The sequence below is a fragment of the Cygnus olor genome, chromosome 11 (assembly GCF_009769625.2).
Source record: "Cygnus olor isolate bCygOlo1 chromosome 11, bCygOlo1.pri.v2, whole genome shotgun sequence".
In the NCBI taxonomy this organism is placed as follows: Eukaryota; Metazoa; Chordata; class Aves; order Anseriformes; family Anatidae; genus Cygnus; species Cygnus olor.
Window position 1 is genome coordinate 5,338,041 of NC_049179.1, and position 241,959 is coordinate 5,579,999.

The following is a 241,959-nucleotide window of genomic DNA, read 5'->3' on the forward strand; positions in this document are numbered from 1 at the left end:
GCACCCTGCCAGCTACTAGGAGGAAAATTAACTCTGTCCTACCTGAAACCAGGACAGATGCATCTAAATGGAGAAAGCTGTGTAGTGTCTATGACAGATAAGATGTCTGTATAAAACATCACTTGCTCTGCAATTTAATTCGTCTGTGCATAGTAATGCCCAAAGAATTCAGAAATGTCCTGGATAGCTATAGTCTTCCCTGCTGTGATGGTAACTAGGGTTTATGCTAACTGTTGCTTCCCCTGCTTTTTGTCCTAAACTATGACATATATAAAACCCGAGGCCAGAGTGCACAAGAAGATGATGCTCTTCAAGTTTTCTTATTTGTAGGTTCAGATAGAAATATTCATCCAATTATAAACTATGAGAGACCTCCTAATAGTTGCATGGGTTAGATTAAATTGGAGTAAAACGGTCGTTTTATGCCAGTGCAGCCTTCAATGCTGAATATGTTCATTTAAAAAATGTAGGCTAATGATTTCCAATGTATGTAATTGTTCTTCAATTTAATCAAGATTTAAGGGTGCTGACTGTAAAGAATATGAAAATGGTGTGTTTATTGCTACAGCAGAGCTGTTGATCTGTTGAATCAGAAGTAAAAATATCAAATAAGACAAGTAAATATTGAAGACATGACCAAATGTGAGTTTATTTAAAAAAAAAAAAAAAAAAAAAGTAAATGGAAGCCAAGTACTATTTACCTGGGTTTCTGGACAACTAGTTCTATCATCAACTCCCTGGAGTAAGAATATTCTTCGCAATGTTTGTATGACCTGTAAAGATTCTGTAGTTTAAAAGAGTAAAGGTGGTTTTCTGGGGGAAGCTTTTTCACATGTTTGGCCCTAAATACATCCCATATTTCAGCAGTGGTTGCAACAAATTTGTGCTATAATATTGCACGATGCTTAAATGGGTATTGGGCCCTGTTAGGTCTGCTACCACATAAACAAATGGCAGCAAGACACTTTCTTTCTCAAGTCCTCTGCTTATAAATGGGCATGACAAAGCAAGTTATATTAGCCTAATTAAACTTTGAGTGCTCTGCAAGTAGAGATTTGCAGACATCAATGTCATTTTCCTCACTTTTATTCTGAAAAGCCTAATATACAGCATTTTTTTATTCTGAAAACCTAATATAGAACATTTATTTATTTAGAGTTATTTAGGGAAGGACAGAGGTATTTAACATTAGAGAAATCAGGAGGATCGTGGGAGATATGAAAGAGGAAAGGCATGAAAGACAAATACGCAAGGCTTGGTAGAAGTATATCTATGCCGGTGGAAAATACTAGACTGGACAGGAGTGTACGAAGTAAAATAGTATGATTTCAGTATGTACAGGATCCTGGTTGCAGTCTAGAACTGGTTTCTCTATCTGGGCCAAGGGAGAGAAGTGGTAGGGTCTTGAGTATCAGCAGAAGGTTACTTTTCCTCTGGGCAGTTCAGTCTCCAAAGGAGAGAGGGATAAGTTTGAAAAACCCATTTAACAACTGCAGCTATGGTGTGGCTCTGTTAGATAGGGGTGGGTGGGTAATGCTGTCAAGCACGTTTCCCTGCTTTAGAAATGAAATTTGAAGCCCTGTGTTATGAAGGAAGACTTCTTGTGGCAAATAGATTTGAGATAGCATTAAAGAAAACGCGTACAGTGTAGTCTAACCTGTAGAGCATTGCCAAGGTCAGTGAGTGACTTGCTGTGTAATTGCCAGCTGCAGAAGTTTACAGTTGCCTGAGGGCTGGTCTGTCTTACACATGCAAGTTTTCTACAAATGGGACAAAACTATGTGACTTTTCTGAGTTGTTTTTTCTTTCTACAATTAATTTTTGTAAATAAGTATTCAGCTTAAACCTTCCACACCTGGCAACAACTGCTATCATGCATGTGTATGATCATGTATTGTCAGTCACTGCTTAAAGTACTGAACTATGGCTTCCAATTAATTAGTTTCATACACATACAGAAAGCCAATTTTGCTTTCTGTTTTTCAGCTACGTTTCAAAAAGAAGAATCTTAAATGATCCAACATCTTCAGAGTTTAAATTATATGATCTAGCTTCATGCTTGTAGTGGAAAGAACAAAGTTATGTTTCAAATAACTTTGGATAAATTAAGTGGCCCGAGAGCTTCTAAATGTTACAACAGAGAAAAAGATAGATCAACATATAGAGAAGGAGGGAGGAAAATTTAACCTTGGAGATGTCTAAATATACATATTTATATATACATACTCTTTTTTTAAACAAGCAATGCTGTTAATGCTTTCAATGCTGTAAATTGAAGCTCTTTGTACCTAGAAAGTTTACGTTGTTTCTGAAGAAGACCTGTTCTTGTTCATGATCTTAGATACATTAAAATTAAATAGCTGCAGTATTAAACCTTTCTTTGAATTGGAAATTGAAAAACTAACTTGTAAATCAAGTAGATGTATTTTTACAGGTCTTCAGAAACATGTCAAGGCAGTGTATGTATGGAAAAATACTTTATTTTTTTAGCTGCGAGCATGCTGAAGCAGACAATATATCTTAAGGTATGATCAGAAATACTTATGCAAGTTTTTTTGGTTTTGCTTTTCATTATTTTTTTTCCATTTCAAGTGTCTCCAGTTACATATAATGCTCTATGTGAAATCCTCATCTGGGTTTAAAGGGTTAACAAAACAAGGTGAGGCTCTGGTCCTCAAAGCACAGCATGTTTAACTACAGGGAAAGCTGTGAGTAACTTCATGGAGCAAGGTGTACCTAAAGCAAAACTGGATTCAGTACTACTGTGAACTGGACAAGCGTTTTGGAATTTTATGTGTACATGTGCAAACAAAGACTTCCTCTTTGGAGAATGATCCTATTTTCACCACAAAAGTATCAGGGTACAGAGTAATCAGGTATACATATTCGTACATGCATATACGTTCCTGGTGTTGTTGAGTACTTTTGGCATATCCCACACATCTGTAAACATTGTTTAGATCAGTTGACGTCAATTTTACTTGAAAGTTGATGGATGGTATTGAGTGGATTTAAAGAAATTAGCTCTGGCTCTGGTTTTACCCATTGACTCCGTTTTATGTGTTGCTTTGGAGTAGACTGGAGTTTTTGTTTTATTGAAAGGAGTGAGAATACTTGGGAGAACATATCAAGAATGCCAGGTAAATGGATTTAAAGTTACTTAGGTACATTTTTTTTTGATTCTTGAAACTTTGCTATAATTTACTTGCAGGATACGTATGGCACAATTTATGTCTGTTTCTTTGGAAGTCAACTGGAGTTGACTGAAACTGTACAACAGAAATCACAAATGCAATAAAGGGAAAAGAGGAAGAAATTTGACAGTTCATAGGAAAAGAAAAAAAAAGTAATATCCTGTTAGAGACTGATTTAATAAATCTCAATACCAACTTCATATGAAATGATGTCCCATATGAATTATCATTTCATGTAAGAAAAAATATTTTAATAATGCTTAACTTCAGCTCACTTGAGTTTCTAGGCTGGAAAGAACATTTTATGCTGAACAGCCTTTTTAATTAATTCAAGTATCTGTATTAGAAGAAGCTGTGTTTATCTAGTGTGTGTTTTAACTAATTGCTATGAGCAGCTCTGCTGGCCTTTAACCTATTTAGATCATGTACCCCATCCCTCTGAATAACTGGAATGTCTCAGCCATCTAACACTAATTTCCAGTTCTCCGAGAAAGATCCTTTTGCCCTATGTTTAAAACTTTACTCACCTACAGATGACAACTAGAAAGACTGTCTGCTTTTAAAAAGCTACTTCATTGAAAATGAATCTATGAAACTACGTAAGCATTTAAATTGGTATTTAATTTTTTGTACCATACTTACAGGTTGATTGGTAAACTACATGTCAGAATTACTGCTTTATTTTTTGGTAGATCCCATTAACAAATAATTGCAGTGGAACCAATAAATCTACCATTCTATCAGCAGAAAACCCTGTGTAAGAGGAAAAGTCAATACAGTCAAGATTTGGACTTTTTCTAATATTTTGATAAGCTGATAGCAGTCGGAAATGTTATGTTTTTCCCTTTATCTTTTTAGTAATGTGTACACATCAAAGAAGAATAGGTAGATGTCCCAGATTCATTTCTGATTCCATGTCCTTTACCATAAAATCTAGAATCTCATTAACAGACTCAAGGGAGGGATTATTGATTTTTTTTTCTTTCTAACAACTCCAGATCTCTTACCTGTAAATCCTTTAAATGACTTTCTTAGTAGTTTCATTTCTTCAACCAAAATGAGAATTCCTCCGAGGTTTGAGATACGTTTATCACAGAAAACCAAAAGATCTTGATTTCCGTTAAACCACAAGTCTAGCTTTCAGTTTTCATTCAGTAAGGGAAATAAAAACCTAGTTGCAAATGCGTAAAATTATTCTTCAGTTAAGCCACTAAAACCCAAATGTTTTTTAATGAAATTTTGTTTAAAATGATCATGTTACATTTTATTTTGGACTTTTACCTAGTTAAGTTCTACAGAAGAATATAATTTTTTAGATTCTGGCCCTGCCAAATAATTTTAAAATGCAGTATGAAGTAGTTAATTCTACATTAATGCTTTTTTTTTTTTTTTTTTATCTTGGCAACTCGGGATCAGTGAGAAATCTGGTCACTACTGCTGGTTATGTATGTGCAGAAGTGTTGCACATTTTAAAGTTTAACAAAAGAAAAGTGTTATGGGTTAAGTACCAAACAAACTGATGTCCAAAGCCTTTCACATAATGTTGGAAATATATTTTTGTTTTCATTTTTTTAGACCAAATTCCTGATTAGGAATTATTTTGCTAACTTTTGCTGATGTTTGAACAGCAAATAGCAGATATTTCTTTGTATGTAATGTCCTTTTTTTGGCAGAGAAATTACATTTTGTGCCATGCCTGGGAAAGAAACATCTCGTTTAAAATTGTGTTCTGGTTCATGTCCTGGAGGGGGGAAAAAAAAAAGCTATTTCAGACTCACGACACATACCCAATTTCAACTTTCAAGCAGTCATAAAGTGCAAGGCAATTATCTTGATTTCAGTGGTGTCTTTAGCACTCCAGGACATTCATCAGGGCAGCCAATCACATGGAGGAAGTGATTCCAAAGTAGATATTTCTGAAAAAGTGACAGATTATTTTCAGATTAAAGCATGGAAATTGCCTTCTCTTTTCATCTATAAAGCTTTCCTGATTAAAAACCCTTTGGCTTACATATGGAAGTAAATCCTATGGTTTGATATACACTTAAATTATGTTGCTGAAGGATAGTATTCTTGTAAAACCAACTAATCTGTGTTTATCCTCTGTGTAAAAACATGAGGAAATGAAACACTAACAAGTAAAGTAACTGCAGTTACTTAGTTCTGTCTTCTTCACATCTACTGTCTGGTTAGGGTAACAAGCCAATACGTGGGTATTGGATGGTATAAAAAATAGCTGGAAAGTTCAGGGATCCATATGTAACTCCAAGTCCTTACACAAGTGAGAGCATATGTCCTGTGTGCTGTGTACAATCACTCCACCGCCAAAAGTTCTGCATCTGTTCTGAGTGGAGATGTGATGGTCATCTTTGTGTAACCTCTTAGAAACAGACATTGGGTATAGGTTTATTACAGGGCTCTTGATGAGTGCTAGGTAGATGCTGTTAATACATATTTTAAAATATATATATATATGTGCACCTAAATAGTGTTTCAAGCAGAAAATTGGGATTCAATGAAAATCTACTGATCTCTGCAGTATTCTCTGCATGCTTTTATTCATAACACTTCTACCCACTGAATGTGTACTTGGTGAACTCATCATTTCATTCACTTCCACAGAAAAATGATGTAAAAGATGGGACTGGTAATGACATTGTACATATGACTTGCAAAGTGAAAACTTGTCTATAAAAACACAATGGACATTTTATTAGAATGAAGAGGGAAGAGTGAGAATGATTTGTTTTTAATAGAGGTTCATTGCTTAGCTACTAGTCTGTCAGAGATAGATTTGAAGAAAAATGTTTCTGATTGATCAGGAAGGAAAATAACAGCAGAGACAACAGTGCTGCTCAAGGATCAAAGAGTCTACAGTCCCAAACCTATTATCCTTTCCTATACTGGTGGGTGTTTTCATGTACTGTCTCGTTGTCTTCAACACACTTTAGTATCTGCTAACAATTTTTTTTAATTTTCAAATAAGAAAGATGGTAAGAAAGCAGGTTATTTTCTGCAAGATCCTGATTACCACAGAATGTTGTACATTGATAAGGCAGTCTTTATTACTGGCTCTCTTGCCCTTCTCTCTCCCTGCCCAGCACAACTTTTTGGAGGATAAACATAAGAAAGTTTTATTGCCATATAAGAGGAAATGCAAATGTCTTAAAAAAAAAAAAAAAAATTACTGGAATACCAGCTTCCATTACATTTAAAATTGAATGCTGTTATATGCTTACAAGTTTGCTTGTGAGAATATGCTGCTCTTCAGTCCCGCAGATGATGAAGACTTCTTACGTAGGTTCTTGTATCCATAAATCTAACTCCAGTACTTGTGTAAAAACTGAATGTTTTCTTCTATAAATGGTTCCTGGTAATCTGAGATAAAGTATGTTGGAATGTCTTACAAGTTATTTTCAAAACAAGTCAATGTGTAGACATGGAAAAGGATAATTCATTTTAAGATGCTCGCCAAGAAATAATGGTATACTTCGTTTGCCTTCATCCTAGGTGTTGTAGTCTTTATCTGATTCCTTCTGAAAGATGAACAAGTGTAGACCAAGGAAACTGCTGGCGTTGTTAGGACACAACTTCTGAATGGCCCTGAAATTATTTGCTAGATATTAGAATAATAAAAACACTCTTCTTTAAACTCAAGATCTTGAGACTCCTTACAAAGCTTGTCTGTAGAAGGAGGAATCTTTTTTTTTTTCTTAATTGTGTGTGTGTATATATAAAGTATATGTTGTATTTTTCAGCAATGGTACCACCTCATGTGACCAATTTCTGCTACATCTTTAGGATACACACTGTGTGGGACAACTTGAGTCCTTAGTGCTTATTAATTCCTTAAAGCTATATATAAAGACAGAGCGGGAGGAGCTGTTTAACATATCATGTGAATATGCAAATTTCTGAGACCTGCTATGTGTAAGTGATAGTAGCATGGCCCCTGGACAGACTTCCATCATCCACACCCTGTAGGACACTACGTTAAGTTCCCTTATTATGTATGTTAATTGGTAAGCAAAGCTTATTTATAACTATGAATTTATTCTTTTTACTGGTTTCCATTTTTGTCATACTTGAAAATACCATATACTTAAAGGACTTCAAATAACAATTGCAGAGACAAAGATGCATGAAATTCACTAGCATTGAAAGTGAAGCAGAATAAATACAAACTTAAATCCATGAATGTAGTCCTAGTACAAGGCTTGAACCTGGCTGGGACTAGTAAAGACTGACAGTAATGAGACAAATCATAGAAATAGGATAATTATCATGCTCGCCCCTGAGTTTTGATATTTTTTAATCAACTAATAAAAACATTTGATAGGTAGTGCCCTTGTGCGTGCCTTCAGAAAATGATCTTTTTAATTAAAAAAAAAAAAAGTATAGTGTTTAAATGTAAACATGGCTACCACAAATCTTTTATTATTTTTATTTATCTATAGTTCTGAAAGGAATTTTAGTACTGCATCCCACTTTCAATTATAATCAAGGATACAGAAATGAAAATTTCTATGAAAGTATCAAAAATCTTCAGCAAAATAATACCATTGAAATATGTGGACGATAACGCTTTCCACCCTACTCTCAAATCATTTGGAATCAAATCCAGTAACTGAGAGCCTTCAGAGAAACCCAATAAGTGTATCCAGAGCTAACTCACACCTTGGACAATATCTATCTACACCTGAATGCTCAGGAAAAACTAAAGTGAACAAGATGTAAAGCTAGCATGAAGAAGTTCAATATTTTAAACTCCTGAGGCCTCCTACTGGAAGCCAAAATAGTTGTAGTTGTCTGATAGCTTTAGTTTGCCATATTGGAAGCAATATACAGTGATTACCTACATTTACCCACAGGTGTAGTTCACAGACACTAGATGAGCCGTTGACTTGCAGACTTGCAATAGCAGATCCTCCTCTGGTGCCATCACAAATGTGGAGTCTTTTGTGTATGCCAGTTAAAGTCCTTGGAGATTAAAGTAAATTGCTTTATACTTAATGCATACAACAGTATCAGCACAGGGAGTTAGTGAGATGTAAATTCACACCCTAGTGTAATGTGTCCTAATTTCCCCAAACCCTAGAGCCATTTTACTCCTGAATGAGAGCACCCACATAGAGGTTTAAATGCATTTATTCTTTATAAGCTTCTAATTGTCCTTCTGTTGAAATAGCCTTAAGCATTTTTGGCTGGTTGGGGGAATGATGACTGCACAGGTTCAATTTAGTTCTGGGGTTTGGTTTGGTTTGGTTTTGCTAGCCCTTTTTGCTTTGGCAGAATATTACAGCACTGTCTTCCTCTACTTTGAAATGCATATTTTGAAATAGTGTTTCCAATGTTGGACAGAAAACAGCTCTAATTGTGTACTGTTTTTTTTAATTAGTGTGAGTTGGTACAAACCAAAATTCAGTGTGATCTATCAACATTCATCTTTCTCTCTCTTCATCTTATATGTTCCACCTGAATGTTCAGGTGTGATGTAGCGTTCCCACCTGAGAGTCTGCAGTCAAGTCAGGAATACTGATAGGGGCAGAAATGTATGTTTGTTTCCTAACTGATCCCATTCTTCTCATGCCCAGACTGAGAAACTAAGACATTCTATGCTAACTCTTCTTTTGATTACATAAGTAGTATTAATTTAGTACTATTCTGCATTAGAATAAGAAGTTGTAGCAAAACACCTGTCTTCCATGTGGAGTTTCGTCAGGTGCTTTTAGGAACTGATTAAAATGCTACTTGCACATGTGCTGGAGCAGCATTCTACCCCCGTTTGGGATGCTAGCAATATTATCTGCTCTGTCTGCTGGTTTTGTGGCATAGGGAGTGATTTAACTTAAAAGCAGCAAGCTTTGTTTTTCTGTTACAGCAAAATATTTGAATGTTATGATAAAAGAGGGGACTTAACCTTTGAAGCTATTGTCAAAGTGCACTTCCCAGCTACCTTTTCAACAAACAAGATACTTCATGCAACGAACACTTCTTAAAGACAAGAGAAAGGACATCATGAACAAACATGTAAGTCTCATTTATATGTGTTCGCAATTTTTTTGTCTGAATACAGTAGTATTATAGGTATGCAGGCTAGGGATACTAACTGCTGTACACAACAATGATACTACTGTAAGCTGATTAGGGTGCTACAGTGGCATCTACCTTGGGCTAGTTTTACTACCACATGTATACTGGTACCGTGGTGGTGGTTTTTTATTTATTTATTTATTTTCAGAGCTAGGCCTAGATCTGAACTGCCTCCAGGTTATTCCCGGACTCCCCTCCTGAGCACTGAGCAGCCTTCCCTCCTGCAGCAGGCCCCCTCTAAACGTGCCTGAGGTGATGGGAGCAGCCGGCGGTGCTGGGCAGGGGCAGGGCAGGGAAGTTCGGACCGATCGCGGCCAGGTGCGGCAGCCCCTGTGTTTCTGGTACCACCCGTGCTGCAGGCGGAGGCTTAGGTGTAAACTGCAGCCAAACAAAAACGGCTGCAGCGCTTCCCCCTCTGTCCGGCTCTGCTTTTCGCCACCGCTCCGCCGGGCATGGGGGGCCTGGGCCTCGCCCCCCGCCCGCCGCCTCCCGCCGCCATTGGCCGCTGGCAGCCCTCCCCCTGCCTCCTCGGCCTCGCCTCCCTTCCCCTCCCTTCGCTTCTCCTCCCCGGGCGAGGCGGGCGGAGCGGGACGGAGCGCGGGGTCGGGCTCGGGCTCCCCCTCCCCGGCGTGTGTGGGCGCCGGGCCCGCAGGCGAGCCGCCCCCGCCCGGGCAGCGGGGAGAGGAGAAGGTGGCAGCCGCCCCTCTCCGGCCGGGCCGTGCCGGGCCGTGCCCGCGGGGGTCGCCCCGGTGCCCGGGGCTGCTCCTCCTCCATGAGTCGCGGCTGCCCGGCGTGGGGCGGCGGGAGGCGGCGCCGGCCGGCCTCGCCGTGAGGGGCCCCCTGGAGGATGCCGCTGGGCGGCGGCGGAGGCGGCGGGGGGCCGGCGGCGGGCCCCCCCGGCGGGTCGCGCTCGCTGAGCCCCGCCGCGCTGTCCCGCAGCCTGTCCCGCCTGCGGCAGCACCGCGCCCGCTCGCGGGCCATGCTGGCCTTGGGGGTCACGCAGATGGCGCTCGGCTGCCTCATCGTGGCCGTCAGCTTCGCTGCCCTGGCGCTCACCACCTCGGCCCGCGTCCGCCACTCCTGCCCCTTCTGGGCCGGCTTCTCGGTGAGTCGTGAGGGGCGGTGAGGTGTGGCGAGGTCAGGTGAGGGGGGCGAGCACCGGGCCCAGCGGCAGCGCTGAGGGAGGGCTGCGAGTCCTCCGGAGGGCGAGGCGCCTTCCCCCTACCCCGGCACCGGCGCTTCCGAAATTGTCGCAGCTGTGAGGCGGGGGGGGGATGGCTCGGCGGGAGCTGCCTTGGCGGCACGGAGCAGCCCGCTGCCGGCTGCCCCTGGGCCGCGCTGAGGGCAGGAGCCGTCGGGCCCTGACATTGCCCCGGCCCCGGGTAGCCCGGCCGTGCCGGCAGGTGCGGGGTGCCGGCGGGACTCTGCTCGGGGAAAGTTCCTGTCACAATGGGGTTGCGAAGACACAGGCGTTTTGTGAGGGGGCAGGTAACCAACTTTGCGAGCTTCTGGTGAAGGGTTACCTAATATAACGTAACGTAAACGCTTAATTCATTTCAAGTATGTCTTCTCAGTTCTTTTAACAGACTGGAGTGTTTTCAGTTTTGTGAGCGCTCATTAGAAACCCCAAGTGTTAGATAAGTGATTTGGGTTATGCGCTTTGAAGTGTGTGGCAGAAATGGTGCAATTTCAGAAATCCCTGCTTAATATGTTCAGATACAGCACGTTACTTATTTTTTTCAGGTATTTCAAAACAGAAGAGTAGTTCTGGGTTAATTGTTTAGGTATTTTTCTCAGTTTCTCTATGATTTTCTGTAAACTTGAGAAGAAATACCAGTTTTTACTAGTAGCCTTGATATCGTAGTAACTGCATTCTTATGAGTCGGGATTTCTGCAAGATTCGTCATGATGAGGTGTGAATTAAGGATCTGATTCTTACATGTTAATGTGCTAAGAAAACAGCAGAGCTGAGGTAGATTTGGTTTCTTATCTTGACAGACCAAGCTGGAATGTACACAACTGATTGTGTGTTCCAGCAAGCACAGCTTATTCAATAATAGTTTATTTTCCCTTGATCGCATAATGTTTATGAAAAGAGACTTTTGGGGGTTATCAGTATGCTGTGAGGTACACTGTTCCTCATCTTGCAATTTTGGATACCTTCTGCTTTTCTCTTTGCTATATAAACCATAGAAAAGTATGTTTTCCAATTTGATTTCATGATTGTTATTTGCTCAGCAAAAACAATAGAGAAGAAAGCCATGATTGATGGATGCGTGTGGTGGGAATTGGTGGAAGGCACAAAAAGTAAGGGGAAGTAGTGGAAGACTGCTGGAAAGCCTTATTTCCTTAATTGAAAACTTACCATTTTTATACACAATTCTGCCTTACAGATTAAATTATCAGATAGGGAGAAGAGCAATACTTCTGTCCTAACCACTTTTTTCTCTCAGTCCTAAGAAATAAGGTAATAATACAGTTGTTTTAAAATATGGTGTGCCCCAAAGAACTTTTGGAGGCTTATTCATTTATACAGTGTTTTCTAAAAGCCTTCTGAGGTATTTAGTGAGTTCAACAAAAATTAACTGTGGTTGCTTACTAATGAAGAATATCACTGTGGAAGAGTGAAGGTGTTAAGGTACCCTCTGGAAAATACAGCTAGAGAAATAACGAAGGATGAGGTAAGTAACTTGAGAGAGCAGTAAATACTAATATAAAGAGTCCTTTTCCTGTTGCCAGGCATAAATGTTCACTCCCTTCAAGCTGCTTTTATTTTTCCCATTAGAAACAAATAATTGAGTTGTTTGATGGTAAAGTAGCAACCTTAAACTCTTTCTGGTGGTGTGTGTGACACACTGTTGTTTTTACTCATTAGAAATGTACATCCTGCTGTTGGGTAGGCAACATGGGCTTGATAAATGCCTGTGTTGGGCTTGCATGGACTTGCCTTCATAATAGTCTCAAGAACTGCAAGGTGTTTTCTTTAGGTTATTGATCATTATTAATTTGTCTTGGTGTTCTTGATTTGTATATCACAACAATAATATATGATGGGGGAAAAAAAGATTTAATGACACTGTTAAAACCTGTTGCTAGGTGCCTGTTGAACCTGTGGTGTTGGCATATGAGAGGAGATGATGAGCATCGTTAATCACAAGGAATAAGAAACTTGGGCTACATTCTGTGTACCTTCTCTGGAGTTCATGGCGAGGCAGGGCTTTGAAACAGTATGTTCCTGGGTGAAAATGTTGTTCCATATCCAAATGGAAACAATAGCACATTGGACAGCTGAAAAGAGAAACAATTAACAAGAAGGCAAGAGTTTCTTTCTCTGTTCTTTGAACTATTCACAGTAAAATGGCTACTGGTAAGCTCCTGGGGACTCTTGGGCCAGGACAAACCTTGAGATTTCTCATCTTCAGAGCACTGGAAAACAGCAGATCCACAGAAGCCAGCAATATTTGTTTCAGGAGGCAAATGAGCTTTTGTTGCTTCTTAGTATGTTGTGTAGCTGTGTGGAACAGTTAGAGTTTACTATGAAAGTTTGGAAGAGATAAGTAGCTTAGTTGAAGTGGGAATTTTCAAGGTCAATTATCCAGTCATTCGTAGCTGCTGAACTTAGTGCATCTCTATTTTAGTTGTATGTTGCAAGTTATTGAAGAAATGAGTTGTGAATTATCATGCTTAATTGGCTATTCTTTCTCAATTCATTTTTCTGCTTGCTCCTGTGCCTTTTGGAATCAAAGGACAAAAGAGATAATAGGGCTCCATAAAGGACGAGCTGTCTGAAAATAGGGATAACAATTTCAGTAGTGTATTTATATAAAAATAAAGTGGAGAATTCTATTTGCACCTGCCTCTCTCTCCCTCTCCCAAAGCTTCCTTTTTTTCTAACTTAACTCTATATAAATATGGTATACTTCTTAAACAAAGAGCCCTGAAATTGTTGGAGTTGCTATACAGTGCATCAAAGGGTTAAACTTGTTCTTGTGTGTGTGTGGCATTTGCATATAGAAATAAGGTTAGTCATGTTTCTTTAGTCTGTGTGATGGTTTTGAGTTAAAAAAATGTGATATATTGCAGAACTAAATTGTGGTAAATTAGAAACACTGCTCTGAATTACTGGAACATCACTTGTGATGAAAAGTTTTTAGATGGACTGATTTAAAAAATTTACAATATTTTAAATTCAGGGTTGATTTTTATTGTATCTAGAGAAAAATTAGAAACTTTTTTATTGTAAGTGCTTCTAGGCACATGTATTTTTTTGCTTGGACGAGGTAAACAGAATGGTAACTTTTGGAGTTCTGATTTTTACGACACTGATTTAAACACAGATAAAGCTATAGCTACAAGCTTGAACTTAATGTCTAATTTATAAAATAAAAGTATACAAGTTTGCCTTTGGTTTTGAGTATCAACTTTCATCCTTTCTAATGCCATCATCATGTGTAACATAGTAAGTAAGTAGTTAGTAAACAGGTAGTTATCCTCATTGTACCATTCTGTTAATTCTGTCACCTATCGAGAGTCTGTATCAACAAAATTATATTAATGTGGAGGATATAATTTGTTTACGAGTTTGGTTTCGCTACTGTTTGTAGCAGAAAGGAGCGTTGCTTAGTCTGAGGATTTCAGATAAGCCTTCGTTGTTGGGTGAGGTAAAAAAAACAGGTGCTTTTAAATTGAATGTGTTTTATCCAGAGATGCTGGGGGATAATGAACATGTAGCTTCAATGTCACGTTCACTCTTCATAGAAGAAACTTGTATTTACTTCTCTGTATTCGTTATTTTTACGTTTTTAAAAAAGATTTTTGTAGTTGGCCTCCTATAAAAAGACTACCTTTTAGTTAAAAGAAAAATCAAAATTAAAGGTATTATTTTGGCATTGATAGTACACAGCCAATGGTCAGAGTAACTTTATCAATGATAAACGCAAGTACTTTTGTCCCCATTATGCATTGGACTGTTTGTTGTTCTAGCATAGAAGTTTAATTGAATGGTTTTCTTCTATTACAGTAGTGAAAGCATTTGTTGGTCAACTACTAAAGTAGGAGGTTTTCAGATTCTGTCTCTGTAAACAACCATCAAGAACATTCTAAGACATGCTCTTTAAACTAGTGCTTTGAACATCTGGGCAGCATGCTGGCTGCTTTGTTATTCTGAAAATAAGGCTGGTAGTAAGTGGTTTTATTGTATACTGAAAGTAGCAGTGGTTCAAACAAACTTCATCTCTTCATCTTTCCAGGGGCTAATTCCAATACCTTTTGGAAATCTGTGAAAAATGAGATTATAAAAATTGAATGCAGCTATATAGCTAGGTGAGTAGCGTTTATGGAATGTGAGGGGTGAAGGAAGCAAAGGCTCAAGTCCTGTGTTTGTGTCTGTGTGAAGGGAGCTGAACCTGACTCACACTTCTCAGGTGATCCTGACTGCCAAGCTACTGCCTTAACTCTTTGCGTTTTTCCCTATGGTGAAAGGCCATTTAAATATTCTGTGGGAAGCTTCGATTTTGATGTTTGTTATCGTAAAGCCAAAATGTATTTAATAAACTCCTAATGCAAATATGGGATCCCCACATGAAAAGTAACTGTTTCCACTTGGTTGCTTCTACAGAAGTGCTGGCAGCTGAGAAGGTATTTAGTTTCTGAAAGGTTGTATCCTGTAAATGATAAGAATCAGGAATATGCATTGGTCAGCTTCTCTCTTAACCCAAATGGATGCCTTTGTACTCCTTTCTGCCTTCACAATTACTTTCTGAAAGAGCAATATTAACTCAAAATGTGTTAGATTTGATTTTTTTTGGTTTTACAGTACTTTTTAATAGATACTCTTTCATGTGAAATACGTTTTAATTACAAGTCAAGAACAAAAGGGGGCGTCAAAGAAGAGTATTTCTCAGAGTTGTAGCCACAAATATTTGGTTATAAAGGATGCTTGAAGAAAGTTGTTTTGGGGATTGCGTGGTTATTTAAATGCATCTGAATGTTATAAATTTCATGCTTAAAATAACATTTTAAAAGTAGAACAAGCTAGAAAGCACAATAAAAATGAAGAAATGCCTATAAAATAACAAGCTCATGCCCATGAGTCCACATTATCACTGTGTGCATATAGGAGTTTTCTTAGAGCTGTATCACATGGTGCCTCTGACACGTCTACAACACTGCTACCAGATAGCCTGCTGCATGGTACCAGGAGAGAATAGTGGGGACTGGAGGAGAGGACAGATGGGATGGCTGGTGCACTTCGTTTCCCAGATAACATTGTGCAGGTTGGTTAAAGTGTTGACATCTTTGCCATGTTGCTCCTTATTAAGGAAGGTTGGAAGTGTACCAGGAATGGCTGTCCTTTCAGAAGGACATTAGTAATGTTGCTGTGGGAGGTAGGATTAAGATTGAATGTACAGGCTGAAGTCCTTCATATGCCCAGCCCTTCATGTTTGTTTTGGCAGAAGAGAATTTAGCCTTTTAGAAGAGTACTTGAAAGCCATACCTCTTGCCTTATTTCAGTTTGTATAACAGGGATTAATCTGGGCCTATTCATTTCCTTAAATTTTTTCCACCTTCCTCATGAAATCAGGTAAGTCATAGATTTGAAATGAAGCTTAACCATCAGACAGTATTTTGGGTTCCCGTGAAATATCATTACAGTATGCAGTAACTAGCAATGATATTAAAAGTATTAGTATCTATTTCTGAAGTTCATGCTTATTCAGTAAATAAGTTCTTGGCTACCTAAGTAGTATAAATAGTCAGTGCAGTTTTTCCTTTGAGCTCTTAAAGAACTCACTGTGATTTGACAGACTAACTCCTATTAGTATGTAATAATTGTCCTTTGAATGGAAAGGAACCTTTACTGTAAAAGCAGTAGTGACAGTACAAACAATAAAATGTTATACAGATAAGTAAAATCAACATCAAAATGCCATTTTGATGTCTACCAAAGACCGTGTTCTCATGTTTCTTAACCTACATTGTGCGCTTATCTTCCTTCACGTAACTTACTATGAAGAAAATGTCTGAAAGCCTAAATATCAATCCAGCTATTAGGAAAAGAAATCCCCAGTGACAATGCCTGTCAGCTCTAGATGAGGGTTGTCTATAGTTTTCCAGCATATCCTTCATTTGTTTGTGAATGTAAGGTAATTGGAACAGGGGAGCAAAACCATTTTCTAACATTGAACTTTAGAAGCAGTACATTTCTGCTTACGGAACTAGTATTCAGCACTAGATGCACTGTAGACGTCCTTCCACTTGACAGTTCCCTCTTGTGTCCTGACAGTTAAAAAGCTTCCCTTACAGAATGAATTGTTTGAGGTTAACTTGACGTTTTCTGTGGATCAGCTGTTTTGGTTCCAAAAGTACACAAGTAATTATCTTTAACTGTCTGGTTAATTAACCAATTTTGAAAATCAAAGATAAGTAGTAATGGGCAAAAGAGGAGTCAGACTGAGAAAGGCAGTTACTTTTCAATCTCTAATATTCCTGTAAGAAACGATATTCTTATTTTGGAGGTGGTGGTTATTTTTTTGGTATTCTGACAATTTCTTCCCTTCATCCACAACTGTTATGATTTATATAACATCCATGAAAATAGGTCTGTGAAGAATGGAGTTTTCCTATCTAAAAATGTCTACATCTGGTTAAATCTAGAGGTCCTGGAAAATAGGAATTACTTTGATTTTTTTTTGTTTGTTTATAGTTAGGAACTGTATGAGAGTCCCTAAAGAATGTATTTCTTTGCACCCACTGTACTGTAATCAGAAAAAAATCTGATGCGAAATTGAATGCTATACTAAAATGTAGTAATGGGCTACAGTCCGAATTCTAAAAAAATCAGCCCATTTAGGCCGTCTTTTTTTGAGAATTTGGGCTCTAGCCCATTACTGCATTTCAGTAGACATTTGAGTTTTTTTTAATTTGAGACAGATTTTTAAGTTATATTTCCATAATTTAGGGACATCTGGGAATAATTCTGGTGTCTTGCTTCAGCATGTTGACGGTATAACATTAAAGAATTTAAAGCAAAGAATGCCTCCTTTGCCTGTACTATAAGTGCTTCAGAATTAAGTATTTCAGACAAAAGTTTTTTGGGCTGTTGTTGATGTAATCCTTCTCCAGAGTTTTAAGAAAGTAGATTGGACCAATATTAAGAGCATGTTTTTTTGCAAAAGAATTTTGGGTGAAATGGTATAGAAACGCTGAAACTGTTGAAATCATTTGGCCAGTAAGTTAACTCTTAAGCAAGCAGTCAGCTGACAAAAGCTGTCAAATACCAGCAGCATCTAACAAAGTTACCAGGTGCAGTAAACGTGAGTTCTTACCTGTTAGAAAGATGTTCAACCATGCATCTTGTTTCCCTTGTATGATTTAAGAGCAACCAGACACCGGTTCTGTGTTTTAAGAGTTATATCGACTCCTACTTTATAGGCAATCCTGCAAGAAACGGAAGCAGATGGATGTGAAGTTCTACCATCACACATGCCATAGAAAGTGCTAAAGGTGAATAAGATGTGAAAGTCTTACAGTGAAAAAATAATATGATCCTTTGTGTTCTGCTTCCAGGAAGCAGAAAATTCAACAGTCACTGTAATTATATTTGTTAAATGCCCACGAGGAGCCTACGGCTTAACAATAATGCACAATTATTAATATAATCAGTAGGCTCTTGTGGAAATAAGAGGTTTGGTGGTATAAATACATAAAATGATGCTTTGTATGAAGTAATTTTTAATTATCTTTTTTTCTGAAGAAGATGGATAGTGAATTTCTAATTTTACAAATGTAGCTTTGAAAAAGGGTGCCATGATTTTCTAATTAAACTACCAAGAAATAGGCTGAAAAAGAAAAGGTAGGCTTGTATACTAGAAAAGAGGGAGGGTCTCTAGCAGAAAAAGATACCTGATGTAGCTGTTTTGAAAGTGGATTTCTCAGAAGCAGTCATCAACTTCTTGATAATTTCAGTGCAAAACCATCCAATGTATTTTTAGTATTAAAATCAGTATATTTGGTGTCTGTGAAAGGAGGCTTATATCAGTTACCTGGGAGAAATATTTGCTCCCCCAGCTGCTATTTGAAATGCCTCAGGAATGGGAAGATGAGAATATGTACCTTCTCAGACAGGATCACACCTCCTTAGTCCCAAAAGTACTTCCTGAAGAAATGTGCTCCTTCTGTAATCTGCTCCTTCTGTATTTCAACATCTGACAAGTGGTGATCTGTTGTTTTACAAAGCCATAAATAGGCTGTACCGTTGGATTACAAGGTTGTACAGATGCGCTGAGGGAGCTGTAATAATCATAATAGTCATGAGTTCTTGACCTTCTTTGTCTGATACAGGAAAACTTTTTCTAGTATAACCTCTCTGTATGTTTTAAAAATAACTAATATGTTACAGAGACAGTGAATTTATTGATTTCAGTGATCTATAGTAAAGCTTAGGGAAAGTATTAACAGATAATGCAAGGAATATTGTCATTCAAACCTAGGATTATAATCATAGCATTAGTAGATGTATAGTTTTGCCATTTATAATCCTGTGGGGAATTATAAGTATGTAGAAGTAACCTTCTTAAATTTAAAAATAATTTCTGCACATTTATTTATTTATTGGAGGTTACTAAAACTACGTAAGCTAACAGCTGATCTTTTAAGAGTGGACTGCTCATGGTATTTTTCTCTACAAATTGGAGGTTAATTTTTCAGGCAAAAAGGTTAGTGGGAGCTGGAAAATGCTTTTTCATTATGGAAGAATATCCCATTTTTTGGCTTTCTCGTCAATGACTGTAGCAGTCCCCAGTCCCTGTGTTGAGAATCCAGGAGCAATGCATTGCTGATTTTCTCAGGTTGCCTAAGCTTTTAGCTCTTGTCCTGTGCATATGCCTTTTGACGTCATCTTTGGTATCTTTGCCTGTGGTTGTTGACTTTTTGATCTGTTATGTTACTCTTCCTAGGATTAGCATCACATATGTTCTGACCAGTCTGGGCAGGTACTTTTTTTTTTTAATTATTATTTGTTGTTGATAGTCTGTTCCAGTTGTTAACTATCCCTGTTTTGAAAACCATTTACTTATTTCTTGAAGCATCCCTTTGTACCATTAAACCCCATTATTTCGTCTTCTGTTCTCAGTGGACATTGGAATATGGTTTATTATTTCACAACAACTTCCTGTATACTTGAAGGCAGCTACTGAGTGTCCCTTCAGTCAGTAAATTAAACACCTGCAGTCTTTTTATCATTTTATGTAGATCTCTGATCCTTTCCATTGCTGCTCTTTTCATCATTTAGCTCGTTTACTGAAAATGTTGATCAAAGAAAAATCTCTGTAGAATTTTACATGATAATTCTTAACCATTGCTTGCTATCAAATAGTCAAATATGTTTCATGCATAGTTTTTTACCAGTTGTATACTCAACACAAAGAAAAACAACTCCCCAAAACATTAACCTTGTGGTTGATCTTAATAAGGATTCTAGCTTAGTTATATGAGAGAGGCAAGAAACGTTAGTCATGAAGTTTATTCTGCCAATGAGTGTTGACAAGAAGAATAGGATTCTCTAGGTATCAGAATTGTCTTTTACCAATAGCTTTGTCTGTGCATCAGCAGAGATAAAAGGCTGATGTGCAAGTGGCACACTTTTCTAAGGGCATAAAAATGATGTCCTAAATAAAAATGAAATCAAGACAGTGAAAAAGCAGTATAGGGAAGATGCTTGCAATAACCAAAATTTTTTGGCACTCTCTTCTCCAAGTTTTAAACAACTTGTTTATTCAAGAGTATACTAGTGCTACGTGGGCTAGCGAGGTTACTTTTTAAAGTGTAAATGCAGGCTCACATTTGGAAGCTACAAATCACAAGTGTTGTCAGTGATGAAAGGACTGCTAATATAATATAGAAACTGCCAGAAGCTCATAAGAGAATTGTAAAAGAGCGATTGCATACTAAATAACATTATTTTCATAGGCTGTAACTTTAACTGTCCAAAAAATATAAATACAAATTTGCTGATAGATTTTTTCCAGTTGCTAGTCTCAATTGGCCCACAGAAGCAGAATCTCCTTGTTTTTATCAAATTTTTCATTTGACAAAAATCTAAATTCATGCATCAAGGATGGGGAAAAAGTACATGTAGATAGCATTAAACATCTTATTGACATTATAATTACGTTACACCAAACCCAAACATGTAAATTAACAGCACAAGTGAAAATAATATGAACTCTAAAAGAACAGTAAAAGCTATTTTTTTCATGATGTGTATGTTGTTTGGTCATGGACACAAGCTGTATTACCCTTCATAGTTGCAGATGGTGAAATTTGAGATTTACTGGTATTAAAGGCATTTTGAGTGTGTTTTTCCTTTTTTTTTTTTTTTTTTTCCTCCTGTCTTCAGACCACTGGCCTGCGCAAATTAACCTGATGGTGTATAACTGTCTGGGCAGCAGCAGTAGCTTAGCAACACCAGCTAGTGCTGATGCCAAAGAACAGTCTTGGCTTTCATCGTTTTTAAATGCCAGCTGGTCCTTCAATAGTCTTTCTATATTTAGAGATTCATTGATAGGCACATTTCGACTTCTAGGCCTAGGTTGGGTTTTACCTTCAAATTAGTTGGTAAAGAAACTGGGGAGACCAGAAGCCTTTAACAGTAGGCATCAATGTAAGACACAGGATTTAGGAAAGGGGTGTTATAAGCATAAATCCCTAAGCGAATACCTGTGGTACTTGGAGACAGGGAGTACAGAGAAACCTTCCTTGTGACGTATTCACTGTAAGTGCACAAGCAGAACTGCTTACAGGTACTAAAGGAGCAGTAAATTGCATTCTGAGAATGGCAAGGTTTTCTAAGCATAATTTCTTAGTAATAGTGTCTGAAAACTCTGTGTGTGTTCTTGAAATAAACAATTTTGTAAGGAAATTTAATATTACAAATACGGATGCACATTCTGTATATGTAAGTAAAACATCAAGAATTGAATACATTTTTATGACAGAAAGCATAAAGTTGTAGAAATGTAGACCTGAAATGCACTTTAACAGCTCATGTGTTCTGTCTTTACTGTGAGATCTGTCTGTATCTGCAGCATTCCTCATGAGTTCAGTTTAGGTATTCCTAAATTTGTGGAATAAAGCAAACTTTGTAAACTGTTAGTGAACTGCTGTAAGAGCTTACCTATTTCTGTGCTAATAGCAATCTCATATGCTACCTATGTATATCCTAGTTTAGATCTTTGCTGCAAGTTAAGCCTGATCTTTTGACTCAACCTTGGTGGACACAAAGCAAGCAATTTTTGTTTTTTTTATAACCTACAAGAAAACTTCCACTAGCCTTTAACCTGATGTAAACAAAACCATGTCTGTCTAGCGTTACTTATAAATCATATTTTCTAGGTGTTATGCCACCTTTGGACCGGAACCTGGATTTTCTCTATAGTAGCTGGGCATATTTAATACAATCAGATGGATCTGATGGGAGAGGTTTTTTTTTGCTGAGACTTCAAAATGATCAAGGGACTGGAGCCCCTCTGCTCTGAAGACAGGCTGAGGGAGCTGGGGCCGTTCAGCCTGGAGAAGAGAAGGCTCCAGGGAGACCTTATAGTGGCCTTCAGTACCTAAAGGGGGCTGCAGGAAAGCTGGGGAGGGACTCCGTGTCAGGGGGTGTAGTGATAGGACAAAGGGTAACAGCTTTAAACTAAAAGAGGGGAGATTTAGATTAGATATTAGGAAGAAATTCTTTACTCTGAGGTGCTTCTCAGCAGCACCTGGTTGCTCTGGTCCTGTTGGCCCACACTAATTGTCAGTGTAAACATCGTTCTTATGAGTATTGTGTTTTAGCAAGCTGTGCTATACTGATCTCACATAGATTTGCTTGTTTTTCTTTTTTTTTTTAAACCTTTAGCTGGTAGGTAGTCATTTGGATGTTGTTTGTGCCACCTCTTTGTGCTCTGTGAGTTCCCATGGGCCCTGCTTCGAATGACTCACCTCAGTATTCTTGCCGTATTCTGATTCACATTCCTACCCTGGATTTGTTAATTGTATTAAATATCTGGTCATACCTCTCATATATGGAAAAAGCCAAGATGTTTTTAATTTAAAAAAAAAAAAAGGCTAGTGAGCTTTCATGGAAGGAACTTCCCTGTTATCTAATGGACTAGTATTTTCTCTAGAACAAACCTTTCATGTCCCTTTTTAGTTTTAGCCAGTTTTTTTTAGCCTTTCCCAGCCCTCTAGGAGTTGTGCTGTCTGCAGCTCATTAGAGCTGCCCTCAGTAAAACGTGTAACAGCTGTCATTGGAAGGACTTCTGATAACAGGTAGGTGCGATGCTTTGTGGCTGCAGATTTGCTAGTTATGAATACTTGTATGTGTTCTGGTTCTGTTTTTTCTGTTGTTCCTATGAGTAATTACTATACCTGTGCTTGGAGAAAAGGACTCTTTCTCTCCTGTTTGTATAATACTTCTAAATAACTTCATGAATTTGAAGCTGGAACCGTGGAACTCAACTCATGTGTGACTTAACCTGTAGCAGAAAATGACTTTATTTAATATTTTTCTAGTCAAAAGCCCTTTGCTTTGATGTTAAAGGTATTTGGTATGCAGTAGTGAATAAACTACAGCCTTTTGCTAAAGGATAAGCAGTATTACAAATGTGTGTATACATATATATTTGCATACACACTCATAGTTTGTGATTTTCAGGATACAGAAAAATGCAGGTTGAGATTTCAAAATAGGAGAATTAAGTATGTGATCTCCTTTCATTGTTCAATCTTATTTTCTTCATCTGCTTGAAAAAATACTAGGCTTAGGAGTAAATTGCAACTAAAGTCAAAATTTGAAAAGTTAGTAGTTTTTCCTTTGGAAGGTGGAGGTGGGCTTGGTTGCTTAAAAACTGACAAACCATAACAGCATACAGAAAGACAGTTCACTTGTCTCTCTGAAGGATGACTAAATGCATGGAAAAAAAAAACATGTTTTTAGTCTTCAAATATTGACACTGAATTCTAATAAAGCACTAAATGTGATGTCCTGTACAGACTGACTCATTAAAATGCTCAGTACGAAGGCTTAGCTATAGCTCAGGCTTTCTTTACTGTTAAAAGTATAAAAGTACTTCCTACACACTGCAAAGAAGTAAGGATTGGTGATCAATTAGAAAAAAATGGGTATTGAGAGGTTGTATATTTGGGGAACATTAAATCGTGTAAGTGACTTCGTTCTGTGTAGGGAGAGCTGAAAGTATTAAAGAGTGACAGTGACATTGAAAGACCAAATCCTAGAGGTTTTTCACAATTACTAGTGCTTTAAATGCATGCTGCTTAGGTCTCAAGGATGTCTATATGGAGGCTGCTTTTGCCAGTGAAATGACAAAAGAGTGCAATAATGTTGGTAGGTAACCTATCTATAAGAGAACATCTTTGTTGAAAAAAAGAGTTGTAGCAGGGCGTTGGTAGCTTTTTAGATGGATGCTTTTTAACTGTCTCATTTGAGGAATAAAGCTTCCCTCACTGACGGACTCTTAGAGATCATGAGGTAGAAAAAGACTGGGTTTCTTTGGCTTACCCAAGTTGTAAATCAAGTAACTGAGCTTTCCAGTCCTGGCTCAAGTCATTCTGTTACTTCCTACAGAACTGGTGGATAGATGAGAAAATATTTAAGAATATTGCAAGCTGCTTTTCCTTTGAGTATCTGCCAGCCCGGATTGGTACACATTTTGTCATCCTGGCTGAAAACTGCTAGGTAGGAAGTTAACTACCAAATTCAAAATCTTGTGCATGTCAAAATAGCAGTGCAGCAGGTTGTAGGGTTTAGAAGCTGTACAATGCATGTGGTAGCTGCGGTGTCACAGTTCTTTATCACAAAGATTGATTGTCTGAGTATTTATAATCTTTCTTTCGGGAAGCAAGACTAACTTAAGCAGGGAGGAAAACAACTCTGATATGGGAACATGAAATTAAGTGAGGATGGATTTCTTGTGCACAGGCAGTACCAGATACTGGCTTTTAACTGTCTGCCATTTTTCAGCGAGACATTTTAAAGCAATTAACTTTTTATGTGAGTTTACAATCAGAGGGATAACAAGAAATCATGGATCCTGGAGCACAGTGCATTGCATACTGAAACATGTGGGCCTGGTCTGGCACAATGTGCCACCAGAATATTTTTTTGTTGGAAGATGTCGCTTTTTAAAACACATCTCTGGTGCCTGTGCCCTGCTGAAACTGGTGTGGCACCTTGTGAGTGGGCTCGGTGTTTTTTTTGACAGACGGAGTTGAATATTGTCATGCCAAAAAAAAAAAAAAAGTATAGTTTGTAAATCCAGCCTAGGGGTAGCAGATCACAGAAATGAAGGCTTCTGTTCCTTTCATTAAATTAATATTTTGCTACTGTCACTCAGGGATTGTTTTAATATGCCATCATTAATGTTATATTTTGAGCTTTCTGAAATGCTTTACAAACACCATATTATTCATCTGGTGCCGGAGTGTAAAGACTTTACAATGGAATTTAGCAGTGATTTGTCAGGTCCTTGGAATACCACATGAAGCAATTGAGATCAGGACTGTTTAAAACAGTCAAGTGACACTGAAGTCCTTTACAGGAGCTTGGCTAGTGGCCTGTCAACTAGACTTAGTCTGTGACACCAAAGTTTTACAGTTGTATGTTGTTTTGCTTTTGATTTAGATGTAAACTGACACCAATGTTCTGAAGACATATTCCCTATTTCTGTAGAGTTCTGCCATTGATTCCATGGGAAACACCATGCAGTAAAAACACAGCTTACTATATAGAATGTTCTAAGCAACATTTCCCAATGCAATCTCTTCGGTCTGCAAAGACTGGTAAGGTCTTAGATCATGAAGCTCAAAAGCAGAGAGTGACTTTGTACAAGTAACGTGTTTGCTGTAAGGCAGTTAATATTTGGTCTTTATAAGGTAACTTGTGGAGAGGAAATAAAACCCTTTCTAATTTTCTGTCTTTTATCTGCTCAATAATTGGTTTATGAAAACAAAGCTTTCATCTTGTGATTTATCTGAAAAACAAAAAGAACTTTGGAGTGTTTATTAATCTGCGTGCATTGATAGGAGTGATGTTGCCTCAATGCATCTTGTAGGAAATACTTCTGAGTCAATCAGTGCAACCTCATTTTTTATGTAATGAGACATGATTCTCATTTCCTGAGGAAGCAAGGATGTAAGAATGTCTTTCTGAGTTGATTTCAGCATAAATACTATTGTGTATCAGCTCCTCTGCTGGGTGGCTCAGCTAAATACAGGAACAGAAACATTTCCTTTATAAGGCAGCAGCCTGCGTTGTGCTTCCCAAGTCAGATTGAGAGGCCTGCTGTTGCTATGTGTCCAGGTCACTTTTTCACATCTCTTTGTTCACTGTTCTTGTTAGCTTGGTGAACTTCTTAAAAAAAAAAAAAAAAAAAAAAAAAAAAAAAGAGAAAAAAAAATTAACCCGCACCTAAAATTTCTGTAGAATCTGTCCCAAGAAGATCAAATTCTTTGTAGTGCAATGTGTAATCTGTATACTAACAGAAAATGTAACAGGATTCTGACATTACAGGAGAGATCACCCCTGAAAGATTTGTTTTAAATCAGTAACTGTACTACTCACTATTCTCTTTGTGTGTGTGTGTGTCCTTTCAGAAGAAAAAAAAAACTTTAAAAAATATTATGAGTAAGTTAAAAACTGCAGCTAACTTAGTCTGTTGGTTACATAGAGGATTCCTGCAAGCAGTCCAAGCTTTGCATGGTCACCCTGAGTTCTCCCAGGTGGATGCAGAGAGGACATGAGTACCAGCAAATAACAGGAGTGTTGCTGATTACCTTACCTGAAATTTAAATATCCTGTGATTGTAATTATAATTTATTGTTTGATTGAGGATTCAGCTACTCTGTTTTTTTTATATTTTGGTACTTCTACAATATCTCATTTTCTATGTAGAAGGTAAGATCTTCAAAACAGAGGTCACCATAGTAAAACTTGAAATGAAAAATATAGCAAAAGGTCAGAATTGAGTGTTTTCATATGGTGTTTTGGAGAATTGTGCCACAAAAATATATATTGTATTATAGTTAGATCAATACTTTAAAAAAGTATATTATTTTTGCCTGTATTTTTCAGTAAGTTGTAAGTTAGAAGGAAAATATGTGAGGTCATCCAAGCAGGCATACCATCTTTTTGTCAGAGAAAATAGTAGCTACAGTTTGTGCACTGTCCTGCTTCTGAACCTTAAATGTGTTTATTTTGTTTTATGAACTGATTTTTTGATTGTATCTGAGGAGGAAATTGTCTATTTTTGCAGTCAGTGTTTGGGTGTTGCAAGAAGAGAGTGAGAGGCTGTTGTCTCACTCGTCAGTGACTGTACATGTTTCTGCATAGCACACCAGTGCTGCCCATGTTTGTGTACACATAGGTGTAGCTGGTATTGTAAGTGAATGTCAGTAATAGCAATTTTTACCTTAAAATGTGGAGTAGGCTTCTGTATTTTAACAGTTTAAAAAGAACACCAAATGCAATGAAAGTAGTAGTTACTGCTCAGACATGATGTGTACGGTGTAAACAGGAAAATTAATGTTGTAAGAATTAAAAGCTCTAGGGATCTGAGTACTGAGCTGCAGTAAGGGACACATAAGTAAAAGGGAAGGCTGCTGCAGGGGTAGAGGGTATTGTAGGAGCTGCGCTGGGCACTCAGGGCTACTTGAAGACTGAAGGTGATTATTCTGGGGTCAGAGGGATCTCTTGAGGATGGCATGGTTCAGGTAGCAAATGTGGAAAGGTTAATGTTTGCCTTTTGACTTAATATTTGAGATGTTCTTTCATTTCTTGTCAGTGTCCTTTTCAACACAAAACATGTTAAAAACCATACCTTGCAGAAGTAGTTATAAAAATTTGTACAGTTGCTGATTAATAATACTATTTTTTAATAGTGTTTTAAGATGTTTTTGGAGAATGAATAGGGTACTTGAGCCTGTGGCATGTTTGAAGGATTTTTATTTTCATTATTTTTTTTTAACAAACTGTCCTAAGAAGCTTGGAAGACAAAGCTATTTAACAGTTCCCTTCCCTCAGCCAAATGAGAATAAAACATTTTATGTACGAAGCGAGATCGTACAACGATTGTACACCAGCTCCCAATCTAGTACTCTGAGCCTACCATGCCCCTGACAGCGGGGGCAAGGACATTGTGGAGTGGCCCAAGAGGTAACTTTGAAGCAGCTGTAGGTAGGAGGGAAGAAGAGACAAGGTAGCCAGTCTTTTAGGATCTTCCTTAGGGTGGGGGATAAACAGTGATGGTCTCCATCTCCTGACCTAGCTGTCCCTGATACCCAGAGCCTGCAGGTATCCAAAGCATCGGGATTTTCTATCCCTCAGTCAGCATCTCCTGATGTTCTAGCTCTCAGAGAACTTGTCTTCCAGTAGCGTCTTCTATCTCCAGTTACCTATAGACCTACTTACTCAAACTTCTGTCCCCCCATCTCAGCTCAGTTTCACTTAAATCTCTTGCTCCTCCTTCCTCTTTGCACAAACCAAGAGGATCATACTTCTAAACTCTCTTCTGCTTCAGACTACTAAACTGCTCTGCAGCAATTTTCCCCACTTTTTCCTGTTGTGTTCTCTGACTGTTGACAGTCTGCTCGGGTGAAGCCTTCTCATTGGGAATGGCAGCAGGCTAGCTCTGCCCTCCTACCTGGCTTTTTTTTTTGTTGTTGTTGTTTTTTAATATATATATTGATTTTTCTTCTGGTAGGAGTAAACCAAAGGGACTCAAAAGGCGCACTCCGTTTAGCAAAAAGCCTGCCTTTTGGAACTTTGCCAAAAAGCACCACGTAGCTGGGGAAAGCAAGAGGATTAGTGATGTGAGAAAAGTCATAACTGCTGTGGCTGATGATTATTTTTTGACATTTGCTTTTTATATTTGAAATAAAGTTAGAAAATTAAACTGCAGCCTATGAAGTTATATGTTAATTGTTCTGGCTGCCTGAGAGTTACATGCTGGTACCTGTGGTGAGAAGAGTGCTTTGGCATATGACTGAGCAGAAGGAGCTGTTCTGCTGCATTACTAATGTATTAGCAATAAATGAATCAGAAAATTATAAAGTTCTATTTCTGAGCTGAGATTTTGTCCCCAGTGACGGTGCTCTAAAATTTGAGTTTAAGATGAGGTAGCCATTTTAACATCCTTCAGGAGATTGTAGATAACATTCGTAGGATTTCTTGAAAAACAGAAAACCTTGGACTGGGTCAAGATGATGTTCTACAGCCTGCTGATGCCATCTGTGTTCCTGAAATCCAGAACTTTAAAAGCCAGCTTGTAATGGGCATCCAGGAATGAGGGGGGCAGAGCACAAACTGTTGTCAGTGGTTTCAGAACTATTTGCACAGTTCAAGGGGAATGTTGGAAATGAGTATTTTTGGATTTTACTTTGTGACGGACAGTATTCTCTAGGTCTTACGAATACATCACGCATTCCAATTAAAAGGCAGTATGCTGTAAGTCAAGCTTGAATTTATTTTATTGGTGTCTCGGTGCTGTTCACAAATTGTGTTGAATTTTACTTATCCTTCTTATAACAAATTACTCTGCCTTCTTTTAAACTTTAGGAATGAAAGGCTCTGTTTAATAATTACAGCTTTGATTTGTACAGAATTGCTGTTCAGGGAAAGATTCCTGTGGTTCCGAGCAACACCTCCTCATGTGAACAGACTCTCTATGTCTGTTAAAATAATATGTGCTCATGAAAATATAAATTTCCATAGAGATGTGAGCTCTAATATGCAGCTAAATAATACAGTTGCAAGTTAATGGTTTGGTTTCTTGAGCATTAAATAAATGACAGAGAAGCAAATGTAAAGACCAGGTATGAGAAGAGGTATGAGTTTACGTGAAACATGAACAACATATTTAGTTTAACTTCTGTGAAAGATTAAGAATGAAAGTAGGATATGTTTTAGAACTTCTTTGACTTTGTCATTTTGTATTAGTTTTGGATTACTTAGTGAAAATAGTGAATGCAATAGTATTTTGAAAATACCTGGCATTTATATCTTTTCCATATTAGCACAATTGATCCCTGCTCCACCACCTTGTGGTGGTGTTGATGGTTTTTGTGTTTCACAGTGGGCCATTCAGAAAACTTGAGATATGGAAAATATAGTCTCTTAGTCTACTTTTGATTTCTGGTATGTGTTGTTACGAACCTTTCAAAGGGGAGGTTAGCTCCTAGTGTCGCATGAGTTTCTGTGTTGCTAATATAATTGGTGAACCAATGACCCTTAGAATATGCAGCAGATACCCTAGCTTGCAGCTTACAGCATTTCATTATAATTAAGGAAATGCTTAAGTAGCTTTAGGAGACTGCCTTTCTTATCTGGCTATATTAATAATGCTTGAAGTATTATTACTAGCAATAACATTGGAACAAAGTTCAAATACAATATGTGCTTCCAGTTATTGAGTGTTGACTACTGGTAGTTTACATTGTTTTTCCAAAAATGTATATCTAAACTCTTCAGATTCGCCCTTAAAATTAAAACTACAGTCATCCAGAATGAAAAACTAAGGGATTCACTAAAATTGAGGTAACATATATGTTAGTATTCCTTCTACGGTTTAGCTGAATTTTGACATTTCCAGTATTTATTTTAAATAAATTTTATTTCCAGAATATGCTTTTTTATAATCTAGCAAGTAAAGCAAAACAAATGAATTTGTTAGAACTCATCTAATCTGATACTGAGATGTGTGCAACCTTGAAAGTTTACTGTCTAATTAAGTTATATTATTCAACAAGCTCTTTTGAATTATTTGGCTCAGACTTACGGTACTGTAAAGCAGAAATGATTCATATACATCAGCTTGCAACTTCGATTTACCCTGGTTTGAGAGAGAACCACAATTTGAACATTATTTGCTTTAGTAAATGTGTGTTGGGTAGGAAAATAGTGCTTTGTGCATTTAATGTGTATGATTCAGAATAATTAAGCTTGTCTGCTGCTTTCCAAACTTGAAGCCTAGGCAGCAGATTCTGAACCAGGTTGTATGTCACCAAGGTCTTGAGTCAATTACGCAATCTTTGACAATTTGAATAGGATTTGATACCAAATTGACTAGTAAAGTTTTTGTGATTTGCTGAAAACAAGAAATCCAACTTTTCTGAAAAGTGGAGTAGGCACATTTTGAAGTTGCTTAATGCTGAAGACAGTAAAGTAAGTCAGCTTTGCAGTTTTTGCACCAAAAGAAAACCAACACACCTTGATGGGACTGTTTCTGATTTTTTTTCTTTTCTAATTTTAATAGTTATGAAGTTGCTTTTACTTTTAATGATCTTTTAAAAATTGGGTCACAATGTTTAATGACATTTCTTTTAAAGTCTGTGCAATTCTGCAAGTCTAGATTAATGAGTCATTCTCACTCAACTGCAGAACTGGATATTTAGGACAACTGTATGTGCCAGGCTCATAGGTTTTCTGCCTTTACCACTATTGCCCCAATGTTTTTCATGCCCCATTTCCGAGTCACTGTCTACTGCAGAGCTCCTTGTTTAAGCAGTTAGGTACTTTTACTCTTTTGTATTTGGGGATAACAAACAAACAAACAAAAACACATCACTGTTGATTGACAATGCTGTATGCTTCCTGTCCTGATACCTACTTTGTTTTGCTACTGTTACTGATTTCTGTGTCCCTTAAGATAGGAAATATGATTGGAAGTCTGGTGGGTCAGAAGGAAGAGACAGGAGAGTGCTGCCTATTTCTTCTTGCTATGAACACAAGGAACAATTTTGCTTCTTATCATGTTCCAGACGTAAGGAACCTATAAAATGATCAATAATAACATAATATTCAGTAGTACTATTTCTAATAAAGCTGTCTTGGAATTTGTAGAGTAAGTTGTTTTTGAGGTGTTGCAGTAAAACAGACTGAAAGGATAAAATGTTTCTCTTTTTCTCACATGTTGTTCAGTTAACCTCAGATTTTACTGAAAAAAAGGGGGGAGGGGAAAGAAAATTGCTTCTAGAATAGACATATATATAAATAAATAATAATAATAAAAAAAGCAATCTAGAGTAAAATAAGGTTTCATAATGGAAAAAGGCAGAACTATTTCTGGTGTCAGTGGCCCAGTTCTGTATATTGTATGCCACTGTGTGATGTATAATTAATAATTTGCATGAAAGGAGAGCAACTGGAACAAATTGTGAAGTGTCACTAGTCTTTTCAGCTCCAGATTTATGAAGAGTGTTGTTTGTCCCCATACTGTTGGGTTTTACGTAATTGATGTCAATGCTCTTGAACTTGTTATGCCACGTTGTGATGCACAGCTCTGAGAGGCTGGGCTGGGGAGAGGTCCTGCAGATGGGTTGCTGCCTCCAGGTCCTTCTGAGCCCTTGCTGGGCATTCGTGCCAGGGGCTGGCAGGCAGGCCTTCACTGACGGAGAGTGGCTGGCGCTTCTTGGCCAGGATGGGTGACAATAGTTGTGACCCTGCGTGCAGAGCTGATGGTCAGTAAGATTTGCATAATCTGTGTCAAAAAGGTTGTTCCTGTCCCACTGAGCTGTACAAGGTAAAGCAAAGAGGAGTCCTGAATTATGAACTCATTTGACTTTGTAAGAGGGGAGTGTGTCAAAGCTCAGTAAATACATTTCATGCCCAACAAAGGTGTTTCCTGCGTTGCATTGCTGACATCCTTGGTTGAATTACAAGTGTTTCTGGGGTGTACGATGATGCAACTACTTTTGAGACATTGACAGTCATGCACAGCTCAAGTAACTTGTATGAAGTATTACTAGTCAATGTAACAGTTGTTTATGTCTACAGATAAGGTGAAAAGAAGCATTAAACAGTAGGATGTGAATATAATTTTATACTGTAGATTACTGGAAAAAAATTGTTGAGAAAAGTATCACTGCAACAACTCTCTTGTTTCTTACAAGAAAGTTAAGTGTGTTAAGCCCCAAGGTGTGCCTTTCAAAGACAGAATACCAGTTTGATAGAGTATGGGAACTCTTATACTTCTAAGGTAAATTCTTAGGTGACTGTGGTCTTTTTTTCTGATGGGTACTTCTTAGGGAATGTCTTTACCTCCCATTTTACTTCAATAACCGGGATCTTTGTCTGATCATGTAGGTTTGATTTAGACTAGGGCAGCCACAGAGCAAACTTCTTCCAGGTTCCTGAGTCCAGTGTTACACTATAGTGTAACACTTCTGTGCATATGGCTAGAACCACTGAAGTTTATCTTGCAGTTTTTGGTACTCTGGAAAACAATGAGTGGCTCTGTTTAGTAGAGCTAAATAAGGTTTCTGTCATTCTTAGCAATTATTTGCATTGTGGGAAGGTACCGAAAACCCATTTGAACATGAGTGAGGGTTCTTCTGATACCAGCAGATTTTTTTTTTTCTGGTCGTTATGGAGGGACGTCAGGATATGGATTAGGAACAGTTCTATTAGATAGATCTAGATAACTATTGTTGGGATCACTTATTAATCTATAAAGGTATCCTTTTTTTTCAAAGCTGTTTCAGAAATACAGTAGAACTTGTTTATTACTACATAGTAAAAGCAGATTGACATTTGGTGTTAGGTACTCAAAGCACTTTAAAAGGTATTACAAGTTCATTAAATTTTGCAGCATTACAGTGACATAGCAGAGAACTGTCTTAATTTGCAGCGAGCCTGAAGCATGGGAAGGTGAGGTGACCTAGTTCAGTGACAAAGGTTTTTGCTTTTCAGAAGGGGAAGCTTACTAACTGGGGAAAAAATAAGTCTTTTACATTTTTTCCTTCATATTTTCTCCCTTTGATACTGTCTCATCTTTCCTTCACGTCATTAGACCATCCAGTAGTTTAAGTGATGCCTTTAGTTATTAATTGTCTCACTGCTTTAACCCTATGTAGAAAGGTGTATAGCATTATAGTATGTGATACTGTTTTTGCCAGTGCAAAGTCACACCAAGGTTTCATACTGTGTGTTGTTACAGAGAATCTCTACTGTCTGAGAATGCTTTCGCAGAGAGCAGAAAGAAAATTGTGAAGAAAGTGGGATGAGAAGACAGATGAAAGTTCCTTTGAATGCTAAAATTGAAAAATGGCTGAGAATACGTTTTTCTACCTTGGGAAACAAAAATAGTGTTGTTTTAGGAGAGTTTTTTTTACTAGAATTTACTGAGAGTTGCTAAAACTAAAAAGGTTCTTCCCATTCTCCCCTCCCCCTGACTGACATTAGTAGTGACTGAATACTGGGTATCATTGTCTTCTGTTCCCAACAGCCCTGTGATATTTATAATTTTCAGTTTCTGCTGCTTCTGTAAGGAGTATTTGATGAAATAGAAGCTGTGATTAACTGAAGGTGTCTATGCCACCTTAGAGATCAAATTGAATTTCAATTACAATTCCCTGTTTCCGTGTATCCCAGCTCTCCTTTTAAAAATCTCTCTCCAAAATCTTTTTGGCAGAAGTGTATTTTGTGTGGTCATTGACACACCCTGTTCTCGTTATCTAGGCTTATCTTGCAGCAAGTGACTGATAAATATGGTGTTTGCTTGGCTGGCTCAGGGTAGCAGGGCTTTCAGGCCACACAGGTGCTGTCCATCCCAAAATGAGTTCTGCAGCAGCAGCTCAACCACCTGCAACTGGTGCGAGCGGCCGGGCAATGGGTGGAGCTTTTAGAGTGGCTGTGCACTGTTGAGATGTGTTAAATTTCTTAATGGTCCACCAGCACTCGGTCAGGTGCTTCATCAAGACTGACCTCTCCCAGGTCTAGTGCCTTGACAGAATCTTACTTGTGTTTTGGTTATTTGTTCATCACAACTGTCTTATATTCAGACCAATTTAACACTTGTCAGCTTTGCAAAATGTGTTTACCTAAGACTTAATACAGATGCCCAAGTATGCACATGCTCCAGTGTGCTGTGTCGAGGCTCATTTATTGGAGTTGATGTCAGCCTCATTTTTATACTCTTTTAAAGATAAGAGCTGGAGGAGTTTTTTTTAAAAACTTGATTTACAGATTGTTCAACAGTTGTTAAGTTTCATTATGTCTGCACTGAGATAATTTCCCTGTGACCTAGTCATTATGCTGCCTAAATAAAGATGAGGTTTACAGGAAAAATCTCTGATAAGTACATTGGACAAGCTACTAGTTTTCTGTCTCTCAGATGTTAGCAAGTTCCTGTTTCAGTTGGGATCTCTGCTCTCCTTTCTACAGTTTTCTTTTTACTCAGAAAGAACTATAAAAGTAGTTATATATGACTTGGCATAAATTGACAACTTTTTGATGAGATGAAGAAATTTGTTTTAGTGAAGTGTACCTAAATGTACAGTGTCCTCTATCTGCAGTGGTCTTGTGTGCTTCTCCTCTGTATTGACACTTATGTTAACACATGCGCTGGATTTTACTTTAAAATTAAACTCCAAACAGAAAACTAGCCAGAGAAACATCTAGGTGATATATTTTATATGTTTGAAATTCTTCTTAATCTACTTCTGTGTTCAGAATTTGTTCCCACTTCTGAATTCTTCTATTTGTAGATTTGATTCTGATATATTTATTTATTCATTTATTTGGTGCAGACATATTTTCCTTAGAGGCATTAGTTAGGTTCTTTGTTTTGGTGTTTGTCCTCATTATGAAAAGAACATTGTTGTTGTGGATGAGTTCTCATTCAACCTGCTGCTGTTATTTGTGTTCCCTAGAGAAAAAGACTTGTGAAGGATTCATTCTGTTGAGAATACCAAGTGACCCTAATAACAGTCTAACAAAAGATTACTTTTTCCTTTCTTAGAGGTTGCATAAAATATATAAAAGCCTTATTTTTCTTAATGTGATAGCTGGGATATGTTTTTTTTTGCAAATGTTTTTAAGACAATTTCAAGCAGCTGTGATTTACAAGTGATAATGTTTCTTGAATATATTGATGACTTGCAAGTTCACTTAATTTTCTTGTCATGTTACATTGAAATCTCAGATGTCTTCGGGACTTTCTGTAGTTGGATATTATAACTGAGAAATTTCTGATTCAAATGTAATGATATTGCTAGTTCTTACTGAAAATGAGAATGAAATATAGAGATTCTTGGGACATGTTGGGGAATTAGGACTCCAGCTGATGGGGATTTGAGGGATACTAGTGATCAATATTTCTAAATTGCTGGATTCTCTTAAAGGATTCCCTTTGCTTTTTTAAGGAAGTCTTCTCAGAATTATTGAACAAATATTAATTAATATCCATTATGGAATATCAAATTAATATACAAAAGGGAATTGTAATAAAATATTCTATGGTGTAATGGTTTTGGAATCTTTTCCTTTAGTTAGAATGGTACAGTTATAACTGCATCTGTTATTCATTGATACTTGTGTAATCTGAACTTCTATACATTACGGCTTATTCAGCTTTGGCCTACTCTTTTCCTTTTGATGTGTGAATAATTTGAAGGAAATTATTTAAAGTAAAGGAAACTACCTTTTGTTTAATTAATTATCATCCCTTATCCCTTTGTGAGATAACATTTTGATAGCTTTATTCACATTGAAGACATCACTGAAATTTTCCTTCTATATTCTTGAAGCGAGAAAGGTGCTGACATAAAACAGAAGCCTCATTTGTTTGTGTATTTGTGTAGAGTTATTTGCAACTTCATACTTCACTTAGTTCAAGGGAGAAATATTTATGGTTTTATTTCATAGCAGCATAAGAGAAAAGGCAGTTAAGGAATGATTGGAAGGAAAATGGAAAGATGAGCATTGTTCTGTGTATCCTGGGCATGCTCGTTTTATTCTATCCTTGGTGGCAGTGCAGCAAGGTCTTTTCAAATTGAAAGCCAGACGGAAAGCATGGAAAATTTATTCATACTAGTAGCTGTCACAGAAGTATGTCAGATAAAACACTCTGGAATTTGGTCTTGGGAAAAGTTAAGACGAGTTTTCCCTAGAGAAAAACTCAGTTCTTACCTTTGGCTAGATTTTAATCGAATTATGAAATTAAACTGATATCCGAAGTGAGTTGTTGTGGTTATCCATTACCCAATTAAATAATCTTGGTTTTGTATTTGCAGGTTTAGAAAGACTTTCTAAAAGTAGTATTATACTGTCACCATTACTGGCAAAATATCAATAGTGAGTATTCAAACTTACTTTGTCATAAAGAAATGATGTTCTCAAAATTTAGCAAAATACTAATGTAGCAAAGTTATCAATGTTAAAGAAGCTATGTCAAATTACAGAATGTATTGGAACATTTAGAAGTAATATTGGCATTAATAATGTCTTCTGATTGTTTTTATAAGCACAGTGACACGAAAAAGGTCAATATTCAACTGTTTTCCTGACTGTGAATCTGTCAATTTGTATTTTGTAATAGTGTGTACAACTTTGAAGTAAAAAAATACATAAAATTAAGAATTAGTATCTATTTTTCTGCTGTTCTACTATGTTGTTTCACAACAGATTTCTTAGGAGTATTTGAGTTTTATAGTTGTTGAATTCTGTAGTCTTTTTTTAGTAAAGAGACTTTTTAAAAATCTTTTTGGATACTAAATTTTCATTGTTTGTCCTCTTAAAAATTGGGAAAATTAGTGAAATCCATTCAATGCCTACCTGAATTAATTAGATTTAAAAATGGAGTATGTAAGTACAGACTAGCACAGCTGGTATAGAAGTATGCCCACAAGAATACAGTGTAGCCTTTGTTGACAGTTGGACTTTGAAATTTAATGTTTGTCTTCACTTCTAGATTTTGCCAGTAGCCATAAATGCCCATCTCACTCTAACCTTCCCTTTAAGTAACAAAAGCCCGTATAGGTTTTTCATTTCTGTGTCGAATGCTGTTAAACTTACCTTGCAGTCAAGTATTTGAACGGCACTGTGATTGCTTCTTTGCCATCCAGTTCCTGTGGGTTCGTTCATCTGAAGTCCAGTATGTTTTCATGTCTACTTCCCAGAGCCACTGCTGTGTCACAGCAGGTAAAAACATCTGGGGCAGTAGGGAACCTGACACGTGTACGTGCATGTCACTGCATATGGGTTGTAGACGTGGGCCAATGTTAGATTTTGCTAGAGCATATAAGAGAGAAGGAAAGTATTAACTCTAGATTTCAAATCTAATTTGTGTGTGTGTTATCTTAGGTGTATAAAGCCTGTTTTGAGCTGGAATATGTTGGCTACCTATGTATGGAAAAGCTTACTGCAATGTAAGCTGTGAAAGTGATAGGAAATCTGCGTTCTACCTAGTAAGCTTGGAATGTTTGCTTTGTCTTTTTGTCTATGAGAATTAGTAGCGGTTTAGATGCTTTTTAGCCATGTCTTATTTTCCAAAATCTAGGAGTGGAAGGGAAATAGAATAGACTTGAAAACATTGTAGTCTCTATTCATGTGGCTTTTATGTTTTTCAATACCATTTTGATTTTCTGATTACTGTGTTTATCACTGTAGTATTTTCTCTCTCTAGTCTTGTCCTTTCTACCAGCTTGCTTGATACTTACATTGATTTTCTCTTTATTTTTTTAGAACAGACAGACAAAACCCCCAATCTTTCTGCTAATTTTGTGTCTAGATGATTGCCACAGTTCTGCTTTTGCCCTGTTATATTTTCTGAAATACAATATAGGGTGTAATGTGTGTTACAAATTATCTTGCAGAGAATCTTTTCCTAGTTAAGGTATCATTATCTGATATACCCCCTGTCTGAGTTCTCCTTGAAATGCTACACAAAGGTCATGTTCCTAAAAATCAATAGCAATAACTTGGGAGCCTTAGTACCCCAGTGCTTCATTAACAGCACCTGGGGTACTAAGGCTGATGTTCTTCATATTAGCTGCCAGCAAGAAGATTGAGATTAGCTCATCATCTAAATGTCATTTATTGGTTAAACAGCAAGTTTCAGTATGGTCCTCAGTCTGTTTGATACTGCTGGAAAGGCTGGTTTTATCTGTTCTGTGCTATTGATACTTCCTGACTTTGTCAGACCATTGTTGTCAGAGCTTTCCTGTCACCTTTATCACTCTGTACAATGAAAAGCTGCTGCCCAAAGCAGCAAGTGAAGAGGTCTGTCTCTGATGACATTCTGCAGCTTAAAAGTAAAATGTTCACTTCTCAGGTGGTAACATAATTAATCCACATAGTGTGGATAGTTAATGTTTCCTCTGTGGTGTTGAAGATGCTTTTAGAGACAGATGTTACATGCCAAGTCACCACACTGTCTCCTGGAATGCCATCCTATTACATTTCAGTTTTGGAGAGCTGATTTTCAAAAGCACCTACTTTAGGAGGAGTCTAAATGCCTTAGTTACTTTAAAGTGTAAGTTAAGGTTCTCTGAGTCTTGTTGAAAATCCAGGGATTTTATGTTCATGCCTTGGCTGATTCTTTTTGTATGCTATTTGTGTACAATTTGATTGTGCTAAAATGTTTGCACAGAAGTGTTAGTCAGCCTGTATTGTTTTCATTTTAGCCTGTCTTAATGAATACAAATATTTAAAGACAACTGAAGTAGGGACATATTTCTTTTTTAAAAGTTGGTGCATTACTCTTTTGTTGAGTCTGTGGTCAGTGAGGCTGCAGTAACACAAGCATCGAGAGTGTGGAAATCATACTGGAATGGTAATTTCAAAGCTGCTTTGTGATTTATTTTTGCAGGGAATCAGAGGTAGATAGAACAAACTAAACAGGTTCTGCCAGTCCTTGTAATATCACTGAGTTCAGTGTACTGCATACTCATTCTTTTGTTTACTACTTGTCCTGTGAAATTTGTTAGAATGAAGGGATTGGACAGTGTGCGATGAAGCTGGAAGATGGTCGCATTTTACCTTAATCCATTTAATGTTATATGAAGTTATTGTAATTTTTCAGGAGAATACATAAGAAGGTGTTTTGAAATATGTCACTGAGTTCTCAAGAGAGTAAAACAAGTTGCATTGCTAGAACAGGGAACTGAAAAAAAATTGTAATGGAGGCATCTTAATCTAGGCCTGACTTAAATCAGTTCTCTGAATCACTAGCATGGTGGTACAGATGCTGCTTCACTAAGGTATGTGAGGGTTGGGGAGGGGACGGAATTGTAGGGGCTCTTCATTTCATTGTGATTATGGTGCATACACAGTAAGAATTTTCTTCCCTCAGAAGAACTGATCGCCCTTCTGAATAAGATGCACAAGAATTCATTTGCATTGCTTAAATAATCTGAATTCAAGTGGTTTTTATTTTTTATTTTTATTTCAGCGAGCATGTAATGGTAATCAGCCTAATGTCCATGATACGTGAATGGCTGTACTGTGTGAAATTCATTTAAACTGCGATTTTTGGTCACAGTGGTAGATCCACCACTAAAGGCCATGCAAAATGCTAGTTTATCTGTAATCCTTATTAAGAAAGCATGCTTACTGTTGTAATATGATTCATTTTTTCTGGGTTTTTGCTTCCTCCATCAATGGCAATACAGATGTAACTTGTAAAGTATAGCTTTTATTTGCCCATTAATAATGCAGTAAGGAACTGCAGTTTCTGCAGGTCCAATGTAGAATGATTCTCTAACTCCTGGGAACAAATACTCAGAAGGAAATGTTTGAGTCTAGAGGTAATGTGAAAATGCATGATTACTTGTTTAAGACTACAGGATGTTTTCCCTCTTAATCTTAGCATTCCCTCTTAATCTTAGCATTATATTTAATAGAAGCCCCTAGAGTCAGGTTTGAATAAGCATTTGGACTCCCGGGACTTAATTTTTCAGTGGAGAAAGAGTTTCATAAAGTAAGCAAGAGGGAGTTGTGGCTGAATGGACACTTGCAACATAAATCTCAGTAGTCAGGAGTTTGCCAGGGTGTCAAAACCAACATACTTTGAGAAGAGTGGTGCCATGCAGGTGGCTGTGCAAGGCTGTGAAAATGTAATGAAAAGTTGAGCAGGCTTAGCATTTGCATCTAGTTTTGAGTTACTTTAGACTCTTTTTTTTTTCTAAACCGGGGATGCACTTGAGAACCTTCTCATTCAGTTGTCTTTTGGAAGGCTGTGAAGCATAAAATAGCTGGGAGATTAAATTAAATAATGTTAAAGGGCAGACCACGATCTGGTGAATGGGACTGCATGAGGTGACGTCTGTTATGAAGCTTGGTGTTTAATCCCTGCTTTATTTCCAAAATCAAGGTAGAAAAGGGGTTTGAACTTGATCTGGCTTGGCTTCATTGCCACTGCTGTGCGAGAAGAATTTCTGTCCATAATGATTCAGAGGCCAAGTCTTTTGACATTGTTAATGATTAATCACAAATTGCTGTTCAAATGAGTGTGGTGCTGTGCATCAGTAATATATCTGAATCTGTTACAGAATAAAAGTAGCTATCGTTTTAGTAGCTCTGTATTTTTGGGATTCCCCATTGCCCCAGTCCCACCCCCCACATGTATATAAAATGGCTCTGGGTTTTGATTTTGGAAGTCGGGGTGTGCTTTGTTCAGTGCTTGGGCTAGTATTGCCCAAGTAATCTGTTTAATGATAATCATTGAAATAGTATATTGCATGTTGCTGAAACGTGTTGCTGGCTGACATCGAAGAAGCCTACGTATAGTGAACATAAATGGTTTTCTAATTCTTGCTTAACATTTGGTTTGAGTTTGGGGGGCATGTCATGTGTCAGATTTCACCAGTAACCAAAAAAACTTCTGCTAAGTAGTTCTGGAGTTTTGAGCTCCAAGTCACTGTCAGCATGCCACCAAAAAGCACAGTGCTGAAACAGCTCCTCTCTGTCAGCGAGATCTTTCCAGTAATGTCTCTTCTGTGGCCTGTGTGGCTTTCATTATAAAATGGAGTGTCACCAAAAGCTCTCCTGTCTTGTGGTTGCCCTGTAGATCTTCACTGGTGGTACGTGTGTGCTGTTGGAGTGTTAGGCTGTTTGCTGCTTCCAAGTCCATTGTTGCTTCTTTCCGAGAAAATTTGAAATAGCTTTTCAAAAAAATTCAGTCACAAGGGTTGTGACACAGTACACATCTTGTGCTTTGTTGTATCCAGCATGTCTGAAATCATGTATTTTACATCTTAAGCAATTATTTTAAATTATAATTAAGAATAGAATAATATAGAGCATTAGTTCTAAATGCATTACATTCTTCCCCAGTCTGCCTGTCTGTCAGCATGTTTTTGTGCACCATTTGCCCTTGACGGGCTGTGTCTGTGTGTCAGGAGGTGTTGCGGTATGTCCTGCTGTCTGGCCTCTGACTAGGGGGCTGACTGCAGTGTGAGTTTCTGCTGGCAGGTGCACCTGAATTTCTGCTCTGTGGCATCCAGGATGGGGAGGACTAGGTGGTGGAAGTATATCCTCACCCTGTCTGAGGAGAAAGTTGGTTGAAATAGGGTCTGGTTTGGGAGCAGGTTCGATGCAATTTGAATTGAAACTGCGTTTGCTGTGCCTTCAGAAAAAAAAAATGAGAGATTCTGTGGATTGATGTTTGAGCTAAAACACTGAGTCTAGTATTTATTTTGCTGTACTGCTTCATAAGAGATGAGGGCTTCAAATGACACAAAACCTTTAGCTGATTTTTTCTGATAATTTCTAAAATGAATTATACTGTCACCGGTGCAAGTCTCTGAATTATGCTGTCACCAGTGCAAGCCTCTGTTCAATCTGTCAGAAGCTTTTTGTGGTCTTTACCTCAGCATTGCTGTGGCAAGTCTGCAGCGTGAATTCACCACACACCTTGGCGTGTGGCATGCCCTGTGCTCAGGAGAAGCCTTCATTACAGTAATCGGGTGGGAGGTGTACAGAAAAACAGGAAGCCTGAACTACTGACCAGTTGCACTCAACTGGTTTAAATGTAAATGTCTCATATAAAGAGTAGCTAAGTTTGCCCATTCTTGTTCAGTAGATTTGGAAGAAGCAATCAAGTTATCTGTGCAATTGTGCCTGAGAATGTTATGTATGACTCTCTTAGAGATAAAGCTTTTATTAATAAATCTGTTATTTAAAGGTTATCAATAAAGATTGTGGTTTACATGTATATGTGCATATATTATACACATGTAAATGGGTTTGCATATCTGAAATGTATAGGTCATTATAACACTGTAAAGGAGGGAATATCAATGGAATACGTGGAGTTTGTTGTGTTCCTGGTTCCCGTCCACATATTTGTATATGTGCATACACAGAGGAGGGAGGAATAAAAATAGAAGAGGAAAATGAAAAACTGTTTTCAGTGAGGCCTCTTTGAAGAGGAAGATGTAATAAGCCTGCAGGTTGGAGTCAGTGTGTTTCAGGAGACACTTCTGTGGAGTGCCAAATAGAGGGAGGGGCTCAGCAGTTTACCGAGTGGTTTGAGGTGGGACTGGATTGCAAGAAGAGTTAGGGTTTGAGCTTGAGATGAGGGCAGTTTTACTGCATTTCCGAAAACTACTCTAGAAAGCAAGAGATAAATAATAAAGCCTTTCTCACAAACATTTTCCTGCCATGGGAGTGTGTGTTTGTAGTAGGAATATGCAACACTGGTGCATTGGTTGAGATCTGCAGTTACTTGATTCCCTGCCCCTGTGAAATTTGCTGTAGCTTTTGTAAAATGCATGAAGTTCAGTTTCAAGCAGGGAGGCGGCCAGGCTTTTTACAAACAAGCCAAGGTAGCAATTGACACAAATGAGAAACACCTCGGCTTTTAGGCCAGGGGTAGATGGGTGTAGGGTTTTAATTACTGTTTTTAGCCAATTGAGGCACGTTAAGTGGCATTTTGACGTGAGAGCTGCTGCCTGTGAACTGTTAGTAAACATTAAGCAAAAGCCTCCAAAACTGTTGGTTTGACATGTTCTGTGAGCTTTGAATTAATCTGTAAAAAATACAACTACTTGTAACAGAAACATAATGAATATACGGGGATGTATTACTTCTGTCCTCAGGTACTTACTGCACTGTAGATCCAGAGCAAAATATACGTGTGTGTGTGTATATATATATATATAGTAGCACTTTCTTTTTTTAATGGAACAGAGTTCTTCTCAAGGTGAGAGATGAGTTGACTGGTGGTTCGTGCTAGCTGTTCAGTTTGTGTAGTTAACCTGTGAATAGACGTGTGAAATGCAGGGAGGTTGGTAATACTCTTAAAAAAAAAAGTTTTTACCTTCAGGGAAAGTATGCGCATTTGTATCTTTAAATCCTCCCATGTGGCAGTTGATTCTCTGTTATCTTGCCAGGGAAGAAGATGTAAATGTGTCCTTGCTGGCTGCCATTTAAAGCATTTCTTTGCCTTGCTGTATTTTGTTTAACAGCTTAACCTTGAAGTGCATGTTATGAGTTTTTGATACTCAAAAAGACTTCCTATTGTTAATATATAATTTCATTAAATAGCAATTATAATTCTTCTTTTTAAAACAAACTTTAAATCCAAGTGAGAGGAAACATTAGACTTCAGATATACTCACCTTGCAAATTAACAGTAATAAATTAACTTGATTATACTTTCTAGAATTGCGATATCCTTTGAGACAAATAACTGGAAAATTTACCAGGTAGTCATATAATGTCAGAGACATGAAATCTGTCTTTACAGCCCTTGGGATGTCAAGGTATTTGGAAGGCATCTATCCATCATGATAATAAACTTGTGCTTGTACTAATGCATCCATTAATTCTCTCGTGGTTTTTTCTTTTTTTTTTTTGGTTGGTTGTTTTATTTGATGTGGTACATTTTTGGATGTGGTAACTACCAGTGTCATGGGTATGGATGCCTTGGAAGGGTGTTTTAGGAAAGGTGATAGCTGCTGTAGTGTATACGGTTTTCATTGAGAATGTGACAAGTTTGTAGGCTCGGGATGGAGATGGTGTGTATCCATTACGACCATTTAATATTTGCTCTGTCCTTTTCTATCTCTAATTTGATTCTATGCATCCTTAACTTGTTCTCTCTGGAAGTGTGGCCCTGTGGCTAATCACGCTTATTAGAGTGCAAGGCTTATTACTTTTTGATTAACCTTTCTCTGTGCACCCTTGTGGCAATGTAGTTAGGAATATAGGTCCACATGATCTACAGAACCAGAGCACTGGAGATTACTGTGTACTAGAGATATGCAGAAGCACTTTTGTCTGTGTTTGGTGGCTTTTCGGGGTTTGAGGCAAAGAAAATACTGTTATTCTTGATGTTTAGATCACTTTACAATGCACCACAGGTTTCATCCCTTGAGGAATTGTGTCAGTAATTGAAAGAGCCATTGTCTCATTTCACTTATCTAAAGCAATCTCAGTCTTCATTTTTATAATTATTGGAAGAGCCCAGCAGCAAAAATGTGATTAGTGATTTCCTAATGCTACGGGAAAACAACATTTCTAGAATAACATTCTGTATTGAGTCAATGATACAAGTGAAGATTGGTGTGAAAACAGATTAGGAAAATGTCTAAAGAAATTTATCACAATATTTTTCTTCGACACAGCAACATAGTGGATGTCATAGTTGTGTTTGGTAACTGAGACCTAAAATGAAAATTTGGGAAGTGAAGCCCTCGTAGCTGGGTAATACTGTTGCCCATGTAATGGAAAAAAAACACAGAATCTTTTGTTACTGGAGTGGTGTTCACATTCTCAGATCTTGAAGAAATTTAACTACAATGCAATTACAAGGAATTTAAAACCTACCAGTATATTTAGAAAGTATATTCAGTAAATTTTTTTTGAGGGTTTTATTCTCGTAGAAATCATTGTAATCTATTGTATGGAATGCACAAAAAGGTCAAGAAAACATTGTACAATACATATATACAGATATTGGACAAACTGTTTCTAATTTCACTGATTTCTTTGGTTCACTGCGTTTTAATTAAGCTTTGGCTTGCTACCTCAGTAAAATCCCCTTCTTCAAAGGATCAATAAGCCATCCAAAGTTAATTTGAGCTATGGTAGGGAATGTATACACGTTTCTTCATTTTTGTTCTTCCTAACTAAATTATTTTTAAAAGAATTAGTTGTTTTCGCTTTCATTTTGAACATTACGATGCATACAGTGACTGGTTATGCAGTAGTGTTGGTGGTGCTGTTTACTCAAAGGTAATAGTGCTCTTCGATTCCTTCATAGTCCATTCTAGAGGAAAGAGATTGTTCAAGGTCTGTGGTGATCCTCATTTTATTTTTTAAAGAATTGTCCAGAACTGATATTGTCTCAAAAGCTTCTAATGCACTCGTTTACAATATCTCAATGGATCTTATTCTGAGTTGAAGCTTTTCAGCTGTGAAATGGTGTTTGTTGAACTAAGACTTCAGTCCTCTGTTTATTTCAACTTTATACATAGAAGACATAATTAACTTGAAAACATAAAAGGTTGATTGCATACTATAGTTTCCTTTCTTTTAAATATTCTTATGCCAGTTGTTGTCTGTCATACTAATACTCATTGTTTATGTTATAGGACATAAAATAATGTCACAGTGTGTTCAGCGGATGTTTAATAAAAATCAGATTAGAATTAAGACTGTATTGTGAGTCATTGAGATATCAGCTCTGTACTTAATATTGTATCTAAATCTCTGTCCATAGCTTTGTAATACAGCTTGCATCTTGTAGTGAAGTTGAGCATAACAGATCTGAACCACTTAGAAGAGTAAAAAAAAAAATACAAAACGTATCATTTTGTTCATAAATGGAAAAAAAAATACTGCAGAATGTATCTGCGTGCTGCCAGTCCTTGTTTTTCTCTGTATGCAGAAGGAAAAAATATCTTCCTGGATAAATCCTTATTCTACAAAAATATTCAGAGTGCATACTGCAGTTTTATGATCATTGTTTGTCAGACACGTAAATAAACTACAGATGTGAAGCATGTGAAGCATTAATGTGGGTATAGAATATATTTCCTGGGAAAACAAAAATGAAAGGATAAAGCCCACCCTGTAACTTAAAGTGAGAACAAAATTGCATGCTCTTAATGCATTCAGGTAGCTGAGTAGACATTATAGGTAATCTTACTGTCCTGTTCATATGGGCTACCAAGGAATTTTGTTTCTCTGCTCCCGTTTCCATGGTAATTAGAATTAGATTGGCTTTAGGCTTGGAGTGGGGAAACAAGACTAAGCTATGATGTGGTGTTTGTTAGTCTGGAACATATTGAGTCTTTTTAGAAATTAGCTCAAATCTGTGCTCAAGTTGTTGCTTTTTTGGTTGTTCTTGTTTTACTTGTAGTTATCTTACAGTGCACAGATCTTTTGCTTGTGGGTAGGCCATCTGGTGGTACTTGTGCTCTTTGTGTTCCTTGTACTGTAATCCTTAAACCAGAGCTGTGCCTGGATTCTGGTGAATAACTGGAAGAGTGAGTTCACATAAATAGCTATATCGGCTGTTTTTTTTTAAAAAAAAAAAAAAAAAAAAATCTTTAGCCTATAACTAATATTTTTCCCCGTGTTTTTCATATGTGGTAGTGTGGTGTGATTTTTATCAGCACCCACCATTTAGGATGATTTTTTGAAAGTCCATTCCAAAATCACACTGCTCTTCTGTCATTTGTTCTGCAATTTTGCATGTGCGCACACGTATAGAAACATGTAGAATTTTTTTCTTCTGATACTTGTTAATACATTTCCACTGCCCTCATCGCAAGAAATTCTTTCACCCTTCTTGTTTTTTTCCAGGAATTGAAGTTGAGAGTAATGTTTTTGGTAGATTATTTTAGTAAGAAAATCCCCTTTTAGCTAATTCCCATGCTGTCACTTTTTTTTTTCCCCCTGTAGCTTGTATTTCACTAACCATAATTTTCCAGTAATAGATTGCAGGAGCTGCAATGAATATTATAAGACTTTGTACTCTTAACAGTAATGCATCACACTTCCGAAGGTTCTGAGTATGCGATATTTGTGACGTTACTCACACAACATTTAATACTTGCATTTTCTTAAGCAGTTGTCTACCAATTACCAGGGCTATTGTGGTTTTATAGAAATGTCATCCTTGAAGATATTTCAGCTGTTGATCCTCTCTCTCTGAGGTGCACTTAGACCAAAATATATTTGGGGATATCAAGACTTCTTAATTGTTCAAGTACAATTGAACTTCACTCTTCTAGGAACGTTTGAGTTGGCAAAATTAAACCTCGCAGTGATCTGTGCCTGTGGAGGAGAGCTCTGGGAGGTGTGTCAGGGGTTGCAAACGCTTCTGAAGAGAACCAGTTGCTGTAGTGCTTTGCAGGCAGAAAGCACTGAATGATACTAGTGCTGGAAGAGCTCGTATTTGCCTCCTTAGGGACAGGCAGTAAAATAGGGAGTCTTACTGCTATGCCCTCTCCATTTGGCTGCCTAGTACATCTGGCTGCTTGTGCTATGCCTGGTTCTCCCTGGCCCACCTTGACGGGTGTTTGTGTAATGTCTTGTTAACAAATTCTGGTGATGGCATTTCTGTAATTATCCCTTCTGTCAAGGTTGAAATTTCTTGAGAATTAGAAAATTCTTGGTGTCCAGCCTAAATCTCTATTAGCACAAATGTAAAACAGTTATTTCTTGTTCAGCACTTAATGAACTTGAAGAATAGTCGATCATTGTCATCTTTTTAACCATCTTGTACATTTTTTAAGACTGCCATTTGGTTCCATCTCAGTCTTCCCTATCTTGAAACCAACTTGCTTCAACCTCTTCTCATAGGCATATTTTTAAAAAGATATCTACAGAATTGAGGGTGTCTGTAAAACAATAGAAAAATGACAGTTTAAAGTATAGGTATTTATTTTGCAAAAAACATCCCTGTCAAAACTATATTTTATCCTTAAGACCTCCTAAGCAAGGCTTCTCATTTTCCAGAGAAAATACATAGAAAATAGAAAAATCTGAGCATGTATTAGAAAAATGTTAGAAGATGATACAGAGGCCTACACCAACATATAATGTTTGTTCTTCGCCCCACTTACGATACAGCACATTAAATACAATAACAAAATGTAAACATACCCTTGGATTTGCTGAAGAATTTTTGTACTGACATTTGATGTCCTTAGTGTCTTAGGAGAAAAGAGAAGATGAAATCTGAACTTCAGAAAGTGTTAAGTCCTGAAATTGTGAAGAGGGGTGACTTAGAGTTTCTGAACTGCATCTGAGCTCCTGTTATTATGATCAGTTAAAGATGACTAACAGCTGTATATGTTTTTCCTCATTTGTATTTTCCTCTTTGGCACCCAATTTGTTACCTTTTTTGTTACTGTTCTGCATACCAGCTTGACAAATCTGTTTCTATGAAATATGGGGAAAAAAAAAGCCTTTCTTAAGAAAGCATGACAAGTACTATTTTTGCAGCCTAGTATTTTAATCTAGATTGAGATGAAAATTGAAGACCCTTTTAGTAAGGGCATACATTGAAACATGAGAGTTTCAAACTGGGTATACAGGGTAAAAAATTCCCATGTGGACAGTGATGGTGTATCAGTAGGTCCTGGAGTAGATGTGCAGATAGCGTTGGGCTTGTAGGCTATCTACATGCATTCACATGTAGGTTCACAAAACGTACATTTTTTTTAAAGGATGTGCATATACATCTATAAACATATCACCTATAAGAACTAAATTTATATAAAGTTGGCTGGTACTTCTATGATCGTAAGTCTTATATTTACTGGGAATCATATTCATACATATTCTCATCATATTCTCTTTTGTTCTTTGTTCAATGTAACCAAAGATGTTAGAATCATAGAATCATTTAGGTTGGAAAAGACCCTTAAGATTATCAAGTCGGACCATCAGCCTAATGCTACCAAGTCACTGAACCATGTCCCTAAGCACCACATCCACACATCTCTTAAGTAACTCCAAGGATGGTAACTCTACCACTTCCCAGCCTGTTCAGTGCCTAACCACCACCCTTTCCATGAAGAAATTCTTCCTGATAGCCAACCTAAACCTCTCCTGGTGCACCTTAAGGCCACTTCTTCACATTTTAACACCTGTCACATGAGAGAAGAGCTGGGCACCCTCCTTGCTGCAGCCTCCTTTCAGGTAGTTGTAGAGTGATGAGGCCTCCCCTCAGCCTCCTGTTCTCCAGACCAAGCAGCCCCAGTTCCCTTGCCTGCTCCTCAGAAGCCCTGCTTTACAGTCCCTCACCAGCTTCGTTGCTTGTCTCTGAACACATTCCAGCAACTCAGTATCTTCCGTGTAGTGAGGGGCCAAAACTGAATGCAGTACTCGAGATGCATTATACAGTATAAAATCATGTTAAGTTCCCATATCACGTTTCTCAAATTAGTTGTCTGGCCTTTTTTTTTTTAAAGCTTGATTAAATCTGTTCACAAATTTGTGTGTGGATATTTATATCATTATAATTAGATTGCCCCCAATTTTTCTTTATGCCCAATGTAATGCCACATGCAATTTTGGCCTAATGTTTTGAGAATACCATTCTGTTTATGAGTAAAGCTTTTTATCAGCACTTTGAACTGAGAAAAATCACACCAAAAAGTCTGGTGTTTCAGTACACTCCTCAGCTGTTGCATTTTCTCTGTCCCTTAGCTGGGACCCTAGTCCCTTTGAAACTCAGTTAAGCCCTGCTTATTTAGTTATGCCCTAATTTACTTTGGTTTATTGCTCCATTGTCTGTTCTAAGTCACTTGGAAGCACTTATATTTACTCATGGTATGAGGTCATCTATTATTCTGCAAAATTAAGTTATTGATACTGCTTTATCAATAATACCTAGCTTGTTAGACAAGAGTTTCCATTTTATGTTTGATTGCAGGTATTAGTAGAGCTCATTACGCAGTTGGGGTTGGCTTTTCCACCCCTCCTTGCAGGAATAATCAATACTTTCAGTAGCACAGTTAACCCCTCTAAATAACATGATATAATATTTCACTTTTTTTCTTCTTAAAAATAGTTTATTTCAGTATGCTTGAATTGACACGTGTTATATGCTTTGACTGGAAGGAGATGCAGATGCATACACTGCTATGCTGTTGATTCTGTTCATTCAGGTAACGTAGGAGCTAAGGATAACCACAATTTGCATTATTTGCTGTTTAGTATCTTAGAAGAAGGCTAAGGAGGAGTTTGGTGCAATTAATGGGAACAGTATGTATGCTTATTTTAATGGTAACTGGACCATGGTGACTGGAGAATTTGTTCAGTGTTTACAAACTGAAAAAGTGAGGAACTCTTAAATTTGCAGAACAGGAGCAGATGACTTGACATATGGTGTATAATCCTCAACAAGAAACTAGGAATAAGAATAGGCAATAGAACTTTGAGTTTTCTGTAGCTATTGTGCTCTGTATTTGAAAAGCATTGCAAGATCTCAAGTTGTACTGAGAAAAAAAGAATTTGTTTTACTAAACAAATTAATACTGAAACATATGCAATTTTACGGTTCCAGGAATTAATTTACCTTGATAGTCTTTCAGTGTATTCAGTGTGGTTTTAATTTAATTCATGTTCATATAAATATACATTTTTTGTAGTTTGGAAAAGTTGTTTAAAGGGAGGATACTGGAAAATGTATTATATACAAAACCATTTTGGAGATGAAGCCTTGGAAAGCTGATGGTGTAAGATATATCAAGAAACTGCATCATCTGATCTGTACCATATTCAAAATCAACACTGAATTTCTAGAGGCTTGAGTTCAGACAATTGAAAATGCTGGAAAAGACATTATCAGGGGCTTTTTTGTTTGTTTGTATTAAATTCTTTGCAATCCCTGTACCGGAAAGTAATTTCACCTTCTGTTTTTGTCCTGCCTCAGTGTGTGCATATTAAAATAAATGCATCTTCTCCATGCATGAGCACAGCTTGCATTAATGATAATGGAGTTTTTATATGCGTGTTGAAAGGCATTCGTACCTAATGTAATATTGCATTTCTAATGCTGCAGAAGTCAGCACCGATGTATTCTGTTTATTTTTGCTCTCTAAATCAACACCACTATTATATTTGAACAGAATTCCTACAGCTGTACGTACCTGCTAAGGAAGGTGGCAAATGTGGTTTTGAAAACATTTTTAGTAGCTTTGTTTTATTTGATTATTATGTCATTGGGCATTTTCATTGTAGTTCAGCAGATAGAAGTTAGGTCCAAGATTATATGCAGGCTATGAAATCAAATCACATTGCATAGGTTTAATAGGCAAGTTGTTAAAAAATCATCAAAACTCCGATTTAGTTTTTGTTTAAGAAAGAAAGAAACCTCTGCAAAGTATACACGTGATCTAGTGATTTTTAGAAAACATTAAAAGACATATATACAGCTCAGCCTTGCAATCTATATTTAGGAAATGCCATTGTTTTACATGCTTGCACAAAAACAGCTTACCTTGTGCTGTGCTTCATGGCCCTTAATCTGGTGAAACGAAGAACGTGTTACACATGCTGTTTTCGCTGATGGAAGCACCGGATACTGTGAGTGACTACTGTAAGGTTTCTTGGGTCTGCGAATTACATACAACTTCAAATAACTCATGCTTTTGTATATAAAACTAGTCTGGCTTTGTTTACTTTATCCAATATTGACATTGTATTTATAAAAAGTAAAAAATGAGGAGAAAACAATGTTGTGTTTTTTTTCTTGCTCTTCTGCACACCATGAGAAATCATCTTTAGACTTCTGTTTTAAGAGTCACTTGGTATATTCTAACAAAAGTGGGTGTGTAATGTTATCAGTGTGCTTTTTTTAATTATACAGTTGTGTAGACAGTGGCTTAAAGTGTTAAAGGTGCTTGCTGCTATAGATAACTACATGTCAAGGCAAAACAAGCTTTTGGGTAACCGCAGGGATATTGGGGACTAATGGGATTTAGAAAATTACACTGTTGTTTATGTGAACTCTTGTAATGACAATATTCATGACACAGATGGAGGACAGTGTTTTAGTGTCTACCATCAGTGAATATTAAGAATTTACCAATGTACTGCACTTGACCTTTTTCGTGGTTACCAGTACAGTGAGTGCCAGCAAGGTTTTTTCTAACAGAAACATATGTAACTCTCATTTTGCAAGGCATCCATAAAGGTCAAAACCAGCTGTAGTTCAGCTGAACAAAAAGGATCAGCTCCCTTGCTTCTTCAGCGATGCACAATGCCACAAGTATGTTGGGCAGGAGAGAGAGTTGTACCTCGCAGAAGGGAGGCTGCACAGCAAATGAAAGAAAGGATATGCTGGTCATAAGTAGTACACTAAAACACTTTGGCTCTCAGCACGACTTGATGACTGAGAAGTACTGGCTTATGCATGAGTATTTTATTTATCAATACATACACTGTTTTGGAAGGCAAATTTTTTGTTTTACTTAAGGGATTTTCTTTAATAACCTCACAATTTCAGCCATCCCTTTTTATTTAATTGAGAGTGTGTTGCTGTCTAGCCTCAAGTAAAGATAGCTAACCCTGTCATTTTACCTCCTTGAGTGCTGTTTCATGTTACATGATTATAAGCCCAGAGACAGTTATCATACAATGATAATAAGCTAACACAGCTGTGTGAGCAAATTTAATTAACTGCAAAAAAAGGAACTCTGCTTTTTCCTGCCTTGGCCAACATCTGAAGTATGTAGCTGCTATGGAATTTGTATGCTCTAGGAAATGCTGTAGAATACAAGCTACTTCCATTTCTCTCTAGGGATTATCTGCAGTCGTTAGGATTCCATATCCTGATTTTGGAACCATTGTTATTGTGCTTTCGTGGCTTCTCACCTGTTGCATTTGTACTTAGTTTTTAAGCAAACATTGTAGTTTTACTATGAAACCTTATCTGAGGTTTTTGTATGGCATAGGTGCTAAAGAAAATAACAAAGGTTGCATCTCCCAATACGTCTTCCTGAATAATATTTTCAGCTGCAGCAGCTGTGGATTTTATCAGGTAGTGTGAAATATGTTGCAGTATGAACATCTACAGACCGGGCAGAGTGAGCGCTTAACCCAGGTACTCTACCACCTAGCTCTCCATGCTCCACCAGCTCTTTCTTCCACACTCGCGCCAAGCACTGGTAGGAAGCCTGTTTCCAGCCTGGTCACCAGCACCATGTGCATTGCTTTTCTAGATGCTAGATACAGATGCAGTTTTGAATCATGAAATAGATACATGATGGGTTGTTTTCTCTGCATTTTATTTACATTCTGGTTTATTATTTTTTTTGATTAAATGTTCTAATGAAAAGACTCCCTCCGCTACCTTTTTTCTCCTCCGGAGTCAGTATTCCTCACCCCATTGCTCCAGTTTCTGTATTTTATGCTCTTGACATTTAACGGTCTGTGAAGTTTATGGCGTCCAAGCTGTAACTTAGGTATTATTTTGAATACCTGAGATAAGCTTGGGTTACACATGGTATGAATTTAGCTTGCTTTTGACTTGTAGTGGAGGGATATATTTTTACTTAAAAACTAAAGAAAGCTCACGTGGAATAAGTAGGTCTTGAAAATCTGAGAAATTGCCATGCCATTTGTTACAGTAGTCTTTCTCAAAAAAAAATCAAAAAATTGGGGGTGGTATATCTGTATGTCGAATACATGTTTTAAGTTAATGTTTGTGGGTGGGTTTTGTTTGTCATTTTTGTTTGTTTGCTTCAAAAATAAGGTGAAATACTGTTGTTGTGTAGAAAAAAACAACAATCTTTTGCTGATTTAGCAGGATACCCTGGCTGATTTTACCAGAATGTTTGGAATTATTTACATCAAAAAGGCATTTAAATTGATTTCTAAATTATATCTTCCTGAAGGTTCCTGTGTGTGATACAGGGAGGGGATGGGGTTTTCTCTAGTGATACTAGAAGTAATTTTAAGGCAATTCTTAAGCTTTGTTAGGCCACTGCTTAGGAACTGTCAATCACTTGAATGATTCAGATAGCATTTTGGGGGCATACTTCTGTCACAACAGGAGACTTTGTGAAAAATTGCATAATATTTTAAATCAGTGTCAAGTAAACAACATCAATCGATCTGCTGCTTGTGAGTAAACTGCTGCACTATTCCTAAGGAATGATTGAATACTAATGAAATTAGCAATTGCCCCATCTTGACTCCCCTTCTTGTGTGCTTCTCTGACCTAATTTTCAATGATGCTAAGACACCACAAGAAAGTTTACCCTAAACATTTTTTCTCTGTTAGTACTGATGACACTTGGGACTTGGAGAGAACGTGTTTGAAGACCTATTGCAACCTGATCAGAACTAATTGGGTCTGTTGGATGGATTAAAATTTGTTTTAAAAACAGATTAACGGTACTTCTGTGTAATTCGTATTCAGAATAAAATGAAAACAATATCTGTTTTAGCAGTGTATCACCAGAGTGATAGAAACAAACATTATAACTGAACTTAATGCTCATTATTACAATTAGAATTGTCTACTATTTTTTAATGATGCTGGTATAAACCCAAGGCCGGGGTGACTCTGCTTTCTTTGTTTCAGGTGCTGTTGTCAGGACTGATTGGTGTTGTTTCATGGAAGAGGCCCCTTTCACTTGTGGTGAGTGCCTGTGTGGCTTTAATCAATCATGTTTTACAGACTGTATATAAGTGACTAAAGGGTTCTGTAGATGTAACTCCTAGTGGTTTTGTCTATAGGTAGACCTTTGCCTATTGACTTTGAACTTTTAAATGTTGATATTTTCTCCCTTTTGAAATGTTACAAATTGACTTAAGTCTTTCAAAGCTTTACTATGGACCTTGTGGCTTTCCATTATATTACTGGTTGACAATCAATTCCAAACCAGTAAACTAGATTGAATTCCTATATGCTACTGCAGTTTGTGTATGTGCTAGTGTAATGTAACATTATATGTGCTTACAAAACATTATAACTGAAGAAAAGAAGGTTTTAAAATATTATTGGTTTTGAAATGTTTCCACTTAGTTGGTAGATTGTATTTGTTAATGACAACCTTTATTTCGTCTTGTAAAGATAACACATGGAGTCAGTTATTCTTAATGTGCAGTAGGGAGTTTGAACAGGGATGTATCTAAACTGTATGGAATGGTATTAATTTTGCATGTGAGATTTAGGAAGTAATTGAACAAAGCCTTAGTGTTGTTGCATTTGAGAAATATTTAGTGGTCTTTCCTTAATCTGAAGTAGACAGCAGTCTGAGTGGAGTAATTAATTATGTTTCAATTTGTCCAGTAGACTTCTCCTCAAGTACAGATGCTTTCTCAGAGAAAGCAAAATGATATATGTGTGGCCTGTCCCTTAAGGGGATGTAGAGATTAATTTGGGAAAATAATTTTATTTGCCAAGAGTGAGTAAAACGAGATTTTGGGTGTACTTGATTCTAGAAGACAAGACAGTGCTAAAAATCCAAAATACATCTGTGATAATTAGATACACATTGCATACATTGGTGACATTTTATATATTTCTAATACATGTTACAGACACTGGAACACTTGGAGCAAATAAAAGGTGGTACTGTTTTGGTTAATTTTCAGCAGGAATAGTACATGTTCTGTTTATAATTAATACTGCTATTAATAGACCTGTAATTGATTGCCACTTAGAGTATTTCACATGCTTATAAGGTCTTAAAATCAAACATTGATTAAAATGCACCAAATGATTTGATATAGTTAAGTGCTAACTCATAAGTTAACGAATTTAATTTAAAGGTCTCATTAAGAGACCTTCCCCGTTATTAAAAAAAATAAATAAATAAAATTTGGTGCTTCCTCATTATATACTTAGGCATTTAAAATACTATTTAAGTTGAAATACATCAAAACTGTATCTTTTTTCACTGTATGTGTACCATTTGAGTGCCATGAGCAGCATAATATGTGAATGTGATTATACTAAAGTAACTGGGTGTGCATTTATGATGTAGAGATTATGCACGTGCTGTGCTGAATCTGTGGGCTTCTGTTTTATAATCAGACATCTTGAGGATTTCTCTGTAGACGACTTTCTATCCCAAAACTAAGGGTTAGCACTTCTTTTCATGTATTTTTATGTCTGTTACCACATGAATTGTCCTGTGTGTCAATGCATGAATTTACTTTGTAGATGTCACTTTCACAAGCACTTCTGTATGTAAGCCTTATTTCAGGGGTAATATTATTGCATTACTCTGGTAAGTAATGGCTAGTGTAGCTGATAAGCTATGTGGATGTAGAACGTGATTGAAAACTTCTTTTTAGCACTTAATGTGCATAATTCATGCAGAAATAAACTTTTAAAAACTTGCAGTATACATTTATAAATGGAAAAAGCTATCAGTGTGATTTGGGTACAATTTAGGTTTACGAAATAGATTTTCATTCAACACACAGAAAAGTAGTACTTTCTGTTTTGAGCACGGATTCCAACTTTCTCTTAGTACAGTATAGGACTGCAATTGAAAGAGAAGAAGGAACTTGTAATATTTTAGCAAGTGGTTTTTTTTAGTTCCCTGCTGTCAGTTCCTACTCATTCAAGTATTCAGACTTTTTTTTTGAGTTAATTCTCAAGTCATGTTATCTATATGTTATGTTGTTTTTCATCTGTGTTGAGAGGAATTTTTCTTGAAATGATTTGTAGTTGAACGTAAACTTTGTTCTTTTCTATTTTATTTTTCTTATTCAAACATACATGCTATAGTGGCGTGATTGGTGTTCCTATCAATAAATCTTTATTGTTATGGTTCCTCTGAAAAAATATTTTATTTTGGTGATGCTTCTGAATATTTTGTAATGCCAGAGTATATAATGAGAAAAACCTGTGAAAGGTTGATGTAATAGACATTAAAGCATTTGAATCCATAATTTATTAAGAAGTTCATTATAAATCTACTTTAGGGACTCAATAAATTCAGGGTGTTGACTTACCCATGTAAACACCTACTAGATACAAGGGTCATGCCTTTTTTTCATTCATTGCTCAAAGAGAGGCACTTCGTAACCCCCCTCTTATGGTGGGCCACATGAAGATCATACTTAAAGTATAAAGAGTGAAATCCGTAAAATATTTAAGACAGAGAAGTTTAGAACAATTCTATTTTAATTGTGAAATAGTTTGAAAAACACATTATTTAGATTACATTTATTTTATTTGAAGTCACAAAGGTAATAATTTCACAATAATAAAAATGGTCTAATATATTTTACCAACAAAAACTTTTTTATTTTACCAACACAAACTTTTTAAACAGCAGAGACGTTAGAGCACTGTCCAAAGCAGGAGGAAGTAAAAGAATATGAATGTAAACACAATGGCATATTTGTGTTTAACAAAAGGCAGATGCAGCCCTTCAAAGTTGTACCATTTTCATGTTGGAGTATATCCTTAGAGCACCCCCAAATTATGGGCAACAGCAGAAGCAGGTTAATATTTGAGTATAGCACTTTTGGTAATGGCGTTCTGTTAGTAATGTAAATAGTAATGTGCTTGCACCAACTTTAGGGATGATTTACCAGTGCTGTTATGTATCCTAATATTTATAAGCAGTAGAAAAATTTTGTGCCTTTAAGGTTGCATTACATAAACTATCTAGATGATATTTTTCTTCTACCTGCACTTAGTCGTGGAGAACTGCAGTATTCATTAGGTGTAGAAGAATACAGATATCTACTGTGCCTTCTTAGCCATTTTTACAATTGTCTCTATCTTTTAGAAAGCGATAGCATATGGTTTAGCAATTTAAATAGAAGAACTAATGAATCATAAATGTTGATGAATGTGTGTTTGAATAAAGATAACGATCATACTGCAGATGATGGTGTGAAATATTAAAATTCTGAAAAAAAGTATTGTTGCTTAGTAGATATGCTGAAAACTGCAATATGATTTGAATTAATAGGTACTCATGAAATATGCTATATTTTTCAGTAATTTATTGATGTATTTTTTTTAAAAAATGAAAAAATAGTGAATGTAGAAGTGTTTAGTTTTTCCCTATTTTTCTAGACAGAGTACGGGTCTATGTTTCTCCTTGTACTTAACTGACATGCCTAAAATTACACTGCAGAGAATTCTTTTTAACCAATTATGTGCATGGAGGGGGAAAAAAAAGCATATTACAAATTACTAGCTGCTGTTCTTTGTCTGCAAAACACTTTTCAGCTGCATTATGTATTCTGCTGTGAGATTCATGTAGTCACTTAATAATGAAAAGTAATTTGTGCTTCGTATATGCATGCTAATGGAGCTTCAATTAATCTATTAGCACAAAGTAATGTTAGATTCAAATCAATGTTATTAAAGTGGTGAGATGACTGTTAATAAGGATGTATTAGTATTGGCAGGTAAATGTTGCCTTTGAAAAAGTGTGTATGTGCAATATAGCAACGTTTCAGATATTCTTTTCCTTTCTGCATTTTTCTTTAAAAATCTTGACAGTGTGTCCAGATCAATGAGTTAACCCCTTTGAACATGACAAGCAAAGTGCATTTAAAATGGTTTAAAATTTACCGCGATCTGTAAATATTTTTCTTTCTTTTTGGTAGAGTGGTAGAATTTTGTCTGAGCCTACCATTACTCTTTAATAGTTGTTGTTATGCTGTTTCCTAATACGAGAAACTTACGAGTGTCAATTACAATTAGCAAGAGGAAGAAACAGTGACTAAAAGGCAATATACTGTTTCATTTAGTGGTGTTGATCTCATGAGTCTGGTTAGTTTGAGTTATTTCAGTTGCTACACTTCTATTGGAGGAGTACATGACATACAGATTCAGATTTTAAAATTTCTTAATAGATTATTTACTGTTGGAGTGTAATGACTGCAGATTGATTACATGATGATGTTGGAACCACATCTTGCTTATAATTTTTTTCATCAAATTTCCTAGTATTCAAATCTCTTAAAAGATTTCACTGAACAAAAATTCTTCAAATATCTACTGATGTTTACTGCCTCTTCCTCTTCCGTTTCTTATTTGAGAGCCGCATATTTTGTGTGTTGGCTCTGATAAGTGATGGTGTAGTGATTTGACTTTTGCCCTCTGGCACAATAGACTTTTGAGGGACTCGTGAGAAGGGTATGGCCTCTGCTTTCCTTGAAAATAATTTTATATAGATATGTACATTTCAGTTCCCGTACTGGATTTCATTTAAGTTGTTACATGAACCGAAGTTCTGGACCTGGAGAACTATTGAAGAAATGGTGATTAAGTTAGTATCTTATACTACAACTAAGAAAAGTGAATAGTGAATACGAATGTTTTCCTGGGTATGTTTTTCTTTTTTTAATCCACTGTCAACATCTGCACAGACAGATGTCAGGGAAATGTTTAGAATGAAGTTTGGTGTGAAGTATAATTAACGCATGGAAGACAGTTGCAGAAAAAAAAAGGGCTATTTAAAAAATGAAGGAATATAAAGTTAGGCTGTGGAGAATTCCTATTTATAAATTATAGCCAAACAAAAAAGTCTGTCATCTAGTAAAATTATTTATTATTAAATTCATTTGGCATGCCAATCTAAACTGCACTGCGGTGCTCTGTACGCACTGAACTATATTTATGTATCAGATCTCCAAGAGAAGTCATTAATTTTTCAGCGGTTATCATTGATTCTTCTTTAATCATTTAATTACTTCCTTTAGTGTCAATAAAGAAGTTTTTAGGAATTATATAGCACTCTTATAAGGCAGGTTTTCACTACTGTTGTCTTCTGCTTCTCTTTCCACAGCAATGGATGTAGCTTTATTTTTGATTAATGTTTGAAAATGTAGACAAAAGACTGCTTCTGTGATTTGCTTGTGAAAAGTGATATGCTTTTGCTATTTATTTAGTTTTTGACATTTTAATGTACAATTTCACAGTTACTTGTGACTTGTTACTAGCTTACAAGGCTTGCTTTAGGCCAGCTGAACATACACATGGATGGCGGGAATAATTTATCTTTCTGTAACTTGATCAGCTGTTTTATTTCACTGAATTGTCTATAAAAATACAGAAATTGATGTGTAAGTGTTCAAAGTGATATAAAATAATAGACTCTTCATTTTTTACTGATCTTCTATATAGTAAAAAGGAGACTGTGATGGAGATTGGAAGTAAATACCAATTTACATGAGTTTCCTATTTATTTTCAGATATTTCTTCGGAGAAACAAGAGGACCAAAGACTGAAAAGATGTTTCATTTGCTCTACATTTAGGATAAAAAGATCATTCTTGCTTTGGTGACTAATAAAAACAAAGAAAAATCAATTATTTGTTCTTACTAGGCAGTAGATGAAATAATTGTTGCAAATTTTATCACGAATTCCCATGTGATAAATGTCAAAGCAGTTGCTGAAAATGTCTGTCATATAGTAATAAGCAGATACATATCCTCTGTATTTTAGAAGCAGGCAGGTGTATGTCTAATCTTCTCTTGTGTTGCTATTTTCTAGTGTGTTTTCAGCACTGAATTGAGTGTTCAAACTGAAAACCCAAATTTATATTTCATGTTCTATATCAATTTACTTGAAAACTCTATTTCCATATCCTTCTGTTCTTCCAAAAATATTTCCATTATCAAAGTTGAATGAATCCGTGTTTTCATGATCATATCTCCCTTTTTTGCCATAAGAGATTTTGTCCATTTGCCTGATTTTATTTCTTCAGTATATTTAAATCAAATTTGCATACAGAATTATACACGCATACTTCTGAGAGTAGAAATGCATATTGAGGTTGAAACGTAAAAACAGGAAAAATAAAGGTTGAAATGTAAAAGTGTAAAAGCAGGTTATTTAAAAAACAAAGTTGGCCAAGACATATGTCAGTGCTTTGTGGATTCTTTAGTTACCTAAATCATTATGGTTTTCTGTTAGTTTTTCGGTGCTTGATCTTCCTCACAAGTGAAACAACCTGTTCCCTAGCAGTGAAGTTGCATATACGTATTCCTTGCAATTGATCTGTCTTTATTATCCAGAAGGAATCTCTTTTATAGGGCGTTCTGTCAGTCCTTCTTCGGACTGTAGTTTGAGATACTTGTGCCTTAGCCAACCAAATATTTGGATTCTTATTGGGATATCTTCCCAACAACCATTTCATTTCAAATCTTATTTTTACCTTTTAAACTTTTAAATTAGGTGAATACGGAAAAAACTACCTGCTAATTTTCAAGCATAGTGCTTAAAGGTGTCAGGATTATTTTTTTTAACTACTTTTTGCATTGCTTATATGTGTTCAAAATTAATTTTGGTACCAGGTACCTACTTTCATACATAATTAACATTTGAAACATGACTTATTGACTTACGACAATTTGATTCCTGTTGGACTGTGGAAAGTTGTTTTCATATATCTGTGATTTTTCTACATGACTTCAGAAAGCTGAAATGGAGCACTGTCAATTCTCATGCTTGAGGAAGGAAAATGTGATCCTAAACTCTGTGCTGGAGAGGAAAGGGGTCCATTATCTGAATGAAGGGACCCCCTGATATGCTAAGAGGCAGAATAAAAAATATAAGAATAAAAATGGTTATTTAAAACAACAACAAAACTCCTGAACTAGGAATCGTGATCAGATCTGACTGGAATTTTAGAATTTCATTTTTTTTTCTCAAGCAGAGACTTGGTTTTGGCAGCTGGAATAATAATAAATAGATCTATGTAGTGAAGAGACAATTTTTAGCATAAATGGATCAGGACTGTAGGAGAAAAAACAAGTAAACAAATGCACACACTTGGGAGAGTTGCAGAGCCTATAGGCATCCATCACCTTGTATGCCATTGTTGCCATTGATAGTTTGTGTAATGTTGAGATGAGATGGGGAACATCACTCTGCTTATCCCTTCATCACTCTCCGCAATATAGTTTCGGCATGTATATTCTTTGGGCTTGTTAGTCAGCATGTTTGTTAGGAGCCCTGCTATTAGACAAACGCTCCTCTTTGAGACTGAAGTATTAGTTTAAAGGTTAACAAAACGTTGTGTAAAAACCCTACATCTTAAGTTACAGAGTTTTGAGAAGTTCTGACACACTGGGATAGGGTTGAATACTGACTATTGCTTGCTTATAAGTATCAGTATCTTATGTCTGTTTCTTTATTCCTGTGGGCTTAGATAAGAGGAGATGTAGTCTTTGTGTTTGTATATTCACTTACTAGAAATCCCTTTTATTTTATTTAAGTTTTCTTTGGCAGTCTTGAGAACTGCTAACAAGATTCTGCAAGAACAACACAGAAGGTGGATCAGTGTCTTCAGACACGTTTTCCTGTGGAGGTCATGTACCTTTTGTCCTAGATGTCTAAGCACTCATACAAATGTTAAATGAAGTATTGCAATTAGTGCTTAGAGGGGATTATTTGACAATGTTGTAACCTACACCTAGTGAAAACTAAAAATTGTGCTCTGAAAGAAACTTTTTCATGTTTGACTCCCTCCCTCCACCCGTCACTGGAAAACCGTTATAACTTTTAGAGCCATAAAGTGAACCCTATGAAGACATTGTAATGATTGATGACTATTGAAGTTAAATACTAAGAAATCTCTAAGAAAAACCTGTTCTCCAGTTCATGTACGCAACAATCGTATGCTTTCCTAGAAGCACTAGTTTTTTTAAGTTAAAATTTGTGCAGCTCTTGCCACTTCTAATAGCTCTTCAGCATCATTTCTATGAATTAGTGGCACATTGTTTTTGTCTCTCTATTAGTAGTTTTTTTGTTTGTTTGTTTTCCTCTTGGAAGATTCAAGGGATCAGATTTTAATAGGGCACTTCTCAGAAAGTAGATTTCAAAGGTATTTGTAAAAGATGCTAGATGTATGTAATTTTAGATATGCACATGCCCCTACATGTGCCATAGTAACACGGTTACCTGATCAACCACACTTGCACAATTCAACTTTAACATTGCTATTGGTAATCAGTCTGTGGATATTGGTAACATAGTGTTTTATTTCCTGTGCATTAACACAATAGATAAATGGTGCTTTCTCTAAAACTTTAAAAATATTAATAGTACTGTTGAGCTTAATTTTATTCTTAAGTTAAAGTGCTAAATCTTCTGTATGCAATTTTGGGCTGTACCATGGCCTTGCTGTTTCTGTGCAGGGATCATAAACTGGGAGATTCTTCTAGACAGGGAATAACAAAACATAGTTTGTCAAATTGTGATCAGATTTCCTGAACAGGTGATTGCGTTACATCTGAGGCTTTTCAGGATTTTGTTTTGTTTTGCTTTTAGACAAACCCTTTTTCCCAGTCTTGCATTGCTCCTGTCTTGCTGTCTGTTAGCAAGTATAAAAATCACACTTAAATGCAACCGTAAGTTGCCAAAAAGAAGAGGTTTTGCATGTGTGTGCACGTGTATGAAGTGGGGAAGACACAGATTGACTGACATTTCCACCTCCGTCTCCTTCCTGGGAGATGTGTTCTTTGTGTGTCCCTAGTTCATGAACAGCTTTTCTCGGCTGCAAATCAGTGCTTCTTGGAGAATGGAGAAAGGGACGCTGGTAAATGCAGTCATCAAAGTTTGCAATTAGTGTGTGTATAGAGTGGTTACATTAATGTCCCAAATTGCTTTTTGCATGTAGATTAACATGAATATTTAGATCTTTAACTGTGTTGTCTCATCCCTTACTGTTTTTTTTGTTTGTGTGTTTTTTTTCCCTTCCTAAGCCTGGAAATTTCTCCTTCTCTACTAGATGGAAGCAACTGAGAGAATAATCTGGCCCTGGTGCCATTTTCTTTGAATATTACAGAAGAGGAAGAATGACAGCAATGGAAAATGACCCAGTAAAACTGTGGGCTGGGAGAGAAAGAAACAAAAATTTAGATGAAAACAGAGGAAGTGAAACAAAGATGCCTTTATAAAGGGGAGGAGAAAAAGTGTCACAGTGAAGCATCTATTTAGAATGCTCATTCCATGTCCCCTTTCACTGCTTACCGCTTTATACAGCTCTTTCTTGCCTGGGTCTGTCTGTCTGGGTTTATGTCGTACCTCTTCTACAGCGGGGCTGTTCGTGGGCCCAGCTGCCACCAGCTGTCACCCCTGTCAGAATCTGGGCTCTGTTGAGCATCCATCTGCTAATTAGCTACCCCTGGTGGTAAAATTTTAAAAGACCCCAAACAGCTTTGCCTGGAGAGCAGACAAAGCCTGCTGGGGCATAACACTTGACTGTTCTAAACAAGCACATCTTAATTACCCTTAAGCAGGCCCTTCTGCTCCCATTGTGTCATGCTGCCATGGCAGCAGTTAATGCTAGCACAGTGCCCTGCGATCGGGGACTGTCACAGCTCCAGAATCATTGCTGCTGCTTAAACCAAGGGTACAGTATGGGTGTTACATTTGCCTCTCTTCAGTCCATCAGTAATTCCCCTGTTCTCACAAGCTTTCTAAATATATCTGCTAATGATTCTTCCATCTCATTTGCTCCTTCTTTTAGAAATACAGGCTGCATCCCATCTGGTCCTGAAGTTTTGGCAGCCTCTGCACAGTTTAATTCCTTGAACTCTTTCTTGGCATGAATCTTATTTCCTTCAGTATTTCTTCTTCCTCCTTGGGAAATTAATCTCTGCTTCTGACATCTGCCTCACTTCCTTTGTAAAAATGGAAGGAGCTATATTATTATTATTACTACTATTATTATTATTAGGATGTCTCTTATCTGTCTTTCAGTAAAGTTCTCAGTTAATTCATTAGAAGTTTGCAGCCTCCTTTAATGTTTGCTTTTTGTTTATAAATTAGAAATGTCACAATATTTACCTTTGCTTCTTAAGTAACTTTCCTTTTAGTAATTTTTCCACATTTTAGATATATTAGTTCCTTTTCTGTTCTTAATTTTACTGCATGTCGCTTCTTACCATGCAGTCATAAGGAAAGCATTAACTACTCTTAAACCCTAAGAGCCCACTATAACTGAGTCTTTTAGGCATGACTATGATTAAATGCATTTCAAAAGACGAATAAAAAGTGCTTGTTTTAGCTGTATCAACACAAGAAAATTTGGGTTATTTCATAGACTAGATACAGGTGTGGAAATGTTAAAAGGCTAAAAAAATGAGTACTGGAAAGCTGATTAAGGGAAAAAGCAGTAGTCTTTTGGTTTATTTTGATCCCTTTTCAGGTGATATGTTTGGCCATCAGCCTAGCATGTTCATTAATAGTGTTGTCATATTTGTTCTTGTAGAGCAGTAGAATTGAAAAAAAATGTATCTGTTGACATCTTTATGTTTCCATTTGAGTTGAAGATGAATTGGGAGAATGCATTAGCTGGCATTTTTAATGAAAATTGAGCCCATCGGAGTAGTTCAGTGGCTTTATTCTGTTTGCGGAGACCTGTTGTTCAGAGTACTACAGCACAGTGACCACAGCATATATGTGTTTTTGAGTATACTTCTACATGCGGAGGTAAATGCATCAGGAAGTTACTGCTTGCCCCCATCTCCCTCCCTCCTACCCCCCAACTTGTTTTGCCATATGATTTCCAAAAAAAAGTTTTAATATCTACTACTCCAATTAAATATATATATAAAGATATTCTATATGCTTGTTTTGCATTTATTCTGTAATTTGTATAGTTGTATCAGCGTTTTTATGTATCTAGGGTTTTGCTTTTTAATAAATGAGTGACAGCTATCAGGAATGAGTGACAGCTATCAGGAATTGGTAGGAAAATGTTCATGTTTTCCCATATAGTACTGGAAAAGCTGGACATACAGGGAAGGTGTAAGAGCCTCTCCTCCCCCTTCTGTTGTTCCCCCTACCCTGATCAATTTCCACTTAGACATGGACAGAATGGAGGAGCAGAAACTTTCTCATGTGGAGAGGTGGAGAAATAAATATCTGTAAATGTGTGTATTTCTATGTATACATACGCAGACACTCCCATAGAGATACACAAGCATGTCTACAGCGCATGATACTGTTGGGACGGTGAGGGAGGGGAGAGGAGGACTGAATTTTTGTTAATAGGGCCCAGTGAGCAACTGCAGGGCACTGCTGCCAGGAGCAAACAGTTGTCCTGTAATCACTGCTAGAGCTGCTTCTCTCCTTTAGGGCCTGGAGAGCTGAGTATGTTGCTTAGAGCTTACCTTGGCAAGGTGAGAAAAACCCCTGTGTTGAGCAGGGCCCGCCTAGGGTCTGGAGAATAGAAGCAGTCCTTGCCAGAGAGAAGTGAGAAATGGTCCTGTACCTGCTGCAAGCCAGGCAGGAAAGGAAGCCTGGGAGTGATAGCCAGCGATGTGGTGCTGCTCTGCAGGTATTCTGTGTGCAAACAGTCCTGCTGAACAGCCCTTCCATCCTGGGCAGTAGCGATGAATTGAACTGTTCTCCACAACTGGTGAATGGAAATAGGTTGGTCATGTCATGCCCCATGTGCATTCACCAAGGCTGTTCACAATAGCACTTCAGGCTTGTTTCTGCTCTGGCCAGGGAGAGGGTAGGCAATAGTTTGAATGAAATTTTTGGGCCTGTTTGAATTGACTGCTTGAGTAAGAATCACTGCAGCATTTTCTTCCATCAGTTTATGCAATAGTAATGTAAAAAATTTAATTTCTGATACTAACCTAGGAACAGAAAACTAATTTGATGTTTGTTTCATCCATGCATATAAAGGCAAAACTAGTGACTGCGTGTTGTTCATCCTCTAATTTGGATTAATGGAATAAAGCAATGTTTCTGTGGTATCACTGGAGCTGTTTAGCTGGGCAGCATGGAAAGTATTTGTGAAACTGTGTGGAGCTACAACAAGGTTTCCTGTTTTCCATTTGAGGCACAGCAGTTAGGATTAATTACTTGTAGAGATTAGTAATCAAAATCATTTTACAGTTATTCTTTCATTCTTGGGGCATTTAAATAAAGACTGATTTTTAAGGAGTGTTTATCAGGATAGTTTTAGTACTGGAAAGCAGTAAGAGAACGAGCAAATAGAAAGCAAGAAGTGGAAAAAAACAACACAACAAAACATGAAAATATTCATGTGTTGAAATATATACATGAAAAAAGTACTTGTCTTTTTTCAGAATCATGTAGCATTTTAATATTAAAGTAGTGTTGGAAGCAAATACCTATTTGCATTTTAATTGAGAAGTTTTTATCTGGTATACTAGTGTATGTTCTTTTTGGCATGTGCTTAAACTAATAGTCAGATCTTGTAATGTTGAATAGTCACATGTACATGACAGATGACCAATATACTTCTGCAGATTTTGAATAAATATTTTATTAATTGATGAGAGATTTTCAGGCATAAATAGACATTTCTCAGGGAAATACTTGACATAATTTTGAACACATACTCCCAAAACTATATTCCTCCTTTCTTCCTTTCCTCCTTTCCTAGTCCATCTTTTATTCTAACTCCCATATTCTTTTCCTGAAATTTTCATTAATTCCTTCTTTGGAAGTCATCTTATTGGGAAGAGAATGAAGTCATGCACTTAAAATATGAAGCAGCTGAGCAACATCTATAGATAAAATCTCAAACAAATGCAGAATTCTTACTGAAGGCAATAGGTGCATTTTCCAATTAGAATCGGTTTGGATTGCTACTTGACAGGTTTTAGGGTGTGTTTAGTCTGTGGGATGGAATTAGATGTCTAGATCCCGGAGGTGTTATGCTCCTGTGCTAAGTCAGAAGTTGGTGGGTTGTCCCAAATGCCATCTTTTTGATTGCAGGTTCCTCCTTGGGTGCTCTGGTTGACTTCTGAGTCTCCTTAAAACACAGAAGGCAATAAAAAAAAAAAAATGGATTCTGGGATTTGGGACAGATTTTGCCCCCTCCCTTGTGTGCTGTAAAAGTTGTTGGGGCTTTTGGGGCAGAGCTACAACCAAAACTGATAACACGGCCTCAGTGCAGCATTAGCAAGTATGGCCTTACTGCGCCAATGTTAGTATGAAGCTGACAAACACAGTGAGTATATCAGTGGGCAGTGGTTTCTGTGGTGTTCAGTGTAGTGCCTTTGGGTTCTTGTTCTAAATTTGGGTGGAAAATGGTAATGTTGTGCCAGAGAACGCCCCCCACCAAAAAAAAAAAAACCCACACACCAAAAAAACACATACCACAAAGGACTCAGAAAAATAGTTGGAAGAGAATAAGGCAATATGAATATTAAATCTGTTTTGATATCCTCCCTTTTTCAAATACATCAGTTTGCAAGACTCTTGAGTTGGTTGAACCTTGGTCCATGTCACTGCGAACAGTAGTTTCCTTCCAGAATAAACCACAGGTTTTGCCTCCAAGGTTGCATCTTTTATAAAGGCAGAGAATTGCTGCACTGATGTAGTGGGGTCATCTACTGAATTCTTACTATATAGACAAATGCATGGGAAAACGTCTGCACTTACAGAGGGCACCAAGACTGCGAGGCTTGTTTTGTGCTTCAATAATCGTAGAGTGAAGTTTGCAGTCTAGCTTCTTGTCTTGAAAATAGGCTTCTCAGCTAGAAACTAGTGTCTGCAGTTATTTGTCTGTATGAGTTCTTATGGCAGTTCATTGCATTGTAATAGTGAAGATGCTTAAGAGATATTTATTATCACTAAAATCCTTTAAAACTCAATGTTTAGTTTAAGATTAAAATGTTGCTTTGTACATTAGAAAAAAACTCAAGTGCATATCTATCAAGTTTTGGAGTGAGTCTTTTATGATAATGAAGAAAGGACAAGAACATGTCCTTGAAATTCTATTTAACGTTGCTTTCTGTGTATGTACTTCAGGTTTTTTCTTGCTCAGGTGTCTTAGCCTCTTAAAATGAAAAATATAATTCAGAAGAAAAGTGAATATGTAAAATGCTTTGACAGTACTCAACGCCCCCTGTCCTGATACAAATTTAATCACATTTATTGCTGTGGAAACATAGTTTGTTTCTTTATAGAACGTTTGTTTTATTATATATGGATTTAATATATACTTGCCAATTTTAACAAATTAGATTTTTTTTGATCATTTGAGATTTGTTTCAAATAGATCCCTGTGAAAACTTTGTAATCTGCATGGAGAGCTTACATCACAAAGGATTAGGTTTAAGTCATGAGAGGTTCCTGAAGGTTTTGCCACAGAATAGCACAATTCCCTAGAAGGAACAGATATGAGGTATAAATGCAAACTGCTAAATTGTCTCAATTTGTTTTCTGAGGCATTAGAGAAAAGATTCATTCTCTTTATTGCTCATGTGTGGATATGAGGTACTCCTACGCATATCAAGCTTTTTAACTTACTGCTAATCCGGAATACCTATCTGTAGAGCTCAGATTTGTGCTGTGATTTTGTTTGTTGATTAAGAAGGGGAGAGAGCCAAGCTATTTAAGGTTACTCTGATAAATAATTTGCTGATTGTTATCTGGCATCCAGAGTCTTCCCTTCAAATACTCAAAGGCTTTTAAGATGCATAATTTTTTCCTTACGAAGCCTGAAGTCCTTCTATAAATGCCTGTTCTTTTAGTCCTTGAACTTAATTTTCAGTTTATGTAACTTTGTTTGTTTGATGAAATCCTGTGAGGCTGCTTTGAAAAATTACATGGCAGTAGCAAAGTGCTATCCATAAATACTGCATAGCTAGTATTTGCTCACGAATGAGGTGTCTGATAAAAATCAAGAGTTGGCTTTTTGTCTTAAGCTGTCATTCCAAGCCAAAATAAAAAGACCAGCTGTGGAAAAAACAGTAAGTAAAGTAGAAAGTTGGAATATATGTGTTAGGGAATGGAAGACTAAAATTTTCTTAATGTGCATTATATAATTTCCATTTATATTAATTTACTGGATTAGGAATATTCTTGCTGGCAAATCTAAGCAGGTAGGAAAAAACAGAAGATGAATTTTGAGTGATTACACCTAATTGAATCGAGTTATTTGTGGAATTTCGAGAGGTACCTTGAACTATTCCGCTCTGGTCCTGGGAAATACCTAGCATATCGGTGAGCATTTGTTCATGTATTGTTGTCCTGAAAGACTCCTAAGTCCTTCAATTGACCAAAAGAGGTGTCAGGTATTTGAAGAAAATATACATTAGTCAAGTTTTATTACCATGTAATAGAACATAGACTGATACTAGAACAGAAGGATTTTAAGTACTGTGTTCTTGACAAAGAAAAACAGAGCAAATATGCTCTGAAGTAGCCAAAGTACTTGTTCAGGCATTTTGTGATTTAAACCTCACTGAAGTTAATAGGGAGACTGTCATATCTACAGCTGGCTTTAACCAGTGTCTGTGGCAGAAGGATGTTAGCCCTCATTACTGGAAAATCCTGGTAATGGGATGATCATGGATCACTTATTTCAGGGCACAAGAACTTTGATCAAACAAATGTTTCATTGTTGGGGTTTAAGGTCTATTAAAAGGCTTTGCGTACCAGTGCATGCACAAAGTGCAGCAGTGAGGACTTGGAGACATAGGGAACATTTCTTCCTTTTGTCTCCCGCATATTAGGCTGATACAAAAACACCTAACACTTAAGAAAGTTGAAAGAAGTCTCAGCTCCTCAGTTGGCTCACTCAACAAATGTCTTGGAGTCTGGTACTTACCCAGAGGTTTGTATGAAGGAAGAGGGCCTTTAGTATGCAGCCTCACCTTTATTTCCTTACCTACACCTTTCTGTTCATCTTTAAAATCATCCTGCATCCTTCCCAATAATCCCCAGTTCTGTTTTCTCATGCCACCTAGTCTTATTTACTACCTTCACTTGCTGCTGTCTTAAAACATGGTTCCACCTCTCATTCATCCCTTAATCTCCTTTTGTCTTATGGCAGGAGTTTATGTATAATTTATTTTTTTAAGAATGATTTGCTAACTTTCTGAAATTTCTCTTCTTCTCAGCCTTACGTTTTTCCCCATGTTGGAATGCACCTTTGTCAAAGGCATTTTGTGGCAACATTCCTTTTTTTCCCTGTACACTCCTACCCTATGTTGCGCTGTTACTCTTGTGTCTTCAACCCCTCTTTTTCAAGCACTGTGTTTCTTGTTTTAGGAGATGTCTTGGGGCAGCAGTGCCTACTGGTCCTCATACTTTTTTTTGAGCTCTGCTTGGTAAATTCCTCTGCTAGGAAGCTAAGAAAAAAGAATGCACTTACTATACGAGCATTTTCGTGTAATGTTCTTTGTCAGGCAATTTCATCAATTCTGGAAGATCATAATGTTGAGGGATTTGAATGGATATAATTTATTTAAGTACTTTGAATGGAAAGAGCTTTATCTTCACAGAAATTTGTACTGAAGGAAATGACTGAATTAAAAAAGCAGATTTATACAATTATCATTTTCTTAGTTTTGGAAGCTGTTGTTGTAGGAAGTTCTTGAAGGTTTGCATTGTGTGTAAGTGCTGATTAAAATTTTAACCTGCTGCCTATCATAGTGAACTCAAGCAATATCTACTGAGAGGGCTTACTTATGATGAGGCTTAAAATTTCCCAGGTAAAACAATTTTCCTTGACCTCTTCGTTTTTTTGTAGGTTGGTCTGTAATTCTGAAGCCTATAGAGAGATCTGAGGTTGTTGTGAAATTTGTTCTGTATGTTTTGGTTTTTGATGTATAGTGATATGGGGGATATTCTTATTGCAAAGTAATATGTATTTTACTATTTCATCCCAGATCTGTCTAGTCTTTCCCTTACAGAAATTTATCTAAGTGGTAGACAGTTAAGGAATAGCATCTCTACCTAGCTGTTAGCCTTTGAGCTTAATAGGAGTAGGTTTTTGTCATTCCCCTGAAATACCATGTGGCACAGGTAGTGTGTTCTGGAAATGAAAATGTTCTTGTATAGATTGCTTCAAAATTGTGAAGGATACTTCAAAGAAAGCGGGTTTAAGAATAAAACGATTCTAACTCAAAACACACAACAATGGTACAGAAAGATGATCAAAATGAAAACATTAATAAGCAATAGCTATTAATATTTTGGGGAAGACATGCAAAATATCTGTGTGTCTGACCTTTCCAACCTGCCTCTTTCTAATTATGCTGCTGTCAGGAGGGGCTGCTTGCATGGCTTTCTGATGCCTGTCCTTGTCAGCAAGACAGCGTGAGCTTTTATTTCTTCAGGGTATTCTGCTACAGATGTTATGGAAGGTTAATTTACACGGTGCAGCATTTCTCTGGGACTTGCATTTGTTCTGGAGGTGAATTGTTGCAGCAACGTGACACTTGCAGAAGTAATGTACTGTATATATGGAGGAACCCATTAATGCAGTTGCTATGGAAGCAGAAATTCACTCGTAGATTTTCTGTAAAATTACTAGAGTACTAACACATTCTTTTTAATCTATTAATTTCAGATTACAGATCTAGCTGGCTCTTTCATTTAAATATATATTGTTTTCTTATGTACAAAACTAATTTAGAAAAAATTCTTCTTTTCTAACCTAACCATGTTCTGACATTGTCATGGAAATTTTTTGATAAAATAGTATCCTACTAGGTAATTGTAATATTTTTTCTTCCTCAGTGAATATGCTGAAAGGAGAATTAAACTCAGATATGTCTGAAATAGTTTTAAGTTTTAATTCTGGCTGATAAGGTCGAAATTTTATTCAAGAAACAGTTACGTTTGAAGTGGTTTTTATCACAGTGGATATAAACACTGCTTTTTCTGGCTGACTGTAGAGCTGCAGGAGTCAGTTTTGAAGGATTTCAAATTTACAGCTATTTTGAGTGGCATTAAAATAGGTTAGTGCTGTTCGCTTTCTTATGCTTTCAAAATATTATTTTAGGTTCGATTTCATGTGTACGGATATTTTTATTCAGAGAAGCACTGGTGTATAGATGTAATTACATAACGTATATGTTATAGTTTATTTTATATTTATATGATCTTATGTATTTCTATCTTTACTGGAAACCCCTAAATTTAGGAGAATTTGTAGCAAGATAGAAATCTTAAAGGGAATTTAAAGGAACCAGTTTTATCACGTACATGTCAGTGGGGAGGCCAAAGGGACGTGTTTGTCACTTGTTGAACAGACTGGCACAATCAAGTGCCTTATAGGCTCAAGGTTTTTAGCAAACACAAAATCTGTCCATTTCAGGAATCTTTGGTGCATAGGTCTTGAAAGCAAAAAGTAACACTTTTAGTATGAATTCGCATACAGCGGTATTACTGACATTGCTTGATGTGTGTTCATCCACCCCCATGGCCAGTGGATGTCCAGGCAGTGTGGATAAGGTTCCTGCTCGCAAAGTATCCTGTCATGGTGCTGCTGTAAAATCCTGTTACTTTTTGCTTTGTTAGAAGTTTTTCAGCAGTTGCTACAGTCAGTACCTTGGCAAGGAATGGACGCGTTGAAGCAAATACCCAAAACCCGCACATTAACTCCTGTTGCTGCCCACTGAGGTGGGGAAGGCGCGGGGACAAGAGAGGAGTAGACTTGTGGGGATACGAAAACGTTTTGACAGAGGCCAAAAAACTTTTCTAGATAACAAAAATAAATTACTAAAGATATACACGCGAGTGTTTTTTGCACTCCTGGAAATGATAGGGAGGCGAAATAACCAGCAGAGCAACTGTCAAAATTATCCATTTGAACTAAGTTTTCATTTTCAAATACAACTGGAAGTTATCCAGTGCTTCATTCTCAATACACAGCTCAAGTACGTGAGCTGGAAGATTCTGGGTAGTAGCTTTGGTTTTATGCATTAGAGGGAAAATGTCTTGGTTCCCAAGCTTCCTAGAATTACACTATATTCCTTCTAGCACACTTCAGAAAGGTGTGGATGTTAAAAATGTTATTTAGAATCAGAACAGCAAATAATAGGTTTGACAAATTTCTATTTAATTAATGTTTGTGAGCTGATAGTACCAGAGCTTTATTACTAATTCAGGCCCACTGTTGAACTTCTCTAAAATAAATAAATAAATAATATATACATATATAAAAACAAACTGTAAGTTGGTACTGCTGTAATTACAGCATCACAGAAGTAACAAACACATAGTGTTATATGAAGAATATTAGCACGTTTTTGGATTCCAGGGTTCTTCAAGAGTTTGGGAAACAAATACCAAATCCCTATGTTTATTATTGTCATTTACTACACAGTGACACAAGAGGAAACTAAGCTACATGTTTTGGTCCTCAAGCAGATTTTGTTCTTCATGATGCAAATACTGCTGGAAATGCACAGTGTCCCTTTCTGCCATGCACTGTGCTCTTGTCAACAGCTTTCAGGTGAGTATTGTGAAGATGAATGTACTGGCTCTTGGTCAAACCTGAATGCCACTCTAGCAATAAGTAAAACTGAGTAGAAGAGAGGCATACTTTTTTTTTGTAAAGACAGTAGCAGTTGTTATAACCTCAATATATATTATATTATATATATAGCATAATTTTTATAGCATAAAATGTAGCATATATTTATAATATAGCATATGTTAGCATATATAGCATATATTTATACATATAGCATATAGCTTATATAGCATAATTTTTGATCTAATAGTATACGTTTCTTTCTTTCCACAAAAAATAAAACTATAAAAAAAATGAAATGATAGAAATGATACTGGCAGGCAACTAGTAATAAACTAATTAAACTAAAAGTCTATATGGATGAAAAGAAGTCAATAGAACCTTAACATGGTCGATTAAAATAGTGTATTCTGAATTTAATTTTCAAGTCTTCGACTGAAGTATTTAGCTTTGAAATTACAAACAGTTGCATGTCGTTTAATGTTTATAACGTGGTTTCAGCTTTCTCTTAAAAAGTCAAATGGCCTCATTAGACCCAGTCAAATGAATTTTATCTGGAGGAAAGTAATTTGATTTAGTAATGACTGGAATTAAATGGTTATATATATTTCAGGATAAAGCAATATAATTTATGGTTCTTCACATAAAAGCATTAAATCTTTACCATGATGCTGTGCTGCAGAGCAGGCCATATTTCTGCCTGTTATACGGACTGTTGCTTTAGAGCTATAGAGAATGTTTTTGCTCAAACCTTTATTTTAATTTGGGCAAAGGACACGGAATGCTCAATTAAACAGATCTGAAGTGCCAACACTTTTTCATTATCAGTCTCTTCTTGGCAAGTGTTGAGAAATAATTTTGAAAGTGATATAATTGAATCATGAAACAAAAGAATCTATTATGAAGGAAATAATGGGAAGCTAAATTTTGCTTCTCCCTGTGCACTTGGAAACCATTAGAGAACAGCGTTAGTGTGATTGCCATTTCTGTGCAGTAAGTTTTCAACATGGTTTCATTTTAGAACGATGTCGCTTATGTATTTAATTACATAAATTGTAATTAAATCAAGCTTGAGTTTTATCTGCTGACATTCTTGTGTTGTATACCTCATAGCTGAATAAATTGTAAGGCCAGAAGGGATCAGTAAAATCATATGTTATGACCTTTTAAAATAACAGCCCAAAGAACCTCGATCATGAACAGCAGGACTATTTTCAAAGTCATGTAAGGTAGTTGAAAATATTTCCAAAAATGCCATCTGGTGTTGCCTTTGTGATGGACATTCCACCATGCTGATATAGCATATAGTATTCTATATAGCATATAGTGTTCTGATAGTTAAGGAGTCTTATTAAAAATCAAGACTTCAATCTGAATTTGTCTAATTCTGGCTTCCCACCATCATTAACTGACAATGCTTCTTTCTACTTAGTTTGAGATGCACTTTGGTTTTGCTCATGGCAGGAACAATAAGCTTTTACAGACAGGTTTTCTTGGAAAATAAACTCTAATAGTTACCTTTTATAATGAGAACTAGAGAAGGCAGGATTAAAGGTTTTTTATATACTTCTCAGAATCTGAAGGTATCTTTATGGGGAGTCCCTGCTAGTTTGCTTGCCTCAGTGATTTTCCAAGGGGCAGCGTTCCGCTCCCTTCCCCTGCCACATCCCCAGTATGAGTCCTTCTGTGGTCTGTGCCCCAGCTTTTGCTGCTTGCTCCTTGAGCTGTGCTCTACACCAAGACTCTCCTGCCCACGTCTTGCAGCCTCAGGAATCCTCCCTGCCCTGAGTAAGCCCAGTTGCTCCTTTGGAGGAATGTCATTTGTCCCTCCTTCCAGGCTCCACATAGGTGCAGCTTCTTAATGCGCATAGGTGCTTCTTTGTTTCCATTGCACCGTGGGGAACAGAAGAGACACTGCCCATCACAGTCTTTTTCAGTCTTTGGATTCTGTGAACCAAGAGATGTTTTTAAATACAATTTTTCTCTTAAAGACCTAATTATAATAATATAATAACATAATTCAACTATTAGTACTTGATACAATGTGAAGTAATCCCGTACTAAAACTCCATGTTGGTAGGTTTTTGAGATTTTGCAAAGCCTTCAAAGGGACCATTGGCAGAGAGTACATAGACTATTATCTGTTACTCAGTGTAACACACCTTAAAAATACATGATACTTATTGTTAGGGGAATGATTATTTAGGGAAATAGGCATGAACAAATGTTAGTCTGAAATAAGGTAAGGTATGAATTTGTAGTGCTTCAGCTACCTAAAGATTTCCCATGAGCATGCTATATTAGACATAAGTTATTTTTCCTTCAGTGAAATATGATGAGCTACTTGTCTGCATTGCAAGGAGAATGCATGCGTGGCTATTGTGGGAAGCCAGAAATCTTCCTACTAAGTTCAGCACCTGGCTGATCCAACAGGTAGCTTGTATCTATACTCCCCTCAGATAATTTTGCATTGACTTAGTAATGGCGATTACTGATATCGTGGCTTTGTAATGCTTGGTGCTCATCGGTTTTCATTTTAACTTCTGGTTGTGTTTCGTGTCTCTATCAGGATGGAAACTATAAATTCTGTAGAATAAACAAAATTTAACATTACTTCATGTAGCCCATATATGTCGAAGCTTTGTGAGCAAAATACCCTGCTGCAAGTTGTTAATCTCCATACCCAGTATTTTACAGAGACGAGCACTTTTGCCTCTGGCTATTCTAGCTGCTTCACAAATCATATATGTGTGTATTAAAAATATATATATTTTTAAAATGCATTAATTATTAATATATTTACTGGGGTTGAAAAAGTCTATTGTGTCTAATGTAAAAATACTGTGTTCCAAAAACTTCTTGCTTTCTACAAAAAAAATTTCAAAATATGTACAAAAATGTTCATTCAAGAAAGATTAATTTTCAGAAAAATTCAGGACAGGAATTAACAGGACAAAGTTCATTGGCACAGTATTCATAGGCAGGTTTGCAAAAGCAAGCTTCATATGCCAATTCCTTTTTTTCCTCAAGTTAGACTACGCAGTAGTGTCGAGTAATGTTTCATCAACAAATTCACATTTTCTAGGCATGTCTTGACTATCAAGCCACTGAAAACCATGATCGGAAGAAGTGGTTGAAATGCCAGCAATTAAAACAAAATCCTGTTCTGTTTCTCCGAAATGAAAGTGAGAATGAAATAAAAGCTCGTTTCGCAAATAAGGTTTTATCTGATACAACATTTATGTTTGGAGGACTTCAATTACATTGCAGAGACAGGCTTCTTCTCTGTATTATTAAGTCATTCTTCAAACCATATGTAATGTATGCTGTTCCTTTTTACTGTGCTCCTGGGATTAACAAAAATATTTATCCATATATAGTAGTTCTTTTGCTTTACACGTTTACCTGTTTTTTTTGCGTATAGTTGCCATAAAGGTATGTGTAGCCCCAAAAAAGAAGTGAAGGTGGAATTATCAGGTTCTGAAAATGGAGGAATGCTACATAACTGGTATATTTGCTTTTGGCTAAAGCTCCTATTGAGTCAACTTTCACAGAGTTACAATTGATGTGAGGCTGTCATATTTTGACAGTTCAAAGTGAAAGTGCAAACTACTCCCGCAAAAATGGCTCATTCTGGAATGGCTTATTCACCCCCCAAAACTTTCTTCATCTGCTCTAAGGAAAATGTTGCATATGTGCTTCAGTCTATAAAACAAATGGATGTTTGCCCATAAAAAAGCAGTGCAGTAAGATTCAACAGATGGTTAAAAGAAACTTGAAGCTCACCAAGGTCAAGTTCACCAGGATGGACCTGCAGAAAACTGAAGGAGCTCTTGATGTATGTATTCTGGTACATAAGTTCTTGCTTCACACATTTTGTAAACAGTTAATATGATGAGCTTCATGACAGTATTATGAAGTTACAGAGTCTGAAAGTTCTCACTTCACATCTATGGAAAAGGTGTTCAGTTGAAGTATCTAGCCTGAGGCCAAACAGCTCAATGGCAAAGGCAGAGTTAAGAGAGAGGATTACTACCCTGTGAAATCTGGTGTCACTTCCTTCCAATGTTATTTTGTACAGGACTGCTGCTTTATCGAAAATATATGTAGCAGATATCCTGTGCATGACTTATTGCTACTGGGGGAAATGTGCTGTCGAGTATGACTTAAACGGTGAATTATGATAAATGTCGGATGATGGAGAGAAGTTTTAAAGTCCTCTGCTCATGATCACCTTTACCTGTGTTTTTGTTCAATTAGTTCATTGTTGTTGTACTTTGATTAAGGGACGTAAAATAACGTAGTATGAAAATAGGTATCACTTAAATATCTTGCATATGATATACTAAGGCAGTCAGAATGTGGACTTTATGACAGATGAGAAACCTTCTGTTTGGTTGCAGTTGCCCTGAGCTCAGAGGGATACGTGAGGAAATGGCTTAAAGCAGGCAGACATGTAAAAACAGTCTACGCTGACTCTTACCAGTCAGGAAGAGGTTGTGAGTAGTTTCCTCCAACTACCAAGTTCAGTACTTGCCTTTCAGTAATACACATAAAATGCTAGGTGTTATTAGGAAAGAAATTCAGAACAAGCCATAATATCTTGTTATATATGTCACAGCTTAAATCCATATATTGAGTGCCGAGTGCAGTTCCAATTATCTCATTGAAAAAGCATAAGAGAAAGGTGACAGGAATAGTGATAGGTATGATGACTCTTTGTCTTGAATAAGACAGATCCAATTTTACAGACGACATTACTGGCCTTGAAAAGGTCAATAGGGAATAATTGTTCATAACTTTTCTTGGCACAAAGTGGCACCAAATGAAATGGCACATTTAGAACAAAGGAAGTATATTTTAAGACAGCACATAATAAAGTCATGGAACCTATTGTAAGGAAGCTTATTTAACCATTTTTGTATCTAAACATCATGCCTACAGTTTTAAAGCATCACTTCGTGCATTGGTTATCAGGAAAACATTACTCTTTACCTGCATGGGAATTAGCCCATATCTCAGAAGAATACAGACACCAGTGTAGATGGAGGTTGCATACAACTCCAGGCTGTCAGGCAATGTATTGTTTTTAAAATGTTCTTTCTGTCATATTCATACATGCATTTCATAAAGTAAATAGAAGTATGCCCATCTTATGCATCCGTGGTTTTTGGTATTACGTTATGAAGTTCACTTCCATTGTTGAAATGCACGAATCATTTCTGAAACAGTCAAGACACCAGGAATATAAATGTTTGTGTTTTTATCTGTAAAATGTTAATGCAGTGCAAATTTCTAAGTTGCACTTTAGATCTTTTTGTGGGGCATTTGTCCATTTTACCAAATTGTCTAACTTTTTCAGTATTAGTGCTGGAAATTTTTCTGTATATTATTACTTTGATAACAGAATCAACACCACGTATTTCAAGACAGCGGCTGATTTTTCATTATTCACATTTTTTTTCATTCAACTTTTGGAATGCTTCACTAGTTAATAAAGCCTCTGGAGATTTGTTCTGAATCAGAGTTGTATCATCTTTTATAAAGTTGTATCATGATTAAATAAACTTGCAGCATGTAAGACATTTCTTCAAATGTTATATATATGCTTTTCAATCACATCGGCTGACATACATTCTTGCTAATTATGCAAAGAATAAGAATTTAAAGCAACATGCTACTTGTAACATGTTTAGAATATCGTTGAAAGAGAATGGCCTGAGTATTAAATACTGTTCTAAAACATAATATAATCTTCAGCACTTGTTTTTTTTGCATTATGATTGACAACCATTTTGAAGCCAATTTAAGCTATGCGTTAGTGTCACAATTGTGTTAGTTTGGGGAAAATATAACTCTCTTTCAGATTAATTTTTCATGTTTTGTTGTTCAAACTAACAAGTGTAAATAGGTGTCAAAAACTGTCAGTCCTCCTGTTTCCAGCAAGGCAGTCTGGGAGGAAGTTGAACCTACTGATCCTAGTCGTGAATGTAAAATAGAAGGCAGAATGCGGGTAGTGATAGGATAAATGTTCTAATGGCACGTGCAGTTTGTAAAAAAGTTATGTAAATAAATACATTTCCACTGTTAAATTAACATGCATTCTTAGGCTTGTGTTCTATTAAGAACGCTGACAGCATTACAGAAAATTCTGCTGCAATGTGACTGGAAAGGGATGTTGGCAAAAGTTGTTTCCTAATTTTTAGTATAATCCAGTGAATAAGTTTTCAAAATTACACTTTATATAATTTTTAATCAGTTATCAAAAATAGTGTTTAGAAACATGAAAAAGGAATGAGTGATCAGAATAGTAAAAATAAGTGATAACCATGCTATATTTTTGAACATTTTTGGTATACCTGGGCTCTCTTAGTCTTCATGATTTCCAAGTTACTTATTTATTTGCAGTTGGTGATGCCTTTACAGATTTTACTAACAATAGGACTTCAAATAACTTGCTTTATAGTGGAAAGCTAATATGACCTGTTAATGTTAGGGATTAAAAATGTTTTATTCTTTCAATACGGAAGTTGTTGTGGTCTTAACACATTATAGGCTATCCCTTGAAAAGGCACAGTGGGAACTGAATTTTCGTTCTCTGCAGACATGTACAGTGGAGTATTTAATTAAATGTGCATGTTAGAACTGCAGTGCTTAAAAGCTCATTCTTGATACGCTGGGCATATTTGTATTTTAAGCAGTTTTCAGAAACATATAATATTTCTGGAATAATTAAGTGGGATAATTCCATGCCAAATTTTAAATTGCTTTCTTTAGCTAATGCCTATCTTAGAGTATCCCTTACACTGTTTAGCAAAATACTTTTCATCAGGTTGGTAATGCAGAAACAATTAAGGCTTATCAGAGTACCTGTGGTAATTAAATGTTTTTCTTCTTCTGATTGGGCTCATCTTATCTAGTAATCCTAGTTGTTTACTGAGAAGGTAGTGTTAAAAGTGAATTTACAGAGAAATGCATATATTTATTATAGTTTAATTGATACGTTCTCCAGGTTCACACATAAGTTTGGCAAGTTTAAAGAAAAAAGGGGGGGGGGTGGGGGGTGGGAAGGCAGACTGACATGGTCTTTCATATCCAGGCTGCTGAAGAAGGGTGGAAGGGGACAGTGCTGTCTGTATTCAGCGTTCAAGGTGACATTTTTATAGGCTTTAATTTGTGAAAACAGATTTGTATTTTCAGGATCTGAAAAAGTACTAAAATGCATTTTCTCTTCTTACCACTCATCAGGTGTACTCTGTTATTAGTGTATTTACGTGGTGTTAATAGAGGCAACTTCTTAAAGGAGTTTTGGTTTGATTTAATATTGGTTTTGTTGCAGGTGTGTTAGAACTGTCTTGGTTTTTTTCTTTTTGATTTATTGAAACATTATAAAGATAAATCAAATGCATTTTGTGTAATCTTTTTATATATTTCTTAGATAAGAAGGAAAGTTTGATGAATCTGGAAAGAGTTCTGTTACAAAGTTCTCTCTCTGGTTTTTTCTTTATTCACCAAGTTGCTACATGGGTAATACTGAAGCTCATGTGAATGTTGTTACAGCAATTCCCTTATCAGTGAAGTCCCAAATTAAATAGCCTGTTAGGATAGCATGATTAGGTCTATTCTGTAGCATTTCAGTTGCTTCTCCCACAGTTCTTCTGAATAATGTTTGATAAGGTATTTAATCCGATTATTTTCCATTAAATGTTGAACTGTATTTTTTTCATTTTTGCAGCAGTGGAGGATAATAGCTAAAAATATATATATAATATATATATACATATTACACACACATCAGCAGAAACTGAGTAAATTTAGTCTAATAAAGTTCAAATTAATCCCAGCTATTTCACATTTTGGTTTAACTTTGGAAAATTTAAATGTGGAAACTAGACACATGAATTTTAATTTAATGAAAAATGCATATCTAACTTCATCTCAAGTGTTTCGTAACATAGTGTTGACTTTCCATCATAATTCATGACAACTGTTCCTTCAAGGGGTTGCAGGTATTTTTGTCTTTACTGCTGTACTTGTGCTAATATCAGAAAAGAATGATTCATGATGAAAACATTGAGCACACTGTACTTTTTGATGCCTGTTAAGGTGGTAATCGATATTTTTATGCCTCCGTTTCTCTCTCGTGGCTTCCAGCGTGGCTGTGAACTTCACCTCAAAAGCTGTGATAATAGCATGTCAGGTCAGGAGTGTCCTCTTCTGTCAGTCCAAAGCTTTGCTGCTGTTTGAGAACCTTTGAGAAAGAATATTGGAAATACTTAAATAGTTTTTAATAGGCTCTTTGTCCTCTAGAGCAGGCAAGATAGTTGCAAAAGCCTTGCACAGGATGTCAAAGTTTTTTCTCTTCTAACTGTATGGCCAGCCCAGCTTTGGTAATGCCTTGTCCGGGATATTGAGAAGCAAGGCATGGAACTGCAAAACAGGGAAGACTGGTGCGAGAGAGGGTTCTGGTGTTCGGTATGTGACCATGTCATCAATGGCTGTCATGGTCTAATGCAACTTCTGTACATGACGGGAGACTTGTAGTGAAGAGCAGAAAGGAGAAGAGCTTGTTGCATGGTTTTGGCTGAGTTCTGGATCCTCCTCTCATCTTTGCATGCGACAAGAGGATGAGGTCACGTTGGAAATGCCAGTAGAGTTTTCACTGTTAATGAATGCTGATATGGCGAAAATACTCCAGGAAAACCTGATGCAGGTTATAAACCTTGTTCTATCAGCTGTGATGCTTGGAAGAATACACAGCTGGCAACGAAAATTGGTAACATGACTTTTGTCCTTCAAATAATACTGTAGAGATTAGAGTCTTTTGGGGGGGAATTATACACAATTCTGACGACTTTATCTGGAATTTATATGTGTAGCAAAAGGACTGGATTTCATCAGCCTTAGCCTCACACCACGTATTTTTCATTATCCTGTGATCCTACCCAAGTCAATCAATATAAAATTACAGGATGTTCACCTTTTGTTACTTTGCTGGTTGATGAAATGCAAAAGCTTTATCTGAACTGCACTTCTCAGAGCAAAGGTATCTGAAATTTTCTTTTCTTACTTTCTCTCTTTTTTTTTTTTAAATTATAGAAGTGTCTTTTTGTACACCTGGCCACTGTTTCCTGAAAGGCAATCAGGACTTCTTCAAAGATGTCAATTTTCAGGAACTTGTGTATAGTTTATAAGAGGAATATGATGTAATCAATAATGTTGATGTTTTTTTTCCAGGAGAATTTGTAGTATGAGGCTAGCATCTGAAATACTGGCAACATAAAAAAAAAATATAAAAAATATATATATATATATATATATCCTGTTTTTATTAAAAGTTCCATGAACTGTTCAAAGCAATTTGCAGTTAAGGGCCTAGACCAAGTACCCTGTGTATTTAAATAAATAAGCTGAATATTCAGAATACAGATTTTAGTTTAGGGGAATACTTCTAGGAGACACAAATATGTATTTATTTCAAAAGCACATGAATAGCAGTTAAAAGCTTATCACAAGGATCTAGAAGTTTGCCATTAATAGTTTGTTGTTATCTCTCTTCTTCTATTTTACTACCAAATAACAGAGAAGATTAGTAGCACAGGTGAAACTAAGCCTATATATTACTTTATTTTGCCAAAATGTTCTTGGTGCCTAATAGCCTTGCAATACCAGTTGATCAATATTATCAGAAACTAAAGACTTTAAGTCCAGATTTACGGTACTCTAAATCATAGCTGTTTGCTTTCAATCTGAAAGATGATTAAATATTAGAAATGCTTATATTAAAGGAACTTACTAAGTTATTTTGCTGTTCATGTATGTGTCATAGCAGGGCGCATAGTAATAACAAGTACTTATTCGTTATTAAGGGCTATTTTCTGTGACCTAGATTAGCTTTACCTATTGCTTAGATATAAATGATCAAGTATCTAATTGAAGGTTCTAGCCTAGTTTCATGTTTACTTCCTGTGGTTACCATTGTGCGACCAAGCATAAGAAGAAAAAAGTCAGAATGGAAATCAAAAATCAAGATACTTTTAAAGGATAGTCTAGATAAAATGGTACTTTATCCTAGAGAGATGCTGTAAAGCAGTACAAATTAACTTGAACAGAAAAATCAATATGAATGCATATAGTACAGAAAACAGAATCCACGGACTTGTACATCAGCAGACAAAGGAGAGAAGTCAGTTTTAAACTAGTTTTTAAATTACTATGTTGAGAATACCACCTTTTACTAAACTTGAGATGTACAAAGCGCTGTATTAATGATACATTCTTTTTGTTTAATTTTTAAAAATGAGCACTGGTAGTACTTTTGTATTTGGGTTAAAGAGAAAGAACATAGTTCTTGCAGTGAACGTCATTTAGAAAGCTGGATTTCTGTTAGGATAACAGCCCCTAAAACAGGAGAACTGAGATGAGTGAAGAATAGTGTTTGGTGTGTTTGGAAGCTAAATGTTTTTAAAACTGTCACCCTATCATGGATATTATTTTCTTGCTTGTAGTAGCAAATGTGAATAAAACTAATGGGTTACAGTGATTAAAAATACAAAAATTATAAAATAAGATGATATATAAATTTTGAGTCTTCAAGGTATTCGCTACTGCAAATTTTATGCTACTAATGTGGGGTGAATGTTTCTCTGTGTATGTCACAGTGTATATACAGAGACGGATGCTATCTAGTTGCCCGTTATTATATGGTAGCAATATGTATTGTATTCTAGAAGCTTTGTCTTTGACAGTGATTTGACACAGATTCTTCTTCTTCATACACACAGTATAAGAGTACTCAATTGTAAAAATAAGATAAAATATTTGAAGTAAATCTTGTTTTCATTCAAAATATGCAATGAAGATATAACTTCATCAACCCTTAAGTGCATTAATGGTGAATTATCCTGTTAAGTAGGGCTTAGGTTGCTGAAGAGGGCAATGATTTGAGTTCTTGTTCTTCACTTGAAAAACACTGAAAAAAAATCCAACCATTTTGGGTCAAAGACTGCCAAAAGTATTAGTAGCACATGCATTTGTTGGAAACTAACATCTTGTGAGAACAGTGATCAGAAAGCTTGTACAACTATGGATATGTGCACAGGGAAAAAAAAAATTCCTAACATTTATTTTTAATAATTTCAGATAACTGAATAGGAGTCTATGTTAATGGCAATGTGAGCACTGAATATTTAAGAAGGCCCCATACTGAGTACATTTGTTCTTTTACTCTTCCTGCTTGTGCCTTTCAATTTCCCTGCATATTGAGTTCCCCACATACTGAGGTTTATGTCTGCTCATACTGGGCTAGCGTTTTTTATGTTTAAAGCAATAAAATGATAGTTAAGCTGGTGCAATCAAGTTAATGATTGTTTTTACATATTTTGAAAAGAGGGGGAAGGAGTCATTAACACAATGGGTAGTTGATATGGTAGATGTTGTTTAAATTGTAGTTGTTTAAAAAACAAGTACTTACATATTGAGAATCTTATTCACTTTTTTTCCAGTTCTCACAAACTCATGATTTATGATATTCACAAATCCTTTTCCTCTTTAAGATATTCATTTTCTCATCAAAAAGGAATTAAATTGTTTTAAGACTACTTTTGATTATAAAAATATTTTTCACAAATCATGCTACTAATAAAAATAGATTTTCACGATATGTGACAAATGTGGGAGATAAATGGATTATTTTGAAGTGGCTGAAGGGAAATAAATGATAGTCAAATCTACTTTTGCTATTGGTGCTTTTTATAGTATGAAAATCAGGATGTTTTAAGATTAAATAATATTCTACTTTCTTCTTCAGATTATATAAAATCCATGTAATCATCCATGTAATTGTATGCCAGGATGGAAGTTCTTGAACGTATAAATAATTTTTTTCTGCTTCCCTCCTGCAGTGAATAATCAATAGGCTTTTTTTTGTTGTTTTCGTTTTGTTTTATTTTTTTCCAGATAACCTTTTTCATGCTGCTGTCTGCAGTGTGTGTAATGCTGAACTTGGCTGGTTCCATTCTCTCGTGTCAGAATGCTCAGCTGGTAAAGTCCCTGGAAGGATGTCAGTTGGTGAGTAATAAAAAACAAGTCTCTACTAAAAAAGGGCAATAGATTTTTTCATTTGTTTGCATTTTATACACATATTGCTTCAATTTCCAAACAGTACGCGTTTCATAGAGCCATCTATAGCCCTTACGTGATAAATCATGTTGGGAAAAGTTTGAATTAGAGTGCAAGCATATTTACAATATTGTGTCACCTCAAAGACTTGCTTCTTAGTATTATGTTGGAAACAGAATAGGTGAAATACAGACCACATCAAAGCAGTGCAGTGATTACCGTTTGATGTTAGTGTTAGGATTTCATCCGGTGTCTACTTCCACAGCCAATGTATTTCATAGACGTGCTGATAGTAATGTTTTAGTATGCGTACATTTTTTTGGCCAACCTAAAGCAATTCTTTTATAATTTCTAATGCAAATGTATGTTAAATAAAATACAGAATGAAAACAAAAATTTACAATGATATGGCATGCTCTGAATTGTTAAAAAGGTGATGGTATACCTAAGTTCTTTGTTTTTATTTTGGGAGGAGCGTACATATATGCTGAACTCTAAAATAGGTTCTGATTTCAACTAACAAACAAGTCTATAGAACTAAACTCCTGCTGGAAATCTCAATTTAAAGTAAATAGTAAAACAATGGTTACTTTCTTTGTCATAAATTGAGGAGACAAATGATATTAAGTTGTAAGAATGACAAATGGGCTCAAGAATGTTTATGGACATGCATCAGTGCTCTTTTTAGTGTAATCTAGGTGACAGTAGACCAATCGCATTATCTAAACTGCGTGAGTCCGCATTCACAGAATTCATTAAGTATTAGGGATACATGAGCATTTGCCTGTATCGGCTGTGTCCTTTGGGCACGCCCCAAAAAGTTGATTTGAATGATAAAGAGAAAAGTAATTTTCACCTCTAATATCTCCACAAAATGCTTCTGCACCTCTTTTTTTTTATTTCAGCCATTGTTTTCCCCTTTCTTTCTGTCTAATAAAATCCTTCAGGCATCCATTTGAACACAATGTATTTAATAAAAATAAGTAAAAATAATACAATTTCAGCAAATATTTAGAAAGGCATATGAAAAAGGCAGAACAGAAAATCATTTGGGTGTAACCTGTCACACGCTTTCATCTTGTTTAGTCAGTTTTTAAGCCTGTGTTCCGATCACCCATCCTGTTTCAAAAGGGTATGTCTGCAACTCCATAAATGAGCAAAGCTTTCTATGGTGTTTGTGATTTCCAGCTGTGATTAGGGTAAAGAAAGGCTTTGCAGAACCAGATGGGTGCAGCCATATATATATCTATATCTATATCTATATATAATTTTTTTTTGGCTGAAGGGGGTCCATCTGAACTTGCGTAGAATCGTTCAACTCCAAGCCGACATGGGTTTGACAGATGTCCAGTAAGTTGTGTGAATAGACTTCAAAGAGCAAATCCCATACCAGATGGAGAGGAATGCACGTATCAAGGAGAGTGCTGTTTGCGCTATTGTGGCTTAGCGCATGCAAGCAAGGGTCCTGCTCATTGCATATGCCTGCTTTTCTAGTTCTTTTAGGCAGCTCTCTACAAACAGGGCTAGGCATGACTCTGACTCTCTTGGACTGCTGGTTGTTCCAGCTGTGGCAATGCACTGATCATGTACACCAGCTAACCAGTTAAATGCACAAGTCTTCAAAACAAAGTGGGTTGGAATGTATTCGCTGGTGTTCAGTGATAAGGTGGTGTTCGCTGATGATTCCAGGCTTATCACCATTTAATTTCTAAATTATATTTTAATTATAGCACTTCAGAAGTATTCAAGTACAGGCGAGTGTTTGGGGAAAAGTAGCAAAATGGTGTGATAATTACTTCCTTTATTATGAAAAATTGATTAGTCCTTCTCTGTGCTGAATTTGAATGTTGTTACTTCTATTGCTAATTCCTGAAGAACAGGATTCTTCTGCTCATTGCAGTTTGTTTCTTTAAGAGGCTTCCAGTGACAGAGTCGTTTTCTATCCAAGCGTTTAAGGGGAGTACACTTAACCATAAGATAGCTACCGTTCAGATCAGTGTGAGAGTTTATTGTACGTAAAGAGAATGTATGAAGTATTTGTTTAATACCAGCTTGAAGGAGGCGCTGTTGCGCTATTTCATCTCTTTAGTGCAAGATTGTTTTATAGGGCATACATGTCAAAACTTTACGCTCTTACTCGACATGTTTTAATTCAAGATACAGCACAGGAGATCCAAGATGATGGAGTGTGTAATCTTGGAACAGGGGTTTAACCCAAGTTTTCTGGTGACTTTGAGAGTATTTAGAAATATACAGCTTTTATGCTTAATACTTTTTTTTTCTCTCGCTTTATTCTGAAATAGAAGAAACTGTTGTTTACCAATTTGGGAGAGGAGGGGAAGAAAGTTTATATATATATATAGAGAGAGAGAGAGAGAGAGTTACATGCTATTTTTTTGAGATGAGCAGGCATTTGCAATGTGTAGTATTTGTCAACATCCTTTATGGAATAAAATTGGGTTAATGAGAATCAACAAAGTGGCATTGCAAGGACAGAAAATTGAAATAAGTTCTGCTTAATTAGCACATCTGTAGACAAAGAAGGTACTAGCTCCAACCAGTGGCTAAATGCTTACAACCGAGAAAAAAAAATACCAGTCAATAGGAAGTCTTTAGTCTTAAATGTTCTCTTCAGTGCTTTCTGTTCTGGTTATGAACCCTGTGTCTCTGATTGAAATTTGGTCAGGATCACAGCCTCTATATGAAATCTGCTGCTGTAGAAGTAAGCAGTGACTGAGCTGTGCAAACAGCTGAATTCTCGGATTATTGATAAAAACAAAAATGACTAAATTTATTTCAGATAAGGTTGATTTTCTTTTCTTTTTTTCAACCTTTTTGAAAGAATTGTGTTCTAGTTATACGTGATGATTTCCACTTTGAAATTTAATGCTATTTCAAAACATTCTATATTCAGCGATTTTCATTATTTGATCTGAATTTTCAAGTAGCCTTGGAATTTTCTACTGTGTGTTTTCCTCTTTCTTCCCTCATTTGTTTTGCCTTCCCTTGTCCTGTGCTAATAAGCAGTCAGGGAAAGGAGTGGTATCAAACAAGTGCTTTCAGTGGACAGGCAGAGAGACAGTTGGAAAGTGGAAGTAGGCTTTGCCTTTGGGTAGGGATTCTGGGATTAAGAGGTGTAGTGGGTGGGCATGTAAGGACTTCATCAGAAGGCCCCATGTGTACCCTTGTGGAAGAATTCAAGGGAAACCTTTGCTTCTTTCTCCAGGCTAATGGAATATTATCACTTAAGCAAGCATTTTGCAAATAGTCCATTTTTTCCAAAGCTGGTGCACTCAGCTACTGAATTAAAAATGGAACGGTTACTTTTTGTTTGTACTTCCCTCAGCTTTTCATTCCTGCTATAGGTTTTCCTCTGGACTGGTGGAATGCTGAGCTGGCAAAAGAAGATAAAAACAAATGTTCAAACTGCACATCTCAAAGTTGAGAGCATGATGAAATGCTAACTAGCTTTGCACCGTATGGTCTAGTTGCTGATGAGGGCAGCTAATTTCACTGTGACTGTTTATCATATCGCAGTTGTTTCAATATGGAGAGTTTCTTCTGCCCATGCCTTACTTCTTAGATTTTCCTTAACAAAAGTCATATTTCAATCAGATTGTGGACTTGCATGTGAATTGCATCACAATGTTGAAATGCTCATATGTAAGAAATTCTGGTGTTCTCTTCTTAAAGACCACCCACAGGGAGACACTAATGAACACCACTGCTTTATGATTAAAGGCAGAATTTGACTTAGAATTTGGTAATGTTTTGTGTTGAGCATGTATAGTTATTAATGTTTGTCACTTAAAAAGGAAAAATACCATTTTTAGCAGCTTGTCCTAAGCTTGTATTTCATGTTAATTCCTGCACTGTGTGACTGGGTGTACATTACCATAACTCTGAATCCTGTGGCTGCCTTCTAGGATACAAATTTAGAGTGACGCAGCACTTTGAGACAAAATTCAGCTTTTGTAGATGTGTTTTTTGAGGTGAAGTTAACATCCTTTGTAAAATGTACCAGACAGAAATAAGTGAATGAATTTCCAAGCACAGTACACTACAAAAGTGAAATTCAGAATCATTACCCTAAAAGACAACCAACGAGGAAGTAACAAAGCAGTAAAATAAATTTTGTCTTTGTCAGGAAAATGTACTGGCAAGTACTGCAGTTTCAGTGCATGAGACAAATAGTTGCTCTTGTTTCTGTGTTAACTTTAATGCTTCTGTCAAACCCATTTATACTCATTTTTTTTCAAAAGGAATTTTTGTCACATTTGGGGGAATGTGTGTATAGCTTTAAAAACATGATAATACAATCTCCTGCATTGAGGTGTTTAAATTCAGAAGCATTTCACGTGTAGAGTAGTTGTATGAAGAAAAAGAATGAGAGAAGGGTCTTGTTTTGCTTTAAACATTGGGGATTTTTTGTAGGTTCCATAAAGCATAGTTTTGTGTGAAGATGAAAAATGTGCTCACGGTATGTTAGCATTTTGAATGTAAAATCTGTGAATTTAGTATTTGTGATCTTTATCCTGCAGCTCATCAACATTCAACACCGAGGGACAAAAAAATACATGTAGCTTCAATGTCTTGTTACAAAAACATAACTGGACCTTTTGATCCATGATTAGCTGTAAATACTACAGTCAAAACCTCAAGCTGCAGCTGTAAGTCAGTGGAAGCAGGATGTGTACAGAGCAGTTACACACTCAAGGTGTTCATTAAAGTGTGTATGAGAAACAACATTTCTGTCCTACGAAATTCTCTTTCAAATACTTAATCTCTAAAAATTATGTTCAGTATAATAGGGTATAGCAGTTTGTATATTTTAATTTATGATCTACAATGGCACAAGAGAATTTTGCTGGTTTTAGTTCTTAGTCTTTATTTGTCTTTATTTGGTGTACCTGCCGTATTGTAAGTCACTTAGTCATTTAAAAAATAAATGTTCTAGTTTTAATCAAACTTACATCTGCTTATAATTCAGAAAAGTAGTGATAATGCCTATCTTTTTATGGAGAGTTGCTTATAATGTATTTTTCAGTTATACACACTGAAATTGGCTTGTGGTTCTAGAAACATAGACAGGAAGGCTCCTTTTCCCCTGAATTATGTTTAATTGAAATAAATGGAGAACGGAAAAACAAAGGAAGCACAACTTGATGTAAGATGAATGGCGTAAGCCAGTTCCAGAACTGAGGTTTCTTTGTATTTCATTTTGTGCTGTAGCTATGTTCAGATCTGTGCATATTGAAAAATAGTTTTTAAAAACCCATCCAACTATATACTTGTGGTTGTGGGTTTTTCATTCTTAGGCACCTGTCAGATTTTTCTTCTGATATATCCCTACCTCTTTATTTTCTCCCATAATGAATCCTTTTTCTCTTTGCATAAGCTGCTACAAAGATGAAAAGTTCCTTCCCATAATCATACCAGCATGGCTTTCTTGCAGTTTACTGTGGTGTTTTCAACTTTGAACTTTTATATTTTGTTTTGAATTTTTGTTATGCTGTTCTTAGGACACCACCACCACCACCCCCAAAAAAAAAAAAAAAAAGTATGCTTTGGAGAGAAGGTGAAACCTCCTACCTTTGCCAGAAGGTTTACATTTGTGCTAGAGGTGCTAGAGGAAGTCTACAATGCAAAGTGATGCCATTACTTCATCCCTAACTCTCCCTTTTTGCCTTACTTCTGAGTGCATGTGCACTCAGAATTTCTTTGTTAAGACATCTTTAATACGTAGACAGAATTCGATGAATTGATACAGATGAAAAAAGTCTTGTCTATGCACATTTTTTTTATATTATTGTGGTATAGGGGATTTTGTGTGCACACGCTCACCAGTGTGTGTACTCAATAAGTCTGAAGTTCTCTACATTGCTGGAGGATCCTCTTTTTTTTTTTCTGATCCTCTTCAATGGAAAAATCAAATTTTAATGTTTTTGGTCACTTTCAAAGTAGCTGTACTGATTTTTGGCAAGATTAAATAAACTTAAAAGACAATTCCTGTATGTCGGCAGCTCAGGCTGATGTTTGAAATTTTGCATGTGGTTTGGATGAGGGTGTACTGTGCAACTGTCCCAAGCATGAAAGAACACAAAATACACTGAGATTACTGACTTTATGCTTGCTAACACAAGTAAGGATTGGGAAATGGACCACAAACATATGGAGGATAACTGGTGGGGGCTGTGTACACAGGGTGGAGTGAATGGTGCTTTATTCTTGGTCTCTGCCAGCCAAAAAAGAAAAGGGATTTAAACACAGCAAAGAGAGGGGCAAGAAGACAGGTTTGGAGGCACTACTGATAGTTGCTAATGTAGTTGTGTCTGAGGCTGGCAAACAGCAGCCCTGCAGCTGGAAGGGGGAATCCCAACTCTCCTCCCTGTATTGATGTAGTGCTATTGTTTGTGCTTCTATGGATTTCTGAACCCACACAATGGATGGGATTGGAGGTCTAGCTTGGACTAAGAATAAGCCACTCCCTCACAAAAAAGAAAAGTTAGTTCTGACAATGTTTAGATCACAGGATAACTGTATGAATTCCTGGTCCTGTCTACATAAGTGTGAATGCAGCAGTAGGGCAGGGATGAGCATCTAGAGCAAGAGGGCTCAAGACTGCTTTTGGCTGCTGCAGTGCTTTAAGCACAAATGTGATGGCATGCTCAGCCTTCGGTACTGCTCCCCATTACAGGATGAAAGTTAGCAAAGATGTCACCTCAAACATACTTGAAGGAAAAGGTGTACAGCAGGACAAATTGTTAAAAGCTCTCCAAAATGTATGTGTATTGAAAGAGGATTTTGTTTTGCAGTCTGGTTGCAAATCAAAGTATTTTGACTATGCTATGTTTTTCAAGAAGACTTCCTGATGTTTTGCAAGAGCTTTCATGTAAACAATAAACTTAACTCTGTTTAAGAATTGAATTAAAGGGAGAGTTTCCAGGCAGTATAAAGTTACAGAACATCTTTCAGAGTTAACTGAGAATCTCTCAGAGATAAGGGATTTTAACCAAGCAGCTATTTCTGGTTTTAGCCTTCTTTTATGTGATGCCAGTTTATCACGTGAGTTAAAAGTAGACCTGCGATCTGAATTTAATATCAGAAATATCAAATGTATTTAACCTTAAGCCAGTGACTATCTTTCCTTGAACAGGGACGGCGTGGATCAGAGCAATAAATGTTGTAGCAGTAGGTAGCTTTGTCTGAAGTTCCTTTTCCTTGTTATAAAAACCTTTTTTTAGCAGCTGAAGAGTATATTCATTTGCTGTGTACCTGGTGCTGATGGAGCAGGTATGCTGTAGCATTCTGACTGCTCACTTTGATGCAGCTCTAAATTAAAGGTGCAAGTTTCAAACTTCTGTTGTAGCAATTATCTAACAGTTGGCACCATTTCTAACAATCCCTGAGGGGTTCAAGAGCAAGACCTCCCCAGTGGCATTTCACATTTTGTATTTTCCATTGATTTGAGGAGCTGAGGTTGTCTGATTATAAACCATAGTTCGGTTTTACTCTTGTCTTTTGATTTTTAAAAAGTATTTTAAAAGAGTATTAAGAACTGTCAGAAATTGAAGAGAAAAAAAAAGCTGTCTGAAATTTTTAAAGCAGCTTTCTGAATTAAATTGTATGCTGATTGGAAATAAACAGCACAAATTTTATGAAGGTACTCAAACTATATTTTCTTCTGTATTTGTTTTAAAAAGTCTGTGTCTCAGGGTGTGACCAGTCAGTGTGAGTTGCCATAGAGAAATATTTCTAGTGCTGCTTTCAAATATGTGGGGAATGGTCTAATTTATGTACCCAGGTTTTTTAAAATCCTTTTTAACAATTATACTGGCTGGAGGGCAGTCAGGACTCTCAGGACTTGAAGCCAACTTTCTGCTCTGAACATGGCTTCATTACTGTATGTGGCAAGCATTAAGTCATCTGCATCTCATCTGGTAAAGCTTGCTCATTTTTAATGGACTCTGTTCTTCCAACTGCTGTGCTGGTCATCAAAACAGAGCACTAAATAAGTCTGATAGGGATGGCAATAAAAATTAAATGTTTATGTAGGTAGCTATTAAGAGTATATGAACAATTTTAATATTCTTCAAGTTCTTGAGCAGCAAGAAAAACTTGTGTAGAAATGATTCTACATACAAGTCTATATGAGGTACAGGGAAAGCTTATATTTGATTTTCTTTGTTCAAAAAATTGACAACACCATAAAGAATGATCTGAATTAAGAACAAGAAATGCATGTTTTCATTAGGATTTTTTTTGCACGATTTGTGTCTGGAAATTTTAAAATACATTTGCCTTGCAAGAGAGTAAGTAGTATGGTGGTTCAGATCTCTTAGCACCTAACTATTGTGCTTCCATCTTTATTTGGAGGAATACAGGAGTGATTCAGGATGACTGAATGCTACCTTGAGTCTATTATTCTTTACATGGAGAGCCATGGAAATTTCTCATGGGTGTCATTCTTACTACTACTGATTATTGGAGTATGGAAACCTGGGATCTGCCAAACTCATAGGTCAAGGAACTCCCGTGTGATGAGAGTTCCTTTTCTCAGTACTAACCTAGACACAATTGCGACTAACGACCTGGAGAAGTAGGGTATGTCCTGCTATCAATCCTTTAAATAAGCTGCAAAAATGGGAATGCAGAAAGCATAGAAATACTGAATTGAGAAAATTAAGGCAATAGCAGTTCATGTTAGCAGGCTAGGTAAAAACATTTACGAAGTTAAATTTTGGCTTAAAACTCTTTGTTGGAAGGAAGCAGAAAAATAGATGCTGTTCTTTCTTTGTCTTTTTTTAAGGGTGGAAATCAGAATCAGTTCTTATTGAGCAGAAAGGAATTATTTTAAAATCACAGAGTTTTTAAATTTATATATATTCTTTAAGAATGATCGGGTTCTATATTCTTAACAAGGTCTGCTCTAATGAAAGTCTATAAAGAGCAAAAAGCCTAGTGCTTTTTAAAATGTAAAGTCTTTGAAAGCTTATTGCATTCAAAACAAACGAAAATTAGGAAAATAGAGAGCAAACCTTTACCAAAGTAAAAGTACATGAGATTAGATATTACTGCTTATTTTCTCCACTATTTCTTAATGTTGTTTTCTCACTTCTCAAGTGTATGTCATGTTTTCTAGGGTAATTATTTCTGTATGTATGAGTAAGTATATGTTATATGTGTGACCATGACCATGTCATGTACTTTTCTTACTTTGTTTTCGCTTGTTTTTGTCTTTCCCCGTTGGGTATGATTTCATGTTTATTGCAGTTGAGTTACTCTGCTTTCATCTGCCTCTGTAAAGCAAACATTTATGTCTCATTTTGACTCTTGAAAAAGATAACACTCACTCTTGTTCAGTGTTGTATACTCTTTGTATTTTACCTGTTCTTATAGGTTCTATTAGCCAATGGAAGGCATTCTCTTTCAGAGGAATTATCATAAAATAAGCTAAGGAATAGCAATTGGTATTTACTAGTTGTTATTGTCACAATCAGTGTAAATACAATTGTTTGAAAGTGTTTTTTGTTTACTTATGCTTGCTATATTTTTTTTCCTCCCCAGATTAAATTTGACAGTGATGGCGTCTGTGTTTGCTGTGAAATGCAACATCAAACATCAGGTTGTAGTAACCTTGGAGAAACACTGAAACTGAACCCTCTACAGGAATGTAATGTTGTGAGGTTGACCCTAAAGGTGCGTTATGAGAAGAATTAACAGTATATTTTAATTTTAAATAGTAAGTATGTAGGAAGACAAAAGTGGGCGGTAAAAGGAGTAGTTGGTGGCATTCCTGGTGTTTGTATGCTCTTAGGTGAAAAAAAAAATTAAACTTCATCCAACAGAATGTAGTACGTCTGTGTTTTGTGGTTTACATTTTATGTTACACTGTCAGTATCTGTATTTGTATACACGATGATTTTGTTAGGGCTTACTTAAGAAACAGGCCATTATTGGTTATGATTGATATTAGGAGGTACAAGGACAGTTATCTTGTTACTGTTCAAGAAAGCTAGAATCTTTTCTTTTCTAGCTGGGAGAGAATGGTAAGTGTTCATTTGAGATGGTGCTGGAAGCATGCTTATAAACTGCTGTGTAATGTTGATAGTAGTTTAAATCCTATAATGTTTTGTCTTAAAACTACCCAGTTTAAGAATGGACAGGAAATAATAATATTTTATGATTCAATTATATCACAATGTAATTGCATACATATTTCTTCATTCATTGTCACCAAACAAGCAAGACATGGTGTTACATTGGTTTGGAAAACAGTAAGTAATCTATGAAAGAATTGGTCAGAGAAAAGAACCCTAAACTGAGGTACAGATGTTGATTCATTTTAGGTGTAATTTAATGGTCAACAGAACTAAGTCTGCATCTGTGGCTCTCAATTTCAAATTATAAATTTTAATGAAGTTAGTAGAATGCAATGGAATAAAGTGGTGAAACTCAGTGTAATAAGGAGCTTAGGGATTTAGACTACAGAATGAGGCCTGAAAATTCAAAGTTATATTGATATTAGAAGCTGTATTTTAGTTCAGGACAGGTATAAGTCCTGCAAAAAGTGTTATAATAAGCAGCTAAATGTTCTTCAGCTAAATTAAGAAAAAGAGACAAGAAAAAGATTTAGCAAGTAGTAAAGATCAGGTAGGAGTTAAAAATAATTTGGTATGGCACCAAAATTCAGTAAGAACTCTGCCTCAGGTTTTAATGAAGATGACGGGAGGGCAAAAACCATTTGGGTAGCATTTACTTTCATTTAATTTAGTAATTGACAAAGAAGCAAAAACTTAATGTTGCTGGTCAAAGAATAATAATAATTTACTACTATTTGGAATGCTAAATGCAGGACTGTATTCAGTGATGCAATGCTAAAGAAAAGTTAAAGGTAGTACCTTCACTTTTACAAGAAAGATGATCAGTCTTCACATTTTTGCAACCATTAAACATTGAACTTATCTTACAGAAAAAGCTCACTTGTTGATCCTATAAAAACAAAAATTGATAGAGCATATGTTTACTAGCTGTAAATGTCTGCAGAGTCAACTTTAACAATAGAGAAAACAACTTTTTATCTTAGAGGACATTGTCAGCGTATGAAGTGGGTAGAAATTACATATGCTGGAAATAAGAGTAAAGTTTCTAAAATGAATGAGTTTATAAAAAGGAACTGGTGACATCTGCTTGCACTAGCAGAAGGACTGAATTAAAACCAGGAGTTCCTATGAGTATAATCTTAGTGCAGCATTAATTATGTTCAGAATTTTTCAGTTAAGAGGATAATTATGAAAATAACTTCTCTCATAATGTTTCTTAAATCTTTTTCAGTTTTAATTCTACATTTATTTTCTGTTTGGATTTGAGAGCTCTGTATTCCTGGCAAATTTAAGAACAACATCCTACTATGCACATAAGGAGGAAAACAAAACAAACAAAAAAAACAAACAGCTAATTCAGTAGAAAAATGACAATGATAAAGCTTGCTTAATTTAATTGCAATTAACGACTACAATGTGATTTTTGAGAGAACACATTTTTGAACCAAAAGGTCAATTGTGGTTATTGTTTGGGGTGCTGGGGAAGAGAAAGGGTAGAATACCAGAATTAAGAGTATACACCTCTATGTATAATGCTATGTAAGTTTTATTCTCTTTCTCTTTATTAAGTCTGGGGGATATCCCATTTCCATGAAGTAATCTCTTCTTTTTTTTTTGGTGCTGGCAACTATAGGAGCTCCAGTGTGAACAGAACAGTTGCACACGTATTGGATGTCTGATCTTGTTCCCTGTTAGTCTTTCTAGACTTTCTTGAATGTCTCTCTGTTATCCTATGTATCTGATATTTGTGCAAACTGGCTTTTATTCAAGTAAAACCAGAAAAAAATGCAGGAGAGTAAATCTGTAGATAGACACGTGCATGCCTGCATGTGAGCAAGTGCACGCTGACCTAGTTATAAAACTGGTAGCATCTCTGGATTACATTGCTGATTGTACCTTTGGCAAAGTCCTAAGTCCTAAATATGTTTCAAGATGAAACAGGTACAAACGAGATCTTTTTTTTTTTTTTATTAACAGTGTTACCACTGAATAGGATAAAATGCTGGCGTGTTAGTCTGTATTGACCATCTGTTGGTTTGTAAGCAGAATTTTGGGGAACTGAGTTTTTCTTGTAACATTAATTACATGGTATTATCCTGTTGAATATTATTTTACCAAAGAACAATCACATAATTCTGAATTTTAAATTAGAATGAGCTAAAACTAGGTGCAAGCTTTCAGTATGAGGCTGAATTTTCCAGCAAGCCTTCATCTGTGGAAGTTATTCCTTCCTTTAAACTGAAAATATCTTGGACTTATTAAAAGCATGCAAGCAACAAAGCTTATCTTCTTAAACTTTTGCTTTGAGAGGATGAAGGTAGACATAGAAGATGGAATCATTGTAATGTATTATTACTGCATGATATTTGCATGTAAGAGCAGAACGTTATGCGGCTTTGGTGTTGTAATGATTTAGTAGGGTATTTTTAATTACTTTAACAGCTTACACAGCCCAGAATACATGCAGTCGTATATGCTAAATTATGATTCTATATAAATATTTACTTTCTATTTTACTTAAGTACATCTATAGCATGGGGTTTTGACTATGTAGGCTAGGGGAAAGCTGTTTCCACCTCTATTTTCAGCACAAATACTTGTTTCAGAACTGCTGAAATTCAAGTACAATATAAATAGTAAAAGTCTTTTTAAGGGTACTGATTGCATTCATTAGCATCATTATTAGGGATTTGTGTAACTTAGGGTTCTTGCAGTTTTCTGTGTGAATGTTTGGTCGTCTTTGAATCTAAATTTATTTTTACTGCATTTTCTGCTGACCAAGCCTAACCATATGTTTAATTTTTTGCCATTCAGAACAGCGTGCTTTCACTTTCATGACAGAGGAGGATGACTCCTAAAATATCCGTTCGAGTTAGGAGAACAGGCTTATCCTCTTTGATGCTCTTCTGATTCCCTTTATGACCAAATGCAAGCTATTTAATTTTGCTGAACTGAAGCAAAATGACTTTCCGAAAAGACTTTCTAATCTATTTGAAATTGGGTAAAGCTCAGTGGAGAATAAATAATTTCCTCTAGGACAAGATTTTTTTAAATGCTGGAGTTGTTTCAAGTTCTTTAACAGGTAAATGAAAATACTCAGTATGCTCAGGGTGTAGTAATAGTTAATAGTAGGTATAAAAATATATCAAAAATAGAACAATTCAGTGTTTGCTTTGTATATTGAATAGTGGAGCAACAAGTATTCACAAGTCGTAAATAACAATTGTGTAACAGACAGTCTACTCCTATTTTTACTTCATGCATATTTCTGTTCCTAGCTTAGAAAATGAGTGAATATGTTGTGAACTTCTCTCACAGCTGAAAATCTGCCTTTTTTGAATGGCTGAAATCTGTTTATTGTTTGCTTGTTTGATTAATTTATGGAACCTTAGTCTTTCAGTAGTATCTCCCTAATAAATCACCAGTACTGCCTTTAACGTAGATACCTGAGTTGATGAAGGTTATGCAAACTCCTTGCCAAGCAGCACAGACCTTTTTGAGTTTATTTTTAAGTAGCTGTGCACTGTTTTCTAAAAATATAGTAAATACTTTAGACTCATGCAAAGTAGTAACAATATGATACCTTAATACCATACATCTATTTCATGAAGCATTGGCCATTTCTTCATTTATAGTTTAATGTGCATGTGAATGACTTTCATTCATGGTTCTGAATTGATTCTTTGTAAGTAAAGACTGTCTTTCTAGTCTTAGAGACTATTATCTCTTTTCAGGTTATAGTGGTAGATGAAATGTAGCACCATAATTGAAGTCGATCAAGGAGAAAAGAAATCATCTTCAAAGAATTGCAGAAGTAAAGCTGGTTTTAGCCTTTGATCAGTGTAGGTGTTAAGATCCATGTGTTCAGGACTACTGATTACAAAGTGCACTTCTTACACATTGGCAAGCTGTTTTCACTCCTTGTATTGTTTATTGACCAAGCTCTCAAAAGTTCATGGAACTTAAGAGCCTCCAAAGCTACGAACCTTTTATTTCCACAGGAAAATGATCTTTTGGGCCAGCAAAATGGGAGTGTTTTGTAAAGTTCAATAGAAAGTTGCCAGTTCAATACTGTTGTACAGGTTAGAACACTTAACCAGTACTGGCTTTGTGCTATATAACTTATTTTTTGTAACGTGGGCATGAGTAACTCAGTTCACAAAGAATAGTACTATTTAAAATGTTGTAAATAAGCATGGAGAGAAAGAAGTAAGTGGGTACAAAAAGCTGTTCTTTGTTTCCTTCTACAGCTAGATAGATTTAAATACAGGTCCTTAATTATCTATAAGCAGCACAGCTGGATAACTTCCCGTATAATATTTGACAGAAAGAACAAGTACTTTGTGGTAATATTGCTTCGTCTGTGTGATATATTTGCATTTTGAACGTTAAATTCCCTGGTTTGGTATTCATGTACGTAATTGAAAGTACAGTTCATTGCTATGATATGATGAAGAGGCAAGGGATTGATATAATATTTACCAAAGTCTGCAGCCGAGTTGAGTTGTGAAGGCATCCAGAGGTTCTTGTTTGGGTTTACTTGATATTTATTCTGTATTTAATGGGTATATACGAGGAATTACGGAGCTCCTGCAATAGTTCGTTAAAAGGAGATGGATTGAGCAAGGCAATTGGTTATTTTCCCAAATAACAATTAAATTATGCTGAAGTATATAATTATATTGGGTTTACACTATAGTCCTTTGGTGTGATCAACATCTTCTTGACAAGCCCCTAAAAACAGTGGTTTGTGCTAGATAGTTGCATATCAAAAGGGAGTTTCAGTGAAACTTTTTCTCTTACGACTTGCTGTATTATGCATTTGATGAATAAAGTGTACACAGCCAAGGTGAAACACTCATTGAAAAGGTTAGTGCATCTTACTGCTTTTTTATTGCTATGAGTTTGGAGATATTGTATGTATGGAAGCAAAGTTATTTAGAAATTTAACTTACTGACCAGATTTGTATGCAGATTGCTGTCAGTCAAGTGGTATTTCCCTTCCAGCCCTAAAAAATTGCATTAATGTTTTGTTCTTAATTTTGAATACATGTATTATTACATGTATTACAACCTGATTGCAGCTGTGATTAATTAAAATGGCTTCTCTACATCTGGTTCTGGAAGGCAACCAGTAGTTAGTAGAGAGAAATTCAGTTATACCTTTGTTTTCTAAGATATGGGTGTAATTCACCATTGGAGCAAAATTGGTTGCATTTCAGTTTTACTTTGTATTTGTTGTGATAAGAGGTACAAATTACATTTTAAAGGAAAACATTTCAGCTGTTTCAGCAATACACTTGCTGTGAGTGTTCTTTGGTTATAAATAACTCAGTTCCCCCACCTCTCCCACCAGTAATGTGGGGCTCGTGTCATTGCAATTTTTTTTTCCTTTTGGATTCTATCTCAAGCAAGAGATTTTCTTTGCTTCTGTTGGGTAATTGTGTGTGTTAACAGCTGTTCTAAATTGCTTTGTAAAATGATTGTTTCTACAGTTGAGTTATCAAAGTGATAAATCAATCACCACTTTTTTCCCTGTTCCAGTTTAATATTATCTGACTGACTTATCATCCAGCAGTTAAATAGAAAACAAAGAAAATGAGTTCTTAGGGCAAATTGCTTTTTCATTGTGTTACTGTATATTCTTTTTTGTATGATGTTCTTATTGAATTAAGTCCTGAAATGATATTTTTGGACTAGAAAATATTAAAAAATATTTAAAATCAAAGTTCAGATCTAAAAATATACTCAGGTATTGGAATACCACTCCTATTCTGATGTATTCCGTAGGCTTTATGCAAAGTCTAAGATTTAGAAAACGTGCATTTTTGTGTAGTAATTTTTCTGAAAAATAGTAGACTTGAAAATGTAGGTTTTCTTCCTAGGACTACAGCAAAAAAGGAAATAGATATCCTCTGGCACTGCTGAGTGTAGTTTGCTTTTCTTTTTTTTTTTTTTTAGTTTATCTGAATCATTACCTACTGTTAATCTTCATTTTGATAAAATTTGAGAGGCAATTACTTTTGCCAGTGTCTCTTCCTTTGCCTTCAGTCACTCACGAATCACAAAAAAATCCCTGCCATTTTCTTATCTCAGCAGTCACTTGCAAACTGGTGATGGAAGGGAATATGGGAAAAAGGCAAAGACGTGGCAAAGAAGACTGAAGATTTTGCGTGCCTAGAGGTGGTTAAAGGGAAGGGAAAGAGGCTTAACAGTGTAAGGCACTGAAGTTTCATAACTGTTTTTTGTGTGTTCTGATCTCACTGATTCCCTCATATGGAGACCACTTAGGAATCCTTAGCACACAGATATAACTGAAAGGATTTCAGTAAACTTCTCTGAGACAGCCTTGGTTCAGAATGCTTTTTGTATTTGGTCATTCAATCTGTAGAATTTAAAGCCTTCTCCCATGTTGATCACAGTAGGAGATTACCAACTCTATAAGGACTCTTACTTTAAAAATTACAGACCTTTTTCTGTGTTTGTTTCTTATTGTAGTCTGGCTTTTGTCCTGTAATATTGTTAGCAAAGCTATGATATTGGATTCTTTTCTGTTGTATCAACTGAAGTATGTATGGTGGATATGAACTACACCAAAATGCTATGCACCAACATTCAAATCAGTTCCCTCCTCATTTCATTTTTTGATAGAGATGTTTTTAAGAGGAATCATCTGCTTCCTAGGTGTTCAGTAATGAGAAATTTAAGTCTAAATTCTTTATAATAAATGATAGTAAGGTAATGCTCTATTGCTTTTGTTGTTGTTGTTCTGTTTGGGTGTTTTGTTTCCTCTGGAACTGCCTTTGGGATACTGGAATGTAGTGTCAGAACGATCAGCAATTGCTTTCTGAGATTATGTTCGTAAACGTCACTGCTTGCTGTTGTTGCCAAGCAGTCTGTGACTAGTCAAATTATTAAAACTTTAACACTTTTTTTGTTTTTTTGTTTTTTTGTGTGTGTTTTTTTGGATAGTATGATTTCTGTGAACAAAAGTACTTGTACTTGTCTCCCACTGAAGGGAAGTAGCTTTCTCTACTTTGTAATCCACAGTGGGAGAAAATTTAGGTGTACTCTGTACGATTAAGGAGAGAAAACATACTCTGAAATGTAGCTACCAATGTGAATTCTTTTCTTAAATGCCTAAAGATAACTGCAAGTAGGCATATAACGTCTAACAAATCATATATGTGAGTGACTGCTGATGCTATTTTTAGCTCAGACCTTGGCAGCATCAGTGTGAAAATAGGTTGTTCATTTCCCTTCCAGCAGTGAACGTGAGATAACATGACCCATATGTTGGACTGAGATAACAGAAAACTCACCTGCTCTTTTAGATGCCAAATGAAACCTGGAAGGCCTTGACACAAGATTGCAATATATTGTATTTATTTTCAGTGTTAATGCCTATAAAAATTTGTCCTAATTGGTAAATTTCATGTTGGGCCTGGACAAAAGGAGTTGTGCAGCCTTTTGGGGGGAATATGGTGGGTACCTGTTTTGGATGCCTGACAGTTCATTAGCTCTCTTTTCAAGAGATATGAGCAAATTTACTAGAGATGATTATATAGAGTGTAAAGAAAAAGCATTTTTTAAAGTCGACTTTGAGTGTATTTTCTCAAAACTTAAGAGTTTTTGAAGGTTGATGAGATAGCAACGTTGTTATTTTCTGCATTTCTTGGTGGGGCAATGTAGTCACTAACATAGTCTGTAGATTACACATAATTGCAAAGATTATATCTTAGGCAGCTTACATTCATCAGCTAATGTCTAAAAGCGATTGCATTGAAGAAAACATGTTTTGAATGCTCAAATAGCATGTAAAATGTCCAAAAAAAAGGCATCAGGGATCCCTTTCCCAGGGCCATTGTTAAGGATTTTAAAAGAATGACACTGCAAAATATTAATCTGTCATTTTGTTTGTTATGGTGTGGTTGGATTTTGCATAACTGTTGGCAGCGCTCGAGGGAACGCAGCAATACAAACTGTGGCTTCCACCTGCTCAGATTCTCAGGGCTTCCAGATAGAAAGAACGTCAGGATTTTTCATTTGCAGCTCACAGAGCCTGTCACCTGAGTCATTTTACCTATCCATAATTCTGGAAACGTGCAAAGAATGAAAGACACATTCTGTAGATAGACATATTCTATTTGCATAGCCAGCAATGCCTGCTTGTATACCTGAAAACACCAGAAAACCTAACTTCTCATTGCTTTTGATGCACATAGGCTTTTCTTGTAGCTAAGCTGCTTGGTGGGTGTAAATATTCTGTGGTGGCATGGGGAAAACAATGCTGATGTTGGTTAAATTTTGGAACAGAGTAACTTTCTTACAGCCAGTTCAGAAAATTCAGCTTTTCTGCAAACTACTAGCAATATATTCCACAAGCTCTTCCAGTTTAACAAGTAGACGTAACCCCAAAGGGGAGGTATTTCAGCTTAATTAGAATTAATGCGTGTATACAAGAGGGAGGACAGGAGGAATCTCTTCCATTTCTGTTCAGCCTTCCCAAACGTAAATACTTCTATGATATATCGCTACATATTAGATCTGGTGGAGAGCTCCAGCTTGGTTTCTTGCCAAAATGAAGTGAAATATATGTGCAATGTCAAAGTGGCATTTTTGGCTGAAATACTTCTGCTAGCTCTATTAATAGACCTAACTATTTCACATTGGAGGAATGTTCAAGTTCATCTCAAGCAAAGGTTTGAAAGCTTTGCTTCTTTTTGGCATGTAAGATGGAATCAAAACAGGCTATTCTATACTCACATTATGGTATTATTAATTAGCAGTTGGTTTTAACTAGATTAGTTTTTAGCTATTGTGCTGAAGAAAACGCAGTAGAAGAAAAGAGCATGCACACAGAATTAGTTTTTCAAAGCCAGTTGATTAAATATGTAAAAGAATCTGCCAGATCAGTCTGAACACCTTAGTTGATGATAAATAGGTTTAACTCGCTTTTTAGGGTTATAGTGCTCTTACAGTGTACCAGCCTCTGTTGATGTCATTGAGTTCTTTCTCCAACATTTCATGGAATTCTGTAGTTAAACCATGTTTATTCTGAGAAGTGGTTCAAAGAAAATTTCTGCCTTTTGTTTTAGATAGCACTTAAAATCACAGAATGGTTTGGGTTGGAAGGGGCCTTAAAGACCACCCAGATCCAATCCCCTGCCATGGGCAGGGATACCTCCCACCAGCCCAGGCTGCCCAAAGCCTCATCCAGCCTGGCCTTGGGCACTGCCGGGGATGGGACAGCTTCCCTGGGCAGCCTGTGCCAGGGCCTCACCACCCTCTGAGTGAAGAATTTCTGCACTTCATGCTAATTTGTCCAAATTATTTGTTAATTATTGTCTTTTTTCTTTCATTTATATCCTTTATTTCTCCAAATATCTCAGTGATTCCTCCACATTTTAAAGATTCAGCCCGTTCTCTTCAGTAACAGCGTATTTCATAAGAATCCTACTAATGGAAGACAAAAAGCCAGTCAGCACATAACACCATTTAACCTGGACAACACACCTCCTTTTCTTGGGCAGACACTGCTTCTCAGTTCACTGAGGTGAGAAGGCTATACCCAACACTCCTTACAATTTTGGCTTGTCAGAATCTGTTTAATAAAAGTTGCTTCAGTGAATTTAACAGCTACCCAAGTTTGCTGCCATTGTGCATATCTGAAAACAATGTGTTATGTTTCCCATCTGAGAAACATTGACAGTGAGACAACGTTGTGTTCTCTGATCAGTGTAGGTATTGCAGAAATCAAAGAAAGATCTGTCACTAAATCTCCTGGTTCTTGTACTGGACATAGATTTCCTCCTTGAGACAGCTATAAATGTAGTCGTCTGTGGCAGGTGCTGTGGAGAATGAGGTTAGTCCCTGTTGTGGTTACTGCCTTTTCAGAGACGTTTCCTAAAGGACATCTTAATTGCCATCATGTTCCAGCTGGAATCTGCATAAGCACCAACACTGTCTTTCTGGGTAGCATGTTTGGCCATAGAGGGTTTTAGATTTTGAAAGGCTACTACTTGCCCACTCGCTATTATAGTGCACTAAATGAGTGTGCTATGGATTACCTAATTACCTGTTCAACAGGACACAGGGAAGAAATTTCCTGAAGATGGTAAATAGCCTGATGCTGAATAATGTGTGTTTGGGGGTTGGATTGGGTTTGAGGGTGCAGTGCAAGTGTTACTTGTTGCTTTGTGGGTTGAATCCTTTCTGAATTAAAACATACTTTTGAAAAAAATAATCAAGTGAGGTAGTAGTCTTGATTTAAGAAATGCCTAGTGATAGTGAGGATACCACAGTCATTGCTCTGTTATTGCTTTCACTGTTAAAAATTTAAATTTTTTCTGAATTTGTTTAGCTTTGCTGTCTTGATACATTTTTGGCTGATATCTTCTCTTTCTAGAACTTCATGAAATACATAAAAATTTTGCATCGCTACATTTGAAACATTCTTATTGCATCTTTACTGACCAGAAAGATTGCAGTGGGAACAGTGCTCTAGCTGTTGTCTGCTTGACCTGGGAAAGGAGTCTGTGGGAAAAGGGCCATTGTTTCGGTGGGCAGTAATCCCTGCCCTATATTATAAACACAATGCTGAAAGGCAGACTGAGTTCAGCTACCCATGGCAAGGGACAAATCTCAAACCACAGCAGAGCTGTGATCAATGTGAGTGTTCAGTCTGGGACAGTACTGCAGCCCAGGGTACTTGCAGACTAAACTTACTTTGTCTGTTGTTTCACAGTAGTTAGCAATGCATAAAAATTAAAACAGTTAGTCTGATGCTGTCTGGAAACATTTTTCCAGAAGAACTGGCAGAGAAGGATAAAATAACTAAACAGAAAATGAAATGCATTGTTTGGCTTTACTCTTTGATTTAGAGTAAGGGAGGAAGGAATTTTTTGGGGAAAAAAAATAATTTTTCTCTATTCATGTAATGTTAAATGGGTTTTGTGTATTCCCTATTTTTATAAATGACTATAAATACAGTGTTACTGATTCCTACTATTATAGTTGCTGTTTGATATTTCAGTTGAACTTTCACTAACCACCAATATACAACTATTTTGTGGTTTAAAGGGCTTAAAACCCTTTAAAAAGTAACTGCCTCTCTTTCGATGGGAGATAGTCCAGTGTTTGTCTTCTGTTACAGGAGTGGAGGAGTACTAGTAGGTGACCTCATACCATTTTGATGCTAGCCACTTGATAATTTTCCACAGAAACAGTTTTCAGATTAGCTAGACTAATATCTAATATTAATGCTTTGTCTATATTGCTTGACACACCAGGTATGTTAGGTGATAACTTAGATTTAATAACAGTAATAACAAAATAGATGTGAAGTAAAATACCACAATATTCACCTTAAAAGCCCCACTCCTGTGTGTTTTTAAAGTTTCAGGCTTTTATAGTTTCTCTCATCTGGTGCTTTTCAGTTTATCTTGCAGTCTGCTCTTCTGTAATTATGAAGTAATTGTACAGGTTCTTTTTTGTTTGCTGTTTTATTCCTTTTCATGTCTATAATGAGCTTTACTTAGCATAGATTTAGCAGAGAGCTAGCATAGCCTCTTTCAAAAATCTTAAACTCAGATAAGTATAAGTAAGAATGAGGTTTGCTCTGTAGCATTTCTCAAATAAAAATAGTTTTGTCTTTGTGGTTTTGCTTCTGTCCTTACCCAGGAGCAGGACAAAGAGGATAGTAGTTCTACAGGGAAGGATCTGGAGCTCTGTGGACAGAACATAAGTCAGTAATTTACTGTTGCAAAACCCCTCAGTTATCACCGCAGGATGTGTAAGGACGAGTATAGTTTATAAAGGACAAATGATAATCCTGACGCTTAGAGTCAACATTTGCAAGACCTCAGTTATGCCCCATTTAGAATTCTACGTTTGAGGAAAAATGTGGAGGAGCTTGAAGGTGAACCAGAGGAAATTGAAGAAAATAATCAGAGGCCTAAAAAATTGGTCTTGGTCAAGGATTTCAAGAAGTTCGGTTAATAAAGGAGGAAAGACTTTAAGCGTGATGACTGAGTCTAAAAATGTAAAACACTGCGTTAACGGCCTGTTCTCAAAAGCTGTGGAAGAAAAAGAGCAGTGGTTGTTTACTGTGGGCTGGACATAAGGGAAACATTTTAATGGTAATTGCAGGTGGTTAAACATGGGAATTGCAGGATGGAGCGAGCTGTGGGGTCTTTAGGAACAGATGAAAGAAACATCTGTCCTGAGGTACAGAAGCAGTATGAGGGCCTTAAGGACACTTTATATCAAAGTTGTAAATTAGGATCCAGAGTGTATTATTGAGCATAGATGGTATCAAGTTATACCTCTGGATTAGCTAAAACTTTTGGTTCTAAAGGCCTGTAGTTTGCAACTTAGATCCTTTAGAAGGCTTTTTATGCACAGAGTGTTTTTACTCGTGGTATATTAACAATTTGGGGATTGTTTCTCATCTGTTCTCTGTGAAATACTTTTACTGGCTATTCTGAATACTGATTGAGCAACATCGTTGTCACAAGTACAACAGCAGGTAGGCAGTTGCTGTAGAAGGACTGTAGTGATTTTGAAACATTACCGGCATGTTGGATGAACCGCTGTTCCTTTTCTTTACTTGTAAGGAAAATAAAAATCCAGTCATTGGAAGAAATGGATGCTTTTTTTTAATTATAACTTTCTTTTTTGTTTTTAATTATACCTATAATTAAAACGTTTCTCTCATTCTACTTAGTAAATAGAAATACTTGTTCTGTTTGAAAATGTATTAAAAACAAAACCAATGTGGCAGTATGCACTTCCTTCGTCAGCACAAGGTGAAACACGCAGATGCAGTCAGTGCTTTTTTCTCATAACTAAAAATATGTATGTTTCTTTCTAATGTTTCAGATGCATAGAATATCTGATATAGGGTAAATTTCTAGATTTCGTGCTACATTTTCCATTGATTTTTTTTAACCCATAACCCTAATGGTAGATTTCAAATATTGAAGGCAATGAAATTTCTTTGTGTGTTTTTGTTTTGCTTTGTTTTTAACCAGAAGTGCATTTCTTAGTATTTTGCTAGTGAGAGCTGTAGCTTGGGGTCTACTATGAAAGCAGCAATTTGTCTTTTGCAAAGTAGCTGGAAAACTTGAAGTATTAATATTTATGACAAAATCCCTAATACCAAATGTAGTTTGATAGGTGGGGAAGGGAAGATCATAGAGTCATTTGTGTCGGAAGGGACCCGTGAGGTCAAGTACAGCCATCATACTACTAGGAAGTCCAGTACTAAACCACGTCCCTAAAGATGTTTGTCTCTGATTTAAGATGTTTGTCTCTGGATTGTTTGCTGCTGGTTTAAAAGACAGTATTATATGCTGAATGAGTTCTACACAGCTAATTTAGACCATATGAAATTGATAGCAAGTGACAGTGATTATTATCAAATTGCTGAAAATATTTCCTGTCCTTTGTGTCCCTGAGATAAGAGATGATATTCTGATGCATGTCTTTTCACAGGATCTGTTGTTCAGTGTATGCGCTCTCAATATCATCTCCACCATTGTCTGTGCTTTGGCAACAGCGATGTGTTGCATGCAGATGGTTTCTTCTGATCTTCTGCAAATGGTGAGTATGTTTCAGTGACAACACAGGATGTTGTCCAACATAACATATTTTCCTGATTTATGTATGCTCATTTGTACCTACTCCTTGCTTGTAAACTTAGGCCTGTGTGTCTTTGTGTAGTGTTAGAATGCGTGTGCATGGGTGTGTGTTTTATCTGTGTACATCTGTATAAATACAGCATACAGATGTATGCAACATGAATAGCTGCTGCATTAGAGGTGTTTACATATTATTTTAGGGAGTTATATTCAGGATTTTGCAATTGGGAGTAAATTAGCTTTGTTACCAGGGTTATAAACAAGGTTCAGTTTATATGTGCACATTCCATTTTCTGTCATTGCGTGTATATTATCTTCAGCTTGCACACTATCCAGAGCAATTACTTAGCTTTGAGATACTACTTTTCTAGTATGAGAACTATGTAGTGTGAGAACTACGAGTTCAGAAGTGGAACTTTTCACAGCACTGTGCCAATGATAATATTTCCCATAAGGAAAACATGTTTGGCTCCAGAGCAGCACTTGTGTTTAACTTAGTTAAAATATATCCTCAGTCTGTGACATGAAGGAATTTCTTCATGTGTTATAATACAAGTCAGGCAAAATAAAATAATGTTACATAAATGCATCTTTTCTTGTAGCACTCTGCGTTCATGTTGTGCGCACTTGTAGCCACTTACAAACAGTGCTTACGGACATAGTGGATGTCAAACAGCATTGACAAAATTAATCATTTCAGCTCAGGACACATTGCACTTTAAATCTTAAAGGATTTTTATCCATTGTAGTTATTCTTTCTTTTCATGCACTCCCCAACCCCCATGATATTTGCTGCAGGATTCCCCTGAATAAAGATCTTGCTCACAAAATAACTTTGCAGTGATGACAGGGAGACAGACTGATCACCACACCTGCAAAGTTCTGTCTGTCTAACGTAACAAGGGTTGCAGTGATCCGGGAGTGGAATCATGTGTTCAGAGAACCTTAACCTAGACTTTATTTTGTGTTAAGAAGAAGAAGAATGTACAGATGACAACGAACCAAGAATGATACTAAAGTACATCAGACAGGCATGCACAAGATGTAGTAACTTCAATAGGAATACATTAAAAGCACACAATTTTTCTCTGCACCACTTCTTTCTTCACTTCTTCCATAGAAGTGTTTCTTTACGATGTGGCCATGCTACCATTAAATCAGTTTCTTCTTACTTCCCGTGTTTTGTGCTTCCGGCTTTTTGTCCTCTTCTTAGTTCTCTGTTCCCCCAGCCTTTCAGCTCTCTTAATAAGAATTTTCTTCCCTCTCCACAGAAGAAGGGAAATACATATTTCTTTATGCTCAGCCCCAGCCCCTTGTTTATCCTTAAGCTTTTCCCTTTCTTTTTTTCAAGTTGCTGAGCCAGATTCTAACCAGGCCTAAGTGAGCGTAACTTCCTTGGGGCTACGCTGACTTAGACCAACTGATCTTTGACCTGAAGATTTCTTTTTTCTTCCGCTATTTTCAGTCTATTGTCCCGTGATGTTTGGTCCCCTTTTGCTACACCCAGAAATCTGATTTACTTCCTTTTTTCTTGCTTGTAAATCCTTGATGCATATTTTTTCTTCTACTTTCCACCAAGGTATCCATTTTCTCTTAGCAGGGTTCTATCCCACTGGAAGTTTAAGATTGCAGCACTGAGATACCATCCCTTTCAGAAGACATGGTTTTATTTATTATATTCATTCTTTTACTCTGTTCTTACTGTATTCAAGAGCTGCATTGGCTCTCTTCTAGGAAGAGGAGCTATAAAAATACAATTTCTACCCAACAACAGCATCATTAAGTATGGAAAATCCTCCTCAGACATCATTAGGTTATACAGCCTTTAAACTTGCTGTCATTAGCTTGCCACTCGCTGTGGCTCGTGTGCTGTGTTAGCATTCATCTCAAAAATTAACCAGTTAGAATGGTGAATTTCTGCAAGTTACTCAATCCTGAAATAATGTCTAGTTTTTCTCTGGTACAAGGCTATTCTGTGTGCTTCAGGTATTTTATTTCCTAGCAACATTCAGCTGGTATGTAATACAGTTTCACGAAAATCTGCAGCAGTGTTTCGTGAGTATCTGCCTCCATGTGTAACTTTTGCAAACAATGAGTATGTGATTCACACAAAAAAACTGGCAGTATTTTATTGGTAACTGCTACCTTTTGATGTGCTGATCTATTAGTAAAAATGTCATGAAAGCTATAAACAAAAGCTATCCAATAGTACACACAGATTAAATTTTCCAGTAAATTTGAAGGGTTTTGTTTGAAATAATTCCATGGAGCAAATACTTGCTTTGAAGTGTTACGGGAAAAAATACTAGTTCTTCTGTGAGCCAAGCATTTGCTTCCTTGGGCCCAGGTTTGAAATATGCCAGGTTTGAATGATCAGCCCTAGAGGCTGTACCTAGAGGTGTTAGACTCACAGGAATTAAGCAGCATGAGCAGAAAAGAATCATTAACATTCAAGAAAAGAATCATTAACATATCATCATTAACAATCCTTAAAAGGACTGCTTCATTTCAGTCCTTTTTTTTTCCCCTGAACTTTCTTAACCATGTGAACTATCACACATATCCTAACCTGCTTTAATTACTTTGAAGATAAAGTTCAAGTCTCAAGTGAGGGATCAAAGAAATAGAGAGAATAAATATAGAAAGTCAAATGCCTTGGCAAAAATAATTATACCCTATGATACATTATAACCCATAACTGTACTTGATTCGTTTTCTGTAAGCTGTCAGTATTATCCATCTTCTTCTTTGTATTTGTTCTAATACAAAGATATCTACCATTTTTGGTGGATGTTCTTTTAAATGTTATTAAACTCATGTTTACATTGACCTAATGTATGCAATAATTCATAGATTTATGCCAATCCTACTCTTCTGTTAGTGATAGTTCCTGGGTAGAAAAAAAAAGTGCTTCAGTACATGTTTTATAATGGCACCAATGATATTTAAGCTTTATAGGTCCTTAATTTAACAAGTAAGAACGCTTTCTTTCTAAACTCCGTTTTCTTAATGCACAGTTTTTGTTACCTGTTCTCATTTTGAACAGCATTCAGGAAGTTTAGGGTGTAAATTATCCTTTTGTTAAAATAGATATGCGGGCACTGACTAAAGTAAGATTCAGTGGGACCTGGATTATTTGCTGCTGGTGCTGTATTGATGATTATTTAGTGCTTTGTTGACTCAGTTTTCAAAGTTGTCTGTCTTCTGGATTAGAAAAAGGGAACTGACCTCTGCCAAATTACCATAAAATTTAAGAGATACTTATATTCAAGAAACAGAATTTGTTTCTGTGCCTGATGACTTTTTTTTTAAGACACGTTTTGGAAGAAATCTATTATAGTTTTTTGTTTCACTGGAGAAAAGCTATATAGTATTTCAATTAAGTGATTGTTTTGCTTAATATCATAACAACCATGCAAGGCACTGGATACGTAGCCTGCTACAACTCAGCTATTTTTTTATATGACTTTATTTTATTTAATGTAACAAAATCTAAAAGTTATCTAATCATAGCATATTTTATTGGTTATTTTCCTTTTTTAACACTAGATTTACTACTTTTCATATAAAGTAGAAGGAATACATTAGAAAAACGTAACTGTTCCCATTTTCAGGACATGTGAAGAACCACGCAAATTCATGTGGTACGACTCATGCTTACCTAAATTGATATGTTTTATCTGAAACCTAACCTGAGGACTTAGTCTAAGAATCAGATAAGAACAGGATTTGCAGTCATGTATATGGGTAGGTGTCCTAAATAGAAGCTGAATCTCTGATCCAGTTGATCCAAGGACAGCCGGATATAAGCATGCTTTTCTGTTTTTATCCTCTGTTCACTATGGTGTGTAACTTCTGTTGCTGTGTCTGAATTTCATAAAAGTTCTCTTTCATCTGATATGCTCTTGATCAGCATGTATTACTAATTGTCACCACAGTAAATGAGAAAGCATTCTACCTGGCAGTCCTGAAAAGCAAGCACTGGGGCTCAAGCACCCAGCATCCATTTTGGTTCTTGTAGGGCATGTCTGAGAAGTGTACTGCCATTAAAATGTGTGAGCCAGTTTGGGAGGTGGCAAACAGAATGCCAGCAGAAATGTACCTAAATGCTGACAGTGTTTAACAGGCAGAGATATTCACCTCTTACATGGGAGACCTCAAGTATATCTCTGAAATTTGATCTGTTGCCACTTCAAAATTATTCATGTACACGTGAGTAAAGACTCACTAAAAAGTCCATCTGCTGGGTGAATACTAAATATCAAAATGCCTGTGAATGACACTGAGCAGACTGTGGAACTTTTAGTGTAATTACAAGACTGAAGATGACATAGCACTTTTGGATATCAGCAATGTGATTCCAGATTCTTTGGATACTGGTATAAATGAGACTGTTGTTTAGGGCTTGAATCTCTTCATTATATTCTGATTCTGTTATTGTCACACTCCATATTAATACATGGGTGTTATTTGAAGTTTCGGAACCCCCACAGCCCCCCCTCAGGCTCTTCATGTCAACATAACTTGGCAGGTGTTCTTTGTTCAGAACACTCAACTGCTGGTCTCTTATTGCTTCATAATATATCAGTTATGATTTCTTAAAAATAAGTGACATTGCATAACTAATAAGGGGATGATAATGCCAGGAAGAGGAATTATAGAGCAGGCAGCTTTGGTGAGAGTCTCTTTTTTCAGGTCTGGTAATAGTATGTTTTCTCAATCACGTGTCTCCTGGAAATATCACAAACTACTTTCACTGCTTTACATTTTAGTTTCCTTTAGTTTTTACTTTTGAGTTCATAAAAGTAGAAATGTTGAAAGTGTTGTCAGAAACCAAGCTGAAATTTGCTGTTCATCAGAAACCAGAATAAATCTCTAAGTACTTACTAGTCACCAGTAATAAAAAGAAATATAACAACTTCTTTCAGCACTGCTCCTCTTTGTTAGTGTGTTTTATAGAATTTGTTTTCATGAATAAAATTTTGCTGAATTTTTCACAAGTAGCATTTCATGTGAGTTTGAGAAAGGGAGTGATGTCTTTGATTTGAAGTGTTGAAATATAAATTCTGGTTGTAAGATCTTATCCTGCAAGCAGCAAGATCTTACTCTGGAAGAAAAAAAAGCTGAAAAGAGGAAAGGATAAAAAAGGATAAGAAAATAAGTTTACTTGGTTGGTTGGTTTTGTTTGTTTGGTTTTTGTTTGTTCTTTTTGTTTTAATACGTCCAGTTCAGTTTCTGGAATATTTCAGGTGTAGCATATAGCACAGAACTAGGTGAACCATTGTGGGTTTGAGCTTTTATTACAGGACACAAAATCTTATTTGCCTAGGTTGTTCCTTCTTTGAGTTGACTAATTCAAGAAGTACTAATTCAAAAATTTCACCCCACTTTACCCTTTCTCACAGGTGCAAATTTCCTTTGTTACATGTTTTGCTACTTGGGACAGTTTAAGACTGCGCTCCATTCCAGGGCTTCCCAGAGCTGTTCTTTCTGCATACGCACTCCTCCAGCAGATAATGTGAATCACATCAAATTATGTCAGTGTTCCGAAATGTGAAGAAACATTCCTTAATAAACAAGCTGCCACTTCCAGGATATTTCATTTGTTGCTTTAAGGCAGTTTCACTTTGCATCATGTCAGATGAATGGCAACTGCAAAAATTCACGGTATTTTCTCCAGAAGGAGAAATTGCTTCAGCTAGGTAAAGAAATACAAGAAATTGTGCCCAGTGTGGCCAAGTTAAAGCCTGAGGTACACCTACTCCATTCTTTCTTCCACTCCAAAAATGTTTGTACGGTACTTATCCTAGAAGTACAGGTACTGATACCATTCAGTGTGTTCTGATGTTATCACCACCACTACTAACTGTTCATCATACTATATGATATCTAAAACAATCTGTTATTTTATAAAGGAAACAAGGTAATGACACAGCTCATGCTGTGCTACAGCACATGCAAGCTGTAACTTACTGTTTCCATCAGTCATAATGATAATTCAGTGTGTCATTAATAATTTAAGCTGTATGCAATACTGAAATTAATACAGAAAAATAATTTATAAATCATTTGCATGCTGTTGAATGTAAGTTCTGCAGTGCAGTCACACTACATGGCGGTCAACTTGTACTTAGTGATCAGAGAAAAAGCTCCCACCAATTTGGATGTAAGACGGTGCTTTGCTTTTCTTAGAGAGGTCTGTACCTCTCTATATATCTATATTGCTATATATCACTATATGGAAAGAGAATAAGGTTATGTAGTAACTCAGAATGTTGAAAAACTTCTAAAAGAAGGACTTACACATTTTTAAACAAAATTTTCATGTAATTTCAGGATATTAAGAGTAAAATATAAGTAATTAGACAAGTCAAACAATAAATGTTCTGAGGGGAGATGAAACAGCAGTAAAGCTAACGTCAAACAGCTCTTTTTCATTTCTTACACTTATTTTATTCTGATTCTGTACATTCTCTCACTATTTTTTTTCTTTTTTTTGTTTTGTTTTGGTGTTGATCATTCATATATCAATATGTACTAGCATTGCAAACATTACACGGAGCTCTCAAGTTGCTGCCCAGGCCTTTCTTTTTGTTTTCAAGGACACTTAAAGCTTTTTCTCTTCTAAGCATTAGCTCTTTAATTCATTGGATTTGTTGAAATTTATACTCTATTATAATGCTTTGCTACTTAAAACTTTCTTATGCAACAGAAGGTAGTTTCATTCATACTGGTTAGATTGCAAATCTGTTGTGAGTATCAATTGAATTTGTTTCTGAAATAAAACAATGTATTTTCTTGGCTGGGTTTTGAACGTGTGAAAACTGAAAGGACAATAGGATAGATTAATTATCTCAACTCTAAATGTTCTTTTTCTGTACTTATTTGTAATTGAAATAATCTTTTCCAATTTAATGTGAGGGTTGTAGCAATGTGTCAACTTTAAATTTACATTACTCTTTTTAGGGTTGTTGGTTTTTAGAAAAATACATTACTAGCTTTTGCTGTGAGTTACTATTTCTTAAATAAAATTTCATTCAGTCATTAGTTTTTCCAGTAGTTATACCTATGTTAGTGATAGCAGAAGTTTTTCATCTAAGAAGAAATTGGAATTTAATAAGGAATGGGGATACAAAGCGGTCTACTGAGATCCTTTGTACTTAAGCAGGATAGCTCATCTCTATTGCTGTATTCTATTCATTGAACAAGTGAAATTTTGTTGGCTCAAATTTGTATGATAGCATAGAAAAATCAGTGTAGCAAGTATATTCAAACTATATAGATGTCAGAATATGTACAGACAAGTTGTGTGTTAGCACTGTGTAGTAGCATGGGCCTTTATGTGAAGCTCAAAGCTTTCTGACATCTATCTTCTGAAGGAAACTAATCAGTTGGAATTCTTCAATTGTGCTTTCTCTCTATGGTGAATCTTTTTGCATTGATAGCTAAAAATGAGACAATCTGTCTATTTTGAAATAGTTTTGTTCCAAGACAGGAGAGAGACCACCTAGAATCCAGATTCAGTGGTAGCTATGGTGATATCAAAGACAGAATTCTGCTGTTTATGCTGCACTTGTCCTGCTGATTATTTGAAACTGCACAACGCTGTTGGCAAAACTAGCATCGTGTCTAACATGTTGAACTAACACACATATTGTTTTGTAAATGAGAGGGTTTTTTAATAAGCTTATCTTGAGAAAGATTTAAAGCTTATCTTGAGATAAATATAAGCTTTAAAAATCTAAATCTAAAGATAAATCTAAAAAAGCTTATCTTGAGTTCCATCACCCAGGACATTAGAACACTTAACTATTTCATCTGGTCCCCCATTCATAGCTGGAAGGCAGAGCAATTACTAAAAACCATGTATAGTTTGTGCTGTAGTTTAGGAACACTTATTACGTATGGTGACAGATTTTCACTATAAATCACTACCATTTCCTTTCACACAAATTTCCTTTTTAAAATAAAATCTCTTATAAATGAGGAAGAAGAAAAAGTGCAAGAAAAAAAATAGAAGTCCAAACATTTTTCCTGGTTTATATCTCAAATTAATTAATCTCAGAACAATTCAGAACTTTTTAAATTTATATGTTGTTATATATATATATTTATAAAAGTTACTCTAAAGAATAATTCTATTGTATTGCTTTCTTTTTTTAGTTAATATTTCTAATATATCACTCAAATACCTCAAGTAAAGCAGCTCAGTATGAGAACAAGATCTTGCTAGCATTGTCTATCCTTTTATCTTGGTGTATCATGCTGAAATAGTAATAATAATTTAAAAAAAAACTTCTAGCAGAAGCTTCAAATTAATTGAGAGTTGATCTTAAGTTACTAAATACTTAGTACTTTAATTATATCAAAACCTAAATGTTCTTTTTTTTTTCTTCCCACAAATGTCACTTAGCAGTGCTGTGAAGCCCAGTAGATGGTGCTTTTAGAAATATCACACACTGCAGGTAACATATGTCCATAGAAACATCCTGAGTGTAAATATAGTCAGATAACTATTCCCCTTGCTCCCACCAAAAATAAAGAAAAAAGCACAATGGGAACCTTTGGTGTAGAAAAACTTACAACAATCTTAGAAAATGTACCATTCTCTATTCCAAATTCTATGGGTAGAATAAGAATATGCAATATTTAAGAATATTTAAAATACAGAGTCAGTACTTCAGGAAAGCTGTATTGCCACAGACCAGTCTCTGTGGGGCTCCAGAGCTAATGGCTTGTGGTGGTTATAGAAACAGCAACTGGAAACAATGGAGTACAACATTTTGAATGTATGTTTTCCTTATCCTTACCTTCTATTGCAATTTCCCTTTGAGCTCAGGGCAGCCTGGAAGTCTGGCTTGATCCTTCTGTTCTTGCAGACAATTAGTATCTACCTTCCTCTCCAGGAAATACTAACTCCACAATTTTAAAAAAGGAGAAAAGCAACCTGTCCAGGAGGAGGACAACAGTTAATTGAAGACAAGTATTCTTACAAAGAGCTTTTATTATAGATAACATGCCAATATTTAATTATATGCAATTATTTTTTTTCCTATCCCCAGGAATTGGCAAGTTTTTAGAAATGTCAGAGAGAGACTGAAATGAGGATAATGAGTACTGGAATCTCCAAAGGAATTATTTCAAAGTTACAGTGTAAATGTATTAAATGTGATATGGAAGGCAGAGTTAATTACATGCAGGTATGGGAAGTAGTCTCGATAAGAAGGTTGTCCTACAGCAGTAGTGGCATACTCATGTATGGCAGTTACTGTTTTAGAGATGTCATGGTTGCTGAGCAGTAAATCACTGTTGTTCACATGGAGTCAAAAGTGCTGATCAGCTGCAGAGTACACAGAATGGAGGATGTCTTTGTTCTGGTTTGGTGGGGATGAACCATACCTGAAATATAGATGAGGAGTTCTTAGTCTTACAGATCTGGGGTAGAAGGACTTACCACGTTGTATTACATCAGGTAACTGTTTCTGTAGAGAATTAAATTTACAGTTCTGTCTGCTGTTTTGTCAATTCAGTAATGATAGTTCTCTGTTGGCTTTTACCTGAATATACTCAAAATATTCTAAATATAGATAGTAAATGACAACCATTCTGGTGACTCCAGTGGCCATCTTATAGAACTATGAGTGAAGAACTGGAAATTTGGTCTGACAATGAAAAAAGAGAATACATTTAATAGACTTATTTCTTTCCTATCTAGTGGTGGTTGTTTCACCTCGAAGAACTAAAAACTGTGAAGAATAATCTTTCCATGAAGCACTGCCTTCTTCACTTGGAAATGACAGCATATATGTCTTGCTGCAGGTTATGAGCTTGCTGGAACGTGACTGACATTCAGTGCCATGTCACTGGCTGTGTGGAGTCCCCCTTACCATGGCATATGTACCCCTGAACATAAATGAATTTTCAAAAAACTTTTACTTCTGGTCTGCTGGAAGTGATGTGTTCCTAACATTTGTGTTTCTGATTCTCTTCTTGATAACAACTTGCTACTAGTGCCAGAGCTAACTTCTGTGTTGCATTCAGGCTCTGAAATGGGTACGAAAATGCAGCATTGTACAACTTCTGGGTTTACCCTGCCACAGTGGCATAGCGTGTTTTTGTCTTCACTCATAACTGCAAACCAAGTAACAAATGAAGTTGTCCTCAGTATGAAATGAGGGCTGTTTGAATGAGAGAGCCTGCTCTATCAAAGTTAGGCATGTCCAATTCAACATACACATTTCTACATGCAGTGTGTGCACTGTGTTGCCTTCTATATCTATTATGTATCAGACATATTGCATACACAAAAGCAAGGCCATCTTTAGCCCAAGGATGGGAAAAAACCTGCATGGATGTAATATTTTGACTGCCAAGCTTCAAACATAACGAGCTATTTCCTAAAAGAATAGTGCTGTGGTTTAACCTGGCTGACAGCTAAACACCACACAGCTGTTCGCTCGCCCTCCCCCCTCCCTCTCTGGGATGGGGGAGAGAAACAAGAAAGTGAAGCCTGTGAGTTGAGATAAAGACAGTTTATTAAGACAGGAAAAATAATAACAATAATAATAATAATGATAATAGTATTAATAATAATAAATATGTGTGCGAAACAAGTGATGCACAATGCAATTGCTCACCATGTGTTGACCAATGCCCAGCCTATCCCCGAGCAGCCGGCCCCCCCACCCCGGCTAGCCACCCCTATATATTGTTTAGCATGACATCAGATGGTATGGAATACCCCTTTGGCCAGTTTGGGTCAGCTGTCCTGGGTCTGTCCCCTCCCAGCTCTTGCTGCACCCCTAGCCTGCCCGCTGGCAGGACAGAGCGAGAAGCTGAAAAGTCCTTGGCTTGGTGTAAGCACTGCTCTGCAACAATCAGCATGTTATCAGCGCTCTTCTCATCCTAATCCAAAACATAGCACCCTACCAGCTACTAGGAGGAAAATTAACTCTGTCCTAACGGAAACCAGGACAAACAGCATGAATTCTAGATCTGTGTTTCATTGTCTGTTGGATTTCTGAAAGTTCCCAGCAGCTCCAGGTGGTCAAGAGAAATGGCCGAGCATTTGGGATTTCCAGAGACAGGGTTACCAAGTTATGCATAGTAAATGTATTCACAGTAGCTATTAATAAGTGTAAAGTTATGCGAAGTTTTTAACAGTGTTGACTATTTACTGTATTTAACAGTGGTGCTGTTTACCATTTGTCCTCGTCTGTGACAATTTTCTATCCATTGCTTCTGCAGTCATCACTGGTTTAATCCCAAAAGCCTGGCTAGGAGACACACTGAGTTGTTTCTTAGCGTGAGCTATAGTTTTTGAAATGACACTTGAACGTAGCTTGACCTTGTCTGTACTTGTGACCAAGCAGGTCATACCAATTTTTGGTTTCACAGTTCTTACTGCTATTCAATTGCCATCAACTATTTTGAGACTGATTACTCACTAACAACTGCTATGTAATACAAAGAAAAGTGTGTTTCCTTGTAAGTGTTTGTCAGTGTTCCTCCACCTAGTCCAGCTCTGTCTGCTGCTTGCGTTTCCTTGCTGTTTCTTTTTCTAGTTGTCTCCCTTGGAGACTTTGCTTTACGTCTTTGCTGGGTTCCTGCCAGCCTTCAACATTTGAGACTCTCTTCAAGATTTTTAAAATACATTTTATTGTGGGAAGAATAAACTTTTGCAGGCTGGTAGAGAAGAGGAGATAGGGAAGTATGGAGTAATGTATGATTTAATTCCTGCTTAATAGCTTTCCCGCTGTTTTCTCAAGGATGTCTGTTCTTTCTGATAATCCCTTATATTTGCAGTTGTTTCATTTTCTGCTAGTCTCCCTCTTACAGCCTCTTTCAATTTAATTTCTGTGCCTTCCATCAGGATGATATCACGCAGGTAAACTGTCATTTATAAACACCCCTCCAAATATGTGTTTCTTTCATGTCCATTTTGCCACTCATTTTCAGCACTGGTCACCCAGTTCATTGCCATGACTTGTATTCACAGTAAAGTTTCTTGAAAGGGATGCAAATGATTCTGCTGTTAAGCTGAACTGCATCTAAACATTAGGTCTGTTCCTTCTTGAATCTCAGCCTACTATCTCCTGTGCAAAACCTTTCCCTTCTGTCACTTACATCCCACAAAATACATGCTGATGCTTCATTCGCTGTAGAATTGCTCTCTGTTAATTGCCTTGTTCTGAAAAGTATTAAGACTATTGCCCGTTATATATGTCCGAATGAAACAAGCTCTGGGAAGCTTGAGAAAGAGATAGAGCTACCTCTTCTCTGGTGGAGGAAACCAACTGCTGGGTTCCCTGGCAGTATGTGTAAATAGCCTGGGGGAACGTAAAGTTGTAAAAGAGAAGTGCTCAGTGTCAAGACCGTAAAGATGTCAAAAATCACCACCTCTTCTAGGAAAAGGAGAATTGTCTAGAGTCTGTTGGAATCAACTAGGGTACAAAATGTGAGCTGGGTGCACAGATATGCTTTCATTATGATATTTTTTTCTACAGATTAAGGTCATTTAGTTAAGTTTGGTTTAATTTCTGGAAGAGACCCTTTTTTTTTTTTAACTGGCACTAGATTGATATTTCATCTTTACCTTTAGTTGCTTTCTGTTTTTCTAAAAGATTCTTCAACGTGTTTGGGAAGATAACGGACTGATGATCGCATGTATCACTTAAGGCAAAGGCTTGCTGTTTAGCAGTTAACAGTGGTTAATGTAATCACAGAATCATCTAGATTGGAAGAGACCTCCAAGATCACCTAGTCCAACCTCTGACCTAACGTTAACAAGTCCTCCGCTAAACCATATCACTAAGCTCTAAATCTAAACATCTTAGGTGTTTTATTCTGTAAGAGAAACCAGTAGAAATGCCTGATTGTACTCAGGGTAACAGCATCAGACATTCTATGTAATGAGGATTAAACCTCTTATTCCTGTACCATTAGTAGACATGAAAAAACGTCTGAAAGTCATTGGTTATAGGTTATAAAATAAAGTATTCTGAAGTGAAGGTTCTATATTTAATAATTGTGAAAATATCTCTAGAGATACAGCTAGTAAGAAACTACTGGTTCATTTTCCCAAACAGCTGAAATCAGTCCTCCCTGGCCCTATGTTGTGTTGCTTCAAAAGTGAAAGGTTAATACAACATAGGTAGTGTGTTTGGTAGAATTAAGATGTAACTCAACCTTCTAAATACCAAAGACCAACAACACTTGTGCAGTGATCTAAAGTCAGAATAACTGTGCCAAGGCACATTTTTCTGAAATAGTGAAAAATATAAAACTGACAAGAAAAATGAAAGTCGGTTACTTTCTATTTACTGGATTTCCTGAGTATAAATGTTTTCATTTTTTAATTGCTTTTTCAGTCTTTATCATGTTTTTTAAAAATAGTAATGATATAATGAGATGACAGTACACACATCTTCCCTTATTCCAATGTAAAAGAGAAATGTGACTTTAGTAAATTTTCTTAGCTCACTTGTAAATGGCAAGAGCTAAAGAGCAGCTTACCTAAAGATCTAAAAAAGTGGTATGACAGCAGAAGCTTGCTGAAGAAGGAAGAATTCAGTCCTTTTTGATTGTCTGTTCATTCCCTTTCTTTTGTGGGAGCCAGGCCGAGGCATCTGGATTCCTTGTGATCTGCAGAATGTCCATATTTAACCCTGAAGCAGTTTAAGCCTTTGCTTAGAAGGCATTTTACCTGACACCAAAAGTATCAGAATGGCTTCTTGATATCACTGCTGCGCTAGAAGTTGATTAGGTTCTTGACACAAATATTGGCAGTGCTTTGCAGAATTATTAGTTTTTATTATTTATTGTGGTTATTTTCTTTTTGGTTGTGAGATGTTTATATGGAATAAATATATAACTTACATTCATACCAGCATTTAAAACCTTTATACAATGTATACATGTGCTCTATCTGTATCACCAAATGATAAATGTTTATTAAGAATAATTTTAAGTGGTGCTTTTTTTGTTGTTGCTTAAGTGAAAAATATAGTATCCTTAGTCAAAATGTAATGACTATATGGCAACTGATTTCTAGTTTGTTTTATTTGGGGGTTGTTCAGTTTTGTTTTAAGCACAAGGCATTTCAAATTGGAAGCAAAAACATGCAAGTATTTTGTTATTTTAGTTATTGTATCTATTGTTACTCAATTATTAAAGTGCGGATGATAATGTAGTGCTATAATAAATTTGTATTGTGAGGTAGAATTGTTTCTTGAAATGTTGTTTAATTTGAAATGCCTGTTCTCCACCCTAAGGGTAAGTGCTTTGAGGCACAGATCCCTCTGCCTTTAGTAAAACATTGTTTTATATTTTAGCAATTTAATTCTCACTCCTTGCTGATCTTACATATTCTTATGCTTCCAGAAGTGTCTCTTCCATTTCAGTATGGGTATTCATAAAATCGTGTATTGATCAGAATTGCTAAAACTGACCTTTGTTACAATTCATGTTATCGGTAATGGTTTTGTTTCTACCATCTGAAGGAACTTGACCTATTCATTTTCAGTTTCTGCCGCAGCGGCCACATTCCGCCAATCCGGACTGCATGACTCCGCACGGGACTATCCTGCATCAAACCTTGGATTTCGATGAGTTCATACCACCAATACCACCTCCACCCTATTACCCACCAGAGTACACCTGCACACCTGTGGTAGAGGCACAGAGGTGATTCTTCTTCCCTGTTGTTAGTTACTGCATAGCTCTGAGCTACGGACTATGAAACTCTTTCAAAGAATACAAAGCAATATCTTCTGCTTACATTAGGTGCTTCTTTATTACATATCTATTCTGCAAACTTGTTAGAACTCATGCGGAAATATATATATTCTCTATCACTGTTGTGATAGAGAAGTGATTGAACTTAACTAAAGGCAGGGATAACAATACCTGAACTTAAAGCAGAACTGAGCTTATAGATAATCCTTTTATGGTTAACATTGTGCACTTGAAGTTGAACGTGAGATTTAATTTTCTAAGGGAATGATTGCTGTGTATGTGCATTGTTGTGGAGTAGTGAAGGACATGAGTGATTGAAATGGACTAGTACAGATGGCTGATACCCAAAATAAAATGCAGTTTTTTAAAGCTACGCTATGAATGAGGGCTTCATTTTGGCTCTCTGCATTTCTTGAATGAAATTCTTTGTAGTGTATTTGCTTTTGATACAAAGCAAGCTCTACATCTCTGTGGCATAGATAATAGTCTGCCAAATAAATCTAATGTAATTTCCTAAGAGTTAATTTGCCTTGTTTCTGTTTTTAAGTAGAGGACTCCATTTGGACTTTCATCATTCCTCGTTCAGTGCTTTATATGAAGTCACCATTAACAGCCCAGGAATATTGTATCCAACTGAGCTGCCCCCTCCTTATGAGGCAGTGATTGGAGAGACACCTGCCAGTCAGGTAAGGAAAGTCAAAGGAAATTCTTTACGTAGTCTCCAAATGTTCATGATGTGAAACACTTTTAGATTATTTTAATGGTCTAAAATAATTTAGGAGTTAATTGTACTTTGAGTCAGAGGAACCTGCAAGCCCTGAAGGAGTTGATTTTTTTCAGCAATTAATATCTTTTTTAAAAAAAAAAAAAGAAAAGACAAAAGTAATATGAATTATACATTGTTTGGGGGGAAAAGATTGATCATATCTGTGATAAGATTTTTTTATGTAGTACTAAGTAAGGTTTAGAAGGTCTGTTTATTGTTAAGCACAAAATCAATTTGGGAGCTTTTGTAATTGGGATTACACTTTGCATCAGTACATCAGTATCCAACAGCATAACAGCACCTAGCATATAACAAAAATATAATTTAACAAGCCATAATTTAAAGTAGCAAAGTCATGCTCTTTCAAGGAGACAATGAGCTTTAATTTATAGATGTATTAACTGCTAAACTTTTGTATCTGGGGTCAGTGTCAGCACCTTGCATGTCCATCTCAGGACAGATGGGTTCCAGAAGCATTTGTCACATAGTGAAAAGGAGTGGTGATTTTAAATTACTAAGTGGTGGTAATTGCATAGCAAGTTTACATCTGACTGATAGCTGCTGATTAGGAGAGCTTGTAGGAGCAAAATAAGAACAGGTGCTCTGTATCAGAAGTAAAGTATATAGGCAATGCTAACTAAAGCCTACACAGCAACTTTGTATGCTGCTTTTCATGGCAAAAGCCCTAGCCTATTTTTTGCAGTCAGTGTCACAATCGGTCTGTAAATGGAGGAATAGAGACAAAGTCCAAGACAGTTTTAGGTCTTTAATAGGAAACAAATGGAATCCTAAATTTTTATGTGGTGCAAATGTTCCCATTTAATACACATCAAGCCACAGGACAGTGTGAACTGAAGCTCTCACTTTGCAATGGAAATCACGGCAGAGCTTTAGCTACAGAAGTGCTTCTGGGAACCATTATGTGACAGTAATTATTAATCTCTTACTGAGTATCAAGCAATAGATTGTGTTTGGGTTTAGATGGATTGAGCTCCTTAGAGTTTTATTAAATTGTATCAAATTAGATTCGGTATTCATGCATTTCATACACAACAAATGTCAGTGCTAATTTAACTGGTTGCATCTAAACAAAAATTGCTGTTGTCATCTGTACTGATTAGGAATTCTGGTTTTATGACCATGGAAGAAAAAGTTTTCCACACTATTTTCCATGGGAGGTATTGACTAGGATGTAGAAAAGAACAAGCATATCAAGGATCTGGGTTACTTATACCAGTGACTATTTTATGTTTTACTAACTTGTAGTCTGTTCAGACTTGTTAAAAGCATGTTTTTTCTTACTTTTTTCTATTGATAACTTAGTGACTGTGTTTGCCAGCCTTTATGTTGAAGAATGTACAAGTCAGTAAGGTTTGTTACACTAGGCAGTGCAGGAAGCTGTGTAAGCCCATGTGCCAGCTGTACACGGTTGATCTAACTAAATCTTGTCACTGTTATCTCCTACAACTAAAACCATGATTCTCCTCCCCCCCAGGCAAGAAGATTAATCAATTACAAATGCATATAAAATAAATTCAGGAATTATTTTAGATTTACTAGATCGAAGCTACAGATGGTTCTTTTTCGGTAGTGGAGATTTGCCAAAACCTCAACCTTGCATGTAACTGATTTTATAGGCACTAGACCATTTTATAGGTACTAGACAATGCTACTACATCTGCCAGGTGACTGGGAGAATGTACAAGGCCAATAAACATTTCAGCACAAGTATTCAGCAGATATTCTTTTGTCATGGTTAAGAATTTGTGAAACGACATAAATTTTAGAAGAACCTTTAGATTTTAAAACACAAACAGCAAACACCTTTAAAACATTATTTCTTCAGAAGTCTAGTTAGAGAAAATAATCATTTTATTTTCTGATCCAACTTTCTGCAGCAACAAAAAGCACTTGAGGACACTTCCTGCTTTGGACAAAACTTTACATACTTTTTACAAGCTTATACTTGCTTCCATAAAGTTGCTCTTGCATTACCTATTTGAAAATAAAACTACAATTTCTGTTTTCAAAAGTAAACTTTTTGCAGTTTGGTAGTAGGTGTTCAGGTTGGAAAATATAAATCTCCTAGCTGATGAAGGCTATTATTTCAGCATAAGCAGTAGAATATTTCTAAAACGCTGATGTAGTGAATAAAACATGTACTAAAGACATGAATGTGTTGTGCTAGATTGAAGCAGAAGAGTAAGCACTTCCACAGTGAGTTCACGGGAGTCATCTGCAACTTACAATGACATCACTGATCTTTTTATTACGACAGATATGGTAGTTTTCTTCAAAGAAAAACGATCTCTTAAGAAATTTTCAAGCATATTTCTAAAAATATGACTGCTTTTGCCTTTTCTTTGTTTTCCAATCCCTTATTCATGTATTGCTGAGTTAAAATGTTTCTGGTTCTTTTTTATTTTGGGGGGTTATATTCACAAACCCTTAGGCTTAGAGTCACTTTTAAAAATTGTGTCTGAAAAATGTTTTTTGATCACTTGGTGAGAGTAAGCTATGGATAGATGTTTTAGAAATGAGTGGGTGCAGTAAGCTATGTGTATATATGTATGCATTAATCTACACTGGCATATGCATTGAAAGCTCTTTTCTTAATAAGTTCAGAGTAATAGTGTCACATTCAATTTTTTAGAAGGCCAGATACAAATTAATCTCTTGTCAAAAAGGTTTTCAAAGAGGTGAATGGTGGTTATTTCTAAAGTCTGTCACCAACTGTAATGAGCTTTTACTAGTTAATTGTGGCCCTACAGTAGTAGATTTGATTCTTTCTACTAAAGATAGTATTCATCTTATTCCATTTGACCTGTCTTTCTATATTTTTCACATGTATTCTTATGAGCTATTTATTGGAACCTTTTTATTAAATATACATACAATAATCATAATCCCAAAGATCTGCTGAAAATTTAATGAGACTGGCAAAAAGGTTCAACACCAAAGTCTATTAAAATCAGTAGAAAGAAAAATTTCCAAATTTCAGTTGTTTATGTATGAAGTTTTTCCAGCAGGACTGATTCTATATTTTGTTGTCATGATCTTCAAAAGTGAAGGGAAGTTAACCACTTAGATCTACTCTTTCAGAAAAAAGTCACTAGTATTATCTCCCTTCAGCAATCTCCGATAGGGTGAGGAACACCCTGCCCCTCAGTGTGGCAGTGATGTTATAGGGCTTAGAAATACAGCAGGTATTAACATCTTGGCAAATACACAGAGGAAAATACTGCTCTTATGATTGTTTTTGTGGTTATTTTTTTTCTCCATCCTTTTTAGGGTGATATAATATGAAACATAATGTGAAACGTAATACGAAAAATATAGAATATTGAAAAAGAGACTGTTTTTAATAAGTTTGAAGCACTGCAGACATGCAAGTTTTGTAATGTGGCCATGCAGCCCAAGCTGCTGTGTATTCAAGATGAATTTAGCTTGTAGATTCTAGAAAAACAAACTAACAAATGCTTTAAGCATGTTGCTTTGCACTGCATTTTTCCTGACCCAAAAACATTGTAAAATATTGCAATTAGTTTTCAGACTGAATAGCAGCAGATAGTTATTTCACGTTGCCAGCTCTGTATTGTTCAGATCATCAGTGCTATACTTTGTTTTGGTAAACTGTCTACTAATGTACTGTTTCATTAAACGATTTTCATTTAGGTCACTGGTACTGATCAGCAAGTATCTGAATCAAGCTTGGGTGAGAGGAACATGACCCCGGGCTTCAGCACACAAGGTGATTGATCATAGTGTTATTGTTGTCCACTTGGCAGAGAGATTTTTGTGTACGATTTTTGGGTGGGCTTTTACTTCTTTTCTGCCTTTGCCAATATAGAAAGAAGGATTTGCTTCCAAATTGTTCATGGCAAGAACCTTTTCACAGCCATAAAAGATGTGGCTGGAAGCACAGCGGAATTGAGAAGGGAATTCTGTTTAACAAAGCATGCTCTGTAGCTCCCCTGGAAGCGTACTCATTGTGATTAAAGCCCTTTGAGGCAGATACGGCAACTGTCATTTCTCTTTGAAGAGTTCTGCGTATAACAGGCAGTTTGTTTCTCATTGTCAGCAAACATGAGTGCCTGTATGATACTGCACATGTCCCCTCTGCATGTTGTAGTTACCCTGCATGGCTTCCAGCAGCCCAGACAAAAAATGTGCTTCCTGAAGCACAGATGCGAATGAGAGTAGCATATGAGTGACAGCTCAGAGCATGTTTGTTTTAAGTAAAAAAGTTACTAACAGAGGCCTCCTTAATGTGTCTGTTGCTGTGGAGGGCCTTTTAAACTCAGTGGTTTCAGCTATGCAGATTGAGAAATGCTGGGTAGTTTGCATTAAATAATTACTGTAGTAAAATTACTGTAGTAAAACTTCCAATAAATACTTTTCATATAATTTCATATAATGAACAGACTGGTAGGTGTTCTCAGTTAGTACACTTATAGGCAGAGAGGAGCAGCCTAGCAAGCAGAATCTGGTCTTAAACACAGTGTCTGTTCTGCATATAATTGAAGGATTTCAATTTCCAGAGCCATCAGCTGTCACCTTTAACTACTGCTAAATATTAAAACAAACAAGCTGATGTTTGACAACCGCAATGGAGTATGATAACTGAAGGTGACTGGCCTTTAATTTCTGTTATTAACAAGGACTTGGTCTGCACAGCTAGGTACCAAAATACAAAAGTACGTTTGGACTTCACATCCACATATGAAACTAAATTTTAAGAGCAGGTCTTGCCAGTGCAAGACTTTTGAATATTTGGAAGCAGTGGACCAGCTCTAAAGCCATGGTTTTGACGTTACATACTGTGATGTGCACACATGAAGGGGAACCAGGAAGGTCCTCTGGTTGTGCGAAATCAATCAGATGTCACCATTCCCTGCCTTCTGAGCAGTGATCCCTTCTCATCTTCTTCAACCCCCTTCTCCTGCTTTGTATAGTACTCGGAAAAAAAAAAAGTGCCCATGGAAGAGTAGCACAGTATGAAGCTGTAAATACAGTGTAAAGCCCTTGAGTGGTGGAAATACGGTGTAAGGCCCCTGAGGTGGAAAATGGTACAAACAGCCCAAGTCTAGCTCTCAGTTAAATCCAACCAAACCAGAGTTAAGACAGTGAAGAGTTTTGCTCTGAAGACAGGCACAAACTTCATACTTTCATTTATCCAGTTATCCATATAACTTTATAGATGTTTCAAAGCCTCATTTAAAAGAGTATGTTGAAAAGAATCATCTCGTTAGGTAAAAAATGTTTGGGGGACATATCACATATGTCACATATATAAATGGTCCAATAAACTACGGCAGTTTGAGCAGTGCATATTATGCATTTTTAACATAATGTAGCTGCACAGATGTATTTCTGTAAGTGATTATAATGTCCTTTTTGGCAATCTTGTGATTGCGTTGTAAGTATTACAAATCTATTTCCTAGGAGCCCCAAAAGAAAATAGTTGGCGTGATCCATTTTATGTAAGGAAAAAATGTCTTTCATAAAATCTAATTTCATGAATACTTGTTTTTCATTTTAATAGTTAATTTCTGCCTACTGTGAAAAGCTTTCTGCTTCCTAGACACCAAAATTTGGGGGTGCTTATGAGCATTGTCTTATTCACTGCAAGATCCTATTTTTCTGTTCCTGTGAACACAAAAGTTAAAATACATTTGTCTCATGAGTATGGTTAGTGACAGCTGTTATGCAGAAAATGGCATCAGAGGATGCTGAGCTGAATAGAATAATGTGATTTATATTTTGTAAATATTTTGATTTTGGATGTAGGACCTTCTCAGGAATTGCAGTCAGATCAGGGAAAAATGTTGCTTATATTACTGGAGGCTGGGAGATGATGTGATCTAGTTCTATTTCTTTCATTTCTGTCACAAATTTGGGAATAATGCAGAGCCAAATACTTTTTTTCATACAAGGAGTCATTTTCATCCATAATGTCTATATGAACACACGACAGAGGAAGTGTTAACGATGTCAATTTGTAATACAGACGGCTTCCAAGATGATGTGGCCCTGCACAGAATGTTTAGCTTGTATCTGAAGTGTGAGTGTCTGATTTCTTAGGTTGTGTGCCAGAGATGTGATGTGAAGAGTTCTCATTTGAAAGATCTTAGATACATGTTTGAAGGAAATTATGCCTGGTTAGGAAGCTCATGTTTACGGTAGTGATAGGTTTGGAAGCAATCAGAGCCTTGTTTTTCCAGCATTTCTGTGAAGTATTACTTTGCCTACCACCACGTGCAATCTCTCGCTGCTTACCAGAGAAACCAGCAGTGGAAGATCTGCTGCTATCCAAATGTGGTTTCAGATGGACCTTTGGCTTCAGTGCTCAAAAATGCTTATTAACTGATGAAAGTAGTTGACAACACAAATAACCTGCGCTGAAAGACACTAAAAACAAGTAAATTATGTTACTGCTTTGGCATTCTGTCACCTGAAAGGTTTTGAATCATTATTGATCTACTTGACAATTCCTAAATTTAAATCAGTATGTTGAAAGCGCAGGGGGGTGGTGGTGCAAGAAGTCTTCCTTTTTCTCTGGATCTCTTGTTTTGCAGCTTCTGGTGAGAGCACCTCATTGATGGTCTCTGAGGCTGCTGATGTCCCAGACCACAGCTGCTCCTCCGAAGATCTTTGTTCGCTGGAAGTTCAGGGGTCTCTCCGTTCGGCAGATTTTTCTCCCTGCTGTACAAGCCGCAAAGGGGCTACAGGCCAGAGCTGCAGCAGTCTGGATTACAGCATCCACTGCAGGTTCCACAGAACTTGCTCAGAGGGTTTTCCTGATGAGGATGACAGTTTGCACAGCAGAGCATCTATGGACCAGTCACAAGGACAGGAAAATGAGAACTGTGCCCACGGCAGATCCTCAGACTGTTCCTCAGAGAATTTCAGCCCCTCAGAAAGAGAATTGCAGAGTTCTGCTCAAGAAAGCAATGTCACGGCACATTTGAAAGAAAAGATCTGCTGTATGGTCTCTAGCCAGCATGCTGTCCCTTCCCAGACTGCTCCCTGTTTTGGACCTCCAAATACTGCATCATATGCGAGCAGCCCTGAGAGTACTGTCCAGCAGCACCATGTGACAAAATACCGAAATTCAAATATAGTCCGATCATCGAGTGATCCTGTATCGTGTTCGTCTTATCCAGAAGGTAGGTGTAGTGTAATGAGGCTGATGGAGCGTGGAGTGATGTTGGTTTTATGCATTTAGTGCTGCTGTACATTGTGAAATCTTTGTGAGGGTTGACTGACATGTGAAGACTTTAATTCTGTGCACACCATCTAGATTTAAATTTTTTTAGGTGAAAGTGGTAAAAATGACAGAGTGAAATTAATTTTGGATTTTCTGAATTGTACCAGCCTTTCTGCGCTGATCAGAAAACCATCTCCTGAGTAGATGCTTTCACCCCTCTTTTACTGTTATATTGAGAAACTGAACTACAAGGTTGAACAATAGCTGGGTTCTATGTGGGAAATGATTAATTGAGCTGCCATGCTTATAATACAGCAGGTTGTGTTTCCTGAAGGTGACACTGACATTGACAGGACTGGTTCATTTCAGAGGCAGTCACAATGTAACTGTATTGGACTGTACAGTGACAAGTTTTAAAGAAAAATAAATGAAAGATGAGGCACATGACAAGTTGATGAATGAAAAGGAAAGCTTTTGACTGCTGAGGATAGCATCTTCTGCTATGAATCTCCTTTTAGACAAGTTGGGAAGAAGAGGAGAGGAGTTGTTAGCTGAACACTGTATCTTCATAAAAATCAGCTTATTGGTGGAAAATAAATGTTTGATTTAGTAGGGAGTGGCTTGGTCAAATAACAGCAGGAATGTAGATTTAAAACGTTTGAAAAGTACAGGTTTTACAAAAGGATGTAAACTGGAGAGATTCAAAGGGGTAACTTGGAGAAGTGGTTTGAAAGTAAAGATGAAAGCTTTGTGAGTTGTCAGACAGATGATGCTGATACATATGCATTCACTGGGCTTTCTAAGGCTTCTAAAGAAAAAAATCATGACTAGCTCAGAACAAAAGTAGACAAAATGCTGAAATGACTGGTTTCATTTAGGAAGATGAAGTGTTGGTTCTATTATGTGTTTTGCATCATTATTCTGTTCTTATGAATTTCAGAGACCTCATACCTAGTTCAGTAATTGAATGTCTTCTGCCTTTAGAAATCTGGCTTCAGCATGCTGTTGAGGAAATGTGAATCTTTAATCTAGAAGTCTGCACTTATTTTATGAAATTTACTCGGCTAGGATATGTAGGTGCTATGAAGCTGCTGTGCAGACAGTAAGTAGGAATTCCTGAATCCTTTACGCTGTGCCAAACATGAGAAGAACAGCCCTTTCTCTTCTGGATTGCATCGTGTGCGTTTTCCATATTGGGCTCCATATGCTCTTTGAGTAGTGTTTGACAGAGATATTAATGTAGGCAGCCATATCTATGTGCTCTAGCTGACTGCTGGGACATCCGCCACAACAGATGCTCTGCCGTCATTCTTAACACGTCCTAAATACATCCATCATCTTTTCTGGAGGAGTGGCATTATTTAATTTATTATAGTTATAGGAATTACTTTGACTAATTTCCAAGTTCCCTAGTTGAGAACAGGGGTTAAACATTACTGAGATTTAACTGGTCTTAGCAAAAATTGTAATAATGAATAATGAAGCAGAGAGAGTTCTAGAGATACTGATATACACATGGCAGAGGGGGAGCATGAGATGGGGTAACTCAGAGGGAATGTATTTGTGCTGGCCTAGTTCGCCGTTATGCTGTGTACAGAAGATTCTTTAAAACTGGATGTTCAAGAGAAGCACTTGAGTTTAGATCTGCACATTTCTTTCATTTATATTTTTGGCAAACTAGAATTTGCAAAATTTTACTCTGTGAAGGTTTTCACTACTTCATTTCACTCACCTTCCTTGCTCTACTTGTTGATGACCTTTATTTGGAAATCAGAAGTGGCACAATTCTGCTAACATGTACAGGCTGCTTGTAGCAGCCCCTCAGCACACTTTTCCTAAGCTGTGACACACAGCTGAAGTTCCTTATACTCAGCTCACTTAAAGAAGCATTTGATCTTGACTACTGGTCTAACTGCATATTGTTGAGACTAATAAGTCATGCAAGAGACATGCTACAGATTTTGGGGAATTGAGGGTTGGGGGAGCTTCAGGCATTTTCACAAATGGGAAAAGGTAATGGTCAGATCAGTAAGTGGGGTTTAGTTTTGTCCTAGGATCCTGTCTTTTTGCTTTAAGAAAAATAACTCACCTGCTGATTAACGAGCCCATAGAAGTCAACGGTGACAGGTTTAGAAGTGCAACCTTAAAGTTAACTGTGTACAGCTTTTTTTATTTTTGAATGTTACTGTGATTGCACTGCACCTAGTTTGGAGCATAAATTATTTGGCACAGGGATGTTGCATGAGTGCAACAGGGTTGTGACACAACAGGTGTGAGACCTAATATATTAGTGATCTGGGAATCAGGCATACAACTGGGTAGGCTTTTAGATTGATAACGCACAATTCATGTGCTTCAAGCACATCTTGGCAGGATGGACTCAGTAATTCCCCCGTTTATCATTTAATGCTGAAAGTGAGCTTGTTTATTTGTTTTAAAGTATCTGCCATTTCTAGTATAGAAAGTAGATGAAAGTTCAGTGTAATAGCTGCCTTTATAATCACTGTGTAGTCCCTGACAATTTAAGTCTCGTGCATTCACATAAAATCTCTGTAAAAAGTTTTTACCACTTAAAAAAATAGAGGAGGTGGGGGGGAAACCTTACAAATGAGAGGTTTGCACATTTTCCTGTCTTTTCTCCATAAAGTTTGTCATAGCAAAGGAGGACAGAATCAACTTTGAGCACTGATCTTTGTTTCAGTAAACTGTATCTATACTGAAATGTGATAGACCACGTGGCTCTGTCAGCTGATTGTCCTGGGATACTCCAGGGTGATTATGGTAGTGCCTGTGTTCCAGGTAATTCAGGATAGTGGCCAGTACTGTAGTTTTGTCTCTGGCACAGATGTGTTAAGCAGGGTAATAAAGGATGGGAAGATGGAACTTCTCGAGTGTCTTCTCTCATTAAGCATGCTGTGATTCATGTGTTGCAGTACGTCAGCACAATGAGGAAAATTCAAGACGGAACAGTGTCTGTCTCTTTTCTTACTTTTCTGTATAGCATCTTATGTTTGTTTGACTTCATTTAATTATTTTCATTACAAACTTTCCCTAAAGATATGGAAGAAAACCTCTACTAATCTACCAAGAAGTTTAAAATAGTTTTCAGTTCTGAAAACAGACACAAACATGCACAGCAGAAATGGAAGGGCTTATTCCATCTTGCCTGTCAGAAGCTTGAGATCAAAAAGAGTGCACTGTTAATTACGGCATAGTGTGATCTTATGATCATTGATGCTTGTGCTGGCATCCCAGAAACACTGTCATTAGAAGGCAGCTATGTCCAGAGCTGTTTGCAGAACCTCTGCAAACATTTGTTATTAATTGGATCACCAGTAACCATAGTGGTCACCTACCCATTAATCTAATAGCATTTCTCCTGCAAAGAATGAATGAATTTTTTTTTTTAAAAGAGGAAAAAAGAGGTAGAAGTATTGAACAAAATACCGTTCTTATAGAAATAAGAGAGCTTCATCTTCCCTGTTTTTCTTTTTTTTCTCTCCCTCTCCACCTTTTCCTTTTCTTTTTTTTTTTTTTAAAGACAAACTCTGTCTGCCAAGGAAATACAGGATGGTCTGAGGTCTGCCCTTAGAATGCATTGAGCCTTCTGTAACTTAAGTGCTTAGGCCTGAAGTATTTAGGATTTGATAGCTGTATAAGAGGAAACCAAGCAAGGAACTATCTTTCTGTCTGTGTTTATTTAACAGCTTGAAAGACGTTTCTGAGTATAGTAGTTTCTCTTTGTGAATGGACATCTTGCAAGTAGTATTTCAGCTGAGTAGATTCATTCTGTAAAGGAGATGATAAAAGATCCAAATGATCCAAATGTATTTTTCCTTGCTTTCCGCACAGGATAACAGGGCTTGATTGTGCTGTTTCTGTCTGTCTGTCTTTGGTTAAAGGTGATCATTGTGCCTGGACTCCTCCTACATGTAGACGGCATCAAGATGCAGGATTATCTCCAGCAACATTAGAAACAGGTGAGGATCTGTTTTCTAAATCAGGATTGTGTAGATTTCTTTATTTTGGTTTAAAAATTAAGATAAGCTTCTGAAAGAGAAATATGATCAAGAAAGTTTGGAGTAAAAATTGCTCAGTAACAGCATACGTGCATGATGTACAGTTCCAACAGAACCATACTTACACATGTTCACTGAGCCCACCTCTTGCCAGATTCCTGGTTCTTGCACTAAATATAGTGGATTGGGTTTCTTTGTCTCACAGCATACTGTGAAGAGCAAAAATGGATTCTCTCCACATGCAAGCATGAGGTGTGGAGGCGGAACTTTCTCATTTGGTTATTTTGCTTTATTTATTTACTTATTTATTTTGGAAGCCGCCTTTGATCACAAATCACAAATGCTGCAATTAAAGACTCTTAGTGTGTTTTTTTTTTTTTTTTGCTTTCTCTGTATTTCTCAACAATCTCTCATATATGATTCTCCACTTATCATTTTTGGGGCCTAACTAGAAGCAAGGGGAACTTTATCCTTAAAGCCAAGCGAGCTAAAACATTCCAAGTTACATATGTAACACTGAGTAGCTGGCGTTTCCCCTTACCATTAATGTTTACTGAAATCACTGAAAGTAGAGGTAACAAAAATGCCTGATTTATGAAGTACTTTAATTATGCCCACACTCTTCCTAAATACGGCCCTTCTTGGTCATGAGAAGGAATTGTACCTTGGCCTTTGGTTAAAAGGTTTCCTCGATGACACGTTTTTGTTATCTCTGGAGAAAACAGATAATTTATGACAAAACCTTTTGTGAGGATACTTGACTTGTGTTGTTGTATTTTTTTGGTGCTTTTTTTCGTGGTTTTTATTTGTTGTTCTGGTTTGTGTTTTGTTTGTTTTTAAAAAACAACATTTACTTTAAAGATATTCTTCCCCCCCTTCTTTTAGTTCCTGTTTCTGATTCTCATATGGCTGCCTCTGCTTGTCAGCATTCTTTGAGCAGTTTCCTACCAACTGGAAAACAGAGGGATACAAGGAAAATTGATTTCCACTTAAAGCCAAAGGCTTTGCGAACAGCCTCAAAAGAGCGACCACGCTCTTTAGTGGACCTTAAGGCATATAAAGACACAAAAATTTTAGTTGCCAAATTTTTGGAACATTCAAACTGTAATCTCCCTCCAGAAGTACGTCACGTAGTGAACAGTATACGATCAGTAATAAAATCTGATGAAAGACACATGGAAGAAGCCATCTTCAGTGCCAATATTATAGACCAGGTAGGTCATTAATGTTCTAAAGATTTGTTCAATTTTGATGAGACACGTGCCTTATCAAAATGTTTTTATAGTTTTGAATAGTTCAGAGAATTACAAAGGATATCTTGCAGTAACATGGCTTTAGTAGGAAATAATTTATATTTATCAAGCAGTAATGCATTTTACACTGAGGCAGTTATAAATGCATTTAAAAATCTTCAGCTGGAGCCAGTACTGGTAAAATCCTAAGAGATCTGTAGGGAACTGATTTTACACATTGGTAGTCAGCAATATATCTTATTTCCAAATGCTTTTTAAACCTGAGTTGTAGTATTCCCTACATAAATTTGTGTTGATACATGGAGATAGCACGGATTCAAGAACTGACTTGGATCTGTTGTGTTCTTTTTGTTCTTGTTTTTTTTTTTTTTTTTAAGGCAGATGTATTTGTACAGCATTAGCTACTAGCTGAAAAGAAAGGCTAGATAAACAAGCAGGTCCACAATCTATCAAAATAGAACACTGCAGTTACCCTTACTCCTGACAAGAAGAATGACAATGACCCTTGCTATTTTTAAGAAAAATAATTGACACTTTATTCTGTTGAGAGAGAATAAAACAAATGCAAGGCTTGGTAGGAATCATATATATACAAAAAAAAAAGGGAATTAGTAGTGGTAGCAACTCTTATAATCTAATGCATGTTTAATAATATGTCTATTTATTTTAATTTTTTTTTCCAGGAAGGAATGTGATGAATCACCTCTTGCTAGTATTGTTGCCAGAATGATAGCTATAAAAGTGAAGTTTCATTTACGCTGTCAGATTCAAAAAGCAGAATGGTCTTAACACTGACTAACCATGTTCAGGTTGATGGTAGACTTTACAGAGCTGGACAGATGATTAAGGATGCATGCTTGGGGCTGTTTCTCCATTATGAGTTACTTAGTATTTGTGGCATTAGTCTGATGATCCCTAAGTGAGGGAAATTTGCTAAGTATTAAAACAGGATATAGTAATGCGTAAATTGCAGGGTATTTACTTTTATTGTGAGATAGTTTGATGTAGCAGGAAAGTACAGCATTTAAAAAAGCTTGTTGCAAGATTGTCTTTTGCTAACTATGAAGTAGAACGAATAAGCATCACTGTATCAGTTAACCTTACAGTCAAGTCATTAGGCAAGCAGTACTATTATAACATACTTAATAGAGAGTCAGTGTGGAATTAACTTTTAACATTTTTATTGCTTTACTGGATTTGCAAGTCATTAAATCTGCAAGGTTAGAAAACTGAAAACAATTTATTTAAATTAAAAAAACAGTTTCTCCCAAAACAAAGCAGTATGAAAAAATTTGAGTGTTTATGTAGCTCATAAAACTAGAAACCCATGGCTCAATATTTACCCTGTTCAGGTTTCTTAGATCGGAGGGGACGTAGAATTTTTCACAATAAAGCAAAAATTCTAGTGAAGTTATTTATCAGTAAAAGTCCAGGCTATCCCAGCAATCTACTCAGGAAGTCACAGCATTTTGGTGAAATGATTGTGTAATTCAGATTTGTGAAGCAGCTTGATACTTCTGTTAACAAAATGCTTGTTTGTCAGGCTTGCAAGGTTTTAGTTGTCTCCCACCTTCACCAAAGCTAGTAAAACATCTCTGTCTCCTAAAGAAATAGTTTAATTTGCTCCAAACTTACATGTATCTTTTTTAAGGGAGAACTGCTGCCTTTTTCACTGGTCCTTTTCATTCACATACAGCAAAGGGGTGAACAAGTATTTGTTTCTCTGATATAATACTACAGTACTGGTGTGAGGCCTGACGCCTTTCAAGCCTGACTTTGCTTGCCAGTAGGCCGTACTCAGCTGTGACCAGTTGTAAAAACACAAGTGGGCTAGACTCTGGGTGGCTGCATGAAGACACAACTCCTTTGTGGGAGTTCCATCACTAGGTAACTTGAATGTAATATTCAGAAGCTGAACCTTTTAAATGAAATCAGTTTTCACTGTTTTCCACATTTTTTCCCTTCTCCGTTTCTGCCCTTTTGATGAACAGGTTATTACAAGTTCCCAGCAGAGTGCGAATACCTCCAGAAAGCGGCTCCAAGAAGATCTTCATCTTCAGAGTTGTGGTGCTCTGAGCTCTCCAGTTGCCTTCTTACACAGGTCCCATATCACTCGCAGGTTAGAGCGGGACAGGCCTCACAGTTTAATTGGAGTTTCCCGGGAAACCATCCTTTGATAATATTCACAGGTATGTGATTCCAGCAGAGAGAATTAAGGAAGAAACCAGGACTTGGGAGAAATACAAGTAGTGGATGGCTTAAAATGGAAAAAGTGTCTTCCTTTGGAATTCTACTTTTTTCCAACAGCAGGAAGAGAACACCTGATTTTCTGAATGTAAATTTCAGCCCTGCATTTTGAAAAATTTTAACTGATTTATTAGTAAACTCGTAACAAATGTTTTCTCAACCAGAAATGCATATATTCCACTGTACTTAGAGAAATGCTGTTGATGATGTCTAGCATTTCTTGAAAACCATTGCAAAACCACCATAGACTGGCTGTACAACTTAAAAGTTGTATTTATTTAATGTACCTCAAAGTGTTTTAACTATGATCAGTGTTTTAATAAAAAGTATTTCTGGACTTTGGTTTTTCAACAACTGATTTGGATAGAAATGTAAAGGTGATTCATATGCACATACAGTGCTGCTTCTAATTCGTTTTTCCAGCATCTTTCATGCCAGGCTAACTGATCTGTTGTATTTAAATTCTTATTATTCTGCCTTCTCCCTGCCCATCCCACCCCACCCTCAAGATGTTGCCTTTTTATATTATACTAAAGGTTGCAGTGTGAATTGTTTTTACTTTGTTCTGAATGCTCCAGAGTTTATTAGTTGGAGTAGTATGTGCTATTCAAAAAATTGATGTTTTAAGTACTCTGTGAATTGTGTCCAGAAAGTGCATTAAGGAAGAAGTCTCTGAAATCCTGCATTTCTGAAAAGATTTTATGTACTTACAAATGCCAAGTGATAGAAAACTAGGTGAATTTTTATCTAGCAGAGCCATAAACTTTTTTTTTGAAAAAAGAACTGTTATTCCAATTAGTAGTTTGGATAATTGTATTACTAAAACATTTCCTTGTGGCTCTGCTGCATTTTTGATTAATTTAAAATTATCTTTTTTTTTAAAAAAAAAAAAGTATTCTTGATGCTAATTTGCAGCATAAACACAGGTCTACCAGCAATGTCTTCCAGTGCAAGCTTCATCTGGCTCTCTCAGAGGAAATTGGAAAAGGCCTTAAAGAAAAGGTTCTCATAAAGAACCTACCACATGTTGACATTTCAGGGTTTAAATTTTTTTTTGCAGCAGTGCTTGAAAGTAATGTTACAGTTTCCATTTGAGGTTGAATTATATACTGGGTTCATTTGTGTCATTCTGAGCTGGGCAGACATCCTGTGAAAAGGTCACAAATGAATGTAGCTGAAGATGGGTAGTTTAAGTTTTACAGAATAATCTATTTTAATGTATTTTAAGTATAGCATGATTCTGTACTGATGTGAAGTTACAGTGACATCCAGTGGCAACCAGGTACGCTATTTGAAAACATCTACTCTAAAGATGATAATACTAATATATGAACTGTTAACTCAAGAGATGAATTCCCTTTAAAAAAAAAAAAACTGTGACCTTTGCAACTGCACTTAGTTGAAGAATTAAATGATATTCTAGTTGTTTTTTTACTATGTAAACTTACACAACAAACAAAATAAGCAAGCTTTATTTATTTTTTCAGATTTATTAGTGATAGTAGGTTAATTCTTTCCTAAGGTCAGTTGCATGCAACACACTACTCCTTGAAGTACAGTCATCTAAAGCTCTTTAGTTACTGCATGGTAAGGCTTCTTAAGTCACAGTGTATTTTCTTCAAGGCTTTGCCCCTCCCCTCCCCAAAAAAAACCTAGACAAAAAGTTACACCAATTAACATTTATGTCATAAGGAATACAACTTTACTACTTTTTTTTTAATCTACACACAATCTAATACTGCTGATGGTGCTAGGTTATTTGTCAAAACAATTCACATTCAAAACACATTGCCTCAGGAATAAGAATGCTTTATAAAAAACAGAAAACAGGTAAGCATGGCTTTCCTGTTTAGAGCTAATATAAACAAAAAAGTAATATGCAAAAGTTAAAAAAAAAAAAAAAAACAAAACAGCCCAACACATACATTACACAAAACTGTGCAATAAGTTATCCATGAAATCACTCTGTTAAATCATAAAAATCACAAGCATTAAAAATAAATATGTATCTAAATAAATATTTTGATTTTTATCTTGTGGCAATTATTCTTTATTTAGCATATGAAACACTTGTTACATATTTATGTTCACACCTTGCCAAACAGGTTACACTTGTCATAACAATACCAAGTACTACAGTGGTTCTCTTTACATTAGAATCTAAAAGTTTTAACTGCACACATTCCTTTCCACTGAAATACCATCTATTTGGCACCAGTTTTAAAATCACACCATGCCATCAGTAGTGGACCGCTTTATGGGACTGGGATTTTTTTTTAGCTTGAGGCAGCCATAGCTTTGTCTAATTGCTTATCTTTGCCATTTTCTGCAGTCTCATTCGTCAAGTTTTCACATTCACCATGTTATCAAACAGGACAGACATACATACATCACTCCACATAAAGGTTACAAATAAATATGTTTTAAGTTTTATGAGAAAAGAGTTTAGAGGATGTTGCAAAATACTTAAGTGTTTTACAAAGATTTTGTGTTGGTGATTATTGTCTTTGACCATCCTTCTCATTACTTTTTGGCAAAGAAATAATAAGGAAGGAGAAAAGGCAGACACCTGTCTGTTCCTTGTGTCAGAGTCCTCAGGTCAGCTTCAAAGCCTTTCATTCATACAAAATACAAAGCTCTCTTCAGCTATGAGGGCTTCAGCTCTGATGGAATCATTTATTTATGTTGCTGCAAGAGAGTCACAAGCTAGATGTATAGGGGTGTCTCTTGCCCAGTTAGAAGCCTGAACATGGCAGCTGGCATAGTCTTCATATGAATCTGTTGATTGATTTACACAGAAATTAACAGAATTGCTAACTTATTAAAGTAATTCATAAGTCCCAACCTGATTCTCCCACTGGTTCCTAGAGATGTGAATGTTACCAACGTTTCTAGTTAAAAGTTCTCTGGTTCCGATGAGCTGTTCTGTTGGATTATTTTTTTTCCAATGACAACTGCCAGGAAGTAACATTCTACAGCTGAAAAGATAATTAAACACTGTCCACTGTTATACTCTACTCTGATTACTGCCATTTCTAATGAAGCAGCACAAACCTCCTTGAAAACTGATTCTGCTGTTCTGATATTAACTGAACCTGGATTTTCTTGTACTTTCCTCCCCTGTGGGAGGGTAATTTTATGTGTGTTTTCTCCTTGTTGATGAACATTTGAACACACAACTTGATCTTTATCACCCAACACTTAAACGTCAGTTAAGGATTTGGTGAAACAGGTTCTCTCATGACTAGCATATTTAAGTTCTTTTTGCAGAGAGTATTGTGGTGAGCATCAGAGGGATTTTACAGATAAATAGGACATCAGGTAATCGGTGTTGTCAGAAACTTAGTAACAGCTGTAAGTACCTATAGAACCTCACCAGACACATGCTGCCTTGATAGCTTGGTTTCTTCATGCTGCAAAAAACAAGTTGCATGATGTCCTCATATGTTTAGTGAAATGTGCAACAAACAGGTATCACAAAGGCACGTAGGTTCTGTTGAAACCTATATAGCTTTGTTCCTGCCAACATGCATGTATTCTGTATTCTTTTTCAAGTATCATTTTCCACAGGAAAACAAGTTACCTCTGATTTATGGCAAAGGAGCCTAGTGGAAGATCTGGCCAGGGTTGTGTATGATCCTACCACTAAAATCAGTAGGGATTTTGATAAACTAGAGGATCTTGTTCATCCATCGCTGACTTCTCTAAAAGTGCTGGAGAGAGATGTCTTAAATTATTTCTAAGGTAAGTTGGAAATGTTCAGTAGAAGTGAAAGGATTAAAATACATATAAATTTTAATCTCAGGTCTTTGAATATTAATTTATTTTTATGGCAGATGCTGTAGTTGTTAGCTAAGAGACATTTTCATAGTTGATGTGCTTAAGTGATTTCTTCCCTTAACTGACTGGTTTAATTCAAACAGTAGGCTGAGGTTCAGAATCATGCCATGAACTTTTGAAAACAGGTGTAAAAACATACTAAATGTATATATAATTGTTCAAAGATGTTTTGTTAATTGTTATTAGTGCTCAACTCCGATCTACTGAGGTGGCGGTATTAATAGTATGTTGTCTATTTTTCCCAACTGAAATATATATTCTTTCAACAGTTTTAAATCTTTGATAAGTATTTAATAGTTTTCTTACCTCTCCCACTGAATTAGACAGCGCTTGTACTATCTTCTCATGAGCAGTTGCAACAACACTTTGTCCATTGATCTCAATAATACGATGACCTACCCTTACCCCTCCCCTCTCAGCTATTCCACCTCGCATCAAGCTGCAAATCTGCCAAGAGAAAGTCAAGGTTATTAAAGTTTAGAAATGTCAGAATGTAGCAGTTACTAGGATTTAATGCATAATATTGAGAGGTGATATCATGGTGGCTCCAGAAGATAGTACTGGAAGGTAATAAGCAGTACTGTGAGGTTTTAAATGGTTTGTTGTTTTTCAAAATTTCTGGAAATTACAATTTTTACTTTCTTTCTTATGACTTGGTAACATGCAATTACCTAGTACAGTGATACAGCTAGCAGCCATGCAAAAATGGAGTTGTGGGAAGAGTTAAGTTTTTACATACTGTTGGGATAGGAGAAGAAAGTGATTTAAATATTTCTGGCTGTTCCATCTGGACTCTTTCTGCAAACTAACACATTGTTCTTTCTGAATAATGGCAAGTAAAAAAGTACTAGAGTAAAAATTCATCTATAACAGCAAATTTTTCATGTATGTGGAAAAAAATGACATAAAGCTTAATCCAGAATCCTTAATTCTGCAGAAACACTGGTTTAGTCTGAAGGAAAGGATGATTCCATACAGACATTCTGCATTGAAAGGCAGTGAGCTGACAGCAGGGTCTCAAGTGTGAACATTCTAATTCTTTTTACAGGCTGTCCTCAGCAAGCTAATTGAATAGTGTAGTGTGACAGCTTGTTTCCTGTACCTCTGCAGGTTGGAAGAGGGAACTCTGCTCTCCAGAGCCACTGCTTTTCTTCACATTTTATAGTGCTGCTGACTAGAGAGAGCTTAGGACGAAGAAGGCAGATCATGTTGCTGTTCCAACTGGCAGCCACAGGTAGCAGTAGAGAAATAACCACAGGTTTTGACTTTTATGCCCCGCTACAACAGAGGAATAATTCTACAAAAATTGCATTTATCAGGCACAGTCCTAGCAGACACTGATATTTAAAATTTTCTGAGGTTACAACATGCATGGTGTATAGAAGGAAGAAAGCTCAATGCAGCATGGAGATCTTCATTAAAAAATTGTCTTCTCAGCAACATCTGTCCTACAACAGGGCCCCTGACAGACAAGACAGATGTGTACTGGATAGAAATTATTGCTGAATTGTGTTGCATGAGCTTAAGTCCTTCAAAATAAAGCAGATAATGTATAGTCTGAATCTCTGAGCAGAGCTTAGCACTGCTGAGATTTATGTTTTGTTTACTGAGAAAAACCTGTTCTTGGAGGGAAAAAAAATGACTACTAGGGGAATATCACGTGATGATGGCTGTTTCTGCAGTAACTGTCATTGGTTATAATCATATGCCAAGAATTATTATTTGCTGAGATCTGATAGTTTGCTCAAAGCTAAATATAAGTATGATAAGATGTGGCTCATGTCCCAGTGAGTTTATAATCTAATTCTGTAACTAACATAGTATGTGGGGAGATGGCCAAACTAGAATACAATGAAGGTGAAAACAATGTGGATAAGCACGTTATGTCTGTGGATGAGCAATATCTTCCTGTATTACACTAGCAGTTTCCTTTAAATTCCTCTTCACAGTTAACAGTGCTAGGAAAAATGAAATTCTTTCTTAGTCAAAGGTCATGCTGTCTGATACAGGGATGGGAAATATATGTATATTTTTTGGAATTAAAAATAAACAAAACCACACAACCTTCTTTAGCATTCAGAAAACAAAGTTTATCCTGCAGTAAGACTTATCTTCCAGCATCCAGTCTAAAATAAGTGATTGAGTTCTACCTACTGTGGTTCATAAACCATTCTTCGGATGGACTATAAGGGTTAGAGGAACCAACAGGAGTCTTCACAGAACTACAGCTTGATTTTCAGTGTATTGCTTTGCAGGTAGTCTACCTTTTAATCGTACAGGTAACAAGACAAGCTGTGTTACGTAGATCTTCACCTGACTCTTTATATGTACTTTCTACTGTAACTATTTAACTCACTGTGAAAGTTTGCTCCTTGATGTTGGTGATTGTCATACAATACAGTCAGTCATCTGACAGGACAAAAGCAGACTGTGCCAAAAGAAACACTATAAATACACTTTTCACCGTATAAAATAAAATACGGAGACCATACAACCAGATGAAATAAAAGCTTTCAGAGCAAATGGAAATGTTACCTTTAACCCCACTGGCATAAAGGAAAAGATAATGGCTTGCGAATCCATCCAGAGTACTTTTTGTTCAGTTGCACTCAAAGCACTTTCAATACTATCAGTAAATTTAGTCTTTTTAACAGTCTCAGATATAGTGGTCTCTTACCCTCATTCAAGAATGTGATCCCTCTCCAGGGAAGGGATTCAGCTTCCTTTTTGTAAGTGTTAAGTATTTTAATGAGGTAAAAAGAGAAACAGATGCAGATCACAAGTGGCTCTGCTTAGCCTCACAGATCATGTTAAGCTAGATACAGTGCAGATGTAAAGAAATATACTGTACTTACAGCACAGACTCATGTGACTCCTGTATTTGCAAGTGACTGACTGAAAGCAGCCTTATGGCTTCTGTCTCCAGCTCCTGGAGATGAGACAGGTTAGGCTGGCAAGTTTAAGATGAGCAGTACCACTAAGTACGAGTGGTAGATGAGATTCTTAGCCAGGATTGTTTAGCTTGCTATTATACTTGTTGAATTATGGCATCAGCTAGATGATGATTAAATAAAGCATGACTGATCTGGATCTTGTGTGAGCAAGAGCCTATGCTCTATTTACTGTGTAAACAAAAAGCAAAAAAAAACCCAAACCATACTAGTGAATCCATTCAGCTGTTAGATATTCTGCAATGTTGTATACAAGCTGCAGTGAATCACCCGTGAAACTTCAGTAGCTTCAATCAGTTTTAATGCAACTGCCCACTTTATATCAGAACCTTAAGTATAGATCAGTACAAGGCAAATTAACTGTTTATTCTGAGTAAATACCTAAATACAACCTATTTAACCAGGTTTCTCCTTGTCTCACTCCTATGCTACTCTATTTAAGCCCTTTTTTTTTTTTCCCCAGACAGTTTAAACAAATGTAAACGAAGGCAAGGAAGACAGAATAAGCTAACTATCTGTTCTGTTAAATTTTACCTAGTATTACTGTATTTTTAGATAGAATTTTGTTGGGTTAGGGATGGGTAGATACATTTCTCGGAGGAAGTGTTTTGAGCAGTCAGATCTTGACTGAGAAGTGGTAGATTACCAGCAGTAAAAACACAACTGGTGGTACACATCTTTCATAATCTAGAAAACAAGAAAATGATGTGATATGAGAGGATAATTTGCATTTAAATAACCAATTTTAAAGGAAATTTGATTTAATAATTCTCATAAGATGACTGATAGATTCTTCCATTCACCTCCCCATCATACAACATTTCTGCTGCTTGTTTCATATACACGCACAGTACTTTACTTTTTTCTTAATGCTTTAGACTTGAAATTTCAATTTCCTTTTATAAATGTGCAATGAAGCTACAGAAGTAACTTTCAAGAGCCATGTAGAAAACCTGTGTTATTACTGCAAGAGAAATTTTGCAAACGTAACAGTGGTTTATACAGTTGTGCTGTCCCCTAACTAAAACTTCCCAAAGTTGGCTCCACGAGTGCTCCCCGAAACACAACTTCAGGCTTTGCATTAATTAGACTATACAGAACACACAAACCAAAGCAGTCATCTGCTCTGCTGTCTCTGCATCTTCCTGATAACCTATGAAGACAAAACCCAGCTCAGATGGGCTATTCACAAATACAATAGCCGTACACCCTGCAGAGAGGAGATAAGCAGGGTGAAAAGGAACCACCACAAAACTGTTATCAGAAGAGGAACAGAAATAAGTACCAGATGCATGCATAATGAGGTAATATCGTAACAAAAGGAAGCATTTAATTATACCCTATCTGGCAAGCTATTTATTTCTTCACTGTGCTAATGCTGCGCCAAAAAAAGAATAAGGTTATTATTTCCCATCAACATTTATAACAATTGCCAGCAGTTAGAAAACTGCTTTTTAAAAGTTTGGTGTCAAACTACTAAAGAGATATACTTTGCAGTCATATTTTAAAATGTTAAGTGAAGTACAGGAGATTGTATCTGAGGAAGGAATTAAAGGACCAAAAACTCGTCTACATAGTAGCCTAACACAAGGTGTTTAATCTCTCCTTCTTGTTCATTGGTTTTTATATTCAAACAGACTCTTCATGAATGGAATATATTACAAGGCTTTCTTTGTTTTCTGTGAAGGATTTTTATGCTGAATTTGGTAAAACTTTACATTGGATGTCACCTAAATGTTGCTAATGTAACCACAATGAACTGTGACCATCCGCAGTGGTGAATATGACAAATGACCAGTACTTGGACAGAACACACCAGGAAAGGAAATGGCCATGGTCTGTAGAAATAACTAAACTGAGGCTCCAAGTACATGGCAGATAATTAGCTGGGGCAAGATGACTTGATTGTCTCACAGGCTGGTACTGCCTCTGTCCATGTGAGGACATGCGATACGCTTCTTTTAATCCACTTTGGCCTGATTGTTTCTTGCAGCCCTGACCCCAACCCCTGATAATGCTGTGCTCCCAAAATAGCGGATAAACAGACCATAATATTGCTCATTGTTCCTTAAATATGTTTTCTCTTTGTATCATAGCACCAGCTGTATATACGAGGTTCCTAAAGGGTAGCAATTAGGAAATAAATCTCTGCCTCTCACACTGTTATATGCAGTTCTCAGCATCTTTTGTGATGTCCTGTAAAACCAGATCCCATCCTAATCATCCTTTTTATCCCAACACTTGGGATTTGCTAACACTGAGTGCGCTACCAGCAATAACCCACTAAACATATACATAGGTGAAAAGGGGATTAAGGAAAGGCAAAGGACAGAAATACCACACACTTTTGATTTTTGTTTGTTTGTTTTCGTTTTTTTTTTTTTTTTTTTTTACAGACCTCTGTCTACTCAAGTGTCAAAGCATTAATCCCAAACATGACAAATGCTTTAAGCCTGTGCTTCTAAAGGATGTCAGCCTGGGGGAGGTATCACTTCAGAGTGCTTCCAGCTGGACAAAGGCATGTAGCAGTGTTCCTCATACCAATCTCTGCTGTGACTACACCATGATATATGATCTTAGGTAGGAACAATTAAAACAGGTACAGTAGTTACTTAGAGAGAGCTACCATAGCTGAGAATCCAGTAAGGAGCCACTTGTTTCCCAAAGTGCAGTAAGACATAAAAGATAGCCTTTAGAGATACATGCTGCTCTTATATGGGTGGCAAACAGAAAGCTGGTAAATTCAATGGATGGGTTTGACAGAACAGGGGACCAGAGCCCACAGTCCTTTGTAATGTGGTTTTCTGTGCAGGTAGCCTAATTATTTTCTTTTGTAGACTGGAGGAAGAGGAGATGATGATGGTCCTGCACTACAGGCAGTCCTTAGTGCTAATATCAGCTCTCAATAAGGCCGGGTGGCTACTGAGCTAGTGGTGTCCTGGAAGTTTGACTTGGAAAGGTACCAGAGAATGGCTTGTGAAGGAAGAACTACGAGAGAAGGCTTCTGAGCACTAGGTGAGTGTTATCTGTCACATTCATCCTGCTATATGCTGCTGTTACAGGGAAACAGCCACATGCAGAGAAGAGATACCTAGGCCACAATCCTCTTTTTAGCTTGTCACAATTATATTTTCTTGCTTGCTTTTTAGGATGCTGCCTACCATCATGTGATCCAAATAAATTCTGCATACCAGAAGAACAGTTGAAGTTTTAGTAAGGGAGAAAAAAAGTAATAGGATCAGAGCTAAGTTATAATTGCAAAACTCTATTTCTGCATAACTGCTTTCCTTGCAAATCTGGCATGCTAATGAGAGAGTTACACATGTACAAACTGATCCAGGTATTGCACCAAGCTATCTGGACTACAAATCTTTTAACTATTATGTAGGAGAATTCCTCAAGAATGGCAGTACTTGTTTTTCTGGCGTTGTCCATTTCCAATATATTACTCACAGACTTGATTCTAAGGTTTTGATTAATTAAGGGATCAGAGTACAAATACTAAGGTCTTGGAATGTGGATGTATATCAATGTGAACTGAACTCCCAGTTAATTAAATGAAAGCACAGAATAAAATAACAAATGTTATGGGTCTGTATAGAAGCTCCAGGTAGAGATAAATGGCTGTAAAGGCAGTAGCTGCTAGAGACAGTTGGCAGACACTGACATATCCAACCTCCAAAAGCTAACAAATGAAGAAATCTTTGTCAGCAAAAAGGTTTATGCCCATATGTTTATGCTGTATACATCTCCTTGATGTATGGATGTAACATAAAGGTCTACTATAGCAGGCCAGCAAGTGTTTGCAAGCTTATACCTTAACCAGGAAAAATAAGTTCTCAAAATGCATGGACAAACACATGCAAGGATTTTTTTTCAGTATTTCGGTGTGTTTCTTACTCAAAAATAAAATCAGTGAACACGAAAACTTACAATTCCATTCTGTACGCTGAAGCCCAGCTGGTATTTTAAGTCTGGCCGTTTTATGAGGACAGTAGTGACAGGAGGACAACTGACAATGTTCAGTTTGACTTGCGTCTGATTCTTGAGACCCTGTAAAATATCCCAAAAGTTAGTATTTCTGGAAGAGATCATAATTTTTTCTTTCATTAGTGTTTTTCTAATTACAAAAGTGTAACGAGAGTGTTCCCAGAATGTAGTTGGGAAACAACAGCTAGAATTAATAGAAATCTGTTGTTAACTTTGAGATGTGTGTCCCTATTTCATTAACAGTACTGTATTTCCTAAGTTATTTGGCCCAACAAAACGTATCAAAGCCTTAGCTTTAATTACTATAAAATCTTTCCATTCAAGAATGACTAAAATTGACTAATGCCTGCCCTTTACCAGCCTCTGGCTAATTAATGTCCTGCTGCTGATCTTTACGTGTCTGAAGAGAGATTTAGCCTCAGCAATTAAAGATAATCCATTCTGAGATTCAATCGTGTCTGGGGAATCTTCACACACTCACTTGAACTGTCCTGCAGTCTACCAGCTCCCCATTCAGCCTCCCATCAATTCAACTCCATGAAGCCCAAGAGAAGCATAGTAGATATTTTTTTCAAGACCAGGTTGGACGAGGCCCTGGGCAGCGTGATCTAGTGGGTGGCATCCCAGCCCATGGCAGGGTGGATGGCACTAGATGATTGTGAAGGTTCCTTCCAACCCAAGCCATTCTATGACTGATTTTAATCCTCAGATTTTAATTTGGAGTATGTGGGGAAGCCTGAAACTTTGAAGACAGTTAAGTAACTTATGCTGGGAAGGTATTTCAGACCTGGCCTTGTTTGCTGGTCCAGTAACAGAGCTGTAGCTAAATTTTCCAGTCTTAATTTTCTGTACATTAGCACCTCCAAATCTCTCTTTCTAAGCCTGCTTCTTATTAGTCATGGTTTACTTATTTTTCATAGCAATATGAAAAACTATATCTGCTGGACATCTACAGGGTTGCTTGCCAGAATATCACATCTCTAATGGCTTACAATCTACAACATATAGTTGTAAGTCTGGGGTACCTTTATAATCCCTTGACATGTTGCAAGAGGTAGACCAACTAAACTGGTCCCATTAATAGACATAATTTGGTCTCCAATGCTTAATTTTCCTGAACGGGCAGCAGGGCCTCCATTCATCATGTTAGCCAGGATAACGGTGGGTAGAATGGATCCCCAACCAGATTCCACAATCACTACGCCAAGAATTTCTCCCTTCTGTTTTTCTAGCTGGAGCTGCAATTAAAAGAGAAGGAAAAAAGGAAAATAACTTTTTGCTTTGATTCGTCTAAATTTGAGCAACAGCATCTCATTTGTTCCTGATTAACACTTAAAAAAATAACAAAAAAAAACACAACAGATTTGAATCACTTTGAAATGTTATATATTTTTTGTTCTGATTTTTAGTTAAACCAAGATTTGTCCAATTGAATTTTACCTTGTTTGCTACAAGAGAAATATTTTGTCATGTTTATACGCACAAAAATGCCCTTTATTGATAGCTAGTGATTGCAGTCATATTAAAGTACACATCAAATCCTAACTTTCCTATCTGCAAGTATGGATTAAAAATGCTCTCTTCCCAAGAACACACATTCTGTATGAGAATCTGTAATGTTAGAAAAAATGAGTATAACTAGGAAAGTTGTGACTGAAGGAGTAAGCAAATGCAATTCATCTTAAAATAAGATTGCTTTAGGACCCAGCATGGAAATGCTCTGCCTTTGGAACATGGGCCAAATCCCCATCACACTGTAGCAGTGTAAGACGACAGCAGAATCTGGGCACAGCTGCACCTACCATGTTCTCGTTTAGAATGCTCAGTATTACAGTGCCTTATGTATGAAATGTGAAATATATGGCTATTTCATACGTGTTAAGACTTACACTTAGGTAATTAAGGGGTACTTAAAAGAAATTCTTGCCTTTTCACACATTATAAGTGTGAAACTCCATTTCAAGGGGCATTTTTGCTGGTGTTCTACTAGGGGAAGAGAAATTAGCTTGCTCAGTGCCTCAGCATCCTGGACACATGGTTCTTGTATCTTTTAAGTAAGAAATCACTTACAGTGGGCATGAAAATGGATTGCCATCTCTCTTTCTGTATCAATACATTTTTTTAAAAATAAAAATGCCTTACACTGTGTACTGCAACTAGTGTAAGCACAGAGCTCATTTATGTCAGATGTAAATGTACTTTATTACTGGTTGGATGAAAGGAAGCAGAAGGAACCTGGGGAAAAAAAATCTAAAAGCTCACAAAGCTGATTTTAGTAGCAGAGTATTGATGAAACAATGCATCTTGAGATGTCAAACCATCCTTAAAATTTCAAAAGATATTTCTGAGAACTGCTTTCCTCTGAAAGAGATGGATCAATTTGAAAATTACCTCTTTGCAGTTTTCTGAATTGGAAAAGTGTATGAGGTCATCATTGTACATCTCTTGGGTATTGATGATGTCACTGTATTCTTTTTGACTGAGATCCTCTGGGTTAATTCCATTTGCTCTTAAAAATTCTTGGTAAGCCACGCTGAAAGCCTGACCAATTGACTGAGCTATCAGCTGTGCCTATAATGTAGAACAAAACACAGCTGAGAGAAAGGTCTGATACCGTTTACACCTGAAACCATAAGAAACAGAGACTGGATTTGAAGACAAAGTCAAAATAAAATACTCTATATACTTGCTATGTTAGTATGTATATAAAGTCACTTTAAGGTCAGTTGTACAGAAAATATCCCTTTTATCCAAAATCAAATGCAAACTCCATTTAAAAAAATGTGCTGATTTCCTTTCATCAGTACGTTGCAGTAGCGAGCAGCCATATGCTATTTATGTACTTGTTCCAATGAACACTGGAGAGTACTGGCTTTGTATCAACACGGAAGAGCTTACAGAAGAGATTGTCACAGACTGTGCTTCTGACCACCGTGTATTTGCAAGAGTGATAAGAGCTGTTGCTAAGCTTGCACATGCTTTTACAGACATGTATGCACCAATGATTTTGGTTGCAGTGTCCCCTGATGCTTCTCCACCTTGGTTTTATATGACTGCAAACACAGAATCACAAAATTGAAGGGGTTGCAAGGGACCTCGAAAGATCATCGGGTCCAACCCCCCTGCCAAAGCAGGTTCCTTAGAGCAGGCTGCCCAGGTAGGTGTCCAGACGGGCCTTGAATATCTCCAGGGAAGGAGACCCCACAATCTCCCTGGGCAGCCGGTTCCGCTGCTCCGTCACCCTCACTGTGAAGAAGTTCTTTCTCATGTTGGTGCGGAATTTCCTGTGCTCTATCTTGTGGCAATTACCCCAATTACCAAACAATGTTTTAATAAAACCATCTCCTCTCTCATTACTGCCATGATACCTGTCTCACATTGCCAGCAAACCAGTAATAGCCCTTCTTTAGAGACTGGACATCTACAATAGCTACTCCCATTACTGCCTTTTGATGGGCAATGTTAGGGGTGATTTCAAGACCACAGCCAGAGCCATAACTATATCTTTCTCACGTTAAGTACAACTCTTCAAATCCCCTGCGTCTTCATTGATTTTTGGAGCGTTTATCTGGGCATGCATTTCACAACAGTATGTAATATGAGATGACTTCACGTTACGGTGGGCTATATAGTATGTATAATCAATCTAACATTGTAGTTACCAGTATTTAGATGTGTCAGAAATACATATGTATTAGAAAGAAATCGACAGAAATTGATGGTAACTAATTACTTTGCACATTCACCATACTGCAGTAGTCAACTAAAGTAAGGAACTATTGAACTATCATAAAATTTACTTTCTTGTTCCACTAGATGGCACTGGAACACAGAAAAACAGAGCAGAGGTAAGTAAAAGGAATTTATAGACATCTTTTTTTTCACCTGATTTTTTCTTTTTTTTTCTTTTTTTTTTTTTTTTTTCCTACTCCGAGTCTACTGTAGCTCACAGGAGAATGCCAAGCTGGGTTTTGTGTATTTTTGGTTTTCAGGAACTGTATTCTGTCATCAGGGAATATGAGTAACTCCTAAAGATCTGAAAAGGAGTTAATTGCATCTTACAACATAACTCCCTAAAAATACTAATCAAAACTATAAAACTATTCTGGGAATGCAACACAATTTCTTAGACAGTAGGCCCATGCTAAGCACATTATGAATGCACAGGTTTTTTTCTGGATAACATTGTAAATCTAAGTCTTTTCACAATCTACTGATCAGATACACAGTGTTTTCTGTGATGCTTGAAAGGTGGCTTTCTTACTTCAGTTGTGCTTAAATATACAAAAGCACCAATCCGCATGACTGGAAAAATATTTTAGAAAATTAGGGATATGATTAGCCTAGCCAATCACATACCATTTCTTCATATTTTAAAACAACATCTCAACTCTTGTCAAACTAGAATAATCGATACCAAGATGTTTGTAGTAGTACAGAAGCCATCAACAACACTTGTCTCATTCCATTATTAGTTTATCACCAGTACTTACTGATTTCTGTTTCCTAAATCCAATGCTACTGTAGTGCTTTCTCTGTAGTTTGTCCTGTCCTTTGCTTTCCTCTCCATTTTACATTCTCAAAATCAACTTGCCTAGATGTCCTATTCTGTTACTGCCTGTAATAGCCAGTTCTCACATCTTAATTTCATCTGTATCTCCAAGTTCTTATGCATGATTTTTTAAAACATTCAGCATTATGTACAGCTTACAGATAATACAATTAAGTTGCTTGAAAAGGTCACCCTAGCAAAGCAGTGGCAAAGCTGAGAAATAGGTCTGAAAACAATCACAGTCTAGTGCTCTAACCTTTAGACAACGCCTTTTCTCCTTCATAGGCTTAAATGCTTTAAAATAAAGAAAATGATTGCTTTCGCTCACAAACTATGAAACCTGGGAGTTACACTCAAACTAAAGAACCGGATGCTTTTTTTTTTTACTGGTATGACAAATTGTATTTAAAGCTGTTCCTATACAACAGTGGTTGGAAACGGTTAGTTCTGCCTATTACTCATACCTGTAATTCAATTGTCAAGTTAGAAACACAACAAACTTTCTCTCTTCTGTTTTACTAGCTGGGTATTATTTTCCATAGATGTTGAAGTCCTCAGGTCTGCTGCTTTAGACACAAATATCTTCTATTTAGCTACAAAACCAAATCTGAACAGACAATAGCAGCAAAGCAAGGTTATCTTCCTCTGCCACAAGAGATAAGAATATAGCATGACAGCAATTTTCACAAGGCTGAAACAGGCATGTACAGAATTCTTCTGCAACCACTACTTCTGCAGTCCTATTTTAAGATTGGTTGTACATACATTCACCTAATTTTCACTTGCATCAGAAATGTGGTCATTCCATTTTTTTAAATGGAATTTTACCAAAAAGTGTTTTATGGCTACTACAGAACTGAATCTCAGACTATGTTATGGCACGAAATGGCTTAAATTATGCTTTCTGTTGTACAGACGTTCTGACAGAATAGTGAGAGAAGTTCTTGCATATTCTACCCTTTTACTGAAGAATTGCTAAACCCTTCTGGTCATGAAATTTTTTTTTTTTTTTTATAAATACAGAGAACTAAGCTTTCTTAGCTCTATTGCATTTATGCAAAACATTCTAATTCATAATTTTTGGGGGGATGAAAAAATAAAAAATAAACAGCTGATGTGTTCTTTGAGAAGGAGTACATCAACTGACCACAGGTAAGGAAGCCATAAGGGAATAATGACTGGGTAGAGGGTGACCTTGTTCATGACTGTTTGTAGAAGATGTTCTCATCAACTTGGCTTCAGTTTGAAAAAGGACCAGAATGGTTCCACTCCCTTGCCACCCATCTTGGAGGCTTGCATGTATCATTATGTGCTAATCTGCTGGACTAGGGGAATACAATCCAGGATGATCAAATTCATAAATTCATTTCGGCCATGGATGGCCATAGAATTTCAGACAACTCCATATAACTAAGTACTAAGGCATTTGGAACAGCATTGCTGAAAGAAAATAAATGATTCAAAGATCATTTGTTAAGACAAAGTGCGTATTTTTGGAATGAAGAGACATGACTTTGCAGAGTCAGAAAACACATGAATATGGACAGTGTTTCCACAGAATATCTGCAGCTTCAGTCAGAAAAAAAAAATGTCAACAAAAATTCATTCAAGAAATTAGATGTAGCTTCAGAGATTCTATTCTGTAAGTGACATATGTTGTTCAAAAAAAATTTAATGCAATTTACTTACATCCTCTGATTCAAAGACATGGCATATCATTTTGTACTGCTTCTTTCCTTCCTGGGCACCAGGTGTCGTTTCAATACAGTCTTGAGAAGCTGATCTTGGCATGCGGCGCCGTGCCATTAAAACCACGATGTTACCAATATCAGCAATATATGAGATTGTGCGCAGCGCGTGATCCATCATGGTTTCCTACATAAAGCAAAGAGAAATAAGGACATTCTTCATGTTTGCTATTGCTCTACAAATGATGCATCTTCTCTCTCTTTGATGACCTATTGCTTGAGAATGACAAAAGCAACGCATTTTCTATGGGCCCATATCTGACATTCCCTACACAGTCCATGGGCATGAACTGTGACTGAAGTCATGGTTCATGAAATTGACAATGGTGGAAGTGTTACCTGCACAGGTACAACATGGTTGTAAGATCTTAAGCAGTAAGATCTATACTAACAAACAATTTCATGCTGCTGGAAAATTACATTTCACTTGTGTTGGTTCTGCTACACGAAGCAGATGCATTTCACAATGACAACTCAGCAGTCAGCTGTATATGAGATAATGTTGTAATTTCCTGATTCTCTTTTTTGTTATGTCCTACAATAGCAATAACATGTAAGATAACATTTTCTCATATACAGGAAAAGTACACTTTCTTTCTTTGTGAATCCTTACAAACTCAGTATTTTAACTTTTCTTCAGGTAGAATTTTAAAGTCTATCTACATATCTCAAATCAGTTTGGATGGATTTGGTCTACTATCTGGGCTCATACTCAAAATTTTCCTCCAGTCAATGTCCCTAGGTTGCCAATTCAATTATGCTGGGAGAGCACATCTCAGAAGAGTCTTTGCCTGAGATTGGTTACAAGTGGAAACCTGTCCAAGCTTCATCCTGTACATTTCTTATGTGAACACCTCAACAGTACTAGATATGTCTTGAAATTTCCTACCTCTGCCTCATATCCCTGAACCCTGCATCCTTTTAATTACTTTAGCTTTTTTAACTCTTATTTTACCTTCTGATATTAGCAGAGAAATCCTAGCCTACTATTTTCTGTGCACCACGGTTTCTATGTACCATTAAGTATGAACTTGTAATAAGTTTGATTTATTCATAGTCAATGCTGAGTTCAGAAATAATAAAAGTGGCTTAACAGCTAGTGGTCTCATGTTAATTAAAAGGCTTCTAGATGTGAAATAATATTAATGAAACAATGTATGTGACTGCTACATGATAATTTGAAAGGATTTTGATATATTTAGGACTGCAAAAATAAAAAAAAAGGATACACTTGTTTGCACTAATGTTTAGCCAATTATTTATACCTTTATACAAGTCTTATTCAGGATACTGTATGAGCAACCTGATTTCCCTGTTTTTGTTTTTTTTGTATGTTTGTTTTAAATAAAAAGCCACAAATTCTTTTAAATTCTTGGAAGGATGTGTTGCTACGGAATACGTTCCATAATGTGAAGAACCTTTTATGTTTAAAATGAGAGCTTTAGGAAAGCTCATGCAACCAAGTAATCTGATTGACTGTACTTCTTTAAGTCCCTTGAAAATGTAACTATTACTACATAAAAGTCTCTGTGAAATTAAGGTGGAAGAGAAGTTCTTAAGACAAGGTAATTTAACTTACGTTAGTGCTGCTTCTCTGGCAGATATTTAGACAAATTAGAGAAAGTATTAGGAAAAGCCTCATAGCTATAAAGTCACATAGAAACCATAAAATGGTATTCTAAGTCAGTGATGACATATGTTTTTTTCCTTGAGGAGAAATTCAAGGACTTATGTTGTCCTTCACTGTGTGACCATGCTGTTCCTCCTCACTGCCTGCTGCCCACATATCACCATCTCGCTTGAGGTGCCTGTCCTCTGTACTTACAGAGGTAGCCTTTGCTCCTTCTCAGTTTCAAACAAAGCCAGATTCTCTGCCATAATGTGAGCAGAATGCCTGTGTCCTGTTGCAGCGATTGAGTGACGTGCACATTCCTATTTGTGTGACAAAGAGGAGGCTACAAGAGGCTCACAAGATATAATTTCAATAGTAGGCTACCAGGCTAATTAATTACACTTTCAGATGTGGTTGGTGTGCTGTACTGAATCCAGTTTGTTGTTGTTGGTTGCATATCCTTGTTTTAAAGCAAAAATAATCCAAATCCTATTCTTATGGGGCATTTCAAACCTGAGCTTTATGTATTTCTTAAACTGAATGCTACCTACTTTAAAACCTTATGCTAAGTACATATTTTAAGATCATGGGTTTTTTTGAAATAAATATCAAGAATCTGATTTCTAAGCTACTGTTTTGAGTTTGGTGCCTCCACATCATTCTTTGTTAGGTTAGTTTTCTATAATTTCTTTACATATTTTGTTATTGTACTGATGAACTGTTTTCTTTAAGAAACAAAGTGCACCATTTGAAAATTCCTTCTTGCTGGGGTCACTGGTCAGTTTGGAGTCTTTTCCAGCCTTTTATTTATTGCTCAAACTGGAAACAACCAAAGCCATAGTAGTTTTATTGGTCACACCCACTGAGGATGTTTGTCCTCCAATGAACAGCTAAAACATGCACCAAATTTTACATGAATTGGAATAAAAAAGTACTTATTGAATCAATATGTTTTGCTTTTCTTTGTGATCTTTGCTACTTTTGTCAGTACATTGTTTTCCAAGTATTTTGTTGTCCAAAATATCTTTGGTTCTTGGCTAAGACTGAGGTTGTCTCTTCTGCTTTTGGCAGCTGCTTGGATATATGTGCAGATATTTCTAATATGAAGAAACAGAAAAATTCACTACAGGCTCGTTAGTTTTCTGTGGGTTTTTGTGTGTGTTTTTTTGTTTAAGTTCCTCTGGTGTGCAGTCCAATTGCTTTCAGGCTGCTGCTTTCCTGTTTTCAAGAAGGCTTTTTTCTTTTTTTTATTTGCTATTGACTCACAATGTGTTTCTGAATATCCCACTGAGCTGCATGAGGTCAGTTTTTACATAGCTCAATCACATTAGATGGCTTAGGTACCCTCTTTGCTATGTCAGTAGTGGCAGGGTTTCTCTTGATATCTGATCTTCCATTAAAAACCTTAATGGGATATGAGATAATACACAATTTTCATCATTTATGTAAACATCATCATCATTTATATAAACAGCTAGGTTTTAGTTTGCCATTAGTTGAACAAATCCCTAAGGCCTAACTGAAGAAGTGTCAAGCTGATGAGTAATTAAGAATTTCAGTACAATTTAACTTGACAGAGGAAAATACCAATACCAGTTGTTTCTTAGAACCACCTGTCTCACTGAAGAGAATCTCTACCCATAAAATGATTTCTTCTCAGTCTTGAAACAAAATGTTCTGTACTTATACCTACAACACGAGAAGAGATGATTGGGGGGGGTCTCTAAGGTTTGCAGGGGCTCATTAGGATTTATAGCACTTCTCTCAGTATGGAAAAATGCTTGATAATGGATATCTCTCAGCAGGATCTTGGGAGCTCTGCAGAGATAATTGCTTTTCAGCAGTCTGCACTAGTCTGCAGTGTTCTAGGAGGCTGTAATCATACATGCAGTGTTCACAAGAGTGCATGAACCTGGGAAAATGCATTTAATCTCACCTACCAAGAAAGTCTTTCTGTCTTTATCATACAGAAGTTACTCAAAGGTTTTCTTTTAGTTTTCCCCTTGTACGGGTGAAAGCAGTAATTGCCCCCATTCTGTCACGTATTTTTGTTGTCTAATGCAATCACACTTAGGAATAAGACAAATAATATATTGTGACTGTGAATGTGTATTAGTCTTAACTTCTTCCTTTCACTCCACATTCCATTCCAATCTATTTTCAATTACCTTTATCTCATTTCCACTTTTTAACTTTCCCATGAATACCTCCATCTCTGCCCACTTGCTTCTCTATTCTTTCCCTCATCCCTAGTCTAGTTTCAGCTGCTCCATCCTTGCTATACTTGCTATACTTTTATTTGTCCTTAGAAATTTGTCCTCTCTGTCTCTTTTTCAAAACCTCCATTCTGTTTTCTCCTGTCCCCTTTTCCCTTCCTTAAAATCTCACTTCCCTTCCATGGAACTCTCCTAGAATCCCTTGTTGCTGTCCTTCCTGAAGATCAAAAGACACCTGAGGAAGGAAAGCCTAAGCGGTCTTCTTAGCTTTCAAGTTAAACAGGCTTGTGCTAGTGTGAGTCAATTTATGAAGTCAGAAAATTTTATAGAACCAATAATCTAGCTGGGACTCAGTGCATACACAGTTGCACTCCTCCATGTCTTTTTCTCTGCTAGCTTTCCCAATTGCTTCACTCCCAACTTCTTTCCACTGAACAAACAAGAAGATGGGAAAGGCTGCTACGATATTTCTTCTGCTTTTGTGCATGTAAAGCCATGGCAGTCAGGGAAGAAATATTCTCGTACAAACACAGGATTGCTTCTACCACGCAAGTGGTGGTCACCTTGGGCTGAATATATTCAGTAACTAAATGCACAAGCGACTAAAAAAGTGGCAGGAGCGCCATTTTCAAGTGTTGCTGATGGCAACAATCACCAGAGCTGGCTTTGTTTTGACATGGCAATACGCCTTACTGGTGCTGCTCATCATTTTCAACCCTGCTGCATGTCATGTCTTAACTGGGAATTTTACATTTTAAATCAGCTGCTACCTCATATGAGCTATGCAGTACTACGGATGGATCAAAACATAGATGGCACACTGCAGATACAGGTTTTATATAATTGATAAAGCCACGAAATAACAGGTTGCCTCTGCCAGCTGCCACACCAGCTGAAATAGACGTATGGTAATTACACCAGTCAAGAAACTTCACTAGCTCTGAAAAACATTACCAAGCCAAAAAAGCAAAGCATGCCAACAGCAGTGCTAAAAAGTCAGGGGAATAAGTTTCTCAGAGCCCTCTGAAAGATGCACTGTATAAAAAAAAATAAGGAAAAAAACAACAAACTCTAGACAGCTTGTAATTATAGTAATCCCCGGTATTGTTTTTATCTGGTTGAACAGATCATACTACGCCTCATGATGTATAGCATCTTATAGCACTAGAAATCTCAGGGTAATCAGGAGAATAAGATAATAGTTACTTTGAAAAGCGTTTATGGACTGCCTCAAAGGACTTTCTTTTTTTAATTTTTAAAAGGATCCGCGTTCAGCTGAAATGCTGAAGTATTTAAAGAAGGGAAAGTGTGAACTGCACTAAGAGTAATCCTTACTTAACATAGAGAACTTATTTCCTGCCATACTTTCCAATTATCAACTGTAGCCGTTAATTTAGCAATAATTGTCTCTAGTCATCTTTACACTGATAATTATTAGAATACTATTTTACACAAATGCAAAAAGTAATCATAAGCTTTGATAAGATACTCTAGGACAATGCATGTTTACAATGAGGTCAAAAAAATGGCTGGCGCCTAACAAGTAGTGGTATTGGTCATTACAGATGAACTACAGTGTTCGGACTGATTATAGGTGGGAGATTGTAAATACTGCTGCCCATGTTAGATGGGTTATTCTATTCTGCATCTGGCACCATCCCTTGGGAATTCTAATAGCATGTTAAGGACATCTGCTTACGATGAAAGAATAATAATACATTTACTGAAGGTATTATCACTACCCGCTACCCACACAATAACAGATGATAACTCTATCTTAAATTTCATGAAGAATTTGTTGCCTCATAGTTTACCTTGCAAGAAAAACAAATAATAACGCAGTAATCGAAAACAACTCAAAATCCTAAATGTAGAATGCTACATTTGACTTCACTGAAGTATCTCCTATTGTTCTAGATCTTTTCTTCAGTTAGCCACGGTATTTCTGAACTCTGATATTATACATCAAGCTACAAGTTCAATAACCATTTTCTATTTCCATCTTCTAAGTTGTTCATGAAAATATTGAAAACTGCTGCATTAAAGAAACATGCTTACGAGTCTCCGTCTGCTCTTTATATTGTCAACTGTATGGCAACACATCAGAACTAAGTACACAGAAGAATTTTTGGCCTTCTTGTATCTAAATCATATAATCTAGAAAATGTTATATGAGACTACTTAAAAGCCTCACTTAAAAGTCAGTAGGTGATGTCTTCTGTTTCTCTGCCATGGACAAATCTATTCACTTGTCACAAAAGAAAATTACTGATTTGACATGATTTACTTCTGACAAATCCGCGCTGACTCTTGCTTTTCTCCACTCACAAACTGCTTACAAATGGTTTGTTTGTTTTGATATATTTCTAATATATTTATATATTATTATATTATATATTATATATATATTTCTATATTTTCTATGGTTAAAAATCCATGATCCTTGGTGTGTTCTGCTACTATTAAAAAAAAAAAAAAGACTAAATATTACCTCCATAAGTTTGGGAAAAATATCACCGAAAGGATGTCATAGAAGTGCTCCAACCATTTTCCCAAATAGCACAAGATGGAATTTCTTGGGTCCCTCTAATATGGATATATCTACCTTAACTTTCTAACCACTGTCTAAATGGGTCTTTCTGTATTGTAACTGGAGGACTTGTCATTGTCAACTGTTGTTAGCTGTGTACAGTGGAGACTTTTAGTGAAAACTGAAGAAAAAATGTTAGTAAACATTTCCTTTTATAAGAAGGAAATCTCTCACAAGAATGAAAATTAACATGTATTTAAGCATGATTGTAGTCTAAGAGATCTTGTGAGTTAATTATACTTAATATTGGAATATATGTATAAAGCGTATGTTAATAATTTAAAATTCCTTGAGAAAACTGTCCTTCTTATGAAGATCACCTATTATTGAATATGTATGTAATTCCTAAAAGATGAAGCTGATCATTGCTGCAGTCTTCAGATGCTGCGTTAATATGAATAATTAATAATTTAGCTTAGGCAAAGAAGATGGTAGTTCAGATGTAATTTATGGAAAAGTTGTAGGTTAAATCTTAAAAATGACCAGATATGAATGTCTTAAAGCAGCAAATGACTTCTCATAAATTTGGGTGCTGGAACTTACAGAGAGAAAGGGTACTTGCATTCAAAATGAACCTTGAATCTTTTTCTCAATTGAATTATAGATATCAATAATCAAATCAATAATCATATCAATAATCAAGACATTTTCTAACACATCAAACAAGCAAAATCAGCGTCATTATTAGTACACTGGCAAATGGCAAGTGTTACAACAACAACATTTCAAAGATTCAAGAGTGCTCTTTCTGAATATTCTCACCTCAGCGAATTTATCCAAATGTAGTGAAGTTTCCCATAGGAGTTTGTATAGGAGTACAGTCTAACAAAAGAGCTCTCTGAAACAATCAACATTATTTTTGAAGAGTTTTAATCATAACTTACCTGTGTGTCTGCATTTAAAACTTTGATTCTCTGTGTGGAGATGAACAGATCTACTTCAGTCAAGGCCTGGGAATCTCCCTCCGAAGTCTAGAAGATACATGCTTTGTTACATGGGCAATTTTAATTCTCTCTTTTAGGATGATAATTTCTCTGATTCAAGCGTAATGTGATGTGAGGCAATCACGTTGTTAAACCATTACAAAGACAACTATTGAAAGGTGTTTCCAAATACATGCGAAAAAACACACTTATTGCATAGAAAGAGTGAAGCATATTCCTGTTTTGTGGGTAAGAGTGAGTTTTCAGAGCCCGTGGGAGTGACTGCTCAGGTACTAAAATTCTCTTTTTACAGCTTGAACAGGAAAAAGAATATGGCTGCTTCTTCCCCACTGTCACTGATGCACATTAGCTCTTGAGGCACTGGAACTGAGAAAGCAGGGAAATTGAGAAAGTGACTTACATCAGCTGCTTAGTCCTTGCTGTCTTCAGTGAGCTCACCAGCAAAAGTTCATGTTGGCGCTCAATACTGTGGTGGGTTTATTTCCTGGTTTTTGTTTGTTTGTTGTTTTTAGTTTTGTTTGTTTGTTTTAAAGAAAATAAAGAATTGAGAGCTGAACTAACATCTCTTACTGCGCAGAAAGACATTGGGTGGATGGCTGGAGACCTCAACTTCTGAACACTGCTTACTAGGGAAAAGGTTCCACGTGCCATCAGAAATCAAGGTCACAGCAAGAGGGGCTGCAATATAATGCTGCGTGTTTTGTAAGTGCGAGGCCTGGCTTTGCCCAGGTGAGAAAACAGGAGAGAAAGTGGCAAAGCAGGTTCTACCTCTCACTAGAGCATCATATAAGAACTCACCTAATACTCTGAGTCCCAGCAGGAACCTGTTTATTCCTCCAGGCCACTTGTCCACAGTGCACCATTCTAACTGGAATTTAGCAGCACCCATGTTAGCAGCCTCAGGATAAAAAGGCTACAGATTCTATTATTACCTTATGCTAAAGGCAGGCACTAGTCTCTAGGTTACACCTGTGGTTCTTTGATGTGACAGCAAGGAAGAATGATGTATTTGCTGCTCTTTTCTGTAGCTCAAACGTCTTATTTAATCCATATTACTTTTATTTTAATTAACACTAGTTCAGCAGAATACCGAGAAGCACATACTTTGGCAGAGATTACTTGTGGTGCTTTTTATCCACGGCCATCATAAAGAACAAGATTAATTTTAGTGACATTTTTGTTAAATGTAGTTAGTGAACTAATGTATATTTTTAATTAGGTGCAATGTCTCCTCAATTGTTCCAGCTACTACTTGGTAAATGTATTTTATTTGTTTTTAAATATCTAAAATAATTTAATAAATATACATAAGTCGCAGGCATAGGAATGGACCTAACTGCTTTGGTTAATAAGCATTACAATTAAAAAAAATCTCCTGGAAAACACTGACTTTATATCTCTACTAAACAAGTCAGAGATATTAAACAGAAGAAGAGCAGCAGCAGACAGGCTCTCTAGCAAGTGAACAATGAAGAAGATGAGTTAATTTTATTCCATCCAGTGTTCTACTACTAAACAAAGAAGAAACCAAAATGACAACTTGATGAGGACCCATAATGAAAGACACAATGCTCCGTGGGGAACAAGTACAACAAAAATGTAAGTAAACATTAGCATTCAAGAAAAACAGTCTACACACCGCTTTTTTCTTGATTTTAGCCGCCTTTTGCATCCTCTGAAGAGTAGCATAAAAAAAGAATGCAGACAGATGTACACACAAAGAAAGAGAAAAGACAGTGTGTGAAGTCAGGGAAACCTTTTGACTATGAATCCAGATTAAAAATTAAAAATCTGGGGGCAGTGGGAGAAGGATGTGTGAGAGAAAGTTCTTACTGGAGCATAATTGGATTTAATGGCATTATGCATGTTGTTGATTGACTACAAAAAAATACCAAAGAGTATTTTCTGTTATCAGCTGCTCATAACATTTATCCTGCTGAAAATACAGCACTCTAAAATGACAGTACATGCACTATTTTAAACTCAAGTTTTTCTATTAATGTTCTAGCCATATGAGTCATATGTCTATATGTAACTGTTGAACAAAACATAATTCAAACTCCCTTCAATGACTATCTAAAGTAATCGAGTATCCCTGACAGATTAGGATTGTTATTAATAAACAAAACTGTTTTTAGAAGGTTAATTGCAATCAGAAGTAACTTATTGCTTGAGGCATCACAAAAGACTAAACAGAAATTTAAATGTTTGGAAATTCAAAATAATTTAATACATTGAGAGGAATTTTCACATTTTGTAATTAAAGGATTAATGACACAAAAGGAAAAACAGTCAAATATCTCGTGCTTTGTTATCAGAATATTTCCTAATTATAATCTGCAATTTGTCTTTAATTCTTCATACAGCTTTCAAACAACTTTGAATAGACTTTGAAATAATTTATATTTTGTTCCTTGGCAATGCTGTATGTATGTTCATAATCAGTACTGGAAACTAATGGTATTTATAGTACTAGATCTATACTCACGTAAGGGCACTTCAGAATAGGTTTGAAGCCGCAGATCCTGTAGTGTTCAGAGACCAGCTGTCAAAGGACCAGAGAGTATTCTATAAATTACAAAAATCCCCTACCTTAACACGGCTCACTGCCTCTTGGGCCTGCATCATTCTTATGTTTTTGGAAGGGTTGCGCTCGGACAGCAGCTGCGTAGAGCCCAGGTAATTGGCTGCAAAGATGATTCCATCAATGAGGTCTTCAGGTTCACAAGGTCCTGGAACTGACATGACATGTATACAGTTACTGCCTCTCAGAAGAGGGTAGAGAGAATATAAATCAAATAAAGAACATTAAGGCTTGAGCAACCATTGTAACACCTTTTCTAATATGAAACAAGAAATCCAGGGCAGTAAACAATGTATTCCCTATAATTATCCCTCCCCCCTCCCAATATGAACCGAATATAAAGTATTGCATGATGTTTTGATTGTGAAGTTCTAGAGGAAAAAAATCACGGGAAGACTTGCTGTGCTGCATGGATAAACACATTGAAATTATTTGTGAGTTTCCTGAATGCTCATAGGTTTCTTTGTTGTAACTGTCTTAATATTTATGATTGTTACAGTGCATAAGCTAAACGTGCTCAAATAGATGCATGTTTTCCACATTTTTCAAGATGTTTGAAGAAGTACACAGTAGCCAGACAGTGCCTCTGGCAAAAGGACTGATGTGCAGTGGGCACAAAGGTATACTTTGCTTCAGCAAAGATCCAGCAAGAAATCCAGTAATGGTCTGGGTCTTCATTAGAATCAGAACAGAATTCTGTGGAATTTAAAATTCCCAACATATTGGGAAGGAATTAAAAAAATATGACAATCTCCACTGAAAGTGTGAAAAACCTTAACAGAGTTCTTGAGAATCTACTAATTAAATAAGTCACTGAAACTCTTCATGAAGGCCAAGTCTTTCAATACCTCAATAAATAAATAAATAGATAAATACTTTAAAAAAAAATCCTTGTTCCTATATTGCTAATTCATTGAATGAAATAATAAAAGAAAACTCCACAAGAACTCCATTTACTATATATCTGGTCCTATTTGCTTATGTCTTTGCACCATTTCACTTTTCAGTAGATGGATGATATGTTTTATATAGTACTGCTTTTGACAATGTCATTCACTTTTTTTTTCAGGCCTAAAACTTAGTTTCATACATCTGTATCGCTTTCAGCATGCAACAAAACACTGATATTGCATCACATTGATACCTTGTTTCAAGGATAGAAAAGACAGAAATCAATTAAAGGTGTGAATTTAATGCTGGTTAACAAAACTTCATTAGATACCTGCATAAACACTCTTATTCAAAATTAAAGTGGCCTTAATTTGGTTTACCTTCATTCACTTCAGGCTAAGTAAATCAGGCTAAATTGAATCAAGGTTGCTTTAACTCTGAAATACGCTTACCACATAATGTTTAAATCAGTTTAACTAACCTCCTTTCTTGAAATATTTTTTTTTCTTTCTAGTTTTCTTGAAATATTTTGTGTGTGAAGACAAAACTGGAATGCTTCCAACAAATTCCAATACAGGCATTACTGTAACAAGCAAAGGCCAAAATTCTATCAGGTTGCGGAACTTGTCAACAAAAAATTTAAAAATTGTGCTGGTTATTTAAAATCTATCAGTCCCTTAATCTACTTTTTTACCATCCCAAAAGCTCTGGGTAAATTTGGGAAAGCTTGTGTTCTCTCCAGTTGTTTACAAGATTGTAGAATTTGACCATTTCTGGTTACATCTGTTCTTTGTACATCTTTGAGCAAGACATTTTTGTCTTGATTGCCAGGTAATTGGTAGACTATGTCAGAGGCCTGTCAAAGCTGAGTTTAGAGGTCTGTGTGTATGTATATATGTTCAGAGCATGAAACAACAGTACTCATGGTTCCTTATGGGACTGTGAAATTAATGTGCGTTAATTTCCCAAAAGAAACAACAACTTCTCATGTCTTGGCAGTTCAGTGACAGCAATAGCGTTTCTAACTGATTTGAAAAGTCTTGAAAATGTAAAAATCCTAGGGTTTTAATCAGTTTTATTATCCAAGTTTTATTTATTTTGATTCTTTAAGGATTTCTCTCTTTGTTGGATATGGTCTCCTCTACTCTTCAGAGCATTAGATTGTGCTTTTTGCAGAATTAGTATACTAGCAACAAATTCTGCAACATCATGTATATAATAACAGCATGTATAAAATGCTTATAGCAATAGCTAGTATAAAAAAAAGAAAAAAAAAAAGAATCATGCTGGGCAGAAAACATTTCCAACATATATTTCCCATCATGAGGGCAATGGAAGCAACTGTCAGATAGGATAAGACATCTGCTGGAAGGATGTAAGGAATGGTATTGAAAATTGCCAGGGTCAGCCTAGGTTACCTGCGTTTTCTTTCCTTGTCTGTGACTGGTTTAAAGATTATAAAAATGCAGCTTTGGCAGAGGTCCCAACTCATCAAACCACTTAAGCATGCCCTTGACTGTAAGTGTGTGTAAGGTGTACCAATGAGCAAGGGAAGAAGAAAGAAATAGATGTGAAAGTTGAAGATTAGTTTGGCACGAACAAGCTGGAACTTCATGTTGGGGATTGATATTTAAAAGTTAGATAACATTTTTTTCTGAAAAAAATTAACCGTAAGTTTCTGCATCTTATCAGTGTACTAAAGATTACTCCATTTTCTGCTGCATTAATGCAATGAGTATATTAAACTTTTCATTAAACCAAAACAGACTCTAAAGATTTGTAAATGAACACCTTTTGTACTCATAAAATAATAAGAGGAACACTCATTCAATAATGCAGCATAACTGAATTTAATAACCTCTTAGGAACACTTTTTTATATTTATCTAGTACCACATGGAAACCAATTCATGATTCAGAGAGTATTTAGGGATTGTGCTTAGAGCACTGAAGCCACTTCAACTGCCTGCTGAGAAGCGTTGTACTCCTTGAAGTCACTCAGACCTTAGGGTGCATGGCAGTGCAGCAGAAAGACTTTCCCTCAGGAATAGGTGGCCACAGGGCATATATCACCTTGCAGAATGCCTACCTGTAAGTTCCATATTTTGGCTGATTCCTCAATTTCATCACGGTTGTGACTGTGCAAGGCAAATGATAGTTATGGTGACAGGACAAATATACAGTAGAAAAAAAGAAGAACCCCTGGATTACCACTAAAAGCATATAGTGGCACAACTACAATAGCAAAGAGACACTTTTCTTATTTTTTTTTTTTTTGGTGACAGCTAGTTTGTTTTTATGTCCATACTTCATATGCAAAAATATTATATATGCGTAGGGATATAGACATAGCTACTGCAGTTAAGGAGTCATGCTGAAAGTTAAGTGTCTGAACAGCTGAATGGTGACTAGAATGTGGTTGTGGCATCCTCAACAAAGTTCAGGAAAGGGCAGAGAGCATTAGCTGGCAGAATCTTTTCTTGTGTGCAGTGGGGTCCTATTCTTTTGGGGACTCTACATACAAATTAATAAAAAAAAATGTGTGTTGTTGGTCTTTTTTTTTTTGATTCAGAAAGCATACATTGACCTATCATAAGCTCCCAGTGAGCTACATCTTATTGTTAGACAATGCCATATAATACCTGCAATAGAAAAAGGCCTAATAGATAGCTTATCCTCTCATGCTGTGCTACTCAAGAAAAAAAAAAAAAAACAGGAAAAGCAGAATGACTGAACTAAAAAAAAAAAAACCCTGTTATCTAAAGGTATCCTGACCTCTTTCCAACAGAGTAGTAGTGAGCTGATTGGTTAAAAAATAAAAAGATATAACCTTTTTATCCCAATAAAATAAAAAATGTGCCATTGTAGCTGCAAGCACTGTGACAGATAAATTTTCTATTTTTTCCTTTTTTTAAAAGCTCTGCTCACGCTGCCCTCCTGTTATAGATGTCCACTACACAATCAGTAGATGCTTATTACGGAGGATCAGCTTGCTTTCTTGTCTCCTCTGCCTTTAAGGAATGCATTTAATTTACCTTTACTTAGGGCCTGTTAGCCAGTACATGCCAAGTGTTAAATGTAGTTTCTGTCAGATGTGAATTGTGTAAAAGGGGCAATCTTTGAACTTCCCATTTGCTGTAGCTCATCAAGGAAATGACTAAAACCAGAAGGTGCTCGTCAAGGTGATGAGATCAGGGAATGGGGAAAAAATGTGTTGAATGTTCTAATATTAGTCTAAATCACAGTAAGTTTTCCTTGAGTTGGGAATGGCATAAGAAGTCAAGTTTTTAACCTTCATTTATGATTCACGTTGCAGGGAAAAGTGTGTGTCTAAGATCTAAGAAGTCAGAACCTCAGAGGCTTACTATTGCCTTTGCTTACATTCTGGTGTACACACTTCCTCTGTAGAAAGAGCTATGTGTATTTTTCCTGTACAAAAACTCTTCAATCTCCCCTGCACTGCTATTATTTATTTTCTGTTTGGAGAAAAATGTCAGTTTATTAAAACAAGAAAGTGGACAGATAAAATGGGATTGTGCTGAACATTATCATTCTTTGACTGACAGACAATTGAAGAAAGGAGTGAAATTGTGGTTCTCCTAAGCAGAGGAAAGTACGTTCCTTGTTTTCTTCATTTGGGATTACCATTTTTTTCTCAGATCAGGAGATCCCCTCCGTTTGTTCCCTACAGCTGAGATTCCCAGAGTGCAATACAGGTATCAATGCACAGTGATATAGGAGAAGCTCTGAACACTTGCGTGTCTTCTTACTCTGTACAAGGCAATGAAGAACAGGGTCCTCTGCCTCCATAAATCTCTACCCTGTTGAGACCTACTGTTTCCATCTTTTTACCTCCTTCCAGGTTTGTAGCTATCTCCATCTTCACCTCCTTTTTATCATCATAAATCCAGGCTCCCATTGCCACAGGTAGGGATAAAAATGTTAAATACTTCCACATATAGTGTACTCTGAACAGAAATAGGCTTTAGTTGCTTATTTATCAAACTGAGTTGCATTCTCTTTGGTTTGACTTTAGAATGTTCATCTTTAAAATAAATTAAAGCATTTGCTTCCTTTTTTTATTACCTTAATTGTGGATGATGTAAAACTTACCATCAACAAAACTTGGAAATGAAGACACTTTCTTTGTCTGTTGAGAAATAAAAGCAATATGTGGTATAAATGTGACTAGTCATTTTCACAAACTGAAGTCAATTCACATCATAAATAGCTGAACACTGTTAAAAATAAATAAATAAATAAATAAATAAATAAATATTCTCTGCATAACTTCTGCATAGCCATTATTTATCACAGTGAAACACATTACATCACAGTAAGTTACCCAACCTAACTGTTTCATAGTGCTGGTTACCTGGAATCTCAAAGCACTTAAGGCATGTCACACCACACAAAACAAATACGGGATGTGTGTGAAGAAAATGAAAATGAGCCAGCAAATCAGTTGCCAAATGAGTAATAGAAACCACACAGATTACCACCAGATCACACTGCCTATTAATGATATCCCAAACTTACAATTGGAATATCTAACAGTATTTAGAAAGCAAGATTCTTGGTTTGTGAACAGAAAGAACTGTCCCTGATTGCACTGCACCTCATCTCATGCTGCTGTCTGTACTCTCAATAAACAGATTGAGTCCTTCCATTTGCTTGCCTTATGCCAGCCTCCTCAGGCATTGCTGTTCCCAGGAAAGGGGCTGATTTCTCCATTATGGCAAAAGGCTTCAGAAATGTGCCTCCTCATTAACGGAACAGGCTACAGGCTAAATTTGTTGTATGTTTGTGAGATAACAGACTTCTGCTTTTAAGTCTAAATTTAATTTCATTGTGTCTAACCTCGAGCATAACCTCCTTCTGCATTCTTAGACGTCGTCTATGCTCTAGTCTTCAGTGACAAGAGCAGGTCTGCCTATCACTGCGTCTTTTTCACAGCTGACTGAGCAGGGACACATCTTACCACATAGGGCATTCAAAAAGCTGTGAATCATTTGAGCTCTCGGCACTGAATGAGGTGCTTGATATTAGGGATTATTTAAAGAGAACCATGAGAATTAACCAGTCCTTTGGTTTCAAAGACTGACATTTTGGAGAGAAAGAAAACAAGTAGAAGCCAATTTCTTTTTGATGCTGCTTTTTTGCTCTCCAATAATCCAAAAATAGAATTTCTGAAGTGTTCTCCATCTTCTTTATGTCATCAGAAAATTTAAGGCTTGAGTACACACTGTGGACAGTTACATAGGATGAATATGGCAGCAACTGATTCATGGCTATGGTTCAAAGATTATGCAGAATACACAGTCAAGGAATTTATCATCAGTTCAGGAAAAGAAACAGGCTCTAGAAACAGACTCTAGATACATGTGCATGAGAGGGAGAAAGCTGACAACTCAGTCCCTGCTGTCCCTCATGGTAGCCTGAGGACAGGAAGATAGGTGGCAGAATGGCCTAAGGCACTTACCTCGGGTGTATTATTATTATCAACTGGGCCATTGAGGTCAGAACGCTGTTGTTTCCTTGGCTGCTCTAAACCATTGCACATCTGTAAGAAAAGAGAGAAAGGGTTTCAAAGCCTTTTTTCTTCTGAAAAGCTTGAAAATGAAGAGAGTTCAGTGGAAGTGAATGGTGTAAGGATAGTCAGAAAAATTTTCACCAGAAAATGCTATTTCAACTGAATAAATTCAAAAAATGTATATTCAGATTTCAACCAAAAGTTTTGTTGGGGAAAGATTAAATTACATTCAGAAAAAAATAATAAAATCCATAAAGCTTTAACATATGAAACTGTATTTAGCATTTTCTCTATTATTTTATGAAAAGCAGTCATTTGTCATGAAGCTGTTCTGTGTAGTTATTTATATGCAATCAATATTCATTATTGATACTGAAGTACCATAACACGATACAGTAGTTGAAATTTTCTATTTAAATGTAACAAATATGAGATTCCCATCAAAATGTTAGGCTCTTTAATTATAATAAAGGATCTAGTTGGATGTAAATAATGCATTTCAATTATCATTAAGCAGCAGTGACACTACTGATTTAAATTAACACAATGAATTTATTTCAATGCAAATATTTCATGCAAAATTAAACCAAATACTGAAATGTTCAAATTGTTTACAAACCAAAGTCAGAATTTTAAAATGTGTTTATGCTCAGTACTGGACAAAATTTCACCGTTAGAAATCTTGAAAGCCAAGCAGATTTGTGGACATATTCTTTTATGGTTTAGGACGTCACTTTCCTTTATTCTCAATTTCCCCATTATGTATAAGAGTGCCTGAATACCACTGTCGCTGTAAAGCCCCACATATAAAAATCTGTATCAACAATTATGTAAATGGCAAACCCTGAGCCAGAATTATTTCAAAGGGTCAGCATGAAAGTTACCCATGAACATAACTCCTTGTCTTCTGACTTTCAAATGTAATATGTAGCTGTAGATCAAAGAAAGCCTCCATGTTCATCTCTAGACAAATTATTCCCTATGAGCTATGTTTAGTCAGCTGAAAAAATGGTGCTACTGAAGCTGGCGTATTAGAGCTATTAGTTCAGTAATGCTAATGCTCAGGTAAGACAATATACACAAGGCAAAAATCCACCCAAGCAGTAAGCACAATTTTAGGAAAGAGAATAATACCCAAGACAGACTGAGAATACCTGAGCACCAAGATGTGGGGAACAGGGCTAGTGCCCTGTCTAGAGAACTGTAGTAGCTAGAAAACTTACTGTATCCCTGCGTGCGTATAAATGCTGTTCTGTTTGAGACAAGACAAACCTAATTATATTGCATGGCTAAACTAATATGGAGCAATATGTGTTGCTGTGCAGTAGAATGCATTAATTAATACGGGTAAACAAATACCCAAAGGGCTTTCATAATAAAAGTGTAATAATCACACATTATTCCCTAAAATACTAGGATTAGATCAAGTATGCTTTAAGCAGAGAACATGACATGGCCATAATGAAGATACATTAAACTGCAAAGAGAGTGACAGCAAATAAATTAACTCCAGTATGCACAACAGAATTTTAATACTTTTAAAGCTCTGTCAGTTCTGATTACCACACACTTGACTGAACTGACAGTGCACCTACAGATCAAGAAAGAATTGGTTGGCTGGTTTAGCAACATACCATGGATGCTGTAAAACAACATTATTGAAACATGTCTGTCACAAATCTTAAATGGAGAAGGACTTATTCAGCCCTGGGAACCATAATAACAATTACGCTCTTTGATAATAGTTGCAAATATAGTTCCATATAATCTTAATGTGAAATAGCAAGAAATACACGGATGACATTTCATTTTTGAATTCCTATTTTAAAGCTTTTAGGAATATAAATAAGCCCTTCTTGTTGACTGTTTCCCAGTCACATGCGCAGCATACATGTTGTCACTGTATGTTAGTTGGGTTCCAAAGAAAAGGCTGTGCAGAATCCATGATGAGCTGGGATCCATCACATCACCTCTACACAGAACATAATAAATGTTTCTTACTATTTGGTGTTTGTATATGAAGGCTATCTTTTTTTCCCACTGTTTCTTCTATGTGCTTAGGAACCCCAGACTAATTAGGCAGAATCTCAGGTACAAACAATTCGTCTGTTCCTTTTATGCACATTTATGCACCCAATACATTATGTCTGCAGCTCATCTATTAGTACTTTGTTCTCTAACAGTGTTCTGGTGGGGCGGGATGTCACTGAGAGCACTTCCTCAAAAAAAAGCTGAGTGTACTACCACAGTCTTGAGACCCTCTCAGCGTTGGATTGTTGGGCTCTCTGTGTCCCTGCATCAGTGGCATGAAACACCGAGTAGTCAGTACTGGGAGCCTGTCTGAGACTTTCTGTGCTTAACATATTCCTTCAAATACGTAAGCTGTTACAATGAGCCTTTATAAACCCTTAAAAGCCTTTATGAGGGTTGAGATTTTCATTCTAAAGAAATGTTTGTTTACATGGTATTCCGAAAGGAAAGGGGAGGAAAAATTACAGGGAGCAGGGCTTCCCTTTCTCTCCATAACACGCACAGTGTTTGATGACTTGTATGTCAAAGGAGAGAACAACACAGGGTAGGAATGTTTGTATCTCCCATACACAGGTACAAAGCATGCAGTCTTTGTACAGAATGAACTGCTTCTAGGCCAAGGATGAAGGAATCTTACAGCTTCTTTATGGAATCATTTTTAGAAAGCATCAATTCTGGTATTTACTGTGGGCTGGAAGCTGGTTTATGCTCCCAGGTGATCTGACCACTGTCAAATAAATTACCATAATCGATACTTGCTTTCTTCAGGTTTCTTACAGAATTGCCAGTTAATATTGTTAAATGTTAGAACAGCTTGAAAAGCACATTTGAGGGAAATAGTTGTAAGGTTTTATAAATACTTATCCCCTGATTTACAGTTTAGACTAGGACCTAAAGCTAAACTAGAAATCCGGGATCTACTGCACCCTAACACATAGATAAAGCCATGTTAAGAGTCTTATCCTACAAGTGGACAGATTCTGCAAAGGAAAGATTTGGGATTCTTTTATGTATTCAGATGCTTTAAATAAATATTCCAGTTTGTCTTCAACATAGTTGGAGATTCTGAGTGTGAAGATGATTATTTTCGGTACCAAAATGTCGGCATATGCAGACATTGTGTTGAGAGAGCTAGAGCAGAGAACTCTTCTGGAATTCAGTCTATGTTTTAAACATTTCTGCACACAAAACAATCTAAAAATGAAAGCATGTTGTACTGGATGTCCATGGCCAGGTTTTAGTAGTGGGGCTGCAGGGGTGGCCTCTGTGGGACGAGGTCTGGGCTGCCCCATGCTAGCTTCCCAGTGACCCACAGCAGGACACAGCTGAGCCAAGCAGCCAAGACAGGGGCACTTCTGTGAAAAAGTATTTAAGAAAGCGGCTGGGGGGGCACTATGCAGGTGGCCAAGGTCAATCCATCACAGGAAGCTCCAGAAGTTTGTCCCAGGAACCACTCTTCACCTCCTGCTGTTCAATGATAAAATCCCTCAAACATGAGCCCGTGCACTTTGCAGACAGATGACCAGTCTCCTGGTAATGGCAGTCTGTTTTAGTCTAGAAAGTCATGCATTTTTAGCTGGATGTAATGGTTTACTTCAGAGCTAATAAATATCTCACCTCCTCTGTACAACTTGTTTAGCACCAAATGTAGCTTTAGACTTACCTCACCTAACTTTTCTGCTGTTACTGTTCAAATCATTTGAGTACTGGATGATTTTACACTGTGCAACGTCCTGTGTTTTCATACACATGTACACAGTGATATTGTACTGTAGACATGAAAGCATACACTTCTATGAGAGGACACTCACTACCAATATAAGCAAGGTGCTTCTATTTGGAATTTGTAGAAAAGGAGCTCTAGGAATTTTCCCTATACAGAGTTGCTTTGCTTGTGGAAATATACATGGTATCTTCACTCTCAAACCCTCAAACTATAACACTGCATGCTATCCTTGAGCAAGATCTGTTCCAAAAAACTGGTGAGATACTGTTTTTCCCCTTTCATTGTCAGTAGCCACCACACACAGTCTGAACAGGAGATGCCCAAGCACTACCAAAACATTAATGGTGTAGTGTTCTTAACAGCTTTGTCTGGGGGCAAGTACCGAACCAGTGTCCAGCATTGTGTGACAGAACATGAGGCAGCCAAAAATGCCACCTTTAGGCTAAGAGGAAAACCAGACTCCACTTATTGGAGGTCACTGAAGCACAGAAGCACGTGGTGCAGAAACCAGCCTGCAGCTGGTTCCTGTCTGATGGCCAGGCTTGGGCCTCCCTCGTCAGCCACCTGCAGGGCCCCTCCTGCTGGCCAGGCCCTTTATAGGCGGCCCTCCCAGAAGGTAGCCTCCTCTGGCTCTGGGGCTGGTGGTGGGCAAGTGCTGCTAGCACTGAACACCCCAGTTGCTTATTGCACTGCAAGCTGTTTGGATGTTCAGTTAAAAGCTCACCTCAGTGACACTCAGTGACACAGCCTGCCTCAAAGCTGCAACCTGGGACGCCAAAGGCTGTGGTGGTGCTCAGCACTGATGAAGCACCTGCCTGCTGGATGACTTGCTCTGCTGGAAACCAGCGGGTTTGTCTCTCTTTGTTAACTTATTTAGAGGAATAATTTGTCTGAGAGAGGAGCAAATGATTAGCTTTTTTAAAAACTGATAAAACTTTTGGTAAAGAGCTGATAAGCAAGCAAAGAGTGTGGCACAGAGGCACGGTAAGGCTTTATTAATGTGTTGTAACCCTTTGAGTAATTAGGCTTGTGAGACATCGGCCAACCTCTTCCCTAGCAATGTTGGTCAAACACTGCATCAAGTAATGTGTGCAGAAACTGATCTACGTGCTTATGTATGTTGAAACTTATCCTGGAGACTAATTTGCTTCTCAAAAAAGAAATGTGTTGTGGTAGGTTCCAATGGGCGTCTTGTTTGTTACGGTGTCTACTGCATGAGCAAACCAACAGATCTAACTAAGGTTTTCATCTGATTTATTGTCTCTCTGGAACAAAGGTGAAGCAGATGGGTATTATTATGTATGTCACTTAAAGACAAGATTTCAGCTTCTACTTTCAACTTTATGACTTCTGGTGTTGGTTCCTGAAGACAATTTATCATTGGGTTGTGTTTTCTCCTGAAGCTTAAATGCTACTATGTCTATAGAAAGTCACCAATGTGCAACTAAAATATCCTTCTGAATCAAGAGGGGATAACCTAGTCATAAGTCTACCATGGTGCTACTATTCGTATGAAACCACATGACTGAAATAAATTCACTTAGTAGATGCTGGTGTTTAGTGGGAATGGCTTACCTTTACTGACCTGCTATTTTAGTTAACATATCATCAGAAAGGCATTGTTACTGGTAGGAGCAATTTGACCCAGCATGATACTTTCACAAAGATTGAATCTGAATGAGGCAGTTCTTGGCTATCTGAAGGATTTCTGGTTTTGATCACAGGGAAAAAAAGGTTATGAGCATTTGTTAGGTTCTCAAATGTTTGCTTGTTAACTGAAAGTAAAGAATGAGAAATCAAAAGCAATAGAATTCACATGTCACAGGCTGCTTAGCTAAAAAGTGGACTTGCCTTTATGGCACTCATTAAAGGTGATAATAGCAAATTCCTGTTTCTGCAAAAGGGTATAAGTAAAAGTAGGGTGTTGGTGCTGTTGGTTTATTGTCTTTTATGTTGAGGGAATTAGATATGTTTGATTATTGTAGGAGAGAGTAAGCCTACTCAGGAGTCTGCAGTTTGAAAATGAAGATGAGAAATGAAGAATGAAAGGCTAATTAGATGGTTAACATTCAAGTGTTGGAGTCCCATAGTCACCTTCAGTTCCTGCTCATCAGAAGTAGCTCTCAGGCCATGCCAATACCAGTATTTATAAGTGTGACTGTAGTTGGGATGAACAGAGTAAAATCTGCCACATATGAGGTTCTAATAGGGTTAATTATTTGAGTTCCATTAGTGCAAGAGACATCTTCCATCAGGATTATCTGCTGCTGTCCAATGTTTTGCTAACCTCTGTCTTGATTACTTCTACCATTCTTTAATTATGCTGAGTGTAAAGAGGTAGTATTAAAGGGAAGCTGAAGTGTATTTAGTGTTAGTAAAATAGCAGGCAATGCCATTGTTCTGTACAGATGTCTTACAGCTGCATTAGATCCAACTACTGTCTGGGAGCAGAGGATGGGCTTGGGTGACTGCCCCACACCACAGTATGTTCTGGGAAGGAAGCCGGCCAGGACAACTTAAAGTGAAATGATCTGGCGATGAGCTTCTCATGGTTCAAACTTTGGTTTAGGCCAGGCTCTTGTATTTTGCACTTTACAAGCACTCTTCTGTTATCAGAGACTACCCATGTTCCCCCAAGTAAACCTGTTCCTGTTGATTATTGGTGTGCCAAAACAACAATATTCTAGTTAAACTTGAAGCTCCACAAATAGAATAGTATTCAAAACAGGAGGGGAAAAAAAAAACCTTCCAAGTTCACAGCAACTACTTTTGCCCAGAAACAGTACATCAGTTTAAAACTTCAGGTCATGCTGCATCCTAGGATCAGCTGAATGAGCCACTTATTTCCTTTTCCTTCTTCCCCCACCAAAGATACACCTAAGTCAGTTAAGTAATCTTTTTTCTTGTAAAGACTCACTTCAGGAGAAATCTGTGTCAGTAGGGTGCCTGACTATACTCAACTTCTGTGTGTGAAGTAAAGCACAAAATGAAATTATAATCAAAAAGAACCTTTGAGTGTCAGGTATATTAACAATTGGGTCAGTCTGAGGTGACTAAGATGTCAAATGCTGAGGGGAAGAGGGAACTTCCTGGCTTGAGCAAGTTAAGTTTGAGGTTAGTCAGACAAATGCTTAAAATACTTAGTTTCAAGGTCATGAATATAATGCCTTTGACTGTAAACACTGGAAACCTGCAAGAAATAAAAGTTGTACTAAGCAGTAAGAGCAAAAATACACTCTAAATCTATCCTGGGTTTCCCCTCTGGCTTCTCTAGTGCAGATCCTCTTCTGCACTTTCTTGGAAGTATTTACAAACAAAGGCTTATTATACTTAAAAGCTCACATATCCCCAAAGTTTTCATATAGTAAATAGGACACATACAGTAAATAAAATGCTTAGAGATACTTTTTTTTCAAGTCTCTAGATTGCTGGCTCTTTTTTGGAATTCCCCTGGTGACTAGTTGCTGAAAGCAAACTTACCTACTAGAACATTTAAAATAGCATTTTTCAACTGGTTATTTAGCGTTTGATATGCAAGACTATTAGCACTTATCCTGGACTATGAATTAATAACTACATATTTCTTGAAGGTATGCTATAAAAAAAAAATTGAGGTTTTTCTCCTTTTACTCTGTATGAACTTTAATTATTGTAATTAAGATTATTACTGTATTTCTTTCATAAATGAGACTTTCATCTAGAAAGTCCGCTACATACATCCATCCCTTACACATTTAATAGTAAATATTAAAAGAATTGAATTCCCCAGAAGAAAAACAGAAAACCCTCTGTACTTTAAATTCTGTGAGGTCTGATACCTGTGCTAAAGGCCCAGCAAATCCTTGTGGTAAGGACATCAAATGAACTATTAAGTACAAAACTCATCTTGGAAGAAATGGGTTCTGTACTTTAATGGCCTCACAACTAGCCAGACTTTTAGATAAAGCTGAGGATGAGCAACCTGCAGCACTTGAACAGAACGTAGTAAAGTAGAACAAGGCCAGTCTTATGACAAACACATTCAAGTAATACTTGCCAAAGATTAACTTGCTTTTAAATCTTTGCTTTATATTCCTGGGGACGTGGGAAGGGGCCAGGGGAAGGTCCCCTCGCTTTTTCCATTTGTGAGTCTCTGTATGTCCTTAAGAAATGCTGCTTCACACCTTCATGACTTGCAGGCCTATGTGTCCCTCTCATCAGTGAGGACAGCAGCTGTGAGCTGTCTCCTTTAGTGCAAATTAAAAGGAGGTCTGGTCACCCAGCTTGTCTATCTCTTCATGCTGAGCTAAATGGATACCCATACTGCCATCTCTCTGCATGAGAAACTACTTTCCTCTTTCTTGTATTTGAAGAGAAGTGAAATATTGTGTATTGCTTAATGCCCTATCCATTAGACAATAGTTTGTGGTTTCTATGAAGACTGATTGTAGAAATCCAGTGGCTACGTGCCAGTGTGTACCAATTGCAACAGCACTTTCTCCTTTATTAAAAAAGATTAAGGCATTGGCCCATGACTGACTGGAAATAACACTTAGACCTCAGACAGGCAGCTCAGTAATACTTGGGTTGCTTTGTTTATTTTCACAGCCATGGCAGTTATATCAATATGCTGGTGCTGCAAAACCACCAGTTGTTAAAGACTGACAAGAATAATAAAGGTACAATGCAATTCAGCTCAACCTCTGCAAAGTAATCTCTGAAAGCATGCAAAAAGATGTTGAAATGAAAGCCTGTTTTGAATTCTGTTTTGAACTGGCAATTATTGCGGATAAAAAAATACTATTCCTTTGCAACCACGTAGAAGAATTCACTACTTAAGTCCCTTACTCAAGAATAGCTCTTCTTACAAACTGGCAACTTACAAGCAGGAATGGTCCCTGTGGCAGCTACTGGTGTGCTGTGTCAGAAAGCTGTTTCACTAATCCCAAAAAGGCTAACTGGACTTCTCTGTTCATAGTCAGTAAACAGGAACGACTCAAGCAAATCAAGATCATCAACCCTTAATCAAGCAAGCTAGCACTTTAATGATGGCAGTAAGCCACTTAGTATTTTAAGTTATGCAGTTTGGTTCTAATTATACTTTGAAAATAGAACACAGAAGGGAATACTTAAAAACTTGCTGTAGATATAGGAAATCTGTGAAAATACCCCCCCCCCCCCCCATAAGGTTTTTTGTTCATTATAATAAAGGCTGACCTGTTTCATCAGCACATATTTAGACATTTGATCTCCTTTTTCTGTTTTTTAGATGAACTGACATATTTTAATGTCTGTTTTTATGGACTAGTCTAGGATAAAGTGTTTCATGAACCATGAGGCACTGACAATATTATGATTTTCTGTAGTGATAACTTCAATGAAGCTGAAGCATTAAATTTATACCTCTGAAGCTTAATGAAGTCTTTTAATTAAAGATAAGGTAAAATAACCCACTTACCTTAATACATATTTAGATGACAGACTTGTAATGTTTTACCTCTCTTAGGCAGATTTCTGTTCAGTATAGTACATAGTATTCAGCTGCATTTAACTTCAGAGTAACTGGACTTTACTTACATGTAGTCAGAGAGGTGAAAAGCCAAAGCTTCAAGCTTTTTCAAGCAGAATTTTGTCCTTCTATAAAGAAGTATCTTCAATTTGACTTCTTTTAAAAGAAAGAAAACCTCACACCTCTGCTCTATAAAAGCTTGAGCTCCATTCCCAAATTCATTTTCTGGGACTCAACAGTAGAACAAGAAAAGAGCATGCATGGTTTAATCAACATTTACACCATTGTGTTAGAACTGTTTAACAGCATTTTTGGTACAAGAAGTTTCTTGTCAAGGTATTGCCAGGCAGTGCAAAAACACAGCAGTATGCGGGCATTTCTTGCAGTTGGTTTTAATATATGGTTTATATATGGTTTGTTCTATTGAAAACAAAAGAAATTAAGGGTAATTGGTCACTAAGGCAGTGGAAGAGGAGCCCTTAATGGAGGGGGGGGAAATCTCAACTATTTCAGTGCTGACCCTCAGTTTTAAGGGCACATCCAGTATGTCACTACAGAATAAAATGACAATTACAAAAGTGTCAATAAAGAATCTTGTCCCATGGATCTAGGATATCTTGTTTTACTTAGTTCTCTATTTCTGTGCAAAACATCTTTTCTGGTTCTTTACCTCAGCTGACTACACTTAGCAAATTTTTCTAAGCATGCAATGTAGTTACGTAGTTTGAATGCAATATAGAGTAAAAAGTAAAACATACCATTCTCTAGTTCTGTTTGGAATAGATAACTGACATAACAGTTGTATAATGCCTCTGACAATCTGGATAAAAAGAGAACCTCATACCTGCTCTTGTGGCCACTTCGGTCTGTCCTCTGGGGGTCTTGACTTGGCTTTAAAACCTCTAGGCACATCTCCACTGTGCTTAGAGGCAGATGGGATATTCAGTGATTTTGGCCTCCCCTCATGCCTGTTAGCACTGTGAACAGCTTCTCCCTTTGAACAAGTCTCTTTATAGTCATGTGCCATGTTTTCAGTCCCAGTGTGCTCTGGACTCATTTCGGTTGTGCTGTTAATGCTGCTCATGCTCATACTCATTTTGATTTCTGCTACAATCTGGTCAATGTCCTCTTCTTGCTCTTCTAGCTCTGCATCCTCTTTTCTAGAATGATATGGTGATATACCCTGTGAGTTTCCATTAGCCTCTACTGGGTAATAGTCCGGATAGCCACCTTCACTTTGACAATACTGTATGTTCTCTTCTTGGTCTTGTATTTCCAAAGATGATGCTTCATCCTCCAAAACCTGAATGCCATTGTCTTGACCTTCTTGCCACTCTTGCCTGTCTGTCACCTCACTTTCATCTTGGTGCTGAATTTTACCTTCAGACCACTCTTCTACAGCTTCCTGACATTCATCTGTTTCAACAGTGTGTTCCTCATGTGGAACATATTCTTCTCCATTGCAGTCCATTCCTTCCAGGTAACTGTCATCCTCTGGACAGTATCTAATGTAGTATGTAATCCCCTCTTCTTCCTCTGGTAAGCCTTCATCATAGTCCTCCTCCTCAGAGGTGTTATTCACATAGTCAGAGCTGGAGTCACCATCTCCACTATGATCGTTGCACTCATGTTCCACAGGTGTAGCACTACCTTGTCTGACAGTTGCTAGTTCTGCCTCATTTGCTGCATAATCTTCAATAGGAAGATCGCTTTCCTTGCTTTCAGGCTCCCTGTTGTGAGATGAAGTAGGGCAAGCTCTCACTCTGTGATCCAGCATGCTGGCTGTAGTGCTTTGACATTTCCTGTTTGCCATAGCCAACTCCTTATATGACAATCATTTCTATGCGATTACTGTAGGGAAGATGGAAAAACATGTTCAGAAAAAGGTCATCAGCAGAGATCAGTGATAATGGGAAACAGCAAGTCATGGATTAAAATGGTAAGAAGGATGTATTTGTAGATATTTATACCAGATTCACAAACACCTAACTCCTAAAATGCTCATGTTATGGAACTGTGAAATCAAAGTAATAACTTGCACACTGAAAGGAACAGATAATGAGAAGGTTCTGCACTTATTCTAAGCATATTCTAGTGTAGGGTCTCTTTTGTCAATTTGACAGAAAATTAATCTTGAACCTTGAAATTAGTTTTCCATTCTTTTTTTGCCAGTAAGGGGTCACACTTTGATCACTATACAGTAAACAGTAGCCATTTTCAATTTTCAGCTTAGGCATGTCTTTAACATGTACTGACAAAATACACTTAGAATCTGACCCTCTCTTACCAAAACTACAGGAAAACAATGCCGTAAGCGACAGCCAAATTAATAGACATTCAAGTATAATATGCTCCTATTATATTATTAAAAAATGAATCATTCACTGGTTTATCAGCTCTTATTAGCTGGATGTCATTAAGTATCTCCCATTGTTAAACCAAATATAGGTTTTCAAACAATTTAACTTGTACTCCAGGAAAAAAGAGACATTTACAATAAAAGCACAATTCTTGACACTAAACATGTGTTGCCTTAAATTACACATTTTTGTCTAAATACTTGTTTCCAAATAGTTCAGTCTTTCCTGATACAGTTCACATAATCTAAAGAAAACAGTCAATTCTATGCAAGCTTGACAACTGTAATCTGCTGTGTGTTTGATTTGGATGTGGGAAACATTTTCGGTATGTTTTTCTATATTTTATTGCTGTATACTTATCAGCTTGACCTATAGTCACTTAAACAGGATGAGCTGAGCTCACAAACATGCTTGACACATACCACACAATAACAGCATTTTTTTACTATATGCATACAACAAATGCATGTCAGCCAACCACATGATGACTTTAATCATAGGCCTTGGGTGCACAAAGCAATAAAAATGGCAAGGAAAGAGGGGCTATATAGAGATGAACTTCCTAGGCATTAGGAAGTTATCAAAAACAGCTTGTCATTATGACTTAAAACCTCATAGATACCCCTGCAGAATTTCACATGTCACAAGGAACACCCCAAACATTGGTTTCTGACAAGTCTAGAAAGCTGCTGCATCTGTGGTTGAGTGGCACATGGCAAATCTGAGCTGTCCCTAAAACAGGGAATCCAGATAAGAGGCATCCAGGTCACAGGAGAAGATGAGGTGTGTGTATAGCAGAAGGGAAGCTGGTAGAGTACATGGTAGATCAGAAGGGAAGCTTTAAATGAAAAACAAATCAGAGAAAGGAGGAGGTAAAACTTCCCCTGTGATTACTTGAGCCTTCTCACTATTAAAAGAGCTAGCAGACTTATAAGGCTTTCTCAATATGATCTGTATACCCACAATTATCCCTCTAATAAACTCACTATCAGTTCTTTCTTAGGAGTCAATAATAAGCAACTCAGAATTAGAACACCAGGCCATCTGTCCACTAGTGTTGCTTCTGATTTAGTGAACTCTAACTACTGCAAACTAAGGAAGCTTCTATACTGTGACTGCAGTATAAAGAAAACTTACCTTACTTTGGATTGAAGCAGCAATCAACCCACAACACTGCAAAGCTCTCTACAGGCTGCGAAAAAGCAGCCCACAAGCAAGAAAAACTCCCTGGGCATTGCTTGTGTGACCAGATCAAGTACTGGTAAGCACGATACATTTTTAAAACACAAGATAGGTATTTCTGAATAACAATCCAAGAAGACTACACACACCTCAGTTGTCTTACTTGAAAGTTACTTCTAGTCAAGAACAGCACTACTCAGTATTTCTTACAGGAAGAAATGTTCTCCTTATCAAATAATACATGGTGAGTTATGCTGCAATAGATTCTGCACATAGAGTTAGTGTCACTGAAGATAAAGAAGCACAAAGCAAGTAACACCAGCACAGTGATTGTCTGAAACTCATGACTCATGTATTTCCAAAGCATACAGAGATGAGGACCCTTTCTAGATAATGTAATGGAGTTTTTCCAACTACACCTAAGAACCTTCACTCAGGCAGTTTCAGGGCTTGATACTTAAGTGGTATCACTGCAGTGATATCATCTTACAAATTCTAGTAACTAAATGTTCATAAATGTTACTTACCTGCAAGGAAAGCTGCATGCTAACAGTTATACACCAGTGCACATCACAGGAAGCATTTGTGCTCAAAGCCAAAAGCCAGCTGTTAGACAGGGCATGAGGCTGGAAAGAGAGCGATGGCTGGTAAGTGGCAGCTACAACAGCTGTGGGAAATGACCAGGTTAGGGGCTCAGAGGGCTGGAAGAAAATGTTTTTCTGGGCAGAGCTAATGATGTCAGCTGCAGCTCTCCCCCAGCAGCAGCATGCAAAAGTGCAGCATATGTGCTAGGGGAGGGAGCATGGAAACTTCAAATAATGGCACACTGGATATATTTTAGGGCACAGATGATAACAAGAAATAGAGAAAGGAATTCCCCTCAAATGTCTTCAGCACTGCCATACCATAAAGCCATAGGAATCTGGCTGTGCAGTTAATTCAGTCTGTCTAAGGCCATGGCTGAAGACAGTGCTCTACCCCAGTATGCTGAAATTGAGGCACCTGTTCCCAATTAAGGTAAAGTTAAGTCTGATCTCTTTCAATAAGAGGCAAGGTTGATGTTAGTGGCATAGAAACTGAACTTGCAATGCTATCTATGTGCAACAATTACAGTTCTAGACGGCCTCTTTACCTTTGCCACCTTCCAAAGCCAGGCACACTACATTTAAGAAACCAAGTACTGACCACATTTAAAAATAAAAGCAGAATCTATTTTTCTGTGCTTCTGAATTGCCGACAATGTGCACTGATTATACCATCCTAACCTACAAGAAATGTAGCTTCCACAGCTATACTGATGCATCTGAGCTAGTAAAGTTTTCAAACCCAAGTCTGTATGAGGATTGCTCTTGAAGAGAAGAATTGCTCTTTGGGCAAGGCACTCCACGTGTATTTTGTCAAGGGGACAGCTGTACCTTAACTCAAATATTAGAACAGCCAAAGTAGTCTAGTTTTCTTCCACTGTTTCAAAATACCTCTCAGGTTTCCTAGAAAAATACTTAAGTATTACATTAGGTTTAGCATAACCTGAATCCTTTAACATCTAACACTGGTCTAGGCTTTTTCTAAGTTGCCTCATGTCACACAATCCTGGGTCCTGAGGGCCCCAGGTCCAAACTGTATTCTCCCCTACAGGCTGAGATGTTAGTTTATCTGTGGATGACAGCTAACTGCACTCAGTGTAAATAAAGAAATTTGGATTTCTTGTGAAGAAATACACTAGATACCTGTTGTGGTTTAGCCCGGCTGGCAGCCAAACACCACACAGCCGTTCGCTGACCCTCCCCCCTCCCTCTCCGGGATGGGGGAGAGAAACGGGAAAGTGAAGTCTGTGAGTTGAGATAAAGACAGTTTATTAAGACAGGAAAAAGAATAACAACAACAATAATAATAATAATAGTATTAATAGTAATAATGTGTACGAAATACGTGATGCACAATGCAATTGCTCACCACCCGTTGACCGATGCCCAGCCTATCCCCGAGCAGCCGGCCCCCACTCCACCCCGGCTAGCCACCCCTATATATTGTTCAGCATGACATCAGATGGTATGGAATACCCCTTTGGCCAGTTTGGGTCAGCTGTCCTGGGTCTGTCCCCTCCCAGCTCCTGCTGCATCCCTAGCCTGCTCGCTAGCAGGACAGAGAGAGGCTGAAAAGTCCTTGGCTTGGTGTAAGCACTGCTCTACAACAATTAAAACATCAGCATGTTATCAGCGCTCTTCTCATTCTAATCCAAAACATAGCACCCTGCCAGCTACTAGGAGGAAAATTAACTCTGTCCTACCTGAAACCAGGACAATACCAAACTTTTACCAAGCATTCTGCTTTTCAGTCTAGAGTGCAGAAGCCTTTTGAATCCCCCCACTGCAGACGTTAATACTTCTTCTAACACCATAGGCTTCTTTAGAAAATTAGGTTGTAGCATTATGTAATACTCATCAGTTACCAAGATTGTTCTTCTCACAGGAGAAAATACTGGATTTCTATCTATTCCAATGTCTTCTGAAGTTGTAACGATAGGAGTAATGATAGTTTGCTGGACCCAGAGGAACTTCAGGAATAGAGGCTCCTGTTGAGTCAACAGGTCACTTGCTCTGCTTGATGTAAGATTCCCTCCTTGATAGTGGAGTTAGGTCAAATCTCTGTACCATTCAAAGTACAGTTTTCAACTTCTGATAAGCAGTGTCACTGAGAACATGAAGGTCAGTTCTACATCCTTTACTCCTCTCATAATTCAGCCTTTTTTATCTTGAAGGGACAAGCAAATGCTTTGTGTTGCATAGTATAACACCGTAAGCTTCATCAGTGTTAAGTCCGATTAAATGGCTAAGTTACATAGGGATCTCAAATGTTTTGCTCTTCATGTTATTTTTTTCCTCTTAGTTTCATCCCCTCAGCTCCAAATACTGAGAGGGAAAAGGAAACCAACCTCCAGAAAACATGTGCTGTATTTCTACATGAGTATGCATAGGGGAACCACTCTCTTCTGCTCCTAGAAACAGGGCTGCTGCTTTACAGCTGGGATTGATTCTAATCAATGCTCAGTAGTCATTAGCTTTCTCCTGAATTCCTTGCACCTAATCCCCGACAGCTGCAGAGGGGAGTTATGGAACTGTTAGCACTTCTACATCTCTTCACCTGTGTAGAAAGATACCTTCACTACTCCTCCTATGGAGAGAGACCAATTAAATGAGCATTAAAAATGGGAAATAGTAAACAATTGTAAACACAGCGATAAGCAAAATACCCAGTACAACAGTCTTGGCTGTGATTAAAGAACTGCTTTACATATGTACTTGATTCACAAGAAGAACAGTGTTCTCAGAAGTAAAACAAGCTCTCTGACAGTTCTGCCTTTAACACACACAGGGATCTGCGGGGGTTGTGTGGTTTGGCAGGGATTGGTTGCTGCTTCTATCAACAAATATTGTACTACTGCAGGCTTCTCTACAGCTAAATGATCTCTTCAGCTCTGCTTTGGTAACCTAGAGGTGACTGGAAGAGTTTTACTGGCCTCACTCTGATAACCTTGCTTCATTTTGCAATGCTTTCTTCTTCGTGGGTTCCTTTCTTCACCTAATCCTCAGTCTTTCTCCCATGCTTCTTCAAATACCTGCATCTTCAAATACCTGTATCCTTCCTCAGTCTTCTTTGACAAAATTCTCATGCAAGTTTTGGTTCCTTGGAACTGTTCAATACCTCTTTTCCCTACCTATCCAGTACAATTGAGTTGCTATTAATTTCAGCTGCAAGTGGACCATAAGCATTGCAACACACTTTACCATCAGACTAGATTGCAGCACCTGGTCTAGGGGCTTGCTGCTCTACAGCTGAGCAGTGTTTTCAAAGCACAGTGGACTGAAGCTATTCCATATACGTTCTGTATGCGCATAATTAAAAAATGCTGCCAAGAAACTCTGACCCTTTTACATATACAAATATGACTTCACATGCTTACAGTTGCTATATTCAGTAAATTATTCAGTTCAGTTTTAACTCAGATAACAGTATTTTTCAATAGAACTATATTAGAAAAAAAACAATATTTTTCAATAGAACTACATCAGAAAATTCCTGATTCCAGGACTTTATACTAATTATACAATTCTATTTTCAATAAGCAGATAAGTTCAAGCAGGGAAAAAAGTCTAAGTTCAATTTCTTCAAAACAATTTTAGTATCATGCTAATGGTATTTCTCAGTAGACTTTCATTACAGAATACTTAATAGACTCCCATCAGCTAAGTAAGCCAAGATGAATTGTGACTGATCCTAGACTGTGAACTGGAATTTTTAATGAGCAGAACAGAACATGAGCCTGCCATGATTTTGTCAGATTCTGCAGTCATTTGATTTCCCCAAGGCCAAATGACATTAACTTCATGCTCACTTTTCAGTCAATCTGACTATAGACCATGAGAAATCATGCAGAGCTACAGAACCCAAGTGCAGGATAACCTGCCAACTTTTCTAAGAGCAGGTATAAATAGGATTCTTATTTCCATGGGAACCATGGTCCTCCTGTGCAACTCAGAGGAGACTGAGCATGTAGATAGACACTGATCTCCAAAGGGGCACTATGCCTCCAACAAAAGAAATGTAGGGGGGCATATAGTGAGCCTGTGTGCAAGGCTGATCTTCAAGCAGTGTATATGGAAGCAGTTAGAACATGTCCTACAATCAGAACTACCAAGATGTAACTGAATTAGGGCCCTGTTGTGCCATTCTTCATCCTGAGTGGCATCTCAATTTTAAGAAAATTGCAATGTCTTTCTCTGAGCAAGGCTGGCATAGCCTGACATTAATTATTAACCGGATCTGTTAAAAATGTCTAGCCCTCTTCTCTAAAGCCTTTGAACAAATGAAAACTACAAAACCATAACCCATTATTTACAGCATGGAAAAGGCCTTGGACAGAAGATTCAATTCTTTACTAGGGCATAAGCGGAACTGCTACTTTTTATGATCAGGATGTTAGACCTGCATGTTGAGTAAGCACATGTGAATACAGTCAAATGTGTATGCATGCCTCTTGTGTTACCTATGCTTAGCAGGTCCAGCATAACCCAAAATACCCGTTTTTGTTTTTTTCTGGCTGTAGATGGTTCATTGGTGCTGTTTTAACTGGATACCTGTAAGTCTAAGAGATGGACAACATCCTCAGCTTACCCCTGCCCCCAAGGAAAATGTTTGGAGGCAAAAAATCTTCCACCAAACATACCCAAGAAATCCAGACGTGGTAGTCCTCAACTATAGTTCCAGTGACTTGAGGTTTCACTTGAGGTTGGATGGTTATTTTTAAACCAATGAGATGGCCTGATTCACCCATTTGAAAATATATCGTAAAGAATGCTTTGAAGTAAGGAAGTGTCTGGATGCAGAAATTATGAATTTTTAGCAGTTTAGATCTGTTTTTTTACTACGAAACGAGATTGGGAATAAGACTTAGGTCTAGCATTTGTGTATAGAACTCCAATCTGAGCACTGGCAGCCTAAATCAGCAGTTCAGTTGGTCTTGTGAATTCCACTTTGCCTCTTCCCTGAATTCTGGCCAGCCTCTCAGAAAGTTTCCTACATATTTTAATAAAAATCTTTTAAAAAACAAGTGTTTAAGCCACGTAAATGCAACCTTGTAGAATGCAACCACAACAATGCTATTGATACTATTAAAAATCAAGCAATCTTAGAAAAAATTAACTGAAAATAGTCAGTCATTTAGAAAATAAACTTCAATAAATAGATAGTATATGCAAATAAATCTCAAGTATTTTGTCAGTACTATTGAGAATCAGAACACTTCCAGTATGCTGAAAGCTAAACTGGATGCAAATTTCCATTTTATTTCGGCTCTTGTTAAATGCCCTAAACCATCCTTTCTATTTTTCAACCTTCCAAGAGAATTTTCTTCCCAACCCATAACAGGAATGAGAGGGCTAACACAAAACAAACAAGACTTAAATGAGCATTTTTGCTACTTATTTTAAGATATTTCTACCCTCATATACTTAATTTCCAGAGACTGGTCTAATAAAGAGTTGCAAATATAAGATGCTGGTAGAATTAATAGCAACTTGCTATTTAGATTTCCCATCTTTTTTTCTTCATTTAAAACAAAATCCAGTAAACTTTTAATAAGAAAATGTTTTAAAGCACTGTTGTTTGCAGCAAGCAGAAGACTCTTAGGCTTTAAAATATTTTCTTGTCCTGTGAAATTTCACTCAAAATTCTCCTGTTTTAATTGGACTGTTTCTTCTCCAGGGATGCCTTTTAAAAAATATTGTCAGTGTAAAAAATATATATATATCTCTTACAAAATCAACACTATAGCTAGATGTTTTCCATTGTTTTTTCTTAGCCTCTTCTATCAAGACTGTTTCCCATCCCCCTGTTAGGCAGGTGCTGGGGCTCACTCAAGTCTGAAGCAAAGTACTCTACACCCTCCAAATACACTAGCCAGAAACTCACCAAGCACATCTCTTCCTGAAGAGAAGAGCCAATCTCTGCTCCCAAGTGCCTTATCTCACACGATAACCACCCCTCTTTCTGGCACTAACAGCCTCTTTTAGCTGTCAGCCAATGCAGTTTGGTAACTTGACTGTAGAGGCTGGGTGCCAGTGTGGACAGCACTTGGGGTTCAGGCAGCAAAGGCCAGGTGTTCAGTTGTACACCTTCCCTGGCCTTCTGCAAGGACAAAAAAAAAGGCAAGTTACAAATTAAAAAAGATTTGTAAAATAAAGCAGTAACAGGTGAAGATCCAAATTCACAATTTTTCTTTTTAACCTTAACTCATCACCCACACAGTGTGCATACACACATACATAGTCTTTAATTTTTATGATGATGCTAACTTAAACCACCTGCCTTCTGCTTTGTTCAAAGCACAGCTGGGATAGTCCAGGAGGAAAAGCAGCTAAAGGCAGCTAAGTGTTACTTAGTGTTTCAGAGCTTCAATTTATCATCTATATATTATTTTAACATGCTTACCCTAGTAGAAACAGAAACCAGCGAGAGACATTTGCATAGGAAGCACAGACAAAATCTTTTTTAAAGAAAAGAAAGTTGGGGGGGGGGGGGATGAGCAGCATCTGAAAGTAGATGACATTAAAATAGGAAATATGACTGGCCAGTTATTCTCAAGAGCAGTTGCCAGGGTCTTTGTGTGGAGCTAATGTAAAAAATAAATAAATAAACCACCCCACAACCCATTTCTTATAATTCACTGGCTAGGCTCAACTATGGTTGAGGTGAACCTCAGATAGTCACAAAAGGTGTAATTTGGGAGGGGGGGGGGGGAGCTAAACAGGAAAACAAGGAAGAAAATTATATACCCATTATTTCTTGTCATCATGTTTATCTTATTCATGTCTCTCTACCATCAGCTGTTAAATTAAAGTTCAGAGATAACAAATTAATATTTATATGTATTGTTTCAGCTGCAAACTGAGAGATTATGGCTGAAGCTACAACAGCTGCAGTTTATGAGGTATCTCAACAGTCTGAGACTTCCAAAATGCACATCCTTCTACCTACAGGCAGCAATGTTAAAAAGGAGGAAGCAGTCCTGAGTTACTATCTTGCTAATAACAAAAATAAGTTTATCAGCTAGTAAACTGCATTTTCAGTAGAATATGAAATGAGCGCACACATCCTGGAGAAATAAGTAGCAGATATTGACCAGTCATCTAAAGCATGCTGCCTTCTCACCCCAAAACCCAGGAGAAAGGGTAGGTAATTTGCAACAGAATGTCTTTTGCTCCTATTAAAATAAACATGATCCTCCAGTACAATTGAAATGTTTTGTTGCCTCACATGAAAGTGAAATCTTTACAATTACTTTTCTGTAGGTCAGAAAGCCCTGCAAAACACTGACCCTTCCTTTCATGCTATTCACCAGATGCTATAAGTAGTTTCAGACATGAATTTATTATTCTTATTTTTGATATTGTGCATTCTGAACTGTGTTCTTGGTTTCCTCTTCATGCTGTATAATATTTGCTCTCTTTGGTTTAATCTAATAAGCATTTAAAATGAGTTAATTAACTTGTAAATTGCATTCTAGAAGTTCTCTATAATTAGAACCTACCAACAGAAATTAAAAGAACAGAGACAAAGCTATGCTAAAGACAGTGTAAAATCCTACGGCATTGCAAAAATATGATGTAGACCTATATTCTTGAATGTATATTCCAACAAAATGTAGTTTTCATAATCAAGAAGATTAGCTATTTTTTGCTGAGGTAATGAAAATATGCTTTAACAAACTTAATCATCACTTATTGTTGATGTTGCTTAATCATTCTTTAGGGTTTTAGTCCACAGCTCAACAAAGATGAATACTGAGCCTATAGTGTCAAATCCATATAGTTGCTTGAGTAAAGATTTTTTTAAGATCAGTATCAGTTTTGCAGTGTTATGACTGCTATACAAAAACAAACAAAAAATAAATCATCGTTGTCAGATATTATAAACTGGTAGAAGAACAGAAGCGAAGAGTTCTTACTCGAAAGAAAGGTGATAAGCTTCCAAAACTACAGCAAGGAGATTCTACACACTGTTTGCCCTGCTCCAAGAACCCCCCAGTCTTACAACATGATAAAGTATTCCTTGTTTTATCTGTACAGAAAGGCTCCATTGATAGCTATGCAGAGGCTTCAACTTAGATTTATTTCAAAGCAGATACACATTTTAGTATCTTCCTGTGATTATCATAAGGCATAAACAGGTAGCTTTAGTCATTCAAAAATGTATTGCTAACCGTAGTCCTTAAGAGTATAAGAGTATAACCGTACTCCAAAGAGTATAAAAGGATTTATTATATGGCCATTTATTCAGCACACTTAGGTGCTTAAGTCTCATTTAAAAATAAAATGCAGGAAATCCTTTAAGGAGTTTACTGGATTCAGACTAGTTTCCAGGTGGAAATACAGTCAAGAACAGATACCACTGAGTATTATTTGCAGTATAAATACAGAACAGATTTTACAGTTTTTGAAATCGCATAGAGTTCTTCCTACTGATGAAACCTCTAAAAACCTTGCTGAAAGCCATTAGCACCCTCCCCATCCAATTAGCGTAAAAGGATTAGGTTCCATTTTTTCTCCTGTTAGCACAATATTGTCTCTTTCAAATGCAAATACTTGAGCTGCTGGCAGATTTAGTAAATAAAAAAATCCACTGAAATAATACAGAAGTAGACTATTGTGTTAATCCTTTTCAAGATAAAATATTCTGCCTTTGTTAAGCAGAATCAGCAAGGTTAAATTGTGAGACATTTTACAAATTGTAGATTTAATGAGAATAGTAAATAATGAAGATAATCAGATTTTGTTAGCAGTGAATTATGTCATGAGATTTTACATTTGCAAGCTTTGAAAAAATATCTGTAGCCTGCAGCTGGTTATGTTCCAGGCACACTGCTCCATAGCAGATGATCACTTCATTTGAAAAGCAAGATTAGATTTTTCCCTGTCTAAGGCATATATTGCACATCAGTAAAATTCTCTTCAATTTGTGAAACTGGTTAGAAGATAAATACTCTGTCAATCACTTTAGTAGATACTTGAGATAGCTTGAAACCTTTATACCACCAGCTTTCCCATCAAATGCCAGCAGAAAAATTGTCTATGAACGTTTCATGAAAGTAAGAGCTTTCCTCTTAAATAAGGATTTTGAATGTGAAATTATTTAGAAGCTCTGAGTAATACTGCCATATAGCTCAGTAGGTTCTCACAGTTACTGAAAACAAAGCACCAACCATAATTATGTGCTTTAAACTATAATTTGGTATTAGAATTAGAGATAAGCAGTGGCCTGACACACACAACCCTGTGCTAGATGCTATACGAGCACATGAAGGAGGTGTGCTTTAACCTAAGAAGACTAGCTTAAATGGATAGAGACAAATGAATTATTCTTACTTACCTTCTGTTGTCAGCTCCCCATTTCCTATAGCTACGGGGACTAGGAATGTGCTGTATAAAGGGAAAACAGATGAGACTTCACTATCTGTACTTGAATTTATTTCCATTAAGGCACAGCAAGTCCAGCAGCCCCCTTTAAGGCTGGGATATTAAATACCACGCTCATACTTTCAAGGAGGCCCAAGAAGCAGCATGTGCGCTGGACCTCACTGTGTCTGGCAGAAGCAAATCTCATATCTGTGTGAACTGCATAGTTTACGCAAATGCCTATTTTGTCCTTTGCACAGCAAAGTACTTAGTCATTTCATTTTGAGAATAGGAGTAAGTTCACCATCTAAGACTCACATCCTTAGAGCATGGAGCTGCCTGTTCAATTTCACGAACACACACCTACTGCTCTTTTAAGATCCAGGCTGAAGTACACGAGGTGGTCCTTTGGGTCCTTTGTAGCTTGGTTCCCAAATAAGCACCATAGCCACAACACATCTTTCTATTAGATTACAAGCAATAAACAGGGAAATACATAATTAAAATATAACTTCTGAATATGAAGACCTGACCAAACCTTGTTGGAGCCTGACACTCAGTGAACAAGACCTACCTTGAAAAGTCTGTTAGGCAAAGCAGAATAACTTCTACTTTTCTTTTACAGTGGAAGTCTCACTTATTTGTAAGACTAATTTAAAATGTCTTTTAAAAATGAAGAATTAGATGGTAATCCTGTCTGTCCCCCCCCCCAAAAAAAATGACATCCCAAGAAAAAAGCAATTTTAAAGTGATAACAAAAAAATGGAGTCCCAAATTCCTGTAAACAGGGAGACTGTTCTGGGGAGCAGTCATTGGATATTACACTGTCTTAGATATTATGTCCTTATCTCCTGTAAGTATCTGCTGTTGGCCACTGGGGAGACAGGATGCTGGGCCTGATCTTTCTTCTAAGCCAGCACAGCTGCTCTTACATTACCAAAGTCAAACTCTGCCTTTGACTAGTTGTAACAAATTCACAAATTATTGCTAGGACTACTAAAAAAGAAATATTGATCAAAACAAATGTATATAAATAATTGATAGACTATTGAATTAAAGTTAGTATGCACCAGTTTTCTGAACTTTTAGGTCAAGATTGGTTCTTTTCATCTGTACTACAGAGAATCTGATCTCTAATCTGCGGAGAGCCACAATTTAAATGAAATGACTTTGTCCAGAGAAGACAGGTAATTATCACTTGAAACAATTAAAAATTCAAAAATGTTGAATACAAAAAACAATGTTATTATTAGGACACACCAGACAAAGTCACTGTACAAAATCACTTCATGTATCAGCAGGTCAAATTATTTTGGGGGGAAAACTAGTAATCAGAGACAAAATGATTAACCTGCGGCACTTCTGAGCAAGAAAGTGTTCCACAAAACTCTTGCATTTCTGAAGAGATGTAATACTGTTTACAGCCAAGCTGCTGAAAGCAATCTTTCTGAAATGCAAATGTTTTACTTCTCAAAGCAGATAAGAAGAGTGTGTTCTACAACATATTAATACCTTATGAGAACCAGATTGAATGCAGTGTAACACCTCAATTGCAGAGTACTGGGGAATTTGGCTATCAAGCATTAAGGCACTACAAAAGTTAATGTCAGCTACAGCAGTTCTTTGCTATTGCTCAGAAAAGCACAAGGCAGATGAGATCTTTATACTGATTCAGGATTTCATGTTGTCTTTCATAAACAGCATTTCCTTAGCATGCGTTCTCTCCAAGAAACATTCTACCAAGGAAAAATAAATAAAATAATAAAAATAAAACGCTTCTCAGAGAGAAGTCCTGCATCTACTGCCACAGTTACAGGCAAACCATTTTTTTCTTATAAACCATAACTAAATAACTTAAAACAATGAGGCTTAACTCTTTATTAAAAACAAACCTTTCAACAATTTCATAGCTGTGCCCTTTGCTAGCTTATAGGAACCCAACTTCATGTCTGAATTAATCTCACCAGGGTGTAAGAGTACTTAGAAACCTTTGAAGACATTTTCTGAGAAAAGCCAAAGACTGCATAGCTGCTAATGGCAAGCTAATAGTAATCTTACATCTTAAAACACTCAACTGCATGTATGAAGACTGCAGTTTAAAAAAAAAAAAAAAACACATTTATTTTAGGTGCTTGCATTAAATCTGTTCTAGATGTTTAGAGGATTTCAGTCTCCAGTTTCCTGCACCAAGAGCCTTTCAAAAGCACTATACTTCCTTCCTAGCAACAGATGACACATGAATCTAAACAACCTCAGTGCAATTTTCTTCATGTTCACTTTCTCTGAGTTTGACTTTGAAAAGGGAAGCATACATGTTTGTTCCACACTGTAATGATACAGTACAAATTGCAGTGTCTAAAATTTATTTTTACTACCTTACTTTTACACTTCTCCCTCCCTCCCTTCATTCCATTCCTGTCATTAGCAAATTCACTACTGAGCCATACAAGTGGCTCCATGTAAGAAATAATGGAACTCAGAGTGTTTAATACACCATACTGGGCTGGTAATCTGTGCCATGGACTTTGATGGTTTCACATTTCACAGATTTTAGATTTCCACACCTTGTTCTATCACACATCTTCCTTCTGTACTTCAGTTTCTTATTCCTTTAACAGTTGTCTGAAATGCTAGTTAGTTGGTGTTTCAAAATAAAATTCTCCAAAATAAAAACCATCTTTTTTCACATGATTAAGCTGGGCATGCTGTTCGAACAGGCCTCAAGCCAATCATTTAACATTTGGAAACATAGGAATAATGAAATTTGTTAGCTCAAAGTAAATCAGAGCTCTTGCACATCTTGAGTATCTTGTGCCTGGTGCTTAGTGTAGAGATCAAAGCCAATCATCTATAATGCATCTATAAATTCAGAGGATGTTTTCCTGTGGATAAAATTTTCTTTTGACTCACTTAGAAAATGTGTTTACTCCATTTATCTCCGGTGGCAAAGTACTAAATGTGTTAGGGGTAGGCTGCCTGATGAGAAGAGATGGGAATTCCTGAAAAGAATGTTACAACTGTTTCCACAAGAGCTGTGTTTATTTTTTATCATGTTACTTAGATGGATTTCAATTTAAAATATTAAATTTATCTACAGTCACTATAACTGCTACCTTTTAAGAATATTGTAACCAAAAGATTAGCAAAAATTGTTTCTCCAGTGCGTACAGTTTCTTTACAGCTTTGGGTCTGTTCAATTTAATTATTTCCAAAGAATATCCAATTTCTGCTTGGCTTTTCATACATTTAAGAGATTATCACTGGAAAAGATCTGTATGTTCAAAAAACAAAGTTGGCAGAGAGAATTAAGAATCACCTCAATTACTTTAAGCTGCCTTTAATTAGCTATCAAGCTTCTTTCCTTTTAATGTTTCCAAGTATCTTCCAAACATACCCTATTTTTTCTCTACCTGCTGTCTCTGGTAATCTTGCTCAGAATGTCGGTGCTGCTTAGTCACAAAGACTTGCCTTAGACGCTCCTGAAGCAAGATCAGAATTTCACTGCCTAAATGAGACACATGGAAATGCTCAGAGCATGCACATCTGAATGAAATTCACACATGCATCTAAAGAAGCTATAACTAAATATAAATAAAAATGCAATCTGAAATATGTATTCAGGATATTCAGCTGAAATTCCAGTTTCATATCTTAGCCACAGAAGCAAATTTCTATGTACACAGACCTTGACGAGGATTGATAGCATATCCATAAATACATACTACTATGACCTTCCTCACCAGCACTGAAAGGACTGGTGAGAAAACTAACTGCCAATTTGTTTCCCAATTTATATTTATCCAAATCCTATTTTAATAGTCATTGTGCCTGTGCACGTGTGCACAATACAATAAGCTGGAGACACCCAGGGTAGTTTAAGTGTAGCTCAAGCATAAGCTTCCTGCTGTGGCAGTTCACACCCACAGCACAAGGTGTGCAAGCTCTGCTAAGCCACTTCTGCACCTCCTGGCTTTGGTTATCTGTAAGGCAGAGTCAGAAAACTGTCAGGAATTAACGTGCATGAATATAGAATTGATTAGTTGTCCATATATGACATTTTAATGTGTGTTTGTAGCCTAAATTGAAAGAACAGCCCAGAATACTTTTAAGAATCAGCTGTCCTAAACAATTAATCTAAGAAGCTCATCATAAATGGTCAATACTCAAAACCAAAACAGTAACAACAAAAATACACATAGAAAACCTTGTTATATTTCATTCAATTAAATTTTAGAGAGCAAGTGCACGTTGGTCGAGGGAGTAAATTAAACTTCATAAATAGACAGCAGCACCTAGCTATCAGGTCACCTAACCCAGCTTGTGTAACCATTCCAGTAACAAGTGGAAGGAAGTTCTTATGGAGTCTTTTCCCCCATCTGTCAAGCAATGTGGAACCTATAGGGGTTGGGGCTTTTGCTTCTGGTAAGGGCCATGAGGATGGGACAGCGTACTGTCACGTAAACAATTCTGACCCTAACTGATTCATCTGTCTCCAACTAACAGCTAATACTGTTATTAAATTATTGTTAAAATAATATAAAACTACCTGCATAATGAAGTAGCCAGTACTTTGAAACAATATCTAAAATATAACATCACCTAACAAAGAGGACCTATGCTTTGCCTGTAAGCTATACATTTAAAAGGAGTCCTGATTATTTTGCTTCCAAACCCTCCCTGGATGTTGACGTGCATTTTTAAAAGCATTTCCAGCATCTTAAATGGGGAGGATAATGTACTATGCCTCTGCATTAACTCAGCTTTAATATTTAGTTAGGTTGTCATCAATAATTTATTTTACTGATGCAAACATGCAAATAAAAATGCTTTTAATTTGAATGCCGTCTACAAATCAAATGAAATAGAATTTTCCTTCAGTGTTAAGAGATAAAAGCATTTTTTAATATCCTGTAATTATTTCATACATTTCCATAGCAAATACATTTTATTAGCCTCTTTTTTTTTTTTTAAGTTCATGCAGAATATATGTATAACAATCCTTAAAAGCTTTGTTATTGCTTACAGCTAGTGAGGGTTTTAATTGAGTCTTACTGCTGTAATATGAACCAGGAGGCAACAGGGACAATCAGGACAAGAGGCACTTTACCAATCGATGTTTGGTTCTGACATTCTTCCTGGCCAATTTTAGTTAGCTTTAGTCATGGTCCTTGGTGTCGCATAGGTCAAAAGTAGCCAGAGGTACTTCTGAGAGTAGCCCCTTATTTTCCATTTTTCATGATTCTTGTTATTTTCAAGGGCTACTTGAAAACACGTGCAAGAAGAAAAGAACTGGAAGTATGCTTCTATTGCAGGAGGCAGGAGAGAGGGCTTGCTTTCCTTCAGCTCGTGAACTTGCAGCTGTAAGGCTAGTTAGTACCACCTACAGAAAAATGCATGCTGATAATCAAGAACTTGTTAAATCAGAATCTTTTTATAAAAACTGTAAAGCTATTCTTTTTTTCAATTTATTGCAGTCATCTGTAAATTTCACGTAGTCCTACTGAGGAAATCCTCTTCTGAGGAGAGAACATCTACTGCATTTACAGGCTGCCATGGTATCACTTTAAAAGTTTATAGTCACAAATGGTGCTAAATGCATACTGAATGCCTTCTACTTCTATTTTTTTCCACATCAAAAGAATTTTTTCATGCTGATGCAGCAAAGCTGAATATGCTATGGTAATCAATGCTGAACACAAGCAATGCAGGCTTAAAATGACTACAGATATGCTGTTAGTAACAGGCTGTCTTGAATAACCTAAAGAGCAGCAAACAGCATCTCCAGATCGCCTTCTGCTTGAAAATTTCAGCTCTGTCTTTAGGTGGTATTTGAGAACGTATCATTGACTCCAGAGAATCCATATAAAAATACACCAAGGAAAAAATCTGCCACTGCTAGTTATTTCAAGATAACAAAAGCATAAACAACCTTTCTCCTAAAAACTTCTAACTTTTCTTTGGTAATATTTTGCATCAGATACCTACAATATTATGAACTGAGGCTGGGAACAAAAGCATACAAGGTAAATTAGGTTATCTTTGAACAAGTCAGTTTAATACTATCAGACTAGCAAATTGACCTGGTAATACAGCACACTGACAGCTTACTTGAATTAAAACGGCCACTAGAAAAAAAGGAGAGTCTGCAACAAAAAAAGAATATTGCCTAGTGTCTGCAAGAGACTTACGGAAATCTGGATCACTGAGGAGAATGAAAAGTTGGAAATTAAAGATAGTCCAAGAATTTTCCCATTCTAGTGGAGACTTTGCTTCATACTTGATTCAAACTGGATTTTATTGTATTTAAACATGCACTGTCCCCAGAAATAAAGCTTCTACAGTGCAGGTCTCATTTGTACAATTTTGTACTTGGCAGTATAAATGCACAAGATTACTTTAGAAAAGCACTTTACTTAGAGAATACAAGACTTTCCATCCCTTGTTTCTCAAAGTTTATATGTATTTTATTTCAGCAATGCTAGAACACTTTTGCACATGAACACACACAGTTTCTATACCAAAACCTAGCCTGTGCATTCAAATTTAATCTTTAAATTTCCCATTCCACATCTGTCTACTAAACTCCTTTTTCCTGTCTAACATGGATGTATAGATTTTAATGCACTTATTACCTTGTGACTCAAGGAAAAAATACAGTAATCCTTCCTGTGAAACAAGGAGATTCAAAATTGCAATGTAAAAAAATTGAGTATTTTTTTACGTAGGAACAGTTAGGATAGAAAAGTAATTTCTACTGCTTAATTTTTAATTCTCATTTAAATCCTGTCTTTGGTTAAAATGAAAAAATCCAATAGCATAGAAAAGAAAGGAAAACTGATGGTAATCGATAGTCTTGGTCTCTGTGACCAGGTGGTTCTGCCTGCATCCATATGAAAAAATACGTAATGTTTTCCAATTACGTGCATTAGCTAGCCTTTTAAATTTTGGAGGACAGAAGCAAAAAATATTTCATAGAATGTCTGAAGAGCACACTGAACAATTTTCTCCTAAGGTATAGTTTCACATAAACCTGAAAATTACCCCAAAATTATATACCAAAAAGTGGGAGTGGTTGCTTTCTATAGACTTGAGAGTAACCTAGACTTCTACCTCCAAAGTACTGGCTGTCAGTGGTCCTCCCCAAAAAAGTGTTTGTGTGTAAAATTCTGGGGAGAGAAGGAAACAGCTGTATGTGTGTTGGTTCAGCTAAGCATCTACTGCAGTCTTACTTCAACCCCTGTTGATACTAGGGAATGTTATTCCATCGCCTTTGACTGACACTCGATTCCTTCTAAGTCATACCTTTTTCTGTCCGATGTACTCAGATGCATAGGAGTCCTTTTGGAAAGTTTGTTGAATGCTTGTAGTAAGATAGACATAGTCCTATACATGTGTCCATGAAATTGAAAAACTATCCTTTTTTCACTTTTTAGATAGTGGGCAAATATTACGTAGCTGTTGACAATGAATATAAAGCTTCACCTTCAGGATAGTTCAGGATTCAGCTGAACGAAAAACCACGTTCAACAAGCTCGAAGACTATTTTTCTGCAATATAAAAAGCCTTTAAGGATAGAAATTGGAATTCAAGAATGAAAATCCGTCTGGATTTAACTAGGTTAGGATGTCATGTCGGACTGTATGTAGGACCAAATTCTAGCCATTTCAGAAATGCAAGCATATTAAGTTTATTTCAAATCAGAATTATTCTTAAGGAAATCTCCTGATGTTTTCTGTCAAGCTGGTATTTTCACAGGCTTTTTGTGCATTTTATTTATATGTCTTTGTGTGTGAAGAAATATTTTTCCCCAGGTTAGAATGACAATTCATTTTTGTTCCCTTTCTGTTCTCATAGGACTGAGTCCTTTATCCTGGCACCGTCTTGCTCCTTTCATTTAGAGAATTCCCTAGGATGCTGGCAATGCCTTTCGTTACTCCTGATCTCTTCTCAGTGCTTTATAATCTATATCTTTTGATTATTTTGTTGTATAGACTTTGTGGTTACAGAAAATTATTTTGTGGCTGCTAATATGGGGTCTAGATGCTAGAGTATAAAAAAGGATGCCTGTATCTGATTTGTTGCAAAGGAATCAAGTTATTGAGAAGGGATGCCCCCCCACCCCCACCCCATTCAGGAACATAAACTGTATTCCAGCAGAGAAATTCAGATCCTTCTTCCTCAGATTTCATTGCTCTGACAAGCTTCTTTCTATTCTTACTCTTCAGCATCAGTAAGTCATGTAATAATTTTCTCTAATTAATTTTCCGTTTTCTATATGCTGTTACTATAGATTTTTTTTATGATAGCTGCACTCCTTTACCACAAATCTTAACACTGAGCAGTCCTTTTTTTCTGACTAGGATTCTTCTTCATCATACAACTGCCACGCGTACCACTTTCAAGGTCAAGCAAGCATTGGGGCTAAATTGCTAAAGCAAAACCAATCATGCTTTAGCAAGACTAAAAGGGAAGATTTATTTTTCTATTCTATTTTCCTTAAGTGCAGAACTGGCACAAGCTGCAACACCAAATGTCACATGGGGTGTAATCCCATACCAGCCAGCATAGTGCTAACACTTCATCTTGTGTCAAACACAGTTCCAGTAAGCAGAGCCCAGCAGCAGAGATGTCTTGTTCAGGGAGAACCTGCTCCTGTATCATGCACTCAATGCATCTACGAGATGAAATTCTAAGCTAGGATCAATCGTTTTCAAAATCATTTGCTTCTCTCACATAATCACTAATAAGCTTTACTTGCAGGGGTTTTGTTGCTGGTGTTTTAGATGGTCTTTGACATGATCATGTGAGCATTGCAAATTGCTCTATTTTCTCTGTTAAATAGATGTGCTCCTTCACCTTCCCCAGTGGGGATCATCTGTGTGCTTTGGAGTGGGGTGGGAGTGGCTGCATTACAGCACTGCCGAAAGCAGCTGCTGCAATAGGCACTGCACACACACACACCATCTGCACAGACACGGGGAACAAAAGGCAAGAAAGAGGAAAGGTCTTGTCCAAAATTTGCTCAATCTTCAGCAAGTCATTACATCACTTGGTGTCTCTTTTCTGTTCTTCTCTAAAGTCATATGTATAAAATAAGAATCAAATCAGGGTCTAGATCTTAATCCATCACCACCTTAATTCCTCCACTGCAAGTTAGAGGCTTGTATGTGGTCACTTTCTATTTAGTGAAGTATTTGAGAGTACTTCACACAAATTTTTAAGTAATTTTTAATTTGTTCTTGTATTTAATTTTATACTTTCCCTGAATTGATGAAGCTCTATATAGAGCACACATTCACTACAAGATTAGAAGCAAAATATCTAGTAGATACTTTTGTGCATTAAGAGAAAATATATTTTAAGAAGCTATGAAATTATTCAAAAATTTTGTTTACCCTGTGACCAAAATGAGTAATCAATTCTTAAATGACTTTTTTAAAACATTGAGCACTTCAGTAATTGTGCTTAATTTTAATTCTGACAACCATATGAAAAATGAGACAAATGTACATAAAGTATACATTTGTTTGGGATTTATAGGGAATAAAAATATATGCCTCCAAGAGGCTAAACAAAAGGTTTTCGTTCTCCCACTTTTTTCTTTAAAAATCCATTTTACATTAAAGCCTCTCCCACTGAAACATTGTTACTGAAAAATGCTTTATACCAAAAAGCTCGATTTCAGATGTGAGCAGCTTGCTCTGAATTGCGTAGGCAGTCTGAGAACACTGCAGAAGTGTTAGTGTAGAAGTAACATGTAAGTGCATGAATAATATCTTCTTACTGATGTAACTGTGAAATATGTTCTTTTGGCATTTATAATTAGGGGCAGAACAGATGGTGAAAGCTTAATATGTCCATTAAAATAAATTATGCTGCCAGTGTTTTTTAGTCTATAAAAATTTGATTGGGTTGGCTATTTCAGGTTGATTTTTTGGTTCTCTTTGAAGTAGGTCCTGTGCATATGCTGGAGGGTATCTTGCAGCAACTACAGCAGGAAAAAAAGGAACGTGAAGGTTAGCAATGGGGAATTCTGTCCAAGACTGACAACACTTTCAAAAGGGAGAAGTCTGATTTGTCTCCTTCCTCCCCAGCAATCTTTTTCTACACCAAAGGAAAGCCTAGTTGTATTCCCCTTACTCTTACACTTTCAGTGTGTCAAAGCCTCAGTAACAACGTGTTTCTTTGTTTCCTTCTTAAATGATTAGCAAAACCAAAGGTCTGTTACACGTACTGCTGAATTGCATCTCTGAAGTACAGCGTGTAGATGTTATGATTCATGCAGGTATTAACTGTTGGTAGGAAGAACTATCGTTACTGTTGTTTGTAGCTTTTTGTCACAGAGCAAAAGACAGACAGGCATTTTATTTTTACTGTGCTCCCACAAGCAGTTAATCAGCTGGCTCAATAGCTAGGAGTGCCCCACTGCTTCATGTCGAGCTTCTCCTCAGGACACATTCATAGTCGTCTTCCTCTTTTGAAGAGAGGCATGGCATTCCCTGCATCTCTCCACAGGATAACAACTGCCAGCAGAGTACGTAGCGCTGATGGTTGTCTGCGAGGAAACTTCACGGCTTGGTTTATGCGGACGTGCAATTGCTGCGATTTGAAATTGACAGGCAAACATGGTGGTAGAGCCCAAGCAGGGAAAATGAAATAGCACACAACTATTCGGGTGGTGTGCATCAATTGGATTATAATTCAAACTCTGGTTATGGGAACTGATGGCAGAAGTGTTCCACCTCCATCACTGAAGTTCCAGTGGAAAAATACAGTGTAGGAAGATGTGATGCTCAGGTGTTTGTGACAGACCATTTACCGAGACAGGGAGTTGGGGCTGCATTCAAAGCTTCCTGGAGCCTAGGCCTTGGCTCTTCTCCCCTCCACGATGGACTTCTCCTATCAGAAGTACTCCCTAGACTGAACTAATAGCTGTAACTCCATCCTATTGCTGATAATCTGACAAACTTAATTCACGCTGCCCAGTAACATCAGAGACTTCAGATGTCCTCAGCTACCCATAAAAACTGTATTAAAACTCTTAATTCCAGAGCATTAAAGAAAAACATCTAAAATCTAAAAACTAAAAGAGAATCTCCTGTTTCATTATGTACTTTTCTTTAAACATGCTGTATTGGAGAAAAATTTAGTCTGACTTCAGTCAAATGTCTTGGCAAGTATTTGTAAGACATGAAATACACATTTATTTGTTAAAAACATTAAAATAAATATAGTATTTTATGTATTGTTTAGAGTATTGTAGTATTTTACATTCTGACATAAAATAATCAAAATAATTTTAGAATATGCGGTGGCAAGTGGCTTAGTCTATATCCAGAGGCAACATACTCAGAGCATTTTTAGGATATGAGATAAATTATTCTGCAAAGAAATCAGTAGGGACTGAAAATCACTTTGAAACCTGAGCCAGTCTGTAGCCTGGTTCAAGGTAACTGGGAAGGCAACTTAATTGCTGAGCTCAGCACTCCCCTGAGCAGTGGGATTCACAGATGGTGAAGCTGCAGTGCATCCCTTTCTATTGCACCTGTACTAAATGGGGGAAGAAGAGGTAGTGAGAGGAAAGATGTTGCCTCTATGTTTGACCTATTCTTCATTTCCGGGAGAACACTTTAGTGAAGAAATAAGGACAGTCACAGATTAGGATGCACTTTTTAAAATAGAGCAAGAATGTGAAAGTCACAAATCAGTATAGCTTCACTGGAGGACAGTCATTAACACTGTTCTTTGGCCTGGCCCCAACCCTGTCACATTACTGAAAAATATCTAAATATCTGCAGTTTTCCTTTAAATGTGTAATATAAACAGGAATCATTTTTGAGATTTAGAGATTTGGTACACTTCAAATTCATGAATGAAGTCAGGTGTCAACTGTCATTTGTCTCTGAAAATCTTCCTTCAGTCTTTGCCATCTGTACCCTTTTTCCATTGCCTGGAGACCTGCTGCTACTCTTATCTCTTTGCATGCCTGTGCTGTGTCTGATAAAGGGTTCTGCTGTGTGAAATGCAGATTAGCTCACTGCCTGTATTAATAGCCATCAGTGGCAACTACATCCTAAAATAATCTTTCCCAGGAGAATCAACTAGGAAAAATAATTCTATACACGTCACATTAACATTCTACATTAAATAGAAGATATACTGAAACATAAGACTATAGCTTCCTACATTAAATTATTACAAATTCAAAAATGACATAGTATAGTCAGATATACATTCAAAAGGAACAGAATAAACACTCCTGAATAAAAAGAACAGAAAAGAAAAAAATCAAGTGTTACATTTCCACAGACACTGTGCCAACAGAAGTGTAGGAATTAATAACTGAGGTTGGAATCAAGTCCTCAAAAGCAGCTGTTTGGTTGCTATGAGCTACAACACTTTTCTGCACTATACATAGTTTGTGTCATACAAGAAGTAGTGCCATCACAGAAGAATGAACTCTTAAGAGGTTTCTCTGTAATCTGGAAAAAAATAACTAAGAAAAACTAAAATATTTCAATTTTTTTTTTTTACACCTCTTAGTTAAGGCTAATTACAATTTCCATATAAAGTCACTTCTTCAGTAGGGGGACAATGGGTAAATAGGCACAACTTTTGCTAGGAGGTGGCAAACAAATTTAACCTACTGCCAATTCTGGGAAACCCAAATAGGAAAATAAGGGCATGGTATCTGTAAGAGGTCAAGAAGAGGGGATGTAGACCATTTGCTCTGCACAGCCACAAACTAAGAGTCTGTACATCTTCTGGAGTTATTTCAGAGTTAAAATAGTTTAGCAATTAAGAGTTCTGTCTTAGATGACAAAGAGAAAGAGGCTCAGTTTGTCTCTATCCCTGACTTCCTTAACACTCTTGAGCAACTCTTAGCTCGTAGCCATTAATATCCTTTATATATACAGAGGTAGAGCTTCAGTTTTCACAAAAAGGGCAGGCAACTTTACACAAATCACGTGGAATTGTGCAGGAAGCTGGATCTTGACAAAATTTACTATCTCTTTGATAGGCCCATTATTTTTTATACGACTTGCTGGAAAACTGTAGCAGAGAAGTCAAGGCAGAAGTACCACACATTTAACTCCCTTTAAAGAGGAAGTTGATCCATGGGAAGCCAGAATTGTGTTTCTGCTATATCTTACCCTAGAGTTAAAAATGCCTTCAGGTCCTGAGTACCCATCTAGGATCATGCACAGATGAAGGTACTTATCCAAATTACTCCTTCTGTGGAAGGTTCTGCACAAATAAATCTGAATTGTAATCTTAAACTGAATACAGGAAGAATTTCATAGCTAGAGACCACAGCACTCCTGTTGCTTTTGCTTTGGTTTTAGGCTGCATTATTACACTATGCAAACATTTCTGGTCATTATTAAAAACTTCACTGTGAAGATGGTATAATTCACATCAGTTAGGTGTCCCTGGGAAGTCACTGCAGCTGGAAAACCATTACATCCCTTAACTAGGGAAAAACATGACCTCACAAAGCAAGCCAATTAGTACACGTATATTTTCATCTCAGCATGTTTCATAAAGCAGCATCTATTAAACCAAATATACCTCCTCTTCCCCATCAACCTATTAACAGAAGACTGTCCCTAACTATTTCTGTTATATAGTAATTATGTTTTAGATGAAAGCAACAAGAGATGCTTTAGGAGAGGCGCAAGTGAATGAACTCAGACATCTATCCAAACAGGATCTGAATCCTTCAAAATAGCTATAGTGATGTTCAATATGGTTTTCCACATCTGGTAATTTCAGTAAAAGCATGTGTATTTTAATAAATACATGAAGGTGAAACATTATCTTCATTAAAAAGCTGAAATTTTGAAGTAGGTAAAAACGATAAATGAAAAATAAACAGGTATTTTGAAGCAAGTAAATTTTTTTCTTCTATGTCTCAAGAAATGATAAAGTACACTACACCTTAATCTACTATTGATTTGCTTGGTGAAGGGAAACCTGGTTCAGGAAATCCAACACTTCCTGAACTGCATGATTCTAGGAATGCATGAACTGCAGGCCTCTAAGAATCCTACAATATCTGAGAAGTGGAATATTAATGTATTTTAGAAATGTTATCATCCTTATTTTCTATTGCATTAACTTGTCTATTTCAAAGACATCAGTGAAGAATGAATGGCAACATTTGAAGGCTTATAAGACAGCTTCTAAACTTAAAAGACTTCTTTAAGAGGACTTGCAGTTATGTGCAGATAGGTGGCAGGGGATGTCCTCAGAATGTGGCACTTGACAAATGAGAATAAAAGGAAAATGGGAAAGGGAGCAGAGACTGGCAAAGCAAAAGGAAAATGCTGTGAAAGGATCAGCACCTAGACAAAGGATAGTGACAGATACTGATGAGAAAACCCACCCATGCAGCATAGACGAGAATGTCACCATTAAGGAACATGCTGTTGAAACTAATGACAGGAGGCCTAGGAGATGAATTTTACAGTGTGTCAAGTGATCTAAGACTATGCCAAAGTATTCTTCTGTTCTCATCCTTAGGCTTACACTTGCAAAGCCCAGAGGTAAGATCACTCTAAGTTGTCCTAAACTATCATTTATATACTGTAGTATCTTTAGAACACCTGCCCACTAGCTGTTCAGTGGAGTAAAGCCATGACACACCATACATTTCCAAGACTAAAAATAAACATCCATGCCAGATTTTTGACTAATCTCACTCTGGGATGTCAGTGCTGTATTTGGGGCTGGCGAGTGCAAGCTGTTAAAGTGGTAACTCCAAACATACAGAAGCAGTGGTTGTTCTGGTATACAGCACTGCTGCACCAGTCCTGCAGGCATAGTTAAAGTGATAGAAAACTATAAAAATGCCACAGTACAGAAATTATACTGACTCTTAGAGACCAGCTAGAATGCTCTGTGCTCTTATCTCTGAATCAGACGTTAGGGGTACAACAGTAGCACCAGGTTCATGCTTTGCCATCAGACCACAGCCCTGTACACATAGGGCATTCTGCGCAGACCTGTAGTGTCTGTCCAATGTGTGTAGCCCATACGTCAATTCACTTACAGGCCAGAGTTTCTTAGACTTATGATGGGAGATTAATGGGCAAAAAGTTACAGACTATATAAGTAGAAATGTTACAAAAGCACAGTAAACACGACTTGGATTGACCTAGAACAAATTAGGAATCTGGTAAAGCATTTTATCCTAGACTGTTCAAGGACAGCAATATTACTATTTTGTATTGTTAGCTTTTCCAGCATCTATTACTTACGTTATTGTTACAACTAATCAGTACAGTTGCATAGAATTCCCTGTCTACTGCTTACTGTTGCACGTTTTCATTCCCAGCAGGTTACCATCTGATCTCCCCTACTTTAAGAAATTGTTTTCTTTCCACAAAACAAAACGTGAAGGCCTCCTTTGACTCAGAGCATTTGGATCACAAGAGTAGCCATTGCTCTGGCTGTGTAAAGCAACCTTAGAGACTGCTGCTTCATGTCTACATAGAGAGGAAACATTATTTAAAGTTTCCTACAAGAGAAAACTTTATTAGGCAGATGGAGTTGGGAACAAATTAGTCATCTTTCAGGCTCATAGACCTGAAATGATCAATTGCTACAGAAATTCCTATTTCTAGATATAATAAGGGAAACTTCATTTTTTGAACTGCCAAATTCTGCAATACATACTTGTAAAGAGCTTCTACTTGACGGGATGCTTTAGAAAGCTTCAGGCTAATCTGCAGGAGTGAAAACTAAAGGCATCCCAATGGCTGCTTTCTCCATTCTAAGCCAGTTCTGATCATACCACGTATTCTGGACTCTCTCTGAGAAGTGTCTCCTCTGTGAGAAAAACAACTCATATTGATCATCATGTTGAGTTACGTTAGCTGGTTAATCATCGGAATATGTTAAGGAGGACAATGTTCACAATTTGCATGTGGAAAAATTGAGTCATAGAGGATCTCCTTTCAGAAGTTGTTGGAAATCCTGGTCTCTAGCTCCCTGTCTGACCCTGCTTTATTGTATTTTCTTAAATAGATTTGTATATACCCATATTATATACCCAATATATATTCCTAATTTATTTCAATGGAACATATTGAGCTGAAACATAAGTCCAAAACACCTCAAAATATACTGACACCCACCTATTATCCAGGGAAAATAGCCACAAAAACATCTTTATACACTGTTATCAATAATTAACATAGTCTGATGTGATCTTTCTTGCATCTGAAAGAATGTAAATAAAGTTCGATGTGAACAGATAAAATGCCTGATGGTCAAAAAGGAATGTCAGAATCTTTCTCCTGAATTGAAAGAATTCCATCAAATTAAGTGATTCTTAATTTGTAAAAATTTTAGATTACGTGCTATCTGCTTAGTACCTCTTGCCTACTCCAAGGTGAGAAACCCACCCAAAATTGGAAGCATCCATGAGTTAAAATAAATAAAGAAAACATCTTTCTGTATTAACAGCTATACCAGTTATTGTTTTACAGTTCCTAGTATAATGTGACTCAATCTGCTTTTGGCCCTTGTGTGATAAACACGTATCCAAAAACTTGGCATCTGTCCATTTTAATGAAAGTAAGGCTTCATAGATGGTCATTTAAAAACAAAAAAACTTGTTCTCTCCTTTAAACCACAACAGTAAAAAGAACATGAGTCCATTTCACAGCAGTTCACAGAGAATTCAGACCACATCTGCTGCAGGAATTTCTTACTAGTAAGACACAACCAGTCCAGACTTACCATCAGCCTACATGCTACGAGTGAGAACCCTACATACAGTGCAGGGAGTGACCCGGTTGGACGCAATTCTCCTCTACTTGACAAGCATGCTTTAACAAACAGACCTAAGGAATCAAAGCAATGACAGCAAAATCATAGTAGAGAAGAAAATGTGCACATTAGGATGAGCCAGTGTACACAAGGGAGAGAGGGTGCATGAGGAAATCAACATGCAGTTTGTTGGGGGTTTTTTGTTTTGTTTTTTGTTTGTTTGTTTGTTTTTTAAACAGGGTTTGTAGAATTAGTAGCCTTTGATTCTAAGGGGTCTGTTGTCTACGCATTTGCCTTAGGGCACCACTATTTCTATATGCTTATCAAACCCTGTACCTGCAAGATTTTAAAAATTTTAGTATTATTTTATGGCCATTCTTCAACAGTGTTTTCTCATTCTTCAGCTGCATTTTCAGATCTTGGCTGAAACTCATCCAAACAGCTGAACCCAAAATCTACTCAAGAACAGGAAAAATTAAAGCACACAGTAATTTCCTTCAAATGTCTCCTCAGCTTCACAGGAACTCTAACATTCCAAAAAACTATAAACCTGCAGAACGTTCTTTACAATACGTATAGGAAGTGTCCTTAAGCAATTTCTATTGCATTGCTTTTTTCCACGAGCATATCTTTGTTTTAAGCTATGTTGGTAATGTGTATTGAATCATGCCTGGAGGTTTTCTAGTAAGATGATCCTCCATAGCATTATTTCAGAGGTGAAAGAAATCCCAATTCATCTATTGGTTCAGGGGCCTGAAGTCCTCCCTGGAGTGTCACAAAAGGAACGTGATGTGCCAAGAGCAGGGTTTTGGTTTTGGATCACTGATTGAGCTGATAGATGTGAAAACTCATGCAGCTAGCTAGTAAGCTACTGGCTACACTTCTAAGGAGTGAATAAATTATTCTAAGCTTAGTAGTAATTTATGCTTACAAAATGAGTAAGGGTACCTACCATCTGTTCAAGAACAAGCAGTATAAAGTTCTCTGATGCTAAATTGCTCACTTCTGACATAGCCGTATCACTGGTGAATACTCCATAGACTGAAATGACGTGGAAGCAGAAATATACCTTTCAGAACAAGGGCAGGAAATCACCTAGGCCTATAAGCAAGGTAGATGTCATGAATACTTTTGGAGTAATCTGTGGGGGGAAATTTGAACTCTTAATGGGGAAAGAAATGAGAAGAAAGAATTTTACCAGCATCATCTGGGAGTTTTAAATTTCAGATCACCTCACCTCTTCTCCAGAACAAACTTAAACCTAGAATAAGTAAGGTGTCTCATACCAGGAAACACAGGCACTCTCTGTTCTCAACTTATTTCTTTTCCCCATTTCTAATAAAAGACTTGACTAACTTCTGAGGACTGAAGTTCTCCTTCATCTCTCCAGAGACCATATAGTCGGACCTTCAAAGTCATTTTAAATAGGTTACGGCAATGGACATAACATGCATACAGATGCTGAAAATTCACAACAGAATCCAACTTTACATTTTATATATATATTTTATATCTTATCCATTGTGTTATCTAAAAAGAATTCATTTGTGCCTTCTTCTAGAGAAACTGTGATCATGCCCTATACTCCATAAACATTTTAAACTAATTCTTATTGGAGAAGATAAAACTTAAGTTTAAACTACATTTTATCCTACTGGACAAAGGAAATTATTAGTATAATACTTGAGAAGAATGAGCTGAAGTAGATTTGGTAAAGAGCTATCTCATATTTATTTCTCTCCTTCCTCCTGTGAAGGGTAGGAGAACTACATATTCTTCTTCCTTGTGCTGGCAGTTCACTGAGTCAGAGGAAATTAATTGAGTCTATTATGTTTTACTATTCATACTACAAAGTACTTAGACATAATATTTGCAGTGGTTGGTCAAACACAGAACAGTAAGATTTTCCATATTCTAAGAAATGCGTGATTCAGCTAAAAAGTAAATCCCGCAAAAGAGAATACAAAGACAGCACTACCAGCTCAATCTCAGTAGGCACTAGCACTTCAGTTGCTTGCTTGTTTTTTTTTTTTTGGTGGTTTTTTTTTTTGGTAGGTGGATAGTACAGCAAAATAAAGTTTTAATAATTAATTTGCAGGATATAGATAAGTCTTTCCAAGTGTTCCATAGCACCATCTCCTAGATGCAAAAGCCAGCATTGGAACAGGCACAAAATGCTTATTAAAAAATAAATGTGTTAATAAAGTCCCATCTCTTCAGTTGGCTGATGAACCAGAAATAAGGACTTTAAAAGTTTTCACTTGAACAGCCAGACATTTTTAATCATTATTAGTAGTAGTATTATAATGCAAAAGGAAGCAGTGCTGACAAGAGAGAAGGCAATGTAGTCACATCAGGAAGTGTAAGAAAATGATCTTTGTAGTGGTAGTACTGATTATACACAAGAAAAAAAATTTCATTCACCAAGGTCAGAGGAAATGTTATGGAAATCAGACATGACTTAATTAGAATTTGTAAAAGAAGTTTATGTACATGGATGTGATACTGAAAGAATATGCTACATTTAAGAAGGCACATAAAAAGAGAGATGCTGTCTGCAGGCTTGAACGATGAGTAAAAAAGCATTGTCTACAATGATTAAGGAAGGAAACAACAGGAGTATGAGGAAAAATACAAAGACTGTTTTAGAGATGTGTTAAAAGGATATTTGTGTTTTAGGAATATTAAGAGAACAGCTAAAAATTAGAAGACAGTAAGCCTGGAATAGAAGTATTAATTCTCTGTCTAGAGGGTGCAACTGAACTTGTGTTTGAGATTTACTGATGCTAAAGGCATGGAGAAAAATAATAAAGAACAATGGACAGAACTGTATGGACTTCTACAGGAAAACAAAGATTCCTTAGGAGAACATCTTGAAAAAAAACAAAAAACATTTAGGGAACAGAAATGGATAGAGCCATGAAAGAGTGACAGGAGAAGGAAAAATTTCAAGAAGAAAAACATGCTGGCAATGTTAAAGGTAGTTGAGAACAGAGCAATGGTTCTGATCTTTGGCTACCAGAATGAGAAGTCTTAAAACAGAAAGCAGCTCTACAGCAGTGCCATATGAGGAGTGCGGTTTGGTCTCAAAGATGAGAGAGGAACAGAGGGCTGGGGGGGATATTTCTACATCCTTAAGTTTTTATATACATCTTCAACATGTACAACGTGCTGTTGTGGTATCATCTAATTTCTTCCACAAAGTATGTGTTAGTGTTTTCCTATCCACACAAGCATTAAAAGAAATTTTTAAAAAATCACTTTGTTAAATGAACAGGCACGCAGTCATTTTAAGTTACTGTGATCTCTACTTAATACATTGCATTTCTCAGTACGGAATCCATTCTCAGATGAGAGAAGAGGTCACCTTGATGTGTTAGTTAGAGTTTGAATAAGGATCAAAATGACCTATAAAAAGGTTTTTTACCCACTAGGTTAATGACAGCTGAACTTCTATCTTACCAATTCATTCAATTCAAAATCTTAATGGTAAAGCTATGCATGATCTCATATCATTCTCAGTTAAATCCGTGTGCTCATTCCAGTATATACATAATTAAATGGATTAAGATTAGGTAAAGTAATATATGTATGTATGAGGCATAGAAAGTATACATTATATACTGCTAAATATCCTCATCACTCTAACAAGAATATAATTGTGAAACAAAATATAAACTGATGTTAAGTGGTTTGGCAGATTAAATTAGGTACATTTATCTGAAATGCTACTTTTAACCTAAGTTTTCCATGTATAATTCCCTTTTTTTGGATAGCAGTTGAGTATTCTGTATTAAGAATTATGTTTTATGGTTTTTTCTTTCCTCTTTTTTTTTTTTTTTCACAGGATCTAGACCAGACTCTCGAAGATTATCTCTGTAAAAGAATACTTGAAGCAGTGCAGTTCAGGAGAACATAGATGATGTTTCTGCAGAAGCTGGATAAGATTATGAAGAAACTTCACCTACAGTAAGTGATATATTTAATATTCCAAATGCTTTTTGAATATTCAAGTATATAATACCAGATGAATTGTTTAATAGCATCGTTGCATAGGGTTCTCAGAAACCCAGTTTGCCAAGCTACTTCTGTGCCTCCTGTGCTACAGAGGTACTGGAGGGACAGAGGTGCAGGAACACTTTGGCGCTTTTAGATGAAGATCAGATGGAAATTCTTACCAAGGACAAGAAAACTTCTCCAGCAGTTTTGCAGATCTTGGACTGTTCAGCTCTGTAGGGTTTTATCCCCTCACTAGTCTTGCAAACAGATAGTTCACAAAAAACTAATGAAGCTAGACTACAGAGATGTTAATAGGACATCTACATGTATGTTAAAAAAAATTGCTACTCCTGTCTTTTATCATACATTATGGTTAAAGATAACTTGAGAAATTAATTCTTAACTTTCTATAATGAAACTACCTAAAATTATCGCAACAGGAAGTAATCATCAAAAGGAAAGTTCTCCTCTGTATTTCAGTATGCCTGGCTTTTCCATCTGCAACTTTTGCACCATTGGTCTTCTAAAACAGTTGCTGCAGTCATGCAAGTACGAGATTTTAAGCAGAAACAATAAGTCTTCTGAAATTTTAGAGGAAGGGGTTTGTTTTTAGACTCAATTTCTAGTGGTTTCCAAAACTAAAATGCCTTTGAAGTTAATACCCTAATTGAAAGCTATGCAATCTTACATAACAAAGTCACTAAGTTTCTATTCACATATTAAAAGTCTGGGAAACAAAGTTACAGCTAAGATGGTACATTTCCTAGAAACTGTACCCAAGATATTAATGCTTCCTACCAAAGCCATTTAAATAGGCCTCTGAGGTCAATCCCATTTAATTGATCTTTCTGTAATAACTTGGTTCTACAGCATTCTAAACACATTCTCTCCACTTACTGGGATGTGTTTCTTGTAAAATACAATTATACAATCTGCCATTTATACTGCATTGTGCGTTATTATATTACTACATTGTCTTATTATAATGTCCTTGAGATCTACCATTAGAGATCAGTTAATTTTCTCCAGTCCTTTACACAGTAGGGCTTACAAATACTGTAAAACTTGGCTGTGATAAGATTCAACCTTTGGGATCAGTGCCAAAAGGTGGCAGTGAGCTGATGTACCACTGCACCATACTGCAGCAATTTTCTACGTCTAACCCACAGAACCACGTATGCACTCTGAATGAATAAATAGCATCCCAACTTAGCATTTACAGAAATGCTGCTAGGTTTCCTAGCAAATCTGACCTGATGAACCCCATGGATTTCAGTTAAACAAAGCTCTAGCAATTATGTTTATTTAAAAGGTCAAGGAAGGAATAACTTTAACTTTCTGGAACAGGAAAGATCGGTGCTGTACCCTACTGTCATGGCAGAGCAGATCTGTTCATCCTCATGTTGAGGCACAAAGTTAGAAAGGAATCACCAAAACAGGGGACTAATGCTTCTGCTTTAGAGGGCAAACAGAGGCTACTATGCAAAGATATTGCACAAAGGACATAATTCTCCAAAAAGGCTCAAAACAACTATGCCTAGTGAATAAACAGTAAGAATGAGTTTGTAAGATTTTTTTCAAAAAATAATCTTTCTTCAGAGCTTTCTACAGCTGTTCTGAATAACCTAGAACTCATACAACAAATAAATAACTCAAGTTGAACATGAGTAATAAATTGAGTCTATTATTACAAGTAATTTGGGGAGCAGAAGGGTACAGGGAGACAAATTGTCTCTGGGTTATGCAATAGAAAGAACAGACAGACATTTTACCTCTGATCAGCTACTCCATCTGAGTGAAACATAGATCAGGACAAAAACATATACTTTTAACATCTTCTGAATTACACAAGTCCCGAGGCAATTCCAGGAATACTTCCAGGCCCTTCCCAAATAAATAAACGTATCTGTTTTTCTATTTTAATTCATTGTAAAATATTTACATGTTTTCATGAGGATCTTGCCTGTTTTGGGGCAGTATGCAGACTTTACTCCCAAGAATTATCAAGAGAACTAACTAACATTTCTCCTGAAGGTATTATTCCTGGTGCTACAGAAATTACATTGATCATGTAAGGTGTTAAGTACCTTAAGTAAGCATCAAGTATTTAATAATGTCCATGACAAACACAAACATGTACTCTTTTTAACATAATAAACACATTCTACTCATATTTTGGGGGAAAAAAATGCACAAAATGTAATGTGAAGACAGCCTTTATCTCTGTCCATTTACAGAATTTTAAATATGTTTCCATCAAATTCCAAAACAGATTATAGATTGCACATAAATTACTCTCCCTTACAATGCTCTGTATCTTTGGCACCGGCTGAAGCCTCCCTTAGCACTTCTTTATGAACCACTACACCTACATGTTAATGTATTACCTGTCTGTGTACGTATAAACTAAAATCCAAATTATTTTTTCATTCAGTTTATGCAAAAAGAGAAGTGAGACAGGGACAGTTTATTAACTTTTACTTGACGTACAAGATACATTTTAAACCACCTTAAATTCTAAAGTTTTTTTCTTAAAGGAAAAGATCAAGACCTCTAATTATCACCTTAAAACTGTGTTCAGTTCCTGTATGTAAAACCAGAGAGACTTCGTTCTGTTACTTATACTTGGTACATGAACAGACTTCTTCATGCTTGTGCCAGCAGGAAGAACTTGTTTTTTTCATTTCTGAAAAAAGTGTCTGCAGAAATTCAGAATACCAGGCTGGCTTTATTTATATGCTAATATAGGATGATTTCATTTAAGTACATGCACTCTGAGGTCCCAGGTGCTAAATAAAACAGAACATCAAAATTTTGGTTGTGCAAAATTACTTTTTTTTTTTTTTTCAAAAAAAAGGGAACAAAACATTTCAAATAATAGGTGAAAATGAGGATGATAGTTACCCATTCTGCAGCAGTGCTGGGGTGATTAATTATCCAGTATCTGTACAGTGTCGTGAAGATGAAGAACCCCTAGTATTTTCATCACCATATGCTTTCATCCATTTTGTTAGCTGCAGCATGGAGAACAAAATCAATAGACTGTACAGTATCTAAGGGTTTAGGACTTCAGCAAAGAAAACATTAAATTCTGAAAAGTCAAGTAAGACCCCCTACAAAAAAAAAATTAAAAAACTTGCAGATACATGACAATTCCTAAGAACAGTTTATCCTTATTCTACCGCTGGCCCTGGGTGATTAGACCTAACTTTCTCCAAGTTATTAGTGAAATTACTAGACTTCATTTGAATTTATACTGAGTATATGGCTCATTCGTGAAGTTTCCAATTGTAGGTTTTTCTTAATTTCGCTGAAATCTTTTAAGATACATTTCAGCAGGGACTCTGTCATAAAACATGTATCGCCAAGCAAGGGGCATGTATGAACAAAGGAAACAAAAGTTAACTTAGAATACTGACACTGACTGCATCTACCAGAATACATGCTGGTGGTGATAACCTACATTCTTGTTGTTAGGAAAAGCACTGTACAATTTGGCTTACATCCACTCTAAATACTAAAGTAATGTAAATTTTAACTGTAAACAAATCCTGATCGATCTATTAAGCTCTCTGATTTCTACACTTGGATATTTAAGTTACAGTACAGGAGAACACATCTAGTAGAAAAGTGTACTTCCTCCTTAAACTGCTATTTCCCAATACACTCCTCGTATAGAAAATGCCTGGAAACTGCTAAGAATGTCCTGCTTTTATAGTGACAGCTATATTCTCTTAAAGAAGATTCATAAAAATACCACCAGCATAAAAACACTTAAGAGTACATACTTTGCAGTAATCTAGTCTCACTTGAACATGTCTAATCTTATAATCACAAAACTTTAATTTCAGACCAACATAATTGGAACTTTAAGTATGTTTCAAATTCTTTAGGAATCACATTTAGCTAGCTAGTGACACTTACTACAGTTTACAGCCTGCTTTATTGCCACTTTTCTAAATGCCATAGTATCTTTCTTATGCTATCATGGACTCCACTTCCCTGTAGTCTAGTACAAAGAGTCTAGTCTGTACCAGAAACCTCCAGTTCTATTTTTCCTAGGGCAATTTGTACAATCTACCCATTACCATTGGTTTTATAACAACTAGGTTTCCTGAAAAACGTACACAGACACAATTATATATATAAGGATACTTAAAGTCAATACATAATTGAACTTGAATGAAATTTTAAAATAATTAGCCTGCTTATTACTTTCCAGAAATCAATTACTTCATAAATAGTGCTAGAGGCATGGATTTGAATTTTAGTTGAAAAGGTCAGATATGAAGTAACACAGAAGGACCTTAGAAATGAACTGAATTAAGAAAAAAAAAACTCCTATATGTCATGCGAGAGTAAGTAAATACATGCCTACATACCTTATGTGAAGGAAAATATATTAAACTATAAAAAATCAAATATATGTAATTCTCTTCTATCAGTTCTAAGTAGCTATAAATATAGGAGTTGGACCTGATGATCCTTACGGGTCCCTTCCAACTTAGGATATTCTATATCATCAGTTGCTTTGTAGCCTATTACAATTATTATGAAATGTCTCAAAATCCACTTAACAATGTTCCTATTTGCCTCTACTCCAAATCACTGTAGTCATTGCAGATTTTATGCAGCTAGGCAAAGATAATTCAGTTTTTATCGGTTTGACGCCAAACCATAATGACACAAGCTATCTATTCTTACTTATTATTTCCCTTTTCTGCTCTAACTGCAGCCCCAAAACATCACCGTAATCTGTGAAGCAGCAACCATTTCACAGGTCTGAACGGAAGGACTAGAGCATCTTATTAAAAATAAATGTTAGTGCTTCAGCAATGAAAAAGGCCAATCCTGCAAATCCCTAACTGTATGAATAGTGTCACCTTTACAGTACAACCAGTAAAACTGAAGGCTCTAAAATTGCTCAAGGGGTTGAGGATTAGCTACCTACCTATGGCCTAAAGTCTTAAACCCAGTGTTTTCTAATCTAGAAAGATTATCTTTGCATTCAAAACCACAATTATGGCAACTATTTCAAAAAAAAAAAAAATAGCTGCTGCTCTGCATAGAAAATGCCTACATGTCACTGGCTACAGACAATAAATGAAACACTGGCAAAAATCCACTACATTATACCCCAAACTGCTCCTGTTTACGCTTGATGCAGCGTAAAAAGAAGTGTTGATGTCTTATCGCTGTTGTGCAGGTCTGCAAATCTGCATCGCACTTGATTATACTGCACAACAAATGAGAATGCTCTTTCCAGTTCTTGGCCAGCATGAACTAGTACAACTATACTATTGCAAAACTGCAGCATATCTTGTTTGTTCAGGACGAGACAGATCTAACAGATTTTTTCCTGTACTTTTTCACCTTTAATCTCAAGTGAATTTAAGCCCTTTCCTGAAATTTGTTTATCACTGAAATCCCGACCTGATGCAGAGGAATTAGCTGAATATCTCAGTAAAGGCCCTTTTTAGTATGACTGCTATTTTTTGCAACTGTGAGGAGCGCTGAGGTTTGGGTAGTTAGGAAAACAGGCTTACAGCAACTGACTAGAGAGTCAAAAAGGGAGCATATGGATAAGAAATGAAGCATATCACGAATGAGCAAAACAGATAGCTGTATCTCTAAAACGTACTTCAAACAGATCAACTAAGAAATGAACACTTTGTGGAATTAGGAAACAAGGGTGACTAATGAGAAAATTATAGGACACACTAAATGATAAATACAAGGCAATAAGCAGCAGTATAGAGCATCGATGTGCAAACCACATGAAAAGGATATATTCCAACAGTCACAGCACCACACGTTGCAGGCACCTAACACCTCTCTTACTGTGAAATCAAGTGTGCACTGAGGAAATTCATAATTAGCAGTGTCTTCTAAATGAAAATGCAGTAAATGAACGAGTCAGAAGAGTGGGAAGAGAACTATGGTCACTCATGTCCACTTTCAAAGGCTAAGGACAACCAAATGTTCCCATTCAAAGCAATAGGAGCCGTTTCTTTAGGGTAAAGGGAGAGGCAAAACCAAGTGGGAGATTCCACAACCCTCCTCTGGCTTCTCTGAAAGAATGAGAGGACTCTTTGCACTTGAAACCAGCACCCACAATAGCATTTTAGCCCCTCCTACAAGGAGCAGGCCCGGGGCCTCTCCCTTTTCCAAGTACCGCTCACCCGGACAGGATTTCACGTCAGTGTTCCTAAACCACCTGTGCTGTACTGTTTATTATCACTGTCCTTGATAGCATTTCTCCCACATCTGGAAGACTACAAGAATAGTCTTGCCTAAAGATGGTGGCAGTGAAACTGGATTACAGGACCAGGTGAAAAGCTGTCAGATTTTTCTGCCGTTTTCTAGCCACAATGTCTGACAGATAGAGGTTTTTAGAACTCATTACTGGCCCTGCCCCTGCTTCATCCTGAAGCTAGCAGCCAACCCCAGTCAGTTCTGTCCTTAACACAACTGTATGTCTTTGCTGCAGAGATAAATTAAGGATGACACATTTCACATCAGGCTATATCTGGTCCTGTGACACTGCACAAGAACTCATTAGGAAGACTGAACACGAGAATTCATTAGAAAGCCTGAAAAGTCTAACACTTTTCTTCTTAAATGATTATTGTTTTAAAATAAAATCCGAAGCCCCCAAACTTGTAATGCAGAGCAGGCATGATTTCAAAAACTCAAATAACTGGAGTTATACATGGAGCGCAGCTGTTTTGAGCCCAGATGAAGAAGAGCATCTCTCTTCCATGCATCCACATAAGTAGAAGACATTTGTTTGTTCACTTTAGCCGTGTATGCTTAAGAGGACATATTATTGTGTTTGTCTGGATTTCATTTGATAAATATATATCAGATGATTATCGAAATTCATGTGTATCTCCTTATGGTATTTTATTGAAGTTTCTTCCCAGGTAGCAAGTCCTAATTATTCTTAGGATGATCATGGGATGCAGTTTCTTAGAACAGTCACTGATAGAAATCATGGTAGTATTTCAGATGTACTTGTTGGTTGCAGTTACTGGGCTATTCTTCCTCTCCTTTTTTATGAAGAACAAATAGAAGTTTGTTCTGTTTTAAATCAGAGAGAATTGGAAGCAGCATAATAAGATATGACAGGTTACAGCAAAAGTCAACTCTTGAGAATTCCTTTATTTCCCAAGCCAAACTTGAAGATACCACAAATTTAAATCCTCTGTGCCAGTCATAAAATTTTAATTAGCTAAACTAAAATTATTGGCACTGTTTACCACTTCTTATGTTTTTCTTAAACTGCTAGATTTGCCATCACTAAAATAGATTGCAGATTGCAAAAGGCTGTCACCAATACATTAATACTGCCACTTCAGCATACACGTGAGCATTCTATAAAGCTTGATTATAATTAATCAGTAATCTAGTCTCTTGTTTCTCGCTGCCAAATGATAAATTAACAACTAGCTACAATCATGGATGGAATATTAATTTATACAATGCCCTAGGGGTACTTCTGTATGTAGTACAAGATGCCTCACGAACGGATCTGATTCGAAGCTTTAGCAGAACTATGAAACAAAACAAACCAAATCTAGTCAGGATCAGCTGCAGCTATATTAAAACCAAAGATACCCACATCAGCAATTTTAGGAAGCAGCACTGAGATACATAAGAACTAAAATTTAGACATCGTATGAAAGAATGAATTCCTCTTTTAAATGCACAAAAATAAGCTTTTTTTTTTTGTATAGAGGTGGTATTATCTGGAGGCTTGTGAAAAACATTTTGACTTTGAAGGTTGAATTATGCTCTCTGAGCATGCCACTGTATGTGTGTTGTGTAATAGGGATATTTGCCAGTTCTAGAAGGGAAGTTATTTTTTTCTAGTTGCTCTGCAGTACCTACTGAAGCATCTCACTACTCAAGTGAGGACAGCAGATGGATACAGAGGTTCTGTCTCCAGCCTTGCCTGTTTCTCTATTCCATATATGCTGCAGGCTTCATCTTGCAGCATCTCTCAGCTTTCTAGTACATGAAAACAACCTTTGCACGGGTGCAGAAATGATATTCAACTGTCCTCCTCTTCCATAGCTTTCCTTCTCATTTCTCTGCATTTTTCTGGTTTTTGAATGTCAGACAAGACAGAGAAAGTATTATTTTTTAATATAGGAGGAAGCTTCATAAAATATTAATAACCTCATGGCACTTGGCAGTAGCAAAATATGCTTAAGATGCATTATATTGCAAAATTACAGTATAACAGAATACATATTTCTGATTTAGTAGCACTGAAAACATAATAAATCTTGGAAGGGGAAATTCTGTCCTTTATCAGTTTTTCATAGTACAAAGAAAGCTGAATACAACATGAGCTCTTGGTTAGACCATAGGGAACTGCAGCCTCTTTACAAAATGCTAGTCTGTATTTTGGTAGCTCACAGCATTCCAGCACAGAATGATCAAGACATCTGGCCATTTGACTACAAACTGTTAGAGTTTTGAGCCTATCAACAGTCCAGAATGGCTTTCACAGCACTAGAAATACAGCATAGGAGAATGTTTGCCAAGAATAATAGGATGAAAACCACTGAGAAAGAAACGGGGTTATTTTCAAATTTCTAAAAGGGTATTACTAATTATTATAAAGCATTCTCTCATAGGAATTCTTAGAATTCTTTCTTATTCTGAAATCAATCACTGCAGCATACATAATTTCAAGCTTTAATTATAAAAGAATAGGCAATCTACTTTGAAAACAGCATAAAGATGCAGCTAACTCAGACATTTCAAGCAAGACTCACATTTTAATTTCACCTTCTGTTCTTGCATTTTAATGTTTTAAGCATCCTGCTTTATGAGAAGGTTATCACTTATTGCATGGCAAGTCTGAGAGAGCTCCTGTTCTCCTCGGACCTGCCGGTTCTGTCTGTGGTACAGTCAGATACAGCAGAGCTGAGCAGACGAGAAGCCAGCGATGACTGGGGACAGGGGAAAGCAGCTACCAGCACTGACTGCTAGACCTAGACAACTGAGGAATATTGCCCAGAAGGGAAGGGGCAGAATCATTTGACAGCTTACACCTCAACTACTATACAGAATAAAGTACTTGCATATCACAATGTACTGTACAGAGCTGCTACAGAAATACGAATATCTTCTTTGTACAGAGTGTATGACCTCATAAGCTACTGCAAACCATTTACAGTCACTTAGGCATCATGAGGCTTTGATGAAAAACCCAGTCGCACCTGTATTTACAATGCCTGCCAAGGCCTGCGGTCTTATCAGGCACACAGTGCACAGGTCTGGCTTCTTCATTACTAGTTGCAAGGTTTTTGGAAGGAAGAAGCATTGGATATCTGCTTCCGAGCTCCAGCTGATGTCCCTCAGGAAGGCTTATCCCCGAATTTATCAGCAGAGGGCACAAAAAAGCAGCACTCTTCTTCAAATGTACATAAAGGGAAGGGGCAGCTCCCCAGGTCGCTCCTCAACAGCCACTGGGTTAGCATAATCTGTTCCATTTGAATAGAAACAAACAAGAAAACTGGGCCAATCATATATAAAGCATGTATCATTTTGGTTGAATAAACCCTAATCGTTCATTTGAGATGGAATTCATGATACTAATAACTGTGGGATGCTTCAAACATTCAGATATTTGAAAACTTGAATGTCTGAAGATGAGGATTTATAAATTGCAAATGAAAGAACTAGTCCCTGGTGGTATCAAGCAAATGAACAGCGTGTTGGCAGATATTAAATCCTACTGCATAAATAATCTCCTTAAACCTGCATCTGTGAAACCTAACTGCATTTACTTTGAATTTACAAAAATATCTGTCCCTTATGCTCAATACAAAACAATTTAACTAAGCAAACAAAGGCTGAGAAACAGGGTAAGCAAAATGCTGTTCGCTATTGGGTTGCTGGACACAGAGGACCTTCGTTAGAATTAACTTGATTTAGCTGTAAAGGAAAATAGCCCACCACCCTACAGCTTACAATGCAAATTTCAGCACAATATTTTATGCAGATCATCCCCACCAACCACAATGTTGAGTGATACAATCTTTTATCCCAAATTAGGGTAGGTGGAGTTTTGAATTTAGGATGTTAGTTTCTTTGAACTCTGGTTCTCTGTGGCTTAGTTTTTATGTCCTGCAGACAGATCTTCCAGAAAAATACCAGCAATTTACACAAATGTTTACATCTTCCATGAGAGCAGTAGACTCTCTGTACATTGAAGAATCAGGATCTTTTATCTCTAACACGAGTAAGTAATTAGTAAGGTGAAGAGTTAGAGAAAGCTTATTTTCAATTCTACTGAAGCACCTGTTTTGAAATGTTATTGTGGTATCGAGTGAGAGAAATTGCGTCAATCCAGACTGAGTCTTCTAAAATGTAAACTGTTTTTGCTATTGTATAACCAATGCAAAGAATGTTTTCTCACCAAGCGATGACTACTCTATCCAGATTTCTACCCATGAAATTGCAATACTAAAGATAGGGATTCTTTTTAAGTTTTATGTTGGAGGATGGAGGTATGTTATACTGTAGTTTTTCTCACTCAATATCTTTATTGAACATAAGATTTTAAAGTCTTTTTTCTTTTCTGATGCTACATAGAGAACAAGCAACATTCATCTTTCAGTGATTATGCCTAACTTCCAAAACATGCCACTGTTTCTCTTTGGGAAGCTGTGGAACCAAGTGGAAGGAGAGAGGAACAACTGTTGGAACTCTATAGATTCTGACATTTGTCTTTGGCTAGAAGGCAGGGTCAGCTCCAAGAACCAGTTTTAAGAAAGTCTTGAGGTTTGAGAGAGACAATTCACTGCTCAAGTGCTCTGCAAATTGTAGTGATTTCTATAAAAGACTACTCTGCTGCTTGGAAAATAATGAAATACCTTCATGAGTGGTTCAAAATGAAGAGTATGAAATAACATCAAGGGGTGAAGCATAATCTTGTGAAAGGATTGTTCATCCTTTGGGATATAAGAGAATGGTACCTTCAAACTTGACGCACATGAGGTATCTGGATAAAACAAAATATGCAATTAGCCAGCCATTAAAAAATTCTTTAAAAATTGTGACTATCTAGACTGTCCACTCTAGCTTGAAAAAGGTTTTCAGTAAAGGTGGCGAAATCCCTTTCTAGAAATCCGCAGGCAAAGTTCAAGTTAAATCCTTGACTGAACAGACTTTCTGTGCTTAAAGTGTAAGTATTAACTCTGTTGTTTTAAAGGCTCTATTTAAAGCCAGGAAGTCAGATGCCATTAGCTGCCTGGGCTCTGATGCACGTGTCATCTTATCCCATCAGATCCTAATAGCTTGTTAAGCAGAACAGAGCCATGTGGATCTTGTCTACCTGGAGTTGTTGTTGAACATATGAAAAAACTAAACTTCCTCAGAAAAAGTAGGGCAACGAAGTGCTATTTTCTCCTGATCTTGGATTGTTCTGGGAAGGAGAGGAAGGGACTGAATATTTATTAAAATCTCTGACTGTCTTTGCAAAAAGACATCTTGATCTTGTGTGCTTTCTGTAGCAACACAATGGAATCCTGATGACTCAAGGGAAAATAAAACAAGTCAACTGCTGAGAGATGAAACCCCAGTAGATGAAGCACTTCTGAGCATCGCTCCCCTTCTAACATCAGTCTGTTCAAAATCCGAGGAACCATTCATTTCCCTTTAGACCTTCATAAGGATGGTGAATGTTTATCTCACTTTTGCCAAGTGCGATAGGGAGAAAAAACATTTCAAACACCGGAGACTGTAGATCCTGCCCACTACCATGTGATAAAGCTGTCATTATGAAAATAAACATAAACACAAATATTAGAGCAGAAATTCTAGATCAGATCAGCATAAGCCTTTGGCGGTTCATACTATGCACCTTAATTCTTTTTAGGCTACACCTCTTAAGTAGTCTTTGTACGTATGTATGTCCTAACTGCTTCAGCAAAGTACAGGAGACAACAGCTGGCTCTCTCTACTTTGTATTCGCTGCCATCCTGTGCTCTGCTGTAGATGGGAACATTGAGAATTCTAGTGATCAAGCAAAATCCTAACTATTCAGAAATGTTCAGCCTGTTTTCAATCGTTACTGGTTTTGTTCTTTTGTGAGTTTTTTTTATTTATTTGGTCTTCTGCATCTGAAGCTGGAATGAGTCTGTCTGTAACTGAAGATATGGAAGTTCACACATGTAGACAGACCTTCCCCATCAGTAATCGACTGGCTAATTATGCACCAATGCAGTACAGAACAAGAAGAAAGCTGAAAATTTGCTGTTATGCAATATTCCAAGAAGCACCAATGCAGCTTTAGCCGTTCTCCTCATTAAACATACACTGTGGTTGAAGTAGATGCAGTGTCAGGGTTAATCGGATCAATGATTGGCCTAAACATGAGATTTGTTGAGGAATGCAGCTTGCCTGACTGCAGCATGTAAAATGATGATATCAGATGGAAAAAAGCCATACATAACAGACCTGTCAGATAAAGGGCATTAATCCTGCAGTGTAAGGCTCCTGTAGCTCCGCGCAGGGTTATTAAAGCTGGGCCCAAGTATGGAAGACAGCTACATGAAGGAAGCCTCATGCTCCGTATCTGTTTATTACCCTATTTGTGTCACACTGGCTTATCAAAGGATTAGAATGCATTTTGAGGAATATTAATGAAGCTTTAGAGATATAGGTATAAGCTTATATGAAAACAAGATTTTCCTGTACAATTTATTTCATTTCTGGTAGGACAATACCTTTCTGTTTAATTTGCTTGAATGATCAGTACATTTCCTAGGCTCTCAGTAAATGTAGCTATGCATTTTGATAACACTTTCAGGAATTAATGCTTTTTCTTTCAAAATGAATTAACAAATCACTGGAATATCTTACCTGAGACAGCACATTGATACGCTCTGCATCACAGCCTATTTTCTACTTATCTGTGCATTTTCCAATTCAGTATGCTGTATCTCTCATCACTAAGCACACAGTAAGCAGCTACTAAGCAAGAATGTAAATGGCAATATGAGTCTTGCTAATATTTATTCTTCAGTGTTTTGATTATGTGGTCATAAATAGAATGGTTTTTCTTCAATTGATGCTCTGGACAGTAAGTGTATAAATTCTGGTATCAGGTTTAGAAAAAATAATGTCTTGCCTACAGTTACATTTATGTATAGCACGAAGTACGATAGCTGGCAGAATATGATCTTTAAGGAATACGTATATAATTATGCTCATTGGGAAAGTCAAACGTAGACTAATTCCTCTAACAATAGGGCAAATTCCTATTTTTCTATCATTAAGTCAACTAGGCTTCGTTTTTGTAAGTTTAATGGTTTTGTAAGTTTAATGGTTTGAACAACTACCCCATGGCAGCCTGATCCTCCCAGCGAGAAGTCCCATGTCATAAGAGGTCGCACCGTTACAGCCCTGCTAGGGCAGGTGGGACATTCCGGTGGCAGAGGGCTTCAGAGAAGTTTGTAGAAATAGCAAAAATTTTGTCATGAAAAGCTGTTGAGCTGCATCCAGCTCAAATCAAAGGCTAGCCTGCAGCCACTTGAATTGCAAAGACATGTCACTGTCCCTTAGTAACAGAACTTGCCTCCAATTGTAAAACAACAACCTAGCACTGTGCAGACCTTTTCTGGGCTTTCTTGGTGGATTTTGGCAGGCACTTGGAAGGTTTCCCCATAGGATACAATTTTGTACCATCATTTGTAGCCTACATTGAAGGGCTGTAATCAACTTCTGTGCTATTTGACACCTCTTTATCAGATTTAAGCCCTGAACAGTCACATAGTATTTTCCTTTCCATTTAATTCTGCATCTTTTATTTGCTACAGTAACAACAGACAGCTGGGGGCAAATAAACCCTAAATTAAGTCTGTTGCAGAAAAGCCTATTAACCAGGATTTCTTCGTGTTGAATATTATACAGACTTTCCTGCCACAAAAAAAAAAAAAAAAAAAAAAAAAAAAAAAAAAAAAAAAAACCTTAAAAATCTGTAAGTAAGTCTACAGGTGACAGGTGAATGAAGCAGGCTTGGAGGAGTTCGTTCAAAACCAGACCAACACACCCCACACATTGACGCAGCAGTGGTCAAGGACAAATAACACTGCAATCAGTGTAATAACTGCAAAGCCACCCCTTTATAATCTCCACAGCAGAGAACCTTTTTCCAACTTGTGTGGGTTCCCATGTTCTTTATACTTACATAGGCAAATCTTTTAATGCATTCATTTATGAAGGTAGCTATTTTCATCTTCATAGTTTAAGCCAGCAAGAAGGTTAAGAGCAAAATTCAAGTAAGTAGTAAAACGAAATGAAGATTTTCTACTTAAGTACATTTAGGCTCTTCTACCTGATAATTATGGACATACCTATTATTCCAAGTTTTCAGTAAACGTTTTGTCTGTTAGTGATTAAATCCAGTGTTTCACACCCTATCTCTACCCCAATATGAGATTATATTGGCTGCACCACATTTTTACACTCTTGCAACAGTCTCTTCCTCTGTCAGACAAATGTAAACAGAAGATACCAAACCGTCAGGTCTATTTAGTTAGGTCAGTCTTATGAGCAAGGACAGTCTATGGCTGTCTTTCTAAACGTCTACCACAAAGGGATGCTGTGCTCCTGGTTGGCTCATAGGCTCTGCCACAATAAAGACTTATTTTTTTTTTTGAGCAGCTCCATTTTATTCAGGATGCCACTGTGTTGGTTAGTTTAGTTCCATGTGTATGGTAAACTTGCAACGAGGGAAAAACACTTCAAACCTTACTGTTTGAAGACTCCTGTTTGAATTTCCCCCATTAGTTGTCTTTATGATACGTGAGGGTCCCTGTTGACTTGGGCATGCTTCCCGTGGGTGGCCTGAGGAGGTGAGCAGGAGGAAGGAGGAGCACTACCAGGCCAGTCTGAGGAGGTAGCAGTCAGCGTGCCAATGGGACACAACGTCAGCCCATCAGTCCTCAGCCCCAGTTAGGGTCACAGGCTCCTCCGATGTTGAGAGGGAGACAACCTTAAAGGCAACATGGACTTCATCCTGTCAAAAGGCACAACCCATTGTGCCAGAACATGGGAAGGCTGGGAAAGTTAGGACTACCAGTACAGGCAAATGTTTCCCAGCCTTGTGATGTTATTTATTTACCAATACCGTATTAGCTTGCTATATTACCTTAATTACTAGATTAATTTCATTAGGATTATCATTACATAGATGGAACTATGTAACACCATGAAGTACTTAGTGATAAAACAGCTAGTTCAGAAACTTTAGGTGGCATTTGGCTGGCTTATTTTTTATTAAGCACTGTTATAAAAATGTTAACTACCATCAGAAAGACAAACGGTAACTTGCGTTTATATCATTCAGATATAAACAGACTCCTGTTAATATTAAGTAACTTATTTCCAACCACAACTGCTATAGCATTGCCAATCACAAGTATTCCAAAATTATTTAAAGATGTCATTTTGTCCTTAGACATTTAAAGTACATATTCACAGTTTCTCCATTCTTGGAGCCGATGTGAGTAGACACTTGAAGCTGAGATTCTCACACACCAGCAGCTGGAGCAGTAGCTAAAGCATGAAATATCACAAGAATCACAATATTAAGAAGTGTTAACAAATCCCAATTAACTCAATGCTGTCTCAAGAATAAGCCTAAGATTTTACTAAACTGTGATTAAAAAAAAAATCCAAAATGAAAACATATGTGCACAGGAAAGAAAAATATTGCCACAGAGGGCTAGTAGTTTTGCAAATATCAAGGGGAAAATATAAATATACACACTCAGTTTTCCCTCATTCCAATCGTTAGGAAGCAAACCATAGATGATTATGGGTCTTTATCATGTTTTGTACAAAATACCTTCTCATGAAGCAAAGCATTGGTACATGAAAATGTGAACAGCATGTCTGGATGATAGAAAACTCATCAGCTGACAGTTTGTTCTTTGTGTTATTGCTATTGTACAGAGCAGGAACAAGAGCAGGATGGTAACACGGGTAAACCAGTAGGCAACTATTGCATATACCTCAGTGCTACTCCTGGTTCAGTCACCCAGCAGGGAGAATGATTATAGCCAAGTCATTTTAGTGTCTCCCTATCTGTAAAACAGGGCTATCAAATTTACTTCCTTTGCTTTGATACTTTCTGATACAACATTCAAAAGCTAAATCTCACCTAGTGTAATACTACAAAAGACTCCCAGTACTAATGTATACATCTTTTGCTGCAATAAAACTGATGTGAGGTTATTTTTCCCTTGTGTAATATAATCTTAACAGCACTTTTTTGTTTAAATCATTATTCCTAATTAGATCTGCAGCTAGTTGAGGAGTATGTGTTGAATAATCAACACAGGCAAATATCAGTGGAAACGCATGCTGTAATGATAATTTATTATTATTGCACAAGCGTGGAATAGAGCTGCGAAAAACCCTTGGGTGATCTCTTTCCATGTACTGAAAACAGCAAGTGTTATATATATAATATATAAAAATGTATATATATAAAATAATGTATATATAACACCTTCTTTGTCTTTCACTTTTAGAAGAATAGAGGGAGATTTCCACTCATTATTGAAAACCCAAAGAAAAACACTTTATTACATTTAAAAAACAACATTTGACTTAAAGGCACGCTACTGCTACTACACAGGTATTTCCAGGCCAAGCCTTTCATCAAGAAAGCAGGCAGATATTTACCAGGAATGAAGAATTATGCCACCAAAAACCTTCATATTATTAACATCAGAAATGCAATGCCACTCAGCATTAACTAGGAGCGTTCCTCTCCATTGCTCAGTTCATACCACTGATGCAGTACTAAGCATGAAATTTCTAATCACCAACAGGACTCCTCCTCTTTCTGCCTATCATCCAGTATGCCACGGCTCTTATCTCCTGGGCCATAATATGTCAAATACTTCTACATAATTAAAGCCACACTGATTGACTGGCTAAGAATATCACCGGGATAAGTTTCTTTTAAAAGCTGCCATATCTCTAATCAAGAGTTATGTTCCAGTAACAAAAGCTTTTGCATCTAAAGAATAGTGTGTGTGTGTGTGTGTGTATACATATATAACATTCTTTTTCCTCCACAGCTCAGCAATAACGAAAATATCATTACACTCTGATTTTCCTTTGTAATGCTAAATCAGAGACTACGAAGGATGGCAAGAGGCACTTACTGAGGTAGGCAAAATGCACATTTTCGTTAAGTATGGAAACTATCATTTATATTCCTCTCTTGACATAAACCTTTATTGCACTACCAACAGTGCCTTTCCAGATTTTGTCAGTTCATTCGTCTCTGGGATTTCTGTTGTTGTGGCAGGGTTAACTTTGGGAATTAAAAAAAAGATCTGTAGAAGTCAGAAATATATGAACAAATTGATGGCAAGGTTTATGGCTTGTCAGGTTATTTTATATTTTAATGTACTGTTAACAGTTCATTCTTTTTAAATGCAAATTTGTTAAGGGTAAATTTAAATATCAAGGCAAGCAATTCTGGTAGCATGGCAACAACATGCTATGCTGCATAGTAAGAGTTTGGAGCCAAGGCAAGCCTTTGCTTCGCTCCCATCCTGGATCAGTTTATAAGAGTAGAAATATTTGTTTTCTTTGTGAGCCTGCCTTTCTGACTATTCCTACATTAGTAGTTGTAATGGACTTTGAAACAATATGAGCATTAAATACTGGGAGAGAACTTGCACCCTCACTCAAGACAGCACAGCAATCATGCAACCTGGTAGCAGGTAGTAACAAACCTCCAAAAACCCCTCTTGCCCAAGAAATTGCAGTCAGGTTGGCCATCCTTAATAGAAAGCCTACAGCTCAGGAAAAAAAATAAAAATCCTCACTCCCAGGAGAGAGAGATTTGGTGTGTATTTGAAGGGCATAGTAGCTCTAAAGAAATGTTGCTTGTGAACAAGAAGCAAGCAATCTCATTTCCATGCACTTGCTCTGATGTGTTGTTGAAAATGCATCCCTCTTGGCGTTTGGAGAATGAGTTTTGAGGCCTATTCTAAGATTTGACTAAACCAAATGGGTGCATTTTCCCTTGCACTGAAATGTTATTTTTGTGGTGGCTGGTATCAGCGACTCTAGACAGTAATGGCAATTGCTTGATAGCATTTCACGCTTGTTGAAAGCGACCAACCAACCAAGACTCCTATGTCACTCTAGAACAGAATCTGATCTGTGCAGCAGTCATTCTTTTTCATTGCTCCAGTCGCTTCAGTAACCAGGCGCTCAGTTAGGAATCTGTGACCATTTTGCTGGGGCAGGGAAAGGCAAAGTTAACAAGCACTTCTGAAACTCCCTAGAAAGGCGGGCGAAACAGGGAAGTACAGCAGAGGATCTTGGTTTTGAAGGGCACAGTGGGAGACAAAGTCTACCCAAATATCCCTTGTTTGTCTCGTGCATGAAGGTAGTGAATACATGGCAGGCTGTGGGGGAATCTTATTTTCTTTATTATTTGTTCTCTTGCATAAAGATCAGCTATTTCACTGAACCTGAGCACTGAATGCCAAACAGAGCTACTCCTTCCGGGAGGTTATTATAATATTGCTTAGACAGGCACTGTCCCTGTGGAACTTGGGCTTCTCACCCTGTATTACAGCATGTATAGTGGTGGGGGGGAAAAAGCTGCTTAGAAATACTTAACTAAATAGTTTGGGAATACTTGAGTACAAAAAAAAAAAAAAAAAGAGGCATAGAGCCCGATTTTATTGTTCCTTGGTAGCTGTTCATCCTGGTTTAACGCATGCAACACACCAATGACTTTATAATCTTGTGTTTCATCTGATTTGAGGCAAATATCACCTTGATTTTGGAACTGCAGCTAATGTCTCAGCCAGACTCCCTACTTCTGCCTAAATATTCACTCTTTTGGAGCATACACTTCAAAAATTCATCACTTCCTCCTCCTCAGGGAATTTTCACATAAAGATTATCACCACCATCACCATCAACATAGATGTTATCTTGCCCCCCCCCCTTCTTTCTTCCCATGTTCTCTTCCTTTGTGATATGCTAATAATATTTCTCTAATCAGTTTAGAGCTCCTAAAGTAAGGGACAGACCTATAGACCTTTCAGTGCTTACTTACGTAGGTGAGCTTTCTCCAACTTTTATTACCAAAAATCACTTCAAAAAGTTTCTGCCCTGTTGCAAATGCTTCATGACAGAGTTGGTTCCCCCTGACTTTTGATGTGCTTTATTTCTTCCTTCCCATGAAATGCTGTAATGCCTTGATATTCCCCATGACTGAGGACTTCCCGGTGCTACAGGGTCACTTTGTATGAGACCAGTGGTCTTCTGCATGGCAGGAAACCTACGGAGTTCATTCCAGAGGTCCTCGAGGGATCTGTCCATGTGATTCTCCAAACAATGGGCACAGTAATGTTTGTGGAAAATTGAAGTCACATTGTCATTACTGTCTGTTGCTGGTTTGTTAGTGCAACTAAGGTTTACATCAACTGTTACAAACCTCAGATATGAAAGGTCTTCTCCATTTATTCCTATGCTTCTTTCTTCAGCAGCTTACCCAGAGAAACAGACCACATAGTGATCTCAGGGGCTTATTCCAATGTCGTTCCTAAAACCCTAACTGCCTGAAGTTCCTCCTGTGGACTTAGGCTCTTAATACAGTGAGATGTAAAGATGAAAGTCTATACATGAGAACATACATTCTCCATCTCTGTTTATCTGCTAAAATATGAATTTTCTGTTCAATTTTTGCTGGAATTGCTATCTCACTAAATCCTCAGAGAACCCTGTAGCGTCATGCTAAGATAAGCACTTGGCTGTCATTCACAACAAATCCAAATTAGAGCAACTGGAAAGCAGAGGTGACTCTCGATAGTCATCATAGAAAGGATACCTTACTGGGGAAAAAGGAAGTGAGCCCCAAAAGCCCTAAGTTACTTGGCATTTTGAACTACGGTGCTCAAGCAACTGGATCTGCATACCTACCAGAACTCCCACAGGTAGTGTTACAAAACCATTACGTTGAATTGTGAGCTGTTTTTTTTTTTGTTTTAGTTTTAAGATGTTGCTATACTCATGACAGTGAGAAGAAACTCATCTGCTATGACCACTTTATTAAGTCTTAGCTAAATCTAACTACTGTACTCAGGTGAAGGAATTTCACTAATTTTTCAATCAGATCTTGTGAACCCTTAATACACAAAGGTAGAGTATGTATAGAAAGAAAAACTTACAAGGTCAGGCCTCTCTCTTGTAGAAATGGTTAGGAAAGAAAAACCAGCAGATTTCACTCTTTGAAAATGAACATCTATGTACAATAGCTGATGGGAGAGGAACTTTCACAAAGGTTGCAGATGATAAGGGTCTGTGAGGGGGATCTTTCCAGATGTAAAAGGAAAGACAGAAATCTGCAAATAATGCTAGCTAGTGATGTGTTCACAAATATTCCTTACATCGATTTACAAAATGAAGTTCAAAAACTGCTTAAACAACAGAATGGAAATAATCAACCTGTCTTCTAAGAAATAAAGCAAGTTATTCTTATGTGGATGAATCTTGATTAGTAAAGTCTGTAACTAGAAGGGTTATTCTCTGAGGGAAGCTTCATCTTTAGTAGTTCAAAACAGACAACTATCCCAAGATACTCCTTCCTGCAGCTCCCAGTGGGAGTCCAGGTAGATATCAGCACTACAGAATTGCTGCTATTTGAAAAATTCTTATCTAGACTCCAAACCTCACATTGCTTATAACTGTCATACTTCTACTATCCAAGCATTTTTTATTTTTAACATACCTTTTGCCAACTTTCCTTTCCTCTTTATCTACCTCTATTTCAAAAGCAAATGATCCCTTCATGCATGATTATACATTAGAGTATGCATCTCCAGCAATACATCACACAACGTTATCATCTGGGAATGACGACGCTTCCTCCTCATCCCCACCTACAAGGCTTCTAATTCCCCCCCTTTGCCTAGGTGGAAGTACCTGTTAATCCTACAGCTTTCCGAAGCAGCTCTGCTCTACTCTAACTTACTCCTCTTGAAGTGCAAGTCATCCATCTCTGCTGCAGTAGGTGAAGGCAGTAAGTACTGCAACAAAAAAAAAGGAAAGTAACGTCATGTACTCAAGTGACAGTGCATTCACCTATGAGCATCAGAAACAAACACTTCATTCTGTATCTGTTTCTATCACTTATATAAGATCTTTCTTCTGGAAAATAGTACCATTAGCTGAGATGAGACTGAAGTTTAAATAAAATTCAAACTTCAAAAGAAAGCCCTCTCCTCACAGATGCCATGATAAAGTATAAGTGCTGCATGTTTGTCTTCTGTGGGCAGGACAAGCCTAAAGAATTCAACGCTTCAAGCACGATGCTTTCTTGAGCTGCTTTTCACACAGCCCTCGATGGTAAATGCGTCCTCAGGAAAATAAATAAATAATCCTCACATATTAATGCTCTCTCCAGTAGACTAAAAGCATTTGCAAGTATCCAAAGTACTTACAATGAACATTTTGCTCAGCAATTGCTTGTTTTGTAGAGTGTCTAAAAACTAGTGAATTCTGACTCTGCTTTCAGCTCTTCCTCTTAACTTGTGAAATCCATGTGACTGCATCAATGCATTATTTTCTCCAGCTATAAGAACCATCATTATGTCTCTTGCAATGTTCCAAGACTTTAATTGCCTCACAGGAGTGCCAGAAAAGACACTACTTAGAAAGCATGTTCTTCCTTTTGTTTATACTTACATTAAAATATAAATATATCAAGCAAATCTCTCTTTCTCAGGAGGCTTATAGTAAAGTATAACTTTATCAACACAGGTAACAGTAGTTGGCCAGTGTATCATACCAATATTACACTCTGTCTTTGCCGAGATCACAGAATCATTCAGGTTGGAAAAGACCTCTAAGATCATCTAGTCCAGCCTTTAACTGCATTATAGATGCAGTCTAATGAGTGCTGAGTAGAGGGGTATAATTGCTTCCCTTGATCTAGTGGCTGAATTCCATGCAGACCAGGATGCTGCTGGCCATCTCTGCTGCCAAGGCACACGCCTGGTTCACGTGCAGCTTGATTCCCCCCAGGACCGTCTCAGCAGCCTCTGTTGTTGCAATGCCTTAAAGCATGGCCTTGTTTATTGAAGCACGGATGAAATGGGAAATGGATATAACAAGTCTAGGGCCATGCAAAAGTACCCAAAGCCTGCCTATCAGAACATTAACTCTAGGCTTCTCACACTCCGTTGGGTTCAAAGGCTATAACCAGCATTTCATTCTGTACAACAAGATGAGTTTTTTTTTTTTTATTTTTCTCTGTGAGTTGGCAGCCAGCAACAGGTCACTTCTTGCTAGATTTCTCCGCCTTCAGCACAGGAGTATAACCTGGAAGAGGTTTAAATGACGGTATTTTCAGAAATTATTTCTTAGCAAATGTTCTTATCAGAACAGCTGGAGAGATGGTACAATTATGTTTCTTGAAGTGGCTCCTCATGCTTACAGCCTTGAGCAAAGGTCACTTCTTAAGGACCTAGTTCTTGTTTAAATTCATCTCCAGTCTCCAACCTGAACTGGCATTAACCAAGTAACTGCACAAAAAATGCTTTTCGAGATGTTTGCTTAGAATCATAAGGCTGACCAAAGAGATGAGCAGCCATGGCCTTTTCAAGAACACTTTTTCTTTATGATCAGAGGATCAAGGCGAAGTAATAATGCGACTTCTGATTAGAGGCAACACTGCATTTGTAAAAATAGCTTTAGATATTTCCAAGTGCCAGATAAGGGCTGAACTATCAGAGAATTTAGGCTTAGGAAGCCTGACAATCAAGGTTTCACAAGGACAAGTCTGCAGCCCAAAACTCTGTGAGCCCATAGAGGAGCAAGTACAGTGGCTTCCCCTCTAGCAGGTTAGTACCCGTAGCACAACAGTACAGAAAGAAAAGCTCTGTCCTCCTCATCTGTCCCATAGAGAAGAGAACCTGGACAATACAGTGATAAATTTACATCTTATGCTTTAACATAAGCTTAAATCTTATGCTTTTTGACATACAGATAACCAGCATATACTGTATTTTTACTTTCAAGTATCAATAAACAGTTACATAAGAATCCTTTCAGGATCACCTTATGCAGAAATACTATTGCTTACACATAACCACATAAAACTATGATAGTTGCTTCAGTTTTTATTTTACCAGTAGAAATGAATGAGGAATTCTTGGGTAAAAGGCAAAATACATGGAATACCTTTTCTGCAGGCACCCAACCCCCTCCAGGAAGATTATAGGGTGGCCTTGACAAGGTAATGTAACTGAAACATCTGCATTTCTCACCAAACAGGCCATAGTAATTCAACACTTTTCTTATACCTCGGTGCAATGCACATTATCTCCGAACTACAAACAGTGTATAAGAACCTCTTGTGGTTTTGTTTAATTATCCTTTCTGCCCCGGCCACCCTGCAGCAGCCAGCCAGGCGGCCCCGAGGATGCCAAGCACGCAGCCTGGAAGCAGGGACAGACCGAGCAGTCCTCGCCTTCCCGAGATGCGGCTGAAACGCAGCACTCCCCTCCTCCCCCAGCCCTTTTGTTACGGCAATACGAAGGAGAAAAAACCGAGAGCTGCTCAAAAAAGGGGAAAACGGAGCACGCTATCATGCCTCATGCTGTTCACCCCGAGAAAGATCAAGAATTCCCAATTGAGCCGCTTTTTCCCTCCAGACAGATGAAGGGAAGGGGGGAGAAAAAAAAAAAAAAAAAAAGCGGATCCAAATGTGTGGTCCCTTTGCCACACCGGAGGCACGAAATCAGACAAACTCTCGACGGTGCTGCATGGCACGAGGGCTCCCCTCGCCTCTCTCCGAGCCCGCTCCCCGGGCGGCCCGTCGTGCTCCCGCGGACATCGCGGGTGTGCCGAGCCGAGCCGTGCCGCACCGCCGGGCCCCGCTCCCCAATGCCCGCAGCGCCCCGCCATGGCCCCGCTCCGCCGAGGCTGGGGGCAGCGGGGCCGGGGGGGCGAGCGCCGGCCCCACGGCGGGCGGGAGGCGGCGGCGCGGCTCCGCTCCGTGCCGCCGGGCATCCCCGCTCCCCTCAGGGCTGCCGCCGCCGCCACACCCCGCTCCGTGCCCCTGCCCCGCTCCTTACCGTGCTGACAGCGGCGGGGCCGCTCCCCGCCCCGCGGCGCCGGACCCGGACCCGGACCCGGGGGGCAGTCGCAACCGCTCTTTTGTGTGCCTGCCTCGGCGCCACACACCGAGACGGCTGCTGCGCCCGGGAAGCTGCGTGCGAGAATACCAGCGGCCGCCCGGGAACCTGCATGGCGCATAGCGCGGCTGCTGCGGCGCCTCAGGGGGGGCCGGGGGGGCTCCCGCCTCACCTCAGTCCCCTTCAGCCCGCCCCGCCTCGTCTCGCCTCGCCTCAACCCGCGCGTCGCGCTCCCCTCCCCGGGCACTCAGGTAACGGCGGCCCGAATGCCATCCTGCCATTAATCACCTCAGGTTTCCCTGCTTCTTGAGGTGCTCAAAATCAAATTAAAAAACAAAAGTTTGAACTTTACAGCAGGGGACAGCGCTTGACTCCTAACAGTCACATTCCACCGTAGGGACAGATTTATGAGGTAAAATAACAATATTTATGCCCTTGTGCTGATCATACATAAATCCTC

General features: G+C 37.0%; 2 protein-coding genes across 18 annotated transcripts; one reads left to right on the forward strand and one right to left on the reverse strand.

Annotated features, from left to right (window-relative positions):
• Positions 1 to 8,962: 8,962 nt before the first annotated feature.
• FAM189A1 (family with sequence similarity 189 member A1) lies at positions 8,963 to 140,662 on the forward strand. Of its 10 annotated transcripts, none has more exons than XM_040569879.1 (12): positions 8,963 to 9,224; positions 54,620 to 54,676; positions 86,187 to 86,297; positions 95,916 to 96,047; positions 109,949 to 110,056; positions 124,619 to 124,779; positions 125,378 to 125,516; positions 129,272 to 129,347; positions 132,175 to 132,765; positions 136,709 to 136,786; positions 137,711 to 138,039; positions 140,070 to 140,662. In XM_040569879.1, exons 1-12 carry the CDS (start codon positions 9,174 to 9,176, stop codon positions 140,253 to 140,255), a joined length of 2,019 nt encoding a protein of 672 aa, XP_040425813.1. In that variant the 5' UTR covers positions 8,963 to 9,173; the 3' UTR covers positions 140,256 to 140,662. The 10 variants fall into 10 exon arrangements, with proteins under 10 accessions (XP_040425813.1, XP_040425815.1, XP_040425812.1 ...); XM_040569881.1 differs by lacking the exon at positions 8,963 to 9,224 and adding an exon at positions 9,854 to 10,392 and having other exon boundaries at positions 137,945 to 138,039; XM_040569878.1 differs by lacking the exons at positions 8,963 to 9,224; positions 140,070 to 140,662 and adding exons at positions 9,854 to 10,392; positions 138,762 to 140,046.
• An 804-nt stretch (positions 140,663 to 141,466) lies between these two features.
• On the reverse strand, positions 141,467 to 241,668 carry APBA2 (amyloid beta precursor protein binding family A member 2). Of its 8 annotated transcripts, XM_040569867.1 has the most exons (15): positions 220,195 to 220,277; positions 196,487 to 196,536; positions 187,090 to 187,188; positions 183,865 to 184,871; positions 173,725 to 173,805; positions 172,356 to 172,392; positions 167,361 to 167,506; positions 166,408 to 166,443; positions 164,709 to 164,795; positions 157,348 to 157,533; positions 153,498 to 153,677; positions 152,132 to 152,344; positions 151,050 to 151,169; positions 144,472 to 144,612; positions 141,467 to 143,103 (listed from the first exon to the last, which is right to left on the reverse strand). In XM_040569867.1, exons 4-15 carry the CDS (start codon positions 184,831 to 184,833, stop codon positions 143,032 to 143,034), a joined length of 2,268 nt encoding a protein of 755 aa, XP_040425801.1. In that variant the 5' UTR covers positions 184,834 to 184,871; positions 187,090 to 187,188; positions 196,487 to 196,536; positions 220,195 to 220,277; the 3' UTR covers positions 141,467 to 143,031. The 8 variants fall into 8 exon arrangements, with proteins under 8 accessions (XP_040425801.1, XP_040425802.1, XP_040425798.1 ...); XM_040569868.1 differs by lacking the exon at positions 187,090 to 187,188 and having other exon boundaries at positions 220,195 to 220,284; XM_040569864.1 differs by lacking the exons at positions 196,487 to 196,536; positions 220,195 to 220,277 and adding an exon at positions 193,031 to 193,232.
• Between the last annotated feature and the right edge of the window lie 291 nt (positions 241,669 to 241,959).

Excerpts from the sequence above, each read along its gene's own strand:
- FAM189A1 (XM_040569873.1), top strand. The coding sequence starts at position 10,135 with ATGCCGCTGGGCGGCGGCGGAGGCGGCGGGGGGCCGGCGGCGGGCCCC. Across the intron at positions 10,393-54,619 it reads CCTTCTGGGCCGGCTTCTCG|GTGCTGTTGTCAGGACTGAT; the intron begins GTGAGTCGTGAG and ends TCTTTGTTTCAG. Across the intron at positions 138,040-140,069 it reads GTGCCAATATTATAGACCAG|GTTATTACAAGTTCCCAGCA; the intron begins GTAGGTCATTAA and ends TTTGATGAACAG.
- APBA2 (XM_040569865.1), bottom strand. The coding sequence starts at position 184,833 with ATGGCAAACAGGAAATGTCAAAGCACTACAGCCAGCATGCTGGATCAC. Across the intron at positions 167,507-172,355 it reads ATTTCCAAGTTTTGTTGATG|TTCCAGGACCTTGTGAACCT; the intron begins GTAAGTTTTACA and ends ATGTCATGTCAG. Across the intron at positions 153,678-157,347 it reads ATGTCTTTGAATCAGAGGAT|GCACAGCTGATAGCTCAGTC; the intron begins GTAAGTAAATTG and ends TCTACATTATAG.